Source organism: Plutella xylostella, chromosome 19 (assembly GCF_932276165.1).
Source record: "Plutella xylostella chromosome 19, ilPluXylo3.1, whole genome shotgun sequence".
NCBI classification, from domain to species: domain Eukaryota; kingdom Metazoa; phylum Arthropoda; class Insecta; order Lepidoptera; family Plutellidae; genus Plutella; species Plutella xylostella.
The window spans coordinates 3,441,037-3,655,967 of NC_063999.1; the positions used below are offsets into that span (position 1 = coordinate 3,441,037).

General features: G+C 38.5%; 13 protein-coding genes and 2 long non-coding RNA genes across 19 annotated transcripts; 8 read left to right on the forward strand and 7 right to left on the reverse strand.

Annotated features, from left to right (window-relative positions):
* The first annotated feature begins 12,107 nt into the window (after window positions 1-12,107).
* Window positions 12,108-25,832, forward strand: LOC105382862 (G-protein coupled receptor dmsr-1-like). The gene is made up of 6 exons (XM_038106421.2): window positions 12,108-12,369; window positions 15,198-15,356; window positions 19,089-19,225; window positions 22,183-22,285; window positions 24,279-24,847; window positions 25,530-25,832. The coding sequence occupies exons 1-6, from the start codon at window positions 12,157-12,159 to the stop codon at window positions 25,549-25,551; spliced, it is 1,203 nt and encodes a 400-aa protein (XP_037962349.2). The 5' UTR covers window positions 12,108-12,156; the 3' UTR covers window positions 25,552-25,832.
* Window positions 25,833-51,287: 25,455 nt separating this feature from the next.
* LOC105395067 (G-protein coupled receptor dmsr-1) lies at window positions 51,288-66,502 on the reverse strand. Of its 2 annotated transcripts, XM_038106349.2 has the most exons (7): window positions 66,195-66,502; window positions 60,638-60,796; window positions 58,047-58,183; window positions 56,457-56,559; window positions 54,679-55,253; window positions 54,093-54,157; window positions 51,288-51,984 (listed from the first exon to the last, which is right to left on the reverse strand). In XM_038106349.2, exons 1-6 carry the CDS (start codon window positions 66,462-66,464, stop codon window positions 54,133-54,135), a joined length of 1,269 nt encoding a protein of 422 aa, XP_037962277.2. In that variant the 5' UTR covers window positions 66,465-66,502; the 3' UTR covers window positions 51,288-51,984; window positions 54,093-54,132. The 2 variants fall into 2 exon arrangements, with proteins under 2 accessions (XP_037962277.2, XP_037962279.2); XM_038106351.2 differs by lacking the exon at window positions 54,093-54,157.
* Window positions 66,503-83,702: 17,200 nt separating this feature from the next.
* On the reverse strand, window positions 83,703-112,177 carry LOC105395070 (tyrosine-protein kinase hopscotch). The gene is made up of 22 exons (XM_048627843.1): window positions 111,674-112,177; window positions 110,360-110,511; window positions 108,477-108,635; window positions 102,356-102,527; window positions 101,451-101,608; window positions 98,180-98,272; window positions 97,694-97,810; window positions 97,232-97,380; window positions 96,058-96,192; window positions 95,321-95,445; window positions 94,860-94,996; window positions 93,782-93,976; window positions 91,438-91,579; window positions 90,654-90,813; window positions 90,321-90,347; window positions 89,808-89,896; window positions 89,426-89,554; window positions 87,646-87,780; window positions 87,209-87,382; window positions 86,613-86,785; window positions 84,756-84,899; window positions 83,703-84,268 (listed from the first exon to the last, which is right to left on the reverse strand). Exons 1-22 carry the CDS (start codon window positions 111,917-111,919, stop codon window positions 84,118-84,120), a joined length of 3,162 nt encoding a protein of 1,053 aa, XP_048483800.1. The 5' UTR covers window positions 111,920-112,177; the 3' UTR covers window positions 83,703-84,117.
* Window positions 112,178-112,615: 438 nt separating this feature from the next.
* LOC105391443 (midasin) lies at window positions 112,616-147,450 on the forward strand. The gene is made up of 42 exons (XM_048627841.1): window positions 112,616-112,830; window positions 113,051-113,307; window positions 113,531-113,779; window positions 114,145-114,446; window positions 114,910-115,010; window positions 115,487-115,588; window positions 116,013-116,176; window positions 116,495-118,008; window positions 118,097-118,262; window positions 119,434-121,735; window positions 121,844-123,578; window positions 123,660-125,325; window positions 125,493-125,704; window positions 125,949-126,081; window positions 126,327-127,478; window positions 127,921-128,097; window positions 128,735-129,156; window positions 129,639-129,778; window positions 130,149-130,375; window positions 130,990-131,204; window positions 131,528-131,745; window positions 132,050-132,220; window positions 133,083-133,283; window positions 133,550-133,767; window positions 134,344-134,506; window positions 135,633-136,783; window positions 137,136-137,265; window positions 137,711-137,840; window positions 138,222-138,300; window positions 138,527-138,749; window positions 139,023-139,130; window positions 139,492-139,656; window positions 139,870-140,238; window positions 141,383-141,557; window positions 142,321-142,469; window positions 142,957-143,079; window positions 143,414-143,607; window positions 143,921-144,129; window positions 145,352-145,442; window positions 145,780-145,894; window positions 146,161-146,514; window positions 146,835-147,450. Exons 1-42 carry the CDS (start codon window positions 112,726-112,728, stop codon window positions 147,021-147,023), a joined length of 16,266 nt encoding a protein of 5,421 aa, XP_048483798.1. The 5' UTR covers window positions 112,616-112,725; the 3' UTR covers window positions 147,024-147,450.
* Window positions 147,451-148,476: 1,026 nt separating this feature from the next.
* On the reverse strand, window positions 148,477-156,076 carry LOC105391444 (pleckstrin homology domain-containing family F member 2). 2 transcript variants are annotated; one of them, XM_048627835.1, is made up of 9 exons: window positions 155,939-156,076; window positions 155,694-155,758; window positions 155,243-155,444; window positions 154,403-154,528; window positions 153,690-153,796; window positions 152,236-152,395; window positions 151,714-151,811; window positions 151,138-151,214; window positions 148,477-150,550 (listed from the first exon to the last, which is right to left on the reverse strand). In XM_048627835.1, the coding sequence occupies exons 1-8, from the start codon at window positions 155,952-155,954 to the stop codon at window positions 151,155-151,157; spliced, it is 834 nt and encodes a 277-aa protein (XP_048483792.1). In that variant the 5' UTR covers window positions 155,955-156,076; the 3' UTR covers window positions 148,477-150,550; window positions 151,138-151,154. The 2 variants fall into 2 exon arrangements, with proteins under 2 accessions (XP_048483792.1, XP_048483791.1); XM_048627834.1 differs by lacking the exon at window positions 151,138-151,214.
* A 656-nt stretch (window positions 156,077-156,732) lies between these two features.
* On the forward strand, window positions 156,733-157,989 carry LOC105391429 (ribonuclease kappa). The gene is made up of 3 exons (XM_011562898.3): window positions 156,733-156,901; window positions 156,984-157,106; window positions 157,303-157,989. Exons 1-3 carry the CDS (start codon window positions 156,833-156,835, stop codon window positions 157,402-157,404), a joined length of 294 nt encoding a protein of 97 aa, XP_011561200.1. The 5' UTR covers window positions 156,733-156,832; the 3' UTR covers window positions 157,405-157,989.
* Window positions 157,990-158,169: 180 nt separating this feature from the next.
* LOC105391431 (ribonuclease kappa-B) lies at window positions 158,170-159,442 on the forward strand. Its single transcript, XM_011562899.3, has 3 exons — window positions 158,170-158,333; window positions 158,693-158,815; window positions 159,025-159,442. The coding sequence occupies exons 1-3, from the start codon at window positions 158,268-158,270 to the stop codon at window positions 159,277-159,279; spliced, it is 444 nt and encodes a 147-aa protein (XP_011561201.2). The 5' UTR covers window positions 158,170-158,267; the 3' UTR covers window positions 159,280-159,442.
* Window positions 159,443-159,714: 272 nt separating this feature from the next.
* Window positions 159,715-162,749, reverse strand: LOC105391432 (testis-specific serine/threonine-protein kinase 3). 2 transcript variants are annotated; one of them, XM_011562900.3, is made up of 6 exons: window positions 162,449-162,749; window positions 162,026-162,195; window positions 161,585-161,734; window positions 160,852-161,125; window positions 160,455-160,643; window positions 159,715-159,866 (listed from the first exon to the last, which is right to left on the reverse strand). In XM_011562900.3, the coding sequence occupies exons 1-6, from the start codon at window positions 162,602-162,604 to the stop codon at window positions 159,810-159,812; spliced, it is 996 nt and encodes a 331-aa protein (XP_011561202.2). In that variant the 5' UTR covers window positions 162,605-162,749; the 3' UTR covers window positions 159,715-159,809. The 2 variants fall into 2 exon arrangements, with proteins under 2 accessions (XP_011561202.2, XP_011561203.1); XM_011562901.3 differs by having other exon boundaries at window positions 160,470-160,643; window positions 162,449-162,747.
* Window positions 162,750-163,757: 1,008 nt separating this feature from the next.
* LOC105391433 lies at window positions 163,758-164,900 on the forward strand. Its single transcript, XR_960934.3, has 3 exons — window positions 163,758-164,003; window positions 164,142-164,411; window positions 164,511-164,900. It is a non-coding gene; the product is annotated as an uncharacterized LOC105391433 (long non-coding RNA).
* Window positions 164,901-165,024: 124 nt separating this feature from the next.
* Window positions 165,025-166,722, forward strand: LOC105386052. The gene is made up of 3 exons (XR_960685.3): window positions 165,025-165,191; window positions 165,398-165,627; window positions 165,939-166,722. It is a non-coding gene; the product is annotated as an uncharacterized LOC105386052 (long non-coding RNA).
* A 3,096-nt stretch (window positions 166,723-169,818) lies between these two features.
* On the reverse strand, window positions 169,819-175,143 carry LOC105391434 (polyadenylate-binding protein 2-B). 2 transcript variants are annotated; one of them, XM_048627838.1, is made up of 7 exons: window positions 174,968-175,143; window positions 174,701-174,855; window positions 173,814-173,964; window positions 173,404-173,536; window positions 173,063-173,192; window positions 172,639-172,778; window positions 169,819-170,343 (listed from the first exon to the last, which is right to left on the reverse strand). In XM_048627838.1, exons 2-7 carry the CDS (start codon window positions 174,791-174,793, stop codon window positions 170,304-170,306), a joined length of 687 nt encoding a protein of 228 aa, XP_048483795.1. In that variant the 5' UTR covers window positions 174,794-174,855; window positions 174,968-175,143; the 3' UTR covers window positions 169,819-170,303. The 2 variants fall into 2 exon arrangements, with proteins under 2 accessions (XP_048483795.1, XP_048483794.1); XM_048627837.1 differs by having other exon boundaries at window positions 169,821-170,343; window positions 174,933-175,142.
* Window positions 175,144-175,397: 254 nt separating this feature from the next.
* Window positions 175,398-187,951, forward strand: LOC105391435 (SAGA-associated factor 29). The gene is made up of 7 exons (XM_038105762.2): window positions 175,398-175,555; window positions 175,636-175,744; window positions 180,377-180,523; window positions 181,228-181,353; window positions 183,132-183,356; window positions 184,676-184,933; window positions 187,587-187,951. Exons 2-7 carry the CDS (start codon window positions 175,706-175,708, stop codon window positions 187,677-187,679), a joined length of 888 nt encoding a protein of 295 aa, XP_037961690.1. The 5' UTR covers window positions 175,398-175,555; window positions 175,636-175,705; the 3' UTR covers window positions 187,680-187,951.
* LOC125489975 lies at window positions 185,779-187,030 on the reverse strand. Its single transcript, XM_048627839.1, has 2 exons — window positions 186,898-187,030; window positions 185,779-186,557 (listed from the first exon to the last, which is right to left on the reverse strand). Exons 1-2 carry the CDS (start codon window positions 186,914-186,916, stop codon window positions 185,905-185,907), a joined length of 672 nt encoding a protein of 223 aa, XP_048483796.1. The 5' UTR covers window positions 186,917-187,030; the 3' UTR covers window positions 185,779-185,904.
* An 869-nt stretch (window positions 187,952-188,820) lies between the features above and the next one.
* Window positions 188,821-199,708, reverse strand: LOC119690511 (retinoblastoma-like protein 1). Its single transcript, XM_048627842.1, has 19 exons — window positions 199,438-199,708; window positions 198,633-198,769; window positions 198,187-198,393; window positions 197,612-197,802; window positions 197,217-197,377; window positions 196,877-197,012; window positions 196,378-196,472; window positions 195,980-196,149; window positions 195,380-195,590; window positions 194,895-195,104; window positions 194,401-194,530; window positions 193,710-193,796; window positions 192,974-193,086; window positions 192,363-192,542; window positions 191,749-191,875; window positions 191,524-191,621; window positions 191,070-191,228; window positions 189,872-190,034; window positions 188,821-189,581 (listed from the first exon to the last, which is right to left on the reverse strand). Exons 1-18 carry the CDS (start codon window positions 199,573-199,575, stop codon window positions 189,873-189,875), a joined length of 2,712 nt encoding a protein of 903 aa, XP_048483799.1. The 5' UTR covers window positions 199,576-199,708; the 3' UTR covers window positions 188,821-189,581; window position 189,872.
* A 229-nt stretch (window positions 199,709-199,937) lies between these two features.
* On the forward strand, window positions 199,938-205,965 carry LOC119690512 (putative ribosome-binding factor A, mitochondrial). The gene is made up of 6 exons (XM_048627797.1): window positions 199,938-200,247; window positions 200,331-200,529; window positions 201,531-201,699; window positions 202,378-202,517; window positions 203,787-204,044; window positions 205,687-205,965. Exons 1-6 carry the CDS (start codon window positions 200,111-200,113, stop codon window positions 205,879-205,881), a joined length of 1,098 nt encoding a protein of 365 aa, XP_048483754.1. The 5' UTR covers window positions 199,938-200,110; the 3' UTR covers window positions 205,882-205,965.
* The last annotated feature ends 8,966 nt before the right edge of the window (window positions 205,966-214,931 follow it).

Genomic DNA, 214,931 nt, shown 5'->3' on the forward strand with positions numbered 1-214,931 from the left:
GTTGTTGCTGTCTATGTGTCGAAAAAATGTATCTTTATCTTCAAATCACGCCATCTATCGTTTGTTTTTTTTGTGGCTACTGTCTATAGAAGAAATTCCGTCATTGACAATTTTACGTTACGAATTTATTTTTATTTATTTTATTTTTATTTTTACATTTTCGTGGAGAATCAACAGCATTTTGTTAATAAATAATTATTACTTATGAACACATAACAACTTGATGCCATTAACAGAATGAACTTAGTAAACCCAGTAAACCTAACACATCCAGAGGAAAAACAAAATCTCTTTCTCTCTCTCTGAAAAACATACTTAATAGCCCAAACTCGATGCTTTTAGCTATTAACATCTTTGAAATAAAATTGAGCCACCACCGTGTTACTGCCCTCATCAGATCCTCACGAGACCATACCTCAACCAGCACCAAGAGACTGTATTTTTGATCCCTAACCTAATGTTCGTGCGTATTGTCATCACTTAGATCCATTCGCTATATTCCTGCTCCTCATCAGACCTTTACGAGACTGTAATATCACGAGAATATTGCACACTATCTAATTTAATTTAATGTATTGAATATACTGGAAGAATTATGCTTCCTCAATTTCAAATCAAATTATGTTGGTGTCATAAAAGTTGAAAAAGTGCAATGACAACCAATGTGCAGTGATTTTGTATCTGTACACGATAAGATCGCGAGCTGTCAGTGCTGCCTAAACCGACGTGACCCTTCTTTGGAGGCCAGCGGCCAACTGAGTCAAACGTCACTTGTGTTTATGATTTTATTACACAGAAAGCCGCCATAGATATTTGTATGAAGATTTGAGGGAAAAAAATTGCTCAAGTTTGGGATTAATTTACACAAAATAAGTGTGTGTTTATTAAAAAACAAGGTATTTAGCGCCTAGTCCAAGCCTTTAACTTTATAATATGATAAAAATCATATGAAAATTCTTAATAATTACGACACAGTTGTTACAATACGGGAGTGTGATTGACTGGTTTTTCTTGATATTCTGAAATTAATTTACAGTTATCCATAATCATTTACTTAAATTCGAATGATTCAGCACCTAGCTAGACTCTTCAACTACCTGTGTGATTTTTTTCAAGGCTGTAGAGCATCATTTACTACATAATTCTATGACAATGCCAACCCTCGATTCCCTATTGCAGACCCTTAAAAGGGAGTGAAATTATCTTCCTTTAGCGCAGTGTCATTAGGGACGTTCCTAAACTAAATCGTTCAAGTGACGTGACTGACGTGACAGTAGGTATAAAAATAATGGCACGCTTGGTTTCTATACAAGGAATGAGACAAGCGTTGTCTATTCAAATACAGGTCTATGTTTATGATAATAAGTTGAAAATACATTCGTAGGTAATACATTCGAAAAGGAGGAGGTTCTCAATTCATCTGTTTTTTTTCGAAGTCAGTATAAAAATAAGTAGTTAAGTACTTACCTACTACTTATATATCTGACTGAAATGGACTGAATAACTAATAATAAAACTAAACTAATTTGCATAAAAGAAAATTATAAAATACCCTTGTCCAGTGGATTTGAAGTGGGAAGCGAGTTACACAACTGAGCCCGTAGCGCCGTAGCATACATTATTTTTGATATTATGAACCTAAACATTAGCATTATAATATTTGAATAGGTAGATAATTAGGTAAGCACATAATAATTATATTATATTATGTAGTAAGATTGATAATTATCTTCGCACCCAGCAGACTGAAATCGAAGCCCATCCGTGCTGAAACTTCGTTAGGTATCTAGAGGTAAGTTTGGTATATATGTCGCAGGCATCTGGTTTAATCTCCTGTTTGATTGAACCGCTAGCCCGTTCATTGGATGACACTGCTTAGTTGTATGACTAGGCCGAACGTTGATTGCACAAACGTCACAAAACGTCCAACTAGTTAGCTGACTTAAAATCAGTCAGGTGGTGAACAAAACAAATATGGCGTCTAACAGCTAACAGCTGACACAAAAAGCACCTATATTGTTAGTTTTTTGCAAATAAATTAGCTTTAAAGAGCGTTATTTGTGTTAAAATAGTGTGACAACATGGATTTACCTATTATTACGCCGCGGGCGGATAGTTTCAAAGAAAAAATTGTGGCGAAACTGGATATTTATGAACAACAATATGAAGGTACGTTTATTGTTATTGTTTAGTTAATTTGTGAGATAAGAGCTTTGTAACATAGTCTTTTTGTTGACTCTTGTCTGGTCATGTTCACCCTAACCAGACATTACAAAGTTGCTATACTATATCCCATTCAACGACTTCGCTGAATGACGTTCAGTCAAGACGTCGAACGTTACAATCAACGACTTGACGAGTTGTCCTTTAGTCATACAACTGAATAGCGACATCCAATGAACGGGCTAGTGGTTCAATCAAACAGGAGATTAAACCAGATGCCTGCGACATATACATAATTATTATAATAATAATATTTGAGATTAAATTTTCCTCCGGATCAGGAATGATATAAGATATAAGTTGAGTACCTAAGTATTTCTTTCGTTGTAAAACAAGTTTTATCCTCCCACGGAAACAGACCGTGTAAGATGACAATATGGGATGAGTCCCTTTCCCATGGGACTAATAATGGAACTAACATAAAGTACTCTACCTACTTGCCTAGAAATAGACTTTCGTCTTTTCGCCATTTCTTAGATAAATTACAGCGTAGGTGCTGGTGACGTTGTTTCATATATCAGCTGTCCAAAACCCATAACACAGGTTCTGCGTAGCTTGGGGTCGGATGGCCGTGTGTGAGTTGTCCCCACATATTTATTTATTTGTTTGTTATGTTGGAAAAAAAACGGCTCCTACTCCTTTAGAAGAGGTACCTAAATGTTTACCTGAAAATAAACAATTATAAGTATAGGCCCTTATTAGGAATCTCACACTTCTTGGTAATGGAATCCTTATGAGTCAGTGTGATTTTATGTTGTAGGTATAGCCTAATCAATAATTATAAGTAAACAAGAATGGCTGAGATTGCTTGAAATCACACATAGCATAATATATCTTGATTTTTGTACTCAATGCTACTATTGCCTACTATAAGTACCTAAACTACTATTGTTGCAAAACTTTACCACACTGACCCATTTCTAAAGCTTTAATAACACGAGGAAACCTCATCAGTCGCCCGCTTTCCTTACAAGTTCATGTATTTCTAGTCAATTATAAACCTACCGATGCAATAGTAGAACGTGCCTCATAAACTTCATGGCGCTCCCTAAATCCCTATTTAGCCTATTGTATGACTTATGTTTGAAATAGCTTTATACTATACATACTTACCTATACCTATTATTAAATGCGGTAAATATTAGCACAACACGTGTGAGAAGAGTTTATACAGAGTGTTTCAAAAGTTGTTTATTAAGCCAAAAAGGGGGTGCACCCTACGTCTAGTACAGGCTTGATAGTTTGGCGAAAACTATAACTGTGCTACCACAAAAAACTTTAAACACTTAGGGGCCGTCCATTAGTCACGTGAGGCTCAAAGGCGGGGGGAGGGGGTACGGAAAACCTCACGAAACATCACGAGGGGGAGGGGGGGGGGTCTCGTTAGACATCACGTGTATTAATTTTTGTCAAAAAGCGGTAGGTATTTCTGAACCGAAATTTTGAACGGCGCAAAAATTTGAACGATTTTTAGTATGACCTTGATAGACTCGCCCGCGCGGTTCTAAGCAACCACTCCCCGCGCGTCGCGAAAGACCTCCACGCAATTTTCGTTATATTTTTTCTAGTCAAAAATAGCCTTTACATATACTTCCAAAAAAATACACGTGATCCAGGGGGGGAGGGGGGGGGTGTTCCCAAACCTCACCAAATATCACCAGGGGGGAGGGGGGGGGTAAAAAAATGGGAAAAACGACCTCACGTGATTAATGGACGGCCCCTTAGACAGTATTTAACAGATGACTAGCGCTGTCAAACGCCTACAAAATCTGTCAAATTTTGTTTTAAACACTAGTTAAACAGTGTTTAAAGTTTTTTGTGGTAGCACAGTATATTTTCATGTTTACAATTACAACCAACCACAGCTTTTGACAGGAGAAAACCAAAACTTTTCCTTTACGTAAATTGTAAAACCCGTACTCGTACTAAAGGCCCTTTGCTAGATGTACCGTATGCACAACGGTTCCATTCGAGAGAGCCAGGTGCAGATACTTACACCCTAACAGATAATAGAATAGAATATAATTAAAAGACGTACCGTACGCGTACTCAGAGACGTAATTTAACGTAATGTACATAAAAAAAATTACTGAACGTCTTTATTTTTGTATTGCCATATAAGTGTTTTTTTTATCTTACGTTTAATTAATGTCTATGAGAGTTACGTCAGGTAGTCATATCTAAAGATTCTGAGTTAAAAATATTTTTAATCTTCTTATTAAATTAAATACCTATTTACATTGAATACCGAGCCTAAAGCTTGAACATAATTAAAAGAAGCCCACAATTCTATTCAATTAAAGCTGCGTTACGGTTTACACTAAAAGTATACAGTTAAAAAGGAATATCAATGGCTTTACTTAGCTGTAATTGGCTAATTACTTAGATGAAATTAATAATAAGCTTATAAGTACATATTATTGTTCGCTGACGGCCGATTCATAAAAATATCCCTTCTACAAATAAAACATGGCTTTGCAATAAAGGAGCTCAGCAAACGGAAAATTATCTTATCGATTGATTTGAAATGCAATAGGTACATCATGTACGCTTTCCTCATTTGTTCCATAAGTCATAGAGTCAACCAAAGGTTTACCTGGAAGAAATCGCTTTAAGCGACAAGGCCGTCCATTGTTCCAACTCAACTAAGCCGCAGCCAACGATATTCTAATACGAACTTGATGGACTTTCAGTAAAACATACGTCTCGACCAGCCTCGAGTAATAACACTCCACTTTTACAACTTAGCTCTTAGCGTCAATTCACACGTACCACAACCACACCACGTCGCAGCGACACAATGTGGTCAAGCTGTGGTAACGTGTGAATAGTGTGACAGCGGCTTTTTGCAGTTGCGTTGTGGCAGCGACAAAATATCGATGTGGTTGCGTTGTCGCTGTCATTGCGATGTGGTTGCGTTGTGGTTGCGATGTGGTCGTATTACACAGGTGGTCGATAACAACGACAAAATGTGGCACGTGTGAATTGGATTATTCATTGTCAATACAAAATATACGCCCGACCACACCGCGTGGTTGTGGTGTGGTTGTGGCTGTGGTGTGGTTGTGGTACGTCTGAATTGACCCTTATTTTGAATTAGTTCAGTTAGAAGATTTGTGACTTTATTCATTGGTTGTCATTGGGTTGAACTTAAAACGGCTTGACAGTAAACAAAATGCGGACAGTTTTTTGCTTTGTTTTTGTATGTGACACACTATCTCTTTCGTATATCGTCAATCTAAGTCCGCAGCCGCCGGCCGCGGCCAGTGAGCCCCGGGCAGCACTCGACATGAGGAGGGTTTAAAGAGCAGTCTTGACATTTACACAAAATTGCCAACTCACATACTTATTTTTTAAATTTCATTAATTACTCCATTACTATAATCTAATAAAGAGGGCGACTAATAATTCTTGGCATCTATCAGTAGAAATAATAATGTAGTAATTAAGCTAAGAGGTAGGTGATATTATTTCAAAGCGTTTTTCCTATAGGAAATGGGAATCGATTTTCCTTAAAAAAATACCTGTTAGACAGCTTTAGTTCATAATATTAAACTCAACTTAGCATGTTTCCCTGCTTTTTACCTATAAATAGGTATGTCTTGGCAAGCATGCTGATGAGCCTCGAACGATGAGTTTACCAAGAGAAAATTTACTTTAAAAATTAAACCAGACATTTTACCTTTGATTTTACCCCAATACCCAATAGCCTGGTTTGTCGAACAAAACACACAAATAGGCAAAGTCGGGTGACTACACAAAAAAGGACCGGATATTTCGCTTCCGGACTCCTTTGCAATCACGTTGAAAAACTGAAAATGTCAGTAACGGTTGTCTGGTAGATTGCTATAAGCAATAAGGCCGCCTTTCTGTTCTGTTTTTTTTTTGTAAATTTTGTTCTTGGTGCAAATAAAGTGTATTGTATTGTAACATCGTTTAAAAAATGCATTTTCGTTATTCCTCCGAAGTTAATAAGTCTTTCTCAGTTATTATAAAACCAATTAATAAACCTTTTTGGAGATAACAAAAACAATATGACTCTGTATCTAAATTCAGTTGGAGGGTTGGGGAGATCTTTGATTTGACAATACGTATATCGTCGTACGGATATGTAGGGTAACGTATAGGGACATTTTCGACTACCCCAACTTTGAATGAAGCTATCGCAGCGTACAACTAAGATATTAATGTGAAATTTTCTTTATTCGGTAGGATATATAATCTATTATCATTAGTATTTGTGCTAAAGCTTTAGTGAGGCCAGATTTTATTAAATTAAGATAAAAGTAAAAATGCTTGTTTTGACCCAAGGTACGTTACACGTTTCTACCTTGGGACACTGTTTCCTATAGCTTTGTACTATGGAAAATGCAAACTTCTAAATAACGCCTTATATCTCTGTTCTTATTGATTTACTGCATCTCTCTTCTGTCAAGTTTCACTCTGGCACTAATAAGAACAGAGATATAAGGCGTTATTTAGATGTTTGCATTTTCCATAGTATAAAGCCATAGGAAACAGTGTCCCAAGGTACAAATTTAATCGTGTCCCAAGGTACAAAAAATCAATATTTTACCAAAATTTAAATATCTTTATTTTTAACTAGCTGTTCCCGCGCGCTTCGTTTCGCCTTAAAAAGTTTTCCCGTGGGAATTCCGGGATAAAAAGTAGCCTATGTTCTTTCCCAGGGTCTAGACCGTATGTATACCAAATTTCATTCAAATCCGTTCAGTAGTTTTGGCGTGAAAGAGTAACAGACAGACAGACAGACAGACACAGTTACTTTCGCATTTATAATATTAGTAAGGATTTAGGAATCTTTCAGATAATTGCCATGTCATAAAATTAAATAACTGAAAAGTTATACGTGACATCCATGTCTTTATTTTGAGCATGCCTCAATGAGATAAAGCAACACAAAAAACTATACAAAACAATACAAAAGCTACTTTTGACTCCAAAAAACTTCATATTGTCTTCACCACCCACTCGATGCTGGTATGATCACGAGACTCACTAGTTTTGCCAAGCGAGTAAAATACTATGCCTATATAGGGTAGAATTTTAATGTGTTTATTTAGCCGGTTTTTAAAATACAATCAATGTCCCGAGGTACAAGCGTCCCAAGGTACGTTACGTTACCCTACCGACCGATAGATAAACAGGATTTTTTTCCATAAAAATAGTATGCAACCAAACATAGGCAACGTGGCTTCACCAATATTATTAACAGGTAATGCAAGTTAATACTTAAATGTGCTGCCCTATCTCGAAGTCTAAACGCAGTAATAGTATTAAGTAATAATACATATTTTGAGTAACAAGTAACTAACTAACTAAACTAACATTACATTTTTAATACGAAAACCATTGAGAACAAGTTTGCAATAGATACACTGGTAATGAAATTGGCATTTAGGTACATTCAAGCTGGGCTAGAAGGAATAAATCACGGCAGATTTTCAGAAAGCTCCTGATAATGTGGCTGAAATACTTCAGTTGTACGCAGGGTACGCAGCGAGGCGGGCGCCACGCAAACTTAACGTTAACCTCCTTGCAAAACAAAAAGTAAATAAATAACCATTAAGTACGTACCAAAGAGGTTTTGAATCATGTGAAGTGTAAAAACTTTTTGGAGTGTTCTCTGTTGTACCTATATACTCTTTGGAATGGTGTGAAAGGAACAAAACTTCTTTGTCTTTGTGAGTGGCGCGAAAAAAGTTTGGCTGGTCTTGAAAATGTGATGGTTCCACCGAAATAGTATGAAAATTGGTAAGTATTATGAGTATTATAAGTTATAAGTACCTACTAATAAAATTTAACTTGCATTTATCAAATGTATCAATAATTGATTTTTAAAACTTCATATAAAAGTCATAGTAAGTAAGAAACCATATAAATTTACCAAAATCATTTTGATGCCGGCAGATATCAATAGGCCAAGTAGTTTTATAGACGTTTAATGAATGGATAGATTTTAATTGTTTACGTATTATAAGTTAAACGTGTCTGTTTAACTGTCTCTCTGTTGTATTTTACGGATTTTCGTTTTGCTTTTTTATCTTTTTATGATTCGGATGTTTGCCTACCTAGGAACCTATACCTACCTAATAAAATAAATAAATAGCTTTACCTATCCATATAGAGTCTGTCAACGCTAACTTTGCAAAGCAATCAAGATCAAGAGTTTTTTTTCTTAAACTAACATCCACCAAGAGAGAAGAGTAACCACCGAATTCATAGAGGTACCTTTAGATTACAAGAAGCTGTAAGTGTAATCGCGATACTCGAATTTTGTGTTTCTGTCCATTGATAAACAATATAAAAACTAGATGTAGTGTCACATACAAACACAAAGCTGTATTTAGCTTCTAGTTGGTGTACTTATCCGCAATTTATGTGCTGTCAAACCGAGAATAAACGTTTTTAGTTCAACCTAATGACAAACATAAAGTCACAAATCTTCTCACCGAACTAATCAAAATAAGAGCTCACTTTAAAAGTCGTGTTGTTTTGAAGAGATGATTCTTTAGTATTGACACTCCATTCAGTTTGTAGTATTATTTACTTTACCAAAGTTTCAGACATTTTTCGAGCATGTTTTCTTGTAAGTAAACTGACAGTTTGTTTTATTCGGGCGGCGGGTATACAGACATTAAAAATTCGTTTAAACTTTTTTCGGTGTTGGCACTTGTTTCTATTGCATAGTTATCGTTGAAAGACTCTAATATGACTCGATCACACACAGCGAGAGCTCGGTAAACAAATAAATTCCACGAAAAGTATCAAAAACGTGCAAAGCCATTTCGAAACGAAATGAACACAGACTTTCAACTCAACTCACATAATATAACTACCATAAATATATTCAATAAATAAATTTTAAGAGGAAACATTTACTTATGTTCCGATTAAACTCGAAAACGTATTTTATTTCTTTTTTACTTTTCAGTAACTATAATGGAGCATTGGTAAATTTAAATTTAGCAATATCAAAACGAAAATATATTATCTTCTTTCCAAATTCAACGTTATGATTGGCTGTGTAAATCTAGTTTTTCAAGTTGCAAAATGAAGTACCTAGTACTAAAATAAACGTCTTTTGTGCCTGCCAGAATGATTACCTTCATTATCCCTGTAAGCTATATCCCGGAATTCCCACGGGAAATCTATGCGAAACCCGTGCGGAAAAGCTAATTTGATTCTATTCGCTGAATTCGTACCGAAATGTATTCCTGTAAGTTTTCAGTTTTCCTGCGGGCGAACAGTATGGGAAGTCGATTTTCACTGCTCGATCAGTTAAGAAAACCGTACACATGGCCTTGGTTGTGGTTTACTTTGGTCATAGTACGGATAATACGGTTAACGGTACTATTAATTCTTTCAAATATTGACAGTTGGTTAGTTTGACAAAGCTCAAAAGTGTAATCGCAGCCAACTTCAGGAACTATCAAGTTGTTTGGACCGAACTGGTGCCGTCGCTAATCTGAGAAGAAAAGTATTGCCCTTAGTAGATGGTGGTTTTCATACACGCTGGGTTTTATTCAAGTGCGAAAAAAATATAGTATTTTCTATCTTACAACAATGTTTCATATACATATGTAGGTATAAGTATATTATGTATATCTGTAGTAATGATGGTTGGGTTCAAAGCAAGTGAACGTGTTCAAAGGGCTAGGCGGCGGATAACCATAAGAATTGTTTGTTTCACATTGGTTTAAATACATAAAGAAGTACTATTATAGACGATTGTTGTTATTTTTTCCCCGAAACGACGAACGAACGGTTCAATAGAGATGCTGAGGCTTCCTTGGAAAAGGTAGACCCAGTAACGACAACTGGGAACAAGACACTGATCTGCCGTCTTGTCGTCTAACTTGTCGCTCGGGCTAGCTCCAGGTTAGGACATAGGGCTCCTAGGTCATCATAAAATGTTTTCTGTACCTCAGAGCTAGACTAGACTAAGTCAATTTGTTGTAGTTTCTTTTTTACTCTTATGTATGTGATATTCTAGCGTACTAACTATGGTAAAGAGAACGATTTTTTCAATTAGTGGACCTAATATCTAGCTCTACAGTTTTGTCCAAAGTACAACTTAAAAAAATAATAATAAAAACATATGATATAGTTAGGGAGTTGCTTGTTCATGGCAAGTGTTCCAAGTTCTTATATTTTTTCTAGCTTATTCCAAGAAGGAAGTGTTGCCAATAACAAACCCCGTGCTCTATTTCCAGGATACAATGCGCTTTTGATATCACCCTGTATATTATGCGAGTTCGCAGTAGTGCTTAGATCTCACATTTTTATTCTGAAAAAACTAGGTAACTGTAAGTATACAGAAAAGTTAGAGTAACTAAGTTATTTACTATTAGTTCAGGGACTATTTAACTTGGCACTAAAGTTTTATTAATGTTAATAGCTTTTTCAGCTGAAACGACGCAATACTCTGTCATTTCCTTGATCAGAACGTTAATTTTACCTTTAGCATTAAGAGATGATCTTATTAATGGTGAAACATTTACCAAATACTTCTTATCCCTAATTTAATATTGATTTATACTTACATAACAAAATCTCATATACATATAAAGTACGGATACTCAAATGTCTCCACAATCTTAAAATAATATCAGTGATGTTTTCTGTTTTCAATACTCCAATACCAATAGGTAAGTTAGTGTTTGTATTGACAAGCAAATGTAAAACTCTTGGTAGAGCGAAAGCAAACGTTATTCCATTTCACATAATTTCTGAATCTTTCATACTTTGAAAGTCTCCTATCGCATTCAAAGCTCTTCTGTCACAGGTCCTTGCGTGGGAAGTTCAAACATTCCTGTGCCAGTAAGAGTTCTACAAACACTTTAAGAGGCGTTGAGGAGGAGCTAAAATAAGCTTTAGGAAAAAAATACAAGCTAGCTATTCTATTCTTTGTTCGTTCGTGAACCTTTGAAACTTGTATTTCAGGACTTGGTCCATTTTTTTCATGCTGGTGGTTGCACTACTGATCGTTTAGAGTTATATTAATCGTAGGATTATCGCTGAATCAATAAATATAAATAAAGGTTTGAGATCGTTCATCGTATACAACTTTTCCAAGACCAAAGTACACAAAAATCTCAAATTTGACTGTGATTGCATATATCATTATTCATTATATAGGTATAACGTACCGAACAAATATCCTGTTCTTAATATAGGTACATAGAACCACGCGGACTCGGGTATGTTAGTAATAATTTATTATAAAACAAAGGTAGGTAAATAAAATTAAGTAAACTATGCCCTGACCACACTCTAACTAAACATCAACTATGAAACCAATATTGTGTACTTTAACTTTACCCTACGAATAAATAAATAAACACTGGTGGTTGGAACACAAAACAAACTTTATCTAGTATCGTGCTTATATTGCTCATGAAGTTAAGCAATCGGTAAACTTAATGTAACGGGATAGAGTCGAGGTTAGCACAGAAGAACTTTTTCTCCAGCTTCACAGCGCTGTGCTCACCACGACTCTACCTCGTTGTGTTAAGGTCACAGCACACATAAACGTTAAGTAAACGGATCGTCACCTTACCGCCTTTCACCCGAGCTTGAGCCGAGGCGAGGCGTTTACGTTACGATTCCGATTAGGTAGTGTGCGTTGCAGTAGGAAGTCTCATACAAAGAATACTGAACGGCTCGAGTTGATTTGGTTACGATCCCTTTCCGAGTTGATATGTGTTCTGCTACCGATCGCATGACAGCCCCCGTATATATCTTCGTTTTTGCAAACTGTAACACAGTATACTTGTTTAGTTTTCTCTGACTATAATGACCTCTTGGAGTTACATCTAAAATATGTCTAATTACTAATTATGTTGTTACAGATAAATAAAATATGAAGTGTGCTACGTACACCCTAATAAAGATCACACAGTAAACGCCAAGATGACAACGGAAAATGTGCCAAACTTCACCACAATCAAGACTCACAATCGCAGTGCAAGTCACAAGCCACTCGACTGGACAGCACTGGTAGATGGGTTGAGGAATTCTTTCAACTTGACTAGGACGGCGGAGGCGAGTTGCAACTATTGTGAAGGAAGCTTCAGGGATGTCATACTTGCATACAACAGCATCCATGGGTATATCAGTATTATAGTAAGTACCTATAACATTTACTTAACGTAAATTTATGCGACTTTGCGGGATATTTTATTATTTTCTCGAGAGTTTCTTTTAATTTATGTGACACAGTTGAGCATTATTTAGTTTCGCTTGAACGGTGTTTAAGTTATGGCCGTTTTTTTATTCAGTGTTCAATTTGACTTGATCCCCTGTGGTTATTTTTTACTTTCGAAGACTACTTAATATGTATTTATTTTGTAAAATATCTGTCTACAAAGGTCAGAGGATCCAGTGCTGATGTCTCGGGTTCAAATCCCAGATATTATATTTTTTCAGTAAAAAGGACACCGAATCGTCGATTCTTATAAAGAAAATTACAATTATAGATATGCTATAAGTAGTTATATCTATACTTTAACAAAACGTATTCTAATTTCTGTTCTCGACGGAATAATTTATTCCAAGAAATTTCAATAGTAACTAAATATTGAAAATCGAGACATTCTAAGATTAACTTTTCAATAACATTGTATCAGTAATTAACATAATTTAATTTGTTTCATCCTGGAATTTCGAGGAAAAGATAAATATTGTTTCTACGAATTATATAAATTTAAGCTAGGTAGATATACATTTTAAACAGTTATACAGACTGATGCCTCTGCGATGCCACTTGGAGAGGAAGTTTTTTTAAATATTGAAGATAGTGCATATTTCCATGTACTTAAGTGACATAAACTAATTGCTAATACACCCTCGAGCAATGAAGAAGTTCCACTTGCATATAATATGATTGTGTTAGTATAATATGTATTTCTGCGTTAATTTAACCGTTTGTCTCTAGGTAGGTATAGGTACTTTATAAGTACCCATCAAATTGTCATCACTGATATGGATGGCACGTTATCAACCTTATCAAGAAACGATAGTACTTAAATCGTTATTTTCAATGTGTATTTTATCAGATTTTGTCGTTCTAAAATCACTACAGCCCGTTGGCAGCAGAGAGTGCATACACTTTTTATTACTTCTTACTTTTAAGAATGGTTAATTAATTTGATGTCTCAATAACTGTTGTGGGAAACTACATACTTACTTAAGTATAGGCATATAATTATTTTGGTGGAGCCTACCTAATTTTAATTTCGTATCCTAGATGTTTTTGAAATCAGTTCGTTCGTCTACTTATACAGGCTGTTAAGATGACTACGTTTGATTATCAAATCGTAGATAGAGCGAATGATACATGAAAATGATAAGAATTGAAGAATAAATTTATTAATATTACTACGAAGTTTCATAATAATGTGTAGCGGTTTAAACTAAACTAAACTATATTGTATCGTGAAATGTCACAACAAGTCGGCTAACCGACCGACGATGCATTAGCACTTTAATTACTCGGGAGCCATCTTGCGAGCCAGTCTCGTCTGCGTATGAGGATAAATCCACATTTCCATTTTATAAATTAATACTGCACGTGTTTAACGTGTTGGTGTGGAAGTAAAAATAAGCTTATGTGTTAATCCGATCAGATATCTACATACTTAACACATTTCGTTTTCGTTCGATATTTTTTCATAAAAGGGTTACAAACATTTATACAAACTTTGGTATTTATAATGTTTTTAGGTTTATGTTTTAGGCACTTATTGGTTGTCATAATTTTTGTTTTTAAAGTTAATAGAAAGTAAAGCCAATTTTTATTCAAAAAGACCTGTTGAGCTTACTGAAACTAACAATGAATCTTCAAAACACGATGCTGAATATATTAAAAACGTAGCCCAGAGAAAGTATGTAGTCGCAGCGATCTGATACTAATATACTTCTTAGAAAGAACGAATCACATGCACTCTTGCTTACGAACTACGAAGTTTCGGAGCGTTGCTGCGCTAAACACGACTCTATCTCGTTGCACATAGCGTACCGATTGCATCGCAGCTCTCGTTCGTTTCTTGTGAAGCTCACTCTTGGGGGGCCACTCTATATGACAAAAACCGAAGTTTCGGAGCGGTGCAGCGCGAGTCACGACTCTATCCCGTTGTAATAAACGTGCTGATTGCACGATAGCTCCCGTTCGTACGTTTTTCGTCAGTATACAGTAACCCCCCTGGGGCACCCCTCCTAAGCCGGACATGGTCCCTTCCACTACAAAATTAAATGCTTACATGATAAAACACTTCCCTGGCCGTTCACATCGAGCTCAACTCCGCTTGCCAAGTGGCCACATTTCAACACTTTTGATAGTCAAACTATAATTTGCCGGTAAGAGTGGAATGCTGATGGAATGGAATTGAAAATATGCGTAATATTGTTTGGGAATTTTGAAAAACCATAATTTTACAGTTCTTTTACAATTTTTTTTATAAAACAAAAATTAATGTTTTTTTTAATACGATGTTCTTTTGTTCGCATTAGATAACGATGTCGATGATATGTCCAAGTCTAATGCGATGCCATTCATTTGTACAGTCCGGGGCAAAAAAAAAACTGACCCTGATAGCAGTCACTCCGGGGGAATAGATTACTAAATTCTCTACGAACGAACTGACAAAATTTTACACGCAATCAATAGGGCCCTATGTAGCGCTCCAAAGCTTCGGAAAAACAAAACTGCAGCCTTAGCCACTTGTTGTAGTTGTGTCGCTTAGCCGATTGTGCGATAATTCTTGTTCGGTCCTTCATCGATTCAAAGAGTGGCGCCCCAAGCTATATAATATAACGGTGGAGATGACTTTTATCGCTTGCAGGTGTGTACGGTGGGCATCCTGGCCAACCTGCTGAACATTGCAGCGCTGATATAGAACTAGAGTATAGTTGGTAGTAGTTGGACTGTTGGTGATGAGGTTATTTGCTGGCAGGTGTGCACGGTGGGCATCCTGGCCAACCTGCTGAACGTGGCGGTGCTGACGCGGCGCGAGCTGGCGGCGGCGCCCATCAACCGCCTGCTGAAGTGGCTGGCCGTGGCCGACGTCTTCGTGATGCTGGAGTACGTGCCCTTCGTCGTCTACCGGTATCTGGTGAGTCTGCAACAGAGATATACTTGTCTAAGGTCTGCAACGATAATAATATTCAGCAACCATGAGCAATGAAAAAGTTCACTAAAGTGCTATTGTCACTGTCACTTTTTCATTTATCGTGAGTGTATTTATTTTGTAAGCGTGCGCTTCACTTTGGTATCGCTTCCACTCTCTTATAATAACCATATTTTTTATGTTTTAACTTTTGTAAAATCGTGAGTAACAGAATAGTGCCTTTAACTCGGCAAGAATACAATCAAATAATTCAGCTCTCAAAAAAATACACACACAGAGTGCTATAAAAGGAAGTACATAAATCTGATATTTATCTGAGTAGATATAATGCTCGCGGTAATTTACCCAGAGTTTAACTGTCAAATAAATAAGTTTATGAAGTCCGAAAAGCGTGAATAATGATAATTTGTAATCTGTTACTTCCATCTGTTTTATGTTTTATTTCAAGATTCTGTTTTGTGAACTCTCGGAGATTATTTATTTGAGTATTAACATAAATCTTGTCGACTAATTGTAAAATATAATTCGTTTAATTTTCACGCTAAGTTTAGTACCTAAAGTTCGTTTGCAGAAGTCGTCGTTCTCAGAATCAAATCATCTTCTAGTCAAAACAAACATACCTAGGTACTGAAATAGAACTTTCAATATAAAATAAACTTCATTTAGCGCAGTAGTTTGTATACTTTATGTCGTGCCTGCAGGGTTCGATTCCTAATGGTGCAAATATTTGTATAAAGTGAGATACTTTCGTAATAAGGCAATAGACCTGGCCCATATTACTAGGATAATCTACGAAAAAAAGTGACATCGCCATTGATGCATCATTAGGGAATATGCAAGTGGTTCAAATAAAGGTCAAATATTATTTATAATAAACTTTGTTGTTTCATAACTACGACTCCATCATTATTTTTGATTATAATTTATTTTTGAGCAAGTAAATGAAGTTGAAAAGTACAAAAAAACTTCGGTAAATTCTAACTTCCGAGAAACGTCACCCATTTTCTTAGGGCGGATGTGACGTCATAATTCTTTATATATCAATCTCAGAATAATAACTTCTTTGCGTTTGCGTATAGTTAAATAAATGTCAAGTGTAAACAAAGAAATGTTAATGTCACCGAGGATTTGTGATGCTCGTTGTGATCAGATACGATGGATCACATAAAAATTCTTCCAATACGAGTAGATCCTAGCCTCCTATAACCTCTCAACTTCTTGTTTGATATGCTTGTTTGTTTGCAAAGTTTAGGACTTTTTATATTTTTTGTTGGTAGTGTATGGGCTGCCACTAGTTGTTCTATTGTAATGAGGCGTAAACAGCCATTCGCTAGTCAACGAGCCACTCAAATATGCTTCATATTGCAACACAATAAAATTAAATTTGTATTGTAAGTATTATGACATGAACATGACACAAGTTGCTCTTTCTACTTTTAGGTTATAATGGCAGTCGTTAGTACATATATTTCAAAAGTTGTTATTTTTTTCTAAATTAAGTTATGGAAGAATTCTCGTAATCAGAAGAACTGGACACATTAAATTTATTACGCAGTATGAACGAGTAAACTGTGGCCAGCTGCGGAAAAGGACAGCAAATACTATTGAAAAGTCGAGAGCCGTGTGCCCAAATATTAGGGAATATGCATATATTTTTATACTCTTATTCGATAGTTTAGATAAGGGGGTTTAGACCTTTGAGATATGCACAATGGTTCCATTCAAGAGAGCCAGGTGCAGGTTCTTACACCCCCACAGATAATACAATAGAATGACCCACTAACCCTAGTCTCTCTTACTGAGAACCAAAGTTACAGTAAGTACTTACATACAATAAGAATAAGAATAAGAATAAGAAATTTATTGGGTAACAGACTTCAGTAAGTAAAAATAATAATCATCTAGATTCACAATGACATGTTTTGTTAAATATATTTAAGTTATTATTATGGTTCACGTCGAAAATCACACTAGGTGGACCCTGTATTATGATTTCCGACGCTCCCCCCTCAGAAAAGTTCGCTAGTTAACAAATCATTTAAATCAATAAAAAACAAAAGAAAACAATAGACTCGTAAATACCTGTACGATAGAAGTTAGGTATACTTATATATATTACTTGACTCTGGTGTTTTGGATACAATTACATTAGGTTCAACCACGTAACTAAGCACCTACTTTCTTTTACAATAGTTTAATTAAAAACAAAAACATCATAAATTGAATCAAATATTTCGCTATCATAGATATCGCACAAAATCAAGTCAATGAGTAAATGTGGGTAATTTGATAACAAATAGTCCATCTCAACAATCTCAAGTTTGCACGCTTCGCTATAACAAAGTAAACTGACAAATTGATCTCATGTAAATTAGTCCTTATTAGGGCATGCAATACCGGAACAATTTTCAATACCGGTATTGAGTTCCGGTATTACAACTCAATACCGGGATCCCGGTATTAATACCGGTATTAGACTTCCTTGTAATAAATGGCATATACTGTGTTTAAAGGTCGTATACATCAAAATAAAACAAGAAAATGCAATCATATTCTGTATTTTGTTGTAGATTTTTACGAGAAATCAGTTTTAGAGTTTAAATTTTAGAATAAACTATTTTTTTACATCCGGTGCCGGTTTACGCATGGTCAACAGTAGATTTCTAGCAGCCGAAAACTGCATTAAACGGTTGGGAACAAGTGCGCTTTCACAGTATATACACACACAAGGCTAACTAAATCTTAATCGCTTTATTTATAGCCTAAAAAAGTCCGATTCCGGTATTACTTCAATACCGGTATTAACTTTCAATACCGGTATTGAAAAAAGCGGGAATTTTGTACGGGATCCCGGTATTACGAATACCGGTATTGCGGTATTGCATGCCCTAGTCCTTATGCATACGATGTAAATACAAATATTACTTTATATTCATATTGCCATAATAGCGTAATATTGTGTACAAAGGTCCTCTGGTTTGCGCGCTCCCATTTCAAAAGAGCTACTAGCAGCTATTTACGAGCTCCCATTACAAAACAGCCACTGGTCACACTTTATTACCATTACAAAACAGCCACTGATCACACTTTATACACTTCCTTTTTCGTTTGTTACCATGACAACATTGGTTTGTTGAAAATACAAAAGTACTCTGTGATTACTTGATTAGGTAAAAAATCTATGCCGACTGACGGGACTCATTATTCGGAGCCGTGAAATTAAACGATTATGACGTCACACCAGCCCGCCATCCTGACGGGAATTTCAAAGTGGTCGTGATGGTTGTAATTTTTTAACTTTCTTTAAAATACCTTAAATTACTTATTTTGGCGTTGAATTTTTTTTACTATAATAAAGTGATGTAAAACTATCCAATAAAAGTATAAAAAAAAATTACGCATATTCCCTTTTGTCATCTTCGCTGCTACGACTCGTAGCGGCTACGAAATGTGCTACGGCGCGGCGTAGCAGCTACGAACGGCTACGCCGCGCCGTAGACGCTGTTTATTTTCAAAAAATATTATTTTTTAGTTTTTATTGCAATCATACTAGCATATATCATTGAAGCAATTCAATTAAAAAAAGCTCCTTATTATGTACTAACTACTAACAAAACATTGAACAATAATCTAACGTGTCCTATGGATAGAAGTAAAACTTGTCTTTTATTCCCTGTTACCGACTATTTGCTTCCACTTACTTCTCTCTTACGGCAGATCCTGCCAGGTGCGAGTGAGATGCCGTACCGCTGGGCCGCGTACCTGCTGTTCCACATGCACTTCGCGCAGATCTTCCACACCGCCTCCATCTGTCTCACTCTCTCGTTGGCTATTTGGCGATATCTGGCGATCAAGTAAGTTGGTGATGGTAGCGATTCTGAAGGCAAAAAAATATACAGGGTGTAAATGACATGCTCCCGAAAACTAAAACCACGTGATCTACTGGGCAAACTGAACCAATTTCCCCAAGAAACATACCCTGGGAATTAAACTTTTTTTTTGGATTTCCCATACAAAGTTAGATAGCTACTGTGGGATTTTGTATGGGAGATCGAAACAAAAGTTCATTTCTATATGGGTATGTTTCTTGGGGAAAGTTGCTGAAATGACAATGGGCAGATTGGGACCACCCTCCAATAGCATTAAGACTAACATCGTTGGATAGGTCTTGTCAATAGGAATAACTTTTGCTATGACAGCTTTGTTGTCACAGTTGTCCGTTCAGAGATATTTGACTTATAAGTTCCGATACTCGTCAGTTCATCTTACTGCTATTGGAGACTGGACCACCCTCCAATAGCAGTAAGACTAATGTCGTTGGATAGGTCTTGTCAATAGGAATAACTTTTGCTATGACAGCTTTGTTGTCACAGTTGTCCGTTCAGAGATATTTGACTTATAAGTTCCGATACTCGTCAGATCATCTTACTGCTATTGGAGGCTGGACCACCCTCCAATAGCATTAAGACTAACATCGTTAGATAGGTCTTGTCTTAATTATAAAACTACATTTTATCCTATCGGAACTTATATGTCATATATCTCTGAACGGACAACTGTGACAACAAAGCTGTCATAGCAAAAGTTATTCCTATTGACAAGACCTATCCAACGATGTTAGTCTTAATGCTATTGGAGGGTGGTCCAGCCTCCAATAGCAGTAAGATGAACTGACGAGTATCGGAACTTATAAGTCAAATATCTCTGAACGGACAACTGTGACAACAAAGCTGTCATAGCAAAAGTTATTCCTATTGACAAGACCTATCCAACGACATTAGTCTTACTGCTATTGGAGGGTGGTCCAGCCTCCAATAGCAGTAAGATGAACTGACGAGTATCGGAACTTATAAGTCAAATATCTCCGAACGGACAACTGTGACAACAAAGCTGTCAAAGCAAAAGTTATTCCTATTGACAAGACCTATCCAACGACATTAGTCTTACTGCTATTGAAGGGTGGTCCAGCCTCCAATAGCAGTAAGATGAACTGACGAGTATCGGAACTTATAAGTCAAATATCTCTGAACGGACAACTGTGACAACAAAGCTGTCATAGCAAAAGTTATTCCTATTGACAAGACTTATCCAACGATGTTAGTCTTAATGCTATTGGAGGGTGGTCCAGCCTCCAATAACAGTAAGATGATCTGACGAGTATCGGAACTTATAAGTCAAATATCTCTGAACGGACAACTGTGACAACAAAGCTGTCATAGCAAAAGTTATTCCTATTGACAAGACCTATCCAACGACGTTAGTCTTACTGCTATTGGAGGCTGGACCACCCTCCAATAGCAGTAAGATGAACTTACCAGTATTGGAACTTATAAGTCAAATATCTCTGAACGGACAACTGTGACAACAAAGCTGTCAAAGCAAAAGTTATTTCTATTGACAAGACCTATCCAACGACGTTAGTCTTACTGCTATTGGAGGGTGGTCCATCCTCCAATAGCAGTAAGATGAACTGACGAGTATCGGAACTTATAAGTCAAATATCTCCGAACGGACAACTGTGACAACAAAGCTGTCAAAGCAAAAGTTATTCCTATTGACAAGACCTATCCAACGACATTAGTCTTACTGCTATTGAAGGGTGGTCCAGCCTCCAATAGCAGTAAGATGAACTGACGAGTATCGGAACTTATAAGTCAAATATCTCTGAACGGACAACTGTGACAACAAAGCTGTCATAGCAAAAGTTATTCCTATTGACAAGACTTATCCAACGATGTTAGTCTTAATGCTATTGGAGGGTGGTCCAGCCTCCAATAGCAGTAAGATGATCTGACGAGTATCGGAACTTATAAGTCAAATATCTCTGAACGGACAACTGTGACAACAAAGCTGTCATAGCAAAAGTTATTCCTATTGACAAGACCTATCCAACGACGTTAGTCTTACTGCTATTGGAGGCTGGACCACCCTCCAATAGCAGTAAGATGAACTTACCAGTATTGGAACTTATATGTCAAATATCTCTGAACGGACAACTGTGACAACAAAGCTGTCAAAGCAAAAGTTATTTCTATTGACAAGACCTATCCAACGACGTTAGTCTTACTGCTATTGGAGGGTGGTCCATCCTCCAATAGCAGTAAGATGAACTGACGAGTATCGGAACTTATAAGTCATATATCTCTGAACGGACAACTGTGACAACAAAGCTGTCAAAGCAAAAGTTATTCCTATTGACAAGACCTATCCAACGATGCTAGTCTTATTGCTATTGGAGGGTGGTCCCAGCTCCCATATATTTTTGCCCATCCTCTTTTCATAAGTTTTATTATTAATAGAGAAAATGAGATTTACAACAGAGTGCCCAGATTGCGCCGGGTGTATACAGGCTCTTGCAAAATGGGGTATACTAAGTCGAAACCTACCTACATTTTCAGCATGTTTTATCTAAACCCGACATTAAAATCAGGATGTCAAAATTCGCGAAAAAAACTCTATAGTAAATCAGCACGTGACTATAAAAGTTTCTACAATTTTTGCAACACCCTGTATAGTACAGTTGATTCGTCATTCGGGAAAGCTCCTTTCATGCGGTCTACTCCTTGTCGGTTATTCAAACTGCTAGTATCTTTCACATTTATTAAAAATTTAAAATCATAACCTTCGCCGTAGTCGGGTAATTATAACTCACTAGTGTTGTATCTATAAGTAGGTAGTATGATAAGTAAGACAGAGCGGCTGCGTCCCTCTGGCGGCGGAACCTCAGTCGATTACACGAGCCAAACGTTATCGGTTGTATCTCTTATCACCTCACATCAGTTATAACAACTAGCAATATGTAATGTTCCAGGTACTCGGACAGGAACCACATCCTGTGCACGGAGCGGCGCTGCAGTCTCGCCATCGTGAGCAGCTTCCTGCTGCCGCCCGTGCTGTGCATCCCGACATACATGGTGAGGAAACTGCAGCTGCTACACGGGCTCGTTATCGACGTAGATAAACGGCATTATAACGCGATTTGCCATAAATAAGGCGCTTGATTGGTGGAACGCGTATTAAGTATACGAGTTTATCGACGACGATAATGAACGCGTGTAGCGGCCGCAAGGCTCTTTCTTACAAAGTGATAAATGTCGATTTACTTACATGAAATGAATACAGAGCCAGAACAAAAAAACATTGTTTCGTGATCTTTTAGAGTAAAATAAAACTCGTATTGAACAATAAGAGCTATAGTTAGAACAATATAGCACGAAGACAAGAAGACTTTGAAGAGCCCACTAAAAGATCGATTTATATTTTTTCGAATTACTGAGGTTTCTGACCTATTAATGTTATTTTGAATGTTTTCCTCTCGGTTCAGATCAGAGGGCTTTCAAATTTTTCAAACGTCAGATATATTTATCAGAGGAATACATTTTGCTACTGTATAACTGTCTACAGTCAGTCATCAGTAATAAGTTTTATCGGAAAAATCAACTTATAACGAAACTGGCATACGCCCACTCGTGTTCAGAAATGAATTAAAGTATTTTTGTTTGTAGATAGTACGAAAATTACTGAGAAGGATAATAGGTTTCCCATTATGTTGAAGTAATAACAATATGGACTTAAAGCTAAAGTCTAGTCAAAGTCAATTATTGTAGCTACTTACGTATATTTTGGCAATTCTAGGAATGTGTTATTTAGCAACTTTGTTTGTTTGTCTCGACACGCTACCAAGAAGAAAATAAACGCCGGAAGGCCTAGCACGGATCGCAATACATGCATATCAAGACCTGACAAAAGTTTTGCATCGCGCTCACTGACGTGTACGACGGAAAACTTGTCTCGTCTTGACGTGCGTGTCTTGCGCCCCGTGCTAGGCCATCAGAGCTGGACTACCGTTTGTCACCGTCACCACGTGGCCGGAATATATTTTGAAGCATATCACGCACGGTAATGATACCGTGCGTGTGATACCGAACACAACACGGCCATCAAAGAAAACAAGCGACGATTATCTCCAAGTCCTTGGATTGTTTACATAGTGTGTGTTAGTTTGTTTACGGGCTGTGTGTTCGTTTGTATTACATTATGGCTAAACTAGAGAATAGTGCAACAATGCAGCCGCTACGGGAATACAAATTGTGTTATGTTTTGATCTACCTACCAAAGTAACTAAAAATTATAAAACTAAGTACCTACCTAGGTCCTCTGATACGGGATTGGTAGGTACTTATAGGTAAAAAAATATATTTCTGTAGTTGATTTTAACGTAAATAAAGGACCCGCCACCCATTTGCTAACTAATAACTTTAATTATAATTAAATTAGTGTACCTTCCAGATTCGATATTACTGTCTTAATGGAATCGGTAGCAATCAATAGCAATTTCAGAAAGGTCTCAAAGCATAGTATCGTGTAGGTACTTAGTACAAAGGATTTCCTATTTCGTATTGATAAATTTAATAATGTACAAGTATGTATTTGTTCTGAAAAGGTTCAAGCTTCGATTATTCTTCTTATGCTAGAAGGTAAATACTAACTGGTACAAACTTATTACTTTGATATCTGATATTGACATGTATCCCACTTTAAACTTGGCAAAACTGAATATAGAACGTATGACTAAAACTTAGTAACTAAGTAATTGGAAGGACCTACGTAGGAATTCTAGAATACTGTAATTGGATCTTGTTAGGTCTTGTAGTGTAAAACATTACTTCTAAGTTTTGAATTAATTAATTAAATAATACATTAGACCTTTACATGAAGCCGATACTGGCTGCTATACGAACTGGCTTGATGTTTGTAAGTGTCGAGTAGACCGTTTTTCAACTTAAACGAGCACTGCTGGCGAGAATAGAGCGCCCGTCTATTTTTATAAGCAGTTACTGGCGCTAGCATTACTGCCTACTGGCTTTGTATAAACTCTTATTTAAAGCTTTGTATATTTCTGCGCAGGTGTTCGACATCCACCGAGCGTGGGTCCTGGAGCCGACGGGGCTCACAGTGCTCTACCACGTGGACTCCAACGTGGACGGGCAGCTCTACCAGGTCAACTTCTGGGTCCACGGGGTCATCGTGAAGCTGCTGCCGTGCTGCATCCTCACCGTCATCAGCGTCTGGCTCATCCGGGAGGTGTACCGCGCCAACCAGCACCAGAAGAAGATCCGGGTCTACAACCCGTGCCCGACCAATGTCAAAAACATGAAGCGACAGTACAAAGCTGATAAGAGAACCGACAGGACGACGAAAATGCTGGTGGCCGTTCTTCTTTTGTTTCTGGCTACGGAGCTGCCGCAAGGGATCCTGGGGCTGATGAGCGGCGTGCTTGGCAGGTGCTTCTTCAAGCGCTGCTACGACTTGTTCGGGGAGCTGATGGATGCGCTGGCGCTGCTGAATGGGGCCATAAACTTCGTGCTGTACTGCTGCATGTCGCGGCAGTTCCGCATGACGTTCGGGCAGCTGGTGGGGCCGCGGCGCCGCCCGTGGCCCGCCCCCGCCGCCTCGCACTCCGACGGACAGAACACGTGAGTAGAATTAAATACCTATATTAAATAAAGAAGACAACAGCGGTGTTTAGATATGTCAAACACCTAATGCATCTGACAAAATAATATGTTTTTGTGGTAATGAGGAAAGGCATACAAAATACCCTAGTTTGCTATCGTACAAACGCAATAAATAGCAATTAAATTAATAAGCACTGCCCATTTACTGGCTACGCACGGCACAATCGGGGCCTTACCAATATTTTAAATCTTTTCCGAATATTTTTAAGTTGAGAGCGGTGGTGGCGTATTGGATAAGGCCTCGTCCTCTCAATCGAGAGGCCGTGGGAGTAGTAAATATGCAAATCCTGGCCTGTACCAATTAATTCTTTCAATTGTGGAGTCTAAGTACCTACATAATACCACGTGCTCTTACGGGGATGGAAAACATCGTGAGGAAATCTGCACATCTAGACTCTAGATGTGTATCCTAAGTGCAAGTACAATGCATCCCAAAAAACGGCGATATGTTTCGCAACCTATCACGTGAGTACAAAATGTGCTGCGAAAAGTGGGTGGCTCGCTTGTGAGCCACCTCTGACTACACCTTCGGGGATTACAGTCGTGAGTGCATATGTATGTATGTATATTTTTAAGTACCGTTTTTTTAGATAACCTGTAATTACCCTTTTGTATATTTTTTTATTCTCATTTGTTGCAGAGCGAAATCATTCCTACCGTGAGGGCGGCTCATGCAAGAGAAACAAGATCTAATTCTACAACACTTTCTGTAAATAAACATGAGTAGATTTGTTTAAATGATAATTTACATACTTAGTAATAAGAAGGTTCTTATTCATGTTACTAGCGTATCATATACCTACGTGTTAAACTGTGAAAGTATGTACACTCACGGGCAATGAAAAGGTTCCACTGAGAAAATCACCAAATTAATTCTAAACGGAAAAGGCTAGCTTAATTACGCCTTCTGCAACATTGAAGTACATTTAACAGAGAATCAGGATATTACCAACTAAAAACGGTAATATTTTGTTAATATTTCCTATGAATTTAAAAAAAATATTACGCCATTTGGTGTCTGCGTTTTGTAAGTGGAACTGTTTCTTTGGCCGTGAGTGTATTAAACAAAAAGAGCCTCATTCGGCTCGACGACCGAATGGTTTAGTGGTTAATGACCCTGACTGCTATGCCGAAGGTCACGGGTTCGATTCCCGGCCGGGACAGATATTTGTTTAAATACAGATATTTGTACTCGGGTTTTGGGTGTAATATGTTTATAATATGTATCTATCTACAGGCTCTGCCTAGTTTGGGGTCGAATGAGAATCTGTGAACATCTTCTCACACACTCCACAAATTATTATTATTCTAAACAATAGTTGAAAATCCGTGAAAAATATATTCTTCTCATGCGATACTTACGACGCCGACATGTGGACGAATGTCTTTATTGAGCTTTTTTATAGTAGAAATCATGTATAAATATATTATTATAATCTACATAATGAGCAAAAGAGATAATAATATGTAGGTTACCCCAGCTTGAATACTTTAATTTCATAATCTACTGACGGGTGATATGGGATATTATGACAAATACTTTCATTACATATAGAGATTGTTTGAATGTACCCATAAAATATTACCTAAATCATCTATTTTCCACCCATGAGTCTTAGGGTCAAACTGTAAGTAGCGTACATATCTCTATAGCTCTCTGTACGTACTATAATAATATTACCAAGTACTTACTAAAATATGAATGAAACCTCTCACATAGTCCAAACATTACGTGCCTAGTATGCTAAGCCCGTCGTGAATTTTGAACATGTTTCACGCATAAATCCTTTGATCTTTCCTCAGCTATATGCATACCGAAGCGAACTAATCCTTTGATACTTGAGAGCTTTGTGAAGTCCTGTCGGCAAATATCACCAACTACAGGAAATATAATGTGTTATTTGTTTCCCATGTGATTGTCTTCGAGGAAGTCGTGTTATTATGTTCTTAATATACTGTACTTCCAGTAATGAAATACGACGTTTAGTCGGGTTAGATGTTACTGTTATTATTTTGTATATGTTAGTATTTTGTTAATGTTATATAAAAAACGTAAATTGCAGGTATGTGTGTGTTTCATAAAAAAACTATAAAAGATGGATATTTTTTTTCCGGCATTACAACGGAAAAATATTAATCTTAAGATATACTGGTTGATTGTTGATTTTGTTTTAAAATAGATTTGTAACACAATTTATAAAATTTCGTTCCCGGGTTTTTATTTTAAAAGTTAAATTTTCTTTTGGCATATGTATAATCAGTTTCTGGGGGAAATTTTGTTCGGTATTTCAAGTTGTTTACCGTTTGTGCAAAAATATGAAAACAGGAGGGTGACTCTATATTACGGAAAACAAAGTTTCGGTACGCTGCTGCTGCGCGAGCCACAACATTTGCCTAGTTTTTTTGTCTGTTTATTGTTCATTTATATTGAATATGAAATAATATAAATGTTCGTTCCATTCAATTAAACACGACAAATTACGACAGCTCTCCTTCGTTCGTTTTTCGTCAGTGTAGAGTAACCCTCCATTCTCTCTATACGTCCATTGAATAGAGCGAGAAAAAGATGCATGGTACGTATTATTAAGACTATTACTTACCAACTATGTAGTTTGTGGAAGCATTTATAATCAACATAATTGTGTTTACAATAATCAGTTGTAAAAGTATTTGTACATAAACATGTTATCGTTCTTCAAAGGTGAATTTATCAAATCATAATATAAAACACATTAAATCATGTTTCTCTTGTGACTAGAAATTTTATAATGGTATCAATAAAATATTTTTATTGTTTCTCATAGCATTACTCAATGTGACTCTGTCCCTCCCCCGTGACTTCACTTGTAAAGTAAAAAGTAAAAGTAAATTAGCATTTATTGCCAAAAACAAATGACATTTTTAAACACATAACATTTTAACAAGGACATAAGTAACTAGATTTAGTGCCAATTTCTCAATTTTCGGTTATCTAACCGACAGGATATTTATAAATTAAACGTCATCTCCATATTAAATTCATAACAGATGTGTCAAAAGCTAACCACTACTCCCTGGTTATGCTCTAACCGACTATAGAGAAATTGGCACTTAACATAACAGTTACAATATTATAATATAGGTAAGTAGGTACTTCAGTTCTGGCAAATGGCATCATGCTCAGCAATGTCGACTGAAAGCTTGTTTCAGCACGACGCTGTTTTTCAGCATGCTCCAGATTGTTTAGTTCTTACTTGCAGTAGTACTTGTAGGTTTCCAAAACCACACGTTCTACCTCGCACCGGTAGGTGTGTGTATATTTTTCACTGACTTTAGTTTCATTCACTATAAGTATACATAAGTACTGCATGTGTTCGCGTTTTATAAAAATATATGTTTTTTTAACAAACGAGTACCTGCTCTCGCACATTTCCAATATTGACATAGTGAGATGGGTCATTGTTAGGATTGCAACGCAGTAAAACAAATTAAGTCTCTCTCTCTCTCTCTCTCTTCACTCTTTTTTTAAAATAGTCATAGTTTGGCGATTATAGACAAAAAATCATCCACCTGCAATACACCATGTGCAGCAGTTTTTTTTAAAAATAAAATTATATAAAATAATGATATATTTTCTTGGTACGGCACATAATAATGTCGTTAAGTGTCCCTTAATGTCTCTAGCCTTTTCTCGATTAAATTCGACTTCTTGCTGAGACATCATGACTTGCTATCAAATACAGCCTCCAACAACGTGGAGATGAGACGAGCAGAGCGATGTTTTTTCAATAACCAATAAGATTATTTATTTACACAAAGTCAAAGGCATGTTTTTATTCATCGTTTAAATATATTTTTAAGTTTGAAGCTCCAGTGGAAATCGCTTAGCAAATATAATTTTTGTATGTAGCTTATAGTACCGAGGGGCGTACGACGTAATATTATTATCATTTTTATTATTATTATTTATTTATTTATTAAGCTTACATATTAGTTGTAGTTTTACAATGAGTCCCACAAAACTGTTTGTATACAGTTTGCCTGTGGGATCGGAGTCTCTTATACTAAACAAAATACTTTTTTATGTTTTAGGTATTGTTATACATAATTGGTAATATCACAACAAATAATAAAATAATGATAATGAAATTATAATCTGAGGTGAACTTGTATCAATTAAATTCTTTATTGCACAAAGCAAATTGGTACAAAGGCGAACTTAAAGCTAGCAGCATTTTCTAAAAGTTAACCTTTGGTGATGTTGATAAAGTGATTGGTAGAGATTAAGGCTTTGACGATAGAAGTTGGTCTATGTATATTGAGTTACTAACCCAAAAATAATAAGTTGTAAAAGTATTTGTACATAAACATGTTATCGTTCTTCAAAGGTGAATTTATCAAATCCTAACTAATATTATAAATGCGAAAGTAATGCCCGTTTTCACCAAGACATCCTAAATTTTAGGAAACTTTTAACTCATTTTAAGGATCTCCTAAGCGTAGAATGGTTTTCACCACTGACGAACTGTCATTTAAATCCGTTAGGGACTTCCTAAATTTAGGAGGTGGAATTTTGGCCTCTTAAAGTTAAGTGACAGTTTTTTTGTTTGCAAATATACTTCTAGCTACTCAAAATTAGATATATTGAGGCTATAGAATTAATCACAGATCGTGTATTCGACCACGTAATTACGTGAGAGATGTCGAGAGACAGCATTTTACCAAAAAAAATATATGGAGTAACATCTTGGATACTTGAACTTTTTTCGAAGGTCCAGATTAAGTAAAGAAAGTGTCCTTTTCCTCCTTACTAGGTACTTAAATATTGAGTTCCAGGATTAATAATAACATTGTAATTTAGGTGAAAATATGTATTTAATTTAAATTAAAACATATTATTTTATTACACTCATCAACAGTCTGTTCCACCAATGATTCAGTTGCTAATGATATTGCGCTCTGCCACTTCTTCTTCAAGTTCCGTTTCCTAGCGGAACAGAGCAAAGCAAAGGTGGATTTCTTCAAAATATTCAAGTTTCAAGAAAATAATTGTCCGCGTTTTCTATTTTCCGCCATTGCTTCCTGCACTTTATTAAATTATACTTCTTCTTCTTTTTTGGAAGGATAAAATACAATTTCCTTTTTTTTATTTACAAACAAAACGTAATAAATAAGGCGATGTCAACAAATATTATACTTTTAAAAGCATAAACAATTGACTAACACCAATGTTGACAGCAAAATGAATGAATGAAATTGAATCGGTAAAAAACATCACTAGTATTTAGGTGACGGATTGCTAGGGAGCTCTTAGCTTGGTGAAAATGAATTTACGTAGGGAGTGCATTTAAGAAGTCTCTTAGCTTAAGAAACTTTTAGTAATATGACTGTTTAGGATGTGTTGGTGAAAACGGGCATAACTGTGTCTGTCTGTCTGTCTGTCTGTCTGTCTGTTACTCTTTCACGCCAAAACTACTGAACGGATTTGAATGAAATTTGGTATACATACGGTCTAGACTCTGGGATAGAACATAGGCTACTTTTTATTCCGGAATTCCCACGGGAAAACGTTTTAATGAAGCGAAGCGAAGCCCGCGGGTACAGCTAGTCTTAATATAAAACACATTAAATCATGTTTCTCTTATGACTAGAAATTTTATAATGGTATCATATACCAAATATAGCATATTAGCACCGCTCTCCATTTCTCCGTACAGCCTCCACTTCCACTAGTCCGGATCAGGGCAAAAAACCAACATTAGAGTTTGAGCTAATCGTGGTTTTTCAATCGTGATGCTACTCCTTTCCTGTGCCAAGCACAAAAGTGACCTTTACGCAAAAAAAAACAAACCTTAGACAGTTCACATGGTCTTGCAAGACAGGTATGATGTGAGTTCGTCTTGAGGATTGAAAGGACATCTATTTTATACTGTAGATTTATTATTATTCAAAATAAACAAGATTCCTCAGCTTTCAGCGTATCAGAAAAGGAGCTATGAGTAAGTAAGTAAGTAGCTACATATTTCATTGTTGTTGATCATAGTTAAACTAATCGGTTCTTCCCATTAGATAGGTAGGGATAGATAGATATCAAAAAATTAATTCCATATTATAGTAAATAATATCCCGTTTTCTAATGGGGAAAAATACTAACTAAAGCGTCCTTGAACCTCCTGGTTTGTTTTTTGACCGACGTGAAGCGCCTTGATGGCCTCACACTAATTCCTTGGAAGAGGGGCCAATGTCTGGTTTGGGTCGCCACATGTGTAAGTACCTATGCCGCCGCTCATCTCGGCAACACAATTCGTGCTGGAGGAGCTGCTGCCGAGACAGCTGCAGGGGCAAAGCATTTAAAGTACTCTAATTTAAAAGCCTCTTACAGCTTTTTGCCCTTTGCTGTCGAAGCAGCAGGTTCCTGGGGAACAGAGGCTTTATGCTTCATCAGAGAGCTTGGCAAGCGCCTGAAGGAAAAAGGTGCTGATGCTCGCTCTTGGTCGTTCCTGGTTCAGCGCATTTCGTTGGCGATACAGCGCGGTAATGCGGCTGGCTTGTTGGGCACTTTCGAGCCAGGAACGATACGAGGCGGCATCTTTGACTAGTTAGACTAAGTTTGAGGCGAATACTTTGAATTTGTAAAATTTTATCTTTTAGTTCAGTTTTCATAATTTTATTTACAATTAGGTTAGGCCTCATTAGTTAATAATAATAATAATAATAAATCATTTATTTCGGATTGATCCATATTTTGTTAGTAACAATGAACTTAAAAATTATGTTAGTAATGGTATTAAATTAAATTAAATTAAAATGAAATATAATATAAATAAATGTTAATTTATATTATAACCTTGAATAAATGATTACAACTAAAAAGTATAATTTCTTCGCAAACAGATAACTTTTTAAAATTTAAATTTTACCTTTTTACTTTTTACAAATGCGAAAGTTATCCAAGATTTTTTTGTAACAGATATACATACTTATAGCTTGATGCGGTATCTAATCTATTTTAAATTACCTTAAGTGTGGCCAGATTCAAATGGAAACTTCCAAAGATATATGGAAACTTCCGTAAACGCTTTAAATTTAAATTGCTTCAGTTTTGTGTCTAAACTCTTGAGTTCAGTTTAACCAATAAGACATGAAAGCAAATGAAATTTGGATACACCTACCATTTGGTATTATTCTCTGTTATAAACCGTATTATAAACAATTATATAATACCGCATATTAAAAAATATAAAAGATAGGTAGTTATTATTAGAGTTGGAGTTTCGTATCGGAGAGCTCTTATACAGGGTGTTGCAAAAAGGGTATACTAAGCCGAAAGTGCAGCATGTTATATCTAAGCCCGAAACTGAAATAAGAATTTGAAAATTCGCGAAAAAAATAATTCATTTTCCATAGAAACTTTGTTGGTCTCGTGAATTTTTACTATGGAAAAATTTTTTTTTTTTCGCGAATTTCCAAATTCTGATTTCAGTTTTGGGCTTAGATATAACATGCTGCACATGTAGGATTCGGCTTAGTATACCAATTTTGCAACACCCTGTATTTTCTTACGAGCGCCCTCTAGAGCAAAACGGTGAAACTTACACAAATAGGTCTGTAGAAATTCACTAGCTAACTACTACGCGCCGCCGTAGCATGATGTCGTAGCGCCCGTAGCAATATTACGACGCAGCGCCGTAGCAATATTGTCGTAGTAGTAGTATAAAAAACCGGCCAAGTGCGAGTCGGGCTCGCGCACAAAGGGTTCCGTAGCAGCAAAATTACAGTTAAATCAACCTATCTCAAAAACTATAAGAGATACTTTGATCAAACCAAAAATCGTTGAAAGAGTTAATTAGCATGCATCACCTCTATTTTTTTTAGAATTTTATACCCCGTAGTTATAAAAATAGAGGGGGGGGGACATACTTTTTACGACTTTGAGAGCTGATATCTCAAAAACCGTTCACTTTAAGAAAAATGATTTTTAGAAAACTTTATATCATTTTAAAAGACCTTTCCATTGATACCCCACACGGGTATGTACATCGAAAAAAAAAATTTCATCCCTCAGTTACATGTATGGGGGGCCCCACCCCCAATTCTTTTTTTTACTATTTAGTGTCATATTTTTGTAGCGGTTCATACAACACATATTCCCATTAAATTTCATCACTGTAGTACTTATAGTTTCCGAGTAAATCGGCTGTGACAGACGGACAGACGGACAGACGGACAGACGGACATGACGAAACTATAAGGGTTCCGTTTTTGCCATTTTGGCTACGGAACCCTAAAAACGAGTATTATTATAAAGAACACAAGTTAGGTTGACACGGCAACATAAACACAGTAACAGTGGTGGTATCTACGTAGGTTACATTATTATGACGAGATGATAGTTCAACCAATCACTAGTGATGAAAGCTTTCATTAGAGTAATATATGTAATCTACCTTCTGTATGTAAGAATCTAATTTACCTGTAAGTTAATTTAAATGCTAATGTACCTTATTTAATTAATAATAATCGCCGTTTATCTTTGAACAGCTTTAAGGGTAATTCTACCGTACGGATTAAAAAAATAAATAAAAACAAAATCAACTTTTACGCATATTGAAGTAGATTTTTAACTTTTACATAATGATGGGAACATTAAATAAAAAAATCAGAGATATAGTAGAATTATTTTAGGAAAAAAAATGAACTTTTTGTTTTATTAAATAGACACGAGTGACTATGAAGTCGACATGGGTGATATAATCCATATTTTTTATCATAAAATAATCATTTAAGGTTCTCAACTTTATTCTATAATATTATTCTCATTACATATAAACCATAATATGTTTTTGTCTATTGAAATTATATTTTGAAAAAAGTTTAAAAATATATATTAAAAATTTCGACAAAAGTGTCTTCACAAATGTCGAAATTTTTGATGGTGGAAATTTAGGTTTTATTAGGTGACCACAAAATAAATATGAATCAAGGTCATCGGAATCATATTAAATGAAAATAATACATTATTTGGGACTATTATTCCAAATATTTTATTTTTATTTAGATCAATAATCTCAGAATCGCTTTTTTCATCCTTGTCTTTTCCTTAGCACATTTTGTAATAAGTTTGATTTGATTATCGTAAACCTTTAATGGTCTAAAATAATCTGCATTAATCCTGGTGCCTTCTTTTTTTTAAAAACTTTATTTTTTTAAAGTATTTTTCATAATTACTGTATTGTTTTTGTCAAATTTCTTATTCTAGCATTAATTTACTCATTTTTAATATTTATTACTTAAACCGTGTATTTCTTGTGCTTTAACTTCGTCTTTACCCCTATTTTGGTAAAAACCCTAAACCTAGGTAAAAAGATCGGTACATTATATAGTATAATTAACAGAAATTTCACAACACACTACAAGCTACAGTCACTTGTGTCGATCAAATAAAATCACAAGTGTCGACAAGACATATAATAACGCCTGCATCGCATGTTTGATACATCTGTTAACTTTTTTGACATATTTATCTCGGTAAACAATTATATTAGTGAATGCAATAAGCAATAGAAAAAAAATACACAGTTAATAGATATTTGACCAAAGTCCTAGAAGCATCTGTCACCTCGTGTCGAACAAAATCACAATTGTCGAACAATTTTTCATCACGCGTGACATCGACATTAGTGAGAACATCGACAAAATACGCCATATCAGCTTCAATATGATGTTAAACTTGTGCATGTTTTAAAAATGTGCTAAGTACTCTCATACTCACTAAGTCAAGTAACAAAAATTGTAATTGAATGATTCATTTATTTTTTATAGCCTCCTCATTTGTGACAGGGCAACTTTGACACAGGTGTAGAACGTATATTGAATTTTGAATTACAAAAAAACTATTCATTCCCCACGAAAATTTTAGACTTGGCAATGACAGGTGTGGTTTAGAGTTGCCATTAATAAAAAAATATGTTCACAGAGTAAAATATTTACCTTCATAAAATCATGATTTATGAACGTCGACATTTGTGACTATTTTTTTATAACGGTTGTAGAATGGTCTGTATTTTTTTAATTAATTGTTGGAAAAATATAATATTTAACTATGAATAAGTAAAAGTATTGTAATTTATTTTATTATGTGAAATATAATCCTATCTCTACACAATATTTTTTTATAGCTGCTCAAACCGTGCTACCACGCTCGCGAACAATCGACACGACGTGACAAATCACATAGTGTCGATATGGTTTTTTCAATAAATAATGAAAATTTTCATTATATTTTATGGAGAACACATAGAACACGATCCCGGCTTGATTGTGATAGTACATTATTAACGTCTAGGTATTATATTTTAAGAGTTATTTCACGCGAACATAAAAATCGATGTTTGGTAGAATGACCCTTAAAGGAATTGGTGGTTAAGTGTTCATGGCACCGGCTACTGTCGATTTTTTCAAGAACAATAAGTTATTCAAGGTGGTGATGGCTAAATTGAAATAAATTTAGCCCGGGACGTGTCCTGGTAGCCAATGTAAGCGTGAGACGAATGCCGCGGGCGGATTGCCTCAAGAGTGAACACTACTCAGCAAAACAATAATTAATTGTATTCTTTATGTAACACCTTTTTCTGCGGGCATTTCGTCGCCTTAAAAGGAAAAAAATTCCGAATAATATTTTATTAAATTATTATTTATGCAAAAATCCGAATGCGATTCATAAAATATGCAGCAGCATAGTTCTTATGTTTTCCGATGTAAAGACATGTAGCTGAAAGCAATTTACAGACGGACAGACGAATACAGGACGAATCTATAAAAGAGATTAGTTTTTTTCTGTTTGGCAACTGTACCCTAAAATCTGTTCATAAAGTTTTGCAGGCATTTAAAATGTGTTGTGGATATTATAAAAGATATACATAAACAATTAAGAAAAGAGCAACGGTTTCTAGAGTACCTCAAAGAAGCAAGTCTCATTACATTACATCTTAATAGAAACTTTGTAAATTGTACGCGAAGTGTTTTGTTTGTTGCAAAATGTGAAATAATATTACCTACTGTACCTCAGAGGTGATAGCAGATATATATAATTATTACTGAAATTTAAATATAGCTGAGTGAATAGAAAGGTACCCCAAAATTTCGAGGAAGTACTTAATTAATGTATATATAATTGTGTGGCATTTATATCTTTCGTACAACAAAAGTTGTTCAGAATGACCACTAAAGCCCGTTTTCGTAAAACATTTTCTAATACTTTGTTCGAGTAGAGCCCTAAATTACCCTTAAAGATTCCAGAAAACGGTACGACAACCGAGAAACCTACTTCAAATTAGGGCGGATTCGGCCAACGTCGAGTAACTTTTTACTCACGAGTAAAGTACCAGTTACTCGCGAGTAAGCAGATTTTGCATTCTACCAAACCTGAAACCAAGATAACTAGCTTATCCCAAGAATAAAATGTTATACCGCCAAAATTGACCGTGTAACGAGCTTATCCGAGAGTAATTTTGTAATGGCGGCAGCACATCAGCTGATTAGAAAACCGTCATAATGACATATAAACACATCTGTCAAAACATAAACAAAAGTACGTTAAAAGGCAAAGTCTCAGAATAACAACAGCGAATAAAATATTAAAACATACTTAAACAATTTCTTACTTTTATAATCCATTCAAACTAAGTTGGCATGTCATTTCTATTGCATGCTTTGAAACGCAGCTATTTTTATTTTAGTTGCATTACAGTTTCGTTCCTCGTTCATTCAATTTAATCATGGTATAACTTGGTAGAATGCAAATGTACTTATCCTAGATATTTACTCGCGTATACATTTTATTCCGGTATAGTTATTCTCGTGTAACGTGATGTTTGGACGAATTCACCCTTATTAATGGCATAAAGTTTCAAATAAGGTGGCTATATTGTAACCACTACCGGGAAAAGGGTAAATTTATCGAAACGCTCGTGTTTTATTGGAACTTATTTAATTAAAGCCACATCTGCTCCATGTCTCTTCTAATACGAAGTAGGTTACTGTGGGAATGACAGATTCAAAATATAACCCCCAAAGACCGCATTTTAAGTTTAGAGGAGATTTTTTAACCGACTTCAAAAAAAGGAGGAGGTTCTCAATTCGTCGGGATCTTTTTTTTTTTTTTTATATTTTTTTTTATGTATGTTCACCGATTACTCCGCCGTTTATGAACCGATTTTGAAAATTCTTTTTTTGTTGTATTGGGTTGAGCTTCCAGGTGGTCCCATTTTTTTTTCAGAATTTTATCTCACCCCCAAGGGTGGGTAAAGGGGTAAAAACAGGGTATGAATTTCAATTTTGGGCACATATTAACCGATTCTAATGAAATTAAGAACGTAAAAGTTCTTATAACAAAAAAATATGATGGTGACCTTGAGCTGATCTGATGATGGAAACGGAAGGCAGTCAGGGGAACTCCTCAACGGTATATAGCAACTACTTCGTGTTTAGGCTTGAATGATTCGTATTGATTAGTAGGACATTTTGGTATCATTTGCACCTTACTTTTGATTGAAAATTATTACAAATAAACTAAAAACTATTAAATAAAATAATAATTAAAAAAATTAAAAAACCGACTTCAAAAAACCACTAAAATGTAAGAAATAATTTAAGGTTTACACAAATTCTACTCGTATGAGACAGTACAAATATACCTAAGCAGGAACTGTTCTTTTTTGAAGTTGGTGCCATATTTCTTCAGATTACTTTGTCACCGCACCAACATAAAAAAAGAACAGTTCCTGCTTAGGTATATTTGTACTGTCTCATACGAGTAGAATTTGTGTAAACCTTAAATTATTTCTTACATTTTAGTGGTTTTTTGAAGTCGGTTTTTTAATTTTAAATGAAACACATTTAATTTTGTAGTTCTAGTACCCGAATAGGCTACTTGACTTATGTTAAATTTGGCGCCATAAATGAGTTTTTTTCTGTAGTATTTGTATCGATTTCACGAAATAAATGTCTAAGATGGTTGCATAAATTGAATTACAAAACCAAAAAAACACATAAACAAAAATGAATGCTATCCGCGATTACGACAAGGATATGATATCAGAAAGGTTGAAAATAAGTCATTAGTTAAATGTCAAATGGTTTTTTTTATACCCGTGTGACGTCTCATAAGTGATAATTTATAAACAAATATGGCTGACACCGTTTTCGCCTATTTATGAAAAGTTTTGTTAAGGTTTTGAGATTGACCTTGCAATCCAAAAAATATATATTGTATTTTTTTTGGTCTTATAGAGCAATTATTAATCATATTATATTAGACCAACTTTAAAAAAGAGTCAAGTAGCCTATTCATAGAACAAAATGTCATTTTACTTGATTTAAATGCGGGTTCCTAAATTGAACGATTACAATTCCATTTATTTAACACTGAAACATTATTATTCCTATTCCCTTTATGTAAAGTACGAATTTAAAATCAATTGAAGACTTTTGAGTTAATTAATTAAATATTTGTCTTTGCTAAAACGTTTTAAACATTTGAAGTCACTTGAGAAACCCTTTTAAAGTTAGTCTAATTGTTTTTTAATTGAACCCAGGGAACAGTGCTGCTACCCTGTAGGATAAATGTTTGTAAACAGGGTGTCAGGAAAATTATACTGTAGGTTTCAAAATTTCGGCTTTGTGTAGCTACTTAAGTAGCTGACTATTATACCTACCTAGTTATTTGTCTCAAAATATAATTTTCTTTCGTTTTCTGGCAGTCTGATACACTTAAATATGACTTATTGTTCTATCTTTATTTATTTCACTCTCAGCTCGCTGTTATTGAGTGCGACAGTGCGGAAGGACGATTTTCTGGATCATTCGTTCACTTGGAGCCGTCTGCCTCCGGTTATGACACTCCAAACTGAAATTGTAGTTTTAGGAAATACTAACGGTTCCCGCGAGCTTCGCTTCGCCTTAAAAAGTTTTCCCGCGGGAATTCCGGGATAAAAAGTAGCCTATGTTCTTTCTCAGGGTCTAGACCATCTGTATGATAAATTTCATTCAAATCCGTTACCCGTAAGTGCATATAGTTTAGAGAGTGATAAATATGAGATCTGAAGGAAAGTGTGAGAGAGGAAGACCAAAAAGACTTGACTGGATTGCGTGGAAGAAAATATATCCGAGTGTGAAGTGAAGTCAGAGGATAGAGTAAAATGGAGTGACATGACGAAAAAAGGCGATGGCTGGGAAGAGGAAAAATCTTTGTACTGTTTGCCACGTAATATCTTCTTCGTTCCTTTCTTTCTGTCTTATAACTTTCTAATTAGGTTTAGGTTTTTTTTAGGAAATACAGACTTATCTTCTTACGCTCGTTTTAACAGTTACCTTCAAATAGGAGAAGAGTAAAATTCGCGTATACGGTTTATAAATTATGTCGAATGGAAGTTTAAAAAAACATTAAAGACTGCAATGTGTAGCCACACTTACTGTATAAAATATGCTTTTAATAATTTAGGTACTAGTTAGCAATTCAACTACTTCACATTTCCCCGAAATATGTAATGGTTTGTGCATCAAAAACTTCCACAAAGCTGCGACAAGACTTTGGAGCACACAAAACAAAAATATGAGCCCTTTGGGTGCCATTTTAACTTTAAACAAGAGTGTATAGTATTGTACGCAGCAGGAAATTTTACAATATAAATAATACTACCCCTTGTGTTACATAAAAAGGGTACATATTGTATTAAAAGCGTTGACATCCGAACACCAACTATGTAGGCACTGAATGCATTACTTAATTATTTCTAAAAAAACTTTTTTTAACGGACCCTTAAAACGTTGCGTACGTTAACTGCAAAATGACAGTTTGGGATTTCTTTGCATCTGTCTCTTATGGAGAAGAATATAATCTCGGAGAAAATCGGGAGGCATGAATAGGCTACTGAAATGTGTGGCTCTTGCTGTCAATCCATACACATGCAACACCACCGTAAATCACAATCACGTTACACGATCAGTTACACGTCGTTGTTGCAGTAACTTAATGCCTCACGCTGTCGCTGTCACGTCTACACAACATGCGGGATTAAGGGTGAGCGTCCACATATCAGTATGTACGATACTCGCATCGCTTTCGGTAAATTATTTGTTATTTATAATACCGAAAGCGATGCCAAACCAAATTCACACAAGTGCGTCCAACACCAAAGAAGTTTATTAAAATTAAAAAAAACTTTTTAATTTCGGCCAATGTGCCAATGACGTGGTACGTTCTTCATTAATGTACTTAGTTACTTACCAAATCCCTCATCCTGTTCCTGTTCCTGTGACCTGTTCTATTGATATCATAGTCGGATCTTAGCTACCAGCTAGTAGGTAAGTAGTTATAATATTTTATAATTCTTTTTTCGATTCATTTACAATGCATCACGAATAAGAGCGTACAGCTCATTTTATATCAGTAATATTGCTGTTTAAATAGTGGCCACTTCAACCAGATTAAACAGTGAGTATGTATTACATTTTCCATACCTCCACGATTGATTAAAAATAGCCCGAGCAAATATTGTTTACTTCAAAATGTTGTTGTTATGTGTAAAATTTGTAATCAACAAAATAATTGAAACTGAATCTTTGAAATTTTATAACTAGCATGGTGGTACGTATAAAATTGTGTAAATAAATACTTGCCTGATGTATTATTATTTTTGGTGTATAAATAATGAGTACTCTCACTTTCTCTATCAATTTATCCACATTAGTTAGATAATTTATAGATGCAATGAAAAAGTACCAGTCAGGTAATAGCAACTTACCTTGTCGGTGGAACTTTTTCATTGCTCACGAGTGTATTAATAGCCTAGACTTATGCTAATGTGGCGCTCAAAGCGTCTTTTCCACAAGGTGTAGCTATTCTGTGTAGATAAACTCCAGTTTTAGGTCAAACCACCGCTTAACCCGCGGCGCCCACGCCACAGCAACTCGTATAAAGAAGTGAATATAGGGCCGGGGGGACACGGTAAACGTTACACTTTGCTAGTACTCGTATCGTGCTATATTTGTACGTCTTAACATATTACTTAAAAGAGTTTGGCTCTGAATCATATCAGTGATGATACTTTTATTTCTGTACTTAAGTAAAAAAGTTACTAGGTACCTAAGATAAGAAAGATTATGATGAATCTTTGGCAAACCTTAGTCTAGTTCTAATGTTGAATCTCTATCTCTGATACATGGTACTTACTCTGAAAACCGGCCAAGTGCGAGTCGGGCTCGCGCACAAAGGGTTCCGTAGCAGCAAATAGTTAAATCAACCTATCTCAAAAACTATAAGAGATACTTTGATCAAACCAAAAATCGTTGAAAGAGTTAATTAGCATGCATCACCTCTATTTTTTTTAGAATTTTATACCCCGTAGTTATAAAAATAGAGGGGGGGGGACATACTTTTTACGACTTTGAGAGCTGATATCTCAAAAACCGTTCACTTTAAGAAAAATGTTTTTTAGAAAACTTTATATCATTTTAAAAGACCTTTCCATTGATACCCCACACGGGTATGTACATCGAAAAAAAAAAATTCATCCCTCAGTTACATGTATGGGGGGCCCCACCCCCAATTCTTTTTTTTACTATTTAGTGTCATATTTTTGTAGCGGTTCATACAACACATATTCCTATCAAATTTCATCACTGTAGTACTTATAGTTTCCGAGTAAATCGGCCGTGGCAGACGGACAGACGGACAGACGGACAGACGGACATGACGAAACTATAAGGGTTCCTTTTTTGCCATTTTGGCTACGGAACCCTAAAAATGAGACCTTGGTCAGCCCAGGCGACTGTTGTTCCTCTATACGGATGCTACAGGATGTTCGGTAAGATTCCCGCTGAGCCACCGCATCCTTATCGCAGCTTTTAATTAAACCAACGCCTCCGGATATTTTCATCTTCCCCTACTTAGGTACTAATAAAATTGTAACAGGAAAAAAAACTATAATATTTGAAATACCTACTTTCTACATTCAATGCAATACTAGTGGAATCATGGAAAATCGAGTAGAAATACTCCTCTCTCCGGCCTCAAATATAATAAATATCCGTCAAAATATGGTCTATTTTTTTTACAGAAGTCTACCCTTGCATTTTCCACCTAATATGTTTAAAAACAACTGTTTTTGTCCAAATAACTGATTAGGTAGGTCCCAATACTAGCGTGCCCGAAAACCTCACCAGAAATACAAGTTCATGTTTCTACATAACTTGCCTGAGGCATCCAGCATTCGAGACTTACTAACCGCCAAGTAGTTTATACTCTTCCCTTCGTCCCATAAGAATTTTCGAATAAAAGTATAGCCTTTCTCCAAAAAATAACACACTTATTTGTCGCGCCCACTCCCATTGTAACGGCGATGTGTGTTATTATATTGTGTCTGTTCCATTACAGGACCATGGGATCACTGATCTTTATGTAGGTATCATTTATGTAGGTGTAAAACAAAAACAAACTATCTTTCTTATATAAATCATATTAATGTAACGGTTTAGTCCACTTAAAAAGTTTCCGCAACTAAAAACCTAGTGACACTGAAGTGGTCATTTAGTTAAGCTTGAGTAAACAGAAGCGCGTCTATAAAGCCATCTTAGTTAACTCTAATAACTTTAATTAAGTTTAAGAAGACAAAGCCTTCAGTCCCCCATAATTGCTTTCTGAGAGTTAACACAGTAAAGATCTAAGTTGCTACTGACGCTATTACTACGACATTAAACCTACGTTTTTAACGCTCTTCCTCTGCACGTGCTTTCAGTCATTTCCGAGAGTATGTCCTCAATAGGTGTACTATTTATATAGGGTGATATTTTACCAGTGAACTTTTCAAACACAGGTACCTTACCCATTGAGCAACTATGTTTATATACATACTTTCAATGAAATCAGAAAAAAACCTATTCAGAGCATTGAGATACATAATAATATAATGTATGTACTACCATTCAGAGTTGGTCCCGCAATGAAAGTTGCATATAAATGCACAGTAGGTATGTCGGCCTGTCGGGTGCTTTGATCTCTTTTACTGATAAAACTTCACCTGTATATTTTATGTATGTACATATTAGGTCCTTACATATGAAATTGGCGTTTTGTCGTACTGGCCACTTTGATCTCAAATATTACCTTTATGGTTAGGAATTCCAAATTCAAATTCATACAGCTATTTACTCATGCATTTGTGTTTCAAACCCCCTAATTCATTTGTTTTTTCTTCTTTTGTTTTTTCTTTGTGTCACTCTGTTTACAAAATGGAAAACTTGAAATATCGCGTTATTTACGAGTATGAGTTCCACCGTGGCACCAGTGCTGCAGAAACGGCTCGAAGGATTAATGATGTGTATGGTGACGGTGTCGCAAAAGAAAACACAGTGCGTTTTTGGTTCCAACGTTTTCGTTCTGGAAATTTCGACCTGCAGAACAAGCCTCGTGGACGGCCGGAGACCAAAGTTGATAATGAAGAATTGAAGGCTATTGTGGAAGCAGATCCATCGCAAACCACGTCCGAGTTAGCTGCAGGCTCCGGTGTTAGTGATAAAACTATTCTAATCCACTTGAAGCAAATTGGGAAGGTGAAAAAGCTTGAAAGGTGGGTACCTCATGAATTGAGTGAAGCAAACCGACAAACGCGCGTCGACTGCTGCGTTACGTTACTCAACCGGCACAATAATGAAGGAATTTTAAATCGAATCATTACCTGTGATGAAAAGTGGATCCTCTACGATAATCGGAAGCGCTCATCGCAATGGCTGAACCCTGGCGAACCAGCCAAATCCTGCCCTAAGCGAAAATTGACTAAAAAAAAGTTGCTTGTAAGTGTTTGGTGGACTAGTGCCGGTGTCGTTCACTACAGCTTTCTTAAATCTGGCCAGACGATTACGGCAGATATCTATTGTCAGCAACTGCAAACCATGATGGAAAAGCTAGCTGCTAAACAACCGAGGCTGGTCAATCGCTCTAGGCCACTGCTGCTTCAGGACAACGCTAGACCACACACTGCACAACAGACGGCTACCAAATTAGAGGAGCTTTAATTAGAATGTCTTAGACATCCACCGTACTCTCCGGACCTTGCTCCAACAGATTACCATTTATTTCGCAATTTGGATAACTACTTGCAAGGAAAAAAATTCAACTCCGATGGGGCAGTCCAAACCGCCTTCAAAGATTTTATTGATTCCCGCCCGAATGGTTTTTTTAGTAAGGGGATCAATGAACTACCTATGAGATGGCAAAAGTGCATACATAGCAATGGTACATACTTTGATTAATTTAATATAAATTTCATTTAAAAAAAAACGACTTTTATGTTCCTCCTATAGAAAACGCCAATTTCATATGTAAGGACCTAATATTTTAGAAGAGTCAACGAGAGGCAACTCGCGATATAATGTAGCTGATAAGTGTCTAGATAATTTTAGTAATTTTATCAGACTATTGGGGCCTTACCACAAAAACTTAGACAGTGTTTAGCGTTGTCACATGCCTACAAAATCTGTTAAATTTAGTTTTAAACACTTGTTAAACAGTGTTTAAAGCTTTTTGTGGTAGTGCTGTTTGAAGTAAATCGGGATAGCATGTTTCTCCAACCTGCCTGCCAAGTGTGGAGATTACGCCAACGACCCTCCAATCGTGCAGAATTCCATGTCGTACAGTAAATTAAATATAACGGGTTATGGTTAGTTAGCGAAGTTGTGATACAACTACTGTAGCTTCTATTCTATTCTATTCTCTGTGGGGGTGTCAGTACCTGCACCTGGCTCTCTCGAATGGAACCTTTGTGCATATCCCCAAGGTCTAAACTGCCTTCCCAAGCTTGGAACATTTCCCACCACGCTGCTCCACTGCGGGTTGGTGGGTTCACATATCTAGATGTGCTAAATCTAGATATGAAGGTTTCCTCACGATGTTTTCTTTCACCGTAAGAGCGATGGTATACATTGTACTTAAATTTAGAAAAGAACTCATTGGTACACGCCGGGATTCGAACCTGCATCTCTGGCGTCAGAATCAGGCGCTTACCCGACTGAGCTACCCCCGCTCTTCTACTGTAGCTTTACAAGTTTATAATTTTATTAAATGGCCGCGTTCTATTTCGCTTTTATTTATCCAAAATTGCTAGTGAAAACCTGCAAGTAATGCGAGAGCAGAGTGTTTTATTTCAACTACGAAATCAAATATAACATTACATTATGTATTCACATTGATTTTATTTTTATACTGTTAGGTAGGTATTTCATTATTTTTTGTATAACCAGCAAATTACGACTTTGTAAGCTTTGATCTACATAGAATCTAGTCAAACAAAGAAATGTAAATTCTAGAGCAAGATTAGATAAGATGCAAATTGAAAACAATATTTTCTTAGCGACCGCGTATACAATGTCATGAATATCAAATATGAAAGAATCCTCTGGAATCCCCTTTGGTCACGGAGCCTGGCAAAAAATATGTTATTCTTTTATTACATTATTCCTTGACATGAAAATTGTTTCAATCAACATAAATTTCATATAAATACAAAAATCAAAGTGCACTCCTTACTGAAGGGCTAGCACGGGGAGCAATTATGACGTGACAAAAGTTCTCCGTCGCGCTAATTCCTGAGGCTGGGTGATGTAAGAGAGCGCCATGCAAAACTTTTGTCACGTCTTAATTGCACCCCGTGCTAGCCTCTGGTGAAGGTACGAAGAGTGATATACAGCAGGGTGTTGCAAAAAGGGTATGATAAGCCGCAACCTACATGTGCATGTTACATCTAAGCCCGAAAATGAAATCTAAATTTCAAAATTCGCTATAAAAAAAACATTCCCCACAGTAAGAAGTCACGTGACCAACAAAGTTTCTATGGAAAATGATATTTTCTCTATTCTATTCTGAGAGGGGGCGAAGTTCCTGTACGTGGCTCTCTCGAGTGGAACCTTTGTACCTACATATCCCCTTTACTTCAGCTCAGCCAGCCTAGCTCCCGAGTAAACTGGAGCAGCAAGCCTGGGTGTTGCAATAGCTGGGAATAGAGGGTGAATGATACACATTTTTTTTCGTATTTTGAATTTTTGATTGGCGATAGTATAAACTCTTTTGGTACATTGTTGGCCGTTTGTGGCTTGCTTCAGTTTTAAATAAGCTGTTTTCATCCCTTAGGTAACAATAGTTACTATTGTTATCTAATATAGTTGACCGTGGGTAGCTTGCTTTCCTAGCTTCAGAGATATTCCTTTCTATTGTTAAAACAATAACGGCTATTGTTAACGAAGATAATTTTACTGATTTATTTTCTCTCGAAAATAAAGGCAGATACTTATTATATACAGATAGTTTGTATACGTACGTACGTGATGATGGTTATAATCAATCATAATTATTATAATATTCAGTCACGAGTAACGCAAGGTAATTACAGTAATTCAGCTATTTACTGAATAATATGTGCACGGATGAACAATTCATTTATGTACATGATGTTTAAAATTTGGTATACTTAGTAAGCTGAAAGTTCAAAAGCGTAGGAGTTCATTCAGAACCACTTTTTTTATTGACATTCATACAATTGATACTTACTGATAAACTTATAAATTGAGGTAAACAATTAAATTAAATTACAGCTACTACTGCTACGCCGCACCGTAGCGGTCCTCGTAGCACAATTTCGTCGAAGCAAGTTCGTAGCTATAAAAGGTCATTGCGATCAGTTACTGCAATAATAAAATTGGTAAACTCTTTACTTTATCTACGAATAATACATATACTTACAGGGTGTTGCAAATGTGGTACAGTAAGCCTCAGGGGCTACGACTTTTGGAAATTCACGAAAACAAAAATATTAGAGTGCCCTCCGTCAACCAATCACCCCATTTCGGCTGACTGTATATTGTAAATAACGAAAAAAGGGATGCTCCCGAAAAAGCATCAGTTGACTGACTGGCCAGGGTGTGCCAGACGTGTACAAGGCGCTCCGCTCACTGCTAGAGTCGAGGCGGAGCCGAGGCGGCGTCAGGTAGCGTCGCGCGCGACGGTCTCGCCTACACCTCGCCTTAGGTACAGTTAATACGTCACTCAGAGAGCTTTTTTTCGTTTACTCCATGATCCACTGAAGGACATAGAGAGGGTCATGTCTTCTCAAGATACTTGTCATCATTGACACGCAATATGTATGTATGTATAGCCATTGCCGTTAAGTGCGGATCGTATAAAAACACACGCGGGCAACGAAAAAGTTCCACGTTCCACCTGCCATTGCCGTTACGTTTAATATGTCACTGAAACTTTTTACTTACTGTTTACTTGTGCCCCAAAGTACTTCCAACGGCTGCCGTAAAACGCATTTGTTCAAATTGCTTATTTACAATTTTTGCTAGGCTTGAAACATGAATATTTAATCTTCATTCCCCGAAAGCGTGACCGTAAAAAATATGTAATGAAGTATGGCCCTATAAAATGACGCAAACGGATTTTTTTCTTCGCTAATTTATGCGTTCATTATTTATTTTTCGCAGCCCTTTGACTGTAAACACGTCGTGTTATTTTGCATAGTCGTAAAGTACCGGCCTGACCTTTCTTGAGGGGATAAACTTTTTCTATCAGAAAAATATTTACATAGGTTAGTGTCATCGCTGTGCGTTTCTTTTCATAGCTGATCTAATCGATAGTTAGTTGCAAGCTGATAAGTTATGTTATTTTTCAGTTGCAATTGTATACTAAGAAATGAACCTCAAACGGAGGGCGTCGGTCAATTGACCTTTATTTGAATTTAATTCTAACTTGTGGTTAATATTAATCCTAATCCTAACTAATATTATAAATGCGAAAGTAACTGTGTCTGTCTGTCTGTCTGTCTGTCTGTCTGTCTGTCTGTTACTCTTTCACGCCAAAACTACTGAACGGATTTGAATGAAATTTGGTATACATGTGGTCTAGACCCTGAGAAAGAACATAGGCTACTTTTTATCCCGGAATTCCCACGGGAAAACTTTTTAAGGCGAAGCGAAGTTCGCGGGAACAGCTAGTACATTATAAATAGTTTACGAAAACATTAGTTATCCAAGTTATTTGATTTCTAGAACTACTATTACAAACTATGTATGCAAACCAAACCCCTTATTCTTTAGGAAACCATATTGTTACAAAATCATGCCAAAGCTGTGTTAATAAATGCTTACACTGAACTGACCCTAATTTTGTAAACTCTGCAGTAAAGTTCTGGGCAAGATTTGGTAAATGTAGTCTACCCTGCTACATTTATGAAGCTTAAATTATTATTAATAAAGCCTTACATTTTGCTGAGTAGTGTGTATTATGTGCCAGAATATTGAGCTCCACAACAGCTATTGTAAGCTGCTTGGGAACAGATTAATTTTTTTATGTGTATTTTGTTATGTGAAGCAATGCGGCGAATATAATTTTATATTTTAAATTTAAGCATTTACTTAGGTAAAATAAAATTTTGTATGATATTGATACGATACAAAATTATACCTACTTAGGTTTGAAAAGGCGAAAGTAACAGTTTTATTTTGCGATATTGGAAAATTGGGGTAAAATACTTTTGCTTCTCGCTACAAGTTTAGTGTAAACTTTTTTGGACACGTAAATTTATCTAAATCTGGATGTGGGATATGAATTTTATTTCCCTTACAATAAATTGTTACATTTTAGTAATAAAATACTTACTCAACTCTTTTTTCTTTTACTTTACCTGGCTGGAGCTTTTCTCAGCATAATACTTAACTACCCCACAACTCACGTGCCCGTTCAAAACCTTTTCAAAAGTCGAGTTATTTCTAGCGTAATAGATATTATATTATTTTTAAATTTCTTATCTTGTCTGGTGTCGTTATAGTCTGTGACTCCAGTCCAGCTGCCGCTACGCGGGTTCGTTGGTCGGCGTAGATAAACGTCATTATTTCGCGATTCGACATAAATACGGCGCAGTGATTGGTGGAACGCGCATTGAACGGGTTTATCGACGTCGATAACAGACCCGTGCCGCAGCCGCAGTGAATCTTTTACCACCTTTGATGTAAACTTGCTCTTTATCTGAGTACGCGTTATTCTCTATTCACACCTAATCCATTCTATTTTCCTTTTCATATAATGGACGCTTCTTAAGGATTTCATTTTAGGTATGCAATGGAAAAGATTAACTATCAAAATACGCTTCGTGAACTCGGGACCCCCGGTACAGCAGCCAGTCACTAACCACGGCGCCATCCGGTCGTCAATTTAAAACATTCAGACACGAATTAGCAATGAAATAAACCAGAGATGTATGTTCACAAAGCTTTATTACAAAATATTTTCTAGTAATTAATTTTGGCGTTTGAGCTCCTCTATTCTACGAACTGAAATTAATTGAATTAACAATTCGTAGCGTGAAATTCAGAAGAATTTACTTTCATAAAAATATACAATTATTACTTACTGTATTTCATTTAATTAAACGTAGTAAACTAATTAGTTCAGTTTTTAAAACTTCTGTTACTAAGAATTGTGCAATAAAGAATTAAATAATAATAATATCAGAAACAAATTATAACTACTCTCATGCATGCAATGAAAAAGTTTCAGTTACAATAGCACCAAATTTCTCCTAAACGGAAAATATACTAGCTTAATGACGCCGTCTGCCAATAATATAATCAAATAAAAAAAATGTGTTTAAATCAAGTAAGGTTCAAATTAATTAAATGTTTTTAAAAAAATCGGGCCATTTGGTGTAGGTATTTTGTAAGTGAAACTTTTGCATTGCTCGGAAGTGTAGGGATACTACACTGTATAATAACTAGCAGCTTTTCATGTAACATATATATGTCTGGTGCACCTATAGTCTTTGCGCAGCAGTGGACCCTGGCTGATGATGACCTCGTGCGCCTGCATGGGTCATGGGATAGCTCATTCACCGGTACATAAGAGCCGACGCCAGTACAAAACTTAGTTATTTTAACAAAAAATCTAATAAAAAGACACATTAAGGTCACTTTTATCGAACGCTAAACGTATTTAAAATTGTATTAAAATCAAATTTTAAATACGTTTTGCACTAACTGACAGTGACGTTTGACAGACGACTAAATACGTTTAGCGTTTGGTGAAATGGGGACTACCGTTTTTTTGCTCACCAGTTGGCGCCACTGTCAACTGAGGTCAAGAGGTACCATAGCTGTCAAACTTATCAAAGGCGACTTTATCAAATTGACGCGAAATAAAGTTTTAAAATCTTGAATCTTATAAGCTTATTAATTATAAAATAACTATCATCATATCGAGTTACTATGCCGCAATGTTGTGCAGATCCGTTATGTTGGGAAAGAAAAGGAGGACATATGTTACCAAGTGATAAAACTGTTCTAAAACAGTGGCTTGTGAAATAATTATTATCCGAAAATCTCGTGTTTGTGAAAATCATTAATAACCAATTTCAGAAAGAACATAATGTAAATAAGGATTAGGCATTTAATAAATACAATAAAAATAAAATAATTACACACTGATTTCACGTTTATTTATCCTTTCCGTTTAAACACACTGCTATACAAAAAATATAACACATTAGTAATCCACATTCCACACAATGAATGCTGGTTGAGTTGTTAGTTGAAACTAAATAATGGTAGTATAGTATACTAAGTATTCTATTATTTGTGGGGGTGTCAGTACCTGCACCTAGCTCACTCGAATGGAGTCTTTGTGCATAGGTATCGCCTTAAGGTCTAAACTCCACTCCCAAGCTTGGACCATTTCCTACCACGCTGGTCCTCTGCAGGTTGGTGGATTCGAAAATCTAGATATGCAGGTTTTATCACGATGTTTTCATTCACCGTAAGAGCGATGGTATGTACACTGTACATAAGTTCCAAAGTAGTTACTCATTGGTGACAATATCTAGATCTGGAGTTTCATTTTTAGTGTTCACACTGCTATACAAAGTTTCTGAAGGCCACTCAACAGTAGGTATACACTGAATCATTTTGTTGTATGATGCTGTCCTCTACGTTTCCAACCAAGTTACTGTTACGGTCATAGTCTTGGTGTCTGTAAAAAGAAAAAACATAGCTGTTACCTAAGCAAACAAGCATACATTTCGTAAAAAATTAGTTTGTAAACAGTAAACAAACTAACCTCTGAATTAGCTGCTCTTTGAGACCGCTTATTTATGCGCCTCTTTTCCTTAATTCTGCTTTCAAAGCGTGCACATTCATCGACAAATAATCCATATTTGCGATAATTTCGCGAAAAGAGATCACTTTTCAACAGGGAAATGAACGAAAATATAATTTATCACGAAGCCCGCCAAACAAATTATATGAAAAGTAAAATGTCACTTGACCTCAGTCAACACCAGCGCCCCTAGCGGCAAATTCACACGCGTTAGCTCCCATTCGTGTTCGCTGTACGTGAATAGGATTTACAAGGAGTAGAAGAGGTTTTCATGAAAATAGACCAAGGTATTTATGACTAGAATAGTTACTTACTAAGTTATTAAGAAGGTAGAGTAACGTAAGAATATAAGATAAATTTAGGAGACCACTATTTTATCCATGTTGGTACCTCATATTCGATTACTCAATGACCATTTCATGATTACATTCCTGCAAATATATAAAATACGCTACATTAGTATGTAGGTAGGTACGTATATGCCATCTGATGGTCCCTTCAATTAAACAGAAGATAACTTATGTAAGTAAACATTTATAAATAAGGTAAGAGCCAATAATCCTTATTTCCAAAAAAATATAATTTTAATGAACAGCAAAAATGTACCATCGTGGAAATTTATGAGTGTAGGGTAAAACTACGCCTCTTTCGTGAGTGTAGCGGACTCTCATAACTGTATGTACAAGTCGGCTACTGGACGTTTCCTCGATAGTACATACACATATTGTTACAAAAAAACTTAGTGGTCAAATTCACTTTGTGTCCAGCACTTTATTGTGAGTGCCATAAAAGCACTTATCAGTTGACAATAGCAAACAAGTGTCCCATTGAGTCCGTCTCGCTCTAGACACGTTGTTGTTTCACTCGCACTTGCAGGGCCTTCCCGGTCCCAATCTTTCCTCAGGGCACTGTGCTCTTCAACCTGGAGAACAAGATAATGTGGGTTTATTCACTGAAAGAACTGAGCCGCGAGCATAGGATTCCATACTATTTTCGAAACTACACAAACATATTGTATGGAAAAAACAAATGTCACTTTTGGAACTAACAAATTTGCCTTACATTTTGACGGTGACATTAGACGATACTGTTCTTTTTCCATATGTTTGTGTAGTTTCGATAATAGTATCGATACTATTTTCGAAACTACACAAACATATTGTATGGAAAAAACAAATGTCACTTTTGGAACTAACAAATTTGCCTTACATTACACGATACTGTTCTTTTTCCATATGTTTGTGTAGTTTCGAAAATAGTATCGAGTCCTGTGATAGAGATACTGGAACTTACATAAATTAACTACGCCTTGAGGGTTACTACAGCTTGATAAAAAACTAACGAAAGATCGAGTGCTGTCCTGCAATCGGCACCTACGTTTAATTTAACAAGATAGAGTCGTTGTTGGTAAGCGAAACTTTGTTTTTCGCAAGGTAAAATTATCCCTCTTAGTCTTTCCTTGAGGTGGGATTGGTCATATTATGGTCATCCCAACTAAAAATAATGTTTTGCCGAATATTAAAAAATAAATAAAAAATTGGTGTATCGCAGTCGAACTTCAAGACTTGGCGCTAGAACCTAGAGCTTCTATATTCTATTCCATTGGTACTCAACCTTTTTTATATAAGGGCCACAAACACGTTTAAGTCATGGTGACGCGGGCCGAAAGAATTTTTTTTTAACTATTATAAAGCGATGAAAACTATCGAATATAAAAACAATAATAAAAAACACATGCATATACTACTCTGTGTAAAAAGTATCCGGATTAGATCAATAAAACAAAAAATTATTGTTATTATTTTATTTTATCACCTTCAAAGTATGCTCCTTCAGAAACGATACACATACGCCAACGAATTATCCAATCATCACAATATTTTTTTAAATTCTGTTTCCAGAGATGTGTTTAGTACTTGCGCCGCATTTTTATTTTTGACTTCTATCGATTGTTAGTTAAAGTCATGTAGACTGTTTTATTTGACTATCGTGGTGTTGTGCACTTGGAATTCTTGCCAGAAAGTCAAACAGTAGGGAAATAATATTATGTGTGGGTTATGTAGAATTAAATACAGCAAATTCGAAGAAGAAGGCCAGATTTCTGGAAAAAAAATCGAGAAAAGATTTTGCACCACGATATTGCGCCTTTCGCACAAGGATCATCATTGTGAATTATTTTTTGAGCAAACACTCAACAAGTACCATCCAGCATCCACCATATTAACCAGATATGGCTGCAGCTCACGGCTCTAGCTTGTTTTTTTCCTAAACTCAAATTACCACTTCGAGGCACTGTTTTCAATCGATAGACGACAATATGGAAAAATCGCCGAGAGTACTAAACTAAACTCTGAAAACAGCGCTTAATTTTTTTTATGATGATTGGATAATTCGTTGTGTATCGTTCCTGAAGGAGCAAACTTTGAAGGTGATAAAATAAATTTGGATGATTAACATTTTTTTTTATTTTAGGGATATAATCCCGATATTTTTTACACAGAATGTTTTCTCTATTATTTCTCATGGCACGCGGGCCACTGATAAAGGCCCGGCGGGCCACATGCGGCCCGCGGGCCGCGGTTTGAGTATAGCTGTTCTATTCTATTCTCGGTGGGGGTGTAAGTACCTGCACCTGGCTATCTCGAATGGAACCTTGTGAACCTAGAGCCTCTCATCATTTAATATATACAGCCTAAATAAGTAAAAGCGAAAAATTTATGTTTTTTTTTTCAGACAGATGATGTTGCGCCGCCAACAGGCACCTATACCTGGCTGCAAACTCTGAAATCGCACGCAAACATCACAAGCTCACCTCTAAAAACATTTTCCGCCTGACGTCTAAATCTTATTATCTTTTCCAAGATAATAAAACAGTTTTACAATGTTTGTTTAAGTGTCCGATGAAACATGCCAGACTCGCCGTATTATTATATCTTTGACTGAAATCTGCCCGCGTCTGTTGGACTATTTTGAATATTGTTTACTTTCACAAACACATCCACTGAATTACTGAATAGCATTCGCACGTACCTATTCGGATCTATTTTGCCGCCCAAAAGCGTAAGCGAGGTTATCTTTTAACCTTATCCGTGAACCTGCAGGGAGGAAAATACATTCAAAGCTATGAAATAGGAGCACGTCTAACTAAGCTAAGTACTGAAATGAATTTCATTAAACTATCCGCGCTGTATAACATTGCAATGCTAGTTAAGCATTAGTTCGAGCATTCAACATAAGTTAGTTAAAATGTTAGACGGTTAGTTAGAATGCGAGTTCTCGAACCGAATTGATAATTTTATTAAACATCGGTGCTGATTTTGGGGCAACCAAACTTAGATCAAAAGTTAAACTTCCTGTCGAATTGGCATTTAGACAAACAGAAGGTCTGTTTCCGACAGCATTAAGGCTGCGTTCACATTAAGCAAACTGCTCGAATATTACTATAGGCGCGTAACGCCGCAAATTGCGTAAAGTGAGCGTAGAACACTCAGCCTACTAAACCGATACGCCCTCAACCCAGTCAGCATCAAACAGTTTGCCTACTGTAAACGCAGAAAAAAATAAGGCGTGGTTGCTCCAGAATCAGCCACAGTAGCAGCATGTCTGCGTGACTCACGTGTGCTGGTTGTGCGAGTCCTCGTGCGAGGTGGCGGGCGCGCGCCAGCGCAGCCGCGGCCGCAGCGCCATCTGGCGGAACGTCTGCCGGAACTGCCGCGACATCGAGCAGTACAGCACGAAGTTTATCGCCCCGTTCACCAGCGCCAGGAAGTCCATCAACTCCCCGAATAGATCGTAGCAGCGCTTGAAGAAGCACCAGCCGAGCAGACCGCTCATGAGCCCTAAAATGCCCTGAGGCACCTCCGTCACTAGAAACAGCAACAGAACAGCCAGCAGCATCTTAGTGGTCCTATCGGTGCGCTTATCAGCTTTGTGCTGGCGCTGGGCAGTCTTCTCCGCCGAGGGGCAGGCGCTGTAGTTCCTCAAGTTCTTCTGGTGTCGGTTGGCGCTGTAGAGCGCGCGGATGAGCCACACGATGATGACGGTGAGGATGGAGCAGGGCAGCAGCTTGATGAGCACGGCGTGCACCCAGAAGTTGGCCTGGTAGAGGCGGCCCTGCTTGTCCGCGTCGATGTGGTACGCGATGCCGTGGCCGCTGCTGTCCGACACCGGCTTCGTGTGGATGTCGAATACCTGCGGAGGGAAGTGCCATTATACAGACTGGCAAGTGTAGGTTGGCGTTCCTAAGGGGGCGCTTCCCTTTGGTTTTTATTGTTTATTTTGCTCTTACCTCTGTAGAAAATATTTTTCTATGTCTATTTTTATAGTTAGATGTTGGGTATGTTTTCTAAATTTGGGTAAGTAACAAAAACAAATGTGATTAAATAAAATTAGTTCCTATCTTTTGCCACACGCCAACTTATACTTGACGCGCTGTAGCATGGCGGTCGCAACACAATCACGCATTCAATGTTAATCGACATTGTATGGAAAGCGGACGTTTGGCGGAATTTCAAACGGAATCGTTTTGTTTTGTAGATCGGTTCTATGTTGACATTCGCCTCGGTCCTAACTCCAAAGCACATAAGCTCCTAAGTAATGAGAGAAATGTATTTGAGGTCCTCTAGTTGGGGAATGGGAGCCTCAGGCTTTTATTGTTAGAATTAGAACTGTGTTAAGAGTAAATCCCGTGCGGAGGACAAATCGAAGGATTAGTGAGGTTCAAGGAGGATTAAGTTGGTCTTTCGGTTCCACTCTTAATGAAAGTTTTGAACGTAGGTAGATATGTGGTCCTAACAGTTTCACACATAATTATATATCTACCAAAGGTTATGCACACATCCAAATTAAACTACATATTAATTGCATTATCTCTCTGTGTAAATATTCGTTCACTCAAATAAAAGAACCACAACAATTTAATTAAGTACTTACACACATTTAATTAGTTTCATACTGATTAAACATGACAGTAAACCGTCTGTCTGTAGCTGGGCTATATGTATAGGAATCGGATGGACAATTTTGAATACGTTTTTTACATCACTCTTGCTTGTCGAAATCGAAATACGAAGTTTTGGAGAGCTATCATGTAATGAGTAAGTGTATTCTAGTGTTTGTAGGTATTTTTACAAAATTATCTTTCCTCTCAGTCTTTCGCACTACCTATAACTTTCTCCACAACACCCAAGGTTAGCTGGAAGAGAATGCTGTTAGCATTAAGTTCGCCTATGTACATAATTTTATTATTGTGCAATAAAGTATTTAATAATAATAATAATATCATGCAATCGGTACGTATAACTCAGCAAGATAGAGTATAAGTTAGCCATAGTTAGCCCAGCAGCGGACCCAAACTTTGTTCTTCGTAAGCTAGAGTGACCCCGGGGGTCTTACCATGAAGGTGGGTATACAGAGGATGGGGGGCAGTATGAAGCTCGCGAGGATTGCGATGCTGCAGCGCCGCTCCGTGCAGAGAATATGGCTCTTGTCGGAATACCTGAAATTAATACATTTTACTAAATTCATGCCTTAAAGTAGTTTGAACCGAACATGCGTGGAAACCAACATTATAATGGGTACATGAGTAAAGAGCGAATTACACTTTAGTAGAGAGATCATAGACAAATCGTTGTCTATGGCGAGATGTATTTACTTATTGAAGTGTAAATCACACAGGTAAATTACTATTTAGGGCACAGATCTATACAGGTTGTTGCAAAAAGGGTATACTAAGCCTACGAGTTTTGGAAACTCGTAGAACAAAAGTTGTTCAGAATGACCCCCTGAGTCACCCTTTTGGCTTAGTATACCCTTTTTGCAACACCCTGTAGAACAACTAAGCTAGGACGAACTACAAAACGTCTGACGGGTACCTACCTAAATTTTCTATCTACATATATTATGTTTGTCTCACAATCACAACCGTAAAGGTATTTCACACCGTTAAACACCTGTTGAACGATAGTCCAGTTTTGTCGGAGACAGCAGTCAACCTATCTTAGGTTGACAGCTTAGCTCACGGTCGTGTTTAAAATCTAACTTCTTGACAGTTTCATTTTACTGGAAAATGTTTTCGGTTGGATTAATATTTTGAAGAAAAGTTATTTCTTTCTCTGATTGAGCCACTAATAAATTAACACCATAATTTAATTTGGACTTCAGTCACGTCTGTCTGGCGGACATTTCACAAAAGCATAATCAAATCAAAGGATAACAAATGGAAAATTTCAGTTTCAGGTAAAAGTCAAGGTACTTAAGTAATATTGTAATGATCGATTGGCTGAGTAATTGGCATAATCTTGTTTCTACGAAATCATTAAATCTTTCTATAAGACTGATTATAAGATGTAGGTAAATTTATTAACTAACCGACTTATTGCTTATACCTTCAAATATCGATAAAAATAAATTCCAGCAAAAACATACGTTTAAATGTACGTACGTATAATCGTATATGGCATGTGGTATATCACGCATATATGCGTAAAATGTTAGTAGGTAATGCAGTCGCACATATTGCCATGTTGGTAAATAGTCCATATTAAATACCAGATGAAAATTGTACCTACTATCCGTCTGACGCGTCGTATTCGATGTTTGAAAATGTGCATACTACAGGATGTTGCAAAAGTGGTAGGTCTCGTTATTCTGAGTATTCTGAGTAACTTTTACTCTATAATCATACTTCCAATAGTAAAAATTACGTCTACAAAAATATATATAGGTTTTCAAAACATAACAAAGTTTTTTTTTCAGATTGTCGAATATGTAGGTACCTATTAAATTTACCTTTATTTAATACTTGAGCGGTTCTAACATTGCCACGCATCACGCTGCATATTGTGTGAACGAACGCGTATCCGAACATTTCTAGTATCACCGTTTTTATAGAAAACACTCACAGAAAACGCATCCCTTTTTACACAATGAACGCAACAAGCATCGTGATACGGGGCAGTACGAGTATGAGAACCCAGCACTTACTTAATAGCGATGTATCTCCATATAGCCAGCGAGAGAGTGAGACAGATAGACGCGGTGTGCAGGACCTGTGCGAAGTGCATGTGGAACAACAGATACACCGCCCACGAGTAGGGGAAGTCCAGCGTCTCCGGCAACACCTGTAAGGAAACTCATACGTTAAACCCTTGTTACACCTACCTAGCTCGTCCACCTGCCGCCATCAACTATAATTATGTCGGCGGCGTACTCACATGCCCACACTGTGCAAGGGGGTTGGTTCGCCGCAAAGATGGGCTATATAAGCCATCTTAGGGCGCACGCGCGCCAAAAGAACTAGGGGTCGAAGTGGTCGCCATGGCCGAAATCGGTCGGACCAATCATCATCATCATCATCACACCTACCGAGAAGAATGGCGAGGCAGTATCCTCGACTGATCCTCCACCAAAGAACGACCGAGTGCTTGGCCGAGGAGACTCTACTTAGTAGGTGAAATCAGGGTATCGGGAATGTACAGAGGGCAATAGCATGAAAACACAATATACCTACGACACATAATTACCACACACTTTAATATAAAATTAATCCGGTGAAGGGATGATAGTGCATTTATGGTGTGTTTAGTAATTTTAGTTAGGTAATTGCTATCGTATGAGACCAGTTTTTAATAATAAAAATCTTAATAATGATGCACTATTTCGCCGCGTACTACACCGTATCGTAGCCCTACGCCGCGCCAAGGATCCTCAGCACATCAACCTGTTGGAGAACGATTGGGAAACCGAAGGGGTCAAAACACATTTGCCCAGCCGGACAGCCGTTCCTGCCAGGTCAGTTTTCCTCCCTTCACTTCTCATTCCTTTTCATAACATTTCCTGGTCCAACATTTCAAGAATTCTCTGTTGAAAGAAGAAATTTCCGAGAAATTTTGGTTACACTATTATTGAAGAATTTCATGTGGAACACCAGACCTCTTCCTCATTTCCGTGCCATTTCTTGTGAAGAGAAGTGAGTGACGGAGTTGACGGCGGCACAATTCTGAGAACATCATTTTATTTCGTTTGTCGTCGACACTCTAGAAGAAGACTTCTAAAGTACGCACGGGTGCAATATGCCATAACCTTCAGCCGATATGTTGTGAATATCCGAATATACACATAATATGTTCATATACAGGTTGTTGTTGCAAAAATGGTAGAGTTAGTTGAAAAGGGGCGAGTCAGCTCGTCATTCTAAACAAATTTTGTTTATTTATTTATTTAGTTTAAAGTACACCAACAATAAATTTACAAATAAATTATGATTAATTAGTTCTGTGTTAATTTATCAATTGCAGGCACATGCACACACAACGTACATCATACATATGTTTACCTACTAAATTACAACATAAATTAATTTTGTTCTAACAAGAGTTTTGAAAATCCACTGTTCAGATTGACGAGCTGTCACTCAATTTTGGTTTACCAGATCTCTTGTACATCACCACATCCCTTATACGAGTATGTAATATAAGGCCTCCTCTACCCTTTAGTCACGTACTAGTGTTTATATCATTCGCCCGGCCATGCCTGTGTGTATTTGCATTTGTATATTTGTATGTACACCGCTCTAAATATGGGATTCGTATGAATTTCTGAGAACTTTGATTCCGAGTTTAAATTATCAAAGCACCGATGTCAATTTAATAGAACCTTCGGTGAGTAGGTATATACAACACAATTATAATGCCATATATCAGTCTGGACAGTCATTTATTAGTTATGAGTTTGTTATTATTGTTAACGGTTTAAAACTATATAGGTATTGTCTTTCCAATAAGTTTAATGAAAATAGTTTTTAGTAATGAGCAGAGTATATTCGTAATATCTCAATTTATGTATAATTTATTTCCTGTATGGTTTCCGGACCATAATTATCTCGTCATGGCGAAACAGTGTAAGCTTTGTGCACTAACACTTTGGATACGATAGGTATAATAATCTTCTTTGATCTTGCCTACACCTATAAAGATGGAAAATGATCGCTGAAAAATATCTGGTTAATTTTGAATTTTTCGTGTAAGTATAAAGTCGTATGTAGGTATTTGCTTAACCAAGTTACGATTATAACGTGTTATAAAAAGTCATAGGCATTAGGTTAGTACACCTGTTACAGGTTCTCATCACTATAAAAAACAATCTAGATAAAAGTACGTAATAAAGTAACACATTAGGTTTATCTTTGCATCAGAAACATTCGGTTTATACAAGTACCTAGGTACACATCAAACTAGTACTTAAAATGTCTTTGAAGTTGAATCGAAACACAAATACACAGACGCACAGACACATTAAACTTATAAACTCATTAAAAAGACCAAACAATTAAGTAGTAGTACCAGGGCACTTTACCACATGAATTAATAAGACATGATACTCAGAACGTGCCCAGAACAACACACTGTCATCATCATCACAACCCATCACGTCCCCACTGCTAGGGCACAGGTCTCCTTCCAATGAAGGAAAGATTTTAGGCCTAGTCCACCACGCTGGCTTAGTGCGGGTTGGTGAACTTTCAAAGATATAGTTATATATGAATCTAATATAATCATTAATCATTGCAGACTCACCAGATACCGGTAGACGACGAAGGGCACGTACTCCAGCATCACGAAGACGTCGGCCACGGCCAGCCACTTCAGCAGGCGGTTGATGGGCGCCGCCGCCAGCTCGCGCCGCGTCAGCACCGCCACGTTCAGCAGGTTGGCCAGGATGCCCACCGTGCACACCTGCGAGCGATCAACCTCATCACCAACCAACCAACTACTACCAACTATACTCTAGTTCATTGTCAGCACCGCCACGTTCAGCAGGTTGGCCAGGATGCCCACCGTGTACGCCTGCCAGCAAACAACCACATCACCAACCAACCAACTACTACCAACTATTCTCTACGTTCTTGTTACTACCGCGATGTTCAGCAGGTTCGCCAGGTTGCCCACTGTGTAGACCTGCAGGGAAACACCAACGGTCCAACTAATAGAGTCTTAGCTAACGCTGTAGTTTTGTTTTTCGCTAGCTTCGGAGCGCTGTATGAACCACAACCTTATCGCGTGCCGATTGCGTGAAAATTCTTGTTCGTTCGTTTGTCGATTTAGAACATAACCCCCTCTATGTTTTTCTACTGCTAAGCAAAGGCCCCGTCATTTTGTTCCACATTATCCATTTGACAATCAATTCGAATGTTCAAACGTTTGAGATATTTACTTATTTATTCTTCGATAAAAAAATCAACCACACAACGTAGATTGCTGCTTTAAAAAAATATACCTAAGCACTATATAAGCACCCTTTAACGTAAGTCTTTTGAAAAGGATTAAACTCAAAGCTTGCTTTAATTGGAAAGGTATATCTCTCTGTAAATATTTAGCAGAAGCTCTTTTAATATTTTTGCTTCAAAACGTTTTTATTTTTTCCCAAGTTCTGTCATTAAGCTACGGAACAGAGACAAATTACTTGCAACTGTACAAAGAACAGTTGTTGAGCTTCCTGACTAAATTAAATTTAAGCAGAGATTCCCCAGCCTTTGTTATTATATTATACCATGATCTGAGGTTATAAACGATGCTATTTTCAGTAGGAATTAACATGACAATTGAATATTCAATATGGTAATGCAGGAAGCCGGAACCATAATTTGTAATTAACCAATTAACCTGATCAAACACCGGTCCCACATTGCAGTATGTACGTATGTAAACAAGTATAATGAAATATAATATAAATTTAGTGCTGACCAAACCTAATAATACCTACTCTACATACAAATATCACGATTATTTCCAATTTGTTGAATGTGTATAAATATTGAATTCATTCCGTATTTTATATCTCCCGACTCTAGGCGTTAACATTGTTTCTTTAAATATAATGTATAATACAATAGAATCAAAGTCACACTGAATTAATTTCAGTACAGATTCAGATAGAAAAAACTACAAAACTCATAGTTACCAAAAACTTCGAGTGGTAAGTACAAATAATAATAACACTTACAAATCTCCGATAGAATATATTGACCACTCCTATAATTATGATAAAATATAACTACAGGATGTAATATTAATAATAATAAAGTCTGAAAGTTTTATTATGATGACCTTTACAAAGCTCCGCGCCAAGATCTGACTATGTTGTTTTAAGAGCGGACATTAAAGTTGCTCAATTGAGACAGAATCTGTGTTTTTAAAGGAAATCGATGGCTGCAGCTGAGTTGATGGTTGCATTGAAGAGGAAACATATATTTCCAGCAGTCTAGAAAGTCTAGACTATTTGCTTTTATAGATAAAACTCAGGTTCTAACGGCATCGCAGTCTCAAGTTTGAGCGACGACCTGTCTAGGTATGGCGTCTTGCGAACTGTCTACTCAATTACTTTTATACATAGGGGTGGTACTTTATCAATGGACTGTACCGGTCATACTGAAAAACTTTCCGATTGGTAGCAACTTTAAAACTGCGACAGTAAAGCAGAGATAAATGATTCCTTCCGGTGGAATTTGGCATGGCAGGTAAGTACCTACACTCACCGGCAATGAAAAAGTTCCACTCACAAAATTCCTACCTCAAACAACCCAATTTTAAAAAAAATGTAATAAATAAATTGAACAAAACATTATTGTTTTTACTGGGTAATGATGGGTCCTGATTCTGTTAAATGTACTACAATATTGCAGAAGGCGTTATTAAGCTAGCCTTTGCCGTTTAGGAGTAATTTGCTGCTTTTCTCAGTGGAACCTTTTCATTGCCCGTGAGTGTAGCAAGTAAATACATTTAGCTACATTCGTGAATTCGTGATGCTCACTGATAAATTTCGACCTCGTATAGTTTGACTTCTACTATAATTGGATTCCAGATAAGAGTGAATTCCACCTATCCATGTGAGGTGCTATATGTAATACTTTTTCCTTTGTGAGACAATGCCAAAAATGCTTTTAAAAAGTGCAGGGAATCATAGTTGATAGTAGTAATCATTACAGAGGGTCGAATCTCATCTCCCGGCAGATCGGCATTCAAGTGAGTACACTAAGTGGCAATTACGATGGTGTATGTCCAAAGATTATCGTTAGTACCTAATATTCTCGTATCCTCACTAATATTATAAATGCGAAAGTAACTGTGTCTGTCTCTCTGTTACTCTTTCACGCCAAAACTACTGAACGGATTTGAATGAAATTTGGTATAAGTACATATGGTCTAGACCCTGAGAAAGAACATAAGGCTACTTTTTATGCCGGAATTCCCACGGGAAAACTTTTTTAAGGCGAAGCGAAGCTCGCGGTAACAGTTAGTTACTAATAAGCACAACTATAACACAAATCAAATACATAGGTAGGTACACAAATCGACATCGCGACGAAAACGGGCTAGAAATAATTTGTTTTCCACCCTTGACCATGAACTAAGGTCGTTGACCGGTGTATTATATCGGTCATAAACCATTAATATCATGTGTTTTTTTTATAGCTAACACCCGTAACCTTAGCATCATCTAAATATTACTTAAACCTGATTCGGTTATCTTCTTAACTAGGTACATCTGCAAATAGGTATTATGTTGGTCAAATTCATGCAGTCTTGATTGTCACCCTAACCTTGTATCGACGATGTTAGGGTGACAATCAAGCCTCGCCTTGCTTCATACAAATAACTGTCTCGTTTTTCAATGATCACAAAAATCGTAATTTATAGAAACTTACATTGTTGTAAAATAGGTGAAAATTACTAAATTAACAAGAAATTCTGGCTTGACGTTGGCTAAATGGACAATTGGACATCCTATATATTATCAACACTTTTGGTGTGGAACCCCGAAAACGAGAAAGTTTTTTTCTATACTTAATTGTTTATCTAATATCCTTTCTGTTTATATTATTTTTGCGAACTTCGCTATTGCTATCATTATATTTATTTACTTATTTAATTCTTTATTGCACAAATATTAAAAATTCATGTACAAAAGGTGGGCTTAATGCTAAGAGCATTTTCTACCATTATAAGCACAAAGAGGAAGGTACATCCCTGTAACCGGAGGATTTCACACTGATTCCGATATCAGGTGGCCAATAGCACTGCCATAAACTAAACAATGGCCCAAAGCCGGAATAACAGGGAAATTTTCCTGCCAATCAATTACTTTCTCCCCTTTCATTGCTGTCTCTACCCGGCAAACTCTGTAGAAGACATTTTAGTAAGTAAGCACCTATTATTGGTGGTACATTTTGTGACTGGAAGTTAATTAAATCAGAGCTCTTCAACGAATTTAATATTATTTGGCCACCGTTTTAACCACCTGAAGATTTTCCTTTAGTTACCTGGAGTGAAATATTTTATAATTTACGCATCCGGACTCGTTTTATCATTCCATATGTATTATCTTTCATTAATTTCAACATCACCGTCAAAAGAGATCACTTACTTCGCTACAGGTAGGCGGTGGGTAGGCGCTAGCACGGTTTCCTTGAATCAACCTCTTTCGGCTTACTTTACTTTTTTAAATCTTGTAGAGACATAGTTACTAGACATAGAACGCTCAAAGCAAACCATTATCCTACTCAAGGAACATAAGTGCTTCTCATCCTACTCTAGTACTAGTTATTATTCTGTTCTCTAGCATTGAGTCCCTCATTACAGAAAAATTGTACGAAACTTCAGCAGTAAGTAGAAATACTCACGCAAGTTTCAAATTATACCATTTTGCACGTTAAAAATATATTCGAGATGAAAAGAGCCTTTGATAAAATAGCGTTAATTGATTAACACATTAACACAAGTGATGTAATGTATGTGTAAGTAGTTTATGAGTTATTATTTATTATTAGTGGAGTAATGACACCATGAAATGGAAATAAAATGGTTATAAACGCTTCGCACTCGTAAATATTGATTTGGGAGGGGCTAGTGCGAGTTTTCTGGTAGGTACTTTATCGCCGGAACTTTGTATGGAAGGGCCAATAAAAATTTCACGAATGGCAAAGCTCGAATACCATAAAATACAAGGCATATTTATGCATTACATTTATTTTTAAGGGACGAAGTTGTACGTATGTAAGTGAGACTGACTTTAAGGTCTGATATAAATTAATTGAATTGATAAAAGTAGTTATCCAGTTTATGACTTTACCACTTTACCACTTTTTTAAAGAGCACGATATTCTATTTTCTTCTACACTTTAATAAAACATAGGTAGGTACCTATACTATAAGTACCTACACATTTTAATACCACATGAGTACTATATTATCTTTATTTTCCATTCTATTTCTGCCTCTTGTGGATCGACACGTGCCGAATCTGTCAGCGACAATAAAAAAAACTATCTCCAGTGGTATGAATGAACCTTCATTTGAAGCCTATTCTCTGTTCTCAGCAGTGTGGTTGGTATTTGTGTGTGTGAGAGAGGATCTATGCGTGCCATCACTGAAAATTTGACTGGTCTGGTAGAGATTTTCTCCATATTTTGTATAGTTTTCATTTTTATTTATTTTTTGTTTTGGTGAAAATAAAGGATGTTGTCATTGTAACAAGTACTTAACTACAGTGTTCATAACATACCATAAACAGAAGCATATACCTATAGGCAGCTGTCCAAATACGCTGATATACATATACTTACCTATCAAATTATTTTCAATGTAAAACTAATGTACCTACCTTAACCCGAGTCCGCGTTGTTCTATGGTACCTAACCACTAGAAACATAAATTGTACATAACTAAATAAAAATATCCTTTTAAATAAATTTCACATGGTAAAATAACCCCAACTCATATAAGAATAAAAAATTAATAAACGGCTAACCGCTTTTCTTGAAAGTTACAAACTATCTCACGTCATCAGCAGAACATAAAAACGCATTCAAATTAACTCTTTTGCCTTAACGCGAAGTCAAAACGAAACATTTACGAAGTAGTTAATTAAAAACTAGTGTCAAATTCAATACATTTTGAATCCGAAAATGGTTGTCAAAACAAATTCGCGATAGGTACCTACCTACACAGTTAATTCTATTAATGCCTACGGTTCCACCCACTGAATTTAAAAACAGACACACAAATCCAAGGTAAAAATAACGTTAGTTTATTACTTCTATGGTAAAAATAGCCAACGTGACAAAAAAATACTCACAACAAGACTGACGTATCCGTGTATCCTGTTATACGCCATCATGACCTCTCTAAAGTCTCCATCGCAATACCCGCACGAGTCGGTCTTCAAGGTCAAGTTGAGGGTGCTCTGGGCGTCCTTGATGGCCACCTCGAGGACGGACTCCAGGTCCTCACGGCCTCCGTCCTTCAGGGAATGCTCCTTCAGCATGAGAAGCAGGTCGTGCTTGCTCATGCTCTTGTTTGCTGCCGTCCATAGTAGGAAGATGTCTAAGAGCGTCTGGTTTGACATTTTGAGGTTATGCTGCCATCGGGGTTTGTGAGGTTCTCTGAAACAAGGAGTGTGATTTTTATGTTAGATTGGATGCATAGGAAAGTTTAAGATTGTGATGTGTGTGGTGTAACATCTCCTTAGCACAGCGGTTTCTGATTAGTGTTCCGCCGAACCCAGGGGTTCCGTGAGAGACCCTCAGGGATTCTAGGAAAATTCAACAATACGAAAATCAAGTATCTGTAGCGCAAATAAGTGTTGAAGGCCTGGGCTGGGGTTTAGCCAAAAGAACGGCGAACAAAAAAGGATTTCCGTAGGGAAATTCGGAAAGTGCTGCAGATCGCTAATAGCGGTACTGGTAGGTATATTAAATTTAGCAATGTCAATAAATAAAATTATTTATTCTAAATTTTACTTATGTAAGTATACATAAATATAAGTCAGAGTTTTGTTTTTAAGTAATGTACTCAAGTAAAAAATAACCATGGGCATTCCATAATGAATATCTATATTCCACTCCACTCTCCAGTCTGCAAATTCGAGTAGTCATTTATAACATTTTTTTACAATACTTATGTGTACAGTGCTCCAAAATTGATAATGCACATATAAATCTTTGACAGATCGTTTTTTTTTCGATTATGTGACACATGATATTGCCTCCTATTTCTTTCGAACAAGGTGCAAAATGCAAGTGTTTTTTAAAGGCTCTTACGATTTAATGATTCGCGTGTGAAGATCTGCATGTGCATTATTAATTTTGGACAAGTGTATATACACTTGGAGTGTATAAACATTACACTCGAGTCGTCAGTTCTATGCATGTAAATAATAGGCTTGATATTAAGTCATAAAGCGGAACAGGGGGTTCACTCTATTTGACGATAAACTAAGTTTCAGATCGCTGTTGCGCAAGCCACGACTCTATCTCGTTGGCGTAGTAAACGTTGCGTTTGTTCGTTCGTTTTTCTTCAGTGTAGAGTAACCCTCATGTTTTTGTTAGCCAAATAAATAGTCGTCCGAGTGTGCGCCGCGTACCGAGTCAATTCGTTCAAGTGACCTCAATGACTAAATTATAGCCCCATTGTTATCCTATTATTGCTTTACTATAAAGTATAGTGGAGGCAGCACGTACAATTGCCAAAGACAACAACACCTTGGACTTTATATTTTTGAATGTTAATTCGTAGGTAAGTACATGATAATTATATGAGTTAAGTTTGTACAGTATCTATTATATTCTATTCTATTCTCAGTGGGGGTGTACTTACCTGCACCTGGCTCTCTCGAGTGGAACCTTGTAGTACCAGTGGCAGTATAGACCTTGGGTATCCCCAAGTTCTATACTGCCTTCCTAAGCTTGGACCATTTCCCACCACGCTGGTCCACGGCGGGTCGGTGGGTTCATTGTGGGTTCATGTGAACTGGGTACACTACATAATTCCGAATTACTTTTTTACGAATATGAAAATAACGATTTTTAAAATTTCAAATTTCATAGTTCCGAATAATTCACAATCTCGAATTTTAAGTTTCCGAATAACGAAAATCACGAATAGTTTGTAAACGAAATTTCAAACAACACATTTATTAAAATGACGAAAGTCAATTTTCCGAATATTATTATTTCGATGATTCAAAAATACGATTTTTTATTATATCGAATTGTTAAAATTACGAATCCCGAAGTTTTAATATTCCGAAAATACAAATTCTCGAATGTTTCTTAGTTAACAAGAAATGGTTATATATATGAATAATGCAGCATAATGCGTATAAAAACAATATTTTTTAAGCTATATTATGTGAAACGCTCCGCTCCGCTTCGCTGCGCTCCGCTTTGTTTTTCGATATCTATGTGCACCTAACACGCTCCTCCTCGCTTTGCTCGTCGTCGCACCTATCTTTAGGTTTACGTCCTAAGGTTTTTAAGTTTAAACACCATAAAAATCCTAGCAATTGTTTTGCTCTAAATTTGAAACGCTCCGCTCCGCTTCGCTGCGCTCCGCTTTGTTTTTCGATATCTATGTGCACCTAACACGCTCCTCCTCGCTTTGCTCGTCGTCGCACCTATCTTTAGGTTTAGGTCCAAAGGTTTTTAAGTTTAAACACTATAAAAATCCTAGCAATTGTTTTGCTCTATATTTGAAACGCTCCGCTTTGTTTTTCGATATCTATGTGCACCTAACACGCTCCTCCTCGCTTTGCTCGTCGTCGCACCTATCTTTTGGTTTTGATTTTAATGACGTTTATGTTTTTTTATCAAAATCACGAATTATCATATTTCCGATCGGGATTTGACTTTTTCGTGATTATAATAAATCGGTATTTTATTTTTCGTATATTAAAGTAATCGTATTTTTTAACATTCGTATATTTAACAATCGTAATAACAATATTCGTGATTATAATATTCGAAATTATAATTTTCGTGATTACTATAATTCGGTTTTTAAAAAAATCGGTATTGCAATATTTCGTAAATTACATATTCGGGGTTATCAAATTCGGAAAAAAGTTTTTCGGAATATTTGGGTGTTCCCATGTGAACTAGATACTACTACTAAATCTAGATATGCAGGTTTCCTCACGATGTTTTCCTTCACCGTAAGAGCGATGGTATACATTGTACTTAAGTTAAAAGAACTCATTGGTACATGTCAGCGCCGGGCTTCGAACCCGCATCTCTTGCGTGAGAAGCGGGCGCTTACCCGACTGAGCTACCACCGCTCTCACGTACAGTATCTGTTTCATTTCGGTGACAACCGGTATAGGTGCGGTCAAATTAAATAATACTTACACTAGAGAGATACTATGCAGGTATGTGCCAGTGTATCACACAGGTCTTTATTCCTATATCGACCATCATGACTTGAATAGTGGCTCGGTATATTTTTCCATACTACTAAAACACTGTCGTACGGTCGATATGGAATCGCGAAATTTTCCGAAATATGGCACCCGATTTGGTCCTATTGACGTCACAAAAATTGTAGTAGGCACGAGTATTTATTATGTCTATGGTAGTACTGTGTGTACTCACCTCATGATTTATCTTAACTATAGGCAGGTGAAGTACCTGCCAATTATACATTCAAATTAAATCGTAGTACGCATTGAAATAAACAATGCTTCAACTGATTTTGGGCAGTGAACCGTGCTCAACTATTGTAGTAGATAAGTTATTGTTAGTATATATTTTTATGTACCGAATGGTAGGTAGCTATTGCTCTTGTTTTGTGGTCCTAGGACTTGCACAGTCCTAATCTGTTGTTGTACAATGTACCTACTACATATTATGTATACCTCTATGTAGTCGATCTGAGACTTCAGCAATGATTCCAAAGCTGCCTAGGTATATAAATAGGGTCAAATCAAATACTTTCTCATATTCTACAAATTCCAGCCACAAAGATTCATTGAATACACTTTTCGGCATGATTCTCTAACGAATCATTGAGGAAGAGCTTAATAAGTATAAATGATAAGTAATTTTGAACATAAAAACAAAAGTCATAAATAAAACTGGGGAGTTATTAAATGTACCCGATTCTGATAAGAAGAGTCCATTAGCAAGCGGCTTTTATTTTAATTACGCAGTACTGCCTCGATAGGCCTGAAATCCATATTTTCATCTCATTAAAAACGCATTTAACTTTACTTATCGAACTCACGTCGATCAGTATTTTTTATCATTCGAAAACGTGTGTTAAACAAACAACCCTCTGAGGAGTGCTATACTTAATTAATCACATTTATTTTTTTGCAATCTTAATTTTAAGTGAGCATTTTACTTTCCACTCACTGCTTAAAAAAATTGTAAGTAATGTAAGGTCAACCGGGGCCATTGCGCCACAATACTTTGACTTTCATATTCATTTGAACATAACAAACAGACTATACGCCCTATTAAGCTATAACTTGTGATACATACTAGGAAATTTTATCTTGTTTCATATTTTGATGCAATTTTATAGAATTTTAAATATCTTCTACGTGTAAACGACGTTTCTACAAAAAATGGGATTTTTAGGCGCAATAACCCCTAGTGGGGCTAATGCCTCTTTCACTAGTTTTGTGTGCTTGGAAGAGCTTTTTACAAGTTTTAGTAGATATAATGTATAGATTTACTATTAACGTAGCTAATTATTAGCTTGTAAACTAAATACTGCGCTTAGTTAAGGAGAATTAGTTGATCAAAAATTTTCGGGGCTATGGCGCCTACACACCCTAATTTCTTGTAGTGGCATTTACCCCATCCAAGATTCCAGGGGTGCTCAACATTTTATTTATGAATATTTTATTGGACTTAAAAAGTATAAATACTTGCATGACAAATACAAATAATGTATAAAAGCATACAAAGGCATATTTTTTATAATTTGCAATCAAACCACAACTTTAAATTAATAATAAGTATACCATTTTTAGAGTCTGACGGAATTTAAATCATTACAAAACTATTTAGAGTTTTAAAAACAAGTGGAATCATTCAGTAAATGTGACTATTTTTTATTTATTATTTATTATATGATTATTTTCTATATACCGTGTTAACAACCTTATAATGTCGACACCAAATGATGCAATTTTTTTAAAACATTTAGTTTAATTCATATTCAAATTATTTACATTTTAGTTGGATTACCAATCTAAAAATGTTAATTCTGATACGCTGTTAAATGTTCTTCAATATTGCAGAAGCCGTCATTAACCTAGTATTTTTCGTTTAGGAGTAATTTGGTGCTAATGTCTCTGGAACTTTTTCATTGCTCGTGAGTGTATAAAATATATTTATCATAACATAAAATGTTTAGAACCTCCGGAAATGGGGCTATTGCGCCGCAATAGAGGCAATAACCCCATCGGCCCAGAGGCATTTACCCCAAAAAAAAGCTAAACCTATAAATTTTTTATTGCATATTGTGTCCGAATCTTACGTTATTTCAATAAAATAATCAAAACAATATGTAAAGCAACAAAACAATAACAGTATTTACAGCTAGGAAACATAGATTCTTTTAAACAAACACACATTTGGAACGATTCAAAAAAACGTGTCTGGAAACCGGAGGTGGCCAAAAGAGGTGAAAAAATTAAAATGGCAAATTATTTAAGAAAATTGCTTCGGATACGACATCTATTGGTCAGTGGTAAAAGTTTGAGTTCCAAAGATAGATAGCAGATGACTCCAGTAGTTCTAAAGTATGAGGTTCGGAAGATAAATGGATTCGAGGCATTAGCCCCGTAGGCGACTTGGCCCCGGTTGACCTTACCTATGTTTTATTTTAATGTAAACACTAAAATGAAATTGTAAAGAAAATAACAGTACAATATAGCCTCGTTAATCCGGCCCCTGCTTATTCGATGATTACGGTAATCCAGACGAAAATTGAAAATGAATTAGGAAATAAGTAGAATAGAAATGGCAATTATTGAAATTGAATTAAATATCCAAAAATATGCTTTTATTGTTACCAGGCTATTTTATGATTGTATTAATTTTATACGCAGTAAGATATTTTTTTGGTTTTTACCCCATCTAGCCGGAGGTCGTCCCACACTACGCGTCGCGGTCTCCACTCCAGAACACGTTTAACGTTTATCCCAGCGTTTATCGGTTCTTCGACAGATGTGATCAGCCCACTGCCACACAAGTACCGTGGGCATCAGGAGGTAAAGGTTACTAACTCGGTGAGCTAGTGTTGTGTTGTGTTAATGTGTACGGTGTGTACCTACCGCTTGCCAAGAGTGGAGATTATGGCGACTCAGTCCCTTAGTCCTGCAGTATAACTACACTCTCGACCAATGAAAAAGTTCCATTGACAATAACACCAAATTACTCACAAATGGAAAAGACTTGTATAATGTCGCCGCATGCAATACTTAAAAAAAAATTAAACATAAAATAATATGATAAAATTAGATTTTTACATGGGTTCTTATAAGAATTGTAGATTGTAGTCATTTGGTGTCGACGTTTTGTAAGAAAGTGGAACTCTTTCATTGCGTGTGAGTGCATTTACGGGCTGTGTGTAGGACTCACGTAGGACTCATTCATAATTAAACAGGCGAACTCGGCTAACTTTGTTAGTCGATGGGAGCCGAGTTGCGGACATTAATTTGAATCACCGTCGCGTCGGGCGTCGGACGCCCTCCAACTACCGACTGCAATCTGCCTCATAATAGGGTAGGTCCTATGGTAAAAAAACTATTTTTATTTAAGTAGGTACTTAATCATGTTTTTTTGTATGGTAACCTCACATAGTATTTAAGTAACATAATTTAATATAAGTAAGTTTTTCTTTGGTTTATTTTAACATTTACCTAATTCTGACTATCTTTATTATGAAACCGGTAACATCAGTTCAAAAATTTAGCTAGAACGGTAGACCTTTACAGTAGTGGTACTGTAGTAGATACTAGTACTAGTAGTGATAAGTAGTTTTGTATATTCTATTCTATTCTATTCTGAGAGGGGGTAAAGTACGTGGCTCTCTCGAGTGGAACCTTTGTACGTACATATCCCTTGATTTCAGCTCAGCCAGCCTAACTCCCGAGTAAAGTGGAGCAGCAAGCCTGGGTGTTGTAATAGCTGAGGTAGGCGCTCTGTTGGTCCCAGAATAGATAGGTAATCTTGTTTCTGTAGTAGGTGGACAAGCTAACAGAATATGTTCAACCGTAGTTATGTATAAACTGTGTTTAATTTTCTTACAAACAAAGCGGTGCTTCCACTGAAAACTAGGATGAAACTTTCGCTGCATAAGGCGGTTCTGACACTGAAACGCATCACGGTGCATGGTGGGTGAAAGCTTTGAACTTAAATTAAACTCACGGACAATGAAAAAGCTCCATTGAGATAATCACCAAATTACTTCAAGACGGAAAAACTTAATGACGGATTCTGCAATATTTTTGACACATCTGAATATAAACAATAATTTGTTCAAATTAAGTTTTTTTTTTTTAAACGGGGCCATTTGGTATCTGCATTTTGAAAGTGGAACTGTGTCTTTGCCCGTGAGTGTATTAGACAGCATTCATTTGATACAATACACGTATAAGTATACCGAGTAGTATGCCTATTTCAGATTATAGAGCCATTGAACACTCTAATTAATGATTAGGATATTATGTAGAGCAGTCATACGTAATAACGTATAGTGGATGCTCATCATAGGAATAGAATAACGGAACATGTTGTGTTCATTGGTACGATTCTACTTCAAACACGAAAAGTTAATGTAAGTAAGTAGTTATTCTATGGTAAGTACCCATACCTAAATGTCGGTTTAAATAACTCTGCCTACCTACATGTACAATTTTGGTAAGTTAACTGCAAATAAATAAAAAAGTAAACATTAACTTATACAAGTATCTGCCAGTCATCAATAGATAGAATTATGACTACTATATCTTGATTATATCTATCTTTCCAAATATAACGTAACATAGGCATCTACATATACCTACCATGTACAGCTTTAGACCGTAGATAAGTACTTCATAGATATTGAAAAAATCTGTTCTTACCACTTAATACCTACTTCACTTTGTGATTGCGTCGATGCGACAAATGATTTATCTAAGATTATCTTAGATTATCCAAAACTGTTTTAGTGCTGACATGATTTTAGCATCACCTAGGCTGCTTGGTATACAATACATACCTACGTTGTACCTAGGTCACATACACGTACATAATGACAATTTCTTTTTGGTGGTTATATTGGAGTGTATTTCTTGAGATGCATGTCTAACATCCCCAAATTAATTATTTAGATAAGAAGATATTGTAACTTAATAAGTTTACTAAGTCAATGTAGCCAGCTATATTTATATACACAATTAATATACATATAAAATTTAATTAAGTTATCTAATTAAGATACAATTACATTATTTAGATAAGTGAGTATAATTACTTTTTTACATTCAATAAAACTAAAATAAATAAATCTATCAAAGTTGAATTAGTTACTCTACACAAAAATTACGTGGGAATTTAGGTTACAGACAGAAGCAGCTTGTTTCTCGCTAAGAAAAATATAGAAGAAAATAACAAAAAGATTATCATATATTGTTACTTACGAGTACTTACTTAAGTTACAAACCTTTACAGTGGGCGTTATCCAACATCATTTATTTATTACTTATGTACCTATAGTTAATTTAAACATTAATTTAACTTACCGTTAAACTTTATTACAACTTTTATCCACCACAAAAACTTGGATAAAAAACACACAACGAATAAACGAAAATAAAGTTAACTATCAAACACAATGAAAAACACTGGCCACTAAGGATTACTTTTTCAAATTTGGAACTTTGATTTGGCGCGGAACTAGACGTCTTTATTCTCTATGGTACCGAGCACGCGCGACAACCGTGGATGCTGATTCGCTACTGAAATGAAACCGCTCTCCACCTATAGCTATAGTAAAACACAATGCTCGTATGTATATTAGACAGAAAGAGCCCCCCCTTATCCGAACGGAGAGTAATTTGTAAAAATTGACGTTCATCAGAAAATTTTATATTTGTACGATGAATAAAAATTTTTGACTTTTGACTTTGACTTTGACTTATACATTCATCCGCTGATATCCCATACAGACGTCTTTCAGGTAATCTTTCAGAAGTTCGTTGTTCTAATAATGGCTGGAAATGATAAGCACTGGAAAGGTTGTGATTTAATTACGACAAGGATACATTAGTAGTACTTAGTAGTAGTATAGTAGTTTACAGTCTCTTCTTAAACCTAAGGTTGCCTGCCTGGATTTCAATAGGCCTAATGTTTTGTACCTATTCCAGTTCTATAAGCGAGGTTAATAAAGTGTTTTATAAGTAAAATATTAATGTAAGTATAACTAGAACCGGGAACTTATTTGTTTTAAATATTACTCAAGCCCTAGTCTACCTCTATACCAAAATTCATTAGAATCGGTATCGGTTCAGTGTGGTTTGGGTGTGAATTCGTGATTGAGCAATACACCGACAGGTAGAGTTAATTTCGCATCGATAATTCACAGTATGTAAGATAAGACGAAATTAATTGTTCGTGAATTCTGTGAAATGACGAGTAGTAATTGTTATGCCGCATATGCATGGATCGCTCGTTGGACAGAAGGAGGCCTTTGCCCAGCAGTGGGACAAAATTTCAGGCTATAAAAAAAAATATGCATGCACGAAGGTTTTTTCACGAAGGAATTTTTTCAGTGAACTACTTACCCGTCGGCTCGTCTGTGTGCCCAACTCAATATGATACTATCTCGAAATTGTGTAAAAAGAAACAGCTAATTAGGTACTTACTTACAGCACCAAAAAATACCTTACTTTTCCAATAAATATTACGAACTAACCATATCGTATTGCGTATTCGACGTAGCTTTTTGGCACCAACTGAAGATATTTATCATTTTAAACGTTGGTGGAAAAATATACCCTCGGGAGCAATATAATCTACCTTGTCCCATATATCGCTTTGTCACGTAAATCGATGCCCTCTTTAGGAATCAATCATGATTCCATAACCCGTAGCTTTAGATAGCTACTAAATGTATCTCTACCAAGGTAAGGTAAATAAATGGTACATAGGTAGTGTACGGGTTTAAAAGTAAATGCCCTTGTAAGTTTGGTTCCTGAGATGTATCGAGAGCGATCGGATTGTGGAGTGGTTAGTGACTGTGGCTGCTGTGCCGAAGTTCCCGGGTTCTTAGTATGTTGAAATTTTTTGTAATAATGCAGCTGTGTTTCAAATTTTTTCGGTTTTACTTAGGTGGTCGGTAAGTATTGATAACGAGTTTCTTAGATACTTGCCCAGGTCGGTACTTAAGGCAAACAAACAAGAGTTTTCAATAGACCGTGTAGGCTATACAAAAATCAAAAAAAGTAATAAACTAACTAAAAAAAACTTTATGACAAAAATAGATTGTTATTTTCTGAAATTCAGGCCAGTACCAACCTTTTATTGCCTATTTTGAGTTTGGCAAAGCTAAGTTTACACTGTATAGCTTATGGATCCAATATTGGCACAAGCCAGGGCTAGCCTACAGTTATTTATTTGTTTGTGTAGATAGGTAGGTTAGGTACCCTGCAATGACGATATTGATGTTTGTTGGTACAGCAATACTTTACGATCATGTATTTATTAAATTCATGTGGCAAAACTCTTAAGGTAGTTGCTGACATAAATCGGGATACTTATCCTTATAATCTCGATTTCATAAAGCTTTATGAATTCAGCAATTAATCACTGAATAACATTTATACGTATTTAAGTAGCCAGGCGAATGTGGTTTACATGCTAATATTACACACTAGTTAGGTACCTAGAAGCTTCTGAAGTGGTTATGATATGTGCGTGCCTTAATTACTATTAACAGGGTAGGTAGGTAGTAGATAGATTTTATTTATTTATTTTATTTTATTTTTGTAGGAAAACTTAAAAATAATAAAATTAAAAAAAACTAAAGATAACTTAGGTCTAACAAGTTTCCACCTTTAGGTAAAACATTATTAACATATTTTACGTACGTAACGGTTATTTAACAAATTAGTATGGAACAGATAGGTAGGTTAATCTGTAAAATTAAAGCAAAATTCTTCGATGAGCCTCAGTAGTAACAGCATGATATGGCTGCACATAATATTTATATTTATAGGTAATTCGCAGCATCATAAAAGCTCGCAGCGAAAATTAGTTTCTTGACATTTTTAAGAGTTTTTGCCCATTAGTGGCTCTCTTGAAATTGGATCCAGTGTACGAAGCACCCGGCTTAATGCTGCCAACAAACAAATAATAAAAGTCTATTAGATATTATCTAATACATGGATAGAAAATATGCACCTTTATACCGCCATCGCCAGCAGAAAAAAGTTAAATGTAAACTATTTTGAAATACTTATTGATGCCTTAAAATATATTAAAATATTGTAACTACACCTCATACGAGTATCTTTACACTAGTCTTCCACTGATAAAAATCTAACCTGTATACGTAGGTACGTAAGTAATATACAGGTCAAGAGTAAAATTTTTGAATAAACTTGTTCAGTTTATTAATTGCCAGCATTAATCCACTTAGGTTTAATATGTTATATTTACGGAAGTTAGTACGTATGGTAGGTTCACTTTACTCTGTTATAGACCGCAAACTTCTCCACTTCCTGTTTCAAGTTTAATTGGCTTCGTTAGCCACTAGGGGGACTACTCTTGCTTGCCGAATTACCTAACAAGATACTAAGGGCTGCCGTACCACCACCGCACATTAGAACAGTATCACCTATCAAAGATCTATTAGGTAACTCTACTTATACGTATCCACGCCGACTCGCTCTATGATTATAATTATCCATACAAATTAACTATGTCAGTTTTGTATTGCTGTTTGCTATCATGTATGGTGGTGGTACAGTATCTGTTGCGCTAACCACCCCTTTTTCTCGTTGCATTAAACATACTGATTGCATAACTCTCTAAAACTTCGTATTTCGTCAAGAGTAACCCCCATGCGTCGGTAGGTAGGTGGAAGGGAACACATAATTCTAAAACTCCATTTATTTGCTACAGCTGGGACCCGGCCGATTTGAATACAACATGGGATTACGTTTGCAATGTTGCATGCCGTATTGTTGTTATTTGTAAGATTGTTCCATTTTGACATGTTACAAAGTTAACAACACCCTACTAACAACAAGTCAGCAAGGTTTTGAAAAAAAATGCCTAACAAATTAGTTTCAGAAAAATACTTTTAATTTTTAATAGATACCTACCATGTTGTATATAACATGCATCGTACAGAATGAAAGGTAAACTATTATCAGTAAAAAAGCGATATTTTATTTGTAACTGTACCTAACCTACCTAGTTCGTTTTGAAAACTAAAAACACAAAAAAATTAAAACACTTCAGCCAAAGGCCTCCTACCGAAACTTATCAAAAACATTTTTAGTAATCCAGCTACCAGTCTGCCGTTTTCTCTTGAATATCACGTATTTAATAGCGCCTGGTTCTACGTTTCCCAACTGGTTTCGTTAAGGCGCTATCTAGTCTCAATCACGGGTTCCGCTCATCTCGCATAATCTTTATTGACCAAAACTCATTTCGCATAACTCGTATGGTATAAACTTTTTTGGCCGAACCATCACTTTGCCAAGACTTATGTGGCATAAGGCTCGTTTCGTCTAAAACTCTTTAGGCACAATCTTTAAACACCTAAGTTTCGTTTGCTCAAATTTATGTTCGTCTATACCTATGTATAATCTTGTTTCTCCTAATGTTATCTTAATAAATAATATATTAAGTATGTAGTAAATGTACAAACTGTGGTATTTTTCTCCTACATCCCGAAAATCACGATATTGTATGATCAAAAAATCGAAAGTTAAAGACCATTATAATTATTACAAACCCCATGAGATCGAAACCTAAAAATAGGTGCGACGACGAGCAAAGCGAGGAGGAGCGTGTTAGGTGCACATGTTCATCAAAACCAAAGCGGAGCGCAGCGAAGCGGAGCGGAGCGTTTTCCAAACAGCGGAAACAATACAAGGCACCAGTTTGCGCTATGCAGGGAGACGCTCCGTCAAAGTTAAAGCCAAACGAATATTATTACTTTGTATAAACCTATGTCATAGCATTATTAGGCTATTCAAGATTTGGCCATACCATTATTAGGCTAAACAATGTTATGGGAAATAACTTTTTACTAAACGAGATTTATGCCATACGATTTTCGGCGTAACGAGACTTTGACCAAACGTTACTATGCAATACGAGATTAGGCAAATAAATCTTATGCCAAAAAAGGTAGAACCCTCAATCACTCTTAATATAATTAACCTTAATTTAGTTAGTATTAAATTTATTCTCGCATGGATGCCACACCACACTGAAAAAAGTGGCCGCAGCGACTCTTGCGACTCTGAGTAGCAAAGTCGCATTCTAAACTTTACTTTAAATCGTATTCGTGTCCATTCATTTTATAGAAATAATACATATCAGTACCTACGACTGTAATTAACCGTATTTAGGTACATTCATAGCTATTTGAGAATGGGAATTAATTATACATTGCAGAGTGTCCAAATAAACGTTTTTCGCTAATCACAAGAAGTGGGATGCGCCTTAAGCTATCTGTAAATAGAGCCTTCGTGAAAACAACGTTGTTGGTGTTTGTTTACGACGTTTTCCAACAGGATTACCAATTTACCTTAACTTGGGATAAACAGGTTCAGGTTAGTAAAGCGGATTTGAAAGAAGGCGTCTATTATATAATTTTATGAGACCGTTATTACGGTAATACATTTAAGTGGCACTAGTTGGAGCATAAATTCATTTAATCCCTTATAACTCAGTAGCCCAGAGGTAGGAGTAGTAATAGTAGTTTAGTATATGTGATGTTTGAATGAAATATTGCATAAGCCCATATAATACACCTAGGTACTTACACATAAATAATGTACCGGGTAATGGACGGGTCCGTTATTCTATATAATAATTTAATATAATATTTTATTTAAACGTAAATGATGAATGGCTAAAACATGGCTACGAACATGCTACGACATAGCTACGAATGTGCTACGAAAACGCTACGATATCGTCAACGTGTCGTAAGCATTACTGAAGCATTCTACCTTTATTATCCGTTGCACTTGCGATAGTCCCTGGAAGGTACCACAGGGAATGATGGAAAATTCTGGCTAGGCTCAGCTTCTCGTTTGGGATTTAGTGAGGTCCTTGGAAGAAAGTTTTGAACTTTCCCATAGCAACGGCAACGGCGGATTTGTACCATAAATATTACTATTTACAGCACTAAATCAATAAAATTATTCTAATAACAGCTTATTTAATTTATTCCACATTATGGAGCATATATCCACAACAAGTTTGTTAGGATAAAGTTTGTGTAAGATTAAACGCTGGCCTAGCTATACTTACGCCTACGCTAAAGGTATGTACAGTTCTCCCATATTAATAATGCGCATGCAAATCTTCGCAAACTGTCGTATTCCCGGAAACACCCGAATCATTGAATCGTAAGAGCACTTGCATTTTGATCCTTGTTCGAAAGAAATAGTAGTCAATATCATGTGACACATAATCGAAAACAATTTGGGCGGTCGGTGGCTGTCACCGATCAGTCAAGGGTCTCAAGGTCAAGATCAGTATTACTTTTGTGGAATTATAAAGAGCTGCAATTACACATCGTTCTTGTAATTTTTTTCAAATGTGAATTTAATTTCAACTTTAATTATTTTTGACGATGCCATATTATGAGGCACATTTAAGAATAAAATATACGTCACATTGATAGACTTCACTTTGCCAATAAAGCCACACCCAAAAGACCAAGTTTGTAATTGTAATATTATTGTGAATGATCAGCGCTGTAAATACTTTTGAACTGTGATTTAAATTTTTTAATGTAAACCTGTATTTGAAATCCATTTCTCCTTATAATATAAACCTTGTGTTATTCAAACCTTCTTTCATCCATCTTTACATCAGCTTCAGTAAGACACTTGAAAAGTACCTACTGTAACATTTTCGAAGTAAATTTTAATATTATGGAATATTATGAATTATCGAATCAAATTTCGTTACTGATAAATCAATTATCTCTTTTAGCACCAATTACATAATTCTACTAAAATTTCATGAAGAAAATGCACTTAACCACTCTAAATACATAATAGTTTTCTAACGCTCGGGAATACGACCGTTGCCGAACAATGACGAAGATTTCTATGTGCATTATCAATTTTGGGGAACTGTACAGTGCTCCAAAATTGATAATGCGCATAGAAATCTTTGACAGATCGGTGGTTTTCGATTATGTGACACATGATATTGACTCCTATTTCTTTCGGACAAGGTGCAAAATGCAAGTGTTTTTTTAAGGTTCTTACGATTTAATGATTCGGGTGTGAAGATCTGCATGTGCATTATTAATTTTGGACAAGTGTACTTACCTAATTTAGATTTGATTATTTGCTTCAAACTTAGGTGGTATAGTACCCTACACAATACTTGGTGGTATTTGCAGCCAGGCCGCAGTCAGGCTGGCTGGAGCGAAACTGTGCGGCGCGCTGGTTGCGAATATGGGTTGATAAAGATAAGGTGGTGTGAAAGAAAGAAAAAAAGAAAATTGTATAGGTAATATTTTTTATTACTTTCTAGGATAATAATAATTTTCACATAAAAGCTGTTCAGACATTCTAAACTAAAACATTGAATTACAGGTTTAATTGACTACAACACAGGTGATTTCTGATTTGCACTAAACATTAGACTTTATTGACATTAAAATTGGCGTTGCGGTTACTTATATTATTCGAAATCGATTTGACATTATATTTGATTTATTTAAAAGTAATTTTATCATCAATTAGGCATCAAATATAAATTATAATTTATTTCCACTGTCACAAAATTACAAACTTTATTCTGTACATATATTTTATCATGTAGGTTAACGTATGAAGTCTCCAAATTATTTATAAACATTAAAATATATATAATATAACTACTTCCGAGCTATCTGCTTCTTACTGCTTATTACCCATACCAAATTTAGGTCGTTTCAATTTAAGAATTACAACAAATTAATTGTATGCCCTCGTAGTAGGCCATTGATGTATATATATAAAAACGTCTTTCTTTTAGCTTTAATTCGCAATTCAAAAATCGATTTCAAATTTTAAAACAACGTAATATTTAAGAAAATTCAGGAAAAATACTATCCTTAAACAAGGCGTTTTTCTTTAAATTTAGCACCCTTACATTTCAAATCGCAGTCCATTTAGTCAATCTCAAAAGTTTTTAGATTAATCAATCTCATACATTCTCTACGTGTTTTCATTCAACACATTATTTAAGTTACAAAACTAATATAAGACTACATAATTATAACATATTAAAAACTATACGCATGAATAATAACAGCAATATTTGTTATATAACTAATTCTTAAATATAATATCTATCGGACAGACTACACTAATAATAACATCTTTGGTTTAGATTCAACATACGTGAAGCCATTTTACAATTAAATTAGCCTTCAAAGTAGACACACATCCTTCATAAAATACAATTACGGATATTAATAATTGATTTCTCATAACATTATTAACCACAAGTATCTATTCTGACATTGATAAAATGATTATTGATGATTTGGCTAAGACACATGAAATGTACCTACGCGTATAAATAAGATTTTTAAAAAGGATTCAGTTAAAATTTTTACAAAAAATAAATATTATGCAAATTTAATATGAATAGTCGACATAGATTGCGGATATTTTTTAGTAATATAACATTAAAATTAGGCAGATTGTTTAAGGCAATCATAGATATAGGTAATTCATCTAAAAATGGCAAGACGTTGTTAATTATAGTAAAATATAGTAAATGTAAGGAAACCCGTATGTCATTAAAAATATATCTTTTACGTCTGATTTTTAAGTTACTTTATAACATATTTCATTGTTTTATTGTACATTAGAGGCATATTTTGGATGGTAAAATTAGATCCTAGTCGGTAACAGATTGTTATTGAACTCAACGAAATGGTTTTATATTGTTATCTAAATATGGACGGGGACCAACCCATTTTACAAAGAAATTTTTTAATTGTTGACCTCAGCATAATGAGGGACGCCGATTGGCGCACCAAAATATTTTATATATCATTCATACTCATAGTACCCTACTACTTTATGGCAAAGAAATTAACTTACATTGGATTATTAGGGCCTAACACTACTATTTCTCTTAACACTAATATTAAAATTACAGAAGAATCATTTGTACATTACAGCAAATTATTGACTTAATTATCAAAATGTGCGAACATCTTAAAATTATTGACCTGGGGGTGAAATTCATTGAACTATGTATATTGTTAACAAATGCTTCAAGGAACTAAATAAGTTTGTTAAGTAAGTTAATAATTAGATACCTACATACATCTAATAAATATTTATAAATATGAATACAAAATATAATTGAAATTCATTTGATTTTTAAATAATTGTAGGGGTATTTTTGGGATTATTTTTTTATTAGTACAAATTTATGAATTAAGTATTACTGAAGATAATCCCGGTATGATAAGTACAAAATGATTAAAATTTGCGAACTGTAATATTTATATGTATAAATTATCGTAATAAAAATATTGTATGCGCAATTATAAAAAAATAATTATTACCTAAAAACACATGAGGCAAACTATTAAAAAAATTAAAACTTCGATATTTTTTTTAACTATTCGTAAATTTATATTTTACTTATTTATTAGGCTAAATTGAGATTCTTTAATATGTTTTTTTTTTAGTTCATTCATTAACATACGATCAATTAGGTACCTAGATATTTTCCGTAATGAAAATGCATTTGAATATTACAATATACCAAACAGTAATATTGTAGAGACTGGAAGCTGTCATCCACTTCATGCACACAGTATAATCGATTTTAATTTATATAATTTTAAATGATTACAAATTTACCCACCGTTAAATGCGCCATGCTATCCCAATGTAAATGTATGCGGCTTAAAAGCACCCGAATAAGCCAATGGCAAGCGATGCTCTGGCACTACAGGGAAGCCATCCTATTGGCTGAATTATTTCCTGCTTCGTCCGTATTGGCAGCTTATGTCGTTGCGTCGCGCTTAGTTGCCAATAGATTGCTACTGACCCGCGACAGGTCTAGGAAGCTGGGTCGCTTCTGGGGGTCCAACTGCCAACAACTCTTCATGAGATGCTCATAGACTTCTGTCGGGCATCCGTCTGGGTGGGTGAAACTGTCAACAAGATGGAGAGCGTTAAAAACGAAGCACACAACAACTACAAAAAAATACTGAATCATATCAAAAATAAATTAGTAACTAGATCAGTGCAGCGATTATAAGTTTCACGAACCTCCGTTTACGTTGCGTATCGTCAACTGTCACTGTCATAATGTAGGGCTTTGTTAGTTCCAAAAGTGGCATTTGTTTTTATGCATATTTTTGTGTAATTTCGAAAATAGTATCGAATCCTGTGATCGCGCCTCTGTAACGCCAACCAATTCTTCGTAGCCTGTCAGTGACAAACAGTAGGCTATGGTTTATCACCTGTTCGAAAGGACCAGGCCAGTCAGAATAGCACCAGTCGCTGACTGCCCAATACTTAGGGTGCGCCGGACACACAGATATACCTGTGTAATACAGTTGATAGGTCACTCGAGGATGCTCCTATCGCGAACCCCTGAATAGAGTAGAGGCCTAAGTCCATTGGAGATGTCCATACCTGCTGGCGCGGTCCTCGTCGCGTCTGTTGGACAGGTCCGGCACATCCTGGCCGGAGAATATCTCCCACACCGTCACCCCGAACGACCACACGTCACTCTTGGTCGAGAACCTGTATGGAGGCTTGGCGGCTTCCGGCGCATACCTGAGAAAAATACAACGGTAAGGTACCTAAAATTGTAGGTAACAGCGGAAATAAAACTAATTTGGCTGTTTTATAGAACGTCTATAAGAAATTCTAAATCTTAAACACCTTTACAACTAGAATTTTTGACGCATTCGCATCTACAAACCGCCATTACACCATTTAAGACACCGTCATATAAAACCAGCATAGTCCTTACGATGGAGGTAAAAGTGGTCAAGATATTTATTTTCACCCTTACCTAAGGAGATATGAAGGTTCAATTCTAATAAGCCCGGTGCATTCTCGTCGATATCTTCAGAGTGTCCGCGCTATTTAAACGCGCCATCGTACGATCGGTGCCAATAGGAAGTAGAACGTGGTAGAACTCAAAGCTAATTCCAGATATCGCCACTGTCGAGTAGGGCCGATTCCCCAGTTCTAATTGGTTGGTAGTCAGTCGCCATTTTTTCTTCCCGATAATGTAATTGGTCAGAACTTGAAAGGCACACTCGATTGTGCTGCCAAAGTTTCATTTGGTTTTCTTCCCCATTAGGACGACGCCTAACACTCTATTCATAGAACACATACCATCCCATGGGCAGCAGGCGGGCGCTCTGCAGCTGGTAGTCGTGCTCGGCGTCGGGCAGCAGCCGCGAGAGCCCGAAGTCCGCGATCTTCACCGTATCCTGGTCTTTTACGAGAATGTTCCGCGCGGCTAGGTCGCGGTGCACGATCTTCTTGAAGCCACTGAAGCGTCCGAGCTGGCTTCAGTGATCGCAACTGATCACTGAGGTTACGCAACAACTGGCACGGTCAGCCATTGGATGGTGACTTATTTTAAATGGTTCTTTTCTGGACGCCTCCGTGCTTCGGACGGCACGTTAAGCCTAGTCAGAGGCCTTCGGGAACCTTGAAATCATCTGACAGTCGGGTTTCCCACTTACCCGACAACTTCGGTGCATTATACTCATTAAAAAAAAATCCCGACAAATTGAGAACCTCCTCCTTTATTTGAAGTCGGTTAAAAACGGCGATATGGCTCGCGACCTATCACGTGAGCAGAAATCTACAGCGAAAAGCGGGTCGAGTTACCTCTGACTACCCCTGCGGGGATTACAGTCGTGAGCATATTTATGATGTTCCTAAGGAGACATATAATAGGATCCATATAACACCCACCATCCCATGGGCAGCAGGCGGGCGCTCTGCAGCTGGTAGTCGTGCTCGGCGTCGGGCAGCAGCCGCGAGAGCCCGAAGTCCGCGATCTTCACCGTGTCCTGGTCTTTTACGAGAATGTTCCGCGCGGCCAGGTCGCGGTGCACGATCTTCTTGAAGCCACTGAAGCGTCCGTAGTCGAGCTGGCTTCAGTGATCGTAACTGATCAGTGTGGTTAAGCAACAACTGGCACGGTCAGCAATTGGATGGTCGACCGATTTCAAGTGGTTCTTTTCTGGACGCTTCCGTGCTTCTTCGGCAGCAGTCGTTAAGCCAGAGGCCTTCGGGAACCTTGAAAACATCCGACAATCGGGTTGCCCACTTACCCGACAACTTCCGTCCATTGTACTCATTTAAATCGGCGATACGGCTCGCGATCTATCACGTGAGTACACTAGTTCAGCGAAAGCGGGTGCCTCGCTTGCGAGTCACCTCTGACTGCCCCTTCGGCGATTACAGTCGTGAGCTTATATATGATGTACCTAAGAAGACATAATAGGTTCATATAACACCCACCATCCCATGGGCAGCAGGCGGGCGCTCTGCAGCTGGTAGTCGTGCTCGGCGTCGGGCAGCAGCCGCGAGAGCCCAAAGTCCGCGATCTTCACCGTGTCCTGGTCTTTCACGAGGATGTTCCGCGCGGCCAGGTCGCGGTGCACGATCTTCTTTGCGGCCACGTAGTCCATTGCCTGTACAGTTTATACGAACTTTTGTTAGATAAATATGATAATGAAGCCTCACCCTGAAAAACTTTAGTTTAACAGTTTTTGATAATTTAAAGCCGCGTACAGACCGGGCCAACGAACGCCAACGAACGGGTTTCGTTGACCTTCGTTGCTGCAATCTGCTCTGTATTATGTATGATAAATATCCATCGGTGGGTGTTCGTTGGGCGTTCGTTGGGCCGGTCTATACGTAGCTTTAAATGAAATAAATCTCGCTGCATTCAATGAATATGAACATTGGACTTTAACACAAAATTACGATTCGCCGTCGCACCGCAAACACGACTCCCTCCCACTCGCATGTAATCCGTAAGAGAGAGTGACTTCGCGCATGTTGCGAGCTCACATCGCGCCGATTGACACTTCTCACCCTAAAATATGACTCACCGTGGCTATATCGAATGTGTACTTGATGCGGCGCTGCGTGGTGATCTTGTGTCCCTCGAACTGTAGATAGTTTTTCAGGGCTCCCAGCTCCAAGTACTCCATCACTATGCCGAAACTGGAGTCGCTGTCGTGCCAGTAGCCTTTCACTTCCACTATGTTGGGGTGGCATAGTTCCTGCAATCGTCATGAAGTACATAAACATATTAACATATTGTTAAAATGAATATTCAAGGATCATAACGTCGAGTGCGCAAAGTGGTGACTCCGACATGATTTAAATGTTCTGGGTTCTTGGCATATTTTAGGATACTATAAAAGTTAATAGAACAATACAAAATAATACACAGACTTTAGTGTGAATTTCCATTTAAAAAAAACCTTCAGAGGGCAAAGTCTAGTAATCTAGAAACAAGTATTTTAGTGAATGTATAACTTACATTCATAATCTTGAGCTCGTTGCGGTGGTAGTTGGGTATACTCCCGACGTTCTTGTTGAACGTTTTCACGGCGACGGCTTGTCGCACGTTCTTCTCGCTCTCGGAGTAGCCCATGTACACCTGCCCGTAGTGACCCTGCGAATATAGATGTAATGGTTATATTAGGCATGATGCTCACAACTTAATAAGGCGGGGACCTGAAAACATAAATCTGGATAAGAATTAAAATACGCCGCATAGTTGCGGCTCAGCTGCTCAGTTGAGCTTTCCTATTGGACGACACAATGTAGCGTGCCCGCTTGTCACAAAAGCGATAGGTAGGTACAGTTCTCCCATATTAATAATGCACATGCAAATCTTCGCAAACTGTCGTATTACCGGAAACACCCGAATCATTGAATCGTAACAGCCTTAAACAATGCACTTGAATTTTGCACCTTATTCGAAAGAAATAGGAGTCAATATCATGTGTCACATAATCGAAAACAATTCGGGCTGTCGGCGGCTGTCACCAATCAGTCAAAGGTCCTTCAGTTCTTGTCAGTCAGTTCTTTGGAATTATATGTATAGAGCTGTTATTACACATCGTTCTTGGTTTTGTTTTCAAAAATGGGAATTTTATTGCAACTTTAATAAAATTATTTTTGATGACGCCTTATTATGAAACAAATTAAAGAATAAAATATAATGTCACATTGATAGACTTCACTTTGTAAATAAAGCCACACCCAAAAGACCAAATTTGTAATTTTAATATTAATGTGAAATGATCTGCTGTAAATACTTTTGAACTGAGATTTTAAAATTTTAATCTTAATCTGTGTTTGAAATCCATTTTTATTAATGTGAAAATGATCAGTGCTGTAAATAGGTACTTTTGAACTGACATTTTAATTTTTTTATGTAAACCTGTGTTTGAAATCCATTTCTTCTTATAATATAAACCTTGTGTTATTCAAACCTTCTTTCATCCATCTTTACAAATCAGCTTCAGTAAGACACTTAGAAAGTACTGTAACATTTTCGAAGTAAATTTTAAATTATGACAATATTATGAATTATCGAATCAGATTTCGTTATTGATAAATCAATATCTCACCAAATACACAATTCTACTAAAATTGCATGAAGAAAATGCACTTAACCACTCTAAATAAATATAGTTTTCTAACGCTCGGGAATACGACCGTTGCCGAACAATGACGAAGATTTCTATGCGCATTATCAATTTTGGGGAACTGTATACCAAATTATGACCATATATTATAAGGCGCGCCAAAACTTAGCTAAAATGGCGGAAGAACTCACGCTGCCACTATTCTTATTATTCGTTTCATGTTAGTACTTTCGTTCTCATTTATTTGTCTCCAATTACCTTCCCGATCTCGTGTGAGAAGGTGAAGTAGTGGTACTGTCCGCGCAGCGTGATGTAGCGACACATCTTGTGCGACACATGTTGTTGCTCGCGGCGACAGTACCGGGGCCTATTCCTCCAGGAAACAGGTGTGAATCACAATCATAATGAAAGCGGCTCATTTAAAAATTTCACAAATTTTTATTTAATAATATAAATTCAAATAAGGTATGTTCTATACGATAAGCACGAAATTACATTGTAAATGCCTGTTTTCGTGCTCATCGGATAGATAGAACACACTGTCTTTAGCATTTCTATCATTATCTCTATTTTGTGAATTTTTGTCATGAGCCTCTTTTGTCCTGATGCATGTTGAAAGTTGTATGATGTAAGTGTGTAAACATTGAGATAAATTCCAGTTACCTTCCCGATCTCGTGTGAGAAGGTGAAGTAGTGGTACTGTCCGCGCGGCGTGATGTAGCGACACATCTTGTGCGGCTCGTTGTTGGCTCGCGGCGACAGTACTAGGTGCTCGCTGGGCTCGGGCAGGTGCTAAGGATAAATAGAGTATTGTTGTAAAACCTTGTTTAAGGTGTGTTTGAATCATAATTTGACACTTTTAGAAGGCTTCTGACAACCAACTGACAGCGTTTTAGCATGTATCTAAGTTTTGATGGTACGGCCAAAGTTTTTAGGAGACTTTTTAGTGCTATTGAACAATGCACTTTTTGAATATTTGATCACCCTAATGGTAATGAAACTAAGTTTGTAGGTACCACTAGATTTTGTAGAAGCGATAACTTACATTGTCTTGTCCGGAAGCCGACGATTCAATGAGAGGGTCCATCTTCGGATAGATGGAGATGAGATTCTGAGGATCCCCGTTTGAACAAGCTGCATGGATATAAAATAAAACAATTAAGTATTTATACTAGCATTAAGTCCACCTCATTGTACATATTTACTTCTGTATATTGTGCAATAAAAGTATAAATAAATAAATACTTTAGGAAGCGTAACGTAAAATGTATACTGATGTTGATTCTGAAGGCAGAAATTCTAATTTTAACGCTGTCAAACTAAAAAAATTGCTAGCATAAAATGACATTTACGGAAACATTCATAGAGTCGAATTTTAAACAAAGAAATTAAGGTTTTGACATCGCTAAATTTAAAATTTCTGCCTTCAGAATCGATATCACTATCTACTCATTGCTTATATGAGTAAACGAATGAAAACATTATTAATGTTATCTGTCTGTTAATTTCTCTACATTCACGGTATTATAGAATAATGTCAAATGCATCAAACACTTACGTGGATCGGGATCAATCCTCTCGTAATCTGTAAATAAATAATCAAAATTAATTGTCAGACAATCACATTATTCGTTTGTAGATATATAAAATTTATATATCATTCAGGATACCGATGAAATTGCAGACGCACTGTTGGCGATGCGGCTAGCGGAGCATCATCAGCTGGTAGCGATCGTGACGTCACGCAGCAGCTCCTGCGGGCGCGGGCGGCGGCGCGGGGCGCGGGGGGCGGGTACACACCTGGCGGCGCGGGGCGGTGGGCGGCCAGCAGGCGCGTGACGTCACGCAGCAGCTCCTGCGGGCGCGGGCGGCGGCGCGGGGGGGTACACACCTGGCGGCGCGGGGCGGTGGGCGGCCAGCAGGCGCGTGACGTCACGCAGCAGCTCCTGCGGGCGCGGGCGGCGGTGCGGGTCGCGGCGCCAGCAGCGCGTCATCAGCTCCCACTCGGCGGCGGGGCAGCGCGGAGGGAGCGGCAGCGGGAAGCCCTCAGTCTGTCAGCGAAGAAGATTATTGTTAATTGGTTATCAGGTAGACGCAAAACACTGCTGAAGGCTCGTATCTGAGTGCACGCAAAACAGTATCTGTAAAGTATCTAGAGAGGATCAAATATTTGCTCTCTTGGGTTATGGACGTTTGTGTGGGTGTATTTATAGCTATAACCTATCAAGCGTGCAGGTTTCGAATATCCTAGTGTTTTTCAAATTGTACCTACCAGTGGAGTAATACGGAATGTTTGGGTTGACCACTACACCGCGAATATCACCTATGCAAGACATTTCATCCCAAAGAACGACAAAACACTCAGTACTCGGCCTTCCTCATTCACATACACATTTAATCCGATCATCCTACATAATATACCTATGTCATATATCATCATAGGTCACGACATCTTGATCAGATGATTAGTACAGCGTTAGTTTATTCATTTCGAAGAGGTTTGTGCGCTGCTGGAGTTGAGAGATGCGGCGCATATTTTTTTAAATTTTTATTTATTTGTTAATCATTGCAGTGCTACAGCAGGTACAGAAGAATTCTCACAAAACCAATATTTTTGGTTTGACTGTGGGTTAACGGTGACATACTACACTATACATTTTGTACTATAAACATACCTGGAAATAGTCGTTAGGGTCCTTCCCGTAAGAGAAGACCTCCCACAGCGTGGTCCCGAAGGCCCAGATGTCGCCCACGTCGGACCGAGTCAGCTTGGCCAGGCGCAGGTCGTGGCGCAACTCTGCCGGGATCCACGGGATACTGCGAACGAGGGTTATGGATGATTTTTTTGGTTTATAAAAACGGGGGACGGGGTCTAACCACACATCTAAAAGGCTGTCGAAAGACCGTCTTATAAATGTGTCACTAACAGTGTAAGCACTCGCTAAGGTAGTCATATTTTGTGGTAATACAGGGAGTGTCTTGTTTTGATAAAAACTTGATAATGACATTCATCATCAATATCATTATCAGCTTCTACTGGGGGAAATAGGTCTTTCTGATCCAGCCTCTACCGGATATTTATCTAGACTTTGTAAAATATAACTTGAGTTCTATGAGGTTAATTGAGGTTTCATTGATAATGCAGTAAATAAAGTTCGTTTCCCTTTGAAAAAGAACAAATGACGAACAAATGTATGGATTTGACAGCTGTCAAAGGACTCGTGCTATGTTTTACAAAGTATAAAGAAAGCCCGTTGGTCCTACCTGCCGGAGGGCGTCCCACGCTTGTGCCTGCCTATTTCTGATCTCCAATACCTTCACGGGAAAACAAAGGCTAAGCCACTCACTCAGTGGGGTCCCTCGCGCTTGGCTGGGGCACGCTCACTTGACGTGCAGGCGCGGGGGCGGCGCCGCCACCAGCAGCCGCCGCGCGCACCAGCCCGTGCCCCCCCCCCCCCCGCCCCGACACGCGCCCACCACGCGCCTACACACTGCCCTACGTAGCCATTTGATATGCTCATATAGGCAGTCACCATCTCTGGTAGCTAAACTAAACTAAAGCGTCCTATCTAAGCTCATTATTCCATCGTGCCGGAGCTCGAAGGGCGTCCCACGCTTTTGTTACCTTAGTATCTTCACGGGAACACAAAAATTAGACAGTGTTTAACAAGTGTTTAGCGCTGTCAAAATATGTAAAATTTTGTTTTAAACGCTTTTAAAACAGCTTTTAAAATTTGCGCTGTCTATCAACTACAAAATCTGTCAAATTTCGTTTTAAACGCTTGTTAAGCAGCGTTTAAAGTTAGTGCTGTCTTACACCTAAAAAACCTGTCAAATTTTGTTTTAAACGCTTGCTAAACAGCGTTTAAAGTTTGCGCTGTCTATCAACTACAAAATCTGTCAAATTTCGTTTTAAACGCTTGTTAAGCAGCGTTTAAAGTTAGTGCTGTCTTACACCTACAAAATCTGTAAAGTTTTGTTTTAAACGCTTGCTAAACAGCGTTTAAAGTTTGCGCTGTCAAACACCAGCAAAATCTGTCTAACTTCATTTCAAACACCTGTTAAACAGCGTTTAAACTCTCCGTTTGCAGCACAGTAGCGGTCAAGCACTCACTCAGTGGGGTCCCTCGCGCTTGGCTGGGGCACGCTCACTTGACGTGCAGGCGCGGGGGCGGCGCCGCCACCAGCAGCCGCCGCGCGCACCCGCCCGGGCCCCCCCCCCCCCCCCCGCCCCGACACGCGCCCACCGCGCGCCTACTCACTGCCCTACGTAGGCATTTGATATGCTCATATAGGCAGACACCTTCGTTATCCTCTCGTATTGGTATAGGTACTAGTAGAATTAGGTCATTTCGAAGTAACACCATAATATTCTACCCTCGGCCATCTCATACTCATCCAGCCACTGTATAACCTAACTAAGCTTCCTATCTAAGCTCGTTGGTCCAGCTTAGACACATAGACAGCATTTAAAAGATGTTTAGCGCTGTCAAACACCTACAAAATCTGTCAAATTTCGCACTAAACGCTTGTTAAACAGCGTCTAAACTCTCCGTGGTAATACAGTATTAGTCAAACACTCACTCTGTGGGGTCCCTCGCGCGCAGGCTGGGGCAGGCAAGCTTGACGTGCAGGCGCGGGGGCGGCGCCGCCACCAGCAGCCGCCGCGCGCGCCAGCCCGTGCCCCCCCCCGCCCCGACACGCGCCCACCACGCGCCTACACACTGCCATACGTAGCCATTTGATAGGGTCATGTAGGCAGTCACCATCTCTGGTAACTAAACTAAACTAAAACGTCCTATCTAAGCTCATTATTCCAGCGTGCCAGGGGGTGTCCCAAGCTTGTGTACCTTCACGGGAAAGCACAAAAACTGAGACAGTACTTAACATAATGTTTAGCGCTCTGAAAGGCCTACAAAATAAGTCAAATTGCGTTTCAAACGCTTGTTAAACAGCGTTTTTTCGTTTCAAACGCTTTTTAAACAGCTTTTTTTATTGTTTTAGCGATCAAGGACTCACTCAGTGGGGTCCCTCGCTCGCAGACTAGGGCAGGCAAGCTTGACGTGCAGGCGCGGGGGCGGCGCCGCCACCAGCAGCCGCCGCGCGCGCACCAGCCCGTGCGCCAGCCCCGCCTCCGACATGTGCCAGAGCGCTCGCGCTAGGGACTCCATCACTAGTTGTAGCTGGGGTAGTGTGATGGTCGCTTCGTTTTTTCTGGAAGAGATATGGGGTGGGGGTTAGAAACTTTATAGATATGTTAAATGTAAAAGGGGTGTGCGAAAGAAGCATTTCAAGTAACACAGCTAACTAATGTGACTGGCTTGTAAACTACTTCCCACTTGCAGGTATTCTGTAAGAGAGAGCGTGATGTCACACGTATTGTGAGCTCGCGACGCAGTTTTGTGGACGGGCTCTAAGGGTCAATTTATACTGAGCCAGAGTCGAAGCGCATCGAAACGTCTATTCAAAACTGACGCTGACGCTTCGATGCCAGCTCGCAATACGTGTAAGCAGGCGTCACGACGCCGCACCACAGAGATTTCGCCTTGTGGTTTTGACCGATGATTGCATTGATGCGTCTGCTTCTGCACTAATTCTATCACCATATTTCACTTTCTCCTCATCTAGCACCAATGTTGGTCTCCCACACTATAAGAAAAAGGCGTAAAATACCAAAGACTAAGGGTCAATTCAGACGTACCACAACCACACCACAGCCACAACCACACCACAATGACGCCGTGTGGTCGGGCGTATATTTTGTATTGAAAATGAATAATCCAATTGACACGTGCCAAATTTTGCCGTTGTTATCGATCACCTGTGTAATACGACCACATCGCAACCACATCGCGTCGGCAACGCCGCCACACGGCGGCGGCACCGCGGCCACCTCCTCTCTCTATTAACTGCATACGACCACGTGGTTACCACATCGCAACGACAGCGACAACACAACCACATCGACATTTCGTCGCTGCCACAACGCAACTGCAAAAAGCCGCTGTCACACTATTCACACGTAACCACAGCTTGACCACATTATGTCGCTGCGACGTGGTGTGGTTGTGGTACGTGTGAGTGAATTGACGCTAACCTGAGATATTCATCGAGCGGCCCGTACGGCACATACTCGAGCACCATGGCGGTGGGCGAGCTCAGCGTGATGCCGTGCAGCTTCACGATCGCGCTCTGCTGCAGGCACATCCACTTGCTGGCTAAGTCCATGAATTCCTGAAATTAGGTGATAATTAATTGTACGGCTAGGTCACGGAATTGGACAAAATACACTATCAAATAGGCATCAAATGCTGTTCAGATGATGCACGAGCTTCGAAATGTACAAGGATAAAATTAAATACTTAATATGTCTAAAATACTACATCTACCACAAAAAACTAGAACTTTTGCCATCAATATCATCATCAGCCCAGTCACCGCCGCCGCTGACGGCCGCTGCTACCGCCACCTTCCACTCCCGAAGATAGGCCGAAATGGCCACAAAACTGAGGCCTGGGCCTTCTGTTGTTTAAATAAGGATATTTATTTTATATTTACCGTTAAATACATGATTTTGTCTTTGTGTAGAGTTTTGAAGGCAATGTCTAATTTCTTCTGCTCGTCTAACTTCCATATGCCCTTCGATGTAACCGTTATGCCGCCTTTGCCTATTTTAACATAATCTGAAAACAAAACAACACACACATTATTTATCTAACAACTATTCATTGAAACTAATAAATCTATTACAGCTTTTATCAAGAGTTATTGGTAAAATGTAATCGTTTCACTGAAGCTTTCATGAGCTGAATTCAGATAGTAAACAAGATCATGATCAGCATCAAGCAACAAAAAAAACATACTTTTATTTTTCGACTAAATCGAAGCATCATCATAAAACGATTTTAAAGTGTTTGTAGAAAATTGGTTCTTAGAATCGTAACATAATCTAGAATTACCAAGATTTGCGAGAATACGCGATCGAAGCAGTTTGGCCTTTAACACCGGAAGTGATAAATATGTCGTCGATAAATTTTATTCCACGACAACTATACAGTAAAAAAACAATTCCTATAAGTACTGACGACTTTCAATAACCCCAAAGTAAACCTTTGGAGCTTCTAATCAGGCAAACATAATTTATAATTAACTAATTTTATAAGCGTCTATCAAGGAGGCCCATTTTTTAATTGTAACCTTATGAAAATGCCATGTTAAATGCAACGGACCAAAAATAGTGATACAAAGGTTGATTAATTAACCACAAGTTGGTTGATTATCCACAAGTTCCGTACCTGGATATAGGAAGATGTCGTTTGGTTTCAGACACAGGGAGCTCTGATTGTTTCTGAGGATCTCTGGTAGTTGATTGGGGTCAATGTGCTCGCCTTTCTTTTGTTTCTCACGACACAGTAGCAACTGCGACACGTCTGGATAAAAAAAAACATATATCATGATCAACAAGTTATAATTATCGAAGAATCGATAACAGCTGGGTTAAGTTAGACTAATCGTTTGGTATCCAAAATTAGGAAAATGTAGATATAAGAATTGGTAGGCAGCCTATAATGGATTGTTGGAAGTTTAAGGACAGAATATTTTGGTTCTCATTGGGAAAGGTCAAGAGTAACCGATTGTTGGCTTATAATTTAGTACAGCATGGCTTTATAGTTTTTTTTTGTTGTGATTGTATTTTTATGCTGTTGCTTTCCGAGTGATTAATCGTTGTTCCTCAAACACTTCATCAATCAAGAATATCGATTACTTAAACTTTACTATTTTAGTTCACGGAATAAGAGCTTACAAACTTTACTTGAAACTGATGATTGAAGTTTATTACAACGATTGTTCGTAAATGTTCGTCTAATAATAAGGAAGACCAAGGGAAAAGTTGGAGCTCCTTAGGACTAATCGGTTCTATCTCCCGCATTACACATATATCGTGAGCAGAAATTTACTAATTAACAAATATATATTTTAAAGTTAGACATAAAACTGGAATTAATGTTTATTGAAAATTTTATCTTATCTAAATACAAGTCTCTTATCTAGTTCATTGAATATCAATTAATTATTTTAGGCATAATTAAGAATGCGACATCGGATAGTGAAGGTTAGTTTCATCATAAATCTCTATTTAATGAATAACTTGATTTTGGAATTGAAACTACATGCAAATAGAGTTGTTATAATATGAGATTATTAAATCACCTAATGTATTATATATGGTGTGCTAATTATCGCTAAAATTAAACCACATGATCAAACAAAATTACTTTGTTCAAAATATCCGAATAAAAACATACGTTTACGTTTTTACAAAAAAAATATAGTTACGAGTGATTTTCCGCCAAAAATTTGCAATCGGAAATGCATTTATCTTAGGATATTCTCATGTTTATGAATTTCAGGTACTCTTACTTCGGTATACACTAGTTACAATACAAATAGTTCGGTGAAGTTACTCACCATACTCTGAAGGGGGTATACAGTAGTCCAGGTAAATCTTGCCGTCTTTACTTCGATAGTCGTCGAGCAATTGTCGTATGTTCGAATAACTCTTATCCATCAACGTGAATTGGCCGTCTGAGTAATCTATCCTATAGGTATTTGGTTTACTGAAACAATTAAACAAGCATAAAATATTTGGGTTTGTTTTATGTCATCAATTTGGCTTACCATTGGCACCAAATACTTAAATTTATGTTGAAGTGAGATTCTTTGAAGTCTTCCTCTAAAGCTATATTGCTGTAGAACTTTAAAACACTTCCGTTGATTTTACAAAAGTAAAAAACCAAAAATATACTGTAGAAGGACAGTGTGTTGTGGCGGTCCTTGGGGGATGTCTTTGGCCATTGAACGATTACGGGCTGATGATGAAATATCTATTATGTAAAGGACGAATTTTCACACATAAGATGCAATACTCACTTGTCTTTGCATACATCTAGGTAGTAGACGTCGTATTCGTCTTTACACTGCCTCAGAATGTACGCTCCGTTCGCGTTCTTACTCTTCTCTTGCAGCTTGCGGTACGAAAACGCACCCCTACAACATTATAAAGTTAAATTAATAAAGCAATAGGACAAGAGACTAGAAGACCAAATAATGCAGTGGTTAGTAGGTACATTGAACGTCTAGGATAGACGTGGGGTACGTATGTAATAAAAAAATATATATTAGTTTATAGGTAGTTAAGTAAGGAAGATTTTTATTCGAGCTTCGCTTCGCTTCCCCTTTGAAGGATTGCCCGGTATGAATTACGGGATATAAAATAGCCTATAGAATTCGTGAATAACGTACAAATATAGGATTGATATCATTTTGAAGTCGGTCTAATACTTCCGGAGCTCATTGCATAAAAACAAACAAATCTTTCCCCTCTTTATACTATTATTGTAGATGTAGAGGACTCACCCAACAGGGCCATGGCACCGCATTCGGTTGAGATACACGAGCGACGGCGTGGGGTCATCGATGGACAGGTTGTACGTCCATTTCTGGATTAACCTGGAATAAACATGTCATAATTGATACTGATGTACCGGCGGGCCTACTAAAATATCTTTGGACATGAAATTAGTGCAGTTATCGCATTTTGAAGGAAGTCTGAGTCATACATTGTTTTGTGCAAGTGATTAGTAGATGCTCAATGCCTGGTATGTATGATATCTTCAAAAGTTATGCAAAATATGTATTATAGACGTGGGGTAGGGTAGGGTGGTCTTGGGCTGAGCTAACACAGCGTGACTCAGAATAGCTTTATTACATAAATGTTGACCTGTCAGCGCCGATTATCAGCACGATTGTATAATAACTAACATTTCGCTCGATCATACTAGATAGATAGATAGATAGATAGATAAATTTATTAAAATTCCACAAAAATCATACAAATTATAACTATTCTAAATATGTTATTTATAGAACTTAAATATACTTAATCAAACCTGAACTAAGGTACGCTATGTACTTTGTATCTCAGGTATGGTTAAAGAGCACATAATGTAAATAAAAAATCCAAAAATAATACAGTAAAATTTAGTTAATCCGATCTACCTATATAAAACTAACGGTGTAAAATATTAAATTTAACACACATAGATATAAAAACTAGGTTATTAGGTAAATTAGCAAAATGAGGTAAACAAAACAAAATTATTACAATACAATTTTAGACTAGTCAGCAAGGTTTTTATGTCAGCATGTGAAAAGAGTTGTCAGCATTAAGATTAATAAAACGGTGTCATACATAATAATTACGCAGGTAAATTACATATTACTAGGCTATTTTAAATTAGACCGCACGTAGGGACCTCATAATCAGTAGAGTTGATCATCTTCAATTCGGCAAATTTCCTAGCCGGACAGGCTTCCTCGCCGGTTTTATGGCCACTAGGTTTTTTGAAGCGGAGGCACGTCGCACATACTGGGGGCTCAGTTGTCTGGGGGCACTCTTTGATGGTATGGCCGACTTGTCCGCAGTGACCACAAGTTGACTCGGGCTCTCGGCAAAATTTGGCTGAGTGGCCATATTGCTGACACTTGAAGCACCTCGAGACATATGTGTAGTCTCTAACGGGGCATGATGACCAGTGAAGATATACTCGACGCTGTGATATCAGTAGTTTCCTTACGTCAGCTGGGACTTCCAAAATATAGTTAGAATATAGGCCTCCTTTCTTTCCTGAGAGATGACTTAGTTTAATATTGCTTACTATCGACTCTCGTTCTGAGTTTGGGAAATGGTCAGCTATATTCTGTTCATATAAGTAATCTATTACTTGATTATTACTTAAGTTATTAGGGACATCAATAATAACAATTCTTGGTTTCCGTTTGCTGACCTCTGAGATAGTTAGGCCAGAAGAGTTGAACTTTTCGCATTGCTTCAGTTTCTGGATATCTTCCTTTCTTTCAGTGCTTATAATGACACCGCCGTGCTTTGTTTTCCTTACGCTACTCACGTGCAGTTTTAATTCTTCAGGGCTGATAATTTTTTGGACTAAGTTTTTGGTATCTTCACTACTTTTTTCTTTATTAGCTGGGAAAATGGCTATAGAGCTGGAGTTTGAAGGTCTAATGACCTGGTTGTTACCCTTTTTGATAACATCCGCAAAGGAAGGCTGGCTGCTTGTTGAAATCGGCTGATTCTTGCACACGTCTTGGATCGAAGTGTTGAGGGCTTCGAGACACTTTCGTACACCTCCTTGTTCATAAAGATGTTCAATCTTCTCCTGGGCTGAGATCGCGTGCTGCTTCACTGATTGATATTGCACAGCCATTTGTGAGGTCCCAGCACCAATCTTACGGCATAGGGTGGCTATTCGTAACTTCTGGTCCGAATTAAGTTTTCCTTCAGTAGAGATAATGCAGACCTCATTTAGACAACTTTCTATATGAGCCATCCATTTTTGAATCTCAGGGGTCGAAATAACTTCTATCACTGGCGGTTCTGGTTTTTCGTCATGATGCTGATGGTCCCTCGTGCAGGAAGAGGCAGGAGGGGGGCTCCGGGCAGTCCTGGAGCTGCGGTTGAACGGGCTCGCTTCCGCGTTCGACATGATGGCACAAAGTTCACTAGTCCATGTTAGTAACTCACTCTTGACACAGTTAAAGGAAATGCTGATACATGAACTAGATAAAATAATTCATGAACAATTAAATTAACTAAATCGACGTTCGCATGCGACGGCGGTCTAAGATATCATACTGCACCGTCATCGTAACGCCATTTCTACCTCTATCTCCATCACTAAACCTCCTATCTCCTCACCTATAGTACCCGTCACACAGAGACAAGAAGGACGAGGGCTGCTCTCAGAATAGTAAAGAAAATGGAAATGGCCAACGACTAATGCTTTCTCGCTGTACTCGTACGTCTGTGAATACGCCTTCCTTCTCTCGCTTAGCTCCTTACCTATAGTACCCGTCGCACAGAGACAGGAAGGAGGAGAGCTGGTCCGTGTGTGTGAACTGCAGGCGCAGCGGCGGCCCGTCCCGGCGGTCCAGCGTGAGCTAACACCACCAGCAGAGGCTGCTTCATACTTACATCATGCACCATCACACAGAGAGAACAAATGACGATCAGCGCCGGATGATGGTGTCTATAACGCTCCATTCGCGCTGCATTAAGAAACTAATGCTATCTCGCTCTATTAAGTCTGTGAATACTCCTTCCAACTCCCACTCCTTACCTATAGTAGCCATCGCACAGAGACAGGAATGAAGACAGCTGGTCAGTATGCGTGAACTGCAGACGCAGCGGCGGCCCGTCCCGGCGGTCCAGCGTGAGCGCGCCGCCCGCCGCGCGCGTCGCGCACACCAGCTCCGATATGCCGCATATGTCTGTCCACTGTTTGAGGAACTTCCATACATGTTGTCGCGAGTATATGGAAGCTTCTTCATGTAGCGTTATGCCGAATGCTACATGAAGCGTCGTCAGCGCTAACCTATCAACTTGACGCGAGAACGATCGCTTTAGTTACATCGATGGATGTTCTCAGCGCTGACGATGGTCAGCGCTGAGAACAAATGACGATCAGGGCCGGAGGTATATAAATCAGCCTAACGCTCCATTCACGCTGCATTAAGAAGCAAAATGAAAATGGCTCGCGACTAATGCTATCTCGCTCTGCGAATACTCCTTCCTACTCCCACTATTTAAGCTTGCGTTATAGCTCCTCACCTATAGTACCCGTCGCACAGAGACAGGAAGGAGGAGAGCTGGTCAGTATGTTGGAACTGCAGACGCAGCGGCGGCCCGTCCCGGCGGTCCAGCGTGAGCGCGCCGCCCGCCGCGCGCGTCGCGCACACCAGCTCCGATATGCCGCATATGTCCGTCCACTGCGGGGGAAATTACACTTATTAGATAGGTATAAATATAGGGATTTTTAAACTTCGCAGTCCCTGCTGGACCGTTATCGGCTTTGATAAACGCCAATATGTCGCTATTCACGATAATCACGTCATGTTCATTTAACGAGTTTATCTTCGTTGATAATGATGCTGTGCGACGTCTTTACAAAGCCCTTGATTGAACTGAAGGCGAGGCGGAGCTCGCGGGCAACGGCTATTTAAGAATTTGCATATATATCTTTACATTAATAGGATTAAGTGATTGTTTGTGTTTTGGTAAGATAAGATGTCGTAATTATCCAATAAGTTCAGTGTTGATCGACCTCAATTTATCGGGAAAACCCTACCATCTGTCATGATGCCAACTATCTTCGCAAATTGATAAATTCCATATTTATTACGTATCACACATCTGATGAAATTCAATGCTAAGTAGGTACCTACCGTTAGCAATAGTGACCAAATGGTCATCATTGTATCGACGTCACGGTTAACATAACCGTTCGGACTTCTTTATGACAAGGTTCCGCAGGAGTTAGATACTATCCAGATGGCTGACAATAGCTATACTATGCCCATGCCCATCTTATAATTGATTTTTTGACATTCGCTTACGCCTGGTAAGTAAAGTTGGTTTTCCTTTGAAGTCATCAAATATCTTTTGGGGATTTCGAATGTCAAAAAAGCATGAATAAGATGGACATAGTATAGTGGGGGAGAGACGAGAGTTCATACCTCGCCGGCGTCGCACATGCCGAGGCGCGGCTGGTCCGGCGCGGGCGCCACCTGCAGCGTGACTCGCGCCGCCTCCCCCGCGCCCCCCCGCCACGTCACCCCGCGGAACTCCTCGCGCAGGTATTGAGGAGCCATCGACGAGTGCTGCTTCACGTACTGGCTCTTTATGTAGCTGGTGGGGGAAAGGGGGGTGTTAATATGTTGCGGATTTTCATTCATGGAAATTATCGTTGTTAAGGGGATCCCTAAAGCTAAAATGCTAAAGTCGGCTTGATATACTTGATTAGATTGGAAAAACGGTGGCTTCTATCACATTGATAAAAATATATTTTGTAGCAGAGGGTATACTGAACATGTTAGTTGCTTATAAATTGGTGCAGGATTATAATAAGTATGTTAAAAAAAATTGCAAACACACCATGTCTTTTGCCATTTTTTGACTTATTATGAAAAAACCCTCGAAATCAGAGGGCCCATTTTCATGGAATCTTATATGTATGTGTAGGTAATTAAATTCTTAACAAAGTTACCTTAAAGAGTTGGATTTAATGGACCAGAAGTTAACTTTTTTTGCAAAAAACTAATAAATTCCGGTTTAAAAATGATGACACCGTGACAGATTTCAGATTTCTTCAGTCGTCGCCCTGGTCATAGAGAAAAGAACACTACGTTTTAAGAGATGGGAGTACAAGGGAAAAAAAAGAAAAAAATACTTGTATTATTTTTTTTTATTCACGCGTACTAACAGAGGGTACCAACAAAACAAAAATTATGACGTACAAAACTGCCAACATAGCCCCGCTGAAATAGTGATGTGCTTCTTATGGATATTTTTATCGATAACTAGTAAAAAAAAAAGTGCGAGTGTATGTATTACTTTAATTTCAGTTTTACACAATAGGATTTCAGTGTTACACAATGACACCAACGTTAAGTCTCGGTTCAACGTTATGTTATGTTCCTATTTGAACACAAAAATATAATCCATAAAATAAACTCGAGATTTTCTGTTCACGTAAGTGCTATGATATAATGTTGAAATAAAATAAAAGTGGAAAAATATAATTATATTTATTTATTATAAAATAAAGTGACTGCAGTAAGTCCCACACATGGAATTGTTTTTTTTTTCAATTGTGTTCTTAAAATGTTGTGGTAGAAAATGATTGCCACAAATTTGTTTAAGTTGATGTAGCTTTTCAATAGGCACATAAACCAGATCCTCCTTACCGGTCATCTTAACCCACTGTTTACATCTGCAAACAACATTTTTATAATTATTATTAAACAATTAAATATTATTTAAGTAGGTATAATAAAAGTCACTGGTAATTTTTGTATGGAGATCCGAATTTGATTTTCGCTAATTTCCAAAACTAGTAGACAAAAGTTGTTCTGATTGATGAGCTGTGCGTACTAATGATAAATAAAAATATCGATATCGATAAAAAAAACATTCATGCACTATTGTTGGTTGTGCCGACCCTCCAGTTATTTTATTAGACTTTAACTTTTTTATACATATAAATAATCTAAATCCTATGCTTTAGCCTTTAATTGTAGCTTACCTTTCCTCATCCAGTGGAAATTTGGCCATGAAAATTCTCTTTTGGCCATCTATACGACCGGCTAGCGGCTCTTAAACCACATATTTCACAAGTTTTATAAAACATAATTATTATCAATAATATCAAGCAAAACTAATAGTTAGGTACCTCCACACAAACACTGCACTTATCCACAGTTATAATAATATATAAATAACTGTTAAATCTTAATTTATTTATGATTTAAAATTATTTTTCAAACTAAACGATTGACTGACTGACACTGACAGAGACAGATGACAAAAGCCAAAGATGTCTATGATAGCGTAAAAAGTACTCTGTGAGCGGTGCTCGCCATTATTTTTCGTACGCGCTCCATACTTATTTTTTTCCAGACTATGCTTTCGCCAGACTGGCCCTGGTGGCGGCCTGTTAGGAGCGATACCCACGCCATTTTATTTTTTATCAAATATTTCACAAAAACTGATTAAATCAACAAATTATGACTACAAGTATTATAATACATATGCATTTGCTATGGAAAGTTAATTTTCTAATCATTTTAGATGCAGAAAAGCCGAAAATTCTTAGAAAACATTTCGCCTTTTCGATTTGTTTACATTTTTTACTATAGAGTTACAGATGCATAGATAAAGGTAAACATTGCACATAATGACACTCATTAGATTCTCCGAATAAGAACTATACGGTCAATGCAGTATGCCAAAGCGCGAGCCTGTTTATATTCTGAGGGGTAATTTATTTTATTTTAACGGTTGTGTATGGTAGGTAAGCTACACAATATACAGGGTGTTGAAAAGTAAGTTCATAATTTGTTTTATTTGAAACCAAAAACCGTAGTTAATTAAAAATATATATATTTTAAGATGTGGTAGTCTGTACACTACAGGTTGTTAAAAATAAGTATTTTTAAAAATTGAAGATCTAAAATTTACATAATTTTTTAAATCTATTTAACAAGCTTTGCAAAAAAGCGGTTAAGTGCGACTGTATCTCGCCATGAAAAAAATTAAATGTTTACTGTAGCTATGAATTTTATGCGTTACAAGTGGAATAAAATACCGCATAATATTATGTACAACTATGTAAGAGCCTAGTTTTTAAAAAAAAACTCATAAGAAAATATTAAATACACAGGTTTTTTAACCCCTGAAGGAAATAGAGGGGTGTTATAAGTTTAAAGTAAGGGCTGAATTTTTTTTTTTAATTAGGGTGATAGGTAATGTATATTTTTAATGATTTTTTCAAATAGATAAATGTTATACCATTTTTAAATTGCCATAAAATTACCTATAGTTATAGAAAAGGGCAGGGCTACCAGTGCCCATTCGCCACTGCAACCTAAAAGATCTATAAATTATGACTCCCCATGCCGAGTCTCACTCTACAGGCCCAGGTCTTTTATAAACCTGATATTACCTATACAGGATGTTGCAAAAAGGGTATACTGTGCCGAAAGGGTTTGACTCAGGGGTTATTCTGAACAACTTTTGTTCTCCAAGTTTTGGAAATTCTCGAAAAATAAATTCGGTCTCTATAGTAAAAAGTCACGTGATCGAATAAGTTTCTATGTAAAAGGTTTTGTTACGTGAATTTTCAAAATTGTAGAAGAAAAGTGGATCAGAATGGCACCTAAATCCACTTTTGGCTAAGCTTTATACCCTTTTTTCAATACCTTGTATAAAATATCGTCAGCGTCACCTTAGATCGTAATCATCGTAACTCCTCGTGACCAAATTTTAGAGGAGACAAAAATACTGTTTTATTTGTAGTTCTAGTTGGCATACTACCCACCTAAAGTTTTTTTTTAACTAGCCTAAAAATGATTTGTTTAGACAGTCTATCTTCCTGTTCAACCGCAGCCTGAGTGCCAGTGACTCAATGACTGAAAGGAGGCCATTAGTGCTCCTAAATAAATAAAGCAGGCCTGTAGATTATCTTTCAGTGTACCGACACATCTGATTGCTGTAAGAGCCTGATAAGCTCTTCGAACGAGTCATACCTCTGTGGTGGTACGGTTTCGACCTTTCGGACAGTCAGTTTGGCATCCGAAATGCGGATTCGAATAGTGGGTACAATACTTTGCGTTCGTTCACTGTCGGAGCAGGATAAGAACCACGGGCGAGTTGTTGCGCTGGCTGTTTGCTTAAAAATAGTAACCGCGTTCAACTCTATCCCCTAGAGGGCGAACCTTTAGGGCGGCTCTTGTATACCATCACTTGTCTTCTTATCTGCAGAAAATTGACAGAGGTCATACGTGTCTAACAAGTACATTAAGGATGCGAAAAGAGAGGGTTTGTTTTCACTGAAGAAGTTCAGTTGCGGAGTTCCACAGCGGTAGGTCTTGGACCCCTCTGCTGTGGAACTTGGCATACAACGCGGTCCTGCAAATCAAGCTCGCAAACGGCGTTAGCACAGTGCATTTTTCTAATGTCACACAGGTCGTGAGGTAGGCTGAGAGCCTCCTTCGGGGATGACATCCCAATGATTCATTACGAAAAAATTGCTGCCGCTGTGCTCGCCATGCAGTGCATGGGCTACTTCCGAATCTGGGGGGCTGTTGCAAAGGAGTCCGTTGCCTCTATACGGTACGGGTTCCGTGCGATCTATGATCCTTCCGGGAGCACCTGTCTTGTCAAGTCGAAGAGAATGGCTCGTATTCGACGCAACCTGCAGTACTGGTGGGATTGGTTGGAGGACAGGACAGCAGGAAGCTGCAGCAGCCGTCATTCGACGCATAGATGCAAAAAATAGTTGAAAGTAACTTCATGTTAATAAAATATTAGATCTTAATTTAACAACATAACATTGCAAAAAAAAATTAACATTGTTGAGTATGTTATTGTAATTTACTAAAGTAGTAATAAAAACAAAGGCTTATTGCATAGTTTTCGTTCACGTTCGCCTACATCGCACGTTGTATATGAGAATAAAGGGTATAATTACTAAGTTTTCTTGTTTAAAAATCACGGTTTGGGGTTTAGAGGAAAACAAATGGTAAAATGCGGAATACAGTTTTTTTTTTCGAATAAAGAGGAAAACATGTGAATTCAAAAAACGTTTCTATTGACACCAAAGAGTACTTTTCGCCGAGAAAAGTGGAGTTACAATGTTTGCGATCTAAAGTGATGATAGAACTAGAACTTATTTTTTCAGTTCACCTGCTGTTGAGTGAAATCGTAATTAGGTAAATGACTCCTTGACATGAAAATAACTTTTTTTTTATAATCGTTATAAAAAAAACCGTTTTTTTTAATACAGCAATATTTGTAGGTGTACTTACAGTGAGCAAAAGAGCGCAGCAAGGTGTAAATTTTTTGGTTTTTAAGAAACAAAAATATTATTTCTATCATATCCCAAATACACATAAGTACTTAAAAAAAAATACACACTCTCGCCTTGTACTAATGTACTCCCTTGCGGGGGTACTTACATATTATTATTTTTCTGGTGACCTCCCCATATCCCTTTGCCAGCTACGTAACCTTTTGTGACACTCTATATATGCAGAGTTCTGCAAACTACTGTTCTGCTTTTGAAACACCAAAAAAAAACAGGTCGTCTAACTAAAAGGTCATGTGACCAAAAAAAAATTATATGAAGAAGCGTTTTTTTCATGAATATAAAAAATTACGTAGGATAAAAGTTTTTCAGAGTGACGCCTGAGTAACGCCCTTTCGGCTAACTATACTTTTTTTATTACACGGGGGCAGAGTTTAATACAACACCCTGAACTATTAAACTCTGATAATATTTTCGCGATTTTTTTACATTCTGATTTCATTTCCTGGCTTAGAAATAACATGCTGCACACGTAGGTTTCGGCATAGTATTAAACCCTTTTTGCAACAACCTGTATAAATATCGGCACGGGTACGACTTTATATATAATTAATTACTTTACTTTACTTACTTTCAAATAAAAATAAATATTTTCGTATCACAAAACAATATTACTTACTTAGTATATTTTTAACAAAGTGGCATGTCTTCACTTTTATGTTTTCGAGTACTATGTTAAAATTTCATGTCATTGTCCGGAGAACGCCCCGCATACCTCAACCCCCCCTCACTAGATTTGACAGATTCTGATTTTCTTCCAGCTTTAGTGACAGCCTTAAACCAACATATAATCTAGATGCGTTATTGCCTGTAATTATATTTATTGCATTACTGATTCGTTACGTTATCATGGAACCTATTATGCCAAAGAACGGATCGCCGGTGAGAAAAAGTCCCACTGGACCATTGCGCATTGGAGAGAAGGCCTTTAGAGGCTGGATGAACAAGGCAGAGTATGTTCCGGCAGAGTGTTGTGATTGTGAGAGGACCGAGATAGCCGATGCCAAAAGATGGTCAGAAACCCATCATAGATTTATACGGTTGGAAATCGCGAGTCCATGACACCCGAGATAGAAAATACTACCAGTGGACGATTACTTGCATGCAGGGCCTATGATGATGATCAATATATCCAGGATGAAACTGGCCACAAGTCGCAAAGGAGTCGGTATATAAGTATGTATTATAAATAAACTAAGTACGATACTCACATGATCTTATGCCCATCAGCGATGAGCCTGGGCAGCAGGTCCCTCGCGTTCTGCCTGCCGACGCGCCCGTGGTTCTTGACTATGACCTTCGGTATGTACTTCTTGTAGTTCTTCTCTACATCGCTCGGCGATTTGTTCTCCTCGATTATGGCACGGTACCTGGGAAAATACTTGGTTAGAAATTCATAAGAGTCTATAAGCGATAAGACAGCAGATTGTATATGGCCTAGTTACGTTATTATGTAAAATTGTTAAATTATTTCTTGGTGTACACCAAGAAATAATCTATATCTATCTAAATAAGTGCATATGTTGAGACAAACGTTCAGATTTTCATATGCAATCGTTGATGTTTATAATAATGTCCTGCTAGCCGAATTTTGACCACGGCGGCCAATCTCAATTATTATTGAGATCAGCCATCTACGCAGGAGTAGATTATAGTGCCCAAGTGTGCGCGCAGTACACAGGAGCACTCTCTGTTCCATCGCTCTCATAACCCAATGGGACGGATTGACCGACACGACTGGAGAGAGCTAGGCGCAGGACCGACTGCTTTACATGCCCATCCGACAGCATGGATCGTTTCACTGTTTCGGACATCAGGTGATCAGCCTTCTATGTCCTAACCAAACTTGGAACCACAATTTAGAAACACAAATTGATTGTCCCACCCGGGAATCGAACCCGGGGCCTCTGGGTCATGAAGCGAAGCTTCTACCACTAGACCACAGAGGCAGTCGTTGATGTTTAAAACCACAGTCAGAAGGCACTGGTTATGGTTATGTGGTCATACCTACAACATACCTACCTACTTATGTGATCATTGTCATTGGCTGCTCTTTATCCTGATCGAAAATCAAGAAGGAGCTATGCTGCGTGTAAGTTTGATTGAAATTTTATAAGTAAATACTAACCGAAGGGTAAAAGTTTGTTTTGCACTAAATACCTAAAAATAGGCACTAACACGTGCTAAATTAGTGTTTGTGTAAATGGATATCGCAGCGAGAGCAATGCTTCTTAGAACCAATATAGATTGACCTCTATGAACTATAATAGAACTCAATCTGAATACAGTCCAACGCAGATCAATTGCATCATTGCAGTCTTCTTATTTGATAGGTACAACATAGGAGCTAAAATGCAAAATCAAGATTGGCTATAGTTGTGTATAGATATGCCACTTATACATATGTTACGTGTAAATGAAATTAACTTTGAATTGATTTTTAGCTGCAGGCATCTTTGTACTATTGTCTTAAGTTGAAAATAGATCCTTAATGGCGAAATATAATGGTTCTTCAGTAATGAGAGTGGTGTGGCATGTAATTTGCTTGTTTGTATGGGAACTAATTAATTGTTATATCTATCACCTATTGTCTCACTGTCTGTGTACGTACAGCAGGGTATGAAAAAATACAGTCAATGGTCGAGGTCTAGTAAACTCTAACACATGTAAAAAAATGTTTTCATGATCTCATGAACTATTTGTTTAAATACAATATTTTTATCACTTTACTGACTTTCTATCATGTAGGTAATTAAAATGCCAATAACTATAATTGATTAGAACTAATTATCATCATTAAATTAGAAAGTGTCTCCATGTGGACATGGTCAAATCATATGTATAAAAACTATTCTTATTATCTTGAATGAAGGATGATGTATATGTATACCTATACTGGTGTACATTCAATATTCGTTTTTTGACCCTTAACCAGACAGTGTACCATACGAGACCACATCATTTTGAACTTTAAAACCAATTAAAAAATACTAGTGGCCAGTGTTCAACACTTGTGCATTAATTATAAGCTTACATTCACTGCAACTGCTGTTTACACAGCTTCTTGTTGCACTAAATAACCCAATAAACTCACATATCAGTGATCCCGAGGCCCAGCAGCTCGCCCTTGTGCTGTGGGTACTTGATCTCGGGGATCTTGTTGTCGCGGACATCGTTGCGCACTTGCTGGAAGTAGTAGTTGAACGTGGCCTCGTCCAAGTCTATGAGGTCCAATACTCGAGGGATCTGGAGACAAATGTTGGATTATAGAATAGAATAGATTCTTAATTTATTTACATGAATGTGTTGTTACAAAGAATAAAAGTACAGCTACATCATGCGCTAATTTATGGCTGCTTATTAGGTATCTTATCACTTAATATTCAACTAAGGCTGAGGGCGAGAAGACTGAAGACTGAAATCAGACGAGTGAACCACAACAGCTGCATGCAGTCACTATATTCAACTAAAAATATATATTCTATTCTGTTCCAAAAACATATAAGCTCACATAAGATACACTGGAGAAAAATAATTCAAAATGATTACCACTTTTGATTATAATATCAATTGTGACCTAAGACTCCATTTCCTGCCTGTTGCGATTAGCAATCAGTGAAGTGTTACATAGTTGCTGGTCATACACATGTTATGTATTTTCAGAGAGATTTTAAACTATATTCACCTCAACTTTGGCCCCTAACAATATCTATTGTGATTTTTCCATGTTAATTTCTTAGTTTTACCATTTTTGTTGTTATAAAACATAGGCAAGCAAAACAGAAAGAGTGGTTAGCTGAAGATCACCCCAATATGGAACAGATTCCCATGATGCATATTCTATTCTTTCTGAAGGGCTACCATGGGGTGGAATTAAAATGTGTCAAAAGTTCCCCGTCATACTTGCCCTTGAGGCATTGCATGATGTAAGTGAGGGTGATGCTAAACTTTTATAACATCTTAATTGTTTCCCATTCTAGCCGTTCTGGGGGTTAATGTATCTGCACTGAAATTGCTCATATGCCCTCATTAAAAGTCCTATTTATTTCCACATTGGCTAGTTACAGGTGTTGTGTTAGATTCAAGCATGTACTAATTAGCAGATACATTTGATATGATCTATGTATTGAGCATGCAGATGTGTGAGCAAGTGGTATGATTGAAATGTTTGTGTAGTTATTGATATTCCATAATATACTAGTATTATTGAAATATGATGGGTAGGTATACAACATGGGGGGTCCTGCCCCCTTACCAATAGTGATTATGATAACGTAAGCCAACTTTAGGAGGCCATGATCAGTAGGAAAATGAATGAAAACAAATCAGCTATGAGTAATTATAATAACAACAACAATGTAATAGAATAGATGAATTTTGTATTTTTCTTAGTGAAGCTTAGTCTCACCTTGAAGCGGATCCTCAGCTCGAACTCCCTGGCTTCCAAAGTTAATATCTTGCGATTATCATTAACAAAATATTCCGTCCCAAATATACGGAGCGCGAACAGCGTACGTGTAAGTGGCGATATCTTATATTTCTTACACAATATAATACACAAGTCTTCAGCTGTAAGTTCACTTGAACAAGAAATCACATTAGGCACAAGATCAAAGTCACACACCCAAACTTTTACGTTCATTCCCGAAGCCATTATTTGTTTTTATCAAAACATAAAAAATACATGGGACGCTCACAGGTTCCAAGGAACCTTTCAAAATGTTTTTACACTTTTTAACACAAATTCACATAGAAAATTCATTTTTGTGACCAATGCTAGGGTCTCATGATTCAAGAAATACAAGAAAGCTTAAAATTCCAGCGATTTCTGAATAAAATTAAATAACAAATCGACATCGACGTCGTCGTCGTCGAAGTTTTTTTTGACAAGTTGTTTTTTTAATATGTGATGCGACGGTTTGACTGCCAGTCGTCCACGAGAATATTATAGGTAAATCTGTGGCTGCGTTTATAAAATAAAACGAATAAAAAAGAAAATGTTCCTTGCTCGACTCGTACTTGTGAGATTTGGGAATATTTTCCGTTAAATTTTCATCAGCTTCTTACAGGCGATAGCCGAAAGTCGAAAGCTAGCCTTGCGAGACCAATAACATGATGACGTATAAAGTATAATGCATTCCAGTGAAATCACAAGATAACTCTTGCTGATTATAAACTAGGTACAAACCCGCAACATTTATAAGTTATAACACGAGAAGCCTTTGAGAATGAGGTGGTTATTATTATAGCAAGAGATCACTGGCTTGGTGTATGTCAGGCTACTGCTGTCTTGATATATATTTTTAATCTGTAATTTGTGAATAAATAAATTAAAAAGTAAAATGTCAAAAACATGTGCGCCGCTGTCGTTGTGCGGTGTGCTGTATTTTGTTTGCCTAAAACTTTTCGGCAAGTTGCTATTTAGTTAACAGTTATCCAAATAACTCATGCAAGTTTTGCATGAAATGTGTAGAAATGTCCTATCCTAATTTAACTGTTGCCCTCAAAGCTTTGGGCCTTCACGCCACAACAACAGAGCTAGCGGAAGCATGTCAACATGTTGGGGTTAGTTTTTTATTATTATCTTTTCTTCATATAAAGTTCTTTATCAAAATAAAATTTTATTATTTACTCGTAAGCTTGGAGTCTACGTAGCTAATTCGAGAAGAATTTATTCATATCCAACAGCCCTTACATATATTTTTTTTGGAAATAGGTATGTACACTTACTTTACATTCATGTAAGTAATATTTTGTAATTCATTGTACATATTGTGTGTTTCAGAAATGTCTTGCAGATCAATCTATGGGACTTCAAGGAGCTGTACAAGTTCTCTCTGAACACATATTAAATTTTGATGATGCAAAACTATTCAAAAAATACCTTTCAAACATACTTTTGGCTGTGGTTTCATCCAAAGTGCCACTGAAACCCGTTTTCTCTAAGCCCGAGTTTCAAAGTTGCTGTGATTCGGAGAAATGGAACCACTTGGAATACTCTGTGGTCCTGGCTATCCTTTGTGATCATCCCGATGTTATGCAGTAAGTTAACAAACTTGTCTGTCCAGTCTGTAAGTTAATTCACATCAGTTGAACAGTCTTGTTTTCGAAGATTACCAATTTAAACAGTAAACTATATTAATGTTTAAATTTTCTTACCCTACCCTGGTCCCGCTCTATTGTAATATTTCAATTTCATGAAACCTATTACAAATAGTATTAAACTACATATATTTATTTAACAAAACCCTTTTTTCCAAACCAGATATGCACTGAAGTATTTTGAAATCAACCCTATACCACCATATGAAGTGTTTATTGACCACAATGAGGCATACAAGGTGGCACCGAAGAAACGAAGGCTGCAAGACAGTCGACAGAAGATCACGGACCAACACATAGTCACATGTTGCTACACATTGCTGTCCAAACTTCCTAATGAATTGTCCATGAAATGGGACTGGACCAATTTCGTCACTGGATTTGGAAGCCATAGTGATCCTAATATAAGATGGTAAGAATTAATATTTAAATTATTTTTAGTTCAACAAAAAACACAGATAATACACACACACACACGCACTCACGCCTTGTACTAATGTACTCCCTTGCGGGGTAGGCAGAGGTGCATTGCTGCACCCACTTTTCGCCACACAGATAATATTGTACCATAAATAAAACCAATCATCAGTAGGTATCCTTTCACAGGATGACCTCAACAGATTTTTGCCCCAATGGCTGAAAGCACATGATCAGGAATGGTAATCAGTTTATATGGAGGCTATGACCCAGCAGTGGGATGCTAAACAAGCTACCTACATTTTAAAATAACCTTTTATTTTCTCCAACTACTAACATACTTATTTTGTTGATTTCCAGGATGGTCAAGGAGTGTATGGTGATCTTGACAAACATGACAGAAGTGGAATCTTCCTTCCTGGCCAAGAACATGAACTTGACACCCAGACATACTTTAGAAATCCTGAATAAATCTAGCAAGGACTCAGTTTTCACAGTTGATGAGAGTATATCAGATGCAAACTTTGGAGGAGATAGTGTTATTAATATTGATGGTATTTTGCTGCCAATCTTTGACAAATGTAATGTCCAAAGTGGGAACCTAGTGCCAGTAAAATCGTGTGTCAATAACCTTCGTAGTCTGGCCTTGGCTGTGGCGTCAGGTATGTAAATAAACTTTTATTTACACATTTGTTACATATAATGTATGTAATAGGCAATGACTCTTTAAAATATTTAACATTGCAATCATGTTAATAATACCCTTTATCTTCTAATCTAACATATTATGTATGTGTGCACAGGCATCTCAGACTGACTGACAGTCATCGTGTCTTGGGGATAAAATTTTACATGGCAGTGGTGGCCCTCTTTAAAAACCGTCTAAAAACCATCATCATCAAGCCAATAATCATTGCTGAGCCATACATTATTTGTTAGATATTTTTATTATCATCATCATCCTGATCTTGATCATTGATATATGGCTCACAGTATATTCTCCATTCAGCTCGGTTTGATGCTCGTTACTCTTATGATTCCTGTATTTTTTCTCTGAAGTACGTTTTTTTTTTGATGGAGCTAAAATGATAGAATGACTGTCAATGTCTGCTCTTCACCCCACAGGTCAAGCGTTATCCCTGATGGGCCCAGTGGGATCGGGCAAGACGTCGCTAGTGGAACACCTGGCAGCCATCACGGGTCGCAAGGGATCTGCATTCAAGAAGGTATGTATATTTTCTAGAAACCTCTGCTTTTCCTTATATGGTTTTCATAACTTATTTAGATGCTATTTATCAAAATCCGTTTATGTTTGAAGGAATAACAAGCACACACACTCACAAACTTCTCACAAGTTACAAGTTATTCAGAATGTCTTTTACCCATTCACATAAAAACTACTCAATGAATTTACATGAAATTTGGTATGCTACTGCATGCAGCTGACACCCTACAACACATAGCCATATACGTTATATCCCGTTAATCCCACGGGAAACTTTGAGGTGAAGTGAAGCTACAAATAGTATACTAATGTATAATTTCTCTCCTCTGAGGTAGTCTGGAAGAAATTCTCTGATTAATAAGGCCGGCAATTGTACCGTCTATGTTGTGCATTTCCTATTGTAGTTTCTGTGTTAGTGTGCAATAAAGAATTATCTATCTAGGTATCTATACTTAATAACTTGTTTGTCCCTGCCAGGTGCAACTAGGAGACCAGACGGACTCGCGCATGCTGCTCGGCTCGCACCAGTGCACCGACATCCCGGGCGAGTTCGTGTGGAGGCCCGGCGTGCTCACTGAGGTTACGATAATATACTTACAGGGTGTTGCCAAATTGCAGACTTCAACTAAGCAGCTTAAGCAAGACTTGTTAAGAGATATATTTTAAAGAAATTAAATTATCAGTGCATTTTTTTAATTTATTGAAGCTTTCTTGGCAATACTGATTTTAAACAAATAATTTTTTAACCATTCACACTAGCTTTGTAGGGTGCCTGCGAGAGTATATATCAATCGAAAAGGCGGTGTTTACGGGCCCTTTTTGAACACCTTTTAAAAATCGCGTGTCCAAAAAAGAATCATAAATTTTTAAACTTCGTAGACCTAAAGTCGCTCAAGCTGCTCACAAAGAGCCTATTTCTTGTAATAATACATAAGTTTATCATAAGAACACCCGCAATAAATCTGTAAAACATTAAATTACAAATAGCACTGTGTCCCCTCAGGCTGTACAAAACGGACACTGGCTGCTACTAGAAGACATTGACTGCGCCGCTTTGGATGTCGCATCCACCCTCAGCTCCTTATTGGAGAGAAATACGCTCTCTGTACCTGGTTACAGAGACTCTTTGCCCGTCACGCCTGGGTTCCAGCTGTTTGTGACACAAAGGTAAGAAAATAAGTTTTAAAAGTAAAAGTTCACAACAAAATCGAGAAGGAAGTAGTAAAGTAAATAAGTACATAGGTATAAAGTAAACATACTATACTTAGTTCTGATAGCCAGTTGAGATAGTAGATTTTTGGCCGTGATTGACCTAATGTTTTTATTGCGGCCAATCCTTGACTATACACTATACTGTATATACTATGCACATGATTTGTAATTGGCCGGAATAAGACTCGCTAGAGTAAATTAGATACTATAACCAAGCAAATTAGTCAGAAATTTTGTATTTCATATGTTAATTTCATAATAAATTTCTTTCAGAACCCTAGTTACAAACTATGGCTTCCAAAAGAAAATGTCTAGCTCAAGCACATTGCTCCAAAAACATTTGACCCAAATCAATGTAGAACCTCTATCACGATCCGAACTGTCAGAAATCATACAAACATTGTACCCGGCTTTGACTACCATTATCCCGAGAATGATCGAAGTATTCATGATGTTCTCAGTGGGTAGCCATGACACGTCATTGCAGACGACTGAAACCCTTAGTTCCGATAAGGAAACTACAAATGTAAGCATCATGAGAGGCTCTAGACTGATTTCTACACGAGATCTCTTGAAGTGGTGCTCTCGAGCTGTGGTAGGATTTGACGTCACAAGTCCTGAAGCGGCACTGAAAGTACTACAAGATGCCCTTGACATATTCACGTGCTCCGTAGCCTCGCCTGAACACAGACTGGAGTTGGCGAAGAAAGTCGGTCTGTGCTTAGGCATCGTTGAGACTAAATCTGAATTCTATTGCAAGCACTACAAGCCGAATGTTGCTCTTAACGCGTCGGCTTTAGAAGTCGGACGCGCCAAAGTTACACGCAAAGAGAAGAGCTTGGAATCCGTAGATTTTGACAACAAGCAAGTAGTGTTTTCTTTCACCCGTCAGTCTGCGTGCTTGCTTGAACGAATAGCGTGCTGCGTCACGTCGAATGAACCGGTACTATTGGTCGGTGAAACCGGAACCGGAAAGACGTCATCTGTGCAATACCTAGCTAGACAAACGGGCCATAAACTTGTCGTCATAAACATGAACCAGCAATCGGACTCTGCCGACCTCCTCGGAGGGTATAAGCCCGTCGATCTCAAGTACGTCATCAAACCGCTTAGATACGAATTCGAGGAAATGTTCAAAAACTTCTACAATGTGGAGAAGAATAAAAAGTTTCTGAATCACATTCACACTTGCTACGAGAGTGAGAGTTGGCCCGCTCTGCTCACGCTCATGAAGCAAAGCCATAAAGCAGCCGTAAGTAGACTGAAGAACGAAAAGAACGATAAAAAGTTACAGACGTGGTTATCATTTGGAATGAAGCTGACAAAGCTCGAGCAGCAAATAAAAGCAGCTTACAGACTGACGTTTGCGTTCATAGAAGGTTCTCTAGTCAAAGCCATGCAGGAAGGCCATTGGGTGTTGCTAGACGAAATCAACTTGGCCTCAGCAGAAATCTTAGAATGCCTGGCCGGTTTGCTAGAAGACAAAGATGAAACGGTAGACCTGTTAGAAAAGGGTGACAAAGTCCCTATAAAAAGACATCCAGATTTCACCCTCTTTGCTTGTATGAATCCAGCGACGGACGTTGGGAAGAAAGACTTGCCTGTAGGCTTGAGGAATAGGTTCACCGAGTTCTTCATCGATGAATTGACCGAGAGGAATGACTTAATGTTGCTGATCGGTGATTATTTGTACCACATGAACCTTAGTGGAGCTGTTTTAGAGGCTATATTCTTATTCTACTCAACAATCAGGAAAGAAGCGAAGCTGAATCTTGTTGACGGTGCAGGTAATTTATTTAATCTCTCATCAATTTCATTTGTTTTACAGTGAATACTTTATTAGTCCACATGTAAATTAATATATAAACATTTCAGGTAATGCTCCCCACTATTCGCTTCGAACCCTGTGCAGGGCCCTCACTGCTGCGGCTAAAGCCAAATGTGGTACGGTAGCCAGGTCGCTATTTGAGGCCTTCTGTCTTTCATTTCTGACGCAACTGGACAGCTCTTCGCATCCCAAAGTCGAAGCCATGATCGCCAAGTAAGTTCATAACATAACTGTAAGGATACTTTTATAATGTATTTAGGGTTTCTGGTCGAGAATTCTCGAGCTCGAGAAGATTCGAGAAATTCGGCTTGGTTCGAGACGAGAAAAAAATCTGAAGACTCGAGAATTTCTCGAGCCTTGAGATAAAAATTAAGAATATTCAATTCGAATTTTCCTGCGCCGCTTTTAACAACACACACGCATACCATGCGCGTGTATTATGATTTATTATGTTTCATCTCCATTTAAGCTAGTGCTGTACTGATAATACCAATGAATGGTTAAAAGATAACGTAGTAATAGTTCGTACTGTGTTTTAGTTCAGGTGGACCAAAAGAAGTCATCCGATGTTGTTTGGCTCTCATTATTTTTCGAAATGAAAACCTTCAATTCTCATATTAGATTATGTTTATTTGAATAATTACAATTTTATTTGTAAATTCGAGAAGATGATATCGGCCAAATAGGCGCCGTCACAATTGATTGCCATACGGGCTCGTTTTAAGGCATTTCTCATCACTTCAGCGAAAACTTCGGGCGAGAGATTCTCGCACTCGTGTCGAATGTTGTCCTTAAGGGCTTCCAGAGACGAGCTTATTCACATAAACACGGGACTTCAAAAAACCCCAGAAAAACTGACTGAAACGGCTATATTGCAGGGAAAAATTACAGATAAAACGAAAAAAAAAGGCGACCCGAGAACTGAATAAACACAATATTATTCTGCGTTCTCGGGGAGTATAGCAGTCCACGGCTTTTGAAATTGTATTCTGCATTTGTCTAGTCCACCAATATAAAAACTGATTTGAAATTGGCGGCCATTTGCACAAATGAGAGTAACTTCCAATAAGGTGATTACTTTTGGCCCACCTTGTACTATAGTAATAAGTAGCTAGCTAGACAGCTAATTATGAGTATTTAGTAGAATATTTTAGTTGTGATTAAGTTGACAAAGTAAAAAGCGAAGATTTTGTGTATTTTTTAAAAATTAAGACTTTTTTCTAAAGGTCTTCTTAGAAAGGCTCGAGACTCGAGAAGACTCGAGAATTTGGGCTCGAGAATTCTCGAAGCTCGAGAACGAAAACAGGTCGAGAAATCAGAAACCCTAAATGTATTCCTTTGTTATTTCTTTATTAGGTATTCATTATAAATTGTTTGTTCGTAGGGCTGTTATTGGAAAGAAAAACATCAAGTCGGTTATAAACCAAGTAATACCCGAACCTCAGATTCGCGGTCAAAACTTCCTTCTATTTGAAGGTCATTGGATACCGCAAGGGAAACTCGAAATAGCGATTCCAGAAGGATACATTCTAACACCGACAGTCAGGAAGAATCTTCGTGATATCGCGCGTATTATCTCTTTGGGTCGTCTTCCCGTGTTGCTACAAGGAGACACGTCTGTGGGAAAAACATCCCTCATTACATATATCGCCAAAGCATCCGGAAATTACTGTGTTCGGATAAATAACCACGAACATACCGACTTACAAGAGTATATAGGCTCATACGCTACTGACGCCAGTGGCAAGCTAGTGTTCAAAGAAGGCGTGTTAGTGGAAGCTATGAGGAAAGGATACTGGATCATCCTGGACGAGTTGAACTTAGCTCCAAGTGACGTTTTAGAAGCTCTAAACAGGGTCCTAGATGACAACCGGGAACTATACATTCCAGAGACACAAGAAGTCATCAAAGCTGATCCTAATTTTATGCTTTTCGCGACACAAAATCCACCAGGTCTATACGGGGGTCGTAAAATGTTGTCAAGGGCTTTCAGGAACCGATTTGTGGAATTACATTTCGATGAGATACCAAGAAATGAGTTGGAAACGATTTTGCACCAAAGGTGTCACATTCCGCCTGCGTATAGCAAAAAGATGATAGCTGTAATGGCGGACCTGCAAGTGCGGAGGAGAGGATCAGCCGCCGTCCAAGGCAAAGACGGCTTCATCACTCTAAGAGACTTGTTCAGATGGGGCCAAAGATACAAATTAGCCTCCAAAGACAAGCTGACAGAAGACAAATTCTACGATTGGGACCAGCACATAGCTGATGAAGGGTACTTGGTCCTTGCCGGTAAAGTTCGACAACCAGATGAAAGGAGTATCATTGAGGAAGTTATAGAAAAGCATATAAAGAGGATAGTTGGTCCGGATAACCTGTTCAGCCTTCATGCGACGACGTCACCAGTCACGAAACCATATCTGGAGCTACTTCTAAATAACCAGCTAGAGGAGTTCTCCCATGTCGTATGGACTTACAATATGAGACGGCTGGCAGTGCTAATAGCCAAATCATTCACGTTTAACGAGCCGGTGTTGCTCGTGGGAGAGACTGGCTGTGGAAAGACGACAATCTGCCAAGTCCTGGCCACGTTGAGGAAGAGCCAACTGCTGACTGTGAACTGCCACATGCACACGGAAAGTTCCGACTTCCTCGGGGGTCTGAGACCAGTGCGGCAGTACAAGAATGATGGACGAATGTTTGAGTGGGTCGACGGGCCCTTGGTGAAAGCTATGGAAAACGGAGACATGTTTTTAGCTGATGAAATATCGCTGGCTGACGACAGCGTTTTAGAAAGAATGAACTCTCTGTTAGAACCGGAGAGGCAGCTAGTATTAGCCGAACGAGGAATGGAGGAAAGTTCAGACATCGTAGTCATTACCGCCGCCGATAACTTCCATTTCATAGGAACCATGAATCCCGGTGGAGACTATGGAAAGAAAGAACTGTCACCAGCCCTCAGAAACAGATTTACAGAAATATGGTGCGACAGCGTCTCGAGCAGGGAAGACTTACTGGCGGTCCTTGAGAAGAGTGTAAACCAAGGCATATCATTAGGAAATCAAGAGGATGGAAGTTCCGGTATCGGCACCTGCATTCTAGATTTTGCCAACTGGCTGAAGAACTCGGAAGTGACTAACAAATTCCCGTTCAGTATACGAGATCTTCTTTCATGGGTCCATTTCATAAACAGCACTGTCAGTAAAGGACAATTGGACACCCCTGAAGCGTATGTGCACGGCGCTTGTATGACTTTCTTGGACTGTTTTGGCACAGCCCTAACCGGGCACATAGAGACTGAAACTTTGTTCTTGCTGCGAAAAAATGCCATCAAACTCCTTCTGGACCAGATAAAGACCGTAGGCAACGAGTACACAGAAAGTTTAAGAGAATCATTGAGCAGCAAGAAAAGTAACTTTGTAGCAGAGACACAGGATAATAAGTTCGGTATCAAGCCATTCTACATTGAATGTGGACCTCATGTGGGTAGTTATAAAGATGAGCAGAGCTTCACGTTTACCGCGCCGACGACTGGTTCCAACACGTTGCGGTTGCTGCGTGGCCTGCAGTTGAACAAGGCCATCCTGCTAGAAGGCAACCCTGGAGTCGGCAAGACTAGTCTTGTCACGGCGCTGGCTAAGGCGTCCGGACATAAAGTTGTCCGCATCAATTTGAGTGACCAAACCGTAAGTTTACATTATATTTATTTACTTTTCTGTTTCTTTGTATTGGTTGTATAGTTGCTGTTTCTTTCTTTTGGTAATAGTTGCTATAGTATGTTGTTTTTGTTTTAGGATATAACAGATCTATTCGGCACAGACTTGCCAACTGAAGATGGCTCGTTTACCTTCAAAGAAGGAGCATTTTTGAGCGCACTGCAAAATGGTGACTGGATATTACTGGACGAGCTCAACTTAGCCCCTCAACCAGTTTTAGAAGGTCTGAACGCCTGTTTGGACCACAGAGGGGAAGTGTTTATTCCAGAGCTCGGGAAAACTTTTAAAGTTAAACAACAGACTCGTCTGTTCGCTTGCCAGAATCCGTTGAAACAAGGCGGGGCTAGGCGAGGATTGCCCGTCTCCTTCCTGAATAGATTCACACAGGTCTATATCGACACATTGACAGAAGAAGACTTAATCTTCATTGTTGAGTCTCAATACCCGGATTTATCCAAGGATGTCCTCCACAGAATAGTTAAATTCAACTGCAAAGTGGCCCATGAAGTGTCTGTGTTGCAATCTTGGGGCCACCGCGGCGGACCCTGGGAAATGAACCTGAGAGACATACAAAGATGGTGCGAAGCGTTACTTATGGACGTATACACCGGCTTAGACGAATGTCCTGGAAAGTTCGTTGAAATGCTGTACATAAACAGAATGAGGACCGTCGAAGACAAACAAAAGATGACGGAAATTTATGACGAGTTTTTCAATCCCGAATATCCAAGAAGCGATTCTTCGCCTCAATTTAACGTGGAAGAAGATGGCATATCCATTGGAGGCGTGTTTATCAAAAGGAATATTAAGAAAGGGTTTAAGAACAGACGAGCAATGGAAACCAACATGGTGATCCTGAGAAACCAAATGCCAGTCCTCAAAGCATTGGCCCAAAGTGTGAACATGAACTGGTTATCCATCCTGGTGGGTCCAACAGCCACTGGAAAGAGCAGCGTGGTACAAGTGCTGGCTGATCTTACGGGCAACGACCTACAAGTGGTTCCTGTGACGTCAGCCATGGACGTCTCTGATCTACTGGGAGGGTTCGAGCAAATAGACTACAACAGGACCCTAGAAAATATATTCGATAAAATCGAAACTTTAACCATCGAGACAGTCCGAGTCACGTGGATAACACAAGAGAGCGCCAAATGGGGCTCCAATAAACTACTCAGCCACCTGTATCAATACAAATCATTGCAGTCCAGCTTTACAAACAACAGCTACACGAGCGACGAAATACAAAAGTTCAACGACAAAATCGACCTACTTTCAAAACACTGCGATAAACTACTCGAATGCAAGACCAGTAGCGATACACACAGCAGAATACAAGAAATAGCTGCTAGCTTATCTGCATTAAAATCGAAAGTGGCCAAAACTTCGTCGGTCAATGCTGGCGGGAAATTCGAATGGATTGATGCTCTTCTCGTAAAAACAATGATGGAAGGGTCTTGGCTGCTTCTTGACAATGTCAATCTGACCTCAGCCGCTGTATTAGATAGACTCAACGGCTTATTGGAACCGAATGGTGTTCTAAGCATTCCCGAAAGAGGAGAAAAGAGTGAACTAACTCCGCATCCTAATTTCCGTGTTTTCTTCACAATGGACCCCAAACATGGAGAAATCTCCAGAGCAATGAGAAACAGAGGCATAGAGATATTCATACTAAGACCCGAGGATTACGAGACGAGGCTTTCGGAGACGGTTTCGTTTATGGACCTGGATGCTTTGCTGGCGTCGTGTGGTTTGCCGAAGCAGTACCACGCTCTGAGCGTTGAATGTCACGAGCTAATGGCTTCATTTGTACGAGGTTTGTTTGTTTTCTATTCTAGCTAACTTTATATGACATAACTTCTTAAAAAACGTTCTATAATCTTGTTCATGTTTTCAGGACTTGAGAGGCCCACAATCTCGCACTTATTGCAAGCGGCCCATCTGACCTGGCAACAGATCGTTCGGGGCATCCCCTACACTACTGCGTTTACAAACAGCTTCTCAGATGTTTACATCAAACCGAGGTGTGGCGGGGACTTTTCGGCCTCCGTCACCGCAGCACTGGCTGAAATGAAAAACTCCATGCTCACCGCCTTGCTAAAGCTATTAGAAGAAAAAACTATCGACGTTCTAGATTCAAACGAAACAAACCACACGTTGACTGTAAAAGGCCTATGTGCGGACTCTTCGTATGAAGTTGCCAAGCAAGATTCGTATCTAGCAGTCCAGCAATGCAGTGATAGTAATGTCGACTTTGGTCTGCATGTTTTAACATCTTTATTCGCTGCATATCAAAAGTGCCGGCACGAAAGACTTGACATCCTACACAGTTTGATCAAAGAACAGGTGGGCACTACGTCCAATGAGAAGTTAAAGGCGTTATGCCTGCAACTAAATGAACTAATCTTCAATAATCTAAAGAAATTCGGAGGTGACCCTGAAACTTTCCAACGATTTTTCCCAGAGGCGTATGACACGACAGCAGATTTACAGACATCGAATGTGAAATCTGCATTAGTGTACACTGAGTTGTGGAAAGTGTTTATAAAGAGTCAAATACCGGAAGGAAACTTCTCTACATTCGATTATGCTAAAGCAGTAGCCTCCGGTGATTTGACAGATGATTTCGTCGAGTACCCCATCCTCAAACATTCACTGCTGTACTTACAAACCGTAGACCAACTCATCGAAAACGGTATAAAGGCAGCCGAAGAAAACCTTGACGATGAAAACGTATGCAAACTATTCCAACTTCTAAACTGGCGGTATAGATTCGTGAAAATTTGCTCCGTGCCCATATTTACTAAAGCCAAAAATAAGAAAACGCCAATTCTGAAGGAGGAAATTGTGCCATTGCTGTATATCCATAGCAAATGGCTACAGAGTCATTTACTAGAACAGCTTGTGAAGCTAAGAGAAGAAGGGCGGTCGTCTACATTATTCGACAACTTCAACAGAACATTGAAAGACCAAATGCTACAAGACCAAGACCACTCGATACTAACAAAGCTTTGCAAGAAACTGAAAAAGTTGTACGGACAACCTAAACTGTACGAAAATGCAAGCGAATATGAGCGCTGTGTAGAACGAGCCAACGTCTACAATGCAGCCACACTAGACTTGAGTCAACCAATCGAAAGACAACTACAAAAACTGGCCATCGAAAGTTCTGGAATATGTGATTTGCGTTTTGCTGTAGATGTGCCTGAAATTGAAGCCCTGGAATATATGAAGGAATATATAGCTAAAACTCTAGAAAGCAAACGGGAAGATACCGTAGGTTTGGAACATAGACTGATGCCAATCAACGCTTACGTAATCCAAAGGGTGCTAACTCTATTGCAAACTCATTTGTTCCTGGTCACGTCAAAACTAAATGTGGCTGACAAATTGAATGAAAAGTTTTGGAACACGGGATCCCCGTTGGATATTGAAGTCAAGGAGCTTCTTATAAATCTTGTGGACTTGGCCAAAGTGACTAAAGGATTCCCTCCCCAGTTTTTGACCTTTTTACAAATGGTTCTCAAGTTGCAAGATGGGGAATTGACAGAGAATTATCATCGGTAAGTTTATTACTCTTATTATTTATCCTTCTGGGCTTTTGTATTCATTGCTTACCTTTCACTCTCTTCTCTCTTACATAAACCCCACTACAATAAAGAAATTCTGTGAAATTGATTCACGTGGATCAACATTTTTACTAATTACGCATTTACTACGTATATTTCAGCCTATCGAGCCTTCTATACACATTCTGGGACGAGTTCTACTCCCAATCCCTCGCGTCACCAGCCCAGCATCCCCTGGTCTTCCTCACCCTGACCAACGAGCCCAAGGCAGAGGACAGCCTCGAGATTCCTCTCAACACCAAGAGGATGTCGACTAACCTGCCGCTCCTACCTTATTATGTGCAGAAGCTGACTGTTTCTGGGGAGTATGAGGGTAAGCGCTTTTAACTTCTGACCCTATATGGATCTGTGTAGGTATATATGTTTGCGTTTGTCTATGGCGCTATTATACCTGAATGGAGATTTGTAAGCTATGGGTTTCTTCGTTTAGTCCACTCTGGCGTCTGGTGGACATTATAGCCTTCCTAGAAGCGTCACTGCACCCTTGACCTTGCTTATGCAACTACCACTGCCTACCAGAAGGTTCTTTACTTACTCAAATGCATTTGTTTCTGTAGGTGTCCGCCCCACTCTCGCGTATGAGACAGTGTCTCTGCAAGACCGCGCGTCTTACTCCGTTCAACTGGGGACGGTTCTCAACATCGTGTGGAAAAACATCGCTCTACTAGACACGGCTGCCGGTTATAAGCTGTGAGTACTTTTTATGTATTACAATATTTATTTATTTAACTCTTTATTGCACTGTAGCAATCATTTTCTACCGGTCAACCTTATCTTTCTTGAAAGAAGAAATAACTTAAAACAAACGTCACTTGAAATATCTTTAGTTATAACTGCTCGATTTGTGGAGCAGTATTTCGAAATGTATTTTTTGTCGTCTTCTTAGTATAAAATTATTTAGAGACATGGCTATATTATATTTTTATATCCAACAGAAAATCGGACGCACTCTTCGAAATGCAAAAGCACGAACAGCTCCTCGTGTACACGCACTCGCTCGTGGCGCCATCTAGCGGCGCGACCACCTTCGCAGATATACTCCAGGAAAACATAACACTCGGTATGACTTACTTCGAGAAACAAGACAGTAGCTTCTACGACATGTTCGTCGAAGCTAACAATGCTTACTACACCCTCAAAACTAGTGTGGTATCTGAAATAAACAACCCGAAAGAAAAGGTGATTATCAAGATAATGACAGCGATTTTGGCTTTGCATACAAGCACACTGACGGCGCGGGTCATGTCCGAAGTGTCGCCCGTAGACCACGTCGAGAAGTACAAGCTGAAGATTCAATACATAGAGGAGGATGTCAAGATATTTGAGGCGTTGCTGAGCGCTTACTACATGTCTGGACTCATATCAGGTAGCTTGGCTAGCAGTGAAGCGATAGAGAAGGCATCTGATGTGTCTTCAGAGAACTATAGACAGGGAAATCCCAACAGACAGCTGTTAAAGAAAGTTCATCCGTATTGCGCCATTATCATGAATTTGAAGGACAAAACCGCTGATAAAGTACAGAAGTACGCGTCAGGAAACACTTTCAGGCCTGCAGAGCCATCTTACGGCAGTTTCGTGAAAGATTGCAAGCATTTCAGCAAGTCGGTTTTGGCCCCAGCAACACTAAAAGATCTCTCGAAGAATCTACATGAAGCCGTGGTAACTTTCGACCAAGTACTCCGGTCGAACCGCGAACTGACCAAAGCAAATGTGAAACAAGCCCAGACTGTGGTGAAGGAAACTGCGTCGTGGCTGTATTCTGTCAATTCCTTCTACAAGAAGATCAAAAAGACTTACTCGGAAGCGTTCCCGGATTTAGCGAAACCTTTGCAGAGTTCACTGTCCCAAATAGCGAGTAGCTTTACCAACATGAATGACTTAGTAAAAGAGTTGCTAGTGAAGGTGGAACAGGGTACAGAGTTGAACAAAGCTGTAGTGGATTTGATGACGTATCCGAATGTTATTCCTCAAGTGCGCGAGAAGCATCTTCGTAGATTCATGGCGCCTGGTTTTGTGCAACTGTTGAACAGAAATGTGCTGGCAGCCAACAATGACGATGCCTTCACTGCTGAACTTGAGAGTTTGGAGTAAGTATACCTTATAATAATGTACGCTTTATTATTGAGATATTGGTTTAGTTAACGTACTATATACCACTTTTGCAACGTTATGTAGTTCAGAAAGAATCAATAAAATGTTTAGAGGCTGGTCAAACAACTGGATTATTGATTCTAATGACATATCCTTCGTAATAGTTATCAAGATTTCGTCCAGTCCACCTGTACGACAAATGACTCCAATATGCCTCTACTGTTATAACTGCAATCTTATAGTTATGCCTAGTTTCACCATAGTCTGATAGATCATTAACACCCCTTATACATTCTAATGTCATCAATTATACGTCATCTCCATATTAAATTCTTGACAGATGTGTCAAAATTCAACAATTAATCCTATGTTCTAACAGAGTATGGTGAAACTAGGTATTAGTCTTCCAAATGGCTAACAACTACATTTTTTCCACAGAGTACTAAAGATGAACCTAACAGAGTTAAAAATGTCGTGCTACGCGTCTGAGCGTGTGGACGACACCAGTCTGCAAGTCATGATGGAGACGCTCGGAGCCGTCGTCGGGTGCTGGGAGAAGCAACAGCGGGATATCGAGAAGAAGAAGGCGGATGATGAAGCGTTATATGTTACTAAGTAAGTGGTAAAAGTTGTAGTGAGAAATAGAGGAGGTTATAGTGTCAATTCACACGTACCATAACCACACCGCGTCGAAGCGACATAATGTGGTTACGTGTGGTAGCGACAAAACGTCGATGTGGTTGCGTTGTCGCTGTCGTTGCGATGTGGTAACCACGTGGTCGTTTGCAGTTAATAGGGAGAGCTGGTGGCCGCGGTGCTGTCGCCGCGTGGCGGCGTTGCCGTCGCGATGTGGTTGCTATGTGGTCGTATTACACAGGTGGTCGATAACGACGGCAAAATGTGGCACGTGTGAATTGGATTATTCATTTTCAATACAAAATATACGCCCGACTACACGGCATCGTTGTGGTGTGGTTGTGGCTGTGGTGTGGTTGTGGTAAGTGTGACTTGACCCTAACATTCACCAAATAGAAGTGTCACTGAGTAGGCAATGCTGACCGGTTTCGACCACCAGCTTAAAAGCATTAAAGTGAAATTTACAAACACTAGCACTACCAATGCTGATCATTTGATGTCACAAAAAGGTGAGATGCGTCTTTCTGTCAGATTGTCATGTAGGCTATCTGCTTCTTTTGCAGACACGCGTCAGGTAATATATATACCATAACCCTTATATAAAAAAATCTTACAGGTCAAAATGTGAAGACGAAGATGACGAGGAAGTAGCGAAAGAGGAGATCATGGAAATGTTTCCCTCCTACTCCGACCACGACTTTGCCGACTTCAAGCCGAACACTCTAGAACAAAAGAAAGTCACGGCCGACCCGCAAGAGAACAAGAACAAATTGAGACACCTCATCACACCAGAAGACGTCTCTTTAGTATACAACTGGCATTCGAACTTTGTTCGCAACATGACGTCATCAGAATGGCTACCCGCCCCGAAAAAGTTGACCGGTTTTGACCCGATCAGTGCGCTGATGCAACGGTATCCCACATTTAGCCGGATTATGCAGAACGGTTGGGAAGCGCTAGACGCTGACATGGAAGGAGCTATTACTCCAACTTTGATGGTGCTTATATCGCAGATCAAAGCCAAAGTTGATGGAGATGGTAAATAAAATATTTTCATAATTATATTCGTAAAACAATTCGTTTTCCAGAGGCGCGAGCATAGGATTCGATACTATTTTCGAATCTACACGAAGGGTCGCTTTTACCAAACGCTAAACGTATTTAAATCAAATTTTAAATACATTTTGTACTAAATGACAAACGTATGACAGGCTACTAAATACGTTTAGCGTTTGGTGAAATTCCACCTAACATGGAAAAAACAAATGCCACTTTTGGAACTAACAAATTTTCCTTACATTTTGACAGTGACATTTGACGATACGCAACGTAAACGGAGGTTTCGAATCCTGTGCTCGGGCAACAGATAAGCCTCTTTCAAGTGAGAGGTATGAGTCATCCAGTGATTTCACAGTCCAGTGGGCAAGGCTTTTTTAATCATTATGCACTGCAGTTATATAACAATGTTACTTATGTTTATATTGGTACATATTATATATAGATATATAATTATTTTTCAGAAGCTTCAGGTCAAAAGGTGGACTTCTACAAGTCGGCGTGGGTGTCTGAAACCAAGCAGTGTGTTCCATTGCTGCAGAGAGTGAAGGATAGCACCAACGAGCTACTGGACCAATGGCCCGACTTCCCTACATTGAAAGACGTAAGGGACTTATGTACTACGCTATTTATCTCATGGTTGATTCTGTGATACGAGCCTACTCGAGTGATGTATCACCCTGCTCTTATGTAATAATTATGTCGAGGCATCCTGGCCAATCAACGACTGATGCTAATCAGACTAGTTGCTCTTCACGGTGACAAACCCTAGGCTTGCTCTTGTGTTAGTCACCGATACCATAAGATGAGGAATACGGTAGGGTGATGTCGTCAAATACTGCTAAAAAAAGGCATATTTAATAGCTATTTGGCTGCATTAGCTTTGGATCTATGGATATCTTATTCCCGTATTATTTGTCGTACTTACTCATATTACTTAAATAACAAATAAATAACGATTTTCCTTTTTACAGATAATAGTGATAGCAAACAGGATACTAAGCTTCCCGGTCACAAGCCCCATATCCCGCTATCTCACGGGCCTCGAGCTGCTTCGAGACAAGATCGAGGAGTGGAACAAAAACGCACACAAGGGGAATAACCTCATTGAGATATCACTAGCTGTCGGACAGCAGATTATCAACTGGAGGAAGCTCGAGATGTCACACTGGAAAGAGTGTCTGAACAACTTGTATCAGAGGTTAGTTTGCAACGTTTATGAGATTCATTTATAAGATTAAAAAAGAGATCTATTCTCAACGACAAATCAAACAATGTATGTATTTTTGTATCAAACCATCCTTAGCTTGCCAATGGAATGCCATTGCTCACCATAATCATTACATAGAAACCTGGATATTGAATAAATGGCATTATAAACCAAAAAGTAAATTTCAAATTTAAAACCGCACATTTCACACTCACAGAAAGCAGTCGGAAGCACACAAGTACTGGTTCTTCCTCTACTCCGTCATTGACTTATACCTGGACCCTTCAGCTGAGCCAGTGCCTCCCTCGAGGGTGATGGGGGTGCTCCGGGACTTCATATCCAATATATCGCACTTAGAACGCGTTCTCATATCATTTCCCAGCAGTTTTTAAACCCGCACATTTCACACTCACTGAAAGCAGTCAGAAGCCCACAAGTACTTGTTCTACCTGTACTCTGTCATCGACCTGTACTTGGACCCCTCGGCCGAGCCAGTGCCTCCATCCAGGGTCACGGGTGTGCTCCGGGACTTATGTCCAATGTAACTCAGTCCATAAAAACAAATTAGGAGCTAGTTTTTAATCTCGCACATTTCACACTCACAGAAAGCAGTCAGAAGCGCACAAGTACTGGTTCTTCCTCTACTCAGTCATCGACCTATACCTGGACCCTTCAGCCGAGCCCGTGCCTCCATCCAGGGTCACTGGGGTGCTTCGGGACTTCATGGAGAAGTCCAACGTGGCGGAGTTCGAGGTGCGGTGCGAGATACTGTACGTGTATCATTGCCATGTGCTGCATCTGCCGAGCGCGCCGAGACGAGGTGAATATACCTAAGTTATTTTATTCTTATTATTAATCGTGGTGAGCTGTAATTAATCGGCACCTTTGAATTGCATAATCAGTCCCGCTATTTTGTTGTCGACTTTTATTTGCTATCGAGAGGTTCAGTGTGTGTAATGCCTTACAAAGAAAGGTCCGTGCGTAATGTCACATTCTCAAAATGTAAAGTGGTTTGGTGAAATAACGAAGGCTAGAAGACACCACCAAAATTGGGTACTGGCTTTTTGACGGATGTCGTTGCTTTTTTTTTTCTTACAATTTAGCATTAGTCAGCAACTATTCAAATGTAATATCTCTTTACAGACGAGCTCCTCTCAATCCTATGGAACATGCACAACTACTACACCCAGTTCAGTTCAGCCGTGGCGTCCTACATCAAGGAGAAACGGGCCCCTATCGAGAAGAAACTGAAAGACTTCGTCAAGATCTGTACCTGGGACCGCGACCTGAGCTACTGGAGTGTTAAAGATACAGTCGACAAGGCGCACAAAGCACTTCATAAACATACTAAGGAGTTTGAGGTACGCGATTTCTTATTGTCCTATTCAAGAATAACCTTCCAATGCTGGATATAGGCCTCACCCAAGAAACGCCACAGCACTCTGTCTGCTGCCTTCTAACTACGACCGACCTAAAGTCGTCGGTCCAGCGGGGTAGAGGGCGTCCCACGCTACGTTGTCCCTGTTTATTGTCAACTCCACAAGATTTGGCCGGCCCACTGCTTCTATAGCGTCCCTTCAACATTAACGGCCCTACATTTAACTTCAGTTACGTTACGCATATCATACTGTTCTTTTCTACGAACCACCCCCATTTCCCCAACAGAAAGTCCTCAAAGAGCCGGTGTCCCAATGCCTGGTGGACTCCAGCTCCGAAGTGACAGACCACGTGGGCATCTGGGACCGGCCGAAGCGAGCGGCCACCGGCGCCGCTCAGGCCGGCGGGGCGTATATGTTGGATGCAACTATGTATATAGCACCGCCCAGGACTATTAAGGTTAGTGTCAGTCATAGATGGCAAGTCTGAGTCCTGGTTAGTGTCAGGGTAATTTATCATAGAAGGCGCTGTTAAGGTACCTTGAGTAGTTAGACTAGGACCGCTATATGCTGGACCCCGTCATGTAAATAGCACTGCCTTGGACTATCAAGGTTAGTATAGATGGCACTGTAAAGGTACACTTCATCATGTCTTAACTGGTTAACCTGAAACTTTTAACCCAGTACCTGTAGCCGCTTCACGGGTTCGTTATCGACGTAGGTAAACGTCACTATATCTTTATTTGCCATAAATAAGATAAGATAAAGATAATAAGGCGATATGAATCCATTAACGCGCATTAAATGAGTTGATTGACGTCCATAACAGACCCGTGCCGCGACCGCTGCCACCATACTTACCACAAACTTCTTATTTATCATATCTCATAAGACTGACTTTCTCATTCACTATCCATCTTCACTTTTTTGACAACTACTAACACTGTTTTATTTCATTTCACAGCTGAATCAGGTAGCATTTTGAACATTTCAGTTTGCGGTGGTGGTTTTCATTTATGGCTTGTAAAAATCTCAACACTTTGGTTTATTATATTATAGTTTATCATAATATATTAAGGTTATAGTGATGTTGATGGTTGGAACGCGAGTGTGTGAATTGAGATTTCAAGTTACAAAGTGCATCCAAAGACATGACTTGGTGTAGATAGTGGTGTAAGGTTTATAGACGCTTAATAAATAACTTATCTGTAGTATGTTATCTTATTTATGGATATATTTAATAAATACATATATGGAATGCAAAGGAAAAGAGCAACCAGTAACTTTTAACATAAAATACCTACACCTTATTTTGTCAACAGAAATACCTCGACCAATCAGAGCAAGCATGCTCTATTATCACCGACGACAGTCTGTTATCCAAAGTACCGAGTCTCCTGAACAAGGCGAAGGCTCTCTGCAAGGACTCGATGGCCAACACCGGCTACCCAACGTTGGTCCAAGCGTTGGATGACTTTGTTACTACGGTCATTGAGACGAGCACGCATTTGGGGACGTTGGACGTAAGTTTGCCAATTCATTCTTGTGCCAAATTAAATGATGACTGAAAATAATCTTTTTATATCAATGTTAATTGACATACACTTTATTGTTTATCTCGGTGGCAAGGCCTAATCCAGCTCTAGTTTTTCAGCCATCATAAGTCCACTGCTGGACATAATTATGCGTTTTCCCATGAGCATGTAGACTACATGATTTTTTTTTACACAGAGAACCTTTATCCAGAAATTATGAAACATACGATAAAAATTTATATTCCAAAACACAGGTGGAAGCGTCAGCCCCCAAAGAGAAGCAAACATCTCAAGCCAAGAACATTCTGCAACAGAAGCGCAAAGCCCTAGCCGACCTGTTCCGGTATCTGACGAAAATGGGCCTTAATTACCGCACCGGACTGTTCATATTGCAAGCAGCGGAGCATGACCTCTACGACTTTACTATAGCTCCGGTGGATCTCACTGCCGCCATGTCGTATTTGAAGAATAGGTATATGATTTGACTTCTTTTAGCCCCTTCAAAAGTATACATACAAATATGGTCCCCTGAAGGGATAGCACGGGGCGCAATTAAGACGTTACAAAAGTTTTGCATCGCGCTCACTCACATCGAGCAGCGTCAAGAGCGAACGGGTCGGAGAACTTTTGTCACGTCTTAATTGTGTCCCATGCTAGCCCTTCTGAGTCTAAAAGTATATGGAATTGTTAAAATAGCTAACATTGACACGTTAGCTTGTGTTAGCTATACAAGCTAACATTGACACGTTAGCTTGTGTTAGCTATACATCCACAAAAACAACACTGCCACACACACAGTATCTTCTTCTTCTTCTTCTTCTTGGCGTCCTATGACCCCCCCGTGGGGCAAAGGGCAGACACAACGGTTCTCCATCTCTGTCTGTCGACGGCAGCGAGCTTCACCTCGGACCACGTCACACACACACAGTATAAAACTTATAAATGTGATTGTTCTTTATATAGTCTATCATCGAATAGTATAGAGTAGAAAACATAGAATACAGCACATAAACCATAGAAAATTAACAAAATTCGCTCCAACTTGCAGGCGTTGCGACGCATCCCTCTCGCAACTGTGGTCCGGCTGCGAGAGCTACTTCCAGAAGAACATCGTGAGGCACAAGCAGCTGTCTGCGGCGCTGCTGCAGCCGCACCAGGACTTGGGGCTGCAGAACATTGAGAGGTGCAAGGGATTCGCGGCCCAACTGTTGGTAAGTAGCCTGATGCTGGAGTAATAAGGCAGTGGTCATTAAAGTAGAAAAAAAGGCGGAAGGAAGCTCGCTAACTAAAAACTGAGGCACGTTAAGTAAGTCAAAAGTTAATGTTGCGATGAGCCGACACACACACATTCACACTCAAAGTAAGTCATTCCGCCGCCGCGCGCCAATTACGTCGCTCTTACGCACCCACACACTCTCATGTCACCGCCATTGTAGTGCCTCAGTTTTTAATATGCGGGCTTCCTTTCGCCTTTTTTCTACTTCGAAGGCAGTGGTGTGTAGTTGGTGGTCTGGCTGCTAGAGCTACTTCCAGAAGAACATTGCTGCTGCAGCCGCACCAGGACTTGGGGCTGCAGAATATTGAGAGGTGCAAGGGATTCGCCGCGCAACTGTTGGTAAGTCGCCTGATGATGGAGTAATAAGGCAGTGGTATGTAGTTGGTCCACCAACCCGTACTAGGCCAGCGTGGTGGATTAAGCCTAAAACCCAGTAGTGGGAAGGAGACCCAGCAGTGGAGACGTGATGGGTCGCGAATGTCGCGATGATGTAGTTGGTTGTTCGGCTGCTAGAGCTACTTCCAAAAGAACGCCGCGCAGCTGTTGGTGAGTCTTGTATCCTGGAGTAATAAGGCAGTGGTATGAAGTTGGCTGCGAGAGCTACTTCCAGAAGAACATCGTGAGGAACAAGCAGCTGTCTGCGGCGCTGCTGCAGCCGCACCAGGACTTGGGGCTGCAGAATATTGAGAGGTGCAAGGGATTCGCGGCCCAACTGTTGGTAAGTAGCCTGATGCTGGAGTAATAAGGTCGTGGTAAGTAGGAGGTTGTCTGAATTTGTATGTCTGTGTGGCTGCGATACTATAATATAGCCTGTGAGCTACAAAACAGATGAATTGTGTTTCTTTTCAAGAGTGATAATTGCATTTATTTTATGAAAATTGGTGCCGCTATTCAAATTTGAGAGAATTTATCATTATTTTTGGGAGATTCTTAAAATTTGTTAGACTAAGGAAATATTGATCACACCTTGTTTTAAGCTCTTGACGTAAGGGCAAAGATGAAGGTGGAAAATATCAGAAGTCAATTGCATTTTTTATTAACGTATTCACTTTCTCTTTCAGAAAATAACCAACACACAAAAGAAGTCGATATCAAAGTACTCGAGACACTTGTGCGACCTTCGCAACCTGGCCTCCAGCATCACATCAGCTCTGGACCTGGATGGAGACAACAACATCTCTACATTAGACACTAAACTGGACATTCTCACTGATTGCTACGGCACCATCAGTCTAACATTAGAGCAGTTTATAGTCCTCCTCAAGTCCTGCCCAGAAAAAGCTTTGAGCCAAGAATATGAGCCTCAATTCGACGTGGTCTTATCAAACTCTCCGATCGTTCGATGCTATCAAAACAGCGACGAATGGCGTACCCTTTATGACAAAGTAAAATCGATCGCTGCCATCACGAATAAACAAAAGACTGCTCTGAGCAAACTTCGCAACACCATGCCTAAGGTAATCGGCAAGCGGTTTGACCTGCCGCCTGCCTCGCAGAATCATATTGACGTGACAACTGAAGCGAAGAATAATCTAGAAACCATAAAGAATGAAGTGACAAGTCTGTTAGAAGAATACAGCTTCAAATTCAAAACGTCGACTGAAATAGCGCCTCAACATCCCGTACTGAAAAGTATAAGCGGCCTCTCACAGTATCTAAACAAAACTTTCGAAGACTTGACAGAACTTGATCTCCTAATCGATGACTCCATGGAGGATACCATGGAAAAACAGTCCCTATTGGTGCAACAAACAGAAGACGTTGTCGCCACAATGCTACTGATCATCCAGTCCATTTACAAGAAACATTTGCCAGAAAACAAAACAACTGACAGCGATGTTTTGGACGCGATAGATGAAATAATTGATGATCAACAGGAGAAAGACACTTCGGACTCGGAATCTAGAGAAATACTCGAAGATAATCACTTGAAGGAGCATTTGCAAGAGAAATTGACGAGTGATTCGCGTATGCTTCAATTGGATTCTTTGAATACGAAGCTTCACAGTTTACTATCAAACTATGCTCAGTACATAGCTGTGTCGTCAAATGTTGGCGATGTCAAGAATGTGGTGTCGAGGGTGGTGCCAATATTGGAGCAAACCGTTCTGTTTGTTCAGTACTTTGTAACACAGAAGGTGTCTGTGCACCGAGTGTCTTGCAAGATGCTGTCGGTGCTATTGAAGATCTTCACGGACTTGACTACTAAAGGGTAAGACTTACATAACTAAATTCAGATTTTCACAAAATTGAAATTCTGCTTTGCATTTAAAAAAAAATTAATAACTTTTAAACCTATTATTACAGATACTCCAATGCGATAGGCAAGCAAACAGTTAAATGTTATTTAGCACATCATTACCCAAAAATCGCCAACACTATCAGAAAACTGCTCTTCAAATCTGAAAGCACCTGTTTTTTCGTCTATTGACATAGAATAAGCGATAAACCCTTAGTCTGTGCCTATCCCTCTGTATAACATACATTCATAAATTTATTCGTGTGTAACCAAATCATAATCAGTAGACCTACACCAAATTCAGCTTCCATCTTATGTGTCACAGATTCTGCAAGCCATCCGACCTGGACATGGAAGAGGGCGACGGCGACGGCGGCCCGGGCAAGCTGTCCAGCGGCACCGGCCTGGGCGAGGGCGAGGGGCAGACCGACGTGTCCGACAAGATCGAGAACCAGGTACTGCACATAGCGCCATCTAGTGGACATTCTATGTACATACTCTGTGTAACACTTGCATAGAAGGCCATCTAGTGGTCACACTATGAAATACTTCACATAGCGCCATCTAGTGGACACTGTAGAATTAGTATACAGCGCCATCTAGTGTTCACTCTGTGTACCACGAGCACACAGCGCCATCAAGTGGTCACTCTGTGTACCACGATCACATAGCGCCATCTAGTGGTCACTATGTGTACCACGATCACACAGCGCCATCTAGTGGTAATTCTGTGTACCACGAACATACAGCGCCATCTAGTGGTCGCACTATGTACCACTTCCACACTGTGCCATCTAATGGTCACTCTATGGTCCACTTGTTCACAGCGCTTAAAAAACAACTTATATGTTTAATAATTCTCGGTAAAACTATATTATTGACATACATTACTTATGCCAGGACCAACTGGACGACGCCCGTAAGCCGGGTGATGAGAGGAAGGAGGAAGAGAGGGACTGCAAGGAGGAGGAGAAGGGCGTCAACATGACCGACGACTTCGACTCGCATCTGCAGGATGTCGAGAAGAAAGGTGAGAATATTATAGTGTACTAAAGTCTGTTTTTATCTCAGGTCCTAAATTGTCAGATTCTGAACGGTTCATCCACAGTCGATTGTCCCGCCAATAGAACGATATGTCACTTAATCGCAGGACAATCGACTGTAGTTTATTTATTTTTTTAAGGATAATAAAATTGTCTATCGCACATATACATTAGTACATAGGTGAAGTTAATGCTTATAGTATTCTCTTCCAGTAAAAGTTCTCTCCAATTTTACTTATGAACCAATAAACTTTGTATTGATTCCAAAACATACGAACCTGTTTAAATGAATTCCCAAAAGAAACCTTTATAAGGCGTGTTGTAACTGGCGGAAACCAGCTAGTATTTAAAATAATGTTAATTTTCAGAAGGTGATCCGGATTCCGACCAGGAGGACGAAGACGATGCGGACAAGCAGATGGGTGACACTGACAATGCTGCTGAGAAGTAAATATGCGTTCATTTTATTTATTCACGATTTCTAAAATTATCTCAGATTGTGTTAAACTGACTCTACTGCTGTGCAGGTCCTAATTAACGGATTTGCTGCTTATCCATGATATACCTACCTTTTATACTATGTATCCTTCTACTGCCAAATGGTACCATATTATAAACTTTATTGTTACTATTTTAAAAACATTCAATTTAATACTTACGTAACACAACGCAGGCTCGATCAACAAATCTGGGGCTCAGAAGATGAGGAAGAAATAGACGAAGAACAGCAACAGAAAGAGAAGAAAGATGAGAAGGGAAGCGGCGAGAGCACGGGAGAGAAAGAGATGGCTGCTAAAGATGAAGAGCAAGGCGCGGACGATGGCAGCGAAGGAAAGGAAAAGAAGCAAAAGAAGGATATTAATGAAATGGAGGAACCAGAGATGGATGATGATCAGGTGAGAAAAGAATTGATGTTAATTCGCTGTAGTTTTTACTGGCTGTATAGAAAAGGATATGTATAAGAATGCTCTTTCATAATCAATGTAAATAAATTGCTATATATTTAACAAGTATCTATTTGTACACTAATCTGATTTGTGTGACATATAGGTACCAATCTGTTAACAAAATACTGTAACTCGCATATCAACTGTATTCTCAATAAGCAGTTTCCTAACAGCAATTTTTTTTTTATTTTGCTCATATTCAATATATATTTTGTGCCTCAGGTGGACCCGTACCACGGCAACCACCAGCCGCTCCCGGAGCCCGAGGACTTTGAGCTGCCTGATAACATGGACCTGGACGGAGACGGGAATGAAAAGGAAGATGATAAGGTATGTAGTTAAATAATTAAAGCTCTATTTTAGCTAAAAGGCTTTCTCTTGGCGATCCTACCCCCTTGAAATGTTTTGTCCCCCTCTAACTCAGTACAAATTGTTCTTTGACAGAGAGGGACAAAACAGTTTATTAGATAAAACGTCCTATAACTTTTCTATGAATAAGGGGGCTAGTCTGTAAGTATGTTTTGTAAGTTTAATTTAAGTAGTAATATTCTACGAAATTGAATAAAATACAACCAGTATTGTATTCAATTTTAATACCCCTCGGATCAATATGCTTTAGTTTTTGATGATTATGTTGTTCACAACTTCACATGATAACGTTGTGTAACATCACCCATCTCACTCCTCACAGGAAGGTGAAACAGAGACAGATAACCCGTTCGAGATCGACGTGCCGAAGATTCCAGAAGAGCCTGAGGAAGAGCCGGGCAAGGAGAGGAACAACGAGGGCTTGGACGTGTCTGATGATGATGATGACCAGGCTGGTGACGATGCAGGGGACAAGGATGGGGGACAGGTTGGTGATAAAAATAATTAGGGTTTATAAAAATTGGCACTGTGACACAGAACATGCAAGGCCCAATAGAAAAAAACTTTAAACTAAATAAATATACTCATTTTTACCCGCCAAGATTACACTTTGCGAATATGCCCATCTGTATGTAGAATCTTTTTGATAGAAGTGAACACAAGTCCATCTCAATTCAACAACATCCATTGTTATTACTAGGAAAACGACGATGAAAATCCAAAAGAAGGCGAAGACGAGAAACAAGAAGACAACAAACCCGACGAAACGGGAGACCAACAGGACGAAACAGAAGAAACCAACCCAGAGGGAACTCCGGAAACAGCAGACGAGCCAGAAGTCCCCGAAGAAACCGAAAAGAAGGATGAAGAAGTACCAAGAAACCCCGAGAACGTGAACGAAGAAGATGAAGTGGAACAGAAGAACCAGGAAGCCAACCCTCAAGCGAACCCCTCGAATGATGACCAGGCTACTGGTGAGAAAGCTGAAAACGCACAGATGGAGAAAGGAACTGATGATAATGTTGAGACGAATGCTGATCAATCGAAGGACGAGGATGCTGCTCCATTTGTAAGTATTTTAGGAATTCCTTCCTTTCACTACCTAAACGCATAGCTTGGCTAAATGCTTATAAAATCATAAATAATAAGCAACGATACTACAATGGAATGAAAATTCTGTTATAGGAGCAAAATACCTATTTCTAGAATTATAATATATGTTGTATTGCAATTGGTTGTTCTACAATCATCATCACGACCCATTACGTCTTCACTGCTGGGGCACGGGTCTCCTTCCAATGAAGGAAGGGTTTACAATAATAATTATAAATTTAATAATCACTACTTCTTTTAAAATCAGTAACTTTTTCTGACTCCTATTCTCCTAACGAAGAGCCGTTTCCGAATGTGGCATTAAATGGACGAGGAAAAATAATGATCTAATAATGGACAACATTTCAAAAAACTAAAGCTGCTATAAATAAATCGAAAACCATTTCGAGATTTAGCTCTCAAGGCCACAAAAAAAATGTTTTTGTATTTTTTGGATGTATCATTTTCGAGAAAATCATAAAATAGTAAAAACGTGCTGATGACGTCATGCATCAGGTGCGATGCATTTTGATGATCAAAGCCTATAGATTTAAAAACAAAGTAACTGTCACTTTCATTTTTGATTGACCTTGACGTTTTATCGAGTCGTTGTTGTTTATTTGGGTCATTTTCATAAATTCTGTTCTGACACTTTCTGACTATTTTTTTAATTTATCATATAAAATGGTTAGTACTTTATTGAGAGATGACCTCTATTTAATATGTCCCAGAGCATGCCACCGCCTACACAGCTGAAAAAATGCTTCTGCTTATTTTTTTACATGATAAGTACCTACTTTGTATCATCAGAAATATCAATGTCATTTGAAAATGACCCATTTGTTGGTTGGCATGTAAACAAAGTTTAAATGTCACTTGTCAGTGTCATTTATGTTTTTTTTCGAGATTAAGGCAATAGACAAAAATAAAAATTGAGCCTAATATATGATGTCACTTCCGGTTTTAAAATAATTAACTTTAAAGTTAAAAATAACATGCAAAAATTAATGTATATACAAAATAAAAAAATACGGGTCCTCTAATTTTTTATAACCTTTCCGAATAGCTAATAAAAATATAGGGTAAAGAAAATGAAATGTTGTCCATTCAATACCCTTCAGGAACAAGCCCAAGAGCAAGTCGGCGACGAGCGGCAGGCGACCGGCCGCTCGGAACTGGACAAGAGCGACCGCGGGCACCAGGGACAAAGACAGGCGGCCCCGCGCGCCGGCGCCGAGCGGGACCAGGCGCGCCGGGAGAACCAGCCCGGGCGCACTGACCAGGAGAGGACACTCGGTGAGATATGTAGCATACTACCCGTAGTATTATAGCATTTTTTGGGCCTTTTGATACAAGACAGTAAGACGCCATTGGTGCGCTATATGTCGCTCAATCACTATTATTCCATTACGTCATTGACGCTGATATAATGCTTTCCTATCATTGGTTAGTGAGTAGATGGTCAAGACAGAAAGACGCCATTGGTGCGCTCTATGCTGCTCAGACGCAATTCTTTTATTACGTGCTTTAACGGCCGACATTTTGGTTACTGCATGAGTTTGGCTGTATCTAGTGCAATGGTCAGCCTGTAAGTATCTATGTGAGTGACCGCGGGCACCAGGGGCGGCAGCAGGCGGCCCCGCGCGCCGGCGCCGAGCAAGACCAGCGCCGGGAGAACCAGCCCGGGGGCACCCACCAGGAGAGGACACTGGGTGAGATATAGGAGTGTAGACGGCAATTTTAGGAGTGAAATGCGCCAAAGCAGAAAGACGCTATTGGTCAGTCATATAGGCCGATCCGTCGCTATTTGGTCTATTGCGGCACTGACGCTGCCGTAATGGTCTCTAATGAATCGTTAGTGAGTAGATGGTCTAGACAGAAAGACGTGATTGGTGCGCTCTATGCCACTCAGATGCTATTAGTCTATTACGTCACTGACGCGCTCCGACGGCCGCCATTTTGGTTAGCTCCTGAATGTGGCAGTACTCTAGTTTCTCTTATCATTCGTTCAAAATCCCTCTATCACTATCACCACTAACTAACTAACCTACCCTCTCAGGCGAAGTGTCGGAGCGTCACAAGAAGACCCACACGCTGAACGTGGACGACGACGACGCTCCCGAGGAGGAAGGCGGCGAGCAGGATGAGCAGGACCCTGGGGCTGATGCCTACCAGCACATTAAGCAGGGGCACAAGGATGATCTGCAGGTAGGCGGCACTTTTGTTTATTACATAGAGCTTGAAGCTGTTTCTAGTTTATTATAATGTATACAGGGTGTTTTATCTGTGACGTTTGGCAGGTCAATTTTAAAATTGGCCCTTTATAAACTGGACGTATTGCGTCGTAGGTGATATTTTTCTTTTGGTCTCACATGATAATGATGACCTTGGAGTATTGCAACGTACTTCTTTGGACTGTTAGTGGATTTTGATCAAATATCTTTCATGTTCCGGCGGGCTTTCAATATGGGAATTCTGCAGTTGTAAAAAAAATACACAAGTTACGCAAGTTAAATAAATACTTACTAAACCATATATAATATATATATATGGAGCAGCGTTGGCTCCATTATTAAATTTGCTCAGTACTACGCGAACATACACCTGTCAAGGAGAACGTCACTGATAAAATTCCAGCCGAAGCGACGCCGCACCAAGAAATAAAAGATACTAATCAATCAAACACTCTTCATAGGTAGTGGACGCGGCCACAAAAGAACAAGCGGATCAGCAGCCAACCCTTCAGCAGGAAGAAGAAGAAGCGGACAAGCTGAAGGAAGACGAAGAGGTGCCCATGGACGTGGACGAAGATATGCACGTGAGTTGTTTTATAAACACTTTATTACAGATAAAAGAGTAAAATATACATACATTTGCAAATAAAAAACAGTATTGTAGGCAGTATTCTAATCAAACTGATCTGACATATTAATCACGCTTTTATACGCAGAACTAGCGAACCGGTGGATAAAAAATCATAACTTCCGTTTGAAAACGTTTTTCCAAAAACTGCCAAGGCCATCCTCCTCGTCGTGCTAATTCCAATTTTTAGAACTTACCTCCTTATAATAATAAGCACTAAATCAGTCCAATAACAGGTAATCTTGGCAAATTAAATACCTAATTATTTACAATCTTCACTCACACCACAGGTGGAAAAACCCGACAAAGAGCTCACCTCAGAAAAGAACACAAACAGCTCCGAGAAAGAGAAAGACGACGAGAGAGCGGGACAGAAGAAGGAGGGCGGCGAGGAGGCGACGGGGGACGCGGGGGTGGAGGTGGAGGGGGAGGCGGTCACGACAGCGACCGTGCCGAGAGGGAATGAGTCTAGTTATCATACGAGGTAAGAGCAGTTTGTGCACGTTTTTATTAGATAATAATCTCCCAAGAGTCTCACGAAAGGAGCTTCCCCAAGTGACGAGTTGTGGACAGCCAGCTGCAGACGCTAATCTGAATGGCCAATCTTTTCATTACGGTGACGATCATAAGGAAGGTGATACGTCACGCGGGGAAGCCCATAGAGCATGCAGACCGAGCAGAGACTGATGTTTGTCTAGTTCGGATCTGGTATTCGTCTCTTGTTGACGCACTAAGAAAAAGTACATTATATTTATAATAAACTTACCCCTATTCTAAACCTAATCTCAATCCCACAGACTGCCAGACTCCACCACCGACGCTCCCGTTGACACTCTCCCAGTAGACCAATACCTGCACTACTCGGGCTGGCTACAACGGGCCCCTACTACCACCGCGCCCAGCGCTCTGTGGCGCGGCGCGTGGGCGCACACGCAGGCGCAGGCGCGCGCGCTGACTGAGCGACTGAGGTTACTGTTGGAGCCCACGCAGAGGACGAGACGAGCTGGTAAATAATACGCTGCTATATAAGATATCCTGCTAGATATATAGTTAAGCCAAAAAAGGTTGAAATTCGCGAAAAAGGGATTTTTGAATTAATTCCGTAGAAAAAAATATGGTTTAGAATGAGCTCCTAGTAACCGCCTTTCGGTTAGCTATGATACTAGAAGGATCAGACTCCCAATATAGAGTAATACAGCAGCTATGCAGTGCGGCGCGGAATAAAACGCTCGCTTTCTTATAACAATGTGTATGACCTACGTATATGAGCACAAGATGGATCAGAATGGAGCAATAGAGCACTAGAGCGGCTATGCAGCGGCGCGGCGCTTGGGCGCGTCTTTAAGTACGTAGGTATATAGACACCAGAAGGATCCGACTCCCAATAGAACATTCCAGCGGCTATGCAGCGCTCTGTGGCGCGGCGCGTGGGCGCACACGCAGGCGCAGGCGCGCCCTGACAGAGCGCCTGAGGCTACTGTTGGAGCCCACGCAGAGGACGCGACGAGCCGGTATGTAATACTATTGTATATGTTGCTATATTAGGTATCCTGCTGTATAGGCGTCAAAAAAGGTAAAATTTGGCAAAATAGGTATTTTTTATGCAAACCACCTTTTGGCTAGCTATGAGACTAGAAGGAAGGAAGGATACTGGACGTCTGACCCAATAGAACTATAACTATGCATAGCTGCATAGCGGCATGGTATGATTCGCTCGCTTTCTTCTTGTAACGACGTGTATACTTACATTATATAAGACACACAAAAGAAGGATCAGGCTTCCAATAGAGCACTGCAGCGGCTATGCAGCGGCGGCGGCGGCGTGGCGCATGCGCGCACACGCAGGCGCAGGCGCGCGCGCTCACTGAGCGCCTGAGGCTACTGTTGGAGCCCACGCAGAGGACGAGACGAGCTGGTAAGAATATTGTTATACGGGGTGTTAGAAAAGTGGCATAGTAAGACGAAGAGCGAATAAAGCTGCTGCTGGAGCACATGCAGAAGAAGCGGTGGACCGGTAAATAAGTAAATAAAGGATATCTATTTTTTGCGTAGGTAGGTATATCGCAAACAATTTTTTTATGGTGTATTCCCAAATGTTGTTTAGGATAGTAGGTCACCCATATGCAAGAACCTATGAAAAGCATTTTAATTGGTTTTGTATCCAATTTTCGTTGATACACTTCCTGGATCAGTCTTTTATTAATGTACAACGTTTTTTTGTTCACCAGGTGACTTCCGCACGGGCCGCGCCATCAACATGCGGCGCGTGATCCCCTACATCGCCTCGCACTTCCGCAAGGACCGGATCTGGCTCAGAAGGTAAATAAGAAAACAATATTAAATATAATAAATAAGTAGATTATTGCCAATGCCACACGAATATTTTAATATCAAATTGTTTTTGACACAAAATAAAACCCATATAATATTGAGATTTCTGTAGGTGCCTACCTATCCTTTCGCGTTCAGTAAGGATATGTTATAGTCACATAACTCACTCGAATTATTATGTGTATTTGCTTGAAACGATGCTTCGCGCAGTCTTTTCAGGAATAAAGCCGCAAATAACTTCCGGAATCCCGAAATCCAACCTACATTCAGACATATACTAATCCTGCAACTACTAATCGGTTTTAACACTATTGTTTACTTACAGAACGAAGCCAGCCAAGCGCGACTACAAGATCGCGATCGCCATGGACGACTCGAGCTCCATGTCCGACAACCGGAGCAAGGAGCTCGCCTTCGAGAGCCTGGCGCTAGTGTCGCAGGTAACTCACTAATTACATAAGATATATTCCACATGCGCCTCCAAGCCTTCAACGGGACCATATAAGTGTATTCTGTGCATTGGCCAAGTTATAGGGATCCCAGTTTACTTTTCTATTGAAATAGAAGAAGAGTGGGATATGCTTTCTATCATTATCATCATCATACTTCCGGCTACATTGTCCTTACAGATCTCCTACTTCTGCTTTCATAATCCAACCAGCCACTGCTGCTAGCTATATAAATATAACACATCACTATTCCACAGGCACTAAACCTACTGGAATCGGGCGACCTAGCCGTCCTGAGCTTCGGAGAGAAGCCCAACCTCCTGCACCCGTTCACAGAACAGTTCTCTGAACACTCCGGAGCGAACATCTTACAACACCTCACATTCGAGCAGACCAAGACCAAGATAGCACAACTACTCGACTTCTGCACGGTGCTGTTCGAAGAGACGAGTGTGAAAAGTGACGCTATAAATGCGAAGCTGCTGATGGTGGTCAGTGATGGGAGAGGGATATTCTCTGAAGGGGAGACAAGAGTCATCCAGGCGGTGAGGAGGGCGCGACAGATGGGCATCTTCTTGGTCTACGTCATCATCGATAATCCGGATAATAAGGTGAGTAATTTGATTGAAACCTAATGTAAAAATTACAGTTTGAATAATTAATCAGATCTTGAAGCCATGTCAGATCATATAAATTGTAAGACCATAAATAGTCATTGGGATGATTTTCATAACAAAATAATTATGCCGAAACATCCCAAACACATACCTACATTAGTTTATTACTGGGTGTTTGAAAACTGCTTTAGTAACAGCGATTTATCTAAGTCGCAGATAAAAATTCGGGTCGGTCGCATACATACTATACCGACTTTTTACTTACCACACCTACCCATCTTAATACATAATCTACAACTTCCACCCTCCCCCAGGACTCAATAATGGACATCCGGCGGCCGCTCTTCGACCCGGTGACGAACAGCCTGTCGGGCTTCGTGCCGTACCTGGACACGTTTCCGTTTCCGTTCTACCTGGTGCTGCGCGACATGGCGGCGCTGCCGGCCGTGTTGGGCTATGCGCTGAGGCAGTGGTTCGAGCTGGCCGCCAATACTGCCAGTTAGGGACGATGTTGGAGCCAATGGTTGGTGATTTGATGTGGTTAAAATTAAAGGTGGGTATAGATTACAACATTTTGTCGAGCATTTCTGTGTAATGTAACTTTTTACGAATGGGACAGTACAGGCAAAAGCATGATTAAAAGTTCGTAAAAGAATGATACACTAGAACATATCAGAGAGCGGCTCGTAGTTCTATTACAAGAAAATGTTGTCGTCTATACTCACCTTAAGGACATAAGTATGTGAATTGGTATACCAGATTCTGATATTTACTACGCTGGCCTGACTGCCAGTTAGGAGCAATGTTGGAACCAATAGTTAGTGTTTGATAAGGTTAAGGACATAAGTGAATTGGATATACAGGTTTATATACTTTTTTACTTCGGTAGCTCAGCGACCCGAAATGAGAGATAAAATTCAGTGAATATAACTTTGTCAAAAGTCAAAGTCAAAATTTTTTATTCATCGTACAAATATAAAATTTTCTGATGAACGTCAATTTTTACAAATTACTCTCCGTTCGGATAAGGGGGGGCTCTTTCTGTCTAAGGAGAAGAACGGAGGCAAGAAACTCCTGAGCCAAAATTTAATATTTTAATTACCATCTATATCATGTAGGTACCAAACTGTTACATGTATAAATTATGTTTGGAACATGTTTAACATTAGTATCCATATTCCGTAGAAAAGAAACGTATGAAGGCATTTATAACGTTATGAGATATGATTATATAAGTATCAAGTGAATTAGTTATAATCTTCAGCTGTTGTTTTAGATTATGTTGTAAAAACCATAGTTGGTGATGATAGAAATCAAGTAGGTATCAAGTTGTTTTCGGTTATGATGGGATATGAATTGAATATATGTGTTGGTGACTACTCTGCCTTAGTTAATTAAGGGTTGGTGCTTTAAGGATTTAGTTTCAAAAACTATAACTAACCAATTACCTTTCATATGATTTTTAAACAATTTAAGTGCCTAACTTAATGAAAGTCCTATAAGGCAGATATTAAAACTTATTAGCCTTAGCTGGCCATTATTGTTATTCGTTCCTGAAAAATTGTACTGTACCCAAGGTACATCTTCATTTAACTATTTAGTTTTTAAGTTTGTTATATGCAATCAATAGTCGCTAGTATAAGTATAATAGTTATTATTAAGTAAGACATGGAAACATTATGGCGTTGATGTTTTGTATAAAAATAAATAATATAATAATCATAATAAATGGTTTTACTTCACCATGGTCGATGGCCACTAACTAGAGGTGGTTTTCTACCGGCGCGGCGAGGCGAGACTAGGATTTTAGGTATACATTGGTATAAAAATAGCGGATCTATCAACTTAGAAAAAAATAAAAAAATCCAATATTCTCGTCTAGTCGGTTGACTACCACTGCGTTCTTAAATAAAGGCAGCACTTACCATACTTACATTTGAAATAAAACGATGATCATTTAAAAATATTATTGTATATTTGTCAACTGAAATTAAACAATATCTTAAACCTAATTAATTTGCCTAGCAATATTTTGGAAATATAACAGAAACGCTAATCATTGTAACTTGTTAACATTTAGGCTTATCGTTATTTTAGCTATAGTAACTGCTAAACCATTGCTGGTTTAAACCATTAGAAAGGAAAAATGACATAATAAGGAAATCCATCAGATAACACGAATTAATATATTACCATTTTGTCATGATTGGCACAGCAGCAGCCGAATTGAATCAAAAAGCAATAGATGTGGATATGGAATAAGTTATTCCAAGTTTTATAATGATGATACAAAGCTCTAAACTTTATGCCAACTTTACTGAAAGGGCTGTAAATGTAGCATATTTATGCAGACATTTTGATGCCAATCATGGAGTAGAGACAAAATATCCAGGGAAAAAGAAGAAGTACAGATTGTATGTTGAAATAAAGCGCCGTTAAATAACCAAGCAAATAAGATGCATTCCAGTTAATTAATACTTTTAACATATTTGGAAATAAGCTAGCCCGTAATATAAAATATATTTTTAACTTTTACATGCTACACAATGCACCTTCCTATAACCTACGGAACTAATATACATACAACCGGTGATAGTTTACAAACCAACTCTGAAATGTCACCCGTAAACTAATCACCAGAGTTTAACAATTAAAATAGCAAAATATAAACTATGACAGTTTATAATAAACTCATGTAAATATTAAATATTATGTTGACGTAAAATTTACGATTATAAAACTAAGGTTAATATTTAAAAGTTAGTACCGTTTTTAGGTATCCATTTGTTAGTAGGCCTTCAATAAATAGAATTCATAAAAAGTTTCACACTCAGTTCGATCTAAAAATAACTGCACTAAGGTTCTGTTTCACAATGTATACTTATATAAGCCCTGATAGTTTATTTGTGGTTATATATTATGATGACCACAACGTCGACATTCAAGTTACTAATCATAGTACTACGAAAGGCCATGTTCGTTATTGTATACATACACGATCTTCTGATCATCTTTGAGGGGCAACTTGACAGAAGTTAGATCTCAAGAATACTTTATATGATGCGTCGGCACTCTGTAACCAGACATTGTGAAACAGGCACTCAATCTATATTTTGACACGTCTCATGATATTTACAACCCTATGCGATTAATTAAGTTAAGAAAAATCACTTTATTTTGTATTTTACGATTGAGCTGTATTAAAATACTAAAACCGCTTCAGACGTTTCAAAAAGGCTTTAAATATTAGGCGTTATTTAAGTAACTTAACCAAATTAATACCAATTTAAAACTATGAACCTAATTTTGTAAGAAATATAATTTTAAAAGCTTTTAAATTGAAATATTGTTCCTAATTACAAGTTACTTTATAAAACGTAAGGCAATCGTGGTAGTGTCTTCGTTATCTACATACATATTTTACTGGTTTGGTAAAAATAGTATTTTCAATGATTCAGTTATTTCCCAATGCCTTAAAGGTAAGATTTATTTTGAAAATCGTCCATTTGTATAAAGGCAGTACTTCGGTTTGAAAAAAAACCATTATCAGTTATAAAAAACTTCGTGAAGATTTTCAGAATAGAACTTTCGTCAAAAATGGAATGGAATTTTACCATTAACAAATAATGAAAATTTTATCATGTATTGATATGGGAAACCGTAGACAATCTGCCAGAACTAACATAGGATCTGTTGTATAAAAGCAGATGACAAAAAAATATCAATTGACAAGTTTTACCCTGATATATTTGCAGGTTTACCCGTGAGAAGTACAGGATAAAAAGTAAAATTTAATTCTGATCTGCATGGGACATAGTCAAACGAATAAAGTTTCGCATCTACAATATTAGTATTTATGTACGGATGAACACTTGTCGAAATTCAATACCTTTGTTTCGTCATCCTGCTTTCACGCAACAGGTCGTTATGAAGATGTTGTTACTCGCTCGTGGCCTCACTTGCCGCCGGCCTCCTTCGCCGCATGATTGTTGGACTCTTCAGTCTTATCACCGTCACTGTAGAACTTTGGCTAAAAAACGACAAAACACTATTAAATAAACCATAATCATCTTTGCATAAAAATGTTTCTTGGTGATGGGTGGTGTTGCCTTGGCTCAAAAACAAAACAAACGTAAAAGAAAACAAAACACAAATGAGTAAAAAACAAACTTTAGTTAGTGGAAGGCTACCGTAATAACTAGCAAACGAGAAAACAGGCATTACAAAACCAAAACCAACAAAAACCGATGGTATACTGGGTGTGGTGACTAAACTAGGTACCTGCAGTCTAATCTATTATGTTATGTATGTATCTGTCCCTGCCAAGTGTTTGTTCATTCACAACGGATCTGTTAACAGTATCGTTTAGACATAAATAATGCTCTTATAATTTACTGGATTCGTTGCACTGCCCTAAATGTTATACACACTCAAAAATCTGCATATAAAATAAATACAAATATGTCAAAACTTTTCCGAAAACAGAGTCCGTGAGAACGGTGCCTAATGCTAACCTCTATGGATTATGAAAACCGTAAATAAATTTCAACAAAACAACACAAAATAAAACAAAGTACATAGTAAATGGGAAGCATGACCGGTGGCTGACTAACTTACACATTTTGTAATTTGTACTATACGGTTGTGACTTTATTTCCAAATCCATTTCTCACACCATTATAGCTTGTAAAGCCCTAAAAATAAATAATTTGTTTATAGTTCACGCTTCATCTACGCTTCTAGCACACAAAGCGAAAACGAAAATAATAGATACAAATTAATTTACGGGTAGACATTAAAATATATACAAGCAAAATCAATAACATAATATAACAATTGGGATATAAATATCCAACACATCAGATCATTTAGGATTGCCATTTATTCCACGAATGGGAGGGAATCTCTACTCTGTAGACATGGGCACACGAGTCATTTAAAATTACAAACGATCATCAACCTGGCAAGTTAGCGTAGAAACAAAACGAATTTATTTTGGGCTGGCAATTCTACTCACGCCTATGGGAAAGCTACAAAAGAGGCCATGTAGATTGTAGGTACTATGGCCATGATTTAAGAAAAGTGGCCCCCCTATTCACTCTTTCTTGCCAGCCAGTAGTTTCAAGAGCGAAGGAGATAGCTCCAAGTACTAATCACTATAACCTAACGAGAGAGAAAGAGACAAGCATATACCTCATCGTGTTTCTCCTGCGCGACGCGGTCGTCGTCGTCGTCGCTGTCGTCGTCGCCCGACGAGTCGCCGCCCGAGCCCGCGCCCTCCGCCGCCTTCACTGGAATTATAGCAAATATTTAATATAGGAAGTTAGGAACACAATTTATATCTTTTTAGTGTGTGATGATTGTGTGAAGGGCATGAAAACGATGAGGCAACAATGTAATTTGTTGTTGTAATTTATAAGTAGGTTAAGAAAAGAATGGTCCTAAAAACACCCACACTAAGAGAGCATTTGGAACGTTTCAATGCCCGATCTTTCCCGCCCGCATCTCACATATCGAGCACCTAAATAGACTTTTTGCACATGCGTGTGCGTGTGCTCACGAGAGACACCCATGTGTGTGTGAGTGTGTGTGTGTGTGTGTGGTCGGCGTCGCGGCTGCGCTCGCGGGTGAGCTCGTCGTAGCACTGCAGGCACACCCGCAGCGGCTTGGAGCTCTGTGTGTGTGTGTGTGTGTGTGTGTGTGTGTGTGAGTCACCTGGGGGCGCGGCCGGGTCGGCGTCGCGGCTGCGCTCGCGGGTGAGCTCGTCGTAGCACTGCAGGCACACCCGCAGCGGCTTGGAGCTCTGGCCGCGGAGGAGCCAGCGCTTCGACGAACAGCCGCCGCAGACTACCGAGCCGCACTTGCGACAGTGGTGCTGGAACGAAGCATGGGATAGTGGGATAGAATAATAAATTTTTTTCAGCATGAAAGAAAATATTACTAAATGGTTGGGTGAACGAGATAAGATAATATCGGAAAATAATGGGATTACATTATTATAATCAAAAGGAACAGGTAAAAATTTAAGATATTTTTTTCTTCAACTGGTAGCCCTAAATGAAAGTAAAATTGTCACTAAAGGAAATTTGCATTTGAGTGTAAATAATTCACATAACATACATTTTTAATGTAAATTCAAATACCTAAGTACTCTTCTTTCATATTAAGGCGTCAACACTGCATACACTAACCCCCTTATTCATAGAAAAGTTACAATACGTTTTAACTAATAAACTGTTTTGTCCCTCTCTTTCAAAGAACAAATTGTTCTTTGTCGGAGAGGGACAAAACAGTGTATTAGTAAAAACGTTCTGTAACTTCTCTATGAATAAGGGGGTTAATCTGTGCAATCATACAATACAAAGTAAAGGCAACGCACATCAAGCGTATCAGTAACAGTTCAATTTTTATGACTCATGAAAGTTTCTTAAAGGAGCGATAAGTAATGAGTATCATAAACATTATTTAAATGTTCACCTCAATGTGCACAACCATAAATAATGAGTCTATTTGCACCAGCAGACCCTGTTGGCACTGATCTGCCAATAATTATTTATAAATGATCCTACTAATCACTGTTTGTTTCTGGACTCTTTGTTTCAGAGAAATATGTATCTGCAATTTTATCTAGATTGCAACACGTGCGAAAAAGTTTGAATGCGATAAGATTAAATATTGATGAATGAAACATAGAATCAGGTAGCGAACTCTATTCAATACCTGTAATTAGATATAATATTGAGATAATAAAAATATGTAGATTATAGTAGGACGAAAATGTCGCACTCTAACAAATAAATGAAAATCAGTTGGACCTAGTGGACAACCACAGACGTCTATTGTTATGTGTGGATAACACTAACACTGCAACAGGAGATTTTGAACCTAACTGACTGAAGTACTGTAAGGGTGCTTACATAGAGAATCGGGTTCCCTGTATCTACCTGTACCGGTAACCTGATTATGCGAAAGCGCTCGTGACATTTAAAAATCCGGGAAATGCTCCGTGAGTGAGCACTTTACCGGTACAGGTAGATACAGGGAACCCGATTCTCTATGTATGCACCCTAAGATGTACCATGACAACTCTATGGTACCATAATCAGACACACTATAACACCCCTGTTTTAACGTCAGCAGTTACAACAACGAAACCAAATTCTCCTTACCCTCCTGTTGAGCACGGTGAACTGTGTCTTCTTGCAGTGCATGCAGACGGTGGCCTCGTTGTCCGGCACCCACACCGCCGCGTGCTCCGACGGGGGCTGCTTGCCGCCTGCGGGGGATGAACAGTCAGCAAAAGAGACGTGGGGATGTACAATCAGCAAAAGAGACGTGGGGATGTACAATCAGCAAAAGAAAAATACATAGGCCGGAGAAAAATACTTTCATTGTACTGTATTCAGATACACTGATGAGTGATGATATGCCACATGAAAAATACTTAACCTGTAGTGTGAGTTGTTTTTATGTAGGTATCCATAAAATATTATTAGATTCATCTATTGCTAGTTATAGAGTCTGATGTGATGACATTTACATCTGTATCATTAGTAGGTACAGGATTAAAGACCACACAGCGCACCCGCTTTTGCCAAACAGCTACACAGGTGCTCAGTCTCTCAAAAGTGTAAAAAGTATATGAATCAAAAGATGCTGCTAGCACGCTACTTTGTATGATAAAAACATGTCAACTTTTATAGTGAAGACAAAGATATACTACTAAAATCAAGCAAACATAATAATATACAGAAGATTAGGTATTTATCTTCTTTCTGACCTCTTAATATGTGCATAACAGTGCCATTATGATAATGAAAAGTGCCTATTTTCACATAATTAAAATTGTAGTGTTTATGGCAAGTTTAAAGCAGATACTTACTCTTTCTAAGTAAATCCTCTATACATTTTTCAATGTGTGCCATCCACTCTTCTTTTTCTGTGGCAGTGGCTGCATACACTGCAAATGATTTAGATGCTGTGCGGATCAACCAGCCATTGCGGTGTTCTGGAAACACACATAAGAGAGATGTAGTCAAATGTCATCAATTCAAGTGGTAAAGAAGTGAATTGGAACTTAATGAAATAAAAAGATGTGAAATAAGGTATCACACATAAAGCTTACTGGATGTTGTATCATTGTTAATGAATTTTAATACCACTCAATAAAGTTCCAGTCTGGGGATTTTTTATGCATAAAAGTTAGTTAAAGTTCAACAATAAAATAATTGTGAACTGATAATTATAAAAAAAACATATCTCATCTTCAGGACATGCAAACAAGTGTAGGTTCAATCACAAGTTCAATAATACATTATCATATGATTCACACTGGTAAATACTATGATGAATGATGACTCATACAGTGATTGTGACAAGTTTGTAAAAAAGAAAGATTATTTAATATTGTAGGTCCAGTACCTAGTCCCTTGAATTAGTTTGTATACTCATCAAAAGATAATTTTGTTTAGAGATAGTAAAAACTTCATTGTAAATAGAAGTATCTAGTATCTCACTATCTTGTACTTAGTGAGGACATAATTTATTTTTGATAATCTACCCAAAAAGTTGATTTAGAAGTTCTTAATCTCAGCAATGAACTGTATATATTGAAGGTATTCATACATACACTAATTAGTTGACATAAAACTTTCATATTCATAATTCCTTACCATGTAAAACAAAAAGTGAAAGTCATAAAATACAAACACAAACAACTTACGTCCTTCATCTTTTAATGATTCTAGCTTGACTTCCTCGAGGGGGATAACATGCTGTTTGTTATATTTCTTCTTGTTTATAACTATGTTGCCGTACACTAGTATGTCATTGAAGAGGAAGAATTGGCGTGCTTTGGGCTTCTTTCGGCACATTTTGGTCAAGACTCCTTCTCCAACCAGCACCCTGCCTTGCTCGGCCAGCGGCTACAAATTAAAACATGTTAAAAATATTGCAGCTTAGCCATAACAAATAATAAACTAGCATCTGAGCAGGGTAAAATATGAAACTATGTGTAAAGTTAACATTGATGATAACAGTCTGATATCTAAACCCTGACAAGCCGAAGCAAAACTTATCTTTAGCTTTGTCGGTTGATAAAAACTACAGTAGTTGTCACTATAAAAGTTAGAGGCCAAATTTAAAGGTGCTGTGTCAACAATATGGGTGCGTACCTGGCCTGAACTGCCGAAGCAGTTCTCCACCATGGCAATTCTTCTTGCATTAGCCTCACTATTCACTGAAATAAATAATAATAAACCATTACATACAATCGAGATTTACAGTTCGACGTCAAAGGAAAGTAAAGCAATAGCGGTCACTCCTACAGGTAGAAACTTTAAGTTTCCTAGTACTATTACAAATGAAACAAGATGATAAAAGAGTTTGTACGTATGTCAATAGAACGGAAATATCTTACCTAAACGATCCACCATTGTAAATAATTTTATTTTACGTATCACTCTCACAAAAAGGAAATAATAAATTGTGTGTTTGAGCGAGAAAATGTGTCATTCACTGATCTGTGTCTATGGTGTCATTTGTCTCACAGATTAATAAAAACTATTTGCAGTCTCAGAATACTAACAAACTCATTGAAGAAGTTGATGAGGGTTTGCCATAGCCATCAGCGAAGTCAACATTCACCATCACCACTATAAGCATGCCGACATGCTCCGAACCGCTATTCAACTGAACAATGTTTGATGTACTTACGGTTCACATGGGGCGCTGCAAAGTAAACGAACGAATGCTAATAAGATGCGATGCGTCGACGTTTGCTAGTATTCCGGAGCGTGATTCAAAATAAAAAAAACAAAAAATATTTATTTAAAACACCATAGAATTTATTATCTCGATGTGCTTGATTAAATTCATTGGTGGCTCGTAGCTCCCAAGATCCCCACGAACGCAAACGCGTTAAAATTTTGTGAAAAAGTCTGGCACAAACGAGCGAAGCGAGACACCGTTATTATTCTGAAGTTTGGCAGCCCCATCATCTGCGTTTAGTTTATGTTTTAATTTTTATAATATTTTATAGCAACTGAAGTTAATATTTATCGTAATATATCAATCTATCATAATTTTAATTTCTGAAATTAATATTGAATTAATTTTAGTTTATATTAAATTAATTTTGTTTCAACTTGGTATTTCGTTGAATACATGAATATGATTCGTTTAGTTTTCAAGAAACCATAGACACGCATTGAAAGATCACATGAGCGGGCATCCATTTTTGACACAGCTGACAGCTAGTGGTCGATAACTTAATAATTTTTGTTCGAAATAAATCTTGAATTTATTGAACAAAATGAAGATTTGCGGCCCCAAATTGTCGCTATGTGGTCTGGTTTTGAGTGTGTGGGGCATCATACAGTTGGTAAGCTATTTCACACTTACAATCTTGCTATGAATCGTTCATAAAGAGTATCGTTACTAATCCCAAAATATATTAATTTCAGACTATAATGGGCGTCTTCTACTATATCAGATCAGTAGCTCTGTTAGAAGACCTCCCTGAAGCGGAAGGAGGCCATCACACCATCGAAGACTTTATTGCCACGGTTGAAGCTGGCTACACTCAGGTCAGTTCTTCCACTAAATGTTACCTTGCACTAGATATTGGCCTAATTCTGTTATAATTAGAAAAACAAGACTCACCTTAGACCACTATTACAAACTATCTAAAATTCTGTCATTTAACTCTATGATGAAATATGTACATTGATTTTGATGATTATCCTAAACTTGTATCAATATTTCTTTAAATTTGTTTGACAGAATGCCTACAACTGCTGGATAGCTGCCCTCCTGTATGTCATCACCCTGGCCCTGTCTGCTCACCAGTTCTGGGCCAACAACCGCTCCTCAGTGAGCATGTAAATAACTAAATGTGCTCCAAATATATTGAGTGGCGAGTCACAAGTGCTGGTACCAACATGTAAACCAATTTAACAGAATGAGTTTTATAGCACTAATTAAGATGATTTGTGTTGAAGGTGTGACTATTGCATAGTTCCATTCCATAAGTTATTGAATTGATGATCAGTCATTAGTATCTGACTTACTATTTACTACTGCAGCATCTAATTTTAATTAAGTAGTAAATATATACTCAGATACAGGCAAAGTTATTGCTTAAATATATCTCCATTGTATGTGTCCAGAGTAGGTATGTGGATTTCTATTCTAGCTCTGTCTATTGAAAAACGGCATTTAACTTCCTCTACATATAAAGATGCTACTCTGGTTATCCACATTCTTAGTCCCAATTACAATAAGTTAAAATATACTTTTAAGTAAAGAAAATGATTCTGCACAATATTAATTACTATTTTTAACAAATAGACATCTATGTGTAACCAAATCAGGTAATCATACTGCTTATGTTTGAAATATTAAATTTAAACTGTACATAAAATATTGTATATTGATTAGATGTTTTTTTGAAGTAAAGTATTAATGTTACTTTAAACTTTTATTTTAATTCCTACAACACAACTTAGCCTCAGTCTGTTTAGATTTTTCATGTCTTGCATCTAGCTACTCAGGATTTATTTACAAAGTTATCTTTGCTTTAAATCATCATCATCACACTATGAATAGTGTCAGGTGTCAGTAATGTCGTAATGTCAAACACAGTCAAACATTATTATTACAATATCAAAGTAGTTAAATAAACGAAAGATTTTTATACTATCAGTGCCTGCAATAGTCTGATTCATCTGGATTTTATACACATAACCATGATAAGTCTTCACTCCTGTGGTTTCGTCTGCACTTGCCTCAGTTTATGGGGCATTGTGCAATTGGTTAGCACTATTTGCACTCATTTGTATTGTAAAATTTGTGCTGTAAGAAGTAGTAATTACTTTAAGTAAGCAGTTACTTTCTGCCGTGCTTCGAGTCAAGGGATGCTCATTAACAGTTACAGAGACTGATACTGAGTAGGCTACCTACCTTTATAGTCCACATTCCAAAATCTTTTTCATTTTATTCCTTGGTTATTGTTGCTGTGATATTATGGCCGTGCTCCCCAGTCTATGGAAATGTCGAATAGGGCCACCTGCTTTTTTTGCTGTACCTACCAACTTTTCTCACCTATAGTAGTATAATTTTGTAGGAAGGTATCATCGGCATGATGGGTTCTAATAAATAATTCAATTTTCAGTTATGGCTAGCTCTTCTGTTCTATATAGAATCCATGGAGCTCATCCACGAAGCCGGCCCCCAAGTTGAATCAATCACCGACTACAATGCATTTTTAACTGCAACAAAAGATGGTTACAAAAAGGTAGCTATTACAAAATTGATATAGGTAGTAGTAGTAGGTATTTAAAATCTGTGATTATTTGTAATTTGTATAATCACTGCTCAGGGATAACTAGCTGCTGGTTACACCTTTAAAATGGATCACATAGTATGTTGAAATGGCTCAAGTACCTACCTAATAGCTCTGTCTCACGGTCACCTTTATGCATCTCTATGCCTTTATGCTTACAGGTGGCAAGAAATTGTTTTGTGGCCGCGATCATTTACGCATTAACGTTCATTATCTCGCTGCATTGTATCAAGAAGGCGAAGGCCAGGAAAGCCAAACAAGCCAAGGAGTTGGAAAATGACGAACTGTTTTGTACTCCAAAGGAAGTGGTTCCTAAGATAAAAGATAAGGTGGTCAAGGATAAAGCGAAACCAAAAACGAAGCCTACCGCACCAGAATCGGAGACCGACGCGCCTGCACCAATACCGTTTTTGTAAGACTTATACCCACAACAAAAGTATGTCATATATTATTCTGTATAGGTATTTAGGGCTACTTGCACCAACATATTAAACCTAGATTTAGTGTTAAATCTCGAATTAGTGTCAAATTTTATATGGATTGACGTTTCTTAAATCGAGATTTGACACTTCGGGTCACTTTTACCAACAGCTAAACGTATTTAAAATTGTATTTAACTCAAATTTTAACTACTAAATACGTTTAGCGTTTGGTGAAATTCCACCTAAATCTAGATTTAAATGTTTGTGCAAGTGGCCCTTAGATACTTTAATTAAACCTAGGTAGCGTAGGTACCTAATAGATCTTAGTTTTGTTTTATAATGCAAGCTACATTTTAAGTTATTTATAAGAAATTGCATTTAGTTAATATAAGAAAGTGCATTAGTGAATTGCCTAAATAAAAAACAATATATGAACAAAATTATAAAATATATTAATTCATTCAGGTACACAAAGTTCTATGATCACACAAAATTCCACTAATGTTAGTTTCACAGGCCTCTCTTCACGTAGTTCCAATATTCACACTTAGGTTTTCATCTCTACTGTATTGTGGGTTTTCCTGAGGACAAAATAAGAATCAGTTAATAGGTCAATCAGTAAGCAGAATGAAGAAGCATCTGAATGAATTTTAAATTAAATTAGAAAACATTATAAATCCAAAAAAGTGCTGCCGTACAAATTATAAACGGTTAAAAGAATATGGTTTTGCCCTGGGGTGGCATACTTTTGCTGACTATACAATAAGAGACTCAAAAAATAAGGTAAGTAACAGTAAATTTAAACTAATGCAAAGTAAACCTCGAAGCTGATTCTCAACCACTCGCCTCTCGAGTCTAGCGTTAGAATTCATTCAAATTTGCAAATTGATTACCATTTATTAATCGTTACGGCGCACCACTGGCACTTTAAAGACGGGTGGTCGAGAATTGCCCCGTAGGTCCCCTACCACGAACCCCTACCCTCAAAAGCAACAACCAAATCAATGGGAGATTTTCAACCATAGACAAACAACCATAGATTATAGATGACTTCATACTCAACAGCACTGCATTTTAGATGCCGGCTACAAAAAAAAACGCAGTGCCGTTGAGTGTGAAGTCATCTATAATCTATGGTTGTTTGTCTATGGTTGAAAATCTCCCATTACATGTAAGCATTCAACCTGCGCTTGCACGAGGTCGTCGCTGTGCTGCGCGCGCGCATGCAGCCACGGGTCCGCCAGGATCTGCGGGATCTTGACCCGCACCTTGAGGGGAGCCAGGATCTTCGTGATCAGCTTCTTGCAGTCGGAGGAGACTTTCGGCTCTCGGGGGAACGTCACTTTGTTTTGCACTTGCTGCGGATGGATGGAAATGGTTGATTGTTGGTTTAGGTTAGTAGTTAACTTTAGGGCCAACTTCTACACCGTCCGTGATGTGAAAAATGTGACAATATTTTGGGGGATAACCGTAATTAGGTGGTTTCTCTCTAAAACGAATCTAAATTATACCTATTGACCAACTGAAGTAGCACGTGGTAGCACTAAATAACACTCAGCAACTCACCTTCAACAACTGATTATAATTGGTATCGTCAAACGGCAGCCGGCCATAGACAATCGCATACAGCACGACGCCCGTGCTCCATATGTCGGAGTCCTGCGGCCGGTACGGAACCCCCTTCAGTATCTCCGGGGATGCGTAGGCGTAGCTCCCGCAGAAGGTTTCGCTGAGGGCATACACGCCGTTCTTTGGCTTCATGTGGCCGCGCGCGAAGCCAAAGTCGGACAGCTTGATGTTCAGACCGGTGTCCATTAGCAGGTTCTCGCATTTTATGTCCCTAGGGGCGAAATTTAGGTTAGGTAAATAAATGTAAAGATGAAAGAAATAAAAAATATGTAAAAGCGCCATCTGCTGGCGCGGAGCGTAAATAAAGCGAGAGGTTGCATTGAGCGGAAATCCGGAGCGTGCTGAGCTCAAAGCAGTGGAGGTACTATATCCCATTTCACGGGGAAAGACATCTGACAGAACCCTTATTACATTGGAATAAGGGTCTATATTGTTTGTTACCCGACTACGGCGGAGCGTAAAGGAGGATTATATCAGATGTCTTTCCCCGTGTAATGGGGTATAAATGGTATAAAGCTGCGTACAGACCGGCCCAACGAACGGCCAACGAACGTCCAACGATGGATATTTATCATACATAATACAGGGCAGATTGCAGCAACGAAGGTCAACGAAACCCGTTCGTTGGCGTTCGTTGGACCGGTCTGTACGCAGCTTAAGTGACACATACCTGTGCACGACCCCGCGCTCGTGGCAGTAGTCGACAGCCGCCACCAGCTGGCGGAACCAGCGGCGGCCGCGCGGCTCGTCGATGTGCTGCTCCTTGCGGATCATGTCCAGTAGGCTGCCGTTCTCCGCGTACTCCATCACTATGTACACTCTGTGGGGAGGGGGGTTGGGTCAATTTGCAGTGATGATAAATGGAATGCCTATGCAGCAGTGTAGCAATAGACATAGACACCCTATTGGTAGGCCCTTCTATGAAATTCCTGGATATTCATTACGTGGAGCAGCCTATTTTGTCTTCAACTTTGTTAACAACATTGTATACCATGATAGCGTCTTAATGTGGACGAAAATCGAATGCCAATAAATTTTGCATTTATAGAAGTAACTTATAGTATGGAATGTAGTTAGGAACCTATATTAATAAGAGAGAAAAATGCAGTACCTGTGAGTGGTTTCGATAGCTTGCAGAAACCGTATAAGGTTTTCATGTTTGAGGCCTTTCACCACTTCTATTTCTCGAGGTAGAAACTTTTTCAAGTAATCACCCGGTGCTTGAAATTTACTGATAATTTTGATAGCAACATTGCAGTTGTGTCTTTCACTGGTTGCCACCTGAAAACAACATTTATAGATGGTAAAATAAACTTCCGTTACATTTAAAAATAAGTTCTTCTTCTATCGTGTAAATGCACTAAGCTAACTTCCTCAATAAATAAGTTTGCATTTATGAAATGTTACCTAAACCTTTATTTCATTTATGTATTATACTATTGCTAAGGTGATGTAGATGTTTATTATCAATCAGTTTCCTGTTTACTACACATTCAATACATATTTATGTACCTAAACAACATCTTGCGCATACCTTGACAGTAGCATATGAGCCAGATCCGATGGTGCGTCCAAGGACGTAGCCATGAGTTTCGAGAACGGTTAGTTTCCTGTCGGCAGCGTTGTGGACGGCCGTGGTGGGCTCAGCGGTCGAGACATTATCATTGGTCCTCACATCCGGTCCCGGCATATCACGGAAAATTTACAATTTTTATAATTTTTCAAAACTTTACAGTCACATTACTGAAATAAACTGAGTTCACAAATTTATCGTCATTTTCAATCTCTTTTTTAATTCAAATCATTTTGTCAAAGTGAAAGATTTGACAAACTACAAACTATTTTAAAATGACCGCTTTATTAAATCCATAGACAATAATAATATTGGTAGCCAGTACCAGTGGCCCCCGAACGCCATCTATTGTTAGGTTGGCACAGTAGGCCTTTATGACAGAATGCAAGGAGGATTAATCATGAAACCAAGAAGTTTGTAACAAAGTCCTTGCATGAAACCAGTAAAACCATAGATAAATCGCGGACGGAAGGCGGATGTACTCATGCTATCTCGCTCTATAAGTTTCCTTGTAAAGTCGTTTGCAATAGAATCCAACAATCATGTAAACAAACCAAATTGTCACGATTACTCCGTAATCACATACATTTGACGATTAATTATGAACATAGTCTGATTTCAACGAACGCACTATTGTTTTCACATTATCTTCAACACGATTTAACTTGTATTTATAAGTTTGTAACGTAAAAATTTCGAAGTATTTGACAAGCTGTCATCTTAGTTTTTTACTCATCGAACTCTATAAGTCATTGAAAAGTTAGTGTTGTTCGTAATCTGAAGTTATCTTTTATTTTTAATTTAATAAATTATTAAAAAAAACACGCACTCACGCCTTGTACTAATGTACTCCCTTGCGGTGTAGGCAGGGGTGCATTGCTGCACCCACTTTTCGCCAGAGTGTATGTTAGTCCCAATGTAATAGGGGGCGAGCCTATTGCCATTTTACGGGCACATCCAAGACCCGAGAACAAATATCTGTGTTTAAACAAATATCTGCCCCAGCCGGGAATCGAACCCGGGACCATCGGCTCAGTAGTCAGGGTCACTAACCACTACGCCATTCGGCCGTCAAAATTATTTTAATTTAATATTATTTGAATAGGTAGGTACCATGGAAGTAGAAAGTTTTTTTAGTAAAAGAAAGAGTTTTTTTCTACTTCCATGATAGGTACAATATTTTTTTTTTTCAAGAGCTTAATATAATTAACCAAAAAGGATTGTATCCTAAGCCATAAAAATGCATAAAAATAATGGTTAGTTTTTAAAAATTGACAGTTGGCCATTTTGTTAAAATTGTCATTCACAGTCATTCACTGTTTAGTGGGTACGCTGTGCATTAGTGCTTTCTGTTTCCGATTTCTACGCTTTTGCATTCTCATTTTGGACTTTTGTTTTGCTTTACGATTTGGCTGGACATATTTTTCTTGGAAGGACGACCTTTGCACGGCATCACGGACTTTGATATAGCGCATACGATTGGTATTATTTCTCAAGGAGTAATCAGGATCAGGAGGTAAGAATGATTTAGATCTATTACCTACAACGGAAATCTATTAGACGCACTTTAATATTGTATTGCCCTCGTAACAAATTATTTGAATAGATCACAATTACTGAAATGTATGTGTGTAAAATTATATTTGTTTTTAAGGTTATAATGAGCGAGCCGCAGCCAGGTTCGTCGGGGACTGCTCCGCCGCCGCCGGTCAAAAAACCAAAATTGGCTGTTAAAAAACAGTTATCGCAAAGGGAGAAAAAAATTTTGGTGAATATTTATAATCACTTGGAGAAAACCTCTCCTACATACCCATCAAAAATGGAATTATATAAAACCACCTCAAAAATAATGGACGTCTCAGAATATATTGTTCGTGACGTAATGAAACATTACACACAAAATCAAGAAGTACCCCAGCCTAAGGTATTTATAATATTAACTTAGCCAGCCTTTTTTTTACTCCTTTGAGCTTTACTTTATGTTATGATTTGTGCCATTTAATATTCTCTGTCTGTTTTTTAGGAGAGACCTGCAAATCGAGCCATAATTGATAAGTTAGATGATTTTATCTTATCTGCAATAAGAAGAAAGGTTCATAAATTTTACTTTGATGGGGAATTGCCAACCATTGCCAAAATTTTTAAAGCAGTCAATGAAGATGACAGCCTACCAAATTTTACATTCGGTACAATGTATAGAATATTGAAGAAATTAAACTTCACATACCTACTGCAAGCGATCAAGAACTGCACCGAAGCGGAGCAGAGCGTTTCCCACATAGCGGCCACAATACAAGGCACCAGTTTGCGCTATGTAGGGAGATGCTAAATCAAATTTAAAGCCAAACGAATATTATTACTTGGCATAACGTATGCCATAGCATTATTAGGGTATTCAAGATTTGGCCATACCATTATTACGCTAAACTAGATTATGCGAAATAACTTTTTACTAAAAGAGATTTATGCCATACGATTTTCGGCAAAACGAGACTTTGACCAAACGTTTATTTGCCTAATCTCATATTGCATAGTATGCAATATGAGATTAGGCAAATAAATCTTAGGCCAAAAAAGGTCGAACCCATTTTGCTAGATAGACCTGACTTACAAATTTGGAGGGTGAATTATTTGTTGAAAATCAATGAATACAGAGAGCAAAATAAAAAGATTTATTATTTGGATGAAACATGGCTTAATGAGGGTGAGAGCTTTTTATTTACTTAAATGCCTAATTTTTTTTTGTGTTTCGCAGGTTTTTTAAAAACATTGGTTTGAGATAATGGTGATAGATAAGATACTTATTCCACACATTATTTTAAATTGTGATAGGTTACAGGTTTGCTTAATTTTAAATATAAACAATGTTTTATTGACATAATTATGTATTTAAAACTTTTTTTTACTTAGGGCACACCTGCAATTATGTGTGGATGGATATTGACATCAAGAGTTAGTAGACAGGCATTCTTGGGAGGCCTTTCAAGTGGCTTAAAAAATCCTCAGAAAGGAAAGAGGCTGATTATCACACATATAGGCAATGAAGATGGTTTTTTAGAAGGCACAGATTGGGTTTTTGAAGAAAAAAAGTCAGATGGCGATTATCACGGGGAAATGGATGCTCATAATTTTGAGAAATGGTAAGGTTTCATTTGTGTATTTTTGTATATTTATGATAACACTATATAAAATTAATATTATCCTAACTAATATTATAAATGCGAAAGTAACTGTGTCTGTCTGTCTGTCTGTTACTCTTTCACGCCAAAACTACTGAACGGATTTGAATGAAATTTGGTATACATACGGTCTAGACCCTGGGAAAGAACATAGGCTACTTTTTATCCCGGAATCCCCACGGGAAAACTTTTTAAGGCGAAGCGAAGCGCGCGGGTACAGCTAGTTAAATATAAAATTACATTATGACAGAAAATTATCTTTTTTGTTTCAGGTTTAAGATGGTTTTAAACAAAATTCTGCCGGGATCTGTAATTGTAATGGATAATGCTCCATACCATTCTCGCCAACTCGAACGAGTGCCCAACATGAGCTGGAGGAAGGATGCTATACAAGAATGGTTACGTAGCAAAAATATAGCTTTTGAAACAAGTGAAATAAAAGCACAGTTACTCACAAAATTTGATAAAAAAAATTATGTTACAAAATACGTTGACGAGCTCGCCGCATCGAAAGGAATAACTGTGCTTCGCCTTCCTCCCTACCACTGCGAACTCAACCCAAATGAGCTCATTTGGGCACAGGTTAAGTCGTATGTTGGGAGAAATAACAAATCTTTTAAAATGGCGGAAATAAAAACTTTATTGAACGAAGGGTTGGCGAGAATCGGAGCCGAACAATGGTCGAAATGCGTAAGTCACGTCCTAAAGGAAGAGGAAGAAATGAAAAAGCTCGACGGCATTTTAGACACGGCAAGCGATGACACAGTGGTTCCATTAATAATTACGGTCACCGGCGACACTTCTGATAGTGATGATGACGAAGACGAAGATTTAAATTTGTTTTAATAAACACTTTTTTATATATAATCAGTTTTATTTTATAGTCTATGGCTTATATATTTAATCTATTTAGTCAGTTTTATTTTAGTACCTATCCTACTATGGGCCATAGTCTATGACTTAAAATTAAAATAATAAGAAAAATAAATTTAATTAAAATTAAATTAGAACACTATGACATCACTATGGGCATAAACAATACGCTGTCAATGTCAGTCCGCCATATTTGTTTACATGATTGTTGGATTCTATTGCAAATGATTATAGAGGTCAATACTCGTTTTTAGGGCGCCTTCAAATTAGTCGCTAATTGTCGCGCGGAAGCAGCGCTGCAGTCAAAATCCATATAAATTTTGTAATTTAAAAGATGCGCGGTCGCAGCGCCGCAGCAGCGCTGCAGTCGCGCGTTAATAATTTATATGGAATTTAGACAGCAGCGCGGCTGCAGCGCTGCAGCAGCGCTGCTTCCGCGCGACAATTAGCGACTAATTTGAAGGCGCCCTTACACCCACATACCCTATCTAACGGTCGACATTTTGTTATTGTTTCTTTATTCATGGGTATCATAATAAGTAGTTTTATAGCTTACCTTTCCTCTTCTTTTCCAAATGTTTACTAGCGATAGGATGAATGCGGTAAAATAAGACAAGCGCTCTGTTCGATTCTTACCGCCATACCGTAAAGAATAAGTAAGATAAATTAAACAACCAAATTCATAATGATTGTTACATTTTTACTGAGAAGTAATGTTTCATGTTTTGATAGGTATGTTAAATTATGTTTTTATAATTTACAAAATAAAATACAGACACCAAAATCATTAATTCATCTAGATGTTAGACAAGTACCTAGATAAGAAATAATTGGAAAGTTATCATATTAAAAAACAAGGTACAATGGAACATAAAAGAGTAGAGAATAATTGAGGGCGTTGCAATCTAAGAAAGTGGCCACACTATTATAGTATAGAAAACGGACAAAAGTATCACGATACTTTAGCAGAAAAAATCAAAACGAGAAATGTTTCAAATATTTACTAATTATAAAATGCGACTTTTTGGGGAGGTTTATGTTAAGAGAAGAAATTAGTAGGGGAGAGGGGGGCAGTCTTGAATGAATTTCATTAAATCAAATCAACTGTAACTTTTATTTCATTATGTATTTCATAATGTTTTTTTGCACTGAAACATGTGTTGGTTATCCCATTATGTAATTACTATAGGAGAAAAGTGATAGTATCACACATCGATATTTTATTACAGTTTTTTCTTGCTCAGGAAAAAGTTCAAATGTGCCCCGGCAATTCTTCTAAAACTGTGTTTACCGATTTTCCTGCAACAAATTATTTAATTGGTCAGAAAAGCAGTGACTTGCAAATTATTATGTCTGGAGAATTTATACCGACTCTTACACTGAGTTGCAGAAAGGATCTTTAAGTTAATGTCGGCATTAAATGTATTGTTGCCTTGCTTTGACAGTATACGGACAGAAAGAGACAGACATAGATTTAATGTCCACATTAGCTTAAAGTCCCTTGCTGCAACTCGGCATTACATATTCTTACACATATTTTTACAATAGGTACTCTACACGGAGAGACCGACACACATAGACACCTACAGCTGTAAAACTTATCGATACCCTTTTTGAGTCGGGGGTTAGTAAAAAAGTATCTAGACCTGATGTTTTGACAACATTAGCATCCAGACCCTGATGTCATGTAACGTTTGACACTAGTATTTTCTAACCTCTATAAGAATAACAAATACACATTGAAAGGCATTCTATTACATCAAAATAGTACTTTTTTACAAGAAATATAAGGAATGTATGTTAATGGTTAGAAATTAAGTACCTACTCACCAGTATAAAACGCTGCTCTTTCATAAACATCGTATATATTGACTAATACTTCTCTAGCCTCATTCTCCGCCAAACATCGTAGGTAAACGCTGTAAATCATCTGTCTAGCTTCGCTGCGAATGGTTTTATTCATTTTCACTTCGTGAACAAACTCAACAATCCACAAAACTCCAAAATTAAGCAAAATTCGATTTGTTTATACAGGAACAGGGCGAGTTTGACATTCAAACCATTGAAACAGACCACAAATCACAAATTTTTTTTTATTGCCAGGTTTAAATCTGTTTAGTTCCAAAAACATTAATCTCTACTCTTTTGTGTTCAGCTGTAAGCATTATGAAGGCACTCTATAAATGTTACACTCTCGTTTTTGTGTTAACAAATTTATATAAGTACCTACAGCATCATGTGTAACATTTAGATATGCCTTACTGTACCTACTATTAAAAGAACAATATTATATGTTGCTGGACATCATACAAAAAATTAAAATGTCGATGGGATAATGCATTACCTACTTAATGAAAATTATCTTAATTATTGCTAATGTATTATCTTCAGATGTTAACGTCTTCATTATTTTACAATCCTATAGAGGAGCAATATCAATTATCATTAGATTTAAGTGTAGGTGCAAAGAATATTCGGAACAAAAAAATACTTTGTACTGAAATAATTTTACCTTTCTAGATCATAGAACTTTTCTAGAAATAATTGTAAGTAGTTGAGAATAGTTCATAGTTTAGATAGGTACCTACTGGACTTGGCATATAAACAATTTTAGTACATATTAGAATCCATGGATTGATATTTAATATTATTTACTAGTACTAGGTACTTACATTAAAAATATATTTAGATTCGCGTGTTTATTTTTCTTCGATTACTAAGTACCTAATCCTAACTGCATTCTGCTGAACCTAGGTATATAATTATTTTGCATTTTGTAATGTTATCAACATCACATAATACAATTAGGTAATAATCACATTTTTATGTTAGCTTCAATTATGAGATTAATTCATTACGCAGATAATAACATAATTATACACAAAAATATTATTTCATGAAAAAAAGGCTGTGTTCGTAACTTCTTATTAGGTATACTAAGTCATGCACAATGTAGCCATACAATGTTTCCTATCTAACTAATACCTATACTTATCGAAATTTACAGTTTAAACAACTAGATCTTAGGGCTAAAGGGTACATAAAGTACCTAATTACTATTCGCGCTCACTTTATAGAAACGAATAAGATAACCAACATCTTTAAGGGCCATCCCCATTGGTGCGTAGCGTCGTCGCCGTCCCAGACATAATTACTTAATGACCGTCTCTTTGCGATAACGCCACGCAACGCATCATGGGTCTTACCCTAAGGTGCCGGACCTTAGGGTAAGACCCATGATGCGTTGCGTGGCGTTTTAAGTTATTAAATTGTATATCATAAAGGCTTTCCAGAGGTACATTAATTACACAGAATACAAAGGGTATAAACGGATGGATATCAACGGAGAAATAATCAGAATTAAAATAAATCCTTACTAACCGAGGGCAGGTTTTTAAACAGTTATGTCTAGGGAATAAAAGCGATATAGTATTTGTCTAATCTTAAAATCAGACAGTGCCATCACTATTTTTTGTTCGCCAGATCCATTTTATACATAGATCAATGTTGAAAAATCATCCCTTCTCTTAAGTTAGACGGATGGCTCAACACATCGCTATATCTAAATCGGCGGACACAACACACCATCATACTACTGCTAGTCTAGCTTTTCACTATAAACCTACATTATCAGTGTCAATACTTCACACGGTGGTTCAATTATAGAATCGTGATTCAGAGTCAATAACTTAAGATTTACGACACTGGGCCTTATAAGTAGCGCGCTAGGGGCGACGGTCGCGCGGCGCCCCTCTCTACCGCACTCAGTATGGTGAATACAGATAGGAGCCGCGTCTGTACCCTCTGCAAACAACGCACATCGCATTAGTGTACACGAAATAGGAGAGAAACATTTAAATAACCATCGATAGACCGCTTTCGGCTCTACGTTATAGGCAGAGTGAATGAAAGAGCTTTTGGTTCCGCTCGGTCATTCCGTAGAAATTCGGTCATTCAATACGTGAGCGGGCGGGGCCTCAGTTTTGAGGTTCTTGAATAAAAACGAACACGGGGGTAGTTTCTATGTACCGATTGAAGATGACAAAGAATATAATCCAACTGAGATCCCGACTGACCACGGTGGTACAATCTAACTTATCGATTCATTTAACTTACGAGTGCGACTAATAGGTCCAGTATGTTGATACACTCTTTGAAGAAGTGCTGTTTACCGAGCAGCGCCAAGACTACAGAGATACGAGTAGGCAGCTACAGCACACGACATGCATAGCGGGCCTTAGATACTAGCGACGCTGTCATAGCTATAGTTTAGTGTCAGGATCCCGACTCGGGCGTTCACCATCGTTGTCGAATCAAAGCGATGCCGCGCCATTACTACCCTTATATTGAATGAGATAGAGTAGTAGTTGGCATGGTATCGCCCCGATACAGCGACAGTGACGTCAGGGTGCGGGCCAACTCATCGCTCATGTCAAAGCCCCATCTCAGTTGATAGGCGACGTGCAATAGAGTGCGAAGGAGAAGGAAGTACATTGAAAATACATATTATAATATCAAAAATGTTTTATTTGATATACTGTAAAGTGGATATAAATACTTCTTTTCTGGTGTTTGTATGTCAACCATAACAAATCGATTTTTTAATGTAACAATTTCGAGCGTTGCCAGTCTACAGAAAGCGCGACGTCACCACTGCTTACAGATAAATAAAGAAGAAACATATTGCTTTGGCTGATTGATATAATGCATATGAATGTCACAGTTGAAAATAAAAAGAGAACTACAGAGAATATTAGTTACACAAGTAAAAATATTTCCAATTTGTTCACAATAATTAGATATTAAATTCCAAAATCATATTATAAAAGTATATAAAACATAAATAAATACTAATCATCTCTTCGTCACATTACATTTGATATAGTCTTATGCTAAATTTTCACCGAGAGAACAAATAAACAATTGAACAAACGAAAAATATAAATATATCCATGGAAATCAAAATGGTGTCATGTTGATTTGTTTGCACAGTGAAAACATAAAGTCATGCAATCATTAACTACTCCCAATCATTCAATACCAATAAAATAACCCAGTGGTGACATCGCCCGACGGATCAAACAAATAAGGCCAGATTTACACTAAAACGTACCAAGTCCGTTTTCACAAGCGATCTTCATTATTCTAATCGAGTGTAAAAAACTTGTACTATCAAGAAAGGCACAACCAACCACATCAGGCTTCAAAAGCAGTAACATGAGAGCTGCCATTAGCAATATTCGTTTAACTCGCTCCCATTCATTAAGAGCTGTGAAAATTACAAAACTTATTTAAATGCACACTAAATTACTCTTACAAATATAGCTAACTGCTCATCTTAAACATACAAGAAGTGTGAGACCAGAGATCGATGGGAAAACGGACTCGGGTCGGTTTGGACGTCCAGTACAAGCCTAACTAATACTGACATATGCAAATGGCCGCATGCTATTTACGACTGAAGCACATTAGCGCTGCATTTCCATATGCTATGTACTAAATAAGACTCGTAGTTTATGTACCTAAGTAAGACTAAATACCGTTTCACCATTACACATATCTAAAAACTACACCTGGCTACCTTCTGTAGCCGTCTGTCAGAAGGCAACATCCATTAAAGATGAAAAGAATACAGATTAACTGTATTGAATTACTTTTAAAAAGTCAATTGCGGGTCCAGTCGTGTGTGACACGTTGCGTATTGTGAAATGTAACATGATTGCTGTAGACGAGACACAAATCCTATATTTGCATTGTGAATGCTACATACTTCTTGTCGCTATGTCAGAAATTAATTTAACAGCCAACAGCCTAACTTTCTTATTGTACATTAGTACAGTATAAGTTTTACAACATAACACCGCGGAAACTCCACAATCCACTCATTCACACATCACACACGTCTGGACCCTGACCCCGCAGCACGGGTCCTCTACCAACGTCGATAAACTCTTTAAATGCGCCACGAACCACAGCGCCGATATTACGGCGTATCGCGATGCAGTGACGTTTATCTACATCGATAACGGGCCCGTGCAGCGCGGCCCGCTGTGCTGTAATGGTGAAACCGGCGGTGTCGGGTGTTAGTAAGGGTTGTACCTGCCGCGGCGCGACGGCCGGTAGCCCGAGTAGTAGGGCGAGAAGCCGCCGCCGCGGAACGAGCGCCCGCGCCCGCGCATGCCCCGCGGCGGCCGGTTCGTCGACGAGAGCCCTGGCTTGTTAGTACGTTTTGGCATCACCTGGAATGTAAAAGAAATACGTATTAACCTTTGGAATGCCGAAGCTCGGATCCAAGCGAGACACAATATACAACAGTATATAGGGGGTATTACATGTGAATGAGGGGAACAAATTTCTTATATGCTCAATACTCAATCATTTATTGCATCAATAAGTTCATCCAATCTGTATATTTGTTTTTATCATCCCCAGCCTACTTGCTCTTATTGATCAATTTGTTATTAGGCAAGTCGGAAGGCTGATCCCCTGATTTCCGAAAATTGAGATGAAACATAATACTAACCTTAATTTGACGCCCTCTAAATAATGACTCGTCCATCGCCATTGCAGTCTGTACGCTATCTTTGTCCCCAAACTCTATGTAGGCAAACCCTTTAGGATGCCCATCAAACTTATTACATAAAATTGTAACCCTGAAATATAAAAAAATATAGATTTATTACATTTGTGTAGGTTTTTATTTACTGTTAAGACTTAGATAGTTCAATAGGACTGCTCTCGAGTTTTATAATAACTCTGTTGCCTTGAATTAGGGAGCCAAGTAAAAGAAAGAAATACAAACACCGTCTTGATTTCCTATTGATATTGATTATGGACACATTTCACAAACAATACCCCACCCACCTATTAATGGATCCACATCCGTGGAAGTGTTGCTCGAGCTCCTCAGCGGTGGCTCCATAGTCCACGTTGCCGACATACACTGATCTGTTGTCGGCTTCTATTTTCTCCTCAATGGACATGTTCAGTGGACTTGCTGCAAATAATGGAAAATAAATTACTAATAAGGACAAAATATAATAATAAACATATTATAATAAAATTAAACAACAAATTAGTTGTTAGTGTCTGAATGAAAAAGACAGAGGAGATAATGACACAACCTCATAAGGGTGATTTATATTAGACCGGGCCGTGTCCGGGCCGGGGCACTTTTGTATGAAGTTTCATGCGTGACGTGGCTCTAATATAAATCATCCCTAACTCTCGGAAATCATAACATCAAAAAGTTTGAATTTAAAATAAAGACTTACTGATTCCAGGCGGGCTCCCCATGCTCATCTGCTTGTCCACTTCGGTCTGCATCTGTTTGAGCTTCTCCGCCTCCTCCTCCATCTCCCGCACTCGTGCCTTGATGGCCGCCAGGTCGGGGACCTCGCCGCCCACCGCACCCTCGTTATCACCCTGACCAATCAATGAAAACACACCGTAACTTGTGATACTATGTGAGGCTAAATTAAATTTGATATTTCAAATGTAATTTGTTACCTAGAATATCAAATTACCTAGCAATTCAGACCTTGAACAACAGAAGATAGATGTTATACTTTTATAATAAGTGTTTAACTACAGTTGAAAAGGAAGACTGGTGGACAGAAAGGGTAAAATTGAATTATATAGGATTTATAAGTACCTAGTCATAATTAATAAATTACAACTTTTTTGATTATCATTAGTTAATTAAGTAGCTAATTAGTTGGCATTAGTTGCACTACTACACTGGGAAGTGATGAGTAAACAGATAGTAGTATAATTGCATTCAATCAGTAGAATCCATATAACAAAATTAAATATTTAAAATAAAGTAGTCTTGTATTTAGTTTTTAACTATTTTGGGTCATTAGTTCCAGGTAAACTATAAATGTAGGTTGTAGGCACTGTTGTTTACCTACTTTAATGAAATATGCTGTGATTGCTTGCATACTTCTGTCCATTCCTAACTAATCATCAACTGCTTGAATTGTAAAAATACCACGTAGGAGATTAATAACATAACCCAAGTCTAAAAGTGGACCATAATTCAAACTGTTGTTCTACCATTAGTTAAGTATAAAAGCTTGTTTTGTGCGCAAATTTCAGCATTATTACTACCAAGCGGTTCCCGCCCAAGCCGCAGTTCATAATAGACGTAAACACTCACGGCGAGGCTGTTGTCGGTCATGTTCAAGGATCCGTTGGTGCCGTCGAGGTGATTGTTGTCAATCGAATCTAAATAATCATCATTTTCTGCCATTTCCACTTTCTTCCGATATCATAAATCGCATACACAGCGTATCTGAGCACTCCACTTGGGTCCTGGAAAGGGTATTCATGTAAACACACTAATAACCAAGCTATAAATTTGTTGATTACGAAGAAGCTATCTGACGTACCGGTAACCAATTCCGTTACGAAGGCAATGACCTACTTCTGAAATATATACAGGAAAAGCTTCCTGAATTTCTCCACTTTCACTGTTATATTCATAACTTCATAAATGTCTCATAATTGTCCCGATATTTTAAGATTCGGTTTTCGCAAATAAAAATCGCAAAATTTAGAAAACACCAAACAATCGACGACTGACAGTTTTACTTTTTATAAATTCTAGCTTGTCTATGAAAAAGCGGTACTGCTTCATGTCCTCAGAAAAATAATTTTAAAAATTCTTGGTATTTTTCAACCGATGACGTTACAAAGTGTCGCCATGGCAAAAATAACTGAAAGCCGTGATTCGGCTTATTTACTTATTTTATTTACTAAACTTATTACTTTTCTTATTACTTTTTCTAAAAAAAGATTTGTAGCAAGTAACCACAGAGTAAAATTACGAATCCTTGACTCGAACCTTGAACCACAGACAATAAAAAAAAATGAAATTTTTCATCATTTTGGTTTGCGTTTGTAATTTTGTAAACAAATAATTAATTTTAATCTTTCTTCAGAAAAGATGGAAAAATAAACAGGCAAGACGGTACAGATGTATTCTAGCCTACAGTTTAAACTATTTTTACTGGTATGTATGTAACCTACCCGAAGTTTTAACTCTTACGAAAAAAAATGTCCTTCTGGTACTTACCCAAAACTTATTTTCAGATATTCGTGTGCATTTGTTGGTTACACGTCGTCTATCTGAGTTATTCATTTGCTAAAATATCCCACAAATATGCCGCTGACGGCTGATGTTGCTGCCCAGCAAGTACAGGTGAGTAAATGTTTGTAAATTACTTACAATTACCGGCCTCCGCCGGAATACCCACATCCTTTCTCTCTTGTATTCAATACTGTTTAACCCATCATACCCGGCTTATCTTAAAGAGCGCTTTCAGTTCCGGTACGAATCTCACAACCGTACACTGCGCTCTGCCCACAACTTACAACTAAATATTCCTCCCCATTCCACAAAATTCTACAGTAACTCGTTTTACTATACAGGCGATCACTTTGTGGAATGATCTCCCATTAGATATCCACCATCATTGGCTTCATTTAAAAGAATGTTAAAGGAATACTTTCTTAGTATTTAACTCTTTTAACTTCCTGTTGCTGTCTTGTTTTCGGAGCTCTGTTTTATTATTTCTGACTTAAATATAGATATCCTATTAAATCTGATCTAAGTTATGTAAGTTTGTGTGCAAATAAAGAATATTCTATCTATATATCTATTCTATATTCATGTTCGGGACAAGAATAATAGTTTTGCGTCTTGATTTGTTAATAAATAAATAGTCACAGGAAGTGAGGAGGCCAAGCGCCATCTAGTAGGGAATAGTATAACTAAGTAGAACGATAGCCTAATAACAGACAACGCAGTTACTCTACTTGGCAACAGATGGCGTTGAAAGACTAGAAGATTCTAGTACATTCCGGAACTCTCCATAGCATTCCACAGTTTTCGAGAGATTTCTATATTCGATAGAGAATGGTATAAAAGGCGACGCTAACGCCTCACAGAATCAGTGTAATAGTAAATAGAGAACAAAACAGTTCTAACAGTGAAATCAGTTAAATAGTAAACAGAGAACAAAACAGTTCTAACAGTGAAAATCAGTTAAAAGGCAAAAGCGAAAAGGAAAACAAGAAGAAGAACAAGCAAAGCAACAGCTCTAGCTCTCTCACTTCCTGACTGGTGAACATTAAGAAGTCTTTCATTCCTGATCCCTGCCCGCCGTACTTCCCTCAACCAGAATAGGTGCACCCCGCACATTTGGTCCTTCGAGCCGGATACTTCGTCGTTGCAGGAAGTCGGATCAAGAATGCCGATCACCACGAGAGCCGCCGCCGTCGCCGCTGCCGCCGCCGAAGCCGCTGCCGCCGCCGAAGCTGCTGCCGGTGCCGACGCCGCTGTCGCTGCCGCTACCGAGGCCGCCGCCGATGCCGCTGGGCCTGCCGCTGTTGGTGCCGCCGCCGCTTCTGTCTCCGCCACCCCCACAGAAACCTCTTCCGCTGCCGTGAAGAAGGTCGGAGCAGAAGCTCTCACCACTGCCGCCGCTGCTGTCGCACAGAAACCTCAGCTCGCCGCCTCGTCGTCACAGAAGTGCAAGTCGAAGAGTAGCAAGTCTGCGCGTGCGCTGCGAATAGCTCGAGCCAAGGAAGAGATGCTGAGAATACAACTCGAGCTCGCCGCCGCACGCATCGCCGTCTTGGAAGCAGAAAGTAGTGAAGTCGAAGATGAAGAGCAGTCGGAATACGCGTCTGAAAGTTGGAAAGTAGAAGAGTGGCTGGATCAAACGGGAGTGCCACCACAGCTACAAGCTCCGCCGCCTGCGCCCTGCGCCCCCGCCGGTGTCGCCCCCGTTGCTGCCGCCCCTGTCATCGTCGCCGCCGCGGCCGCCCCCGTCGTCGTCGCAGCCGCCACTGCCGCCGCGCCTGCACACGCCGCCCCCGTCGCCGCCGCCGCGGCTGCCCCCGTCGCCGCGCCTGCACACGCCGCCCCCGTCGTCGCAGCCGCCACTGCCGCCGCGCCTGCACACGCCGCCCCCGTCGCCGCGGCCGCCCCCGATGCAGCCGCCACCGCCGCCGCGGCCTACCCGACTGACCCCGTGCTGCCGCTTCACTCATCGTACCCACAAGCGGGTACCTACTATGAAGCCCTACAGTCAAGAAGCCAACCGCGGGACGTCGCTGCGAGCCAGCCACAACAGATCAACATCTCCGAGCTGGCATCCGCAATAGCACTCGCCGCGAAGGCCGAACAACGAGCCACGCCACGCTACCACACGGAGCTACCTATATTCGCCGGCTCACATCACGAGTGGCTGCCGTTCCGTGCGAGCTTCTATGAAACAGCCGATAGCTTCACCGAGACAGACAACGTGGCAAGACTACGACGAAGTCTAAGAGGAAGAGCCAAGGAAGCAGTCGAGAATCTGCTGATATTGAACGCACGCGCCGACGACATCATGCGCGCCCTGGAGTCTCGCTTCGGCCGCCCCGACTCCATCGCCATGTCCGAGCTCGACCGCCTGCGTGCGCTGCCGCGCCTCACGGACAACCCGCGCGACGTCTGCGTGTTCGCCAGCCGCGTGCTCAACGTCGTCGCCAGTCTGCGCGCTCTCGACCGCATACACTACCTCTACAGCCCGGAGGCCACGAAGATCACGATAGAGAAGCTGACGCCTGCCATACGCTACCGATGGTTCGACTACGCCGCCACTCAGACTACAGAAGAGCCGGACCTATTGAAGCTCTCCAGATTTCTACAGAGAGAAGCCGACCTCTGCGGGCCCTACGCACAGCCAGAGACAGAACCCACAGAGCACAGTCAAAACAGAATGCAGAGAGCTTACACCACAGCGGCCACAGTCATAGAAAAAATAGTAAAATGCCGCCACTGCGTCACAGAGGGACACAACATCACTGAGTGTCCAGAGTTCCAAGCAATAGACGTGAACTCGCGATGGGAAATTGCTAAATCACAGAGGCTATGTTTCCGATGCCTTCGCTACAAGAATAAAACCCACAGTTGCAAGCGAATCCGCTGCGGAGAAGATGGCTGTAATTACTTCCATCATAGATTGCTGCACTTTCGAAGATCAACAGAAACTAGAACGGAAACGAAGAATAGCGTAACAGTATCGTCGGTGTGGTCGCCGCGCAAAACACACGCGTACCTGAAGATCTTACCTGTCAAGATCGTCGGACCGGCGGGAGAGGTACACACGCACGCTCTGCTCGACGATGGCTCTACCGTCACGCTCATAGACGCGGCCATAGCGAAACAGGCGGGCCTCACGGGCCCCATCGAGCCGCTCAACATAGCCGCCATCGCCGACACCAAGATGAACGCCTGCCGTTCTCGCCGCGTCAAACTCACACTACAGGGAGAACGCGCACAGTACACGATCCAGGCGCGGACCATCGACAACATACGACTCTCCGCACAGACAGTGAAATCAGAAGATCTGCGAAATTGTGCTCATCTCCGTGACATCGCACACCAGCTTCAATACGAAGCAGCAAGACCAAAGATCCTCATCGGTCAAGACAATTGTCGTCTTCTCATCGCGAGCGAGGTGCGCCAAGGACAGCAGGATGAACCCGTCGCCTCACACACGCCTCTAGGCTGGGTTCTTCACGGAGCGCACACGAGGATGGTGGACAAGAAACACCATAGAGTCAACTGCCAGACTACGCGTGAAGATGACCTGCGTGAACCACTCTTGAAGCCCACACGCCCCCACAGCAACTTAGAAGGACGCGCCACCAGTACTCTCGCCAAGTGTACAAAACAAACAAAGCCTCGCGTTCATGTCGTCGTTACGCCGTCCGTCGCCACGCCTCAATCGAAGATCATAGTACAGTCCACGACAGGCGATGGGCATCGAAGATGAACGTGGGCAACATAGCAACGCGAGATGTACACAGACTGAAAGGGCGCCCCCACAGTGTGGTCCAGACTACAGCCACAGATCAATGCCACAGACGAAGAGAACCGCCGCGCCACCGCAGGCGCCGCCGCCGCCGCCGTCGTCGAGAACAACTAATGATAGAGCCTACAGGGAGCGACGAGCGAGCCGGCCATCCTGCCCCCCGAGCCTGCGGAGCCAGACGTCCCTCACCGAGATCTGCAATGACGACCACGGCGTCAATGCACGGCGGGAGTAATGTTCGGGACAAGAATAATAGTTTTGCGTCTTGATTTGTTAATAAATAAATAGTCACAGGAAGTGAGGAGGCCAAGCGCCATCTAGTAGGGAATAGTATAACTAAGTAGAACGATAGCCTAATAACAGACAACGCAGTTACTCTACTTGGCAACAGATGGCGTTGAAAGACTAGAAGATTCTAGTACATTCCGGAACTCTCCATAGCATTCCACAGTTTTCGAGAGATTTCTATATTCGATAGAGAATGGTATAAAAGGCGACGCTTGCGCCTCACAGGCATTCAGTTAAAAAGCAAACAGCGAAGAAAGAACAAGAAGAACAAGCAAGCAACAGCTCTAGCTCTCTCACTTCCTGACTGGTGAACAGAATAGAAGTCTTTCATTCCTGATCCCTGCCCGCCGTACTTCCCTCAACCAGAATAGGTGCACCCCGCACAATTCAACAATTTCTAAATGCACCCTTGGCAGTTAGGAGTTCCATCACATATACCTAATCCTTTCTCTATGACACCCATGGTACATAAAGAATTATCGTCATCATCTTCTGGTAATGATTTGTTCACAGCTGGAATCTGGATCTCTCCAAAGGGGTGCCACAATACTCTATATTTCTCATATCACCAACTTTAAGTTGGACAGTAGATTACAAATTATGCTATTCTTTCTGCTTTGTTCTTTTTGTCAGAACTCAGAACATTCAAAGATTGTAGAATTTCTTTTAACTTACAGGAGAGGCTAAGATCTCTACACCGTCTCATTTATGACATTGAGGCTGAGAGGAACCGCAATGAACAGTGCATTGACTCCATACTCCGTGCTGAGAAAGCCGCTGACTCACCGAGTGCCTCTGAGGACTCCTCAGGATCTTCACAACAGGTTGATTTATACAGGGTGTTGCAAAAAGGGTATACTAAGCAAAAAAAAAATCATTTTCCATAGAAACTTTGTTGGTCACATGACTTTTACTATGGAAATTTTTTTTTTTTTTCGCGAATTTCCAAATTCTGATTTCAGTTTCGGGCTTAGATATAACATGCTGTACATGTAGGTTTCGGCTTAGTATACCAATTTTTCAACACCCTGTATACATAGCTTTTGATCTAAGCTAAATTAATATTGGATGTCTCTTTGTTAGTCTCTTTTTCTGTTTTGCACAGAATTTTTTGTGTGCAGGCATTTTTTAAATTTTTATTTTATTTAACTCTTTATTGTACAAATATTACAAATAAAAGACGACCGAATGGCGTAGTGGTTAGTGACCCTGACTACTGCGTCGATGGTCCCGGGTTCGAATCCCAGCTGGGGCAGATATTTGTTTAAACACAGATATTTGTTCTCGGGTCTTGGATGTGCCCGTAAAATGGCAATAGGCCCGCCCCCTATTACATTGGGACTAACATAACACTCTGGCGAAAAGTGGGTGCAGCAATGCACCTCTGCCTACCCCGTAAGGGAGTACATTAGTACAAGGCGTCAGTGCGTGTTTTTTTTTTTAAAGTATAAAGGTTGAATTAATGCTAAAAGCATTTTCTGCCAGTCAACCTGCATTTGAGTGATATTTTTTTGGTTTTTTCTTTCAGCAAATGCAGCTAAAAACTCTGTACAAAGCGGGCTTGTCTGCTGCAGAGCAGGAAGAGAGAGTGCTCCGGGCAGCGCTGTCTCGCATCTACGAGATCAGAGCCATCAAGAATGAGAGACGGATTCAGGTGAGATCACAGACAGTATGTTTGTAATTTCTAGGTGAATGTGGCAGTAAAAGAGTTCATGTTTTAATTGTCATGGAAAACTAACTCTAATCTCTTTTCTTCTAAATGATGTACAGTGAATCCACTATTCAGTTATGTATGATCATTGTGCAGTCTGTGCTTATCTTAGTGTCCATGCCTAAGAGGACACTATATGATAAATCATTTTGATTTGGTATAATGTTTGTCTCTTAAATTATTGTCTTCTTCTTGGGTGTAATTACTGATGAAATCTAGCTACTATATACAGGGTGTCCCAAAAGTCAACGTCATCCCTTAAAGGGCTGATAGGTCAGCTCATGAGAGGCCAGAATTTCACAATATGACCTTAGTAAAAACTCGATAATTTTCGAGATATTGACACTTTTATAAATTTGCTGAAAATCGACACCTTGGATCTTTTTTTTGCGTGCCGCCAGTACAAAAATCCATATTGTTAGAATTTGTTTGGTGTTGCATCACCCTGTATAGGCCTGCTATTGATCGCAGTAAAAAAAAATATCGAGTAATGCTGTATGTTTAAAAAAAACACGATTTTCAAAGTCATAAAAGGTAATCGTATTTTTTTATAAACAACTTTGACTCTACATACTGTAAAAAAAATATACCACGCAAACCTGGCACCTTATTTGAAAAGATTGCTCATTTAATGCAGTTTCCAAAATGGTATAAAACGTTGCTATTGTTTCAATTAACAAAAAAGTTATTGCTATTTTAGTACAAAACGACCTCGATGTAAAATTGTTTGAAGGAAATTTATCTGACTGAATTTATTAAGGGTAAGTCATGTTGGAATGAGTAAAAGTAAAATAGGTGGTGTGGCCGGGAGTGGGAGAAGAGACAACGTTGTCACAGTTAATGAAAAAAACGCATTTTGAGTATCTTTCTCTAAAAAAGTGGACTATAGCAACTCCACATTCCCCATAAATGTAGCGCATGGTAACGTACATTCCTGAGTAGTGCTAATGTGTGATATTGTACAAGTAAAACGCTTACACATGTACATTGTACACCCACAGTATCCAAAAAAGGGACAGATCAGTTTGTCATTAGCATTACCTCTAATTACTTGTTATTTATTTTAAAGTTATTTTTAAACAAAACCAAACTCTCTAAATTATGATTATGCCCATTAATGAGTATTATTTTTTGCTGATTATGTACTTAATATAATTATGTGGTGTTATAATTTTGAGAAATAAAAATAAAAGTCAATAAATGTTTGTTTTTTTTCAATAAGGCGTAAAAAACGCAAAATATGTTTTATAAGAGTTTGGTAAGTTTTTAGCTATTTTTGCGTCATCTATGTTGCCACGGCTGACCCCACCACCTATTTTACTTTTACTCATTCCAACATGACTTACCCTTAATAAATTCAGTCAGATAAATTTCCTTCAAACAATTTACATCGAGGTCGTTTTGTACTAAAATAGAAATAACTTTTTTGTTAATTGAAACAATAGCAACGTTTTATACCATTTTGGAAACTGCATTAAATGAGCAATCTTTTCAAATAAGGTGCCAGGTTTGCGTTGTATATTTTTTTTACAGTATGTAGAGTCAAAGTTGTTTATAAAAAAATACGATTACCTTTTATGACTTTGAAAACCGTGTTTTTTTTAAACATACAGCATTACTCGATATTTTTGTTTTGGATGACGTTGACTTTTGGGACACCCTGTATACAACACCCTCATTTATCGCCATTAACGTCAGCTTTACTTCCTTTTCGTCCACAGGCCCGGCACGCCGGCAACAAAGAGACCATCGGCTGCGGCGCGCTCATGAAGATGCTGCTCAGCTCGGCCCAGTACCTGCCCCTGCACGTGAGCGGAGTGGGGCAGCGCGCGCCCCCGCTGTGCGGCGCGGTGCCGGCCGAGGCGGGCCACGTGGCGCGCGCGGGGGACGCCGTGGCCGCCCGGGTCAGGTCTGCTGACAATGAGGACAACTGGATACTGGCTGAGGTGAGTTGAGGTGACTAATATGTCTACTGCTAGCGTGAATGTGGCGACTCTATGGTGAGCGTTTCTGAGAGACAGGTGTTGTTGGAGTGTTATACAATAACCCCCAAATGCTGGTTCATAGAGCTTTTTGACACTTTACAATAGGTTTAAAATTGCCCTCTGAACACTTGGTCCGACTTCTTAGTCCGACTGATCGGACCAAGTGAACTTTTTTTTCCTATTGGTTCGAATCATCGGATGAATAGGAAAAGTGAGTCCACTTTGTCCGACCGATCGGATCAAATGAACTATTGATCCGAATCATCGGACGAGTAGGAAACGTGAGTCCACTTTGTCCTCTCTGCTTAGTCCCCGGTTTTTTTCAATTTGACGAAGCCTGGAACATCAAAGTGCAAATGATACATACCTAGGTACATACATATTATGCTCACGACTCACCCGCTTTTCGCTGTACATTTGTACTCACGTGATAGGTCGCGAGCCATATCGCCGTAAGTGTATATCGTTAAGGATATATCCCCAACCCTCTTTAATTAAATTTGATGGCAAAAAAGGTATAGCTGTAGACAAAGCTACAATTCTTTTGCTACTTTATTGCTTTGTAATTTTGTACTCCTTAGAATAAACTTATCAGTAAAGGTTATTAAACCTGCTTAGAAAATGCATTTTAGACAGGCTTTTTGTTGTGCTTAGTTTTTTTTTAGTTTATGTTTTTTTTTTCTTAAGTTACCTAAAGTTCCGAATAAAGTTTTGTTTGATTTCTAAAAGTTGTCTCACTATTCTATTCTATTCTATTCTGTTCTATTCTGTTCTATTCTGTTCTATTCTATTCTAAAAGTTTTAGTTCTTTCTGTCCGACTCCGACTCCTTGGTCCGATCAGGCGGACCATAAGTTCTAATTTCAAAGTAGTAATGATAGTCCGATTCATTAATCGAACCAATAGGAAAAAAAAGTTCACTTGGTCCGATCAGTCGGACTAAGCAGTCGGACCAAGTGTTCAGAGGGTAAAATTGATGTTGTGATATACAAATTTTAACTTTATCACTGACATAAAGAGTCGAATCTCGTTTGTTCCAAAGTCATTTAAACTTACAATACGTTCTATGAATTTGAGGGTAAATCTCAAAGTGGGCTTAACACTTATATCACCCAAAATATTGAGAAAACATAAGAAAACCCAACTAAAATGGACGGTATCAAACAGTTCCGGTAACAACAACGGCCTGCGCTAGTGATGTCAAACCACGAATAATATGTGCTGCAGTCAATAACTTAAACCCACAAAACCTTCACCTAACTAATGTTCATTCCATTGCAGGTAGTGAGCTGGCTGCCGGCGCAAGGCAAGTACGAAGTGGACGACATAGACGAGGAGCAGAAGAACCGGCACGTGCTGTCCAAACGTCGCGTCGTCCCTCTCCCGCTCATGCGCGCGGACCCCAGGACGGATGAATACGCGCTGTTTCCGAAAGGCGCGGTCGTCATGGCCCTGTATCCTCAGACCACGTGCTTCTATAGAGCAGTCGTGAATAGACTGCCGAGCAGTGCCGCTGATCCGTATGAGGTGCTGTTTGAGGTAAGTTGTACAAATATCGTGAAACAACTTGGAGGGATTGAAAGTTTGAAGTTCCTGAAAGACATTTTTCACCCCGTAGGTATCTGTAAACTATGTTATCGGCTTATTAATCCTTGCACAACAGTGACAAACCCCCGACCACCTTATGCGTTGCAAACACGTAGATTTCAACTATTTAGGCGGCCAAATAATGTATATAACCACTACGCGTACCGACCGCGACCGAACGGCGTAGTGGTTAGTGACCCTGACTACTGAGCCGATGGTCCCGGGTTCGATTCCCGGCTGGGGCAGATATTTGCCCGCCCGCCCCCTATTACATTGGGACTAACAACACTCTGGCGAAAAGTGGGTGCAGCAATGCACCTCTGCCTACCCCGCAAGGGAGTACATTAGTACAAGGCGTGAGTGCGTGTTTTTTTTTTGTTATAATGTATATAATATACATAATATGCACTCACAACTGTAATCCCCGAAGGGGTAGTCAGAGGTGGCTCACAAGCGAGCCACCCACTTTTCGCAGCACATTTGTACTCACGTGATAGGTTGCGTACCATATCGTCGTTTTGGCATAAGCACAATGCACTTAGGTTACTCATCTAGAATCTAGATGTGCAGGTTTCCTCACGATATTTTCCATCACCGTAATAGCACGTGGTATTATTGTACTTAAACTCCTTAATTGAAAACACAATTAAAATAATTCATTGGTACAGGCCAGGATTTGAACCCACGACCTCTCGATTGAGAGGACGAGGCCTTATCCATACGCCACCACCGCTCTCACCAAAAATATTTTTAGCTTGAAATTAGTTAAACGTACAATATGAAATTAAAATAAACCCTTTTTGATACAAAACAATTTTTTTTATTGATTTTAAACAACATTTTTACACTAAAACATATATTCATTTTCACAAAAATCAAATTATCAAAGTACCGGAAGTAGCCGTTACACTTATGAATCCATGTTATTCTGGCGGTTGACATTCTTTTTTCGCCTTTACTAAAAGAACGTAGGAAGGGAAATGTTTTGGGTTTGTTGCCCTTATTATTTCGTATTGCCGTCTAGAAAGATCGGCTTCAACGTACATTTGGAGTGCTTGCAGAGGCGTCAGTGGAGGTGATACTTCGTCGTCGTTGTTGACTGTGCTGGCTCGTGTAGGCGAATTGGGAATTTCTTTATGAACTTTTGAAGCATCTCTGTGCCCCGTACATTGTAAAACCGACTGTGCAGCGTGGACAACGACGTCAGGGCCCAAAGTTTCTTTCGTTTTCCTTCTTTTGCTGTGCTCACTTAAATCTTCAAAAGATTTAGGTGGTCTACCTTGAGGAGAGCGCGACTCTATTGGGATCTCAAAAGTTCCTTCTAACCAATCTTGGTTTTTAAGGAAAACTTCTTTGTGTTTATTAGCTTTCGTCCATCTTTTCTTCAATTCTGTTTTCACATATGAAAATATTTTCTTAAAACTCTTTTTATCATTTTCTGTGTCTCCATAGCGAAACAAAAGAAACTCTTCATAATAATCGAGTTTTTCACTAAAACTTGGTAAATTTTGGCCTTGTATCTGGTCAAACAAGTATTTTCGTGTCACTACTTTAGTACCCGTGGCACCAGACACACCTAAAACAAAAGCAAAAACTATTTAATACAAAATAGAACGAACATAATATTTTGCTCAATTTTGACACATAATATTAAAATGTTCTTGATTTTTAAAAGCGCGGGTTTCCGCGGCTATTTTATTTGTTGTTATACAGAACAATATGTAAGTACAGTACAGTATTGAATAATATATAAATTATTGCTCGGACGAACCTTGAAGTAAGTTAAAAGACCTCATTCAAATTAAAAATACAAAAATATTTCATTTTTGTTAGAACAATCGTTGACAAGAATGACAAGTCAAAAGTATGAAAAGGAAAATGAAAACCAACTGTTGAAAAACATTGTAGGTTCTTACCTGAAGTATTGCAATCCATCACTGTCACGAAAACAATTATTTTAAAAACGAATACACACTTTACAAAAGTTGTAAGTTTAGGAGCGTCGAGAACAGACACGTGCACGTTAAGCGACTATCGAATTCCGACTACCGTTGCATTCCTGGAACTGTGTACTACCTGAGTAAATGGTTAATTTATTGATTGATTTTCGGAAAACCGGTTTTTGGCCGCCTAATTAGTCGAACCGACGACCGAATGGCGTAGTGGTTAGTGACCTGACTACTGAGCCAATGGTCCCGGGTTCGATTCCCGGCTGGGGCAGATTATTTGTTTAAACACAGATATTTGTTCTCGGGTCTTGGATGTGCCCGAAAAATGGCAATAGGCCCGCCCCCTATTACATTGGGACTAACATAACACTCTGGCGAAAAGTGGGTGCAGCAACGCACCTCTGCCTACCCCGCAAGGGAGTACATTAGTACAAGGCGTGAGTGCGTGTGTGTGTGTGTTAATTAGTCGAAATCTACGTATGTGCGATGGGACGGGTACCGTTGCATTCCTGGAACTGTGTACTACCTGAGTAAATGGTTAATTTATCATTAGATTGATTTTCGGAAAACCGGTTTTTGGCTGCCTAATTAGTCGAAATCTACGTCGTTACGACACGCTAAGAAGTAAAATAAGAAACGTTATCCATTGTCCCCAGGACTCGTCCTACGCAGACGGGTACTCCCCAGCAGAACGAGTGGCGCAGCGCTACGTGATCGCCATCAAGGAGGGCAAGGGCCGCGCCCCCTGACCCGCGCCGCCCGTCTCGCCGTCACTAGACGACGCCACCGTATAAACGTAACTTCACCTACAGCCTGGCAAGATATTGTAGTACTGTATTGCAACGGAGCCATTGATGTGTATATTACAAGCGTAAGGACAAGCCCAACAGCTCTATAAAATTTGCACCCTCGCGCTGGCCCCAAAATCTCATATATCTGTCATATACAAAATTTTCAGACGGGCGCATCCTTTTGAAATCATTGAGCAGAACAATTATTTTTTGGCAGCCGTACTCACGCCTATTCCCGTATAAAACTTTAGGAGAGCTACTTGGGTGACCATGTATTAAGAAAAGTGGAGGCCCTATTGATTTCTACTGTTTCTTGCCAGGCTCCAGGTAGGTGCTGCCAACTGGATGCAATACCAGGACTTTTTTGCCGTGAGTTGATCGTAACGTAAAACTTTAGAAAACAATTACCTTGGTTACTAACGTTTTAACCTGTGCTACGTAAATTAGACTGGCTTGTGCTGCTCTCCTATATTTGTATTGGAATAAACCGACTAAGGTATAAGAGGCAGTGAAATAATCTTATATGATGATTATGACCATGTCGGGGTGTAGTATCAGACAGGATATAATTATTGTACTTAGCTTAAATTATCATTAAGGCTCGGTAATAAATGATAGATGTTATTTATAGATACAAGTTTTATTTAACCTACGAGTAAAATCTACACAGCATAGAATACATGATAAAATATTCTGTTTTATGTCGAAATATACAAAATTAAAATTTTGATTTGACACAAAGTAAAACAAAATTGATTTTTATAACTTTTCTAGTCACTTATTAACTAAAGCAATCACTATAGAAACTAGAAGTTGCCAAATTAACTTCATTTTAATAAAAAACCAAAGAAACTAAGGCATCTTTTGTAGTAAAGTAATAATAATGGAAGCAGATAAAATCAAGTTTGTTCTTTAGAGAACAATCAGGAACAAAGAATTTTATAGGTAATGTTTACCTACGACCTTAGCAATAAACCTGGTTCAGAGATTACGTACCCTCCTATTTGATCCTCGTAAGTGAGACATAGATGACCTGTAAAATAATTCATCTACACATAGACACAGAAGCTCTATTAATTAATTACTGAGCTATTTTACTGGAGTTTCTTTAAACCAGGTTTATTGGTTACTGAGAGGCCTGTGTTTATTTACAACATGCAAAATATATTTGTGTTTGCCAGTGTCCATATACATTTGGTAACTTTTATGGCTTTAATAATACAACTGTAGCTTTAATGTTACAGAGGTGTTAACAAGGGTTGTAATTACGCGCAAGTCAGCGTAAGAATTAAGTGGAGTCAAAACATAAAATGCACATAATAATATTCTTCAAATTACCATCTGTTCGATAGCAGATACTTAAAAAATAAAATGCATTTTCTTGCACAAATAAAATAGATGATTTCGTTACTCGAGTTGTCACTAGTTAAAACCAAGTATTACCATGATTTACTTCATTTACAACTCATGTTAAATCTGGGTTTACTTAAACATTACTTTAGATATGAGCAATTTATGTTATGGCATATCAATACTATTATCCAAAATAAATAAGAAATGAGATCAATATGCTTCATTAATTGGCTTCAATACAGCTCTTCCATAGCACCAATTACATATTTACTTGGAACCAACTATGATTGATAAAGCATTTAAAAACTTACAATATTTGGAATTTGACTTGATATAAGAAAAAAATACAATTTACATCCAAATTATTTGGTTCGATTTGAGCTGAATAATTTTGGGAAATTAAAAACTAGAGAGCAAAGTTAATTTTGGTCCCAAAAAAATAAAATTGGTTTTACGACAGCACCACGGGATGTGGCGCTTCCTGCACGCTGATGGTCGCCACATCACCTGCAAAATAATGGAGTTAGTAAGTACACAGCTCGTATCTCTTTAGTTAATAGGGTACAAATACAGGAAGCAAATGATATACATTAAATCCTTCCTATAAATGAAACCGCATTAAATACCTACTAGTGATTTTATAAAATCTTATTTAGCCTATTTAGTTTCCGACTGTCATGCCTCCCTTTTCCTGCCACACCCTTCGATCCTGTGCACCCTTGCTACAGAAAGACATACCGTTCGATATTTAAAAATCCACAGAGGGTATTAAACTTTATATCATCGTTCACACTCACTTCACACGGCCTGCCTGTCGTTGACCAGATGCAGCAGTTTCCTGGCCACGGGGTCGGGCGCGGCGTACCGGCCCCGCTTCACGAGCGCGTCTCCGCCGGGCGACTGCGAGCGCTTGTAGCCGCCGGCCTCGGAACACACCATCGTGTTTATTGCGTGTAGGTCCTGTGGGTTAGAGGTAGGTTGGGTTAGGGGGATTTAGGTCAGGTTATACATACTTGTTTGGAATATTGGATACAAACAACATTTATAAATGGGATTCGGTAAATAGTTTTGTGATACGTAGTTGTTGAAGCAACGTCGTTTTTCACTCATTTCATTGTATGGTATGTTACATCCAAAACAAAAGTAAACAGCAGCGTTCAGGTCCCCTGCGGACAGTATTGGCAAAGAGTAGGAGCCCTGCATCATCGTTCTTCATAAATTTCATTATATATTGCTTTGTATACCTTTTATTCGGCTTAGTCTGCATGGCGAAGGCATATACTACAGAAAAAACGAAATTAAATAGCAGCGGCGACAGTAGCGTACCCTGGGGAGAGCCGCACTTAAACGTCGCACAACGCCGCTTACCTTGGCGGGGCTCCTGCTGAACCGGTAGGTGAGGTGCGTGGCGGGCGGCGTGGTGGTGAGCGGCCTCACGTACTGCCTTCTATTTAACAGAGCCTGCGCGGCGGAGGCACGTTATTTTGAGAAAACAATATTAAACAGCAGCGGCGACAGCACCGTGCCTTGGGGAGAGCCGTAGTTATACTTAGCGCGGCTCACCTTGGCGAGGCTCTTACTGAACCGCATCATCGCTAATTTCATTCTGTACTTAATGCTTTGTATACATTTACCTTATATTCAACAGAGTCTGCATAAAGAAGGCATATATAGTATAGAAAAGAAACAAATATACCTTGGCGGGGCTCCTACTGAACCGGTAGGTGAGGTGCGTGGCGGGCGGCGTGGTGGTCAGCGGCTTCACGTACTGCCTTCTACTTAACAGAGCCTGCATGGCGAAGGCATATACTACAGAAAAAACAAAATTAAATAGCAGCGGCGACATTACCGTACCCTGGGGAGAGCCGTAGGTATACTTTCTATACGACAGAGTCTGCGCCGCCGTATATTGCTACCTATAATGAAAAAAACAATAGACAACGGCGACAGTGCCGTGCCCTGGGGAGAGCCATAATTAAACTAAGCGCAACTCACCTTAGCGGGGCTCCTGCTGAACCGGTAGGTGAGGTGCGTGGCGGGCGGCGTGGTGGTCAGCGGCTTCACGTACAGCTGGTGGCGCTCCGACACGCGCTGGCCGGAGCCCGGCGAGTAGTGCGCGCCGCGCCCCGCCGGCAGAGGCGATAGGGGGGTGCCCTGACGAGATAAATAGATAGTAAGCACTCGTTTTTATTACCTACATTATAAGTATGTAAGTAAGTTACTTTAAACCGTCACATCCCGGAAAGGCAGAGACAGTAAAAAAACTTGTGTCTGGTTTACCAATGGGTCACCAGGTCAAACTCAACATAGTAATGGTCCAAAAGGGACCGACAGCCTTGGACTGAGGATGCAGAGGTGATCTTCCATAGTGGAAGACTGATGGCGGATGATAACGAGTAACGTAGCACAATACTTTGAACAACTCATTGATAGTTAAAATGAGACTTACGTCTTTATTCTTTCCGGAAAATTTCAAAGCGAAGGATTGCATTCGTTGCACGTATACTTTGTTGTAAAACTTGATTAAATCGCCTCGCTCTGGTGAACCTGAAATGAAAATTATCGTTGAGTACAGAAAAAAAGGTCGTCCAATATAGGATCGCCATAGGCCGAAGATGACTTAAAATATATATTTATAAAAAATTATATGTAGGTATCGTTCACAGAAACTTACTCTCTCCTGATTCAGAGTCGATCAGCACTGATCTGTAAACATGATTGTCCGCTAGGGGGCGCTGTCTGTAGCACTTCATGATTTCCGCAAACGTCCTCTCAACTGGATTCGCAGCGGTGTGTGATACCTGTTGAATTAATTATCAATTAACACGTGAACTCGTTTTAGATATGGATCAATGTTTTTAACCAAATTGTTTCACAGCCGGCAGAATATACAGAGCTAAGATCTTGCGCTTCAACTCCTGTATAGGCCTGAGTGAGCGTAGCGTAGCAATGGCGCTTATAGCCCGAGGAACTTATCTTTTATATTTATCTTTAAACGAAGTAAACACCGCTTTTCATTGTGAATACTATGAACGTCAAGAGGTTGTCGCACCCAGGTTGCGGTGCGATCCACAAGCGTATAAATAGAATGTATGCAAGCGACATACCTTACAAATGACATAGACGGAGCACATGGGTATACAGTGTAAAGTAGCGAGGGAGCTAATAGCCCGGGGGACTAAATAAGGGGTCCATCAGAAGAACTATGCTTTTCATTACGAATACGATGAATTTCACGTCGCGATCCGTCCGAGTACTATAAACAGGATTTATATTCAAGCGACATACCTTACAAATGACATAGACGGAGCACATGAGTATCTGGTCGAGGTGGCGGTCGCGCAGCAGCCGCGTCTGCTGCTGCAGCGAGTGCTCGAGGCACGTCCAGATCTTGCGCTTCAGCTCCTCGTCCGTGAGGCGCAGGCGGAGGCACAGGTCGTTCATGCGGATCACGGCCAGGCTGTAGAACTGGAATTAGGGGTTTTAGGGTTAAACAATAGTTATGTATGAAACACTAAGTGCCAATTTCTTCATAGTCGGTTAGAACATAACCAGGTATTAGTGGTTGACTTTGTCTTATCTGTCAAGAATTTTATATGGAGATGACGTATAATTGATAACAAATCTTTGGACCTAAAGGATCCTAGTTCTTTCGAGATTCCGAGGTAGCCGGTAGTCATAGCAAATAATCGTTCTCCACAATATCATTCACGGCCGTGTAGTCTTGTATGTTATAGGTGATGATACATGCGATTTCTCGCTACGCCGCAACCTTAAAGTGCGTTCACAATTGTATTATTTCTCGTACCAGATATCCGTATCGTATTATGATAGCTACTTTTGTGAGTCAAAACACTCAAAACATGTGACACACAGGAAAATTTTTAAAAAATTATTACCTTTCTAAAGAAGAGCACAAGTGAGTTCTTAGGCGTGGACGTGGGTGACGTCTCGCCGTTGGCGCCCGGCGCGGGCGGGGCGGGCTCTTGCTTCACCTGCTTCACTGGCGACACTGAAACAATGTACCATATTGTGATACTAATGCGGAAAGATGATCAATACTATACTATATACTATATTGTCAATTATTGTCAAAAAGAAGTAGATACTGTAAAAAAACTAAAGTTTGTAGAAAGTTTTTTTTTTATGCACGCACCTCAGGTGTATTGTTTAAACATAAGTTTCTTTGCCATAAGTAGCTCACTCTCGTGCAGACAGAAACATAAGTCGGCATGCAGTTTAACCTTTGGCAAATTCAGAAAACCCCCAGCCTTGTCTAATGAAAGTCACCGTTTAATAAAATAGTGATCGCATTAAGTAGAGTTCTCGTAATCAAGGGCTTTATTTATAACTAGCTGTTCCCGCGCGCTTCGCTTCGCCTTAAAAAGTTTTCCCGTGGGAATTCCGGGATAAAAAGTAACCTATGTTCTTTCCCAGGGTCTAAACCGTCTGTATACCAAATTTCATTCAAATCCATTCAGTTTGTAGTTTTGGCGTGAAAGAGTAACAGACAGACAGACAGACACAGTTACTTTCGCATTTATAATATTAGTTAGGATGACATAATTATGAGTTGTGATACTTGTGATTAAATAATAGCTAATAAATAATAATAAAAAAAACTGATGAACTCACTTAATAATGATTGTCCTGGCTTGATGTTGGTATCTTTGAACAGTTGCTTTTTAGCGTTGTCTGCGTTTGGCATAAGAGACATGTAACCTGTGATGACAAAATAACAAAAAATAAGCATGTGATTAACAAAAAATAAGTAATAAAATATAAAAAGAGATAGATGAAGAGGATACTTAGTGATTATGATAAAAAATTTGGAAAGGAAACGATGGAGAAAAACTTAATTCAACATACACAATGATGTCGGTTCTGAAGGCAGAAATTCTAAATTTAGAGCTGTCAAAACCTTAATTTCTTTGTTTAAAATTCGACTCTATGATTGTTTCCGTAAATGTCATTTTATGCTAGCAATTTTATTAGTTTGACAGCGTTAAAATTAGAATTTCTGCCTTCAGAATCGACATCAATAGCGCTGTATAATTGATTGTTTTGCACAATATAGTCAAAGCATTAGAGGCAGACACTATCTGTCTCTGTTGTCCAGAAAGCACAGCTAAATTGGAAATTAAAAATTATAATAGAGGTGCATGATACACTAGCGGTGACTGCGGTTACCAGATTCCGTTAAAATGTTTTTTTTTTTCGGTGGATGTGTATACGTCATGAATTTTTATGGTGTTTAACTAATGGTTGTGATTTTTGACCGTCGGCGTCGATTGAGTTAAATACAGTAAAGAGTCGTAAGACGTACCAGGCGGGCGTCGCGGCGACTCTTGCACGTAGACTTCAGTAGAGGCGGGCACGGCGGGCGGCGACCCCAGCCGCTCCCACAGAGGACTGTCTGACGTCCAGACTAGCGCCTCTAGTACTTCCTCCTCTATCTGTGAATAAAAATTAACAATTTAGCTAGTCAGACTTCTTTGTTGTTGAGAAGACTATTGAATATCCGAGGCAGTTTATTCTGACAGAATTATGTAATGGAGAATGTTGCTCCTGTAAAATGTTACATACAGGCCAATATGGCGGCAGCTGGATGTCATGGGGTACTGTCATAAATTCTTCGGGGATCGGGCTGGCAGGTAGAACAGTTGTTGAACAAATGGGGTGCCTGAAAGGATTCATTAGGAAATTGCCGACTATTGTGGTTAGCCTACTTGACTGGCCAATACTTTCACTATGGTCACCCATATACCTCTAGTATTTGTCACCAAAACACTAAGAAGAATAACAACAAAACCAACTTACTGCATTAAGATGCTTGATAATATCGCGGCTCATCTTCTCGACCACTGCTTGTACCACCAGTTCTATAATCTTGTAGAAGTGGAATGCACTGAGCCCGAACACTTGCAGCACTCGGGGGAACCTCATGGAGTGGACCCCGTACGAGTGCAGGACTATCTCTGTGCAACACGCGTAGAGGGCCAGCTGGTAGGTTTCTTGTGTTAACAGCATCTGTTGGGAGATGGAGAGGTTAGAGTAAGTTGGAGAAGTAAGGCCTGCAGGGTATTGAAAAGATGAGACCTAAAGAGATCCATCTTCATACAAAAGATATAGGAGCCACCCCATCTAGCATCGTTTCAATGTGCCTTGCTGGTGGAGTTGGAGTAGCCCATCTTATACCTAAGAATCCATAGCCTTTGGTTTAGGCGAGTTTTCTAATATGAGACGAAGAATGGGCAAATGAAGCGCGTGTGGCGGATTTGCTAACTAAACAAACAAATGCCTACCTGTAGCGAAACCTTCGGCTTTTTCCTATGCTCCTCCTTCAGTATATGCTCGAACACCTTGTAGTACAGACACGTGACCATGTTGCACCGGAAGGTTGTGTTCTCATTGCTGGTGTTGGCCTCGCGGAGACTGGCTAGTAGCTGGGCACCCCAGCGGTTGCACGGCTGGATCAGGTTCTCTTCTATCGTCTCTTCGGTTACGCCGCAATCTCTGCAATAAAATATAATTGAGTGTTGTTGTTAAATATGTTGCACGTTTTCTGGGTTTTTCTGAAGGACTACATCAGAAATGAGGTAATGGGGAAGAAAACCAACTGAAACTTTGGCAGCAACAGCGAGTGTGCCTTTCTTTGGGGAGAAAAAATGGCGACTGAACCAACCAATTAGAACTGCGAAATTGGGTACAGTCGCCTAAGGTGATATCTGTAATTAGCTTTTAGTTTTTCTCCCCATTCATAAGAGCTGCCGACGCTTTTCTATTCTGTAAGCTTATGATGATGATGACGTTTTCGGGAGGACTTAAAATGCGGTTCCCCACGCCCCGCCAGGTAGCGCCGCCCCGTCAGCGGGTGTCCCACGCTCTACCTATATAATACTCACAAGAACAGGCGCATGAGCTGCGCGGACGGCATGGGCTTGCAGCCGCTGAGGTAGGCGCGTACGCGGGCCAGACTGTTGGTGGCCTCCGACACCGGCGTGAGCGGCTCCCCGCGCCCCGCCAGGTAGCGCCGCCCCGTCAGCGGCGTGTCCGGACATGTCGGACGACCGCTCTGTGGGTGATTGAGTGATTAGCTTTTGTATACAGGGTGATAGATAAAAAGTGTTATATTAAATGTAACTAATGTGATTGCTAAGAGTGATCTCTTGATGGCGGTAAGTTACGAAAATTCGAAGCTGATTTATGGACATAATATGTCTTTAGGGACACCATCCCGTTCGTGGTTAACTAGATTAACACTGTAGCTATGGGATGGCTAGGAATGGTTTTAAAGACTCACCGTTCCAAAAGTTGCAATAACTTGTGCGAACTCATCTCCCGCTGCTAGTCTGTTGTGGTGGTTTGGTGTACCAATTTGATCATTTGCATTTTCACCTGAAAAGAATTATCAATAATAAACAAAATGTATTTCTACATTTTCATGAAATTGTATAGAATACAAAACAAAGTGATAATTGTATAGCCTCTAAATTCTACATAATTATTACATATAGATTTAATGTAATAATAAAATTATGCCTTTTACCTTCATCATAATCAACAAAGCAACTTAAAATTGAATTAAGGTAATCGAACTTCGACATTGCTTTGGGTTTGTTTATAAGTTTTGCCGCCATTGTCTTTTCATAGACAATATTTATTTCAAAAGCTAAATGTCAAAAAGTTTTATTTTTATTCTAGCACAACCAGCCAGGAACTGTATTAAAATGAAATAAATAGAAGGAGGTTGCATACCAACAAGAACTTAAAATAATTTTATAAACTGCAAATCCACTCACCTAAAAATATTCTTTCGTCAAATTCACCCACACTCAATACATAAGTTTCATAAATATTATTCACTGATTTAAGATTTACGTCAAAGTTTCCTACATCTAAAATACCCAATAGGGATTTACTGTCGCCTTTTAAAATCTGTAAAAAAAAGATTTGATTAATATCATTATTTATATTTTTTTATAAGACCACCGTGAACAGGATGGGTCGTGATGTTGTATTTATAAGAACACCAATAAAACCTTGTAAAATTTATCATTATTCTGAAGGACATATGAAAATCACCACACTTCAACTTTAATATCTGGATTTATTGGGGCGAAGGCAATCTCTAAAGCTTACCCCCTTTTCAAAGAAACTCTTGACAACAGGTTTCCAGCTGTATTCCTTCATGGTAGCCGCTTCCATCGGCATGCCATCCTTGATCTCACACAGAGCCGATATAATACAGGGTGGTTTGCTCGGCATCTCAAAGTCATCACTCAACCAGTCTGATGGGAGACCTGTAAAAAATATTTATTGTAATAAAAATTATGTTTAGTTTAGTAAAAATGTATTGGTTTTATATGGAAGGTTGATTTTTTCACAGCCTCAATAGTCCCTAAACTTGAATGTATGGTTTAAATTTTAACTTGATATGTCCACATGTTCCTGATATAAAGAGTCTTGGTAGACAGACAGAGTAACAAAGTGATCCTATAAGATTCAATTAATTTTTTCGTCACCATAATACTAACCTCTAAAGCTAGGATTCAGCAAGTCCACCCTGCGCGACATGAAGGCGTTACTGAACACGAAGTCGAGACACGCCAGCAGCACGTGGTACATGTCCACGAGGTCGTCCGCGTTGTTGTGGAACTCTCCCTTCACGCTGATGTAGAGGCACCAGGTCAGCTCGTACACTGCGTTTGTTGAGCAGGGCTGGAGTCTGAAATGATTAGATAAGATAAATACCTACTCTTTATTGCACACATACAGAAACAGTTTCACAAACATAATTATAAATGAAAATAAATAGTACAATCGGCGGCCTTATTACTAAAAGTAATCTCTTCCAGACAACCACATAGAAAGGATATTTAATAGTTTTTGAATAAAAAAATGATTTATTTTAAACTTTTCTACCTCTTTATAGGATAGGCATAGGTTGAAAATAGAAGCCTTTGGTGTGGAGTAAGCATGAGGATTAATAAATGAGTGAGGAGATACTTGCCCAGACTCAGAAGGGGCTCATAAAATAACAATAGTGTTTATACTTATAATAACTGTTTATTATAGTAAGTTTATGTTATGAAATAAACAAAATTCTTACTTTTGCTTTTTGCTCATCCTAGCATTAGGTTTGATTGGGTCATTGGTGAGTCCTGAGAATATTTCCTGGAATATTGGCTGGAACTTCCTGTATAGAACTGTGGACACTGCAAACTTGCGCTCCAGCCGCTCAATCCTCGTCCTGAAGTCTACCGACATGGCCGCCATTTCCATCCAGTTCTTGATTTTGTTAAAAAACTGTATTAGACTGGAATACAGAACATATTTTGGTCAATTTATGTAATGAATATGTTAGACTGGTGGCCTCCAGCTTGCTGCTTCTATTTATAGCTGTAAACAAGGGAATATGTACAAAGGTTCCACTTAGGAGAGCCAAGAACTGCTACTTTGCCAGCTCCAAATGATCTTGTACATAGATAGTTAATTTTATTCATACTTAAAAAGGAGGGAATAAAATTAATTAATTCGTAAAGTGCAAACATTTACCTAATATTACATAAGCGCAGTAGTTTGGTGAGACTGACACAGTTTCCTTCCACGGCTGTTCCTGATTGGACGGTGGGTGTTATTGAGGTCCGACATGCCACATACAGCGCACACGCCATCCAGTGGAGAGTGTCACCCTGCAAAAACAAATTCATTCTTGTAATTTAGTTTTTTGTACAATTTAGGATTTGTTTCATACAAAAAGACATATGGCTGACTAGACAAGCAGCATCATCATAAATAGATATCACTTGTTTATGACTATTATAACACCTATTTATTTATTACCTTATTTTTGGTGAGCATAAAAGTAGTCTTGATGAGTGATAAAAAAATGGTATATCAACAGCTGTACTTCATACAACCAACACACCATGGGCATCAAACACTGATCCTATACAGATTGGACACTTTAGCCACAGTGACAACCTCCAGCTCTTACCTTCATTGGTTCTCACCAAAGTAGAATGATTAGTTTAGTCAGCATAGCCCAAATAAACCATGTAAAAGTGGATAGCTTCTTTGCAAAGTGCAGCTGTACTAATGACACAGTTTGAGAAGAAAGTTCTAACATAAACAAGGTTAGGTGCATTTCGATTAAAAGAACAGGTGGTAAATGATTTAGAATTTCACACAAACAGACATAAAAAGTTAAGGGCCAAAGGAAATTAAGAGCCATGTAGCATGAAAACGAAAGTGAGTCATGAAATGCTAACCAAAACAAAACGTAAATGTATATTTTTCTCAAACCTAATGTTTGCTAATTCTGTTATTAAATAAATAGGGAATGGTGAAGTTTACTTACGTCTAATGTGTAGTTTCGTTGAATAGTCTGAAAAGATTCCCGAGACTTTTTCGCAGCAGCTGGATCTACGTTTAATTCTGAACAAATATTGTCCATTTTCTCCATCCAATTATTATCACTTTCCTCTTGATTAGGCATTTTGATGTTGTTTTTTGCGTTATTTGATTTAAATTACACTTTGTCTGGTCAAAAAATTATAAAATAAAAATAAACAAGGGAAAAAGGAGCGCCGATGCAACTTCTCCCGATTTTGACAGTTTTGACGTTTCATTGGCGGGAACGTGACACCCACGCGCCCACACAGAGTATGATGGAGAAAACCCGCTATACACGGTATGTTTGGTCGTGAGTACTCGTTAGACAACTCGTGACGTGACGGTGATGTGAATGTTCATGTCATCTACTTCGTTAGTGTAGGTTAGGTAGGCTAGTGACATAGAGAAAATAAACTACAATGCTAGTGATGGATGCTGGGAAATTTCGGGAAATCTTGTTTTTTGACATTGACATATAAACAATGAAAAATCAAAACAAACCATAAATTAAATCTTTAAAATTACAGTAAAATATTATATTTTAAAGGAATGTTCATGTTGTTAATGAAATCATAGAAGTATTTAGTTTGCGTTTCATGTGATTGTGATATTTATTTATAAATAATAACTGAATAAACATGTCATACAAAGTTGTATTTCAAAAGCCGATTCATGCGACTGTATTGAACAGATTTTATCATGTTACGGCAACAAATTGTAGTAGTAAGAAGCTTGGAGCAAAGCTATGTAAAATGCTTAACCCTAGCGCGAAACGGCAAGTATAATCTTTAACCTTAAAAAAAATTATAACCTAAAACAGTTATTCAAAATTTAACTTTTCTCTCCTACACATTTCAGGTCTTGGTACCCGAGCTTTACAGACATGAACACACTGCCTAGTGTGAAAAGCTTGACCAAAGTGAAGCATGAGCCCAGCAAGCAGGGCAACCGCCGGATCGCTGTGCTCAACAAATTGTTTATGAAACATATCACAGACTTGATGTCCTCAGGCAGTAGTTCAGTAGACATTGTGGGGAGAGGAATTGAAATTTCTAAGGTAGGTATATTTTATTTCTGTCTTTATAACCCAGCATCCACTGCGTGGGTGAGACACAATAAATTTATTATTGTGTCTGATTTCAAGAGACTGTCTCTCATGACAAACACGAAAAAATGCCTAAATACCTATAATTGTAAAAGTACCTACAGTCCTACATAAAATGTAATATACATATTACATACCTTTTCTTAGAAAGTCATACTTTACTGCATTAGTACTTTCTACCTGATAAGTTTGCAGAAATGGGCTATTGTTTCATTTCTGATAAGATAATTGAAATAGTACACAATGGGCTATAGAAAAAAAGATTTGGTTGATTTGGAGAGAGTCAGTCAACCATCAACTATTTGTTATAGTTATGTTCATTGATAAAAATACATTTTATTCTATACCATCTTGATACTTCTATGAAATAAATAAAAAAAACTGTGATACAGTCCAACTATAAAGTCGTACAATAAAGCGTGCGATTTTGCTAAGACTTTTTATTGTCATCAGCTATTTACTTACATTTACATTTAAAAAATAAAATACTGTTTGGGTATGGCTTTTTAACAGATTTTTCCTTAAATAAATATAATACATCAATAAAATATGGTCTGTGACAATTAGTTAGAATCCACTTCTGTTTTCAGGACATTATAGTTTTACTGTACCTACTTACACAAAAAAAACTGAATCTGAAAAAGACTTAGGTTTGTGTATATTTAACAAATGTGAAACTGGCCCTTACAAATAGCCAGTTGTAGTTGGATGAGGAAAACTAAGGACAGAGTTATGTAATGCTTCAGTAGTGAAAGTTTGTTGGCTGATGATCAATTTATATAAAGAGATTAAACAACCTAAATAGCACACCTTACATATAATTTTGCCTATACCTCCTGAGAGTCTGAGGGTTGACTGGCTCTTTTTTTAGAATCAGTACACCACACACACGCTTTTTACACTTATTTACATATTTGTGTATCAAAGAGTTTAATCAAATAAATAATTTCCAGGTAAAGATATCGCCGGACCTGCAGCGAGTGAACATATTCTGGGTGTGCAAGGGCGACACGAGTGATGAAGACACGGAGGCGCTCCTCAGCAGGATGGCAGGTCCGATACGACACGAGTTGTCTACCCTGAGGCTGATGGGGGAAGTGCCTTACATAGTGTTTGTTAAAGGTACATTACAATTTATATTATTATTTACTCAAATGGAAACTTTGAGCACCCCTTATGATCTAAATTGTGTTCCTAAGCTTGGACCAATTACCACCACACTGGTCAGTTATAATATTCTAGTCTATGCACTGGTCCATTGCGGGTTGGTGGGTTCTCAAATCTAGAACCTCCTTACGATGTATTTGTTCACCGTAAAAGCGATGGTACTAAAATAAATAGTACCTACTTACTACATATGATAAATACTCTTTATTGCACACAACAAGATTCACCCAATTTTAAACAGAAAAGGTATATTATATGCTATAACATATAGGTATAAATATAAGTTGTTAGTATTTATTTATGTATTTATGTAAACGAGTTTATGTAATATATAATATGTAAGTTTATTATAGGTAAAGATATATATATATATATATATATTTTGTATTGTGTTGTTTTATTTATTTATATAGTATGTACAGTTTAAGTAGTATACCTTGCACCTCTACTCCCATTAATTATGTTAAAATTGTCTCTTCCATCCAAAGGTTGTCTGGTAGAGATTGCTTTAAGCAATAAGGCCGCCTTTTTTGTACTATGTTATGTATATAAGTTGTGAATTGTAATGTGTTTTTAATGGTGCAAAATAAAGAGTATTCTATTCTATTCTATTCTATTCTATAACTCCAACAGACAGACTAGAGGCACAGATAGTGGACCTGGACCGGCGGCTGGCGCGGGCGGACTTCGGCGAGGACTACGCGCCCACGGAGCTCGGACACCTGCTCAAGACGGACTTCACGCTCGCCACCAAGCTCTCGCCTGAAATGAAGGTTGGCTAAAAAGCTTTAAAACTCATTTTCCCTAATGATACCCACTTGGCTATTCGTATTTGCATATTTGCCAAAACTGCCATATGTGGTCAGTATATTCGCCAAAACTATTGCCGAATTTGCCTTCATTATTGGTATTTGGCAAATACAGCAAACATTAAATAACAATTTTATTACGAATATAGCCAAGTGTAATGCCAGCTTAAAGTAAACAGTTATCATGCAGATCTTACTGTTATGATTAGCGCTGCAGGCCCCTCCAGATATTACACATACTGTGTTACACCAACTGGATGAAGGTTTCGGCAAAACCCGCTAATCTTGGAACTGGCCTATTTGAAACATACAGGTACAGTCAGGAAATTTTAGAAGTGTCCAGCACCTATAGCGCCTAAACTGTCATATTAAAATGTACTGACTAATAGTAATGATCGATGATGCGAAGAATCCTTGTAGAGTAGAGTTTGTGTGTTGCATCCTTGTATCGGTATAAAAACTTTATCCTTCGTCTTTAGCTTTCACGATTTAACTATTTATCTGACTGTACCTAGTAGGAATAGGAAAACCCTGTTGTTCATTCAAAGTTATTCATAGACTATCAACGTAACTACATAACTTACATAGTTGTGGGGCTTATAGAGATTAGGCTAATGAGCTAATGACTCAATCCCAGTGTTTGCGTCTTTACTTATTTCAATCGTTTGTTTTTGAGAACAAAAGTGCAATGAATGACACACGGTTAGTTTTATTATCTAAGATTAGATAAAACCAGCTAGTTCCGTTTCAAATGCATTTTTATATTGCATAATATGCCTATTGCCTACTACTTTTACATAAATAAGTACGTTCTAGAAATGAAAATCCGGATCGGAAAATCGGAATAAAAGTGTTATTATCCTAACTAATATTATAAATGTGAAAGTAACTGTGTCTGTCTGTCTGTTACTCTTTCACGCCAAAACTACTGAACGGATTTGAATGAAATTTGGTATAGATACGGTCTAGAACCTGGGGGCCGTCCATTAATCACGTGAGGTTGTTTTTCTCATTTTTTCACCCCCCCTCCCCCCTAGTGATGTTTCGTGAGGTTTTCCGTACCCCCTTTCCCCCCCCCCCTCTTTGAGCCTCACGTGATTAATGGACGGCCCCCTGGGAAAAAACATAGGCTACTTTTTATCCCGGATTTCCACGGGAAAACTTTTTAAGGCGAAGCGAAGCGTGCGGGAACAGCTAGTTTAGAATAAATCTAATTAATAAAAACATTTTCAGGCAAAAATAAAGCAGCTAGAAGACGAAATGCCAATAGAAGAAGAACCAATACCCGAGATGACTCACAACGTGTTCGGTCTAGAACATGACAAGATCATGAACAGACTCGTAGCAGCCAGAAGGAAGAGCAAGGAGGCCTGGAGCAACGTGGACCTGGATAATAATGTCATCAAGTACCGAGCACCCGCCGAGAAGTCGCCAGAAGTCGATACCAAGTCACAGAAACAGGATCTAGCCGAATTTTTGCATAAGCGACAGGTAGGTTTCAATTTTATATGTAGACAGATAGATAGAAGACAACCTTTGAATGAATGGAAAAGAAAAACATATGTAAAATGAGGTTTCTTACGTAAAATCAGCTCGTAATCGTCCACTTGAATAGTAATAGGTCTTTTCCAAGGAGGGCCACAACACTCTGTCTTCGGTCGTCCTCATCCAGACAATACGGGCTACCTGTACATACTTACGAGTAGATTTATACAATACAGGGTTAGTCTCCTTATTCGTATAGGCATATATTTTCAGCATTTTAGAAAGTGCTTATACAAATGTTTGTACAATACATCAATCATAATAATATAAATAAAAGCAAAAATTCACAGGCGGACATTATTACCAGTTGACTTTGCTTTATAAACCGTTAATCGAAATCAATGCTCTTTAAAATCATTCGCTTTGGATACGCTTTTATTTTATGACTTTTCCAAATGTTAGTTACATTGCGTTCAATAAAATTTTACGATGGTAACTGTGAAATCCTTAAAACAACAACCGGCTTTGTTACTAAAGTTTATCACCACAGCTTGAGACAAAGCAGTTAAGTTGTTCTAAGTATGTTTCTATATCAAAGTTTGTGAACATCTGACTTGATCTGACCTCTATACTTTTTATCTTCAGTCTTAGCTTGGATGTTTTTTGTTAACTCGTTTTCGTCGCAGGGCTTAAGTTTTTATGCAAACGACATATTTGTAGTACAATCATAGAGTAAACTACTACTACTGCTACTAACTAGAGTAAACTACAGTCAGTTTCATTAGTAGCTTATACGTAGCTACATATTCCTTAGGACTTCAGTACCTTACCTTTTCAAACCTAAAAACCTATAAATTTATTCAAACACTGTCGATTTGTGAGTTTGACAAGGTACTTACAAAAGTGTATAGCTACTAATAAAGCTGATCGTACTATGGGACTCATGATAATGTAGCTTCAAAGTATGTTTCTAGAGCCCGACAACGCTAACTTTGCAATAGAAAGAAGTGCCAGCACCAAAAAACGTTTATTAGGACAATCATTATTATTTGTGACGAATATGTCTTACTCATCTTCATAATCATTTATTGGTAACTATTTAATAAAAAAAACGAATGCCCATATTTTACCGATTGCAAAGTTAGCGTGGGCAGATTCTAGTTATTACAGTACGTCACACAGAGGGCTAGTACTCACACGTCAATTTGATTAGAGCGATTAGCAGCGCCCGCATCGCGCGATCAATCGACCCATTCTTGTGAATCGATACTTGTGAGCTCTTTCATGCCCCCGCCTGTGATGAAATTTAGATAAATTACGCACATTTGTAAGAGGAAAAACGGATTTTATTTTAAAAGGTATAAGGTCACAAATAAAGGCTAGACACTTTTCTATTTGTTACCAATAAGCCGAGGATAAAAGTTGGGAAATCAATCGGTATTATGTATTAATGTGTTGAATTGTCTGTAATGAACAACGGGTACGTCTACGTATCTGTAATCTACAAAGTGGTATAGTAAGCAGACAGGGTAACCAAGTTGTTCATAGTGACCTCCTGAGCCAAGCCACCCCCTTTCGGCGTACTATAGTACCTATACCTGGTATACCCTCATATAACACCCTGTATAAATTAATAACAAACTTTCAGATACAACAAAACAAGATACACAAGGAGATGCGCGACGCCCGCGCCCTGCAAGCGATACAACTGAACGACAGGAATGAGCAGCCAGATGATGAAGATGACGACATGGACTATGAAGAAGAAGACGATGACAGCTTCATCTATACCGGGAATTTGGGAAACGGAAATGACCTGTGGAATAAAAAGTCAGCACAGTGACTTTTAAGCTTAGTAGGTGCCAATTCGTTTTGAAATTGTTAGTTTTAGATTGTATGTTATTAAATAAATTTTAATATTTGTTATCTATTGAGGCTTAATTATCTACTAACATTGATTTGATAATTAACTACCTACTTTTAAGTTTTTCAGCATACAGTAAGAACTAGTACTGACTTTACAGTATCCGAATTTATTATAGCTATGTAGAATAGAATAGAATAGAATATATCTTTATTGAACACCACAAATTAAAATATAAAAAAGAGAACTTATAAACTAGGAACAATGAACAATAGGCGACCTTATCACTTAGAGCGATCTCTTACAGGTAACCTTAAACATAAAGAAATAAAAGTAAAGAAAATTTGAGGGCGGTGTACCTACTACCTAACTACTTATAATATAGCTAAATAAACCATACATACTATAGCTACATAAATACTAACATAAGTTACATATTCTAACTAATATACCTACATACCATTATTTACATACATACAAACATACATACATCCTATATATACATATACAATAAATACCTATATTCATACAACATCTCGAAAGTAGGTAAGTAACTATTGAGACAGATAATGTTTTTAACAGAACTTTTAAAAACCTGCAGTGATTTAGAGCTACGGATACTTAGAGGCAGAGAGTTCCACAGCTTAATTGCTTGAACCGTAAAAGAGTCGGTATAAAATTTGGTCGAATGCGCAGGATATTCCAGTAGAAGTTGCTGAGATGAACGCATAGGCCTTCCCTGCGCATTCAAACGAAATTCAAACCGTTCCTTTAAGTAGTTTGGTGCACATGGGTTGAAAAGTATTGAGTACAAGAGAGAAAGAATATGTGCATTCCGTCGGAGGCGAATCGGGAGCCACTTGAGTTTAGTGCGGTATTCTGAAATATGGTCAAATTTTCGTAAGCCGAAAATTATTCGTATACAGAAGTTTTGAAGGCGCTCAAGTTTGTTTAATTGCTCCTCAGTGAGATCCGGATAGCTGGCGTCAGCGTAGTCGAGTAGAGGAAGAAGAAGGGTTTCAACAAGCGAAACCTTAGTAGATGTTGGTAGAAAATTGCGCAGACGCCTTAATGAAGAAGCAGACGCAAATATCTTTCGGCTCAATGCAGCCATTTGCGGAGCCCAAGTTAGGTTGCTGTCGATGTAGATACCAAGGTTCTTTACAACATTGCTGAATGGAATAATGTTGCCATCAAAGGATATCGGAGGTATCTGGGGCCAGTCAACTCTCGACTTCAATCTGGGGCTGCCTAGTACTGCAACCTGTGTTTTGGTTGGATTAATTTTCAATCCGTAGGATTTGCACCACACCGATATGCTATTCAAATCGGAGTTGACACTTGAAATCGCATCAGGAAGATCTATCGGTGTTGACTGCATATATATTTGGAGATCGTCTGCATACAAGTGGTAGAAAGAAGAAAATTTATGAGAAATGCTGTTTATGAAGACAGCGAAAAGTAAAGGAGATAAAACGCCACCTTGTGGAACGCCGGCAGAAGAGTTACACCACGTAGAAAAGGAATCCTCTACACGAATCCGCTGTCGGCGCCCATACAAATAACTATGAAACCAGCCAACAGCTCCTGGAGATATGTTGAGCGAACTCAAAATTCCTAGCAGTATTTCAAAGTCGACTGTGTTAAAGGCGTTACTGAAATCAAGCAGTGCCAATACAGTAAGCTCACCTTTTTCCATGCCCCAACGGATGTCATCAGTAATTTTTATCAAGGCCGTAACCGTACTGTGGCCAGGACGAAAACCAGATTGATAGGGATTAAGGAGATTATTTCGGGAGAGGAAGGAACTTAGTTGATTATGAACTAAATGTTCGAGAACTTTGGAGAGGAATGGTAAAATAGAAATAGGACGATAGTCTGAAAAGGAAGAAGGTTGGGATTTTTTGGGAAGAGGAGTTATTTGAGCATCTTTCCACGCTGCGGGAAAAACTTGTGCTGTGATAGAGGAGTTCAAGATGTGGGTGATGATAGGGATGATGACATCAATGATAGGGAGGACCATCTTTCGACTAACACAGTCGCTACCAACTGCGTTGGAGGTAATAGAAATAATAGTTTTCTCAACATCACATTCACTGAATTGGCTAAAATGAAGGAAAGTCAGGAGTTGGTAAAGAGGATAGATGATTAAGTGTCTTAGTTTTAACAGCATCACTGAGGGCTGAAGAAGAGGAAAAATGTTGGTTAAGAGAGTCTATGTTCAAATTACTAGGTAGAGAATTTGGCTGTGGTTTTCCAACTCCTAAAGACTTCAGAAATCTCCAGACCCTAGCTGGATCTCCATTTTCAATTGATTCGTGAATATGGCGTCTTTGAGCATTTCTACACGCCTTGTTGCAGCGATTCCTTGCAGTGTGATACTTCTCCTTATTGGTATCCGTGGGTCGGCACTTATACCTGTACTTGGCAACATTTTTGCTATGCATAAGAACCCTGATATCATCCGTCAACCAAGGAGCTGGTAAGTGCTTCATCTTCACTTCACGAACTGGAGCATGTTTGTCGTAAAGTTCAACAAGAAGTTCGTTGAACTTAGCAAGCTGCTCGTCTACAGAGTTCGTTGTAAGGATCGATGACCAGTCTACTTTCAATGCATCTGCACGCAACTTATCTACGTCCATACGACTAAAATTTCGCTGAAGAAGAATTCTCGGCTTCGCTTTTGGGGGTCGAATTTTATAGGATAAATATATGAGATCGTGATACGAGAAGGCATCGGCAGTACATTGGCTGTGTTTAGCAACGTGAATAGAGGAAGATACTAATATGAGATCGAGAAGAGATGGGTTACAATTTGGAAAATGATGTGTAGGATTAAGAGGAAGGATATTAATATTGCTAGATTTGGTTATAGATTCCAATAAAGAAGACCGACAATCCTGTTTTAACATACAAGTGTTGAAGTCCCCCATGAGCACTGTGTGAGGGTAGTTGGGTGTAAAATCTTCAAGGAGTTTCTCAAAAGAGCTAAAATAATTGACCTTTGACGAATGACAGTAGAAGACACCAAGAAGGATTTTTGTGTGTGATAGAGTTACCTCAAGAAATAGATGTTCTCCTGCATTCTGTGGGGTTGGCTGGGTGGACATACTTATTACGGAGTATGGAATATTTGTGCGAAGGTATATGGCCACCCCACCGCCACCACCAGTAGTGCGGTCATTACGTATAAGCTGAAAACCTGGTAAACAGTATAATGACGAAGAGTGACAAGGTTTGAGCCAAGATTCGGATATAAGAATGGCATGAAGGCCGCGGAGACGTTTAACATCAAAAGGTGCCAATATGTAGTGAGAAGCAGCTCGAACAATAATGAATTTACTGATAAAACCAACATAGTACACAAGAATTATACGCCCAAATACGCTGAGTAGGAAAGGTATTTATTTCATTTCTATTTTGTTTATATTTTAGTAAAATTGCGTGAATCGGAATGTACGTTTTCATTTTATTAGAGAGTAGACGATAATATTTTTATTTCTACCCTATATTTTTTTATGTTTATACAATTCCATACTATATTTGCCTGCACTTTTAGTTTCCAGACAAATTGAGAATTGTTGTTGGTGTTGAAATATGTCGCAAGTTATTGATATACATCTAACAAATACGTGCGTCGATTCTGCAGTGGCACTGTCGGATCTCATCACTGGGGGTAAGTTTATTATTTATATCGAGATACCGGAATATAATCTAAATATCGCATCCAGTGGCGTGCTTTGGGAGAGGCCTACGTCCAGCAGTGGACTGCTATAGGCTGATGATGACCGGAATATAATGTTGTGACTCCATTAGCATCTATCATACATATTAGATAAAGAATGAATCATGAAATAAAGTTTATTCTGTTCAATTCTGAAGTATACGTCGAATAAGATTTTAGAATATGTAGGTAACTTCATAACCACCGTAATCATCAACTTATAGGTAGGTTGACAAACAGTACTATGCCCATTGCCCAGCCTTTGGTCGGATTCATAATATTCATATTACATAGGTATAAAAGGAATATTAAACTCATGTTAAACTCCTCCGTGTAAAATAATTGATTTCATCATAACAGCCTGAGGAAAACCTACGCTCAAATAAATTATGAACGTCATTTTATGCATCAATATTGAAATAAGTACAAATGTAAAATGTGTAATTACGTTTTTTCTAATGTGGCAACTTTTATAAGTTCACAAGTCTTGTAAATGAAATTGGGGGTAGACTACTCTTTTTAGTAAATTCAAACGTTCGTTTCGGCTGTGTCAGTGTTAGCAACGGTGTCTCTTCTAGTAGTAGTTCAATACCTCTCTAAATAATAGTTTTAAGTGCATTTTCAACAACTGTGATATAGGTAATTTAAGATTTAGTGACAATAATGGCAAATCTCATTGATTTGAGCTTGGCAAGAGGTATTGAAACGGCTTATCGACTGGCCAATCGATCTACTTCGTCATCTAAAGGTAAGTTGGGTTTTAAAATATTTATTACGTATTCGTTATGTGATATTCGTGTAATGTGAGAATCAATAATTATTTACGATCACAAATTTAACCTGCATCACATATACTTACGAATAAAAAGTCGTTACAGGTTCAGTAAAAAAACTTTGATTGTCATGATCATAGTGAGAATTTATCAAAATAAACTCACAGTAAATAGGTACTAAAGCTACTTCTTGTAAGTAGGTAAGTACACTTTTCGATTACAAAATATACAAGTGGTATCGGTAAATCTATGTCTAATTTATTCAAAATAATGTTGCGGTAACGGTCATCATTATGGGGGTAGATAATCAAATGTAAAATTATTATTTTCAAATTTGATACAAAAAAATACTAATTAATGAATAGAGATGACGACCGGATGGCACAGTGGTAAGTAACTCTGATTGTTGTGCCGCGGGTTCGATTCCCGATTTGCTCTCGGGTCTTGGATGATAAATATTTGTATTGTGTAATATCTCCAACCGGCCTGCTACTCCCGTCTTGTAGGACGCTTATATCCTACAATGGTTTGTTTACTGAATTTATTTAATGTAGATGGAATAAAATTATATTCTTTATTCCATAAGTATATGAGTTCCATATGAGCATTCAGCGACTGATAAGCTGACAACTAATCTGACCGGCTCAGCTAATCCATTCACCACACGGTGACATATGCTAAGAATTACATAACTATTGGTAGGTCCAGCATAGTTTTGTATTGCAGTAATAGCTAGGTATAACAGGTAACTAAACTAGATACTGAGTGTTTTTGTTGTTGTTATGTAGATAAGTTACATTGTATTTTTGTTTACACGTCATTGCATTTTTAAGTTGTTGATAGTGGTGGATATGAATAACGACTTGTTATTTCAGTATTGTTGATGTCATATTTTAATACCACACTATAATTACTATCCACCTCTATGTATCGTATCTTATGTACTTACCTTAGTTATTAATTATATTAAGTAAGGTGAGTCGGGGCAAGCGCGCCTACGGGGTAAGAGCGCCCCCCCCTATTATCTCAAAAACTACTGATGTGGGACTCTTAACGACATCTTACATCCATGGAACAAATCAAATGAAGTTCCGGGTTTAAATCACAGATGGCTCTGCTTGCTCTAATTTGAGATAATGGACATTCTATTTTTAGTGTCATTTTAACATCAATTACGAGATGAGCACGTGTTACAAATCCATTAAAATCTCAGAAAATCATCAGTGTTTGGGGAAACTAATAGGTGAGTGTATAATTTAAAAGATTTCCTTTAAATCCTTACTTGTATTTTTCTTTTTAGTAGCGAAATTAATAATTTTCTAGCCAATTATAAATCTTAACCTAAAAATTTTCGAGAGGGGTAAGTGCGCCTGAGTACTAGGACCAGCCATTTTTATATGGCGCATTTGCCCCAAGGCAGGGGTTACCAACCATAAGGTGGCCGATTATTTCCAAAATTGCCTTTGATATCTTTTTTCATTTATTTAGCCAAATTCATACTGGAGGCTTGGTAAGTGACTAGTATCACAACTCGAGAACACTTTATGCTAATTTTATAATATAAATTGGTAACCTGCCATAGTATAACTGACTCGGGACTGTCCTTGCGTTTGTAGGGAACATGTATGTTATTGTATTGCAGATTATTGCTCTAAGACCTCGGTAGGTACTGAGTTCTTACCGAATCTTCGGTAAAAATTTGGCTACATACATTTTATTAATTTACAGTGGGGGCCAAGCTAAATGTGACGCTCGCAGTTAAATTTAACTCTTAAATACGACGCATTAATTAAGAACGGTACAAAGTCCAATCTGTTACGCTTAGCTTTTCCCGTACTGTACTAAACTATGTTCAGTTATTAAAGACCCACAATCCAAGTACGGTTCACGTGTTTGGGGGATGTTTCTATAGGTTTGAAATAGGTGTTTTTTTTTGCATTTGTTTTAGATGGTTCGTAATTACGTTAGAAAAACTGACTGTGATTTGTCATAATTTATGCCAGTATAAAATTTCATCTACACATACATTAAAGTTTTTATCAAAATTCAAAAAGCTACCCACCTATGATTGTTGAGAACCCCTGACTCGAAAGATATGGCGCACTTGCCCCGAATTTCATTTGATGGCCGTAACTTATTTTGTATTGCCATTTTCAAAAATAACCCAAAAGTATTGTGTTTTTTTGTTGACGTTCTTTCAAGTAAATTTGGTGTTTTTCTGCTAAGCATTACTTTTGGCGGTTTATTTTGTGTAGGCGCACTTGCCCCATTTTCAGAGGCAAGTGCGCCTATCTCCATGTTTTTAAAAAACTAGCATTATATCCTAAATTTATCAGTATATTCACTTAATCAACGTAACATTATTATCTCAAATAACCAAAGATTGTAAATTTTATAAATTTACATGTTTAGGTCAGTAAATAGAGAAGATATATTGAGTTGAATTCATCTATGAAAAAACTATGGCGCGCTTGCCCCGACTCACCTTATATATAGTCTGGGGCAAATAAATCTGAACCTTTTCAGGTAGCATGGTCAATTTTCTTTGCTCTACTGTATTTTTTTTTTTACCCCCAGTCCTTACATGTAGCTTAATCAAGGGGACTATTAGTGTACTTTTTAAGGTAAGTATATCACCTTAATTCTAAGCCCTTCTAAACAGTGGCGGATTTACAAATTTGCCGCCCGTAGGCCATCAATTTTTTGCCGCCCCTGAAGATCCTGTGTTACGAGTTTTTTATTTTATTTTTTCCGAAACGCTATTGAAATATTTTTAAATTCATGATCACTTTTATGTACCTAAGTATACAGGGTGTCCCAAAAGTCAACGTCATACCTTAAAGGGCTGATAAGCTAGCTCATGATTGCAATATTGCTCAGAATATTGTAATATAACCTTAATAAAAATTCGATCGTTTTCGTGATATTGATACTTTTATAAATTTGCTGAAAATCTACACCTCGAATCAGTTTATTGTTTTTTTATCTTGCATATTGATCACAGTCCAAAAAAATACGAGTCGTGTTTTCATATTACGGTAATCATATTTTTTATAAGTAACTTTGACTTTAGTTACATAATTACTATAAAAAAAAATCACACTGTCCTGGCACCTTATTACAAAATATGCTCATTTAATGTAGTTTTTAAAATGGTATTAGCCGTTGCTACCTAGGTATGTTTTATTTGGAAAAAAGTTATTGTCATTTTAGTACAAAAGGAGCTTGATGTAAAATTGTTCAAAGAAAATTTAGTTAAAGTAAATAAGTTGTGGGCCCGGGCAAATAGATGACGCTGTGACTTAGAAATCCGTGCTTTTTTTAAAACATACATCATTACCCATGATTTTTTTGGACTGTAATCAATAGGAGGACTATACACCCTGTATAGTCCTCCTATTCCAGATAAGCTCCCTCAAAAAACAAACTTAATACGATATACGTCATGGTCACTTCTGCAACTTTAAATGTAAGTTTGTAATCACAATATTGACTATCACTCGTAAACTTGTAAAGTCTACTTATCTGAGATAGTTTTCCTTTTAATTTCGTCATTATGTACTACAGCACTTTGAAGCTTAGTATTTCGTAAACCAATCACTAAATCAAAAAATGGTTTGGCATACTTTATTTTTAAAAGACCTATTCAACGATACCTCACACAATCGAAACAGCGGCAGCGAGGAAAAAAAATCACCCCCACTTTATTTGAACGAGAGGTAAGTACTTACAGTAGGTACAAACCCCAATTTTTTTTATATATATTTAATTTTACTACTTACTTTATCGGACGGACAACAAAGTGATCCTATAAGGGTTCCTTTTTTCCTTTTGAGGTACGGAACTCTAATAACAATAAGGAATTTTGTACCGGTGGCCCGCAAAAAACTGATAAGAGGTGTCGATTTTCAGCAAATTGATCAAAGTGTCAATATTTCGAAATCTATTGTACCTATTTTTATTAAGGTGTTATTATGATATTCTGGCCACTCCTGAGCTGGCCTATCAGCCCTTCAAGGCTTGACATTTACTTATGGTTTATTTATATGGATTGTATATAATTATAAAAAAATACAATTTTTTTTTTTCTAAATTTGCCGCCCCCCTAAATCTGCCGCCCTAGGCACTGGCCTTTTTGGCCTATAGGTAAATCCGCCACTGCTTCTAAACATTGCTAAATCTAGAATTGGAATTCCCTCACTATGTTTTCCTGCCTTGCCCGACTGACGAGCTACCACTAACACTAGGTAGTACCTATTGTAGATTATATTGTGTAGGTAGATGCTAGGTGGGTATAACTATTTCTAACAAAATCTTATATTATACTATTTCTAACAATATCTAAGAATTATTGTTAATTAATGCTGCAGGTACCCTACATCGTGTTATTCGTGTTTAACATAATTCTATTCAAGCATCTGTATTCATTATGGTAATTATTCGCGCGCCGCAGGATGAAAATAAAATTCCAGACGGAGCGAATCTCCGTTATCTCGCCTTTCTTTGCACGACGCTCGGGAATCGATAGTCAT

What these genes read in the sequence shown, in the direction of transcription:
- LOC105382862 (XM_038106421.2), top strand. Translation starts at nt 12,157, where the DNA reads ATGACAACGGAAAATGTGCCAAACTTCACCACAATCAAGACTCACAAT. An exon ending in TCGTCGTCTACCGGTATCTG is followed by an intron (nt 15,357 to 19,088) that starts GTGAGTCTGCAA and finishes CTCTTACGGCAG; the next exon opens with ATCCTGCCAGGTGCGAGTGA. An exon ending in TGTGCATCCCGACATACATG is followed by an intron (nt 22,286 to 24,278) that starts GTGAGGAAACTG and finishes ATTTCTGCGCAG; the next exon opens with GTGTTCGACATCCACCGAGC.
- LOC105395067 (XM_038106349.2), bottom strand. Translation starts at nt 66,464, where the DNA reads ATGTCAAACCAGACGCTCTTAGACATCTTCCTACTATGGACGGCAGCA. An exon ending in TCTGTATACCCACCTTCATG is followed by an intron (nt 55,254 to 56,456) that starts GTAAGACCCCCG and finishes TTCCCTCCGCAG; the next exon opens with GTATTCGACATCCACACGAA. An exon ending in GACTCGCACAACCAGCACAC is followed by an intron (nt 54,158 to 54,678) that starts GTGAGTCACGCA and finishes TCCTCCCTGCAG; the next exon opens with GTTCACGGATAAGGTTAAAA.
- LOC105395070 (XM_048627843.1), bottom strand. Translation starts at nt 111,919, where the DNA reads ATGGCTTCGGGAATGAACGTAAAAGTTTGGGTGTGTGACTTTGATCTT. An exon ending in TATACCCCCTTCAGAGTATG is followed by an intron (nt 96,193 to 97,231) that starts GTGAGTAACTTC and finishes TTTTTTATCCAG; the next exon opens with ACGTGTCGCAGTTGCTACTG. An exon ending in TCTCACACGAGATCGGGAAG is followed by an intron (nt 87,781 to 89,425) that starts GTAACTGGAATT and finishes CTATATTCGCAG; the next exon opens with GGTCACTACGGGCAGGTGTA.
- LOC105391443 (XM_048627841.1), top strand. Translation starts at nt 112,726, where the DNA reads ATGAAATGTGTAGAAATGTCCTATCCTAATTTAACTGTTGCCCTCAAA. An exon ending in GGCCCGGCGTGCTCACTGAG is followed by an intron (nt 115,589 to 116,012) that starts GTTACGATAATA and finishes GTGTCCCCTCAG; the next exon opens with GCTGTACAAAACGGACACTG. An exon ending in GCTGAACTTGAGAGTTTGGA is followed by an intron (nt 127,479 to 127,920) that starts GTAAGTATACCT and finishes TTTTTTCCACAG; the next exon opens with AGTACTAAAGATGAACCTAA.
- LOC105391444 (XM_048627834.1), bottom strand. An exon ending in ATCATTAAAAGATGAAGGAC is followed by an intron (nt 154,529 to 155,242) that starts GTAAGTTGTTTG and finishes GTGTGTTTCCAG; the next exon opens with AACACCGCAATGGCTGGTTG. An exon ending in CGCAGGAGAAACACGATGAG is followed by an intron (nt 150,551 to 151,713) that starts GTATATGCTTGT and finishes GTCGTTTTTTAG; the next exon opens with CCAAAGTTCTACAGTGACGG.
- LOC105391429 (XM_011562898.3), top strand. Translation starts at nt 156,833, where the DNA reads ATGAAGATTTGCGGCCCCAAATTGTCGCTATGTGGTCTGGTTTTGAGT. An exon ending in TGTGGGGCATCATACAGTTG is followed by an intron (nt 156,902 to 156,983) that starts GTAAGCTATTTC and finishes TATTAATTTCAG; the next exon opens with ACTATAATGGGCGTCTTCTA. An exon ending in TTGAAGCTGGCTACACTCAG is followed by an intron (nt 157,107 to 157,302) that starts GTCAGTTCTTCC and finishes TTTGTTTGACAG; the next exon opens with AATGCCTACAACTGCTGGAT.
- LOC105391431 (XM_011562899.3), top strand. Translation starts at nt 158,268, where the DNA reads ATGATAAGTCTTCACTCCTGTGGTTTCGTCTGCACTTGCCTCAGTTTA. An exon ending in TATGGGGCATTGTGCAATTG is followed by an intron (nt 158,334 to 158,692) that starts GTTAGCACTATT and finishes TTCAATTTTCAG; the next exon opens with TTATGGCTAGCTCTTCTGTT. An exon ending in CAAAAGATGGTTACAAAAAG is followed by an intron (nt 158,816 to 159,024) that starts GTAGCTATTACA and finishes TTATGCTTACAG; the next exon opens with GTGGCAAGAAATTGTTTTGT.
- LOC105391432 (XM_011562900.3), bottom strand. Translation starts at nt 162,604, where the DNA reads ATGCCGGGACCGGATGTGAGGACCAATGATAATGTCTCGACCGCTGAG. An exon ending in GAGCGCGGGGTCGTGCACAG is followed by an intron (nt 161,126 to 161,584) that starts GTATGTGTCACT and finishes TTTCGCCCCTAG; the next exon opens with GGACATAAAATGCGAGAACC. An exon ending in CGCAGGTTGAATGCTTACAT is followed by an intron (nt 159,867 to 160,454) that starts GTAATGGGAGAT and finishes TTTTGTCCTCAG; the next exon opens with GAAAACCCACAATACAGTAG.
- LOC105391434 (XM_048627838.1), bottom strand. Translation starts at nt 174,793, where the DNA reads ATGGCAGAAAATGATGATTATTTAGATTCGATTGACAACAATCACCTC. An exon ending in GGATGTGGATCCATTAATAG is followed by an intron (nt 173,193 to 173,403) that starts GTGGGTGGGGTA and finishes TTTATATTTCAG; the next exon opens with GGTTACAATTTTATGTAATA. An exon ending in TTAGAGGGCGTCAAATTAAG is followed by an intron (nt 172,779 to 173,062) that starts GTTAGTATTATG and finishes TTTACATTCCAG; the next exon opens with GTGATGCCAAAACGTACTAA.
- LOC105391435 (XM_038105762.2), top strand. Translation starts at nt 175,706, where the DNA reads ATGCCGCTGACGGCTGATGTTGCTGCCCAGCAAGTACAG. An exon ending in TTGCTGCCCAGCAAGTACAG is followed by an intron (nt 175,745 to 180,376) that starts GTGAGTAAATGT and finishes TTTAACTTACAG; the next exon opens with GAGAGGCTAAGATCTCTACA. An exon ending in CCTCAGGATCTTCACAACAG is followed by an intron (nt 180,524 to 181,227) that starts GTTGATTTATAC and finishes TTTTTCTTTCAG; the next exon opens with CAAATGCAGCTAAAAACTCT.
- LOC119690511 (XM_048627842.1), bottom strand. Translation starts at nt 199,575, where the DNA reads ATGCCTAATCAAGAGGAAAGTGATAATAATTGGATGGAGAAAATGGAC. An exon ending in TGACGAAAGAATATTTTTAG is followed by an intron (nt 196,473 to 196,876) that starts GTGAGTGGATTT and finishes AATTCTTTTCAG; the next exon opens with GTGAAAATGCAAATGATCAA. An exon ending in TCAGCAGGAGCCCCGCTAAG is followed by an intron (nt 190,035 to 191,069) that starts GTGAGTTGCGCT and finishes TCTAACCCACAG; the next exon opens with GACCTACACGCAATAAACAC.
- LOC119690512 (XM_048627797.1), top strand. Translation starts at nt 200,111, where the DNA reads ATGTCATACAAAGTTGTATTTCAAAAGCCGATTCATGCGACTGTATTG. An exon ending in CTTAACCCTAGCGCGAAACG is followed by an intron (nt 200,248 to 200,330) that starts GCAAGTATAATC and finishes TACACATTTCAG; the next exon opens with GTCTTGGTACCCGAGCTTTA. An exon ending in AGCTCTCGCCTGAAATGAAG is followed by an intron (nt 202,518 to 203,786) that starts GTTGGCTAAAAA and finishes AAACATTTTCAG; the next exon opens with GCAAAAATAAAGCAGCTAGA.